At 41.3% G+C, this 243793-nt stretch overlaps 2 protein-coding genes, 2 long non-coding RNA genes and 1 pseudogene across 13 annotated transcripts; 2 read left to right on the top strand and 3 right to left on the bottom strand.

Annotated features, from left to right (window-relative positions):
- Nucleotides 1–6722: 6722 nt before the first annotated feature.
- On the bottom strand, nucleotides 6723–17369 carry LOC128853272 (uncharacterized). 2 transcript variants are annotated; one of them, XR_008451703.1, is made up of 6 exons: nucleotides 17298–17369; nucleotides 15198–15313; nucleotides 14215–14483; nucleotides 11538–11715; nucleotides 8258–8363; nucleotides 6723–6965 (listed from the first exon to the last, which is right to left on the bottom strand). It is a non-coding gene; the product is annotated as an uncharacterized LOC128853272 (long non-coding RNA). The 2 variants fall into 2 exon arrangements; XR_008451704.1 differs by having other exon boundaries at nucleotides 10092–11715.
- Nucleotides 17370–25074: 7705 nt separating this feature from the next.
- Nucleotides 25075–79381, bottom strand: LOC128853294 (uncharacterized). 9 transcript variants are annotated; one of them, XR_008451736.1, is made up of 9 exons: nucleotides 77884–79381; nucleotides 68388–68544; nucleotides 60439–60617; nucleotides 46008–49378; nucleotides 43840–43931; nucleotides 29600–29708; nucleotides 28911–29106; nucleotides 26602–26972; nucleotides 25075–25472 (listed from the first exon to the last, which is right to left on the bottom strand). It is a non-coding gene; the product is annotated as an uncharacterized LOC128853294 (long non-coding RNA). The 9 variants fall into 9 exon arrangements; XR_008451739.1 differs by lacking the exons at nucleotides 68388–68544; nucleotides 77884–79381 and having other exon boundaries at nucleotides 46008–46208; nucleotides 49102–49378; nucleotides 60439–66290; XR_008451737.1 differs by lacking the exons at nucleotides 68388–68544; nucleotides 77884–79381 and having other exon boundaries at nucleotides 46008–46208; nucleotides 48799–49378; nucleotides 60439–66290.
- Nucleotides 79382–97727: 18346 nt separating this feature from the next.
- Nucleotides 97728–217745, bottom strand: EEFSEC (eukaryotic elongation factor, selenocysteine-tRNA specific). Its single transcript, XM_054076901.1, has 7 exons — nucleotides 216730–217745; nucleotides 182985–183192; nucleotides 181903–181999; nucleotides 179243–179407; nucleotides 151158–151799; nucleotides 139295–139451; nucleotides 97728–99066 (listed from the first exon to the last, which is right to left on the bottom strand). Exons 1-7 carry the CDS (start codon nucleotides 217208–217210, stop codon nucleotides 98882–98884), a joined length of 1935 nt encoding a protein of 644 aa, XP_053932876.1. The 5' UTR covers nucleotides 217211–217745; the 3' UTR covers nucleotides 97728–98881.
- Nucleotides 217746–222374: 4629 nt separating this feature from the next.
- LOC128853324 (5S ribosomal RNA) lies at nucleotides 222375–222493 on the top strand (annotated as a pseudogene).
- Nucleotides 222494–225418: 2925 nt separating this feature from the next.
- Nucleotides 225419–243569, top strand: RUVBL1 (RuvB like AAA ATPase 1). Its single transcript, XM_054077012.1, has 11 exons — nucleotides 225419–225636; nucleotides 227017–227103; nucleotides 227712–227844; nucleotides 231312–231463; nucleotides 232727–232816; nucleotides 233663–233812; nucleotides 235090–235153; nucleotides 236325–236523; nucleotides 238489–238591; nucleotides 241580–241671; nucleotides 241976–243569. The coding sequence occupies exons 1-11, from the start codon at nucleotides 225496–225498 to the stop codon at nucleotides 242133–242135; spliced, it is 1371 nt and encodes a 456-aa protein (XP_053932987.1). The 5' UTR covers nucleotides 225419–225495; the 3' UTR covers nucleotides 242136–243569.
- Nucleotides 243570–243793: the final 224 nt, after the last annotated feature.

Genomic DNA, 243793 nt, shown 5'->3' on the forward strand with positions numbered 1-243793 from the left:
AGGCACAGCTACTGACTTTTAACAGCTCTTTGCCAGTAACCCCACATACAGGATTGCATCATGGAAAATCCTAGTGGAAAGCCAGGAACAAAGGAAAGATGTCAGGCTGCTTTTAAAAGGGACAGAGGAAGCCCTTTGGTGGCCAGGGTGGGAAGGCTCAGCCAGAGGAACCTGGGCTTCTTTAAAGACTGGGGGCAAATCTGGAGATATACACCAGATGGGAGAGCGGGAGAAAAGGGCAGCTTCGCCTCGCTCTGCGGTGCTCGTGCATTGTCTAGGGATGAAGTGTGTGTCTGTGTGGAAAAAATTCCCATGTAGACACTGTGTCCCTTTATTGAATTGTGCCCGCAGTCCCTGAAGAGTCCAGAGTGCCCATCAGGACAGTGGATTTGACAATGCCCATAAGCTACTGAGAGCTGATCTCTGCTCCAACATGCTCAGAAAAAGAGCCAGGCAAGGAGCATATCCCACAGAGTCAGCGCTGGGGACGCTGCCTGGATTCTGTCCAGGCTCGGCTGGCTGGAAAGCACCCAAGGCTGGTTTTATAATGGCCTGTGACACCATACCCATGGGAGAACACAGGCAGAGCTGCGACAGGAGGTTCTGGTCAAGAGAGCCTCAGCTCTTCAATAGAGAAGCATAGCAAAAGGTGTGAACAGAATTACCACTCTGTTCATACAGGGATCAAAGCTGTAAGTGATATCACATTGAAAGCCTGATGAAAAATATGGGAGATTAGAAAAGCAACACTACTGTTGCAAGTCTGGATGAGAAGACCCCTGAGTGCTGCTGAGAAGGACAACTCCCAAGAAGAGCCCGGCAAAGGAGCCCTACAGTGCTCAACCACAGCATGGTTGCGGTAGTGGGAACAATGTGTGACTTTGGCTTTGACATGGTATCTAATCTAAAAAGAAAGACCTGCTTCTTGCCTGCTTTTCTAATTCTAAACTGGTCTTTCTTTAACCCTCCAGGGACAGCATGTGGAAGAATAGTAGAGAGCAGGTGTTTGAGAGGCTCCAGTTCCTCCTTTGGCGTTCCACCCAAAATATTCAGTTTCTCATTGACAATGTGAGGACAACCCCACCAGTCAGTGAAATGTATTTTGGTCTTATGGCAAGAGGAAAGGCATCTAAGTACCATACATAGAAAGGAAGCAGCAGAGGTTGTAACCAAGCCTAGAAAAACAGTACGTCTGCATTCTCATTAGCTACACACAAAACAGCTAGGAAGATTTTTTTGGCAATAAAGCTAGCCATCGACTTGCTCGCTTGGCTGACAGACTGATGCCAAGGAGCAGCAAAGCAAAGCAAGAGAGCTGTCCCAGAATCAAGGGATTTTGCAGAGCTCTCATATTGCATTCATTGCCCTTAGTCCAGGGGTCTTAGGGCATAAGTAAGAAACTTGATTTCAAAAGGAGCTCTTTGCTATTTACATACAAGTACCTCTGCCTTTCTCTTCCACTCTATCCTTGGCCAAATGGGCTGGATTTTGGACAGAAAATCCCTCCAAATCTGCCATGCTTGTGAGCCTGCAGGGCCGGCTGGCTGGAGCAGGGACTGGAGTGGTGGCTGGCCCTGCTGCGGAGCGCAGTCATCCCTACAGTGCCAACCAGCTTCACTGCTGCTGGCTGGGGGCTCTGCTGCAGCTCCTCCTCACAGGAGAGCACCAGCAAAGCGCTCTTTTCTTGGCCACCCGGTGCCGGACACTGCTCTGTGCCGTCTCTGCAATACCAGCAGCACTGCTGGATGAGAAATAACCGAAAGCACACACGCATGAGACCCCCAGCACGTACCAGACATTTCCATCACCTCTTGTCCCAGTCACCTCCAACGGTGACAACTCCAATGTGAGGAGCACTCACCTCTTTCTGCTGGTACCATACACTGTGCTTGAAGACACTACTGCCCTGTTGCAAACACCGTGGAGCAAAAGCAGTCTTGTCACATAGTGTGAGAGGACTGGGAACGCTGCTGCTTTCACAATACTATGGCATCACGTAGGATTTTGCTTATCAAGGTTTGCTACTGTGAAAAAAACCCAAAACTTTTCTTTTTCAAAGTACTCTTTTTTTTTCTTAATACACTGAGAAATCTTGGCTAGAAATGGGAAAAGAGCAAATCTTATGTTAGCTTGGGAACGAGAGCCTTCTTGCAGCAGCTTCATTTGAGGCTTGGAGGTGGCTACATGTCTTGGAACACAGCTACCCCCCCAACACCTACCCATTTAAATAATCGGCTCAAATTTGGTCTGGCTTCATTCACATACTTTTTATGTTTGCTTTACCAATAATGTTCTAACAAAGGCCTTCAGTGTCAGGAACGTTTACAGAAATTGAAAATAATAAAGACCTCATAAACACAGCAATTCAGGCCAGAATCTGGTTCTGAAAGTCACGTATGACTATTTAAGAGAAGAAACAATGCCGTGTGAATGTTCACTCAAGCCAAAGTCACCAGCACAGCGGAGATTTCATCCATTCAGTAGCAATGGGTTCATTATCAAGATGTATTGCCTGAATTATTTCTAGATGTTATTCAAAGAATTATTTCAAATAATTAATATATGTAACAGAACCACTGGCTCTGAACAGAAGAATTGAACTTGTCACATTAGAGCTGAATAAATGCCCTGCAACTATTCACTGCCCTGCTTTTGGATACACTAATTGCACCAGATCAAATCTTTAACCCATTGGGGCTGAAGGAAACTTTCTCCTGTGGTTCCACTTGCTGTGGTTTGGGACACAATCCTTGAGGACACAATCCCTCTCTCTGTAGGGGGACTGTGACCTTATCTCCCACGCTCTCCATTGTATTTCAGGAAGGAGAATCACAGACTCACCTTTCACTTACCCCAGGGTAATTCTTGTGGTCTTCAGTGGAGCCATGGTTACACCTCTGTGCACAAGAGAATAATTACACCAGGTTTAATCTTGTCCCCGGTTCATTGTTTCAGCACCTCAGAGGAGGTGCAGAGAGCACTGCAAATGGTGGGAGCTGCCGGCAGCAGCAGGCAGGACCTGGTGCTCCACGGCTGGCCGGTGGGGACAGATGGGTAGTAGCTCTCAAACCAGGGCAGGCTGGAGTCTGGGCTCAGCACTCCAAGAAATACAGGAGTCTCGATGCTGTTTGTGCTGGTCTCAGGAAGAGAAAAGTGATCATGGGACTATGTCCAAGCACAGAAGATGTGGGAGGAATCAAATTCAGAAATTAATGCTCGAATTTGTCCCTCACAGGCAAGCAACACGTTCCTGAAGGGAGACAGGATCCCCAGAGCATGCTGTAAGTGTTCTCAGACCACGACTAGCCAGGTCCCTTCTTTCTCCTGACCTATAACTGTGTTGGAAAGAGCAGGTGCAAGGCTGCACGGTGGCGATAAGAACTGCAGATCCACAGTAACCATCAGTTTTGGTCACACCTTCACCAAGCAGGGTTGTCTGTTGGTTGGGTTGGTTTTGTGCCTACAGGACCTTCACACACCAGAAAACGGTGTAGGTTTCTGTGCCCACGGTGAAACATGGCCCCATCAACACCCATTTGCACCACAAGTGACTTGTATCCCACAGCTCCTGTCCTTCAGAGTCACACAATGTGTCTCTGTTACCTGCACGAGCAGCCTGCGATCCCTCCAGTGTGACAAAGCTCAAGGAGTAAGGGTGCAGGATCAGACTTTGGGTGGAGAAGAAAAGATTATATAGAGACACATAAGACAAGTGGAATGCCTAAGAGAAGAGACGTGTTTACATGGAAGTTGCTAAATAGGTGATGCGTTAAGTGCATTGTTGCCAAGACATCCCTTGTTCCTTTTCCCTTATTACCAAGAGCTTGACCTGTTCTTATGCAAACTCAGGGCAGGCTTAACTCGAAGAAGACAGGACCAAGCACACAGCAGATCTGGGTTTTAGTTAGCAACAGAGGTCAGTTTGGGGAAAAAGTCTGCAAAAGTAGGGTTTGGACAGGGATTTGGGTGAGGAAGGGGCCCAGGGGTCACTGTGGGCTCTTTGGGAAGACTCTGTCCATGCAGCTCATGGCCCGGGAGCATCCTGGCCGCCCCGAAAACAAGCAGAACCCCAAGAGCCACAATAACTTTTCTGCCATCAATTGCACCAACAATCAACAAAAAAGTAACAGAAATAACCAGGAGGATCTGAAAGAGGTTCTTTGCTCCCCCCCCCCTTTTTTTATTTGCCTGAGTGACAGAGGATTTAAATGCAAAGTGGATCTAATGCACACCCTGAAGTCGGCTGGCAGTATGCAAATGACCTGTCAGATTAAAATCTGAATGAAAGAGATAACAAGCTTATCTTCATAACAAAAGACTCTTACGGGCAAACTATTTGACGCAGTGTTGATGTTTGTTTTAACCCGTGGACTTTGGACAGTGCAATATTTCAGGGGCTGTGCTCCCCTCCGCTCTGCGGGCTTGCACGCCTGGAGATGTGTGTGTGTGTGTGTTTGTATTTGCACTGGCAACAAAAGACAAGTGCTGTGATAATAAGAAGATGCAGGAGGGGAAGCCAAAAAAAAAAAAAAAGCGCACCTACTGCTCTAACAGTTGATTTCAAAGTCTTTTTTTGGGGGGTGGCTCTGCAGAGCCAGTGCCAAACAAACCAGCAATAGGTCAACTCACGCTTGAGACCAGCACTACAGCTGCAGCGAGAATAAGCAAACACAGCAGCAGGAGAAAGAATTAAAGGAGGGGGCTGGGGGCGAGGAGGACGATTTATTCTTCTGGCACGTGCAGAGGGGCTGGAGATGGATCAGCTGTATTTATTCTGTGAAAAGGGAAAAGAAAAGGAGGCAAAAGAGCAAAGCAAGTTTCATTGCACAAGAGAAAACAAAGATTTTCAATAAACTCGCCATCGCCACCCGCTCACTGGAAAAAGGGAAAGAGGGGAAAAAAATAAGCTGCAGGTGTTTGCGAGGGGTCTGTATAGAAGTCACGCGGGGAATTAGCAACTGAGGCAAGTTGCCTTTGCAAAAGGAATCTGCACTGAATAGATTTGCATTTCATAATTTGGGGATCATCAGCAAACAAGAGCCAGAGAAAGCACCCCTCTCGCAGCACCAGGGGCTTCAAAGTAAAGAGGGACCAGTGCTGGGGAGGCCTGCGAGGCAGCCGGGATGGCTATTCAGGCTGGCAGGGCTCCCGCTGGGGCTGCGCTCCGATGGGACCCCCAGCCCCGAGTCCCTCCAGCCGCCCTGTTTTATCCTCCCGATACAATGAGGAGCATGAGAGCATTGAAGGCCAAATTCTGCGCCCAGAGGAACCACCACCAAATCCTCCGCTTTCAAACTCTTCCCAATCCTCTAAACTCCCTCAGTTAATACCCCACTGCTCTGCTCTCTCCCTGCTGGGAAGTTAAAGTCCATTGAGAGGGAGAAAGTCTTCTCCCAAAGCCCTCCAGTGAATCCTCAACCCACCAAGCAGAATTTACAAGCTTTTCTGCACACTGCAATTCACCCTGATGACAACTCTTTTGCTGCAGAGAACAACTGAGATGTGTCCATGCCACAAAGACAGCGGCAACAGCAGAGCCTTGACCTTGAACCCCTTGCCAACGACTAGATTCATGCACCACACAGTCTCACTGCTCTGGTTTCTCTGACTTGTGCTTACCTGGTCTGCTTGGCTTGGTCCAGCTGGGCTGGGCTGCAGTCTGTATGTTCACCATGAAACCAAGGCAGTGCTCTTTACTCCTTGGAGTACCAATGAGTCCTGGCTGCAGCTCACACTCAAACACTTCTTCTTAATGCTTTTCCTAATGCCTTTTCTCCTTTCACTTGTTTTCAGTATTTTGGAAATACGTGAAATGTTCTAAGTCCCATAGAGACGCTCTAAATCCACCAGTGCCGTCTCTCCTCATCCTTTAAGGTACGTAGGTACCTTGCTGATTCAAGAAATCCAGGCAGGGGTTAGCACACGGAAGGTTCTCAACCAAATTAACTTAGTCATATAACTACAAGCCCCAAAAGACAAGGAGATTTGTCAAGTTCTTCTACTGAAGTGTGGAAGTCCTGGTGACAGAAGAGAGGTCCACCAAAGACCCATCCACTTTTTGCAGCTTTACCACCCTTACAGCCATTTCTTGAATGAACACCAACTCTTCAAACTCAAATGATTATTGGGCTAAAATGTTCTGTGGTGTTCAGCAAGCTGAACTGTCACCTCTCAAACACAATGTACTGGGCTGGCTTGGGAAATCTGGTACTAAAGGCAGGAGGAGTCTCTGCCAGGATTTGTCACAGCACATATTGAGGCACAGTCATAACGGAAAGGAGAGCAGATCGCACAATCTCAAACAGTGGCTTACCGTAAAAACACTTGGTGAGATGAAGTGCTTTGTCCACTACCCGATACTCTAAGGAAGCACAGGCCGATCATGTATCGTTTGCAAGGAAGCAGGAGTCCTCAGAGCAGAAAGGCTCTGAGACATGTCGCGTCTTAGTATGTCAACTGTACCTGAGAGCAGATAACTGCAGAACAAGATGGAATTCCAGAACTGCAACCTCCAGAGGGACAGAGGAGGGCTAGATAAGGCATTTATGTAGGATGTTGGCAGGAACATATCTAAAGTGTTGGCACCCTTCGCAACATGAGACATGGTACCTTTGCTGTTTGGCTGGGATAATGACACACTAATGCCAATGTAATTGTTTAAGACTTATTTCAGTTTATGTACAGTATGCAAATACAACACACCACAAACTGCCAGTGTGGGGCTGAGGAACAGTGCATAAAGGCAGTCTTCACGTGGGACGTCTTCCCACCCATGGTCTGCAGTGCTCCCAAGGCATAGTCTTGCACTACAGAAACATACCCACTCTGAAGTGTTCTGTGGGAGATAGGCTGGAAGGGAAATCCCAAATGCAGTTGTCTCAGATGAGACTGCAAAACATGAAACGACAGGCCAGGGAGAACCCTCCAGGACAGGTCACTGTGCTCCATGAAATGTCCTTTCAACTCTGGAAGAGAAAAGCAAAAAGAAATATTATATAAATTTTAAAATAATGAAGTGGATTTGGGCACTGTGAAACTCAGCCAACAGGTCCTTCTCAAATTCACTCAACAGCTCTTGCTGAGCGCGAGACGAGACTCCAGCAGATAAACCAGCAGATACAAGAGAACAGCTTGAGTGAAATATGGGAGAGACAAACTTTAAGACAAACAGCTTTGCAAAATGAGAAATACCTCTGCCAACCTGCTGGCCCTTTTGGCAATGCTGTTACTGTGCCCTGGTGTTCCAGATACACTCTGGACTCGGTTCCAGAGCCCACTTAAAGAACTGATTTGACCTGCAGCACTTGCCACATGAACACAGAAGGCAGCAGCCGACCCTAACAGATCTGCAACCTTACAAACCTTCACGTGGTCATGAAGTAGAGGAGGAGATCAAATTGCTTGAGAGAAGTAATTGATGCAACAACTCTCACCAACTTTTATGGCTATGGAGCATCTACAAGTAAACTGTGATTCCTTGGAATTTATTAAAGGCTATTCCCTATTCTTACTTGTACTGTGGCTATTGCTGTACCGCTCTGCTGCGATCAGGGGCAACACAGGCATGTTGAAATGGCTTCGCAGCCTGATAAGCAGAACTCCCTCTCAATTTTGAGGGAAGGGGTGAGTACTCACCCGTGTCAAATCTATTTGGCACAAACAGTAAATGCCAGTGAAATGCATTGGCACAAACAGAAACCGGAACCAGACAAGGGCAAGAATGCAGCCAAAAGGGCTGGCGTAAAAATCAAATTTCCAATCCTAGACCACTTGCCACAGTATTTTCCACATTCCACGAAACAGCTCTCCTGGGCCCTCTCTCCCATATCTAGGTTTTCATAGCTGGCTTGAGAGCGTAAGCTTGCAGAGCTGCCAGCTCTTGTGTTCTTATCTTCAAGCTTATAATATACAACGTTTTTCCTACAGCTTCAGTTTTGGCTCTGAGAGGCAACTGATGAGATGAAGCCAGAGGTGAGGGATGCCCACACAAACTGTGAACTGGGTGTCTAATTTTGGGAGGTTGGTCTCTAATTGTCCCTTCCAGAGGAGCATAAACAAACTAGGAAGAGGGGCTTCACCGCTCAGGTACCTAAGGCAGGCGTCTTAAGGGAAGCAGCACAGTCTCAAAATCTTCAGTCGGAAAAAATTAGTATCTGGCCTTCACAGCTTTGGGAAAAGCCTGAAATTGTGATGTTTAAGTATCCTAATGGTTTCAAACTCAGAAAGCAGTAAAATAAACTCCAACATTGCAGCGAACCTTTCAAAAACATTCTCGCTTGCAAGCCAAGGTCATCGTTTTGCCTGAAGCTTAGTCCACTCTCTTCTGATCAAGAGTCTTGGGATATTCACTGCCAAGATTAAACCTGTAGCAAAGAAATAAGTAAGAATGTACAGAAAATTTAGGTCCTGGTTGAAGAAGGCTATTTTTGTAATTATATTTCCAACAGTATGAATAACGAGTGTTTAACCAGCACGTCTGACTAGTCACAGGTCCATTTGGACATGCTGTCACTAAACAGAGACATCCCCAGGCAGTACAGCTCATTCTGACCATTTGGGGCTTCTCCAGGCCAACATCTCACCCAGAAGATCCAAACCCATCCTGTTGCCTCCTGATCCGCTCAAGATTTCAAGGAAAGAATCACCCTAAAAACAAGAACTGCTTGGGAAAGGGCAACCCTGATTCCACAAAAATCAACACCAAAGCTCTATCTGGTTTAATTAGGTTCAGTATTTCATGCCATCACGCATGTTAAATGCCTTTGGAGTGCCTTACCCAACTTTGGTGCTATATAAACAGTAATAAGCCATGAATACAGCATTTCTGCCCTTCTTCCTTGCATCATTTGCTCGTTAGTGGTTTTGGTTTTAAGAAATAGCAGTGAACAAAAAAATCTGCATGCTAATTAAGCCTATGGGGCACATAAGACAGAACCTCCCTTGTGCTGGGTAGTCGCTTTTGGTCTTTCTCAGCAATAAATCCACCCAGTGAGATCCTCAGCTGGCATGACCCAACACGGCTCATTTGAACTCACACAGTGACACACTGCTCTTGTGCAGCAGAGATCTTGACCCCACCTACACAAGCAAGAGACTGTGTTTGTTCCAGAAAGGTAAGGCTGTTTCTAGATAGATGACATTACGAAAATATGGATGAGATGGTAAAGCCGGACAGCTGAGACAAGGCAGACTGTCTGTAGGAAGCTACAAAAAGCAGTATTTATTTTCTCTCTTTCCTTTTCTCTTTCTCTTTTAAGGAAGAGACTCCACCGATGGGAAATCTCTCTCTAGACACTGGTGTGCAGATTGAGACTAGAATTTGCTTTCAGAGACCCCACGTGGGGAGCCCTTGAAGTTTTTGGCTGTGCTCATCCGAAGGGAGTTTTAAGATCAGTTGCTTCCACCCTATTTTTTTTTTCCTTCTGAGAAACGAACAGAGTCTGGAGCATCCTGCTTCACCAGAAACCAAGCTCACACATCTTAACACACGAGGCACATTGTCTTCTTCTAGCCCTTAGCTCCCTGGGCAAAAGGCGCTGCTGATGCGTGTGGGCAAACTCTGCCAACTGCAGATCCTTGGAGCTGCTCTCCCATCATACTTGTGCATGGGGAACCATGCTGGCACCGCAGTGTGGGAGTCCCAGGCCCTACCCAACTCCTCCACGGCTTTGCCAGCTTCTCCAGGACCTCTCTGTGCCTCAGTTTCCCTGTCTATAAAGCTGACAAAAAAAGAAACTCCCACTTCCCCAGACTTTTTCTTCAAGTTATTATGATTTCTTCCTTTTACAATGGCAAAGAACAGCCTCAGCCAAGATTAAAATCTCACAGTAAAAATATACAAGAAAAGGCAGTCTTGCTCCAGACACAGCATTGACCGTAGACTGTAATCAATTTGAACTGGGTCTGCTCATGTTTTTTGCCAAAGCATCAGCACTTTGTAAACAATACTGCGATTCCCTGCTTCATGGAGTTGTTTTAAACCCTCGGTCATTTCAGATCTTGTATGGAATAGCAGTATGAATATCAGCCTTTCCCATGCAGTTTATGCTGTTAAATCGGGACACATGGGAATAGGCTCACAAGTTTTTTACCTGTAGCTTCCAACCAATTTTGCCATTTACATTCGACACATATCTTCCCCCTTTGGTGACACAAGGACAGTGGTCAGAAGGTTAGTGACAACTTAGAAATAGCTAATAAACAAATCTAGAGATAAAGAGCTTTATGAATTAACAATAACCATACATAAAAACCCCTTGCATTCCTGACTCTTCAGGAATTGACTGATTTAGACATTGCCATTTAAGTATGAAATAAATAAAGAAGACATCGTTCATTTTGCGCATGTGTCTAATCCCACATTCTCAATACAAATGCATTTAACATTGTCCCTCTAAAAGAGCTCTGGACAATCAGAATCATCTTTACAAAAGACTGCGCCTGCTTTTAAATTAGCTTTTTAAAAAGCAGCCATTCTCTCTTTCCCCTTTTCCAACTCTCATTCACTCTGAGCACAGATAAACACAGGCAGCCCAGAGCTAGGAGCCTTCTGGAAGTTTAAACGGAAACCATATTTCAGAAGAGAGGTGCTTTTCTCCCACTGCAAGTACACACTTTGCTGCTTGTCCAGGACCATCAAAGATTCAGAGATTTTTGCTAAGTGTGTCAAATCACAAAAGTGCAGACAAGCCAGCTTGGAAAACAGCCACATCAGTCTGCGGGACCACTCGTAACTCACCTGGGGAGATGGTTTTATACTTTTGAATTATCACAGAAATCACCCTGTTCCCTCGGAAACGTTCCTATCAGGTGCAGGTCAAATCTGTTTAACCTAATTTTTGCCTATCCCGGCTTTACATCCAAGTGTTGAGTCCATCTCACAGCCACATGGGAAGTCGTTCATGACACTGACCTCTGTGTCAAGCACTAACTTGGGAACCGGTGCAGAATTTGACCTATGGCATTTGTTAATAACCTCCTTATTAATCATCTTTGTCACTTCTCCAGTGCCTCCCATCTGTGGCTCCAGAAGCAGTTTGCAAGCTGTGGTGAACCGAAGCGATGGCATGAGTTAAGAAGGGTATCTCTGTTTTACAGTTGGGAACAGAAGAAAACACAAGGCTGTGTAATTAACGCTTGGGAAACACCGGCTTCTGGCAGAACACGTTCCCACAATCACAGATGAGTCTCACCAATGCACAAAACCTGCTCCCACCATCGTCCTGAACACACGGGGAAACATTCTGGTGTCATGAGGATGTGGTGTGGGAAAGGAGCCCAGAGCGCTGCAGCGGTGCTGCGCTGCATGGCTGAAAATGATACGGAACAATGACCGCGTTTGTGGTCAAGGATGGCACACACTGGGTGGGGGAACTGCAACAGAGAGATGGTCAGGGAGAAAGTTTCTGTCCTGCAGATACAGGAATTGAACCACCCTTACCAACACCAGGGCTGTGCCTGAATGATGAAATTTTTTGGGCTTAAAATCCCAGCAGAAATGATATCTAGCTTTAGCACAGGGTTTATGTGCAACTTACGGGGTAGCTCAGTGCAGGCAGGCACCACCACGCAGCTCTGCTCTCAGAGACGCTGGCACCTGAGGAGACTTCAACAGGGAAGGATCTGCCTTTGGTGACACGAGCAAGGAACCACGCTCCTGGTAGCAGTCTCTGAAGCCCCCGAGCCAACAGGTTTGAGTCAGAACCCTAGACAAATCTAGATAAAAGGAAAGATTCTAATATATCTGAGTCTGTAATTCCAGTTCTGCCACAGTGAGATCCCATCCTAACCTCTTTCAGTCCCTCGTAACTTTGGAAAATAAGCATTATGCACTTGACCTATTCTGTCCTCCTGTGCAACAGCAAAGGAAGATCCACAGGGTGAGGTATTCACTTTTATTAGACCAGCTGGAAGCACTGGACAAGGAAAAAAAACCAGACAAGTTATTAACACCCAAGCTCCTCTTCAAACAGTTTGTGTAAGAATATTCCACAATGTTGTCTACAACTGAATTTTGTGCTGATTTAATCATATCCTAAACAGATTTCCTACAATCTTAGTCAAACATTCATAGTAGATCAGTACTGTTTTATGTGTCTCAGGAAAACAGTCCCACAAGTTAGCCACAAGAAAAGTGCAGACAGAGCCCTTGGTGGTCGCACATTACACTGCACAAACCCCTACTGAGAGTGGGGAAAAAACTTCTTGCATGAATAATGGCTTTTCAAACAAAAAATGCTTGAATCATTTCAGTTATATAATGCCGCCTTTTCAACAACAACAACAAAAATTAATAATGAAATTCAGAGTGATTTTTCAGTACAAAATCCAGTTTTTAATCAATAATTGTTCTTCACTACTAAAAAAAAAAAAAAAGTCTGGCTTTGCCTTCTTCTAAAGCACTGGAAAAATAAACATCCCTTTAAACTTTTAGGGCAAACTCAATATTTTGCCCCCCCCCGCTGCAGTTTCCAGTACAACACATTTTTAAAATGGGAAAAAACGCATCAGCATACTTCAGCGATGCGTATTTCCAGTAACGCTTGCTTTGTAGTTAACCTTGCTTGCCTCAAACTGCAGCTTAGACAAGCCCGGATTGCAGAGACCTGGCAGGAGAGGTGCAACTCAGGAGAGACAGGCTGGATTATATACCAATAAAAGTGGGATAAGCGTTCAGATTGAAACATGCATTATAGGATATGACAAGGAATAAAATAAGCTTCTAATAGCCTGCTATATTTGAAAAAAGGTAAATGACCATGCAGGGAAGGTGAGGCAGGACTCTGACTCAGGAGGCTCCTGACTCTCCTGCAGTTTACACCATGAGCTCCTGCTCAGCGCTTCTTTAAGGTGGAATTACCCAGGAGTTTTTCCAACCTGAGAGGTGCTTTTAATACAGCGTGTTTGCTGAAAATGGATTCAGTTGTCTGTTTTTAAGGGTTTATAACAAAACTTGGGCGCCTGGGTGGGTTTGGTGAGCAGGGTGCTGGCGAGGCGTTAGGAGACCTGAGCTTCACGGCCGACTGTGCTCCCGGTGCAGAGGAATCCCAGCCAAGTGCACACACTATCTCAGTATCTCACTTTCTGCAGCAGTAAAACAAGGCTGTTTCTTAAGAGCGTTAAGAGGCTAAATTCATAAATATTTGAAATTTGCTTCGAGATCTCCGAGGGACAGGAATACGGCGTGCCAAACCACAGCAGTGCTGCGCACCTTGGAGGCACGGTGAATGTTAGCCAATTAACTGCAGATTATTATGTTTAAAGGAATTAAAATAAACTCTTGGATTCTTCCTGGGTGCAGCCAGGAGGGTGTAATGGTCCCTCTGCTGTGTAAACAGAACTCTTAGGTCCATTTGTGAGGGGTCCTGGTGGCACCGAGGAGCCGAGACGTGCACCAACACCATTCAACAATTGGTTGTTGCCCTTTTTTCGCTGTTTGGAGAGGGCTGGGGAGCATTTGCCTTTTACCCAACTTGATTTTGAGAGTCTCATTTCTCCTCATCCCCAGCATTTCCCTTCAATACTTTGCATTTGGGCGAGGGAGAACACAGCAAACTGCACAATCGGTTAAGAACTCTATTGCCCCTGAATATTTGCTTTGCAGCCCACCCAGCCGTAATGGGAGCAGTGGTCAGTTTCTGAAGGACTGGATATCTCCGACTCTGGGACTGGGAACCAGAGCCATGCAGATAAGGCTGTCATCAGAGATAAGAGCAGTCAACAACCCTCAGCGTCATTATCTCAGCAAAGGGAAAAAGCAGGCAGCTCCCCTTAATATACAAAGTGCGGCGGTTATATATGTCTCCTTTGCAATGATAGATAGTAAAGGATAAAGGGGGAAAAAAATCTAACAGAAAGCCTTCAAAGCCTGCCTGCTTCGTATCCTCACGCTCCCAAATTATGAATATGTTTTCATAGAGGCGGTAAACAGCCTCCCCCGAGCCCGCACCCAGGCTTGCTGAGCAAGGTGGCTTCGGCAAAACAATTTTGCTGACATGGATCTGAGAGCAGTCTTTTTTTTTTTTCCTCTTGGTTAATGGAATTTCTTAAGATGGAATAATGAAGCAGTGATTGTCAAATATGCCTAACTGGAAGGCAAACAAATTGGCTGGATCAGGCCTTTTTAATTTGAAAAAATAAATAGAATAAACTTGAATTTATTTGCAATGGGTTGCTTGCGCTCTGAAACCATTACATTGTTAAGCTCCTTTTTACCTTATAATCAAACTCCAGGAGCGTAACACAGTCCAGCGTGTCAGCGTGCTGCACGAGCTGCCCCAGCGTTTAACAGGCTGCATTCTCCCTGCTGTACACGACCGAACACTACGCCGACACAGCCAGCTGCTTCCAAACAGGGACCTGTGCGTCTGCACCGCGACACCAGCACAAATGCAACACACTGTAAGTGTCCTTTTCAACCATTCAGGCCACTTTGTGAAGCCCCAGATGAGCTGATCCCCAAAGAAACACCTTAATTAAAAACCCTAGAGGAAGCAGAGCGAATAAGTAAATACATAGGGAGAAGGAAAGTGGCAAAATCCTAAATAAAATGTCCGGGTCTGATTTCTTTACGTGCATTTCTGAAGTGAGAAGAAGCACACAGAAGGGCATTTAATTAAATCAAAGGGTAAAGGAGGGGGTTGCCATGCAGCTTGCTATTATGTTACAGTTCACTAAAATGAAAACTTATTTTTAAACCTCTGGTATTAATTTGAGATTATTCAGATACTTAATTAAAAGTGCAGCATGTGTTAAATATTATTTCAACAAAGATTATCATCAAAACCCTATGTAATAAGATCCTTCAATGCTTAGAGCGATATTTTATGCAAATTTTCTATGCCACCAAATGAAGGTCTCTTCAATATTTTTTCCCCCTTCTTCATTTGCTGCAGCAAAATGTTCCAGGAAGGGGAAAAAAGTTTATAGAATGACAAGGATACTGCAGATAATGCAGTGCAAGAAATAGCAGCTCAGTGGTAGTCATGTTTCTGTGCTCAGCTCCCTTCCTGATAGCACCTGGCAATAAAGGACTGGACCAAATAGGCTCCCATTAGAGCTGAAGGGCTGAATTTTTGCTCCCACTGAGGTTACAGAAGGTGTAAACCAGGAGTAAATTTGTCCTGGCAAAACTCTGCCAAAGTAAGAAATGCAGGAGTTCACCCTTTATGCATCAGGAATGAACCAACTGTTTATACCTGGATCACATAAGATAACGAGGTTTCCAGGGCAAAGAATGTGTTTTCTTGAGTAGGATTTCTCCTGTGGCCTTTACTCCTCTGAAGGGAGTCAGCGAAGCTGATGGGAACTAAACCTGTAAGATCAAGGTTCAGTGCTAAGTTTTCAGTGTCGTTTGCACAGTTAGATTTTTTATAAGAAAAAAAATTACTTGCTCTAAGTGACATTATTTTGCCTGAAAACGAGCAAATAAAAAAGAAAAAAAAAAAGAAAAATTGTCAACTCACACAGACCTGCTCTTGTATAACAGCTTTGTCGGTCCTGCCACACGCAAACGTCATTTATTGATTGAGGCCAGTGTCGCGCTTATTCTGTAATGAACACAGGACCATTCCCAAGCCAAGATTTCATTGTTTAGAGCAAACATAACAGTCACGAGAAATCGCATGTACTGTTTTTTACATATAAAACATTGACATTTCACAGTACAGAACTTCAAAAAGAACCCCGCTTGCTACTCGGTGTGTATTCAATACACTGATTTTTCAAAACACCGGGCAGGGCCTTCATCTCTTAGAAGCTGCTGACGAAATATGGGGAGAGTGACTACTTTCAGTTTGGGGAATAGTTCAGGCTAGCAGCAAAAAATAGCACAAAAAGCTTCCAGAGCGCCAATGATCAAAAATAATGTCTTCAGTGTATTAAAGAATCTGCTCATATCGAGCACGCCCAGCGCCACACACGCACACAACCTCTCTCATGGGTTCCTCACTCTGAATTCGTGGCTATCGTGCAGTTTGAGAGCCCGGCTGAAACGACAAGCCATGTATTCTGCTGAAATCACAAGCCCTGAAAACACAGGGATGGGAAAACTTGGAGGCTAGCTACCAGCAACTGCTGCTCCGTCTCAGGTTGTGGTCGGAGGTGAGCTGCGCCAGCAGCTCGAACAAGAGCTAATGTGGAATAATAATTAAAAAATATCAAAGTCAACAAATCAGAGTAGCAGAACGCGAGCCGCGGCTTCAAGCTGAGAGCCAGAAGGGGGATTCCTCTGTGTCGGATAAGGATTATTAGCATGGCTGTCCTTGGAACGAACTGCAGAAAAGGTGCAGTAAAGTGCATTTAAGATAAACAGAAAATCGTGGAACCGAGAAGCAGCACTCGTTTGTCACCATTTGCTCCGTGCTTTCTGCTGCTCCTCTCGGTGTGGGTTTGACTGCAAACTCGCCGGGGCAAGCAGCTCGACCTCGTCCTTGCCTGTAAAGTTCAGAGCTGGGCACTGATGTTACCGATATTGGAGTAAAAAATCCATATGAGATTTAAAAGGTTTTCGTTTTGCTTTGTTTTCTAAAGGATCTTGTTAACAGGCCAAGAGAAAGTTGAAAAAAGTAATAACCATGGGGTTCTAATACTGAATGTGCGTGTCCTGAAAACAGGAGAGTAAGAAGTGCTGAAATAACAACTAAAAGACAATCCATCATGTAATCTACCCACAGCAGTATCTTGAAACAAAGATCTAAGCAGAACACGATATATCATCTTGGGTTTCACATGTACCCACACACAAATAAAAAGCTACTTTTACAGGAACTTGTATGTTCAAAAACACCTTTACTTGGATGTTCTTCAGGGGATATTTTTGCACAAGCAAGGCAGTGTTGTTTCTATGGCTTTAGTTGTTTTGCGTTGTATGTTTTTTTTTTAATTACAGGGAAAGTTATCCAGGAAATCACTCCAGCAGCCTCCCCGCCCTGCATCTGCGATTATATGCACACAAATTAAAAATACACTGGAGAAAAACCCTTAGTGCAGCTCTCTGTTACCATTTTGGTTCTGTACACAGGGAGGAAAGAGGATGAGGAGTAAAACCCACCAGCAGGTCCTCGGTGGCGGCGCAGTCCTGCCTTGCGCATCCCCCTCAGACCCTGCCCATTGCCCATGCATCCCTGTGCCCTCCCTGCCCGCGCAGTTTTCCCCATTGCCCGCTCATCCCTGTGCTCTCAACCCCTTCCCACCGCCTGTGCATCCCTGCACGCTCGGGTCTCCGAGCTCTGCGGTCTCTGCGCATCCCGCTCTCTCGGACCCCTGCCCGCTCCCCGTACATCCCAGAGTTCTCAGACCTCCGCCCGCGCAGCTTTGCCCGCTCATTGCTGCTCACTGCCCGTGCATCCCTGCGTTCTCGGACCCTGCCCGCTCTCCACTCATCCCTGCGCATCCCTGAGCTCTGGGACACCCGCCCGCTCAGCCCTACCCACCACCAGCGCATCCCTGCGCGCTCCGGTCTCTGAGCTCTCCGACCCCTACCGGCTCCCCGCGCATCCCTGCGCGCTCCGACCCTGCCCTCTCCCCACCTGCACAGCTTTGCCCGCTCAGCCCTGCCCTCTCCCGCGCATCCCTGCGCTCCCCCTGCCCTATCCCCACACATCCCTAAGTTCTTAGACCTCTGCCCTCTCCCTGAGCATCCCTTCACTCCCCCTGCCCTCTCCCTGCACGTCCCTGAGTTCTCAGACCTCTGCCCTCTCCCTGAGCATCCCTGCGCTCCCCCTGCCCTCTCCCTGCACATCCCTGAGTTCTCAGACCTCTGCCCTCTCCCTGAGCATCCTTGCGCTCCCCCTACCCTCTCCCCGCGCATCCCTGAGTTCCCAGACCTCTGCCCTCTCCCCACACATCCCTAAGATCTCAGACCTCTGCCCTCTCCCTGCGCACCCCTGCGCTCCCCCTGCCCTCTCCCCGCACATCCCTGAGTTCTCAGACCTCTGCCCACTCAGTGCCGCCCGCTCCCCGCGCATCCCTGCGCGCTCTGCTCTGCCCCCCCGCCCCCTCCATGCCCGCCCTGCTGAGCTCGGCTCTCGGAGCCCTCCGAGCGCTGCCCGCTCCCCCTGCCCTCTCCTCCCGCCGCAGCGGCAGGAGGCTGCTGCCCTCTATCGGCGCTCCCGCCAGCGGAGATGCAACGCTCTCACTGTCAACCCCCCCCCAAGGACTCGCTGGTGCTTCTCCCGAGGTCATTGTCAACCCTCTGACAACGCGGCCCGAAGGACAATGCAAATATACAGCTCGACGAAGCTGCTAAACAAATATGAAATGCCCGTGTTTTTGGCTCACCAGTGTAAACAGTGTGATCCTGGCAATAACAGCTCCATTCACGGCACAGCCCTCCCAGCACAGCTCTTGTAAACTTTCACTATCTGGACTGTTAAACAAAACTCCAGGCTTTATCGTGGGCCCTTTTCTGGTTTATCTCACTACTTTGTGTGCTACAAAATGATCCCAAAAAGGGATTGGGATGATCTAGGAAAAGAAGAGGGAGCACATGATTTCCAGCAAAGTAGCTGACCAGGTAAATAAAAACCCCCAATAATAATAATAAAAATAGATGGACTTGCGATGAACGAAGTGGTGGGGAAAAAAAGTGTGGCAAGAGAAAAGGCACAAAAATAGAACTGGAAAGGCACTGCACTTCGGCGCAGTCGTTTTCTCAAGCAGGGGGTGAAATCTGCTCGCTTACCCGGTCCCTTACAGGAGCGAACGCACCAGTGTGTCTACACAAATGCTCACCTCCAAGGAGCACAAATGTTCCTCTCGATCCTGTCCTCACTTCCACTGGTTATGAAAATCTGGAGAAAAGCCACAAAATTAACTTAAAGCAGCATGAGTTTTAGAATCAGATTTCCAAATATAGTAATTTTAAAGGGTGAATTGTTGCTCCTCCTAATAATGCATAAAATGCTGAGGTCAGTCCTGTTTCCACTGAAGCCCTCGTAAATACACATATACAGATTTGTGTCTAAATAGAAATATGTATGTGTGTGTGCATCCAGACTGTATTAAACATAATAAATAGGTCTGTTCTCTCTGCACAAACATGCGTATTGGGGTAACCACTAAAGCACACAAGAAAATATATTTATTTTTCAGGCAATTAATGTAGCTGATGAGACCAGGCACTGCAAACTTAGAGGGGAAATGTTAAGATTGTAATTCAAAGCAACTAAGATTGGACTGATCTTTCCTGAAAAGAAGTCAGACATCAGCCCCCAGATGTCTCTCAGGTAATAGCCGAGAAAAATAAACCAAAGTGAGGTTTTGGTAGTAATCTGAATGCATGTGTGCGCTTTTCTGATGCGGGGCACATACCTGCCGTGAGCTCAGAGTAGATTAATGCTTCAGGATGAACTGTGGGCCGGGTCAGTGCTGAATACCCATCCTATACCTAACGCTGTTTCTCACAAAACCCAAACCAAGTAAATCCCTTCCTGAAGGTCTTTCAGCCTTACCTGCACCCATCTGCTAGTGCATAACAGCTTCAAGAGTAAAGGATGCTCTTAATTTCTGCATCTGGCGCGAGGTAGAGGACAGTGCTGGCTTTAAAAGCAAATTGTGGTGAGAGCGAACAGCGACACGAAAGCTGAACGGGGCCAGCAACGCTTCGTGCTATACTTTACAAACTTTATCCCTTCTTTTTTTTCCTCTGTTGCTTTTAGAAACAAATTAGCTCGTGGAGAAAGTAGGCAGTGATGTGAGGCTTGCCTAGATGGCACGGTGAAATTTCTTATAAAGTTACACTGGTAAAGATTGCTGTCACAGGGAGGTCAGCTTTCAGCGTAAAGACACCATGTGAGCAGTTACCAGGTCCAGCGGATCATGTTTTATCTTCATAAATAAATGTGTCTCTACAGTAACCGTACATTTGTTTGCCTGTATGGAGCTCATTAACAGCTGGGTCATACTTGAAATCCTAGAGTTTATGGCATATGCAGGGGAAATTATTTTTCAGATGATCTCTGGTCCTACTTCTCTGCAGACATTCAGAGCCACCCACGTAGCCCAGACCCCGCCGCCATCCGGGCCGTGTAATGCCTATCGATCGGTGTTTTTAAACTACCCACATCTATAAGTGGCTTTCCATTAAGCATCAGAATGGCGGCTGCTCTTCGCCAACCTTAAAGGCATATCAGCAACTTGTCTGAAACGCGTTTGCCCTTTTTTTTTTTTTCCTGAAACAAAGCGAGGAAGAGACACACTTCATTTCAGAAGCAAAAAAAGAAAATGAAAAAGATATCCCAAATGGCAGCACGTTGGTTATTAACTGACTGCCCAGTTCGACACCAGTTATCCAAACATCCTCTCCAAAACATGCTGTGTCCCCACCTCGTCTATTAATTACACTGAAAGCTCATTCAATTATTTGAAGCCTCGATTATCCAAAATTCTCCCCTTCTTCCCCATTGTGTTCAGATAATTGAGGTTGCATGGTGCACACTCGCAGCCAGTTAGAAGAGCAAGCATTATCTTTCAGCTGATACAACTATCAATAGCAAGTGTACAGCATATACTACAAAGGCTTTATTGTGCATATGTAGGGAGATAGAGATGAGATACGGTTCTGGGAGGCAGTTTGTCTAGTGGTTACAGTATAGAGTTGGGTGTCATGAGACCGAAGTTTTAATTACTACCTCTACTACTGACTCTGTTACTCAGATAAACCGCTTGCTGTGTCTGCATGCCAGCATCCCACCCTGCAAAAAAACTGGCACGGTGAGAATTACCCACCTTTGTCAAGTACTCTGATATCCTTAGATAAACAGCTTTCTATGCGTAACTGCTGAGTATTGCTGTCCATTTAATCGCAGTTTTAAAACTCTTTGGAAAGAAAAAAAATAGCCCAAAACATTTGAGAACCAGAACTTGCGGTGGTGGAGACTGGCACAGAGTTCAGCAGACCTGCGCTGATTTAAATGAAGGTAGAACCGGCCCTTTAAACATAGTTTGCAAAATGTAACATGACCAGCATGAACAAGCTGTACCTGTGCTAGGTACAAACTACCCAATGCAGATGTGTATTTATTGCTGAAAAGTCTTTATGCCTTACTACAAACTGGTACCAGTATTTGGCCTTTGAACGAGAATAATATAGATTTCACTAAAGCAATAATCTGTTTGTTCTCAGTATGGTCTGAACAAAGTCATTGTGTTTAGAGAGTTCTCAGACTTTTTGCATAGAGGAATTGGCATTAATGTGTGTCCTCCTCCCGGGTGAAGCCGAGCGATGTACAGCACACCGCATGCCGTTACCGGGAAAGGTGCCAGATTCAAAAAGAACATCTTAAATGTGGTACCATTAATGTTGCACCGTGTAAAACACACAAAGATAATAGAAAATAAAGGTCTTTGACTAATGATAAGCCTCCTGATTGCAGGTAAGGGACTACACAAGCTTGTTATACAAAACCGTAACTGCACGTACAATAGACCCGGATGCAATGCAGACACATTTCTAATTGCCATCCACCAAATGCCTTAAGAGCAGGCAGAACACGACCCTGTGAGGTAAGGAGACGGCACCTGCCGCTCTGCTATCTTTCTGCTTTGTCTTATAAGCATCTGAAATTCTGTTTTAAGGCTTTTCTGTGTGGTGATTTTTGTAAATCACCCTTCTTGGCTGGAGTGCTGAGGTGAGGGGAAAAAAATCCTGCGCTCACTTAAAGCCTTTTATTTCTCTTGTAACATGGACATCTTGGAGAGCAGATTAGCCAAAGGAGAAAAAAATAAAAAGCAAACGGTATTACTGGTGACCTAATCCTTCCTCTCAGAAAAAGAAAGGAGAAAGCAAGCCTCTTGTGATCTCCAAGGAGGAACTTGCCTTGTAAACTAGTCTCCTGTTTGAAACGGAAACAAGAATGTGAATCCTGATACAGAGAGGCTACCAAAGGCAGGGAACAGCTTAACAGACCGGAGATTTTCCCTTTCAGTACAACACAGGGTATTACACAGGTCCTGCCTATGTTAGAAAAACAGGCAGAAAAAACTTAACAGGTTACAAGATCCTTTGGCCACAAAGGCATCCAAATGCGGTTATTTTTATACACTAGGCAGGAGCGTAATCTGTGTCCAAGTTTATAAACTGTGGGCTTGTAGTTCATTAAAAGGATTCTGTTACCGGCTCCTCTCTCTTAGGTTATTGTATCCAACCCCCATGGCATGCATTTATAGCCCTTTCAAACCTGCCCCTCTATAAAACCAGGAATGCTGCCCCTGCCCCCTCCTCCCCTTAGGGAATTGGGGCAATCAGTGTTAGATTAACTAAATATTTGAAGAAGAGACCCATTTTTACTGGCAAATATTTGGAATAAAAGTTTGCCCTTCCTCAAGTGCTTAGATAAAAGAGCACGAAGGCAGGCATGCTGGCTGCCACTGTCCTCCTCTTCTCAGGTAAGAACACTGAGGTCTGGGGTAAGCGTATGGCAAAAATGAGAACAACTCCCCCAACCTCTTGATTTCAACCCCACCCAATTCCCTTTGGTGCACCAGGGCAGACAATTGGCCCATTGAGCACAGTCACCTCTCCAGCTTCAACCACCTAAATCAGTCCTAACAGACAATTTACCAGAGAAATGTAGATTCCTTTCCTTCAATACAAATACACCTGTGACCAGGCTACTGCTCCGTCCATTTTTCATTGCCCAAAAATAAGCAGAGGGGTGAGTTTTTTTGCAGTTTCTTTGACCTTCTCGCTCCACTCTTGAGGAGCACTGCGGATATGCTCACAGCATCACTTCTGTTCCCTCTGAGCAGAGGAAACGAGCACCACTGGCCCCGACACACAGACGCAACTGTCATGAAAACCTTCCAGGAATACTCATGCATTTATGTACTTTTCTTACTCTCCAGGAGCACAAACACCTGTGAAAACCTGAATGGCAAGGGACATATGCAAACAGAATGTCTTTGTGGCACCAGCTGATTCATTTTTTAAATTCCAAGTAATAGCTTCAGACTTCTTTTTTTGGCACCATTCCTCAGGCTCCTACCCAAGCCTCCAATGTCCATGGCTTCCAAAACCATGGTGGCAGATGTCATTCTGATAGGAAAGCAGAAATTCATTCCTGACCCAGCAGATTATGTCACGCCTCAGAAATTCAAGATCAAATCCAATCCAGTTACCTGTCCATCTCCAGACTGCCTATCAATTAGCATTAGACACTAATTTGATTAAATCAGTATGTTGAAATTTTATTTGATTCCACCTAAGGAGTATAATTCCCCCTGCGTGTTCTCTGTAACCCACTGATTTTCCAATGGAATGGGAAGCACAGGTTGGGATTTGGAGCCCATTTCTCCTACTTGTTAACATGTGAGCTTAAAACCACAGTAAAAAATAAATCCATGCAACTTGGTAGAATGAGACTTGCCAGTTTAAGAGAAAACGGCTTTTTTTTTACAGAATAACCCAGATGGAAAAAAAAAATATACATTTAACTCTGAAACCTGAAGTGTTCTTTGAGGGAAAACGAATACATTTTAGCCTTAAAGGGATCACAGACTGCAATTATATAATTCTTGTCAACTGATGTTAAAGATAGGCTGGAAAGAATGTATGCTGAGGCCCTGCAATAAAACCAGCTCCTTTACTCCTTTCAAATGTTTGCAAGCCTTGGAGGTTATCCAAAGGTCGAATACAGGAAAAGTCTTGGTGAACAGAAAACATAATCATGAGCTTTTTTAATATGGGCTCTTTTTGTAATAAAATAAAATTATTGTAAGGGAAGGGAGGGCGGGCTCTGTCTCCTCAGATCTAGGGCCAGGGGGGCTGAGTTTTAATCAGATGCTGCTGTTCTCCCCTCCTCTCTCCACCCCAGCCTGTCACTACATGGATAGAGAAGCCAGCGGAGGTGCACCGGGTGCAGAGTGCTCTGTAGAGGTACAAAGACCCAAGCCGGGCACTGAAATCCCTTGGCTTTGTTGTGATGTAAGGACGTGTTTCCCGAGAGGGAGACTGAGAGAGAGATCTTAATCGTCAGCCAGCTCAGGGAAGGGTAGTAGCAGATTCCCGACGCCCTCTCCTCCTGTTATATCAGGGGTCTGTCCCAACAGACCCCCTTTCATGCAGTGAACAGCTCCACATGATGCCATAGCCGTTACCAACATGCTGCCTCTTCTGGGGTACACCAGAACAAATGCTGTGTCTCCCACAGAAACATCACTGGAAGACAAAAGTAAGGTATATAGAGAATATCACACCCAGTTGCAACTACACAGCAGTTTAGAGATGGGTTCTCAATATTCATACGGATCTTGAGACAGAATCCAGGTCTGGAATCTTTGCTCTTTCCAGAAGTGATATGGTTTTGCTCATGACCGTCTGTGGTCAGGGAGCAGTTTTCTGTTTCATATGGACTACTGGGAGGTACAGTCTAGACACCCCACATTGGGTGCAGCAACAAATCCCACACAGGCACTCGCACTACCACCTGCATTTGGTTCAGAAATTTTCAATCCAACTATGGATTTGACCCCATCTCCCCAGGCTGCTAAACTCAAGCCTAGAGCAGCAAACCATGAAGTATTTGAAAGGAATTAATGAAGCAGACATTTGCTGAAGTGATTAGGTGCTTCCAAGTTGTGACCATCCTTCATAGGAAAAGCTGGGAGACATACACCAAGACTGGCTTTGTTCTAATCCCGTACTCGCTGTACTGTAACGCTTCATCACCGTTTACCCTATCATCCAGCTCTCACAGCAAGAGACTTACCTATACCTTATATGCTGAGAAAACAACCTGCACTGCCTGGGGAACATCATTCATGCTGACAAGTCCACCACAGTTCTGAAGATGATGTTTCCCGTTTCTTGAATCTCTTCTGAAATTCTTCTGTCCCGCGTTTCGTCGCTATTAATCTGGATGGAGAGACCTTCTCCCTTCCTGCTACAGATTAATAAGCAGACCATACCTACCGTTCCCATCTAGGCAAGAAATACACTTCAAAGTTGCAGCGAGCTGGACAGACTGATGGTAAATGCACCTGCTGTGTTAGGATGTGAAACTTGTTCATATTAGCTGCTCTCCCACAGACCATCTCTTGGCCTAAAGGCGTAAAATGTTGACCCCATATTAAGAATGTTTTTTTATATACAATTTTAAGACAGTAGCATGTTTTCCAACATGAAGAGCATGCTTTGCTCTCCTTAATCTTTGAGGAAGAGTGGGTGCAGAGCTGCCATTTCACAAAACCAGGAGGCAAGGGCCTTTGAGAGACATGAACACTACTGTGTGCAGAGTATGGCATACCTTTATTTTTAATAGCATGGACAGTCACAAAAGAGATGTAATCTGCAGCTCCATCGTGTTCCAGGAGGGGTCACAGCGTTGGAGTACCAGGCCCACATTAGGTATGACCAAGAACACTACCTCTTCTTCATTTCATTTCACTTCTCCCTCTTTTACCCGATCCTATTCCTCCTCCTGCTGAGTGGTGTTGCTTGGCTTTATCCACGTGCTCCTCCACTTCTCTTTGAGCTGAAAAGGCAAGCAAACAAATACATGAATGCTGGTAAAGTCACTAGAAAGTAAGCTGTTGGTATTTAAAAAGAAAAATCCTTATTCACAGAGTGATTTAGAGAATTGTTTTTCACTTGTTTTTGCAAGTGTCTAAATCCAGCTGATCTCAAGAAAACATAAAAACACACTGAAACACAACTGCACTCTGAAGAGCCTTCCTATGGTGAAGCTACTTGCCCAGAATGGGAGATAAGCTAAAATAAGACGTCCTACACAAAAGTCATGTATTCAGGACAGCTCTGAAGCCCAGGAAACAGTGACAGCAGCAAGCTGACCCTGCAAACCAAAATGAAATCAGAACGCAGGGAGATGAGATCCAGATTTTCCTGTGAGCAGAAGGTGGATGCTCGGTGGTACTGCAGGCAAGCGTCTTTCCAAATGAGGTCCACACATGGGAACAAACGTGTCCAAGGGCCTCACACCCAACAGAGAGCTGCTGGGTGCCGAACACATCTGAAAATCTGGTGCTGGGAGTGGGCACTGAGCCCTGGCAAATCTAACTCCCAGCCCTGCTGAAAATCTGTTACCACATCATCAATGTTAAAAGACAGGTTTTTCAAATGGGAAAAGTGCATTTATCGCCCTCTGCAAACTCACGAACAACACAAGGCATAATTGCTCAAGTGTCAAATAAAAATTCTCGGCTGAGTAAACACCACACGTGGACCTTTTTTGATCCCCAAATATGAATGCTTTAGAACAGGATGAGCATGTGGCCGGTAAGGCTGTAATGGAGAGTGCTTTGTATCCTTAACTCTACCAGGCATGATAAAGTGCCCGCTATCATGAAAAAAAACCCTCATCTTGAAAGGCAGAGGGAAACCAGATGAGAAAACGGTAGAAACTTAGTGGGAACTCCAGGGGTTTGGGGATATTTTGCTTGCTTTCAATTTCTCCAAAAGAAGGATCTCTCCCATAGCTTGAGGCTAAGGAGAAATACAGTCCCATCCACCTGAGGCATCCAGAGAGCAAGACTGAAAGGCCAGGTTTAGCGTTGGTGCGGGAGCAGGTGTGAGCCAAACCAAGGGGAGCATGCACCCACAGCCCCTCCACCCCGGAAGGAACTCAAGGCTGCTGGAATCTCTACCTCAGCTATTGCTGATTGCAACACATTGGCTACTTCTGATATTGCAATCCTTTCTGCTGCCCGGACAGATGCTTCAGTAACTCTTTCTGCCTCTGGGTTTTCAGATGCTTCCAACCCTGCTGTTCCTTCAGGAGTGACCACATTTCCACCTGGATCTGCTTCCTCTGGGCTTTCCACCTCCTCTGTTGCTGCTGCTTTTTCTACTCCTTCCACCTTGGCTCATGATTCTATTACATCCTTCTCTGATCCCTCTGGTGCTGTGACAGCCAGCAGTTCCATGTCCCCTGCAAGGTCACCAATGGCCAGTGTAGCAGGAGGATGCTTCCCAGGGGACAGCACAGGCCTGCAGAGTTGGAGAGCTGGCCCGGATCCTGTTGGTAGAAATGGAGAGTGTGAAGAAGCACAACTATATACAAGTGCATTTCCTAGCATCACTGCAAGTGAACCGGTGACAGGTCCTGGAGCTGGCAAGGGCTGCTTTTTAACAGCCTGTCTTTTCTGCACAGACACAGAGAAAGAGGCTGAGACCCGGAGCATCCATGCAGTAGCACAGCTTTGACTCTTATATCCCAGCTCCATGTTCTCCAGTGGGTGACAGGCATTTTTGCAGCCTGAGCTGAGGCCAAGCGCACAACTCTCCACCAAAACATCTCCAGTGCTTCATATCAGGTGGTTTGTGTAGCAAAGACAAAGAAGAGAACAAAAATAAGGTTGGCTCTTTTCCCAAGATTAGTTTGCTTAATATCCCAGGGTGAGGGGCGGAAGTTTTCTCTACAGAGAAAACAGCATGAATTCCAGAGAACATACAAGTCAAACGTTTTTTTTTCAAACTGTCCTACCCTGGTAAACCCCCTACAAAAAGAATCCAAGGGTCATCCCCACAGGCAGGGAATTGCAGGGTCGAGTCTGACAGACACGGTGTGTCTTCTCCCACAGTTTCTGTCAATGCATCTCACTTCTGACCTGAAACATCCTTCCTGCTGCAATCTCTGCTCCCCATGCACACCTAAACTCTTGTGTTTCAAAATCTCTGCAGTCACAGTAAATTTTCAGTTGGCATGTTCCTCTAAGTACCAAGGAAAGACCATCAACTCAGGTGAATTCTGACAATCAAATTATAATTTCTGATAAATGCACAAAGAACATTGTTAGAGAAGATCCGTAACTGTCTAATATATATTAATCAACTTTTATATCAGAAAGATCCTCTTGTCAAACATAGCTCTGCTGTCAGGTCAAAACATAGGTTGCAGTGGAGCAAATGAGTAGTTCCCATATAAACCTTGAGAGAAGCCACACCATAGGTGCTACTCTCCAGTCTAGAAGTCGGGACAAGACCGAGACATTAGAGTGGATGGGTTACATTGTATGAATTCAGAGTATGAGTTTAGGAGTCAGAAAGAGCCATTGGGTCTGCCCATACAAAGAGGTTTAGGCAAAAAAATTAAAAAAAAAAATCACCATTTGATTAATTCCTCTGTGTTTTGTCCCATCTTTCTCATGGAGACTGGCACAGGCACCGGATTAACACGCAACTAATTTTTGGGCATACGACTACACAGCAATACAAAGGGATTCCTGTAGCGTGGAGGCATCCTAACCCTGCCAGCACAACACCAGGGTTTGGCACAGCTCAGCAGCCCCCTGCACACCTCCACGGGCAGTCCCAAGAAAAGGACAAATAACACTTGCCAGATGTGCCGAAGAACAGCAGGGACCCAGATGCAAGTATATGGAGGATACTGGCTGTTCCCAGCTCACACATGCTCCACAAACCACCACCAGGGAACTGGGGCAAGCCTGATGAAATAGTGATGACACCGCTGTTCAATGATGTTTAGCGTCAGTAATTGAAACAGAAGAGGAAAAATAAGGTGGAAAGCTATGAAAAGACGGGATGGAATAAACAAGAGGTATTGGGGCAGGAAAACGGGGAAAATGGCAGAGAAAAAAAAGGGGAAAAAAAGACACCTGAGGAGTTAAAGAGGAAAAACAGGAGAAGAATGCAGGCTGCAGATCATCACTGCTAGAAGAAGGAGAGTTGTGCTCAACTATACTTAGAAGACTTGGGGTCGAAAGCCACCTGAAGCACCCTGACACGCACACCTACATCCTTGTGGACACAAGTCAGTCACTTGCTCATGCCACTGAACAAGCTACCTGCATATCTGCTTCATTAAATAGTAACCCTGTAGGTCTGCTGACAAGAACATACTTCTCTCTCCTTTGGTAATTAGCCCTGAAGGCTGGTCATGCTCACTGGCCATGAAACGCTGCAACAAGAAGCCTTTTCATGCCACAAGCTTTACCTTTGTCCCTGTCTGTTCCCATCAGCTTGGCAAAGGCAGGCATGATGCCTGCCTGACACCGGTGCTCCTCGGCCACGTTCACGCCCTCCCCCTGCCGAGACGGGTGCAGACATCTCTCAACAGGGCAGATATGAGCTTGCCGGGACAGTTGGCTGGTGACTTAGGAAACTGGGAACTTTCAGCCTTTTCCTTCTGCCTGGAAAAAAACAAGGGCAGACTCAGGAGTGGCCATTCCCTGTCAGTCAGCTCGAGACAGCTGCAATTCAATACGCTGGGAAGAGGAAGGGTCTTATGAGGCTCCAGAGATACAGGGGGGGAAGCACAGGGTTTTGTGTAAGGAACTGTACAGGAACCGAAGGCTCAGCCCTTCTGCAGAAGGCTGGGCACACTGTTTGCTTAGCAAACCTCATCCCAGAGCAGAGCGGGTTTCTCTCACTTATGCCACCGAGGGCAGGACTTCACTACCCACTGCACGTGCTAGTCAAGAAAAGGCTCTGGCCCCAGTCACAATATAATCATAAAAGTAATGAAAGACCCAAATCTATATTAACAAATGTAAAACACCTCCTGCAATGCGGGCTGAGCTAAGCTAAAGCAGACATGGACTCAGTTTAAGGGATTAAAATGTTTGAGTTTTTCTAATTACTCTCCTTGTCAGAAAACAAAGGAGGCAGGTTAGTAACGCTTACCCCTTTTGGAGACTTTAGGAGGCTGAAAAGAAGCATGCATAGCCCAAAGCTTTAGCTTTATGAACACATTTCCCCTCCGAAATATTTTGGAGATAAATTCCAGGCACCTCTGCAAGAAGAACAGTGCAAAGATTAAAACCAAACATATTCCCAGTAACTCTGGGCAGCCTGTTCCAGCTGTGAGACCACAGACGTGGGAATGAACCTTCGGCTGTGCTAAGACTTGAGATAAGACCTTGAGTAAGTCCCACCTGCCTCTCTGGCCTGTGGTCCCCCAACTGTAATACTCCAGAGTGGTGATGACTGAGAAGTAGCAAAGGTTACTCCTTATTTTATGGTGTCTGATGTCTGGTCGCTGCAAGTACAGGTTTTCCAGAAGCTTGCTGCCTGCACAGTTTTCATATATTAGCATTTTGACCCACATTTTCATGTGGGTCAATTTAACCTCATAACCTCCAATTTAACCTTATAAATTGCCTCTAAACCACCAGAATATTACCCTACCGTCCCCAAGAGAGCAGGTTGGCAGGCTTTGGATCAAGAAACCACTCAACTCCACAGCATTGTCAAAGTCCATCACCTCCCTTCCCAGATCATTCCAATACCCACTAAGAGCATTCCCAACCTGACCTGCCTTTTCTGAGCTCTCGCATACCTTGCTCAAGAATATGCAATTTAGGTGCCTCCCATTCACTGCACAAGCACTGCTTCCTTCCATCAGAGCCCAAGCAGAGGTCTTTTTTGTGCTCTGCAGCATTTTTATTCACTCAGGGAAGCAGTTTGCAAAGCCCCTTGTTAAAATCTCTCCCACCACTTGGAAGTTGTGTAGTTTGCCTCCAGCCCATGTGTTTATGTCTGACTAATGTTCATTGCTTCAAAATGAGTTTGAAGCTAATGCTGTGTCTTCCAATTAAACATTTGATGGAATGACATCAAAACCAAAACAGACAGAAGAAGTGATTTCCCTTTGATAGGCTGACCACATTGTACAAAACTCACTATAATAAGACTCCAGTTGCATAGAATTTTGCCAGACTTTAATCGTTTTAATTAAAGCTTTCCATGCTGGTTGTCTGAGCTGGTCAGATTTTAGGGTTAAAATTTCAGCTAATGCAGTTCATCCACTACAGGAAAACATTTTACTCGAGTTAAAAAAAAAACCTCAACCAAACAAACAACTGGTATGTCTTGCAATGAACAGCCTCGGTGCTACAGCTTGGAGCACTGCTTTAAAATTTGGCAGGAAGGTCACAATGGTGCAAGAGAACATTTTTTTTGTAGAGAGAGTAGTAGTACACCTTCAGCCAAGCTATAAGCCCCTGAAAAATCAGTTTGCACATGCTCTGTAGCAATTTGTGATAGTTTGGCAGCAGAAATATTTTTCAAAGTCCTGACTTCACAATCTGAATATTCTTTCTCTGCAGTTTTGGTTTTCTTTAATGTAATCTATAAAAATAGCCAGTGACCTTTAGTGGCATCTAAACAGGCTCCCAGTTTCCTTCCATGGTTTGAAGAGTTAAACAATAGCCCCAAAGAAATGACTCAATACTACACACACTTGTACTCAGCGCCTGGGAAATTGCTGGTGGTTGGTTAGCAGGAACAAGGAGATTCAGAGAGTTCCAATGTGTGTTAGGTTCAGGCAGTTTGGGGGCTGGGGCATGAAAGGCTTGAAATGCAGCAAGCCAGCTTCCCCCCCACCCCGCCACTGCTCCACACACCAAGTAGTGTGAGGATACCCACAAATTTTGGGTGAAAGACTACAAGGGAAAAATGTTTTGGGTTGTTGGGGGACTTTGTGGCTACCCTCACCAAGCTCTCAGCATAATGGTTTCCATGCACCAAGCCTCTCAACTTCTTAGCACAGGCTGCTAGAATCTTTCAGTGTGGCACAGTGGGGGATTTGAGCTCCCAAACCAGCATGTTCCTATAGGTAGGGCAGGAGCATTAAATTACCCTTGTTCTTAGAGGAGAAGGGAAATGTCAGAACCCTGTTAGGCAAAGTTCACCCGACACCAGTTTTTAACATATGTCCATAACCTCAGCCAGAAAGAAACCTTCAACAGCTCAGCTGGTGGAACTGTTGCCCTTAGACCGCAAGCGATGTGTTTGAAATCTGAGAGAGAGAATATACAGGTTTCTGAATAAATCAGGATTCTGGAAATGGGGTCAACCTCCTGGCTGACAGTCACAATATGACCACCGCCAGTGTTGGGGGAAAGCAAAGTGTTTGCAAGTGAATTATTTCGTTGCTCTGAAACCCCTGTCTCCTAAGAACTTCTTTTCTATATACCTGCCAAAGCTGCTATTTACCCAACATAACCATAGCACTTGGGTCATTAAACAATACTGATGGCAATGCCCAGAGAACTCCAAGCACCTATTGTAGTATCACTGAATTCCTCCTTTGATCACCATGGTCAGAAATATCTGATTTTTATCACTCTTTAATAGCTCCCAATCAACTTTAAGAAGTTACCACAATGCTCATGGTAGAACCTTTGTCAGACCAGGGTAATCATTGACAAAAGCAGAACAGCAGATCTCACTAGCTCAGCGTTGTCAGTCATATGTGACCTTCTCCACGGACTCGTTACACCAGGGACAGGGATTCAGCTTCCATGTTGAAGACTACTCTGCCTGTGTCAGAGCAGAAAAGGCTGTAAATAGAAAAGTAATTTTCTATGCTTCCTGCAAAAACCTGCAGAGATTAAAAGGGAAGAAAACCTGAAGTATATTTGAGACATTTCTGGAGGGCACATTCTCCCCTAAGCATAAAATAGGTACTTTAACGTTCATGTATTGCTACTAGATAATTCAAGAGAAACAGATCTTTCCCACACCTAAGAGACAGAAAGATTCCTCCTCCTAAAATTCTGCCACCCTTGATCTGTGTCCCAGATGATGCTTACAAACAATCTAGCAACACTTTGTAGTTGCTGTTACGACCTAAAGATGCTTATACTCACTATCTTCCCCTGGCTAAGACTGTCTTATTGACACGTATCTAACCAAACCCCAAGCAGCTGCTTATTCAGCATGTGCTTAGCACTGAAAGCTGCTGTTTCAGACCTGATGGGCTCATATGCCTCAAAGGTTGCTTAAGCTCTCCAGCCACACTAGTTTGTCTAATAAAAAGCATTATCTCTATCTATAAGGCTTGCCCAGCAGTAATCAGCGAGATGTATCTTGTCTGATTCAAAAATTTGTCAGTTGAAAGGAAATGAAAACCCAGTGCTTCGATGAATGCTTCTAAAAACAAAATGGTCCAAAGGAAGTGGTATGAAATTAAGTTTATAAAACGCAAGAAATTATAGAAGTTAATATTATTTTACAAGTTTCTGTTTTCTGTATGCTGATATGTTGCTCTTGAGAGGCTTCCGTATTCTTGGAAACTCCCAAGAAGCTCTTAAGAACCAAAAACATTGGAAGTGAGTTTTAGGACCAAGACTTCTCTAAGTGGGGGAGACGCACATCAACACCCATGACAGCCTGTTTCAGTGAAAACAAAAAAGGTTATCCTTGGTTTTGGAAGCATTCTGTGAAAGTAAGGATGATTACAACTCAATTGCAACATATTTAATGAATCACAATGAGCAGCTCACAGATTACTTCAGCAGAGAAAAGATCACATTTGCAATAGCCATTTGAAGGAGGAGCATTTTTTAGGTAATCATAAGTTACATAATTACACGATTAAAGCCCTAGTTTGAAGGTAGTCAAAACCGAGTAAAAATGCATATCATAACCTGCCCAATCCAACTCTTTAATGTGTAGTTATAACCCCCTGTTCAGATAAGAATTTCTCTCTTTATTACCTAACTGGTGATGTACATTCTGGGAATTTTGGTACTGGCGCTAAAGCACCAGGCATTATCTAGAGGGAAAAGAGTGGATTCAAGGGCTGCTGTACAGTGTATTGACCAACATAGGTGACTTCCTAAAGGATTAAACAATAACTGGAATTTACGACACTTGCATGTTCCTCAGGAGTGAGGAAAAAATGGAAAAATCACATACTTTCTAAACGAAGCACTACTCTATCTTGGCATAAGAAACCTAGGAAAGATGAAGCAAAACCCAAAGACTCTATTCACTTCACTTAAGACAGGAGCTGTGTATTCTGGTGGAAGTGTTGGTTTCCTACCTCTAACATGAGCGCATATTCATGTCTTTCAGTAACAGATCATAAACATATTAGTCTAGTGACTTTATCTTGTACAGTTCATGAAATCATAAGGATTTTAATCCTCTGGTGCATTTGGGGAATTTTGCAGACTTTCAGTGCTCCTACTCAAGTCAGCCATGCAACCAGATGATTAAGCTAAATTTGCTTAAAAGAAAATCTTCATTTAATACCTAAACAAAAACATTGAGCTTTAAAACATAAAAGTGTTATTTAATGGCCATTATGGCAGTATGAGCACCAGATGCAAGCTGCTCTGTGCTGTCCAAGCTCAGCTTCCCAGGAGTAACGCTCTGCATGACATAAACCCTCCCAGCAACAAGTTCTACAGCAACTGTAGCTCTGCAACATTTGTCTGTCTGTTCATTGGACATCAAGATTTGACCCAACGTACAGCCAGAGAGAACATCATCTCCTCTTGCTCTGGGTGGGGCAGAGGGACCGAACCCCCCTTTCATTAATTCCTTAACAAAAGCAGCCTTATGTTTTAATTGCATCAGCCACTCATTGCAGCAAACTGCAGTTGCTCTCAGAGCTGCTTTTGGGCTCTGTCTCTTCCCAGCAAAGCCACTGGGAATTTTGTTAAGTAGCAAATGGGAAAAGGGCTTGGACCATACATACACTGTACAGCAGCAAATTCTGTACAGAGTATGCACAGAGAAAGTATAATTGAACCTTTTCCAGAAAGCAGCTGTCTTTGGGTTAGAAAACAATGTCTAGTTACTAGTTAGCCAATAAAATAATTTAGAAGTAATAAAGAATGGAGATCCATTCTCTTGAGAAAACCTTTATGAATCAATAATGTATGGATGTACCAAGCTTTTAATTTAGTGAGCTCCAATTACTGAAAACCCCACAGAAGCAAGTAGCCAGACTGCTTTCAGTCTCTCAGAGGGACACCTGAAAAGCTCTCTTCTAATCACCACATTGCATCAGAGAAGCACGGTTGGACAAATTCAAACAAATCCCTAGTGGATTCTTAAAGGAACCTCTAATCCAATCCTGCCGTCCACCAAGAAATTGTGTTTTTGAAGGAAAAGGATCTGTCTCCCATCAGGGAAGTTTCCTCCAGCATCTGGGCTGAGCCAAGCGCAAAATGAAACCTTGAACCTATGCCCAGCATGATCATCGAGAACTGAAACTTTCAAATTAGGACAATATAAAAGATGCCAATAAAAAAATCTTTACTGCAAGCCCTGTTCTGATGCATAAATCTTGTCCTGCTTCCCTTCCAGCCCAGCTAAAACCTGGGCTATGCTAAATCCCCAGGGAGATCCCACTCATGATATTTCTGACACAAGCCAGGGAACAGTTGAAATTACAAAACAGTTCTCATGAGAATCTCAGATCAAAGAAATCCACCTCCATTTGCATGAACTTTTAGATAAACATTCAAAAAAAGTTTAAAGTTCATTGAGGGATTGACCCTTTTCTGCAGTCACCCTCACACAAATCCTGTATTTGCCATTTGTCTTTATGGGTGGTAAGGTCTTTAGGGCAGGCACTGGGACCTCCTATGCATTAGTAAAACGCTAGCACCATCAGCCTCTGGTTCGAAATAAAGCCTGTGTGTCCTAACATGGTGTAAATAAAATTCGTAACCTGTCCAGCCCAAATACATGACCTTATGATGACCCTCCCCTCATCTCTCTATGCTGTTCTAGGTATTGGAGTCAGATTTGGTGAGGTTTAATACACGAAAGTGTATCACACATGGTATGTCCAAATGATCAGATACTGGGAGACAATACACACGACCAGGTCATATCAGAACTAAACTGAAAAATTTATAAGAAAACTCATCCGTGTCTCTCTCTCTCTCTTTTGTCCTTTGCTTTAACCACCAGATGTTCCCCGTTTAACTGCCTGCTACCTTCTCCAAGATTTAAATTAGACCTTAAGTACTCCCAGAGACACGATGGCAGCACAGAAAGGTTGTAGGAGAAATATACTTTTGCCTTGGCATCCTATGTGTGGTTAAAGATATAAAAAGAACTAAAAATCCTGTAATAACAAGCTAGGTTCTGGCACCCTAACTAAGAGCTCAAAATCTCACTCTTTCCCTTGTATTAAAGTGAGCAGCTTCACAAAGACTCAAACCATAGATTATCTTCAGGGTTATTGTGATGTGACTATGAAGCTTTCTCATCAGGCTGCCAGTGGCAGCGGGGGGAGCTTTCTGAATCAGGCCCTTATCATTTATACCACATTACAATCCAAAATGAAAAATGACTTGCTCCAGATTTGATAGAATAAAGCATCTTGAGATGCCATAGAAGTACCCAATTTTCAATAAAGACATTAAACCTAAGCTTCAAAAAAAAGGGAATAATTACATCGTTTTTTGCTTTGAGTTCTAATGTTAAAAGTGTCAATTTATAAAACTAGGTGAACATCCACAATTCCTAAGCAGACTGCAGCTAATTAGACCCCTTTTGATCTTTTATTTTGCCTAGAAGCTTATTCAACAACTTTACACAAAACTCAAGGTTTTGACACACTAGTGGACTGGGGGAGGGGGGGGAAGACTGCAGAAAAGAAAATTTTCTCTCCTGCTTGCTAAGGCAAGGGGCTCATCACTTCCCCAAACACACTTGCTGTCAGCAAGCCCGGGAAACTCTTTCTAGTCGTGATCCCAACTGCCTCTTATTTGAGGTATCTGGATGAAGACGTGATGGAAAACAAAATATTAAAAACTAAATCAAAGCACAGAGTTGTTACTAATGCTCCAGCTTTACATACACAAGTTTTATACACGAATTACTGTTCTAGGTGAAGGATGACAACACAGAAGACTAAACATCACGTCTCTAGAGCAATGGGATGGTTTGTCTTTAACTGCCTCTGCAAACAAACTGGGCACTGGCTTTGTAGCAGTCTTCAAAATGACTGTGCGGTGCAGAGAGAAGAGGGCTCTGCAGTTTCCTGTCTAAGCAACATCCAAGTGCATTGTAGAGGGTTATCCAACAGGGTCTGGTGGGATAAGGACAGGCAATGCGGATCAGAGAAACAGAGCCCCTACTGTGCTATCCTGCACCAAATCAAATCTTTGAGTGAATTGGCTCCGTCTTGGGGCAGTGGAAGTGACTAGACAATTTCTTCATGTCCCTTCCAGCCCTCCTTCCTCTGAAGGACTGGTGTTAAAATAACTGTGAGAGCCAGATGACACAGAAGCCATTAGGCCTTTGGCTTCTGTCATTTCATAAAAAAACTCCTTGCCCTGCCTCGAGATGAAACAATATTATCAGACCTGAAGGACCCAGGTTATTGGGCTCATGCACACAGACCCTGAGGACCAGGAAGCCAGACTGATCCAGGAGTGACTAATCACAGCCTGAGAAATCAGTGATTTATTTCTGGACCTGGAAGATTATTTTTCTCCTATAGCATTGCTTCATCCTGTAGTAAAGTATAGGGGACTTTATCAACTGCCATGCAGCAAAGGGGAGGGAGGTGGTGCACACAATCTGAAAGGGAACGCCTTTAGCAGCCTTTGGACTTCCTGCAACTGTGGATCATCAGGAACAGCATGGGGTTGGGTCCTGCTCCAGCCAGTGGGAAACACCTAGAAACTCAAAGTCCTGTGTAAACTGGCTTTTAGGTGTTTCAGCAAAGGGGGCAGTACTGTCAGATAGGGAGTTGTGATCCGTTACATTAAATAATATCTAGGGTTAAGCATAGCTACATGAAGGTCAGATGTGCACTGCTAGATGGTTGCCTGGCACGTATGAGACCTTGGTTTGTCTATGGAGAATGGAGCAGGTCTGTATCCTTCCTCTGAGAAGCAGCAGGAAGACTGGCACACAGAAGTTTCTAAAGCCCTTCAAACTCCTGGGACACAGTTGTTTAGAGACAGCAGTGATGCTGCATAAGGGCTGGGAAACAGCCAACAGCAAATACAAACAGCCAAGAGGCGAGCCAACACTCCTCCCCTTCTTTCCTCCAGAGTAAAAGAGCTGATACTAACATCCTCCCCCCCAACACAACTGCAAGAGGAGACTATTCCCACTGCGGATAATTCCCACCCTGCCTGGGCATCCCGGTGGGTGTCTCTGCAATCTTTGGCAAAGGATGACAGTTTTGCAGCATCCGTCCATGTTGCAGTAATCCTCCCACTCCCTTGGGGTGAGGGATAGCCCTGAAAGTGGGAAGCCAGGCTAGGAAACAGAACGCAGAGAAGGAAGACTGACAGAGGGAGAATAGGGGAGATGGAGGAAATGAGTTGCTTCAAACAGCAGAGCTGCATCTGCAGTAACATGGTCCTGTCTGTAAGCAGTTCTCATCACACAGGGAGTTGGATAGATTTGAAACAATCATAATAATCTGGATTTACTGATTCAGCTGTGTCAGTCTCTCTGTCTAACAGGAGCAAACCTGGTACCTGGTCTAAATCTCAGTCCAATGCTAGCAGCATCCCTCCAAATCTTGGTTTGTACTCACTTTTAACTACCTTCAGTCTTGAAGTGGCAAAGTCTGAGTTTACCTGACAGCTGAGTTTGTCTAAGATTCCTTATTCACGCAGAAACAAACATGCTGATGACAGCTCTCAGCCCCCACTGAGCTGTTAGATCCTCCCCACATCCATCCTACCCAACCACGTGTTCACCCAGAGGACCCCAACCACAGCCCTAGGCTCTGATCTGATTCCCTCACTCCACACTCACAACCACCAAGAAAGCTTAAACCATTGCCTTCAATTTACTGAAAAACTGCTCTTCCTCACCCAGTTCAGAGGGAATCCAGGCTTGCAACTTTACTTGCTTCTCTCCTCGTTCTCCTCCAGGTGCATCAGCCGGATGGGGCTTCCACAGAGGAAGGGGAGGAGGAAGTGATCACAGACAGTACCTCCACAACAGCAGCACAGCTATTTCACCCCTCACGCTGCGCATCACAATTAATGATTTCAAAGGAACCATTTGCAAAGCTAAAAGCTTAATGTCGTAAGAAAAATCAATACTGTGCTCAAGAAAATCTCCTGTTGCTGGAGACTTTAAAGCATCGTTCAGGTAGACAGCACTGGGGCATTCCCTCTGGAATAGCATCCTGGCAAAACATTAGAGACAGGACGCTACTTTAATTTATTCTGTCATTCTTAATATAGATCTTCCCTTTTCAAATGATGTTTGTACCTTTATACTGCAATCAGGGTTCATAAATAAGAGTAAGTCCTAAAAGGTAAGATCAATACATCCCACATTGCCTTTCAGTGGAAGTCAGTGAGAGCATGGCAAAAAGGAGAGGGTCAAATACCCTACTGGTATAAACAACAAATTCCTTGACACTGCAGTTTTACCATTTAAAATATGAGTCCAAGAATGGTCTCAAAGTTAGTTAACTAAAAGGAAAAAAAAAAAAGGAAAAAAAACCCAAAACCCAGTCACTCTTGCATCCCCAGAGCAGCTCTCTGCAAATAAATTCAAACCTTTTCCAAACGTCAATAATTTATCATGTCCACTACCAATAATAACGCTAAACAGTAATCTCTGGATGCAGAAACCAAGCAGGAAGGCAGAGCTACCCAAGGTGACAAGTCAGAGAGAGGAGCCTGCTGTCCATGCTGCCTTTGGCACAGACACATCCCTCCTCCTTTCCTAACATTCCATGCTTTCCAGCCATGCAGTAGTCATAAAGGCTCCTTTTCCCTGCAAGGGCACGTACTGTTTTAATATATAGTATTTCTATGGAAATGCAGATCCCTGATTTCAGAAGAAAACTCCAGATGCTGTGAATACAATCTCTATCTCTTTAAGAAAGGATTACTCTCAAGTTTTGCTTGTTTGTTTTCCTGTGCCAGACTTCTGCCCTCTGAGAAGAGGTGAAGCATAGGAAGGCATTTCCCTGCCTTGGCCACAGTCTGCTCAAAAATCTTCCTAAAGGAAGCAAGCTTAATAAACAACAGCAAACAGTCCAAAAGGCCTCCTCCTTGGCTCCCAAGAAACAAGAAGCAGAAGTGGATTGAAAAAAAAAATCACAACCACCCCAAAAAAAATACTGGAGGGAAGATTTTGAAAAAAGCAGCCTGCGAGTGTTTCTTTTTACCCCTGTAAGTCAATGACATTTGAAAGAATTTGCATGCTGTGGAGAAATCCCAGAATGAACACTCGTCCGTGTGTACAAGTCTCATGCAACTTCAAGAGTCAAACAAGAACCATCTATAGACAGTTTATAGAATGGAATTACATTCAGATACAGAAGAGGATCTCCAACAGGGGCAGGGACAAGTGACAGGTTAGTGCACAGGGTTATGAAGTCCATGGGACATCCCTGAGTGCTCTGAGGTGCCCTGTACCCTAGGATCATCCATGCATCCTTTGAGGAGAGGGTGCAGCTGGCACAGAAACTTGTCTATAACTTGTTTTTTTTTCTGATCTAGCTGATATGGGTTTCTCCATTTGACATTGTGGACAGATATTCAGAGGGACTGTGATATTCTCTGCTTCTGTTACACATACTTCCCAGATCCATATAGATCTAGTCCACGAGCAAGAAATACCCAAGGATTACAATTGTTTTAAATAAAAAGCCTAAGCAAATGAAAAACAAACCATCTCTTGCCACCTACTCAACAAGCACATGCAACCCTACCAAAATACACTCCTGCTATTGCTTTGCAGTAACACTTGCTCAACACCAAACAAAAGCATGTATAAGTCACCAAGTCAGTTGGTAAAAGCAGATCTAATCTGTCAAAATATTTCAGTTTCACCCAAACACTCTTAGTTAGTGCTAAATATTCATTCCATCTCTTAATCCTTCTGCCAGGCAAGCCAGATTTCCCGCTAGAAAACAAAGTTAAGTTACATGTCTAAGATCACAGAGGAATGTTGCCTGAACCAAAATAACAACTAACATCTCATCCCTCAGGCTGTCCTCCTCCAAAGAACAAGGCTCAACTCCTTCCACTTCGGTACATTTCACCTTGGCTTTTATCCACTACTTATTCCTCTTATTTCCTCTCTGGAATCCAAATAAATGTGTGTGATGCTAACTGAGCCCCTACAAAGCAAACGGTAGGAGAAAGGCATCTCATCACCTTATTCACTAAGCAGCTCAGGTAGCCCAGACGGAAGGCTGCCACGTGTCCCCTGGGGCCACGTACAGCTCTCAAAGCGACTGTTGGGGAGAACACCCACGGTTCTTCTGGGAAGCGCCGTTCTGCGGCTCACTTGCTCTCCCTGATACTTGAGAGAGCAGCTGCTTTAGCAGTGAGGCTGGAGCCTTCAGTTCTGGCTTGCCGCACTGTCTCCTGTGTTTGATCCAGTCTCTAAACCCTTCCATCCATTCTTTTGAGCTGAGACGCACCAAGGAACATCAGGACATATTTATGAAGCAACGGCTGAGATTTTCTCCAGAAAGCTCTATGAGCACAAGTGCTTTTGTTTTCACAAGAGAAACGTCTACAGGGCTGCCTCTAGGAAAGAGTGAAGAGACATCTGTGTGCACACAGCAGCAGCGCAGGCACAAAGTGCCGCTGCAAAGCCCTTCTAACTCAGTTCACGCTGACTGCTAACTGCTGGCATAAACATAGTAACAGCATTGCACATATGGCAGGCTGTTTAATTTTAGAAATAAAAACTATCAAGTGTTTAAGTTAGTCATCCTTCCTCAATTTGTGACCCATACAACAGTACCAGAGGCAGTGGTCATAACCACTGTGGTTTGCGAGAGAGCAAGAGGGCGCATGTGCATGCTCCTGGAGTGGCAGGAACACCAGAAACCCTGTCCTGCTCTGCCCAGCCTTGTTTTTCAAAGCAGAATGGGACAGAAGGAAAAAAAACCCCACACAAACCTAAAACACTTTAAAACCAGCCTTCAAATGAAAACCGAATGCCTACAGATCTGCACACATGTGCACCCCCCCTGGAACACACTCTGGATGCGGTGTTGCAGAACTGCTGCCCTGAACATGCACTTTCAAGAAGTGAGATGAAAATAATGTTGTGCCAATTGGCCTCCGGCTGCTGGAAGCAGGATACATTCAAATCACAGTCAGGCATTCGAATTTCCCAAGGGAAACTAATGAAGAGGGAAATGGGAGTCCAGTTCAGCCAGCACAGCTGCCATGGTGCAAACGTCAGGGTCAGGAGTAAGGCTGAGCCATGTGCTCAAGTACTGCACAGATCCTTATCGCCAGATGACCAAGTCCTACTGTGCTCAGCAGCCCCGCCTGTGCCAATGCTCACGCACCCTCCCCTGAACAGGAGAGGCCTTGATGTGCTGCAGGAGCAGCAGCTTCTTTTGCAGAGCCCCATGGCTTATCCTCAGACACACCACCAGTCACATCAGCAGGATGCAACCTGCAAAACCCATCAGTATCTTTCCCTTCCAGTGAAAACCAACAAATGAAGAAAGCAAACAAGTCATGGAGGGATTTTCTGTTTCTCTAGACAAACACACTAAGAGCAGTTCAAAAGAGGCTAATTAAATTCCAAAATCCCTGTGCAAATACATTAATAATGATTTTGAAATGAGCAGTTAACCAAGGAAGTTTTCAAGGTGGGAAGTGTTTGATACAGAAAAGCTCATGAGGAAGAGCTGCTCAGCCCATGTTAGAGACAATCTCTCTGGCTAGCACAAGCGTTTTGGGGAGTGGGCAAAAACAAATGCTTCTGGGCCCGGGAACCGCAGTGTCCCCAGGTTGCAGAGGGACAGAGAAGACAACTAACTTCCTTCCCAGTCACCAGGAAGCCAAGCAAACACTGAATGATGTGGCCATGAGCCTGGACAATCACCCTGTAACCCTCCTGAAGAGCTCTTCTTACATATTTCTAGGAATAAGGAAAAGAAAAAAGACATTTTTTTCTTTCCTGCTATCACTACAGGAAATTTCCAAACACCAGGTAAATAATTCTCCTCTTCCCATACCATCCTAATCAAATTAGAGAAAAAAATTCAGTTGCTTGTAACAGATGTATGACAGTTACTTGTGGGGAAAGGGCTGTCCCACAGTCACAAGGACCTTTTGCCTTATTTTTGTTTCTGTAGCGTGCATCAATAACTGCATCAATGGAAAACCTGTATGAAACACCACTACTCTAACAGGAACCAGAGTCTGCCACTTTGTGCATGAAGCATGAAATGATGAGAAATGGATAATTTCTTATAATTGCTCTTATGGCAGGGTGGAAAAATCCTATGTTGTTACATGGTCTCTACTCCCACAGTTCACGGAACTTCTCAGTTTTAAATGCCATCATTCTCACAAGCGAGAAGGGCAATAGTACTGTTCTACATTTAACGAAGTACATTTAATGAAGGCAAACCGAAATCCACAGAAAAGAAATGATGTGTCCTTGCAAATCCCTTGGCAGAGCAAGGAATTAAAACCACTGGCCAAGGCCCTGAAAACCAGGCCACCCTGTCTTAGTGAAATCTCCAACCATGGTCACAAGATTATCCCTCCTATTCTTTTCCCCTATTCTCTTTCCCTTATTCTCTACATGTCCTTGCTCTGTCAAATACAATAACATTTTTTTCAGACAAGATCTCACGAGATACTGATTCAAATGCTTGTTAAACCCAAGATCCATTATACCTCTCTTTTTGCTTTCATTCATTAATTTTATTGTCCTATAAAATAAAAGATTTTCTGATGAGATATAGTCACCGTGCCGCGACTACTGCTAAAGGCATGCAGCTGCAATCATCTTCCGGAAACATGTTTGTTTTTTTCATAAATTCTCATTCCAATATTTTGCTAAATACTAAAATTACCCATATAGGATAATAAATTCCAGGATCACTCTTCCTTTGGATTTGACAAAGAGAACCGCAGTTATTTCCCCAGCCCTGAAGTACCTCGTTTAAGGAGCAGTCAGCAGTATGATAACTTTAGATAAATCATTTAATTTCTAGAAGGAGCATTGTCTGTATACACACACAAGTTATAGTCCACTGAGTGTTCTCCTGTTCTCTCCTGATTGCTCCCTGTTGGAAGCAGAGGTTTTGGGTGAGTATGTAGCTGGCGGTCTCTGCTTTCTGCATCACAAAGTTGTCTCATTCAAAATTTAAGAATCACTTTTATGAGCCATAAGAATCTGTATTTGTTACTTACCTCAACAGAAATCTGAATGCAGTGTTCTGCAGTTTCAACAACTGGAAGAAGAGGCCCAACAATTGTTTTACCACTGCATTATTTGTAGGAAACTAAGAGAGAAAGAGGGAAATAAACATAGATTAAAAAATGCGCAAGAATTGTAAGGAAGTGATTTAGGAGGAAGAACAGTGAAAGAGTGGAAATGCTATAACAGCTTTGATTCGTGTTTAAACCCTCCAAGAAAGAAGAGTATCTTAGTGGTAAATACAGTGGGTCGAAGCAGAAGAGAAGGAAGTTAACTACGAAATTTTACAAGGAATGGTCACAGACCGAAGACCTTGACTGCAGAGATTTAACAGTTTTTTTTTTTCAAATCAATGACTATGGACATGCCCGTCTAATCCTGATTAGTAACAAACACTTTCACTGTGATTATAGCGATAATAACCTCTTAAGGCTTTCTATGTCAGGTGGACCTCATTTCCCATAGCTGTGTTTGATATTTTAGCCAATTCTCCATCCTTTTCTTCTCTTGTCCACTTTCCACCTACTGGCACAATTAAGAAAATAAAAGAAAAAAATCTAGGAGCTGTTGTCAGAATTGTAGACTCCAGCCACCACTATTTATCCCTTCAAATGAGGATTGTATTCCTGTTGGCTCTCCCACTTCTTACCTGAGCTTGAAAGTGTTAAGGCACCTTTAAAATCCTCCTTGTTAGCACAGGTCTGTCACACTGTCTAGGATATGACAGGGTAAAAAAAAAAAGCCAGGGCTGGGTTGCTTGGAGAAAGGTGCTACATAAACACTTCAAGTACCTGCACTGCACAGGAATCTGAACACTTTATGGACTGCTCTTAGAGTCAATAACCTCTGGTTAAGTGCCACTGTGCAAGTGGTGAGATGACAGCCAGCCATGATGATCTAGCACTACGGCAAGTACTCAGATAAACACTGTGGGATAGCAAAGTAAAGAGCTGGCACACTGGCACATAGAGACTGTTAGGGACAGAGAAACCTCCTTGGCTTTGCTAAAGCATAGCTTTAGTCATATGCAATACCGAAATCTCAAATCCCACTGAACAGTTCATTCAGCTAAGCATAAACAAGTACCTGCTTCAATCAAGATCCTTTTTGCCAAAGAGGTAGAACATCAGAGCTGAGATGCTTGAAGGTCAGCCAAATTAGTCAGTGGGCCAGAGTAGGGCCCCCTGTCTCCTATTCCCTACTCAGAAGGTTGCTGTCTCATACTCAAAAACAGGTGAATCGGATCAAGATTTTGTTCCTCATTCAACATTTACTCTCTACACAACCTTGAACAAGATGCTACTGCATACCTTCTCCATGTGGAAACAGGGTCAAATTCACCCGTCTACCTATGTTTGTGCATATAGCACAATTGGTGCCCATAAGGCACTTCCAGGTCATGAGCTCAAGTGCACCAGACAAGAGAGTCCCAGGCATGTTCTGCATAATGTTAAGAGCCTGGGTCAATGTACTTGAATTTCTTCCAGCGCTCCATGAGTTCTTCTGCATAGCAGAGTTAAAGCAAGTGAAAGAAAGAGAGACATTCCCATTTGATTGGCTGTGACTAGCTGCAATTAAAAACTATAATTTATTACCCTGGATTACGAGTATAATTTCAGTGCAGAGAATTAAGGTTTTCTTCTGAGATGGAAATAAAGATTAATTTTTAATTTCCTTTCTCACTGCACATTTAAGAGCAATGGACTCCATAGAAAACTACAGGTCAAAATAGTTTTATGGAGGAATGACAATGTTCCGTTGCCGAATAATTTAATGCTCTTGCTGCCTTTTTAATATTTGACTGCAGCTCCCTCATGCGAAACAACGGCAGCAGAAGCTACACACGTTTGCTGCAGCACTCAGGTCAATGTGACTTTGAAACAACAAAGTTTCACTGCTCAGTACTTGGGCAGCTCTTGGCGTTCCCTGATGCAGGGAGCTGCCTCCCACAAGGAGGGCTCTTCAGCTCTGGTCAGAGCGGGAACGAAATTAAAACCCGAGGGAAGCAGAGGGCACCACAATGGAGTGGTACCTAAGGAGAATGGATGCACAGCAGGTACCCTCCAAGCTTGCACAAGGATGGGTATAATCACAAAAAGCAGGAGAACAATTTATATCTAGGAAATAGTGCAGTTGAACAGTGGCACTTGGTTTTACTCACAGGCAGAATGTGTTTATTCCAGTTTCTGCAGCACATCAGCAAAACACAGGGGAAAAAACTGTGAAGCGTGAGGTCATGAATTCACTTGGTCCCTGGCACCACGACTTGGTCACTGCTTGCCAAAACTGCTCCCAGCCCCTGGAGAAAACAGCCTGGGAAAAGCTGGGAAATCCATACTATTACACAGCACTTCTGAGTGACCTGTAAAAGAGAATGCACTATGGCACAAGAGAGGAGAGGAGGTCTGTGTGCATCCATTCCTCTCAGAAAGAGCATCTCTCAGGACAGGATTTTTTGTTGCTGTTCACAGCATGACACCAACACATGGCTTAGGCCCAGTATTTGCCCCTTGGCAACTGAAAGTGATTGGAAACATCACTGAAATTCAGAAATGCTTTAAATCACTGCTCTGGTCATAGCAATTAACAAAAAAACCCCTACCATACTAATGACCTGGATCCCAGTTAATTGAATAACCCTGTGCTGACAGAACTGCATCCTAGATGGCCTAACAGGCCTTCCCATTGTAGGGTTTTTAAGATTTATTGCCAACTTATAACTGGTATCTCAGGTTATAAATGGGATTAGATGCTTAAATGGTGCAACTGCTGCTCACATGAGAGTTAAGCTGAGCACTGCATGGGGTCAACAAGGAGGAACATCCCCCAGGGGCATAGTCGTGACAGTACTTTCAATGGGAGCTAAAACCCCTTGAGTGCTGAAGATGCCCAGCACTCTTGGTGCCTTTTAGATGAAATCCGTTTGAAGAGGGCAAAGAAGGTATTTCTGTTAATAAGGAGGTTCAGACAGAATAATTAAGCTAGTTCTCAATGTTTCAGCAATCCCTGTCCCTCCAGGACTCCTAGGAGGCATCTAAAGTACATCCATTTTCAATGTAGAATATCAGCAAAACCAGGTACCCAGTTTAGGACAAGCCAACATCAGTCTGCTACTAGTATTCCACTGTATTATCTGACCCTGTGTGAGATAGTAGTTTCATGAAGGATCTCCTCAGAAGCAGCACACGGCTCTTTTCTCTCCTTAGGCTGTACAGTCAGCACTTCCAAGCCCAGGACTCAAGGAGGCTGCCAGGGGCTAGTCCTGAGTTAGGAGACAGGGATGAACACCACTGTGTAACTAAGTTTAATCCCATTATTTCCATTCTGAAAAACAAAACCACCCACAAAAGTCAAACAATATTGCTTTCTTCCTGCAGTCCCTCCCTTCCAATACTGACATATTTCTCATCTCCTCCAAGGCTGACTGGATCAGCCTCCCACTAGGCTGAGCTGTGGACTAATACTATGAGATAGAAAATAAAGCTTTTAGGGGATAAGGGACTCAGAAGGCCATTCACGGTGGGTAGCACACAGCAAGGACATGCTTCATCCTAGACCAGGAGAACAAGACAGGCGTTTTTCAGGTTGCCACTTTTGAACTTGAGGTATTATTCCCTTGCTGAGGAATCAAGTCTTTTCAAGGGTGTGAAAGTTCATCAGAGGTATTTACTTCCCTATCAGGCCAGAAGAAGGGAAAAGCTTGGTTGCTTCTTGCCAGATTGGGACATGCCAGAAATCATACAACCAAAATGTATTCAGACAGAGTACAATGCCTGTAAAACATACCGGTCTTTACACAAACTGTATCTCCGCCTTTTTATGTTGACACTTAAAACAGAAAATACTACACCCTAAGACACATCTTCCCATAACCCTCACTGCCCATAGGGCATGACTGCTCTCAGTCTGCTTCACCTGCTGAAGCAGGGATAGCTATTTGTGTATCTGCCCATTCCAACCCAGGCAAAGACTTCTCAGAGCTCACAGGCAAAAGCAAGATGAGAGAGTTATTTGGGAGCCCTCTACAGAAAGCTCAGAAGCTGGAAAAAAATTAGGGCAACTGAACAGGAGTTGCTTCTTCCTTCTAGACAGGACTAGAACCCAAAGAAAATCTCTTACTTTGCATGAGATTTTAGAAAGAAACTCTAGCCAACTGCAGTTACAACAGTTGCCTCAGCAATTCTTGTTGCAGGGGTGTAAGTAACACCTGGACTGATTTCTACCTTAGGCATTTATCAAATTCTGACACCTTACAAAATTCTCTGCAGATTTCCAGTTGCCTGCTTTATTTTCCTGCACTGTCTGTCCTAAACAATTGTGTCCAGACATTGTTCGCTTTAATCAATCATGTTTCCATTCCCTTGTGGCTGCCTTTCAGCAGTGACTGAAGCACTCGCTAACTACAAGTTTTCTTCTGACGGCTGAGGACTCACAAATCCTGTGAGTCTGGATACACACCAGTCTGGACAAAACCGGCCTTTGGGAGGGCCCAGCTTTGTTTAGCCCTAAGTATCCAGAATTTTGTTGAGGTTTTCAGAAGTCTTTCCCTCTCTGGTGTTGGAACACTTGTAGCCACCTTTGCCAAATACCCCAGATCTTTGGACCAATTGGAACGCCTGAACTCCAGCTCCAGGGAAGCAAAGGAGACACGGAACCACCAGCTACTGTGGAACATCCTTCCACAGGCTTTCAACATCAGACCTGTCCCTAGTAGTCTACCGCTGGCATAACCATTGCCTGAGTGCAAAGACTGGTATGTGTCTCCGGAAATGGAGTTTAGATGTTTGTCTTATCTGAACAAGTTCAGTGACTGAACACACTGCACAAAAGAGCGTGAGCAACCCTGACAAAGGAACTGCCGCCTCCTTATCACGGTCTCCAAAAGGACTGAAAAGAATCAAGCGTCAGAGACTTATCTCTTGAGAGATGTTCAGTGCCCATGCCTGGCTTACCGATCAGCTCTAACTCCCTTCTTCACTAGAGTTATTCTGCTGTGTTTTTGGCCACACAGCACAGACTTGCCACTTCCTGAGTGTGGAGGAGTTACAAGGGGAAGGGAGGTGTGGAGGATGGGCCCTCTTCGCTGATGCTATCATCTTGTATTTCTGGACAATGGGATGTTTTTACCCATGACAATTTTACCGTTGTGATAACCATAATAAATGGCCATTCAAGTATCACAGGAAGGTTCTGAAATTTTGGGTGACAACAATGAAATGGAGGCTGAAGACAGGTTTCGCTGAAGCCACATTAACCTGCGGTCCTTCTTCATGTCCTGCCCATGCACTTGAAGCTCAATTTGGGGTCCTGCTGCCAGTGTGTCAGCTGCATCAGAGAGAAGCACTCATCCTGAGACGGAAGAAGACTCTTGGTTGTGGCCTACTGCTGGTTCCAGAAAATACAGGCTTGGCACATGTCCTCTGCATTGCAATGGTTGTTCCAGTCCCTGTAGGGCTGGAGCTGCTTGAAGACTTGCGGGAATGAATATTCGGAAAAGAGATGTTGCAACATTAAGAGAACAATCAATATAGTCTGAAAAAAAAAGAGTCAGTCAGATGAATATTATAGACCAGGCAGAATGAAACAAAGAAGCTTCTTTCGAGAACAAATATTCCCATACACCCCCACTGGGTCCTCCACTTCTTCCAATTGCACTGGACTATGCCTGCCACAACACTCCTAAGCAAGGTAACCTACCACATCACTGAAAAATTGCCTTTTGTGACAGTTTTCCCAATAGCCCTCCAAAATACTACTGTCATGAAACATGCCAGATCCTTCGAGCCGCTTCACCACCTGCTCAGACAGCTGGCGTGGGATTTCCAACAGCACCAAGCCCTACTCTAACAGCTCCCAGTGAAGTCAGTGGGAAAACACCTTTTTGTTTCAGTAGGAGCAGAGTTGGGCCAGTCCTGAACGGTATTGTAAATCCTTCATTAAAGCCAAAAAGAATAAACAGAGATACCTGATTCTGGAGCATAAGAGATTAGACCAAAGGCACCAGTGAGTGAGAAGGATGATAGCGATAGCTTAGATAGGACAAGACATGCAAAGTAAATCACACTTAACTCCAGGAATATCCTCTGGAAACTAGTACGAGCCTTTTGGGTTATGATGTTACTCAGCAAGATATTGGTCCCACATCAGCCCCGTTTGGGATGCAGTTATGAAGGCCGTAACCTTCAGCTGATCTCCTGAGGTTCCCCATGCTCAAGATGGTAGAAATATGCACACAGGTGCACAAATGCACAGAATATCAGCTGCAGCAAAGGATTCCAGTTCTCACTCACACCCAAATCCTCAACCAAAGTATCCTAAAACAGCTCTGAGTAGCCTGTGTCTCCATTTACAATTGTATTTGATCTCCTTTCATTGCCTTACCCCAAGTTATAGAATTTAGACAAGCATATATACTGATTTATAAATATCTATAAACTAACATACATACTCTTGAGACCAGTCTTCTGATATTAGTAAAAAACAAGAACTTTTTTCTTATAGTCTCTGGCACTGCGAATGCAGAAAATGTGTGAAATTAGCATCATGGTTTATTCTCAAGAAAACCAGCACCCCTCCTCTCAAAAGCTCAGTGTCTAAGGCCTGACATATCACGAGTAGGGTGGTAAAAACACCACACAGGGAGAGCTGTATTAATATAACTGCTTGCTTGCATGCCTTTTCTTCTTTGCCATTTGCCCACATCAGCTTGGGGAGACGGCAGCGTTTAAGGGTTGGGCAGAGCCAGAAAACCTGCAGCCTGGCTCAGCTTTGCTCCTGCCTCCCTGCACACAGCCCTGAGCAGGTCACCTTACCCTTCGTGCTTGCCCTCCCTCTGCCCAACTGTCTGCCCTGGCTAGGACTGTCTCAAACTATTTGTAGCAAGGCGTATCTCCCCTAGGCATATTCTGTACCTTGTTCAGTGAAGCCATACTATAATCTAAGGTCTCTAGGCACTTCCATAATACTTAAATTCAATAATAATATGAAATGGATGCTAACCGGTTGTGCAAGTATCTCCATTCATTTCCATATTTAAAAAATCTCTCCTCTAGAAAACACACATAATCAACACAAATGTCTGTAAGCATGCAAGGCTGAATTAACAACAGCTGATGTTTACAGAGAATTCTTACCAATGGAACTTTGCACAGTTAAATTTCTTTTATCAGATGTTCCCGAAACAGCCCCCCTCTCGTGCTGTGCTCGGCTTAACATATACAACAGAGGCTGGAGGGGAGGTTTCAGCTGCCAGGTAATAATTAATACTTGAACCTCTTTTTCCATGCTACTCTGCAGACTTTGGAGGTTTGGCACACTGATCATCACAAGCTCCACTTAGCTCACGTCTTCACCTCAATCTGTGCAGGTCAGATTGCACAGGACAGAGCAGAGCTCCACAACAGTTGCTCAAACCCTTCTGGTTATGGTACCAGAACCTAAGCTATAATAAAATCTTCTCAACTGTTTTTCATTAGGCTTTTTCTGTAGGAGGATATGGACAAGGATCCATTGGGCAGGACGGTGCTCCTCTCCATCTTTGCCCATTAGGGCTGCCAATTTAAATCACAGACTACCATTTCTCACACTTGCCTGAAACAGAGCTACTTAAGGGAAGACCCCAAACCCTCACCCACAGGATCTCTGGCACAGGGCATGCTTCAACCAAAAATTACTATAGTAATGCCTTTGCTGCCTGGCCCTGGGGAGCTGTTTTGAGACTGGGAGTAACTGAGAACTCTTACCAAAACCCAAAGAATTCAGTAGAGGCTTTAGGTAGTCCTGGCTGGCTGCTGCCCAGAGGGCACCCACGTTCCTTGCCAAACAACATGAGAAGAAACTTTATCACAGCTCAGGCCTACTGAACAGAGTGCTGAAAAAAAGGACATTTTGTTTTCAAATGTTTTCCTCTTACAGGCATTGAATGAAGAGAGGAAAAACGTACAACAAAAAGCCAAAGCTCTGATGAGAAAGATAAATTCTCAAAAACAGTGACAGAAGCCTAGAGCAGATATCGGAGGAAAAATGCCACCAAGATCCGATTAGCCCAGTGAATCTGCGCAGCGGACAGTATCTGTAAACCAAGCTACTCTTCCTTTTTCCCCTCCCACGCTCTTCCTTTCATCATTGCAAAGCTCTCCCAGCCCACAGCCCCTCTGCCCACTGTTCACACACACGAACCCTGGCCGATGCTGTCAATGTTGGCAGACAGGTGATGTGCTTATGCATTTGCAGCCTTGATGCACTGCCTATACCAACACAACTGGTTTCTTGCACAGGTCCTCTGGAGTACATTAAGGAGGAGGTAAACCTTCTAGAAATCTTCTTGGCTTCATGATCATAGGCTCTGGAAGCTTTTGTCCCGTTCCTCTCTTCACCCATCTGGCCTTGTGCATCAGTCAGCGACTGCAACTCAATGTATCACCAAGGTATCTCTATACGGTCCAGCCTGGCATAGGCTGTGCACAAACACATGGTAGTTGGTTGGACTAGGAATCTTCAGTGAGCTCCACGCATCCAAAAGTACACAGGCAGATTAGTGCAGGAAAAATCGTGTGATTCAGTCACAGCTACGCAGATGTACTTCAAGTATCTTCCATCATTTGAAGCAAGAGAGGAGAGCATCATCTGAGCCAAGCAGTGCTGGACAGGCCGCCTCCGCTCCCAGTCAATATCTCTTGGGTCTTTTCTCGGAAAAGGGAAACACCACAAAAGACACGAAGGGAATTGACAAGATACTACTTTTCCACAGCGCTGAGTTGCTCCTTTGCCTATAGGCTACAAAAACCATCCACAGTGAGTTTCACGGTAGCAACAGAAACAGAAGCCGTGAGAGGAAAAATTATCTTCAGAATAACCGATTGTGGTCAGACTGAAGAGGCAGGAAGAGGAGCGGCAGGAGGATCCTGTCCTGAGTTGACAGCGGAATTCAGTCAGGTTTTAGCTATTTACAATCCCCCTGCTAATTAACTAGCAGACCTTTCAATGACTCTTCCCAGCAGTGAGACTATTCCCATACGACTGACTGTAAGCAGCGTCATATCACTCCCGTGCTGGCCAGAGCGAGTCATAGTTTCCGGACCAAAGGGGTACCATTTTGGTCTCTCCAAACTCAAGAGGCAAAGTGAGGAAAAAAGCCTGGAGCAGACTAATACCGCAGCCTTGCAAACCACTGGCAGCAGCTTTACCGTGTAAGCATAAAACCAGGCTCTGTTTGCCAAGCTGCGAGGGGGCTGCGCGCGCCCCTGGCCGCAGAGCGAGCAGAGTGCCACTAAGCACAGCGGCTCTCCCAGGCCTCTTGCTTCTCTGTTCTGGGGCCAGGATCAGCAATATCTCTATGGAAATAAGCTTTAATAGTTGCTCTGGATCCAGCAGGAGGAGCTGGCTAAACACACATTTTTGTCTTAATGTAGGGCCTAAATAAACAGTCAAATAAGAACTCCATTTAAAAAAATCTTGTAGTTTAAAGGATTCCCTCAATTCTCAGTACTCTTTTTATTCCCATAGCAACTGATACGAGTCTGATCTGCAGCCCAAGTATTTTCTCCTGCCTCCTTTTCTAGTATAACAGGAAATACATACACGTAAATATCCATACAAATTTGCTGGTGGCGTGTACATTTCTTGCAAATGCTGTAACACCTTTAACCTAAGTAATTGGTGAAAATATATTGCATTCTTTAAATACGCACAGCAACCCTACTGATTTGCAAGCAGAACATCTACATAGCTGAGGGATCCAGAGCTACCAAAAGCTTGCTATCCGTATAGCCAATGCCTGCAGTGGAGGGGCTCGGTTAACTCTTAGCTTTCAGTCATGACACAGCCCATTCGCAGACACCCCTGCAAGCAGATGGTGGCCCACAGACCAGCCCATTTGTTGCCCACACTAACCCAGGAGTAGCCAAGCTACTTGTAGGCACTAACTGCAAAGCCAGCAGAGTTTAGCCAAATGTCACTGACATCAGCATTCCTAATAATCATCCTTCTTTAAGACCCTGCTGCTACAAGTTGGGAACATCAGCTTCTCTTCATCCATGAACTGCGTTCTGATTCTGTGGCTAATGAAGGCCACGTTCAACCACAGTTCACTTGCCATTTAGGAGCTGGAAGTAAATAGTAATACCCTCACTTTAATTATTTGGTTTAAACAGAGATGTAGAAAACCATCGTCTTGGTCTTTGGGTCTTCGCTTATGATTTTGTCATCTGCTGTCAAAACCACCACATGCGAAGCCCACTTCGATTCCTACCTCAGAGTTTTAAGGAGCTGCCAGGACCAGCTCCTTATTTGACACACCTTCCAACTTATTTAGCAGGGTTTGGATCACTTTTCAAAGAGCCCATAGCCCTGTCATTAAAATACCCATTCCCTGAGAGGCTTTAGAACCTCTGTAAAATATTTTGCATCTCTGCACCTCCAGCCCCTATGCAAGTTCCGCATCCATTAAATAACAGCACAACAGCTTTCCCCTGAGCTGCGAGTGTGCTCTTGCAGAGCCTAGGGGGCAAGCAGTAAGGACTTCACAAAATTGTCAGATATATGCACCTGCTTATGAGTGGATATTTTGTCCCATATTTTTGTAGTAGGAAAAGAAACCTGAGGTTTTACCTGACAGCTTCTTACAATCTAGCCTGTGTAAGGTATAATACAGTCTTTTTTTCCCTTGCTTCTCAGATCTCAGGAGCGTGTGCCAAAAGACTGTCAACTTGTTAAAAGTACATTAATGCAAATTCCAGAGCTTTCAGTTATGTTTATGCTAATAGAAAGCCTCCCGCTCTGTGACAGGCCCAAGTGAAGAGTCAGTAACAGGAAAATTAATTCCAGCTGTTGAAATTGATTTAAAACTAGCTTATTCATAATAATAATAATAAGGAAAAAAAAGATTTCCTGAAATAAAAATAAAAAAGGGAAATACAGAGAGCACAAAATCATGTTTACTGCATAAAAGCAGAAAGAGTTCTCCTGTTGGGAAGAAATCTTCCAAATTTAATCAAGCCCGGTTAGAAGAAAGCTCTAGCTTGTTATCGAGTTGTAAGTGTAGATTAACATGAAAAGAATTAGCTATGTGCACAGCCTGATTTTGCAAAGGAAACACAAGAGTTTTGTGCTTGTATTTTGTTTTATATTCCCTACATCTAACCCATAGGCAAGGAGACCAAATCCAGGCTGCAATGGGATGCATAATATTTTAGGTGATAATGGTTGCGTACTAAGAATACCATAGCTCCTGAGTGGGAAGATTAGCTACCCATGACCATTGCATTTATTCAGTGCCTTTACATACAGTTTTGCTGACTTGAGTTCCGAGTGATTTCTGTGTTTAGACAACCTCAGTCTTGGGATCATATACCCCAACTTTGCTAGGGTTTCAGAGTTCAAATCAAGACCTAGTTGTGAAATTGCTGGCTGGCCTGCCATTTCTAAAATGATCTCAAATGTTCATATCCTTGATCTAAATATCCAATTTTTTTTTTTTTTTTAAAAAATTTCCCAACAGCGATCCTCCTAAGCCCTAGAAACTGAAGGAACGTAACACCTTGTAAAACTCGGTTTTGAAATGGAAGGGGAGGCGTACGTTACAATTTGTTCAGCAACAGATATTCAAGCATTCAACACCTACAAATGGAAACAGATTTGAAAATACATGGCATTCCCATTTAACCAAACAAAGGAGCTGAGTTTCCAAAACACACAACATCCCCTGGTCTCGGATAATACCTCCCGAGTACAGGATCTGTCCTGTTCCTAATGAGCACTTCTGAAATACTTGGAGTCTTATTCAGGGTCCTGCATAGAGGCTAAGTCCTATTTTTAGCCCCGTAGTGTCCAGCTGCTAATAAACGAGTAAATGAGCCACAATTGCATCATCTGATTAGGACCACATCCCTTGCACCTCTTGAAAGGACTCATTTGGAGTTCACTGAAATCAATACAAATCTCTCCATTGACTTTAGCAAACTTCATATTCAGTGTTCAGGGACAGTCTTGCATTTCACTATTGAAAACCCTTCACACCTTCCACAGACTATGACTTTTCTGCCCTCATCTAATAGTTCCATATCACTAAGGCTCCTCACCTTGCATATATTTGCATTTGCCTTCAATTACAACACCGCACATTTTTCACAGGGGCAAAGACGGAGAGGTGCCATAACTTACATGGATCTTAACCAACTTATGACACTGAGGAATTCACGTATGTGGGCGGACGCGAGGATAAAGTGTTGGACCATTTTCAGCAAGAACCTTGAGACAAGCCAAGCCAAACCCATGGTTACACAGGAAGCTAATAAAGGACGCCAATGCTAACCCTGTAAGAAAAGAAGTGGTCTGGCATGTTTGCAGGAGGTTGTTTCCTTTCAAGGGGGAAGAGAGGGAAGGAAGTTTCTGTAGAAATCCCACTAGAATTTCAGAAATTTGCCCCTTTATTGTCAACTACCCAGAACCAAGATAAATCTTACGGCATGCCACAGCTCGGTCAAACAATGAAATGTGCAGAGTAACTGCTGAAATGGAGACGCTGCCGGTTCATAGACTGACAGTACCTCTGACTCATGCCATCAGAGGAAGGAAAGAACAATAATAAAGAAAGCAGGGGCCATTTCTCAGAGTGCATCCCACGACTTCTGCTAGCACATGCCAGGAAAGGACGACTTCTGCTAGCACATGCATGAGAAACATGCATCTAGAACCACCATTTGAACAAAAGAGCCGTTTCACAGCTTTATCTGCCAACTATAGTCAATGCATGTGGGGAAAAGAAGCATTGCAAATTAAACGAAAACCTGATTAGTAGCGGAGAAGGAGGAATAGACATCACCCTTTGCAGAACTGATACTTCTGTCCTGAAAAATGATATTTTATGGGTGGAAGCAGGAAGGATTTTCTGTAAGAGCTGGTACTTCCCTCTGCGGCATGCACTCTGTCCTTGCTCACCCCACTCGGCAGGCGCTCGTTCACCAGGCTTAGCAGGCTCAGGCCATTTTCAAGCAAACTGCCAGGTTCCTGCTTCTGATCTAATGCAAGTCAGGCATCTACCTGCCTTCAGTTCCCTTGGCCCAAAATCAGCAATGCAAACCCAGGAATTCAAATACCATCAGTTTGGGGAGGGGGTGGCGCTGTTTGTTTTTAATAACAGTCAGCTTTGGGTTATTTTTCTCTGCCTTCTGGATCCTGAATCTTTCAGGCATAACCAAGTCACACTTTCAAATTACCTGTGGGGGTGGAGTTCATGCAAACATAAGGACTAGAAACATGCCTTTGAAATAGAGCTAAAATTCTCAAACAGCTATTTAATTTCCAAAGACCAGGCACTAAACAACCAACAAATATCACTATCGTCACCAGAAAATGCTGGTGCTGAAAAATCCTCTCTTACTACTTATTTCTTATTAACATAAAGAAAGTTTGACTTGAGACCTAAGTAAAGATGATCAGGATGTAGCTCTATGACTTAAAGAAACTGTTACTATCCAAAATCTACAATAGGGAACAAACCCATGAGTCGATTTTCCCCAAACAAATGGGTTTTGCTCGGAGCAGGCAGGGATCATACGCTGTAAAAAAAAAAAAAAAAAAAAAAAAGAGGAAAAATTTTGGATCAAAGCCCAGAAGGAATACACACACAATCAAGGTTAGAAAGACTCCTCTGCCTTGCTTTTGCAGCATTTTTGAGCTCACCGCTCTAGTCAAAATGATGGCAAAACACAAGGATTTGAGAACATAAGAAAAAAGCAACCAACACCTCAGCAGTTTCCTGGTTGAACCAGTCTGAAGTGATTCCTGCACCTGCAGGGAAGACCAGAACACGCAGGATCCCACATGCACAGGGTCGAGGTCAAATTCTCCATATGCTGCCCTGTCTGACATCTTCCTGCAGAATGCTGAGCTGGCCAGAAAATCCAGAACATTTCAAACAACCTTAACATTGTCCATAGCTAATCAGATGTTTCCTAAACACTCTTTAAGCTGTACAGCACACCTACACCTCCTGCTGGATCAGGCCTTTATTTCAAAAAGCTGTAGCTGTGGAAGAAAGGAGCTGAACTCTTTTACAAGGCATTAAGTTTCATTTGCAATTACTTCAGATTTTATTGCACTACTGAATATAACAGGTTCATTAACCGGGCCAGTAACATTGTATCCATATGCCTTTTTAATAGAGCTTTCTGTTATTGTTTCCTCATTGGTCTTTTCTATTTTCCTACATGCAACTGGATTTTACTGGCATCCAGATTTTGCAATAGGCCCCAGGTGGCTCCTCCAAGAACCTTATTTGTTAATTTGATGGCTGAACCGGTGTACAAGGAATGACAAATACTTTACAAAATGCCCAAGATGCAACTTCACAGCAGCAGCAACAACAACCCAGCAAGTGTTCCCGAGTAAGCCTGCTGGGTGAAGTGGTACCTTGTCCAATCCTTCTCTGAAAGCAAGGTACTCTTTGCGAACACACCTGCTTTTCTCTGCGACCAACCATGACTTCAGTGGGATGGAGGAAAAAATCACCCCACAAGAGTCACAGTGCGCAGCACAGGGATGGAGCCATAGGGACAGACGACAGGGCTCTCATTCCTGCAAACATAAGCTTCAGAGCACCTGCAAGACTTGCCTGGAAAACAGTCAATGAGTGAAAGAATTGGGCCCTAGATCTGTTTAGCCACAGAGTTTTCATAGAGAACATTATTTTCTCAGGGCAAAGCCTCAAAAAAAAAAAAAAATCTGTTTCAGTCCAACAGTTTCCACTAGGAATGTGATGACCAGGTTTTCAAGAGAACTGAATACCCACCAGCATCCACTCTGTTAAGTGCTTTAAGAGCTCCTTTGAAAACCTGGTTCTCCGACAATATACCAGCTGCTGATGGTTAAACGTGAAGGGCTTTAGGTTTTGGAGCGGGGAAGGGTATTTTCTGTTAAGATGTTTTAGAAAGCACATCACTATCCTGATTTAGGAGGTTACTTGATTTTGGCTATTTTACTTGTCCTAAGAAGTTCTCCTGAGATGAGGAATCATGGTGAGCTCTCTTCTAGACCCACATACAAGGAACAATATAAAAAGGCATCACCACCTGAGAGTACTTCCTTTTGCTGAAATAGAATCCCAAAACATTTTCTTTGCCAAGAACAAGAGGAAGAATAGAAACAGGATGCTCTTGCTGGGGTTACAAGCCACCATTAGCAAATACAACCTCCTCATCTCCCAAAAGAACACACTTCACGCAGCCTTATTGACTCAGGATTGCTCAAATTGAGCAGAAGATGCTGAGAGACCTTTACTTGTCCTCAGCACTTTCCCCTCCTCTTACCTCCTCAAGTTTTCCTTTACATTACATTAGAGATAATGGTGAAACATAGAAAAGGTTCGGTCCACGGAAGCCCTGCTCTGATATATCCCTTTATCCTTTCCCACAAAATCCCACTATATAACTCCTCGCTTCTCCCTCTTCTCAAAGCCCAGTGGAGCCCTATCAGCATCTTCTCTGCTGGTGCTCTACTGGTGCTCCAGACACTTGTAGCGGTGCAGGTATCTCCACACGCAATTCGGCAACAAATCTGAACTCTTCAATGCTTTCTGGAACACCCAGAGCTATCTTCAGAATCCCAAACAAATGCATTAATTGCTTTCAATTTATCAGCCTCACATCATTCTGTCTAATTACCATTCATCTAGAGTTTGTGTTTTTAATGGTTTATGGGTATTGTTGGTAATCTTTTAAATTCTCATTAAAAACAATATCTTGTACGCACTATGTGTGAAAAGCCCTAATCCGATAAATCAAGCAAGAGTAACACAGTTAAAAGGAAATCAGTGGAACAATATTTGGGTTTATATATTTCTGCCAGTCAATTTGTAATTAAAAGTTGCTACTTTAAAAAACACAGTTGTTGCTGTGAAAGCCATTATCAGTCAGCATTTTCATATGAATACTGCTTTAATTAATTAGCAAAAGTAAATACATTATATATCAAAAACCGCTTTCCCACTGAACCCATGCGTTCCAGAACAAAAGGCTTAATAAACCACACAAAAGAGGGACAAATTAGCTGATCCCACCCTCCCTTTTCAGGTTCAGAGTCTTTTAAAGTTCTCCAAGGTTTTTTCTGCCACACTTGCTTTTTTTTATTTTTAATACATTGTTTGTTTTTCTTTAGAAGTGTGTATGGGGGAGAAGATGCTACACAAACACAAAACATGCCATTCAAATTAAATGACTTGGAAATCAGTTTTGCTGGTTCTTAGAAAACAAGAGTGTTTATGATTATTAAAAACCAAATGTAATTACGATCACATACAACACAGTCCCTTTGGAACAAATTATTTGCTGAACATTAAGGGGCTAGAGTTTGATTAACGAAAGGAAATGATGTGTCTGAAACATTCTTTTGTCTAGGGGCTTTCTAAAGACTGGAGACAGCAGGAGAAAATTCTCCATTTTCGTCAAGAAGCTGGAGAGGAAGTGTGGATGAACAGTGTCATTTCAGACTGAAGCCTGTGATAAGAACACCTCAAAGCATCAATGGCATCTCTTATCTCATGTGCCTTTAACAAGAAACAAGGGTCCTGCCATCTCAGTAGCAAACAAATCACTTACCTCATCCTGGCCTTCTCCTGCTGAATTTCTGAAGAGCTGCAGGCAGAGTCCTTCTGTGGGTAACGAGCAGAGAGAGGAGGAAGCACCTTGGCTGACTGAGGACTGTGGCCATGGCTGTGTTCCCACGAAGCATCGTGGCAGTGAAAGGCAAACCTGATGGCAGCCCACGCACACCTGACCTGAACAGAGAAACCCACTGAATAAGGCTCTGTATCTGTTAAGTAAGGGAGACTATTTCCCCCCAGTTTCATTACTTACCTAGAGAGCTGGGATGCACCGCACAGTGATGAAAGCCAACCTCAGTAGGCTGAGCCTCACCACTTTTTCACTACTGTAAACACATAATGGCCAACAGGTGAGGCCAAGGAGTGCAAATATCAGACTGAGAGAAGAATAAGGGGACTCTGGAAAAAAAAACATTTGCCTGAGGGACAATTTTTTAAATATTCTTTGCATTTTGTTTCCACACAGTACTGAAGGTTTTCCACCTCCAAAAATAAAGATCAACACTGGGAAGATGATGACATTGGACTGGCTAATTCTAAGACTACTAACAACCCATGCACGCATCCAAAACTTCACTAACATAGGAAAGCCAGTGGTACAGTTAGCCAAGGGCAGTTTGCAGTCACAAACTCCAACTCCCTGTCTCACCAGATATTTCAACTCTCTCGCTCATTCCTGACTCCTAGCCATCCTCCTTCTTGCACCAGACACTCAGCATACTTCCTCACAAAGTAGATGGCAAGCAAGCTTCCTTCTTGGAGGAATTACCGAATCCTCCTCCTCTATTCTTGGATGCATTCAAAGATATTTCAATCAGTTGCAATCCCATATGTTCTGCCTTTCTTATGCTTTCTCTTCCCTTGTACACATAGACTGCAATGCCTTTGGAGAAGCAATAATTTTTCACTCTCACTCATAACAGTGGAGTGCCACACACGCCAAGAGGGCTCTAAGAAATCACAGCTAAAGCTTCAAGGTGACTTAAGAACCCAGATGGTTTTGAGGACTGGCCCTCCGCTCAGGTTCTCTACACCATCACATCGCAACATCAAATTTCTTCAGACTTTTCAGACAGGAAAAGTTAATCTTCACACTTTGCCTTTCATCCAGCCCATTTGATACCCTGTGCCTCGGCCTCTATCACTCACTGACCAATTCTGTTTGAGCCGCAATCTGACGAGACACACATCTGTTTCTTTGGAGTCCCAGCATGACCCAGACATCAGAACACCACAGCCTTTAAGGGGAAACAAAAGTCATGCTGCTAATCAGTTGTTCGCTTCTTGCGCGGGCCAAGAGATGAGCCCTCCTGTAATCTCATCAGGGTGGGGATGACATCTCATTGCATTTGGGTGATTACTCTCCCAACCGTGTTTTTAGTAGGATGAAGTGTTTACCCCTCAATCGGTGTGGAGTCTTGTCAGGCAGGTACTATTAAATCCAGCCAGGATCCACCCAGCAGAGGCCACATTTCAGCAGACACAGAGGAGGTGTCTGTGCGATGCACAGGGATGAAACAGTGCAGGCTGGGATGCCACAAGCAGCTCTGTGCTGCGGGATGTTTCAGCACAGAGAAAGAAGTGTGTGCCTCATGCAGCCCTTTAGCGCAGGCATTCTTTTCCCTTCACATAACTGCATTGATTTTTATCATTGTTATATTTGGTTCAGCCGCCCATCTGGAAAGTTCTTGCCTCCTCCAGCCCCCATAAATAACCAAACCCAGCTCTAACCAAAGGCAGTTGACAGAATCAGCCCCATTGCCCTTTGGCAGTTCTTCCAGGAATTTTTAGGGTTTTCACCAGTCAGGAAAGGCTTTGATGCTTTGGAATCAGGATTTTATGAAGATCATTTTGTAGGGTTCAGCCAACTCATGAAGTGTCAAATGGGGGGCACTCTTTCATCTCATTGCTAGATGGGGAAAATATCCTCCCTTTTACTGGAATGAGAACTGGAGAGGGGGGAAAAAGAGAGATGAAGGTTCATCCATAGAGGGGAGGGTTTCTTTTCTCTTGGTAGAGTCCACCCACCACATTCCCATCATACTGACTGCTCAGTCCTATCTGTCTGCTCTCCAGGCTACATCAGATAAGAGAACTGCCTGTTCGCTCCGGTTCTGATGCTGTGCTGAGGGGCCTCTCGGCCACAGAGCCAGGCTCTTCTTCATCCTCCTTTTCTAGCTGCTTTTTTCAACCACTACTGCATTGGTAGGGATGCTGTCAGGAAACCTGCCACTTGCAAAGAATTAAGCAGTAATCAACACCAGCCTCAGCAAATTTCATCTTTCACTTTGCACTTATAAACACCTGCTAAAACAGAGAGCAAGGACCTGTGCTTTCTCAAAATTGATGGGAAAATTCCTATCCAATCATGTCAAGGCCATTGAGAGCTCGGTTGCCATTTCCCTCTGATGTAGTCCCGTTGTGGATGGCATTCACACACAGTGGTTGTCCGTTTCTGAAATTTGAACCTCCGATGCCTCATTAATTGCAGATATTGCTTGCTCAGAAGCTGCAGGCACCAACTAGCTGTTATTATTCCACTTGGTTCAGAGCAGCTGAGTTGCACAGCGATTGCTGTTGTGTCCTGTCGCATGGGTGGGTCTGGCTGCATTATCCACATTCACCTCAATGCAAATATCACCTTCTTTGTCTGAGTAGTTCGCTCGGGTCAGGCTACTCACAAACCCTTCCTTTGCTGGCTGTCCTGTTTGCTGTGACCTGCCAGTCATGGCCTCCGTGCAGATCAGGCCCACAGTTACGTGCATGAGATCTGCAAATGACAATCTCTCTACCACAAAACACACTGAAGACCATTCAAGACCAGTGAAAACACTGAGTTGCTCCAATATTATATTCAAACTCAGTTTACAAGATTGTTGTTCCAACTTAGAGGCCCCAGGGCTACTGCATTCCCCAGTAGCCAAGAAAGGGGTTTGTGGGAGAAAGTCTGAGCAAGAGAAAAATCCAAGTTATTTGCTCACATACGCCCTGGTTTAGGCTACTCCCAAGTTTAGCATGCTAGTACGCACAGATGTCTCTTCCTGCACCCACGGAGACTATGAATATATATATTCAACAAAATATTTACTTTGCTCTTGATTTCTTAGAGGAGGAGAGCAAGCAGTGATGTTACAGTGCTCTAGCAGATGTGCAGATGCCAAACACATCTTACTAAAGGAGTGGAAATAGCAAGCAGGACATATCCAGAGCTTCCCACTTCTCCTCTTCAGCAAACAAGAAGTCGAAGGCAGCATCAGCAATGGTCCCAAGGGAGATTACAGCAAAAAGGCTGACCTTGATGATATCCTTCAATCTGCTTCATTCATGTTCTTGTCACAACCAAGCAAAAAAGGCCCAGGGTTCAGTAAAACCATGGTCCAACACGAGGCACACAGACGGCGTGAGAGCACACACTGCCGGCATGTGGGGCTTCTGCTACATCTGAATCGCGCTGTTGAAGCTTAAGTGGAGAAAGATGACAGAAAATGTTTTAAGACAGTCTCATGCCTCTAACACATTGCTTTCCAGTGGGACAGCCTCCACCGCGCCCAAGAACATGAAACAACTACTGATAGAAGCCAAGTAGTCTCTCAGCCATTTCCCAGCTAACCAAATACCAGTGAGTTTCCCTGGGAAATTGCCCTTTGGTGCTGTTGCATCAAATAGGTTCCTACACATTACATCTTTTGGGTCTCTTGCTAAAGGTGGAAGACCTAGCTACCTGCAGAGCTGAAACAGGTCTGCCTCCAATTTCCAGCCCTGTATGTATGACCTTGAAAAAGTCATTCAACTCTTCAATGGCTGAACTGTGTAACTGCAAACAAGGCTCTTTCAGCTTTTGGCTGTCCTGTCTGTTTAGACTGTAAGCTCTTCAGGGCAGGGACTGTGTCCTATTAAATGATCATAACTCTCTCTTAATTAGGGTCTTCTACACAACCAGGGCCCTCACAAAAATGTAATAAAACAAAGGCTTTCTAATAAATTCTGTGGAATTTCAGATTCTGATCCAAAAGTGCTCAGTGGTTTTCCCTGCTGAATATGGTGCCGAATTCCGTGTTAGAGTGTGTGTGTGAGGGGGGAGGAAGGAGATTCCTTATAATTTAAAGAGATTGCATAAAAGACAGTTTAAGTCCTTGTGGCTGTATTTTTCTTTTAATTACTTTATGCACAGTGCATTTGCATGGGAAGATGCACAGCGTGTGGACGGACTTAATTAGGAGAACAATACGTTCCCTCTTAAGATAATGACTTGAGGATTATGAAAATTATTATTCCAGATTCATCCATGGGTCATTCGAGGTTCAGTATCCATCGAACTTTTAAAATGCATTGAGGTCAGCAGTTTGGATACTGTCAGTAAAGTCACTTGATTTTACTGTGCATAAATGATTAATTATGAGCAGCGGCTGCAGGCATCCCCCAAGTTACACAATAGCCCAAGGACTTGCTGCATTTCACATATGCCATCAGCTGCTCTGGAGAGACTGATGTGCTAAACGGGGCTGTGATATTCACTGTAGTCATCTGCCAGCAAAGTCTCCTTCTGAGCTCTCCTCCCTCTCTTTCATGAGTCCTATTGTCTTTTTCTTCCTGGCTGGGGAGGCAAGAAACTTCTGTCTCTGTCAATGAGTCCTTGTAGCTGGAGAATCAGGTGAGAGTTTTAGGACACAGCTCAGTAGGCCATGTGAAACGGGATGCAACACGTGCCATTTTAGAGAAAAGTACCTATGGGCAACTGAGCCAGAGACAACACCTGAGTGTCCATCAGCTTTAACTCATAGTTTGGTGGGTCGCAAAAAGGCATTCTTTTCCTGCCTCTCTCTGAATTACAATCTACTCTTAGGAAAGTATAATCTCTTAAAAAGTGCTCCTGTATCTTACGACAGATGTGAAACCAGCCTTCTCTGAAAGAGTTTCTGCAAAGACTGTACTTCCCAGCCAGCACCATTCACATCATCTGAAAGCCCATCCTGCTCCCTCTCTTCAAGAAATGATTTCCCTTAGGGTAAATCGCCTCCCCAAAGCAACGTAGTGTCCTGGAATGGTGCAGCCCTCTATCCCAAAGCTGTACAACTCCAGCTGCCAAGACTGTGGAAGCTACCATCATCAAATCTGAACCATCAGGTGCAGAACAGACAGAAACCCCATCTTTCACCTTAAAAAAGAGCCACGCACAGTTTAAAAGGACACAGACATTCTTTCAACTTCAAAACTCACAACCCATTTAGGGATCACAGCTATTTCTCTTTGAGCATCCTTATTTTTAGTTGATCTAGAATAAGGTAAGTTTTTGACTCAAATACAATGAGTGTTTTACAGTAGCAGTGACAGCAAAATCTTAGTGAAACCTTTATGCGTGGTATTGCATGTTGCTCTAGAGCCAAGGAAAGAGCAGCTCTGGAGGAATGTGGACAGGAAAGTTTCAGCTCTACCTCCCATTAAAACCCCTTGATTTAGGGCAGATAATTATCAAGCAAAAAAAAAAAAAATCCACATTTCATATATGGTGGGGGAAGAAGGAGACCTTAAAGGAAAGAAAACATCAAGGGATCATTTTGTGGGCTTAGCATAACTCAGGTCAGTGACAAAATCCCTCCCCGTGCTTTGCCTTGCTCTCTTTGTCATTTTCAGGCTTCCTGAGGCCATGGAGGTGCACAAGGCTGATAGTTGAGTATAAGAGCCCAGCCACAACCGTGCACATTGCTCATGCATCAGGACACACAGGGCTGGGCAGAGCCGAGGGGAAGCTGTCCACAGCATGACACCATTCACATTTCATAGCACGGTGCCACACAATGCGTGCGACAAAGAGAGTGCTCAACCCAAGTTATTCCTTATCCCTCTTTTCTTCCATGCTTACCTACAAGGGCAGAATTACACAGCAAAACACCAAACCCCAGGCGATGAGTAGGCAGGGGATCCATCCCACCACACCTGTGACCGGAGAACCCAGCGAAGTCCAGCTACTATGGAGATGAGGAGCAGAGGAAAGAAATCAAAATATACTTTTAATTGCAGGATAAGGAGAGAACAGCCTCTCAACTCTACAGGGTCGATAGATACAGCTAGTGAGCATCACTCATTACTCAGCCCCTGTTGTTGGTAATCTGGCACCCAAAGCATGCCAGACGCTGTACAGGGCAAACAAAGATGTCCCTACCCCAAAGAGATTACAATCTAATTCTGATTTTACAGTCATATTTCAAAAGCACAGCAAGATCAAAGCCCTGCTCTCCTCCCCCAGGCACTCATTCTCTCTGTTAGAATATATCTCGATTCATAAATCAGAGAAGCAGAATGTCTCGGTGAATACTGTCATCCAGGACATAACAGGGAATACAGAGATGCCAAAGGTAGTCCCCAACACCGTGTTTGTGTTCAGGACAGTAATCGTAGGGGACAGGAGAAGGAAAACATACAGTAATCATTATTTTTCTATTACTAAGGCAGAGCTTTGTCTGGCTGCAGTACAGCCGGCAGCAACAGCACATGACAATAATCTACGACACTCTAAAATAGAAAATTTTACAAAAGAGCTCGTTCTAGAAATTAAATGAAAGTCAGGAGGCATTAGGTGAGAAGACCTGAAAATACCTTAAAAATTCAGACAAACATCAGAATAGAGTAACAGTCCTTTGGGAAAGTACACCCTGAATTATGTTAGCAATCCCAAAGGCAAATCCCAGTGTTCAGTTTTCTGATTCATTCACATATAGTACTTGCAGCGTCAGGGAGTCACTTAAGCACACAGGAGTAAAGACAGTTGTCTCTACAGCACACCATATTTAAGGGTTCTCTCCAGCCCCACCTCTCAAAAAAATCTGCAATTCAAACACTAAATTTGCCCCTGAACTGCTTAATCTGCAGGCTCCAGCGATCTCCCTGCAACGGGGTGCACAGGCAACAGATGTTCAGAAACCGCACTGGCAGTTCGCACCACCTGAACGTGTGACTGGGAGCAAGACGGAAAGGATGCACATTGCCTGGGAACATCTGATAGTGCCGTGCCCTTCAGAGTCTGCACGTCAGTGGAGGGGCAGGAGCCAGGCTTAGAAATAACCAGAAGCTTTCTTCTTCCATGAGTCACTCCTGCTTCAAGGAGCTGCAGCTTTGATTATTAACTGGGCTAGTCAGCTAGATATTTAAATGATTCCCAAAAGTCATTAAGAGCCCAATCAGATATGCAGTGCTTGACTTTAGCACAGGAATGCAGAGAGGGAATTATTTGCATAAACTATGCTTTAGAGAGAACCTCCATGTACTTTATATTTCAGGGTATGGGGGAATGATTTAACTGAGTTAAAGAGAAGAAAAAGAAGCTTAAGCAATTTGAGGGACCACATTAAACATGGAAGAGAGAAAAAAAAAATAACAAAAGCATCAGGTATCATAGGGAGTAGGAATAACAAAATATAATGTCAAAGCACTCTTCCTCTCTTTTCTCTAAGCAACAGGCACCTCCTTTAGATTTCCCTTGATTTTTCAGAGAGAAAATTCAGCTTTAAAATCAAAGCATTGCCTGAAGAGGTGTGCCTGATCAAAAGATCTCATAACCCTTCTGTCCTTTGTTCCAACTTCAGATCACAGAGGTGAGTTAATACAAGAAGTAAAGGGGTGGACAGACACAGAAAGTCTACCTTTACACCTAAAAGTAGCTTTACTTCAACCTGGCCTCCATTCCAGGGCCATGACACTGACTACCCCACCAAAACCTCAAAGCAAATCTTTTTTTTTTGTTTGCTTTTTTTACGAGAAATAAAAGCAATGAGGAATTATTTTTATGAGAAATACAGGGTGGCAACTCTTACATGGTGGCAACCCTTACATGGTTTGATATGTCTGAAGGCGATACCAAATAGAAGTGAATATCAAAATCAGGATCTTTAGAGACCGGCAGAGGGTTACCTAACTTGGCTGCAGCTTCTCCGGTGGTTTGTATCCTACCTCACATCTCCATTACATCAATCCCAGGAGGTAGTTTCTGCCCTGTCCTGCACGCCTGAGCTGGAATCCAGCCTTCAGGGTTTTGGAGGGATCATATCTAGTATATTGCATCTTTCCCACTCTAGGTTAAAATTGGAGTTCCAGCAGGCTTCTGTACCTGGAAAGAGAAAAAAAAAATAAAGAAAGAAAAGCAGATTCAGGGGGTCCGGAAATCTGCACTAAACCTGGAATTTGTAACAAAACAAGAACGGAGGTGAAAGTGTCTTACAAGGCTCTTGGGGGACTATCTCTCTAGAAGCAAAGTGCAATCAGCTCTTCATGCTAACTTCTTCACCCTGCTTTTCAGGCAGAAAACTAAGCGTTCCCATAAGAGACCAGTAACCAGGGTAACCTGGAGCTGGTCACTGACGCTCTTTACCACTCAGTCCTCCCATCTGTACAACATGGGTTAAAATGTTTTATTTTTTTCCTTCCATCAAGAAATGGGACTTAAACAGACTAAACACGCTCGTGCCTCCAAAACCTTCTTCAGAAAGAAACTGCCAAAAGGGAGGCAAAATCCTTGTTATTGTGATTGCAAACTAAATTCCTCCTGTGCAGTTATTTAATTAAACCATAAATGCAAACGGATAAGTGTCTAATGAGCCAGCTCTACACAGTATATTTACATTCCTCTAAAAAAAAGAACAATGCTTAAACTAGTTGCAAATAACAGTCCTCTTTCCCAGCCTGGTTTTCTCCACAATCAGGAATCAGGCCGCACAGTAGTTTGCTGACAAATTGGTTCATGTTATGAAGATAATGAAGGCATCAAATTACTTTGCGCTCCTTCCCCCTGGAAGCAGCAAGGCTCTTGCAGAAAGAGATTGCCAGGGTTTTATTTGTGCATGCATGTGTGTGTCATTTGTGAAGAGACGAGCCCCAGAGGCCCGTCAGCCAAGGCAGGATGGCTCCAACTGCTGCTTCCTGGCAAACCCGCGCTGTTGCACTGACCTTCTGGCTGTGCGCTTGCAGCGCTGTGAGGGAGGAGAACATGGCACTAATCCACAGCCCCTGCAGGTATTTCTTCCTCCAGTACCTACGGAGATACCCCCAGTTTGTTCTGTGAGAGTTTGCATGGGTATTAGGAAGAATTTACTCGTGTTAGGGCAGCTTTTCTCTAGGTCTAACACACTCTGCCTTCCAGGAACAAAGCTTAAAGCAGCACAGCCAGCATTTTACCAAGGAGTTGAGTAAGGTCATCTTTAGAAGAACTTAAGCACTTCATCAGATCACAGCCTTTCCAGATGGTGGCTCTGGAAGTTTTTCTGCCTCTCTTCCCCTTTCCACCTGGTAGAAGAAGGTTTCACTCCTTCTTTGGGGGTGGCTCCTGAAACTCAAGAGTGAAAGCATAGCAGAGAGAGAAATAAATTCCCACTCTGAGCTGCTATTAGTAAATAATGCATTCTGAACAGGTAAGATTTCAGTAAACTGGATCCAAACAGCTTTTTAAAGCCCCTCTGGGCACTACAAGCATCAACACGCCCAGCAAAGCTCTTTACCAATCATAACAAATGTGTCAAGCTTTTACCCTATGACTGATTCGCTTTTGGGAACGTAAGTTAAGCTTTAAATCTATATTTCATATATAATCAAGCAGCCAAATCAGCCTTTTGATACAGAACCCAGTCCAGCCACTGTGTCTTTATCTCAGTAAGCAGGAGGGCCAACAAAGCTACACAGCCAGGGAAGTGACAGTTCTTGTTTATTATCCTGCCTGGTTGTGCCCATCTTCTCATCTGCCCTATCAAATTTCTGGGCCTTTTTGATAAAAAAAAAAATAATTTAAGAGCACGCTCCGCAGGAAGTGCACAAAGGTTTCAGACTGAGCAATGCCTGGGAACCCCTCTTCAAAACGTGCAGCCATAAAAAGGGTCTGCGAAGGGGAGCAGCCAGTTCTGCACGCAGCCCCTTCTAGAGGCACGAAAGAGGATGCTGGGGTCAGATACAATGGGAAAGCTCTCCTCCCAGTCATGGTCACTCACATCTCCTTCTGCTGTTACAACCTAGATGAGGAAGGATTTTTCAACCTCACTGACTGTTCACTTGTTGATGTTGCTTCTTTTCTTTCCTCTCTCCCTCCTGCTTTGCAAGCTTCCCCAAACGGCTCCCCTCTCCACTGTGGAGTCAAGCAGGAGAACGCTGCTCCTGAGCTGTTTCTTATGAAGAAAGACTTAGTTTGAGTGTGGGTGTCTTTGTTTTTTAAGTACTTTCTCCACCAACGCAGCTTTCCCTGTTGTTTTTTTTTGTTTTTTTTTCTTTTATTTTCCTTAAACTGTTCACACACTTGTTCTCTCTCCTTTGCTGAGGTTACCGTTTCACATTACAAACTCAGCAGCAATACCAGCTTTGGGGATTCCCTCCTGACTGCTCTGCCCCGCAGTGCGGGGTCCCCTCCGTGTGCTGCTTCAGCGGTGCCTGGCATCAGCCTGACCGGGGAACTGATCCCCCATGGCAGGAAAACACACAGGACACTAAAGCAGGATTTTTCGTTTTCTTCTGTAGACCGAGCAGTTCCCTGGGATGTTTCACGGCACAGCCTTACAAAACAGCGTGGTTCACAGCCAGGGGTGGCTGCTGCAGGGTGGGAATGCCTTTAGACTGTGATGTCAATGAGCAGTTCTGCAGATGAATCCACAGCTCACCTCGTCTGGCTCGTGCCTCATTCATTCTTCTACGAGCAAATTGGTGTGTGCTGCCTTTAGGTCAGCAATTACGTCCAATTATAAAAAGCTTTTAAAACAACCATTTTGATAAACCTAGGTTTTACTTTAGCCTCTGTGGGACATCTCAGATTTAAGCTTCCCACGAGGATTAAGGAAATCCGAGGATCTGGTTCAGGTGCATTTCGTTGCCAGCTACAGAAGTGACTGAAAGGATTCCACCCATCTATGAAAGGTAAAATGGATTTATGTCCAAATTCACCGCTCAGCCCTCTGTGAACGCTCCACAAATCAATGTGTTTTTCACTTGCACGAATATCCCATGTATCAACATGCAGTAGGAAATTTAAAGTTGAGGCTGGCACCTCCATCCATAATTCTCACTGTCAAGGGGGAAGAACAGGAGGAAAAGTCCTAAAGGGCATATTTTGTGTATCTGGAAAAAAACCAGACAGAAGGTTCTGCCAGTCATCCACAACCTTATTCCGCATGGACCACATATTTATTACAGACCAATATGCTACAGCACTCACTTTCAATGGGCTGCATTCACAAGTTCCAGCCCCTGAAATCTAGATCAGCAGCAAGACAAGGATTTCTGAGCTTATCTATCACTTCTAATGCCAATTTCCCACCACTGTAATTTGTTTCCAGGCCAGCACTTAAAATTTTGTTACATTACAAACTTTTTACCTTAGCATAGCAATGCAGCCCTGGACTCAACACTGTGCCTTGAGATATCAAATGGCAACACTATAGTGCCTTTCCTCTGTGTTGCAGCATCCCACCGCAAAAATCTAAGAAAAAAGTAATTTTTCCACTCTAAAAAAAATAGCAATTTAATTCCAGATTAGTATGCTGCAAAGGAACTACTTACAAGTTTAAGCTTTGCCAAGTTTGGCTTGGATTCTTTAGTTACATTATTTAACAAGATGTGACAAATTTCAGCGCTTCCTATGCCCCAAGCAGAACTTCCTAACCTGATATTCATAAAAGAGTGGCGTTTGCTTGGTTGTTGGAGGTTTTAGGAGGTTCTGGGGTGGGTTGTATGCTTTTTTTAGCATATCATTAAGTTTTGCCTGGAAATATCTTGGAAATGGATAACCTGGCTGATGGTTAACACCTGCAAAATGGGGTTGTTCTTGGGAGACTTTTCCCATTCAATCTGAGTCAGCTCCTAAAACACATAAGCCACGGTCACCACAAATGTATGAAGCAAATCCAAACATACAATTTTCAAAACTGAGCTGGGATTTGAGGACCCTCCATTTTTAGGTGACCAATTTCAAGCATTTTAAAAGAACCTAATTGCTTAGAGAGGAGTATTCTTTACCATCCTCAAAAGGCACTCCATGCCAAAGACCCAGAGACCGAGTACCTCACATCCCTAGGTATTGCTTAGAACCTCAGTCTACACAGACAGAGTGATTACAAGGAACATTTTGTTTTCCTTTTTAAGTAGTTGTAATTTATCTGAGATAAATGCCCTATAGATTTGTCTTTCCTATGATTCTACACACTCATGCAATGCACCTCCATCCTGCCCTGCAGGATATTTCACTTTTGATCCCAAACAGCCTCCCCTCACTGCGCCAGCACTGTTTCAGGTCAGGTATATGCACGCAGAAGCCTGCCAAGTTCTTGGGAGCAACACACTGATTTTTTTTTGCATTGTGCCCAATAGAGTCTATTTGCGTACAAGACTATGAAATTCACTTCAGCTGAAATTAAACAAGAAAAATTTAACCCTGAGGCTTCTGACAGCAAAATGGGAAAGGAGAAAAATAAAAAGAAAGAAATTAAGAGCAAGAAAGTCTGGCTTAGCCTTGCTGTTTACACACGACCAGCATAGTACTACTCTGCTTGTGCTTTATCTGAGATTTTCCGAAAGAGCCAAGCACTCAGAATCAGTATACATTGCATTTGGTCCAGCAGTAATTCTCCTATGCATATAATTACAAGGTATAAAGGCCATTTGATTAGCACATGTCACACCTTATAAGTTGTAGTCATCATCTGGTAGCAACCAGACAGACACACAAATGCGCATACACATATCCCCACAGAGACACATCATCCCCTTCCCTCCCCCAATAACAGAAGTTCCTCCTATGCAATTATAGCTGGGTGCCCCCTAATTCTGATCTCTTGAGCATTTAATGCGTTTGCTCTGGGGTCTACACAATCCTGCTCTAATTTTGCCAGGGGGCTTTGTATCAAAGGCCTGAGCTGTGTGAAAGGTGATTTAGCAGAGATGGTGTCGGTGATTATTTTCAAAGGAACTGCTGCAGCCCTACCACGAGGGACACTGCAGCCTCCAGATAGGGGGCCCTTATCATATTTTCTATTCTCAGATAAGATTATGTTTCCTTTTTTCATCCTCCTTCCTGAATCTTCTTGATAACAATTGGGGGCCAGTTTAATCACAGAGGTTGAAATAACCAAAAGGGTTCCTAGGGTAGCAGTGGGGAGGGCAGGGAACGGGGCCAGGTGGGTGGGGAGGAGGGAGAAGACTTACTGGTCAGAAAAGTTGGGTAAGAGCAACAAAGAAATAAAGCCAGCAGAAACGGGCTTATTTCAAAGGGAACAGCTGTTAAACTGCAACCAAACGAAAAGCACATGCAGCCAATGTTCTTGTGGTCGTCCATCAAAAACAAAAACAAAATGAGTTGTTCACGCGCCCATTTTGTGGTCTAAACAAATTAGAGTGAAAACGGGACCAGGACAGGGAGATGAATGGCCTCAAAACAATAGGAACAGGCCCTTTGTGAAACAGCCCTTTCTGCTGCTGGTGGGAGCTTTCTATACGCTAATAATATCTTTGTGATAAGACGAATCACTTAGGCACGATGTGAATTGGTTCCATGGAGCTGACCCCAAACTCTGGAGTTTGAACCTACTTGGACTGAGCATCACGGACAGAAGAGAGTAGTGAGTGCACTGTGTTAGTGCCCCCAAAAAAGGATCCATACCTGGAGCTGGAGGGGTGCAGGGGACTCTGCTGCTCCAGCCAAGATTGCCCGTTCCAGGACAACGTGGTAATGTTACAGCATGGTGAATTCCCTGGCATACGTTCAGGGTCGGGGAAAAGTCCAGTCAGTACTTGAACAAGATTTTCTAAGAAACATCAGGTTGAGCTACTCCACAATGACACCATGTCCCCCAAGTTCACTCTGAATCAACACCCTAAATGTTGCATCAGAAGGTGCCAGACTTTGAGAGTGGCAGTTAAGGGGCAGGAGGTGGAGTAGGGAGATAACACATTTTGGACGGGTTATAAATTACAACTGTTCACTGCCTGATGTTGTTAAGCAACCCCCTCCCACCTTTCCCCATTGCAAAAAAACCTAAAAAATCCCATTCTGCTTTGGCAGCGTTACCTCCAAACAACTCCTCAGTCACCAGAGTCTGTTGTGTCAGTGCTAACATTCCCACATGCCAAACCACAGGGGACTGTTGATTCATCTTTGTGTAAAAGGAAACCGTTCTGTCCTCAAGGACTGTTTGCAGTGAGAAGGCGAAGTGTATCCAAGACACCAAAGCAACTCTAGAGGTATGCCCTGATTTTCTGTGCTTGAGAACTTTCTCTAGAGGCAGCCTGGAGAAGAAACTTTTGAGACATTGTCACCCCCAATATTACATTGACAGGGACTGGGCCAGTAAAAGCCTTCCCGGCCGTGCAAAAAGGTGTGTTTCTACCCACACCACCTGGAGGCACCTGGACATGCCTAGGGATCAGGTCACACACAAGGCTCCCAAACACCAATGTCAGTTCACAATATCCCTTCTGGAGCCATGTATGCATTGCAGCTGCCCATCAGCTGGCTTTCGGCCAGTCATGGTCAAAGCTATGTTTTCTCCTCAGCCTGATCTTTGAGGCCGGAGCCAAACCGAGGACACACCTCCTTCCAGTGATGGCCAGTCTCAAACAAGCCACTGGAGCAGAGCACTTGTCCTCGAAGATACTCACATGCGGAGTTCAAAGCCAGGCTTGTCTGACTGTAAGGCAGCGGATAGGAGCTTACCACAGAGTTCTTGGTAATAAAGTCTATTTGAAGACTCTCAGTGAAAAGTGTGTTCCTAATAAAGGATAACATTTCATGGTCATTATGTGATACACTTAACTTTAAAAGGAACAAAAATGCTGAGAAAGTCATTTTCTGAAAAGGGCTCTCGGATTTCATTACTATGGGTCAAGTGCCTGGGGAGAAGAATTAAAGAAAAACACGAACTTGTGCACAAATTAATTAAAGATATTTCCACTAATAAATTGTCCCCGTATCCCAAGGCAGAGCCTTCAGTTTGCAAAATATGGTAATATTCAAGTTGTGGTTTTCTCCACCAGGCAAGCTGTTCAGCAACATTTAAAGTCAAATGGACAGAGTTGGAGATGTGGAGTTTGGGAATGGGAGGGGATGGCTTCCTTCCCCAGCCTGTAAAATATTCCGGTATTTTAGCGTATTTCTAAGAAAAAAGAAAAATGCCTTGTGACCACCCCACCACATCCAAGACAAAACTGTGATGACCTTTTAACTTCTTACTTTTCCTTGATGCAGCCAATTTCTCCAAACAAGGTCCCCTCCTCCACATTCTTCCACCAAAATTGTGAAGGACTCTGTTCCTTTTGATACAAAGACAGTGCCAGTTGCTGTAATATGAGGAAATCGCACCAGAAGGGGAAAGAAAACAAAACAAAAATCCCAGAAGGAAAGACAGAATTCACTGTCAGCAGCTTTCCGAGTAGTGGGCCTGACACAGCCCAGTCTTAATGACCCCCTTCCAACCACGGGAGGAGCTGCCACGAGAGGGGCTATATTTAAGCGGCTAAGAGCAATACTGGACAGCAGAGGAGCGCCCTGGGTCTAAACAGTTTCCACTCCATGGCCAAAGTTTTTGATCTTCTTGAGAGGCTTCAATAGTCTACAGGGTCACCAACGGAGGAAGACACCTTCAGCCCTCAGGTCCTGGGTTGTGGTGCAGCCAGCACACAGAGGTGCATGAAAATTGTTGCCTTGTTTGAACACAGGGTAACTTCTGCAAGCTCAGGCCTATCTTCTCATTGTTCCTTACGACCACCAAAGAAAAGTGAAGCTGAACTTAATTTTCTTTTCACTACTTTGATATTCTCGCATTTTACTGTCTGCGTGTTTGCAGGTATTGGAAAGCACTTGCGGTGTTTTCTTTTTGGAGGAAAGGGAGGTGGGAAGATTTGCAATCCTTTTGCCACCCATCTTCTGCCAAGACCATCACAGTCTTACAGATCACTATTGGTCTACTCACCAACAGGAAAAATTCAGTCTCCAAAGAAGGCAACAAACAAATCAAGAGAACAAACCTCTCATACACAAATACAGTTAAATAGAATCATAGAATAGTCTGGGTTGAAAGAGACCTTAAAGAACATCTAATTCCAACCCCCCTGCGATGGGCAGGGAAATGTCCCACCAGATCGGGCTGCCCAAGCCCTGTCCTAGGAGCTGGGATAGTTTGTTTGTTTTGTACTGACCTGATCCCATTTGAACATCCCTGTTCTCACACTAAACAGGGGCTGAAACGGAAGGAAACTGCTTCAAGCTTCTCTTTTTCTTTTTTTTTTTTCCCCCCTCTCCCCCCCACTTAAATTTCACAGGCACCTGAACCTGATCACAGCTTCCTCTGTCCAGTGTAAAGTTTAGTCTGAGAGAGTGCACATACCACAATGCGTTGGGATAATATTAATGTATAGTATTCAAAGCCCCAGGGCCTGTATGTTTCATTAATTTCCTCCCCATTAAAGTAAAATGAGGATATCCTGTAGAGAATTGCAGTGAACCATTCGGATTGTGAAACTTGTCCTGACCCTGCTAAGAAAAACAGACAGAAGAGGAAAGAGCAGCTGATCGCAATATACAGCCACCCAAATGAAACACAGGGGTTCCTTGCTCAGCCCTCTTTGCACTACTACCGTGCAAATATTTAGCTTAACAGGATGTGAAGAGCTGGTCAGCAAGCGTTAACAAAATACGCACTGATTTTTTTATTTGTTTAAAATGCAAAACATTTCCCGTACATTCTTTGCAGTGCATTAACCTCAGGCACTATTTCCACTCTGGGATTGAGCAAGCCTGGGACCTGGGTTGCACACGAATAATTCAGATTACTGCATCTGTTTGCGTGTGGTTGGGGCATGCATACTGATCCTTGCTCATTTACCCAGTGCATCCAAGCTCTGCCAAACCCTCGAGGGCTGGCATCCAAAAGAAACCACCTCTTCCAACATAATTGACCACAGTGGCTGTCAATGCCAGCCCAGGAATGGCTCTGTCAGGTTTAGGACAGATCCAGCAGAGCCCAAGGCCTCTAAAAGCACAATGATATATCCGACCCTCTCTGTCCTAGCATCTAGTCTTTGTTTTTGTTCATCACCGGCACTGCTCTCACCTCCTCTAGCCAGTAACCTTAGTACTCACAACCCACCAGAGCTCACCTTTCCCCTGCCTCACTCAGGAATGACTAAAGAAAGAAATTTTCCACTTTGGACTGAAGACACAGGTGGAAGCACGTGGATTTAACAAGCAGGAATGGTTTCTTTGTGGAGGACAAGGGCAGCCATTCAGCCAAGGTTCAAGTCCTACCAGTTCCCTCGTTTCAGCTGTTTCAACCAGCTCTGCCCAAATGCCTGAGCTCCACTGCTCCGTGGCAGCTGGCGTGACAGGCAAGGTGGGAGGTAGAGGTATAACCCCTCTGAATATCACTGCACAAGTGAAGAGGCTCAAACAAAGCTTGCTTCCTTCATTTTTTTGGCAGGAACCTACCTTGCTCTGCAGGTTTTCCTATTTGTCCAGCAATCTTCAAGTCATGCCTGACGTGCTTCCCAGGAAGGCAGGGTGAAATGCGGGGAGCCCGAGGAGCGGTGTTGCTCAGGAAACCTGCCACAGACCTCACAGCTAAGGCACTTGCATTTGTTCTGGGAAATCAAGCACCCAGATTGATCTAAATTACCTTCCGCTGACATGAAACATGCTGCAGAAATGCAGCTGGGAAATGGATTTCCTCTTCTGCGGCCCCTTCAAAACCCACCCTTTGAAGACCTAATTTCAATCCCAAGTAATGGCTCTGCCCTGGTCCCGAGACAGCAGGTTAGAAAGCACACACTGGAGGCAGTTGCCTGTCCTGGGGTGAAGAGGGAGTCGGAATTACGCTGCACCAGCCCCTCTCGATTGGTAGCAGATCTGCACAGCCAGGCCACAGGATGCCCTGCTTGGGCTTGGGAACACAGGGGTTTTGCGATGCAATTTATGGGATTAAAGTAGATACAGGAAAATCTCAGCAGGACTGGGAAGATGTCCCCTGCCCTCTCCTCAAGGAATACAAAAAAAATCCTCTCCATGCTCCTTCTCTAGCTGCTGCCTTTGCTTTGTGGTACTCCAAAGGAACTTGGTCTCTGCGCTGCTGCTGCAAACGGTGGTGGGATTCAGGAGCTGAGAGATGGCAGAACTGCAGGGTAATATGCCCCTGCAAGACAACAGACAGTTAAAATAATCCCCCAGCATGCAACCCCCTTGAGATAAAAATCAAACACTCACCTGGACTGGATGAGTACCCCCCAAAGTTTTAGCTCAGCATCTCAGATCCTCCCCATGAAGCCTTAATTTTAATTTTTGGTCGTTACTTTCAAAACCCATTGCCAATATACTTCCCATGCCAGAGGTTCATAAGAAATATCTATTTGTATGTGCTTGAACCCTTAGAAGTAAAACTCATTCCAGATAAAGCCTCATTCCCTTATTTCCCAAGCTCCATGAGAGCAGCTGCCATTTACTTCTCTTCAGCTTCCCACCGGCTCCTTCCAGCAAACCCCAGTGCACGCATCTCCCGTTTGACTTCACATTTCCTCTTTGCCAGTAACTTTCTGCCTTTTCCTACCTCTGAAGTACCTTCTCCTACTCCTCTCCCAGCATACAATTCACATGCTTCCTTAAATTAGAGGTGGGCTTGAAGAATGCAGGTTAAATCCAGATTTTGCAATGTTTCTGTGGTGTTTGGCTCCCAGGCAGTGATTCAGGCCTGACTCTGCTTCCAATGCCCTAAATTGCATGAAGAATTTAGCCTCTGGGCATTACAGGAATGCAGATAATAATTAATCACAAAAGGCTCCAAGCACTATATATATGCCAGTGATCACATTTGCACCATTTAGATTTGAAACAAGGATTTTTATGCTCATATTTGCTTGTAAAGTACCAAGCCCCCGTTCGAGACCACGTGCAAACCATTCTCCCATTCTGCGCAGACCCCCACCTTCAGCCAAGCTCTCAGCAGGGTGGGAGCCGAGGGGAGGACATACTCCTGATATTATACGCAATAACCTGATGATTACTAATATTTCATAATAAAAAAGCATGTAAAAAAACGCTAAAAACCCACAACCCCCAGCTCATGATTTGAATAAGGGGGAGGGAAGAAGGTATGGGGGGGAAATTGTCTTAATTAAAATTCTCCCTTTCATCCTGGTAATTACATTCAAACAGGCGACAGCAGCAGCATCGCCGCTTGTCACCATGCCAAAAAAAGAAATTGATTTGATCACCGGGACATCGCGTTGCATTAAATACAATTCTTAAAAATCTGCCAGGATTTTTTTTTTTTTTTAAACTGTAATTACTTATAGAACACTGCAAAGAGGGCAAAAACAGAGGGAAAAGAGAAGAAGAGGAGGAGGAGGAGGAGGAGGGGGAGGAAGGGGACCCAGAGGCAGATAATATGCCAGTAATGATGGAAACACCTGTAAGCCAGTGGAGATCTAGCAGCTATCAGCTCTGGCTGCATTCCATATCCATTAGCTACAAGAGGCTGCTTGGGCTCCAGGAAAGGAGGGTGTTAGCTCTGACAACTGGTGAAAAGCTGATGAAAACGTAGCAAAGGGGCAGTCACGGCGCTGCCATTTGATAAAGAGAAAAAAAAAAGAGAGAGAGAGAGAGGGAAAGAGAAAGAGAGAGGGGAAAGGGAGAAGGAAAAAAAAGCCAGGAGTAAATCAGTCTAATTAATAGCTTTGCTCATTTATCGGGGCAAATGCTAATTATTCTTTTTAATCACTTTTCTGCCACAGTTGCTCACTCTCCCTCATTTTTTTTTTTTTTTTCCCTGCCAGCTCTGCTGAGTGAGAGAGGCTGGTAGAAAAGGAATCCAAACCTCAGGCTTATAAATAAAGAAAACACAAGAGAAAATGAAAGAATGGATGAAATCATCCCACAAAATCCTACCAGGCTTCTCTCTGTGCAGAAATTCCCAGCACCCTTGCTGGTCTCCTACTTCCCTTCATGACCTACAGGCTAAAAACCGAAATGAAGAGCAGCCTCTGACAGAGAGGCTGAAGGATCCTGCAATACAGCTTTTAAAGCCATCCCTTCTAACTCTGAACTGCTGCTCTCATAAACCATGTTTCTGTCCGTTTTTAATTCACCCAAACCTGCATGAATGGTTTTTGTTCACGTCAGTCTATAGGGAACAATTCCCTACTGGTAAACCCAAGAGCTTCTCCATATGAATATCAGTATTTAACTTTCCTGTCTCTTGTTTTATCCACAAAACGCAGGACAGGGCTGTCAAAAGCAGTGAGCAATGTTGGTTGCACATCTCCAGACACCTCAACAGCAGCTTATGCACCACTTTCTGAAGCCTCTTCAAGCTGGTTACCAGAAAAAGCCACTAATTACCACCATAAATCTCGTTCCCATTCATCCAGTGGTGAGTAGAACCTCAGGTTTTGATGCCCAAAGAGACCATAAACACAGGGACTAAATCTGCAAACAAACCCACAGACTTTAAATGATTCAACAAAACCACCCAGCAAATCATAAAAAAAGTTACCACCAAAACCTTCAAGCAGAAGCAAAAGCCAGTTTGGGAACAAGAAAAAGACTGTGTTCACAGCAGTCTATGTGGAGTAAGATGTGTGATGAGCATTAGTGAAGAAACAAAGATGAAACACAATTGTCAGACTAGACAGACAGTATTTGGGAGTGTATGTGAGCAGAGCTGCTCTACCAACATAGGCAAGACCCAAGATTCTATTTTTCCTTACCTCTAATCAAGGGAATCAAGTATCTTGCTTCAGGGAGTCAGAAGGATCCATGTAACCTCTACCCTTAGGAGCAACACTACCCCAGGCAGGAGATCCAGGAGGACACAGGTGAGCTCTTAGAGGAAACTGGCTGTGGAGCAGCTTTCTTTGGTCACAGTTTAAAGGTCTCCAATAAGAATTTAATTCAACAATCCAGTTACAGCATAGTAAATCCCTTGAGTACTAGATGTGTGTCTTGATAGCTGCTAAACCTCAGTAAACAAGTCTTTAATCATCCATTGGTAATTAATTAGCAAACAAGAACTAATTGCAACTAGATAGCTGCTTAGATTCAAGACGGTTGTTTTATGTTAATTAAATATAGAGGTCCATGACTTACACAAACACATTCTAACCAACACACACGCAGGCTTCTAAAATGCATAAGGCTCCTAATGGCAGAGCTATATCAGTGGAAATTGTTCAAAGGAAGGTAAATTTCAAGGTGGGGCAAACACTGGCACCTGTGACAGGTGACACACTCACTGGCAGCACCGATACACTCACCCAGCTGTGAGCAGGACCACCACACATCAGTGCGCCCACAACCAGGGATAAGCGAAGTCAGGAAATCAGAGCCAAGAGCCTAATGCTCAGTGAAAGGCTGAAAGAAACGTAAATTATAAATACACAAGGAATTTGTACCCTACTACATTTATAGTCTGTTCAGTGAGAAATTGCTCCTTGAAAAATTGTTTGCCTGGCTTTGATGCCAGTCCTAGTGGGATTAAATCAGACTTCAGCTGCCAGTCTTGAAAAGAAGCAAAGTTTTTGCCCCATGAGCTTCATTCTTCAGAGCTGACATTATAACTTCTTAAAAACCAAGGAAAACCCCCAACCAAGCTGAAGAGATCTTATTACAACAAGAGAAATCAAAGCCCTGATTTGGTGAAATCAAATAAAAATATGTGTCTCTTGCTCTCCCAGGTTGATCAGAATTAAAGTATTTTTAGGCCCACTAATCTTTCTATTTGTATTCAAAGGCCGCAGAACCTTCCCCTCCCAGCTGTGCCATTCACTTGCCAGGCAACATTTAGTGGCAGCTAAACGTGATGCTTAACAGCAATTTACAGTAATGTTTTGTAAGACCTGGTAAGATACCTGGGGTACACAAGTGCATTCTGAGAGGGAGAAAGTCCAAGCAGATTACAGGCAAAACAAACAGCTTTGAGACTCGCAAAGAGGTTGCATTTCTGTGAGTACAGGACCTGATTCCATATATCTTCCAGACTATGTGGATTTGAGCCTGATTAATACCTAGATTTCCATTTGCTTTTCGCTATGATGGAAATTACCAATCACAATGTCTTAGGTCGTTGTTTGGCAGTTGGGAACAGTGTCTGCCACTACAGCCCAGCTTTTGTGCAGTTCCTTGGACTTTGTTCACCAGGATGGACACCACATCCGCAGCTGAATTCTTTCTGGCTTTCTAGAGCCTCACCTTCTCCATCACTTTTCACTACCACTTCACACACCACCCCTAAATCTGCCTGGCTTTCTCTTATACCTTCCCCTACAATGGCAAACTTGCCTACCCGCTTGGAACCTAAGATGAACTTTTCATGTCACCACAGAGCTTTACTGCAGTAGGTTAGAGGAAGTTTCCCCTCTGCTTTCTTTCCTACATTGACACTGCAGCACAACAAGGCTTCATTTTCCTTCCTCAGCCTCTGTCAAGTTTACTTGCCCAGCTCAGATAACTGGGGTTGCAGTACATGAGTTCATGGGCAGGGACAGAAAAGAAAGGAAAGATGACTCCTCATCAAGAGGTATAGAAGAGAGGGAGGAGGCCACGTAGATAAAATTCAACAACTGTGATTTGCATACACAACTGAAAAACAGCAACCAAATGGCCTATGATCCAAGCAACAGATGCTGCAGCTCTTCACTGAAAAGAGACTGTATCCCTTCGGCACGGCCTTCCCAGACACTGTACTACGCATGGCTGCGAGATAATTTTGTCCAAGCGTGTAAATATGCAAACCAGATCATACAATGGGCTTGAGTTGAAATGCATTAACGACTATGACACGCCAAACTCCCCCTGCACAGCCCAAACAACCAAACTCTGCTGCTCAAACTCTGCTAAGTCCCAACCTCTTATCTGCTCAAATATACCTAACCTGACAACAGCTGGAGTTGAATGGAAGTGGAGGGAGTGAGGGTGAGATTTTTCATCTCAACTGACATGCAGCAGCAGATTTCATCTCACTCCGCTGCCTCTCACACAATTAATACCCCTTCTAGGCCCCTATGTCCCTCCCAAAAACACATGCACTGAGCGTGTGTTTACAAACACACCATTTATGTATGCATGTCAAACACTTGCACACAGGTAGCATGTGAGGAGAGAGGTTCAAAAGAAAAATGCGTCTTTCTCCACATACTGTATGTTCCCCTGGTCTTTCCATTTCATTCTGCTTTATCTATCAAAAATATAATAACCCAAAAGCCTGTTTCCATCAAAGTCTCGATTCTATGAACATTTAAAGATAAGCCTTATCTTATTACTGGTGCATTAACAACAGAAATCTAAAGGGCTACTGTCAATCATCTCCTTTGCTCTGTTTCTTTCCCCCCTTCTTCTCCAAACAGCTTTGCCGAGAGCACAACTGGGACCTCACGGGGGTTCTGGCAGACACAAATGCATAGAAACACCAACAAGCACGAAAATGCCACCTTCATCCCCATGAAAGGTACCACGGAAAGGCCCGAGGGTTCTGCCAGGGCCAAGCACGCACTACAGAAAAGGAAAGAGAGCAGCAACAAGCAGTACCCACTCCAGCTGGGAAAAAGCCCATATGAATTTCTACAAGTACGCACCTCCTTTCCCTACAGCGCAGAGGCTGCGGGCAGATGATCTCAAAGCAATTTTCAAGAAGTTTGCATGGAGGAAACAAACCACTCAAAAAATCCAAAGCCATAAAGGTCACCTGCATTTCTATTTCACCTATTTTTTATTACAATGTTTCCCTTGCCATCCTTAACTACTACTTTCTCAAGGTATTTCATCTGCTTCACATCACGTGTGCAGGACCTAAATGGTTTTATTGGGAAATTTGCATCAACTGCTTGTATTCAGGTAAACTTGTCTATAGCTGGTATCAAGTCACAACTCAAAGCAGAATAAAAACCAGGTTATATCTTATGGATGGTGGGAAAATGGAAGAATGAACTGTAGGTCTTAAAAACATACAGCACAGGGACACAAAATTTTACCGAGGAAAACGCATCAGATGCTTATGTACGTTAGGTGTTTATTTTTCAATTAAGTACATGTGCCCAGATCATGACAGGATGTTTGAACTGTGTCTTTTACCCACTGTTTATATGAATGTCATTCACTATCAGGCCTCTGCGGAAGATAAACAGATTGAAGAGAGATGGGGACATATCAGAGCTTTGCATTGCTTCCGCCTCTAACTCTGCTCTGCGTGCTATAAGAAACAAAACCTCTTGACCAGAATAATGTCAGAAAAAAAACACAGAAAGAAGAAAAAGAGTTTGTCACAAACCAGAAGGCAAAGAACAGCAAAGGTATCTACCAAAATGGGCACTCTTCAGTCCATGAGACAACCAGGGCAATGTTTCTGGAGGCCAAAGATGACAGACACAAAGCAGCTGAAACTAAAACAAAAAAGACATGATCCACTTACCTGGCAGACAACATTCAACATGCACGCCAGACAGACTTGCCAAGGGGACTGCAGAACTGCCAAGTCCTTGCACACATTCAGATCATTGGGCTTCTCCCTCACTTCAACCCCTCTGAAGACTCAAAAGCCACAAAGCCAAGAAGTAGGCTTGGACCTACACATGGCGCAGGGAGAGGGGCCTAAATGCTGAAATCAATTGCAAGTCAAGTAAGTGTCGGTATGGTTTTGCTGCCCCCCCTTTCCTACCAACCCCTTCACCACAAACCTTCACAACAATTTGCAAAAGCACCTATGAAAAAATAAGACCTAAAGCATCCACTGCTATCTCAGGCCAGCCAGAGAGCCCGGGCAGGACTCTGAAATCTTCAAGACTTCTACATTAATGGATACATACCGGTAAACCACATCCATAAATCCCTTCTAGCAAGGCCTCGTACTGCTTCACACAACATATAACTGCTTCAGATTCATCTTTGATACAGCGCAATATCATGGTTGAACTGACAGAAAACACGGGCACAAGCTCTAAGCCAGAAGTATTTTTTTTGTGGAGCCATGCTTGCCTCATTTTTGCCATTATTATAGAATAATGGTTCAAACTATCTACCCAACAGAGGGTGAAAAGCTAAAAGCAAAAGGCTATTTGCAGTGTCCATTTCTACATTCAATCTTTTAGAGCATAAACTACTCTTGATTGTTATGGAAAGGTCACTCGCACTGACTAAAGGGCAGTTGCCCTTTATAAACATTATTTCATTTGTATTTATATTTGCATTTGCATTCATTTGCATTTATATTATGCCCATTATAAACATTATGCCTCTCCCTTTATAAACATTATTTCAATCAGAACATGTTATAAAAAGTAAAAGGAGAGTAGGATTACACACAAACCCCCATCAACTCCAAAACTCCAGTGTTACTGTTGAGTAGCTCACATATCCAGACTGCAAACGAAAACAGCAAGTAACAAACCAGCAGCGTTTAGTAACAAAATAAAGCCTTTAAGCCGGCTGCACCAGAGAGCTCTGCTGATGAAAACAGTAGGTAGAACAAAGGGACAGAGGAGCAGCAAGGACCGGGTAAAGGTATGTTCCTCCGCACGGGAGAACTGATGAATCTACCACTCAAATATCTGTAAACTCAGAGTGGAAAGACCACTTCCCTTGCATTCAGAGTAGTATCATACATTTCCCGTCAGCCTATGATACCATCAAAGCCCAGAGTACTTCCTGTGCAGCACACTGTCCTTTGGCTGAAGTGTTGTCTTTTAAAAAGACCAAACCATCCAATTTAGGTATTTTCACATGAATCATCCCTAACCTCACTGGTCTGAGGTGCAACTCAATCCTGTTGTACCACAGGGACAAAGACGCACATACACCTACTTTCGGCTTTGTAAGAAGTCAGAGCATCAAGGCATCAATTCAGCCATCACGTTACTGCAAAATAATGCTACAGGACAGCAGGGGTTTGAGTCTCCTTGGGGTGGGTGAGAGGGTAGCAAGCTGTTGCATAAGGCATTAATCCATTGGTATAGTTGAAACGGTGGACACTACAACAGATTATTGTCCCCATTGTCTTTGAGAGTGGTAATTAACGCAGGCATCCTTGATGTTTCGGAATGAAGATTTTCAGATGTGCACACCCCTGGTCACTGTCCGGGGCCCACACCAGCACCATGTGTTGCTTGTTCCTATTAGCACCCCTAGATGAGCCCCAATACTCATTTAATGTGTTGCACTCAGTGTATTTCCCACACGGTCCCTGAAAGGCAACCTTGTGTACAACAGCTGCAGGGTAAGAGTACCGAGTCCTAGTTTCAAGCTTTTTGTTCAGAGTCTCATCATTTCCCGTCGTGAGCTGGGTGTGGGGAGATAAAGGCAGGCAGTCTGTCTGCGGAACAGGCTGGCTCTGTTTGCCCCATGCCCCAGCAAACAGAGGTTGTCGACTTTTAATGGAGCACTCAGGTTTCCACCGATGCCAGCTGCAGATAGAACGGCCCAGTGGCAAACAAATTCAGGTCCCTAGGGACCGCTCAGATTCTCCTCTTATTTGTTAGTTTACCTGTAAAATACAGTTGGGCTAATTCCTGCTTGTGTGGTTGCGAAGATATGTTTCCCTCCTCTTTTGAGTTAGTAGGGGAAAAAAAAATGAGCGAGTGCAGCAAGACTAATGGAGTAAGAGAGCATTTCCCATGGCTTAGGCAATAGCAAATGTTCTCTGCTGGGGATTGTTTGCCTAACACCCCGCACAGAGGTGAAGTTGTGCAGCACTTTATAATAACTAAGATCCATTTGTTACACACAAGGGTGCAGAAGGCGTCCTAGTATCTACATGTTCAGATAGGCTTAAATCCAATAGCTTCTCACAACATCAGCTGTTGAATTTATTATATGCTTATTACAAGGCCAGGAAAGGAAAAGGAATTATCAGCAAATGTCTTATTTGATTTTTACATATTCATAAAAAACATTTTAATGACATGTGAAAGCATCATGTTACTGAAATGGACCAGAATACTCACCTGCAATTCAAATCTCCACTTATTTCATACATGAACATTAGTCTGAATGTCTCCTCAGACTCTTTTTAGGATTCATCCTTGTCACCAAACTGGTTTTCAATTCAACTGCAAAATTTACTGTTTCTTAGCTCCAGAAGACATTCATACTGTGATTTAGACATGAACCATGAGAGAGAAAGGCTGCAGTGCTGAAACTGGATCCAGTCTGTGTTCAGATGCTTGGCACCTGAGTGTTTGATGACAGCTCTGATTTAGGGTTCTGGCTATGGCTTACTTTAATGAGAAAGTCAAGTCTGTGAAGACTGAGACTTGCAGGTCAAGATTAAACTACACCTTCAGAACCAGGAAAGCCTGCAAATCTATCTGCTTAGAGCATATTTTGCACCAAAGTAGTCCACATTCCTGAGCATCCTCTCACACATTAAGAAAATCTGACTTTTCTCTGAAAATTGGATTATATTAAAAATCAAAAATAAGCATGTGCCTTGCGTACAGCAGCCTCCACACAGGTCCGGTTTTGCAGCTGAAGGCAAATGAAAGCAGAGTGAAAAACTTGGAAAAAGTCACCTAGAATATATGTGTACGCAGGTCAATTCAGAACTAACTTTTGATGGTTTTCCAAAAGATATTTGCATAAGCAAGCTGGGCAAAAATGTCCAGAGAAACTCATTATAGGCTAAGTGTGATACTGGAAAGTACTAAGAGAGTAGTCATCAATAGAATGCTCTTTGGGAGGATATATTAAGCATAGTTCAGAGAGGTCTGTCCTCAAGCTAATTACATTCAATATTTTCATTAATGATCTCAATGACTGGATAGATCAGGTGGGAATGAGTATGCTGGAGGAAAAGACTGGAATCTAAGTGATCCTGGCAAATTAGGGAAGTAGTCTGAAAAAATAGGAAGCTGCTTAAACGGGGATGTAGAAATGTGTAAGTATGGCTTTCATTTTCCATTCAATATAAGGGACCTATAGAAGGGCATCATGATACTGGATTCACACGTGAAACTTAAGGCAACAAACTCCTGATTCTCCAAAATCTGCAGATGGGGAAGCATAAATAGAAAAGTAGCCTGAGGCACATCCAAAGTTAAAATCCCACTTTATTCAGTCAGATGATGACTTAGCTAGAGAACTGCCTAGCTGAGAGCAATGCATTTAAGGAAAGACATTAACCATTTGGAGAAACTCAGGAAGACAGAAACAGCTAGGAACCACACCTAGGAACCACAGCCCGGAAGGGGAGAGACTGTACAAACTAGAGAACATTTAGTCCAGAGGAAAGAAGATTGAGCATGGATGTGATCAATCTTCAAGCACATAAAAAAGCATTGCAAAGAGAAAAGGAATAGTCTGTTCTTTGTGCCACAGTGGATAAGGATAAAAAAAATAAACAGGCTTACACTGCAACATGAAAGATTCAAGTAAGATACCAGGAAGAAAGAACCTGCTCCCTTCTCTCTCTTCCCCTAATTTACCACTCTAATGGTAGTAAAGTCCTGTGACAGTTGGTGACAAAATCTCTAAGAACAAGTTAGCTGGACACCTGAAAAAGAACAACATACATAAAACTGATCCTTCTTTTAGTTAGGGAGAGGGACAAGATGACTTTAGGATTCCCTTCAAGAAGTGATAGCCCCTGCCATTCTATATACATCTAACAGATGACAACTCCTTACTGAAAAGGCACAAAGAGATGCTTATCAATGACAGATTCAGAAGAGATCTTGCTAATGGATACGACAAAAGAGGGTTTGCTTTCTTAACATCTTTATATCGATCCTATATTGGACACAGTCACTCCAAGACTCAGTGAGAAGTTCTAAAACAACAACTGCTTCTCTTTTGAACATCTCTGCTAAATCCACGTGACAACACAAGCCACGAGATTCCAAGGAAAAAAAACTGGAGATGTTAGAAATAGACTGGAAGCTCAAAAGACACTACTTTCCATCTGAGCTGGTGCAATCTTAGAATGAAATACTGCTGTATCGTCCTTCAAATCACACACGTATCAGAGCTCCCCCTCTTAACACACAAACACCACAAACTGGAATGGACGCGGCACTGCTGCACTGTAACTTGTGCTGTTGCTGACCACCCCTCCAAGAAAGGCTGCATACCTGTGGCTAAGCGAAGAGCTTCTCCTACCTCATACAGTGCACAGTCACTTACCTGGATTTGATATTTTGAGCTCAGAGTGACAGAAACTCTGGTACCACAAGCACAAACAGTTAGATTAGCCACAAAGAGAAAGACATCTAATTTGCAAGCCAGAAGCCACAAGCTGTTTACACCAGAGCGTCCCAGTCATAAACATTTAATTAAATCAGCCTTTTTTCAATTACGGCATATTTTCTACATCACTGCTCATTTTTGACTTGTTGCAAAGCCTCCCGTGATGTTCCTTTTATAAAGCACAGGGACACAGAAGTTACTGCAATGGGCAGAAGCCAGGAGCAGCCAAGTGCAGAACGGTAATGCTGGGTTTGCTCAACCACTCCTCAAAGGCTGAAAGGTTGCCTGGGTCAGCATGATACCTGCAAAAGTCTTTCCAGCAAAATTCATTCCACAGCGCTTTCTGATAGCAGCAGCTTAAAGTTCAGACGAATAATGAAAATATCAGTTTTACTGATTTAAAACAGAATCTCCTTTCACGATCGGGTGAAGAACACATGAACTTGTGCCCAAGCCAGTTTTGTGACCAACTTTAGGCTAGATCTGCTCAGCAAAAAACTGGAGAAGCTTGGTAACATTCAGTAATTATCAACTGTTCATTCAGATTATTCTACTACCGTGTGGCAAAAAAATCCCCAAACCAGGAATGTACTTTTTTTAAGTAGCCAGGTTATCCTTACTTCCATTAACTGGCATAAAAATGGTTGAACCCACTTGATAAGTGGACAATCACCAGAAAACAACCATTAAAATGCTTCATTGCATTATTGACAGTATAACTAAATGACTCACACACACACACACAAACAGAAATACATGTCTTAACTGCAGTCAATTGCCAATTGACTGCAGTTAATTATTACCAATAAAACAGAAGTTAATTCTCCTGGGAATTACGACCAGTGTGAGCTTACCTCAGTGCCAGGTAAAACTGTGAGGCAACAATCAAATCCAGGCCGGCTAATCATCCTGATAAACATGATTCATTAAGCACCAAATAAGCAAAGGAAAATCGGCATCTCCATGCTATTGGAATTATCCACACACATTCATAAACCATCGGCCTATGAATCCAAGAAAAGAGAAGAAAAAGGACAGAAGTAAAACATGATTCTGGCTTTAACCCGATAAAAGATTAAGGGACTGCTAAAAAACTCTACACTAACCTCAGTGTTGTCCAACTTTAATGATCTTCCAGGAAGGGAAGAATTATAACATGATGATATTTGCAAACAGCCCAAAGTTAATTTAGCCAGCAGGATGAGGAGGAGGAAAGAACTTAAGTAGCACCAAAGCTTGGCCAAAATTGAGTATTGACAAATGAAAGGTAACCACAAAGAACGGGTAAATTGAACTACACTGATACATTAACAGAAGCATCCAAGATAAAAGGATTTGGGCATCACTGTGAACAGCTCAATAGAACACGGGGTCTGCACAGCAGGACTCTGAGGGATAGGAGCCTAAGAAAAGGGAAGATATGACTGAAATTATTAAAATGCCATTGATCAATCTTCATTTTGAAGAGCATATTGATTTAATAAAACCATTAGAAGCACGGACAGTTTTCTTACCAACAGAGGTTGGAAAGATTTGCACTTCTGAAGACAGATGACATCTGATAAAAGTAAACACATTAACAGCAAGAGGAAGGGAAATCATGACTTCTGTTCCAGCAGAACATGAAATCAAATGAAAATAGCAAATTAAAATTGCTCTTTCATAATTAGCTTGTGACTTAGAGTGACACAAGATATCTTGGAAAATGTGTTTCAGCAATTTTTTAAACGATTGAGTATTTGTCTGGATAACTGAAAAACCCACACTTACACTAGACAGAACAAAAATACGCATCCTCAGGCTCAAAGGACACAAGATATCCAGCGAGCGTGAGGAGTCCGTGGAAACAGTTCCCTTAGAAGTACATTATTCCATAATTATACGTGGCAGAAGTTTTTATACTTTCCAAGAGTGTTATGCTGCGAACACTGAACGCTAATGTTTTAGAATCTATCCCTCTTGCCACAAATCTGCTTTAAAGCAGGAGAGAAGAAAAATGAGGTAAGGGAGCTTGAGCAAGTCAAACCACATCAGCCCTCCAAGGCTCCGTCACCACATCTAGCAACGCGCAGCGCACGGTGTGTTACAGATGGCTGACATCAGCAGATCAAAGATGGTAAAATCTCTTCTATATTCCCGCACAGGACTGAAAACAGGAGCTGCAAAGACATGCCAAAATAGTAAGTGACCTTCAAAGACAGGGACAGGGAAACCTCCCTGCACTGGCAGAATCTCAACTGCAGCAAGCAGACAAATGGCCAAGACTGACCCAACACCATAGTGAAATAGTCCAACAATTCACGTATTTGTCATTTATTTCTAAGATTTTGTCTTTCACGCTATGTATGATCGTCAAATCTATCAATATTCTCTAAACTTGGGTCCTGTGGAACAGAAAGTCTGATCAGGAAGATGAATACATCCCTGAAGAATATTTTCTGGTGATTTGACTCAAGAAGCAAAACATACCTGCAGGCAGAAGGGTGCAAGCTAATCCCTGTTGTGCTACAGCCCTACAGAGACAACTGATCCTTCTGCAATTTCGAACTGCCAGTCAAAGCTTTAACATCTTAATACACAGCATGCTCTAATTAAAATTTCTAATTAAGGGGGGGGAGGAGGAAAACAACACTAACCAGCAAAACTAATGTTGCAAATTAGCAAGCTTTATGTACAAACTGAAGATGGTCTTTGTTGCTCTTTCATGGACTACATTAATGTTAGTAATTTAAGTAAATAATTCTGGACAAAGTTACCATGAGTTCACTTCATAGGTTCATAGAATAGTTTGGGTCTGAAAGGATTTAGATATCATCCAGTTGCAACCCCACGCCATGGGCAGGGACACCTTCCACTGCATCAGGTTGCTCAAAGCCTCATCCAACTGGGTCTTGAACATCTCCAGGGATGCAGCAGCCATTCGTGCCCATTTTAGTAGTGGGAGATGAGCAACATTTCCTAGACGAGCCTCCTTTGCTAAGGTGCATGGCGCAGAACACACAATCCCATCTTATCATCTGCCTTTGAAAGACAGACCAAATAGAAAAGGGCCAAGGAACAATTAGACAAATTCTGTCTCCACTGCTTCAGTGAGAGATGAAGTTACGTCAGACATTCTTTTTTTTTTTTTTTTTTTTTCCCCTCATCCTGGGAAAGAAAGGAAACGCTCTGAGGAGTCTGGACTAACTACCCTCAAATCTCAGCAGACTTGGAAAGCTGCCTTCACGTAGCCCACAAGTGAAACGGGAACACAAGCAGCAGGAGCTACAGTCTGAAGATTCAGCTCCACCCCTGCAATTTCCCACATATGATAGTGGACAACCCACTTAACTCATCCTTCCAATTCTGTACCCATCAACTGGGCACGGATTTGCTGTAACAAACATATCAGTGAAAGTGAATTGTACATAAGGGTTTTGAAATACATCATACACCAAGGGGAAAAACTGTCAAATACTGTCAGCATTTAGAATTGATAAATAAAATTGCTTTGCAGAAAGCTTTTCTCAATATTGTGGGGTCTAAGTTTCATCTTGTCCTTATGGAATGCTGTTTTGGGAATGAATTCAGTGTGAAGGCATGGATTACTCCTAATTGTCAGACTGAAGTTATAGGCACTAAAATATCAGTTTTCACAGACAAGTAGTATGAAAGAACTGGTTCCTACACGTCTGAATAGGGCCACATACAGTCTAATAAAAGCAATTTTGTGGCCCAAGGAGGATGGAGTCTCTCTGATTGACATGAATGAGGCCCTTGAGAAATCTAAGAATGAGCAACCAAAACACCAAAAGACCACATGACTTCCAATCAAGGAAAAGGAGAAGAAACTGATCTAAACAGAACCTTCTAGAGCTAATGAACAGTCTTCATTTCTTAAAACATCATAAGTAATCAGATCAGTTTAGCCAAAATGCCACCATAACGATGCTAGCAGGCACATCAGTCACCACCAAAGTTTTTTAGTTCAGCAGCTCTTGATCCAGATCTCAAATTACCTTTTGGTTAAGAAATATGAACTAGAAAAGGCACGACTGGTAAGGACTTGATAGTCAAAAAGATGGTCATGTTTTTAAGAATGAGGCCTCTACTGCTGGGTAGGGCTCAGATTTACCAAAGATCTTGCAGCGTTCTTCTCACAGCTGATCCTAAGCATGAGCTCCAAAAAGAAAAGAATGAGATGGGATTTCGTCTCCTGTTAATTATCAGGGAAGGAGTAACAAACACGTATCAGAAACCTGTAGCCCTTGAAGACAAAGAGGTCCCTTAGAGCGTTCACCTTCGACAAGCAATACTCACCATGAGGAGGAGGAAAAGAAAGATTTCAGTCATGCAGAACAACCATACCATCCTGAAAAAGCACTCATACCAGACATACAAATAACAACAAAGAATTTTGATATTTACTCAGAAATGGAAACTCCATTCTATCCTGAAGCCCACTAACAACTGGAACTAAAACCAGGTCTGCACGCACAGTAGCAGTTGCAGGAAAGACTCCCACATTCTGATATCGGCAGCAGGAAATAAGCAGACCCAGCGTACTCTTTCTCTTCTTATACAGCTTATATGGGAGAGTTACAACCCTTTCAAATTATGCTTCTAAACTGTATCTGTAAAGAACGGTAGGAGACAGTGTGGGGAATCCCAGAAGACTACCCCCCCTTTCTCCAATATCTTGCTTAAACGTGGCTTAAATTCCTTGTAGATGTTCACCATCTAGCAAGACTGGCCTCATTGCAGACTGCAATCGTATAGTTCTTCTCCCAGGCTCAGCAAGTTAAGCTTCCTGTGCTAGGCTTTACCTTAAAATTATTCTATTTATAGACTCGGCAACTTCATATAAAACTCATGTGTTTGTAAATAACGAGCTTTCTGGCTCACTATGCATATTAAATTAAAAGGAAAAAGCAGAGTCTTTAAAACTGCTAATAACTAGCACTCCTCTGCTGCCTTTTCATCCTTCATTTCACAAAATCCCAGAGCACTTTACAGATGTAAATAGAGCTGCTCTGCCAGCAGAGAGAGGCAGACAGTCCTGGGATGGAACATGGCTGTTCTAGGACATGATTGCATCATCCCAACTCTGCACCATGCTGGGCTCTCACTTTTGATCTGCCTCCCTGTGGCTGATCAACTGCAGAGCTCCAACAAGCAGGTACGGTGCCTACTGCCTAGAAAAAGATCTCGTACACGCGAAGAACTCTACTGGTGCAGCCTGCTCATTTTCCCATATTCAGGTACTTGCTGCAAATTAACACAACTGGTAGGATTTGAGGAAAAGAGCCATTTTCAACTCAGCCAGAAACACAGCCAGAAAGGACGTTGGTACTTCAGGCTTTGGTCAACAGATTGGAGTTAATGGCTCGGTTTCGGCCATTAAACGCACCATAGTTTTTAACAGAAATTGTTCTCTGATAGCTGGGTAGCAAGCTTGGTTGAAAACCTTCATTATCAGTGCCACCACATACCACATTTTAAACTAGGGAGATTTAGCTTTGATTCCAAGTAAAGGATGCCACCTACTGAATCCTTGCTACCATGATTGCATGCTTTGACCCTCACAACTCAAGACCTCTGGCAGGATCACAAGCCAGACTGCAGTCCCAAAATAAATTCCAAGAAAAAGCAGAAAACAAGCTTGGAAAAACAAAGCTTTTCTCACTGCTCCTCTCCCCACAACCAGAAGATGTATTACTCACTGAACATCTGTACGGCAATAATAATTCCTACTTTTGCAACACTGACAACCTTAGTGGTATTAAAAATCCTTCTTACATCTTTATTCCATTTTGGCTTCATTATAATACAGTCTGACAATATATGCTAGTACAGTACATTCTGCAACATTTAACCCCTGTTCCCAGTTGCCGTTCTTAACTTCATGGCTTAATGACAGAGTCAGTAGATCACAATATGACCCTGTTAATATTTTTTTAATGCCATTTTTACAAATTACAGCATAATGCACTGATTACGAGGATGAAAGGAAAGTCTCCACGTCTGTCTGGAAACCAAATAAAAGAATGTTTGAACATCTGTTCATCCTACAAATGTCTTTAAAAGCTTTGATTTTCCCATAATCATTTTGTTCCACCATTTCACCCTTTTTCGAATGTGTATCCAACAGCCTCAGGACAGCAGCCAGCAATGTGCAGTAATAGCACATTATAATCAAAGTTCCTGGGCACACTTAAGTTCTCCTTTTGGAATTAAAAATGAGGAAAAACACAAATCCAAAGCCCAGTCTTCAACAGATACCTCCCCCGCTGTCCATCCCACACAAACCTCTGCTAGGGGAGCAAAATGTAAGGTCAGGGCTTTGTGACAAGGGCTTTACATACACAGAGGATCGTAAAGCAGGAGGACAGGACATGACGAGGGGTAAAGGGACCCACAAAAGGCACAGACATGCATGTCTCCACATAGAATGCTCCTCCAGGGCCAGCAGTAGCCGTCCACGTGTCCAAATCACAGCCTAAGTGCCTGAACACACGCAGTTACTCACCACGCACAGGAGCAGGCATGATCTGCAGGGCAGGAACCTTCCTCACCATGCTGGTCTCCCAGCACGTGTCGTGGGAGCCCTGCCAGCACCCGGATTTACTTCTCCTTTTCCAGAGGCAAGAGCAGAGCCAGAACAAGGAGAAGCAATGAGCAAAAGATGTGAAATAGCAGCACTGAGAAGGTGGTTAGGTCTTGGACAGAGAGGATGGCAGAAAGATGCTGAGTTAGTACACTAGTTTGGAAATGAGATGGAAGATGAGGGGAAAGACTTTAGAAAGGCTATTACAGGAGACTAGACAAGAAATGGATGGAGGTCCAACTCTGGCAGCTGTTGTTGTTCCCTCCCTTGGAGTACCCCAAGCAAATAAGTCATGGTACCCTCAGCACCAGAAGATCTTTCAGCCAAGCAAAGGGCTGCAAAACCACGTATCCAGGACTGACAAGGTTTCAAAATGGATCGGGTTCCATAACAACTGACTCAGTGATTTTGCCATGGTCAGTCCACAGTGTAGAGAAGAAAATATGAGCCAGACAGTGCTTTGTAAAAATACATACCACCGTTCACACTGACAGCCTCCTCTCCAGAAGTACTAGAAATGCCTCGGAAGTGAGAAAGACAAAACCCTGCAAGTTGAAGGCTAACAATCCTGGAGCAGCCAACAATATCCTACAGCAGGACACCGCTCCTGATGACTTTTCTTCCCAGAACTCCAAGCAGAGTTGCCAGAATTCAGTGACTCATTTAAAATTTGGCAACAATGTTTGAACTATACAGATGAAAATACAAGTTCCTTAATAATTCACTTTTGATTTTTTTTTAATGAGGTTTTTTTTTTTTTTTACCAATAAATCTTGGTCTGACCTGGGACAGTAATAACGCATTCCTTCTATGTCACCTGTTTCTCTAGTTTCCATCACTGCAGTATCTGCAGCGGAGGTACAGAATAGGGTACAAAACAGGATTTGATAAACACTTAAAATAAAGATAACATAATAAATATTCTTTCAAAGACTGCCTTTTGGGGTGACTGGGAAGAGGAGAGAAATGGGGAAGGAGAGGTGATAGGGGTGTGCAATGCATTTTTTTTCATTATAGAAAGTTACATTTACCAGAAAGGCTGCCAGCACAAGTCACATTAAGCCATAGCTAAAGTTGCCTGCCTAATTCCTCTGGGATCACATGGAAAGCATACCCCATAATCTTAAGGGATGTGCTAAAGCTTTGCTGGGACTCACTCAGCAGAAAGTGTTTGGGATTATTCCACAAAGCACTAAGTCTGTTCTGATTTAAAGGGGCATCATCAACCTAGTCTAGACACCAGTCTTGCCCTGTCTCACAACTGTCCAGCTGTAAATATCCTCTCAGTTGCTTATATTTTTGCCACTTGTATCCACTCTGGTTACCTAGAAATCAAAAGGAAAAGAAAATTACTGAAAGAAAACCAAGCTCATATTAGCATGATGGACTCACGCCCATCAATGGATATTTGACTAATCAGACTTTGATTATTACTAATAATATAGTGATAGGATCAATAAGAATGAATGTAACAATCTATTACAGTTATTTACTTCCACATCCACCTTATGCACTTAGATTATACACGTGGTCATTTTCTATGGGTGGCTTCAGCAGATGGGTCACAGGCTGATATTTAACATGCACAAGCAGTATACTTTTCTTGTTCAAAAGGCAGGAGCTAACATTTTCCATACTGCCAAACCCAAGTCCAATTTCTGTTCCACGCTGCAGCTCTCGTACCTGTGGAATTATCGTTAGTTTTCATGTTAAGGTGTCCAACGCTTTGCAAATAACAAAAAGGGATAATACTAGCGCTCTTCTTTTTATGACCCTACGACATGAAATTGAGAGGAAGAGCTAAAGCAATCATGAAATCCCCATTAAACAACTAATGGTTTCCAAAGCATCTTAGAGATATTCATTTTATAAGGCTTATGCTGCAATCTTCTATCATTATTTTAATGAAATAAAGCTTTGACTATTTCCAGAGGCAACTTTTGATTTCACACACATTTTGGTTACAAAAAAGAAAACAATTCTGGAGTAGGATTCATTGCAGAACAGGCAGGAAATTCAGAAAAGCTATATAAAATGTCACTGAAGGGAGGTTCTGAACCTTTGGAACAGCAAACAGAACAATTAAGACTCTCAGTTACACACATCATTATATTTAATATGAAAAACGTTTCTAGATATAAATCACATTTATAAAAAAGATCCATACCATCTCTCAGATAGCATCTTACATAGTTGCAGCTGAAGGAATGTGAAACATCCATTTTAGGTTTCACCTATTATATTATGTGCTTTCTGTCCCCAACTTTGCTTGGGGAAGTAAACCTAGACTAATCAGCTTCACTTTGTGGGTTGCATGAAATTCACATCTTGACTGCATTTAGATTAATATTGGTAGCAAACTTTTAAATCATGAGAAACTTTATAACGATTCTCCAGAAAAACACCACTATTAGAACGCACGCCCGATTGTGCCCATCCAGCAGGTGACATTCTCCAAGAGGCCACAAAGGTTCACATCACAAAGACAACAAAATAACCACATTCTAACAGAACAAAACCAGATTGCAAAATTTCTGGAAGGGGGCACTTAGTCAGCAGGAGCTCCCAGGCTCCGTCTGTGAGGACAGAACAGGTCTAATGTTCTCAGACAAGAAACACATTCCACCTGAATTCATTTCAGAGTCTGGTCTTTCAGGTGCAATCAGAGACCCCTCCATTTTCTCAAGATTGAATCATTTTCTTCTGTGTGTCAAAGACATATCTTTTGAAGAGAAGAGAGATGGTCACAGGTTGGGCAGAGTCATTCTTGCCGTTTTCTTCCTCTTTGGCTGCATCCCCCTTCCCTGCCTTAGATTTCTTCTTGGAGGCAGCAGTAAGAAGCATCTTGGTATCTGGCTTCAGCCCATCTGTAAAAGACAAGGGCACACGTGACAACTGTGCTCAACATCACATTTCAGTAAAAATGTGTAAAATAAACAGGTAAGTTTATTTCCAAAATCAATCAAAGTAAGTAAGAAAGTAGGTCAGGTGTATTAGAAAAGTCACATTTCTGTATCACGCTTCTGGAAAATGGCAGCTCACATTAAAAACACAAAAAGCTTTCAAACAGTTGACAAATGTGATACCCCAAATCCAGTGCAGTACCCTGACTGTATCCTTCTACAGATTTTAAAGTATTAAATATAGGAAAAATTCGAAGAAGTCAGACCAACGTGCCTGGTCAAAGCCTTTTACTCAGCAGCCCTTTCCTATTATTTACTCACATCTCCCAACGTTTCTTCTCAACACTAAGAATATCAATATACTAAAACTATATGGAGTCCTAAGAGGCAGAGGGTTCTTGAATGTCTTTAGTCTATTTCCCAGACCTGCCAGAAGCACAATGTTTAGGTTTTAACAAATTACACAGTTTTGAGGTTGTTCAAGCGTTTTCGTTGGGTTGGCTTTTTTGGCTAAGACACAGGATTTGTTATGAGTTTCCACAGTCACTTTTTAGGGGAACTAGAATTAACCTGCACAGGATTTTGGGGATCTAACTTAAGTGCTTCTCCAGACATTTGAGCCAAACTAAAATATTTGTCCTTTTCTTCTTAAATAGCTAGGGGTTAGGTACACTATTATATTTTCTTTTAATTTGACACATTGGTGACATTTTAGGTAAGATACGCAAGATAGTAGAGCCCAAAGACACACTGGAAAACAAGAGCGATGCAGCTCCTAAAAGGCCACTCCTGAAGAATTGCTTTCTTAAAGCAGAGGACAGCAAACTCCTTGGAAGCTCATTCAGTGCCACCCGAATACGCCGCAATGTGGTTCTCAGGCATTTGGCCAAATTCAGTTCAGGTATTTTTAACCTGTGGTGTCACATAACCTTATCTCAAACACTTTATCAGCTTCTCTCCCCTCATATTGAAATTCAGATGCAGATTCTCATATCACAGCCTGACAAAAAGACTGAGATGTGTATGATTTACTGGAGACAGGAGGTCTACAAGCGCAGGTGATTTGCTCCAGCACGGATACATCCAGAGGCACTTACAGCTGATTGCGGGGGGACGTGGCACCAGAGCCCACCTTCTCATCTTGCTCTGTCAGGGAGCAAACTGTTCCAGGCGGCATCCCCGCCCCACGGCAAAGGGAAGGGAGGAAATGAGGAAGTGTTGAAGCAAAACCAGGAAACTGTCCAGTTGCTATTTCATAACCAGAGGCTGTAAAGCAGCCCTGACACCCTGCAGCGCAGCCACGGGGAGACTTTGGGAGGCAGAGAGGTCTTGCTTTTTTGAAAACGATGCAAAGATGAAAAAAAGGGAAGAAACCCAACCTATTTTGTATATAACTAAACAAATCACAATCTACACTACGGCTGCAGAAGTTCAGCATCAAGCAGAATCAACTTTGTACTCTTCTGCAAGATCTTGCATTTCACAGTCCAGGCAGTAGCTGTTTTCTGTTTTCAGATGGCAGAACACAAAAAAGGCAATGATTATTTCATTGTGAAAATAATTGAGACTGGTTTTCCTTGATGGTTGAGAAGTCTGATAATGGCTATCTTTGCACATGTAAGGTCCAATTAATCAAACAAGATAATACGGTGTGGCCAGACCACGTACTTATTGTGGGGTTTTATTACATTGTATAGTCGCGTTTGATGCAGCTGTTTCGATTTTTTAATTGGATGCTTTCATATAAATCCCGTTAATATCATTAGTCTTACAATCTCTCCATCTTCATTATAAAAAACAATTTACTATTACATGAAAGGCAACTTATTTCCTATTTGGAAAGCTGCAAGAACATCTTGGGTGCTGCTAGAGAAAAAATACCAACAGTCAAAAAAGATGAAAACAAAACAAAAACAGCAGAAAGAGCAATTTTATGCAGTCCTACTCTCTACCTTTGAAGGATTTATTTCACATTGTATATTTTCTGCTGTTTTGACAAACTTAGCTGTAAGTGTCTCTGAACAGGGTTTCCTCTACTTTCCTGGGAAGACCATTTATTTTTTGGACAAAGAAACATTTTGTTTTGCTTTCTAGCTCGTTTCCCTTTCTGGGTCTTACCACTATTACTAACGTTGCTGTTACTGGCACATTACTGTTTAAGAAAGATGCTTAACTAAATCCTCTCAGAAAGACACACTTTAAATTAATTAAAGCAAACAAATCCTAAAACATTTCTATTTATGTTAGTAGGCTTCGCGAGACTGATTTCCAAAAAATGCTAATTGGCGGAAAGGAGAGAGGAAGGGAGGAGATGTGGCACTAAAATTACAGCCAAAAATTCCCTGTGGGTATCTGAAGTAAGGCACTCGGCAGCTACCGCACACCCCTCACCTGCCCCCCGGCTCAAACTCTCGCCCCATAGCAACACTCGGCGGTGGCAGCAAGCCGGGCATCTCCCTGCTGTGAGAATAAAACAAGCACTTTGGATCAATGCAGCTTCAAAAACTGCCAGTGACATGCCAGCAAGCTTTTGGACTGCCCAGCACATCCGAGGCCCCACACGCTATATGAAGTGCTTTAACAAACAATCTCATGTTCGAAAATTTTCACTTTCATAGGTTGCACGTGGAGCTGTACTGGGGAAAATGTATTAAAACTGAGCAATCTCACCTCCTCCATCCTGTCATTGACATCCACACACGAAGAAGTAAAGATATACCCCACCTGCAGCCCGTAACACCTATCTGGATTCAAATACAGTATTCATGGGGTAAGGAGTTACAGAAGAAATGGAAGAACGTGGTAGTTCCTAGCAGCGAAGTGACGGGCTGACAGCCAAAGGCAGCTCAGGTATTGTTCAGTTCACATGGTATCTAAATTACCTAATCAGATCCCATGGCCCTCACTCTGCAAACAGATTAGGTGGCTGGCATCGTACCCTAACAAATGGCATTTTCTGTTTTTCTGCTCTGGTGCCAGGAGGTCTAAGGGCTGAAGAGGCTCGGTGATAGGGAGCAGCACAAAGGAGCAGGCAGGGAGAGACAGGCGGGGAGGCACAATCAGGGTTTCATCTACCTCCGCGGATTTCTCCCGTTACACACAATGCATACTTTACATTTTACAAAACCAAGGAAATGAAGGGAAATATATCTGTCACCGAAGAAGACATCAGACCTTTAATAGCTGAAATGACGGATATTTTTAGATGGAGGTCTAGTTTAACTTACTTACATTAAGAGTCTAATCTCTCCTGAACAATAGCTATGTTAGCTTGAATACATAGTGAGAAATCTGTTCCATTAATTAAGTGCTGCCTGTACTACTCGGATTTGTAGCAAATGTTAATAGATTTTTTTTTTTCTTCCTCTGTTGGACAATTACTTTATTTTGCCAAGTTGCTAATGGATTAAATTGAAAAGGTTCACGTGTTAAAAAAAGACTTTAGTGTCAAAGTTAAGAAATGCCTTGCATACAACAGTGGGAAATACCTATATATTAATATTATTAATGGGCAGACTTCAGAGGCACATAAGATATCTGAAAGCTAGCAAATTCATTCTTACCCATCATAACCATGTCTGTAACACGAAGAGCCCAGACAGGTCTTATACAAAATGCACTTGTAGCATCAACTAACCCAGGCCAGATATGAAAATCTAGTTGTAAAACTGTTTAATCCACTTCATTTTTCCAGTTTCAACTTAAGTTAATTATTAATAAATAAGAACACAGACTCTAGGCATCATATCCTTTGTCTCAGCATGGTCTCAAGGATTTAATCCAAATTGAGCCATTTATAAATGCAAAATAAAAAGACTAAATTTTCAAATTGAAATGAAAAGCAACACCTCATCAGGCAAAATATTTTCCAAGTCTAAAAACAGTTTCACACGCACAAAATGAACGATAAATGCAATACTTTAGACAATTCTCACAAATAAAAGCTAACTGCTTAGTGATTTGCAGTATCTTATATAATTAAATGCATTGCAGCCTGGAGTTTTACAATTACTCACACAAGAAGTTTGCACAGGAACACACAGATTTCAATACCTTCCTATGGAAATCTCACCTTGCAGAATTCTGGATCTCTTCTTGTGTACAAATATAGGAAACCAATTTTGCTCTGCACTCCCTACTCCCAGCTACTCACATCTACACAAGTCTTAAAGTTTCCCTAATGCTTCATTTTCTCCTTCCATTGATCAGGCTTCCCTCCAACAGGGACTCAGCAAAGCCCGGTGCTACCCACCCCGCGGCAGAGCCCGCAGGCACTGCTCAAGCCTGGGGAGCAGCTTCCGAACCAGAGTGCCGAGGAGGGCCAGCCAGCGCACAAATCACAACAAACACATAAACGTCCATAACCAGCAAAGTTAACTTTCACTCTACTACTTCAGCTGGAAGGAGGACAAAAGCTGATACAATAACTGACTTTCTAAATCTTTTTGCTAACCCAAGGGCAGCACGAAGGAGTACTGCTGTGCTTTTTCCCCATATGCATTTTTATTTCAAATGTTACCTGTAAGCTTGGATCCTACTTTACCTTTTACATAAATTCTCCACTTCACATCCTCCTTCACTTAATATTGTCCTTCCTTATCAACATCCTCCATCATCTTTCTCGTCTTCTTCCCCCCCCATTAGTCTTCTGTTACTTGAAAAGGTCTCCAAGGGTGGTCTCTAATCTTTCTCCTGAAGTCCAGCTCCTACTTCCCTGACTCCCAATTCCACTTGCTACTCTGCCCTTCAGGAGTTTTATCTCTCTCCTTCCTTTTCCAACTTTATTTTTCAGATTTCCCATCTCCATATTTCTATTTCCTATTTCCACAGAACTCTTCAATCTTTCAGAATAGTTCTGTCTCCTCCAAAGCTAACTAAATGTTGTGTTTGAATGGAAGATTTTAAAGACCAAATGCCAGACGCGTAACAGATGAGAAGCGAGATAATGCTGTATCTCCTTGCAGACCAGCTAGAGATGGGAGTAATTTTTAAGCAACTGATAAACACATCATTGAAAACAGGTGTTGTAATAAAGGTGCAGAGCAGGCTCTCCAGCACAGCCAGGGAGAATAATTTGTTTTGCTCAACTTCAACAACTCCCTTCTCATATGCATGCTTGTAAAAAAAGCCAACTGCTAACTATCCCAGCTAGCACTGATGAACGTGATGCTATCTGCATGGACGATTACAGAGTTTTCTTACAGCACTAAAAATTGTAATAGAGAAAAAAAGTCATGTTAAAAGATTTCAAGTCTCCCGATTCATGCAAACTTTGATATCAGGTCAAAATCAAAAGTTCATCTGACAATAGAAAAAAACAGCAAACATATTTCACCAGCTGCCTGCAGTGGTACTTGCCATAGTCTGCATAGCTAGTAGGTAGCTCCTCTTTGCCTCTGCTAAAGATATCCAGAATACCACCTTTTTGATTTTATTCAAGCTAAGATGGTCATTTTTCTCTTCCAATAGCCCAGCAAAAATTCCAGAGCTGATCAGGAAAAAGAACATCTTTATAAGCATTCCAAGAACAAAAGCACTATGTTACTCTGCCCATAAACACCATAACAGGGACATCAGATATGCCACACCACATCTCGTGGACTGGTTGATTGGTCATCTAGAGAATGCTGGTTCTATCTAACTTGGCATCCCACCTACCTGTCATTAACATATGGTGCTTCAGAAAGAACAGGGACGAAAACTGAGTCCTGAGCCAGCTAGAGCCTGGGATCAGGTAGGAATTCTCTACCTGACATCAGGGTTAATACGTCAATACCTACCAACCTTTCCAGCCAAAAGATTTAAGCACAGTGCTCCTACAGGAGCCAATCTACTCTACTTCTAGGTGTTCCCATACTAGCAAGCATATCATGATTACCTAGAGAATTTCAGTTATAGTTGACAAGAGATTCACTCAAGAAACAAGGGATACTCCTTTACTTGCTACCCTCAGGAGCCCAGGATCTGAGCTTCAATTTCTTTCAGAGATCAGGCAATGGATTTTACTTATGTAAATCCCTTCACAATTCTGCTGTAATTCTATTTTGAATTCACACCACCTTTTCCCACACCTCTCGTCAGCTCTCACAAGTGCTCCGCTAGAGTTTCCAACTCCAGAGTAGACTCATTTTTCTCTTCTCGCTGGTACAGCATCTGCTATCATCACCTTGCCTGTCTGGTGAACATTAGTAGGACTACACCATGAAGCTGGCCAGGGAAACCAACCAATCACCAAGGACACTAGAAAGTGGATTCATTTTTTTCAACTGAGAATTACACTAATGCTTCAGCATGTTACTTGGGATCGACACAAAATATACATAATTCATTGTTTAATGACAGAGACTGGAAAAAAAAAAAAGATCTTACAGTCACTTTGAGCAGAAGTCAGCTGCCCCATGTCCTGACCAAACGCTGTTGCGACTGCCAGTCTGCAGCAGCAGAGCAGTTCCCACAGTCTCATCTTGGTAGACTCTGCTTGGAAATCCTTAACTACTAAAACATTTTCCCATAAATCGGGGAAGAGTTGCCCACATCAGAGAAGGCTGCAGTTCAGTGGCGAGTGGAATTGAGCCTTGTGTATCAATTTGTCAAGTTTCTATGGGCTCTTGGACTGTTTGGACTAAAAGACATAATTATAAGAGGTGGTACTACTGGAAATAACATTAATTCATTATAGGCTCCTATTTAGCAGGGAAAGAGCTAATCCTCCTTGATGAGGAAGACAGAAGCTGTTTAATTCAAGAGGCTGACCTAGGTGAAGTTCAGGTCGAAGCTGTATTTGGAAAACTCTCACATCAAGCTGGACACAACCCTTTCAAGCTCAGTGCCAATTCTACACAATGGCTTGAACTGCGCTCTCCGGCAGTCCTTAAAGGCACATTTTGTATCTTGGCTTTTGCTGCAAGCAATCAAGAAAGAATGCAAGAAAACAAAACTGTTTCCCAAGCACTGTTTGCTGGTGCCATAATTAATATAATCAAACAATTCCACAAATTGCTTCCAATTGCTGGCGTCACTTTCATGTGCACAGCCAGACTTTCAAAGAAGGGCCCTTCTTGTCCTACATCCTTACACCGGTAACCCTCGCTTCACACAATAGTAAACAAGACCTCACTAAATAGTATAGGGTAATTTGTACTGTAATAGGTCCCCAAGGCACCATGGACACAATTTGAAATGCCATCTAATTTTTCTTTTTAATTAAAAAAGCGGTTACTATATTTAAACAACAACACAAAAAAGTTCAGAGGGGACAGACTGGAGTTTCCCACAGCTCTCTGGGAGTTTTCTCAAGGTCAGGAAGAGTTTTATAGGCTCAATCGGTACACATTTTTTTTCTTTAATTAGTCTGCCATACCCTCTGCATGAAGTCAGCGTCTTGATTTTCAGTCTGATATTTTTCATATTGCTAAATGGAGCAGAGGCTCCAGGACCAGACCATACCTACCAGCTGCTGAATGGTTATTGATGCCATACTTTCCTATACATGCCTTGCCGGCCCCTTCCTCTCGTCTCTTAAGTCTTAAACTTAATCTACACCAAGGACACCCAACAAACCACATTACATTGTCAACATGCCATTCATACGCAGTTCTATAAATTCTTCATTTCCAGCAAGATAATCAGAATTACTATCCGATTTCCCAAATTTATATAACATGACCACATTTTAACCTTTTTTTTTTTCTTTTGGCAAAAATAAAATGTAATAATTGAACACCAGATACAAACGGACCAGTATCTTTTGAAGTCATACAGAAGGACAGATGTACTTGACAAATCTCCACCACACATCCTATCATTGCTCTGCAACCATATCATTACCTAAGCAGCCTACACAAACCCCCACACGCTTTAGAAGGGTATTTGTCGTTCCCACAGTGAGTTTTCCGAAATGAACCCTAATCCAACATACCCTTCAACCCCAAATAACAGCTCTGGAATGAAGGGACTCTCTCGAGATCTTAATTTCTGAGCTAGTCGGCCGTGCTGCAGTATGAATAGGTTGAGACTACCAAACCTGATCTTGCTTTATAGGCCAACATATAGTTCAGCTGCCATCACACTGTGTGCCACAACCATTTGTTGGCTATGTCCTCCTGGGCAGCTCTCCTAAAGATGGTGACTGTACTTTGCACTCCTGGAATGTAACTGTGACTTTTATGCTCTATACTATTCTTTGTTTCTGTAACCAGAGAATGGCTTTAATAAAGACTATGTGGGAAACTCCAGTACACCATGATTACTGGGTCTAGGCTACACAAATTAAGTGTATACACCACACAATGGGTCAACTTGCAGAGCTATGAGACAACCATTAAGGTAATTGTTTTGTCCTCAAATCCAACACTGTCCCATTAGCCTAGAGGAAAGAATTTTCAATTTAATTTCTTCATGGGCTATATAAACACTTTCAGTTTGTTAACAAGGCTGCAATTATGCCTGATCTATCAACCAGCAATTACTCATAAGCTCTGTTTACACCTGATGGCAACTTAAATTCCAAGCAGTCACCAAGATCATGCGTAAGCCCTACATTCATTCTCCCACCATATCTACAAGTGAGAAGCAACTCTCCTACTGATGCTGTGTTTTTAGTCGGCATGTTCTTCAAACTCCCTGAAGCCAAAACCGAGTGCATGGGAAATGCCCAGTGCACAACAGGAGCAACTGTGAAAAAAACAATGGAACTAATAAGGACATCAAATTATTAATACAAATACACACAATGTAGTTGGAAGCCTGTGAATGTAGACAGGCTCTTGTTACAATTCAACAATAGACAAATCACAGGCAGGTCAGCGTGAAATATCCAAGACCATTCAAAACAGTCAAAGACAGAACAGTGTCTTAAAATCACAGTTATTGTCACTGGTCCTCTAAGAAGCACTCTCCCAGAACGGAAGAGGAGGAGACAAACATGCAGACATCAATATGATAAGTAAACTTTGGGAGAGTCTACGATGACTGGTGTACAAGACAGACTTTTAGACATTTTACTGTGTGGTGGTGGTCCCTGACAATTAAATCCTCAAACAAAGAAGGATGAAAACTCATACAAATGTCTCAAATAGTACAGCTAGATATGTAGAAACAGATCAAGGACCTACGAAGCATAGGTGCTTTCATAATTTTGAAACCTGTAGAATACTGTGGCGGCATTAAATTTATATCCAGCAAGGGAGTTCTCGGCCATGGCCACTCAGCAATGGGCCAGAAGACACTTGACTGAGGTTTTGTCAGTGCCCGAGTACCTAGAAAATAGTAAATACACAAAATGAATGATGCTCATGCTCTGTGCGCTGAAGTGAGCGGAAACAAACACGTTTTGAATTCAACGCAAGGGACTAAAATGTCATCAGCCTAGTGAAGAGACAACAACAGCAAAACCAGACCCAACACACAATCTCTCCTAGAGCAGCCTTTCAGGAACGCATACAATGCAGAAAAAGTTAAGGTTCGCAGATCTGACACAAAAATCAAAGGCAATTCATTACAAAGCAGCTTCAAATCAAAGTGCCAGATCCGCAGGCCTGTCTGTAATCCTCCCATCTTGCCTGCGACTCTTGATGTGGAGTAGGCACCACAGAAGCCAGTTAAGCTGGACCAACTCCGCTGACGCATCCCAGGCATCTGCTGCTCAGCGCTGGTCCAGAGTTTAAGTTTGGCGATATTCATCTTCCCCTGGGCTGCCTTTATAAAGCAATCCTGAACAATGGGACTTCAGAATAAAGAATAAAACGCTAATTTTTTTTTTTTTAAATTTCTAGGCAAGGGCCTTTAATGCGATTAGAAGGGGGAGGGGGATTTTCTTTTTTATGTTATGTATATTGTGTGTAAACAAATATGCAATTTGCTTTAAAAAGATAAGGTGATTAAATTTTTATCGGGCTTGTAGTCTGTTGTCACCACAACAAAGAGAATTAGGAGGAGGAAAGAAAGGCCTTTTTATTTGAATTATGCTCTTACCAGAGGTTCTCTACAACACAGCTGTAAAGCCACTCAATGTTCTCCAAACGGGCCCTTTGATTGCATTTTATTCAACTTGTTTGCATTTGGAGCAATCGAAAGGAAAAGAATGCTGCACATTTTGATGTCTTAATGTTCCTTAATACCTTCTTTAATTTATATTAAGCTTCTTAACTAGGGTGATGAATTCTTCAAAAACAATAAAGACCTAGTGTAGAAATCTTTCACACACCATGAAAATTGAAATTATAATGTATTCATGGCTTTTTTTTTTTTGTTACCAAAAAACATTATTTAGAAGAAAGATTTAAAGCATATAAAAAAAAAATCCTGAAGTTGCATGAAAATTCCTTGATCCAGAGAAACAGATGAAAGTTCAAACTAATTATTATAAGTGAAATAAAATGTTGTGGGAGGTGGAGGAGAAGAAAAGACTATGAGAATCCTGGGTTACTATGAAGTTTTCAATCTTTTAATAAACTCTACATTCCTTCTCTACGGTTTTTCATGAAAAGGGCTCTCAAAACATGTATAATTTCGTTTTACTGAGACAAAATCAAATGTTTGCCAGTTCTTCCTCCTTTATTATTCATACATTTCCTCCCTAAAACATCGCTTCGGGTTCACTGTTCTACAGTGTATTTCCCTCCTAACATCTTTCAGTCTGCCAAGACCAACAGCACACACAGCAATCGGTGAACACTGTAATGGAGCACACAAACACCCACAGATGCAGCATCCTCACGCAGCACATGTTCCTGGGTGAGGCTCCCGAAGGGAAATGCCATTCCCAGGTGGACCTCAGTCAAATGCTAGGCAGGCTGCATGAGAAAAACAAGAGTCATGTAATAAAAAGTACAGAAGAGCCACCCCAGGGACAAGACTGGGTTTGGTTGTGCAGGTACAGCGTGTTTTCCAGTTATAGTTACAGGATGCTCCGTTTGGTTACACTTCAAACACTAATTATCCGGCCCACGTAACAAAACTCACTCTTGACAATTCCAGTGTTCTTAAAATCCCATCTGCAACAAACGCAGCTTTCAGTGAAAGTGCATTGCTGTACAAATCAGCTTTGGCAAGGAACATCCAAGAGAGTACATTCTTGCTTCCCTCCCCTATTTATGCGTTATTTTGCTTTTTCTTTGTAACAATTCCAGTTTCAATACAACTTCTTCAGTTCTAAGCAATACCTACGCATGTGCACATGTACAGCTACAGACACCCCAGCTTGCTCTCCCTTTTCTTCCGCAAAGAAAGTCCAAAGAAGTACAAGGAAGCCACGTCTAGCACTTTTTCTATGGACACCACCACAGTGCCTGGAGCTGCATTACAGTGACTCAGTGTATCGGTATTACAGAAACAACTTCCTAAACAAATCCTGAACTACATCAAATGATTTGAAATAACATATTTGAAAAAGAACATGCATTTTTGTCAGGAACTATATTTTCTGCTGACATCCACTGACCACTCACCTGCCTTCCCCGAGTTACGTTTTCAAACACAGAAAAGCTCAAATTAAAACCTCCTGATAAAGCCTGCCACATTTACAAAATGCTTGTGAAAAAGTTTGCTTAGGTCTAATTAAAACAATTTAAAAAATTCACATGCTGCATTTACCATAGAGTAAAACAATGCTGATCTTAATCTAATACGCATGAACCCCGGGTGGAATAACACCTCCCCCTCCTGAACAGGGTCACACCAGACAAGTGCAGAAGCATCAAAACCTAAGAGTTTAAGAGCAGATATGGATCGCTACAGCGAAACTGAAAAACCTCTCTAAGCAAGAACAAAGACAAGGTAGACCGTGTCAAAGGCGGCACAATCCAGCCTCACAAACCAGAAAGATGCACAGCATTGCCCTCTGTCATGGTATTGTCTCTTCTTCACATCAACCCTACAAGCTAACAGCTGCTTTTGCAGGAAACGGTGCAGAGAGACAAGCAATGTTAAACTGGACAGTTACTCAGCAAAGCAATAATCTTATAGCTGGTAATGCCTACTGTATCCCACCTATTAAAACCTTCATCTGCATTTTTTGTGAGTGAGCAAATATAAGATTTGCATGTCCAAACCAGTATTTATGCATGTAACCATTAGAATTCTTAACTGTTGCATCAATGTAAGTTTGTGCCTTTAAGCAGAAATGATTCATAAATTTTAATTTGTTTTAAATGTTGAAAAAGTCCACCCAAGTAAATTGAGTCAACAAGCCAGCAAAGGATGAAGATGGGTATCTGGTTTTCATTTATAAAATAAAAAACTCAAGTCTACACATTTCTTAGTCACCCACAAATCCTCTAGCAGTGAAAGAAAAAAACCCTTTGCAATAAATAAGTTCCCTGCATTTCTTTTAATTAAGACACTATGGTTCTCCCCATTCAGCACAAGCTGCTTAAGCACCACTGAACTTTAACGGATTCTTTGTATTATTTAACCACTACTACTTTAAAACTTTACTACTACTTTCCTATAGAAATGAAACAGCCAGTTATTTTGGAAATTGGGAAAGGAAGGAAAGATTTGCAGAATAGAAACTATTCCTGCTCAAGCTGTTTCGATACCATTAATCTCAAAAAATTAAAATGCAGAAAGCCATCAGCCCACCCTCCAAATAAAGTAATTTCAAAGGAATATCAGCATTATTTTTAAAGGCATAATTTATATTCCTCTTCTTGCTACCAAGATTTTCAGTTCAACCTTTTCATGCAAGTCCTAAGGACCAGAAATAAACCTTTGAATACGTAGTTAATATTTTCTAATAATTATTTTACAGTACTTGGGCTCCAAGTAAACAGCAACACTGATAAGGTCAAACACAAAGTGTTGTACATTTATATAAAGGGACCGGCACGCTAAGTCAGACTTCAATCAAGACAGTACAAGTTGCAGAGATACAGTGATACAGACCTAGCACATATTAAGAACCTAATACCTCTACCCATGCCACAGCGATACTTCCATTTTTCTAGGCAAGCACCCAAGGGCTGGGTTTCCTTCCTCATTACACTCTTCCTGGGGCACAGATCGTTCTAAAAACCAGTGAAGTCTTGGAAAATGCAGCTACAGCCTCTGTCCAAGGGCATGGAAAGCAAATCGTATTTAAGGTGGAAGGAGATGAGTTTCCTGAACCATCCTCAAAAAAGACTCTCTCCATCTTTCTGAAATTTTGAGGTGCTGACATTGGTCAGAAATAAGGCAATTCACAATGTTCAGATGCAGAAATTAATAACAAGTGTCCTGAGAGGCTGGCTGGAAGAGAACGGACTACAGCAACCTAACTTACAAGATTCCACTACTAATGCAAATCTGTTTGAGTGTTTGGGTCCAAATCCAGCAAAACAGGGAAAAGGTCCACAACCAGTGAATTCTGACAGCCAACTCAGCTCTGTGGACTGCTGACCCAGACTGCAGAGTCACTGCACAATGCCAACACACCAACTTACTTTGACTTGCACTGCAAAAAATCCAACCCCCACAAATACATTTGGTGTTTCTAGAGAGTGCAGAAAAGGCAGCATTGAAGGAGAGAAAAATTAGATTACAGAAGATGTAATATAACCAGCCAAAACACACAAACAGTTTAAAAATAAATTAGCTCCATTACCAAAACCACAAAGGCATCATCTTGTGTGATGATTGTTGATTTCCTTAAGTTTGGGTTCTAGTACACTCCATTTCAGGAGTTCTCACGTCTCAAGATTTATTTGTCTTGACAAATAATTGTTAAACATTTGCCTTGTGCTGGTGTATCAGTGTTTACGACAACCTAACTCACTCAAAGACCACTCGGGGATACAGTTTAGCCTATCAACCTAAATGATTTGTAAGTGACCCTACCAAAGCATGGAATATCTTTTGCCCACTGAGTTTTGCCAGAATACTGGCTTTTTGAAGGAGAAGAAATAAAACAATACATTCACACTCAAATTACATTTTCTCTGAAACTGTTCCTGCATCTTTCTCCTAGCTCCCATTTATGATACTGTTCCAGTCACCTTTGCACTTCACAGCATCTAAAAAGACATCTAATAAAAGGAAACAGAATGTCCCTTCCAATACCCATCTGTGCCTGTGTTCTCTATTTAGACCCCTGCCTCAGGGTTTTAATTCCCTCCATCCTTGCTCTCCCTTAGACTTAGTGGTCCTGATGTCTTCACTTATTGCTCAGGGCAGAGCTGATCAACTGCAGGTTCTGTGACGGCAACCAAGAAGCCATTTACAGTGCCAACAGCTGTTACTGATTTTGCAGCAGAATTGTGGCAAATGTGTGGTTCAAATCCTCCCTTCTTATAAGGAGGAAAAAAACCAAGAACAAACAAACAAAAAAAAACAAACCCAAGAAAAGGGAAGGACTGGGAAAGTGGTCATGGACAAAGCCATTCTGCCTGCACAAAGCTAGCAGCACAAGAGACTATTCTACGGTGTTAAGGCAAGGCTGAGGTCCTATCTTATCCAGGTTCCTTTCTTAATCAGCAGGCATGGAGGAGGAGGTCTTCCGTCATCACAACCTAATCACATTTCCCTTTTAAAGATCGAGTGCCTGCAGACAACAACAGGGTGCAGAGCTCCCTCAGGTAATGCACAAGCCCCCTCCGTGCGGGCAAATGTGCCAACCCTATCACCCTGCTTCGTGAAGCTATTTCAGCCTTCCCACATCAAAATGACAGAGGCAGCAGCACTCCCTCATCCTGCATACAGATGATGAGGGAACTCATATAAAAGTGATCATAAAAGCATTCATTTTACATGCAGTTCATCAAAGCTATTGACTGACAGAATGTTTACATTAATACTTACGCTGCTAAAACTCCAGCTCTAGTAAAAATGCTGCTGAGAAAGGAAAAAAATTGAGTCTTTACAAAACCTAACAGATGCACTCCCTTCCAAATAGGTTTAAACAGTAAGTCTTAACGAGATTTTCCCCAGGACAGCTATCCGTTTATCCTTTGGAAGAAATACGGGATAGTATGGGGAAGAGAAAAGCCTAACTCCTGGAAGGTAGTTTGCCCAAGAGACACGCAGGTGGGTTAGAATGAGGCAGCATTTTCAACTCCCTCTCAAACAAAAAAAATCAGCCCCCATGTCTTAAAAGTACACACTTAAGATAGTGTGGTATCCGAGTTCTGCTCTAGGCGCAAGAAAAAAGATCAGCTTGCAAACGGGAATGAGCCAGTCTTGTTTCTTGTATTGGGCAAAAAAAATACCGAGCCAGGAGTACATCAAGACCATTTATGCCATCAGCCAGAAATGAGAAGTACATAGCAATTACTTTTAGGGGTTTGTTTCATATTTACATTCATTGCCTTCAACCTAACAATGTTTAATTAAAAAAGACAGCAGAAATAATAAAAAAACCCCAAACAAACAGATGAGAGCTGCTCAACTTGCAACTCCAAAGTCTACTTTTAGTGAGTTTCACTGGAAGAAAAGAAAAAGAGAGAGCCTTAACTTCAGAAGAACCTCTCGCTCAGCTGTGCTAATTTCTAATGAGGGTTAGTTTGTGCTCTGCAATTTAAAATTATAATGGACAGGCCACTCTATTCCCACCTTTTATTGAGTCCTATTTTACTACTCCCAATATATACTACCTAAATTTGTATACTCTTTAACAGTAGTTAATCTTCAATTAAAATACCTAGAGCAGAAACTAAGATAACTGGTTTAAAAGGTAAGAGCTTATTGACAAAAACGTATTCTTCATATTGCCTTTTTTTTTAATTCTGCATATTAAAAATGTCATTTTTATGACTTGAAAAAAAATCTTCAGGAATAATGAAGGCTAACAAAAGACTGAGGAGCAGTAATTTAAAAAGCTCCATATGTAGCATCCTGATTACTGTATCAGTCCCATTTCCATAACGAAGGGAGAAGTCACCAAACTGCTGCCTGTCCTTTCTGATGACAACGAAAGGGCAAAGAGGACACTGTGTTTTCAAGGCATCATCCTTCAGGCTCTAAGGGAAGAACAAGAAGTCTCCTGCAGCACAATATGTGGGTGTCAGTGTCCGGCACTCTTCTGGAATACGGTAACCCCAGCTCTGGTGGTCCCTGCACATGTACTTAATTTGGAAGCTGCTGGGTTCAAAAGTTTATCCTCACTTTTTGACCTGCAAAGGTTTAGTGTGTGGGCGTGTACATGAGTGTGTACATCATACCACACAAGCTGAAGATGTGCAGCCACAATATACACAGTGTGCGAGTGTTTGTGTACGGTTTTGCACTCAGAACTCAGTACTGCATATTTTTGAATACCAAAACATTACCCTGTACAGGTCAATGATGTGCACCGCATGAGCATTCAGCCTTCCCAAGCCAAGCACGGCCGCTCTGCACTTCAAAATTCAGTGAACTTCTGGATTTTGGGGACATAATCTCAAAAAAAAAAACCAACCCAACCACATTAATGAAAGCATTTTCTGATTGCAATACTACCTATTTGTCACAAACAGGTTACACACGCTTCATAGTAAGTGCAACAACCAAATCTGCAGGTTTGACCAGATTAGCATCACTAACGTGCCTACCACAGGTACACTTAAGTAATGGATAAAATGGCCAGAGAATTATCTTCACATATGTCTTTCTGTCTCAGACACAGTGAGCTAAAAATTTAAGGGAAGCAAGGGTGTAGCAAGAGAGGTAGGAAGACTAGGAAGCACGAGGATGCTGGGAGCCTCTAAGCACAGTAAGTTTATGAATACCAGTGACAAAAGCACAGTCACAGACTGGTGGCATAGTCAGAGCTCAGAAGAACTAATTCATTCTCCAGCTGACATCCCAATATTTTCTTGAATTGCTCTAAAGCGCTCTGCAATTGCAGGCAGAAATCCCTGATCTTAGGACAAAAGATATATCTTTCAACTATTTGTCATTTTATAGCTCGGACACAGAAGCAAGTTAGTGCCTATCAGCTGAGCTTCGGTAACTGCAAATACACTCCTTGGTACATAGTACTCACAACAGAACATCTTCACTGGGCTTTGCACAGAGATCTAAGGGTATGAACTTACAGAACATTTGTGATGGGGTTTGAGCATTCAAACAGTCTCTATCACTGAGATAACAAACAGCAACTCATTAATCCATGGAAGTGTGACAGTATAGATGAGTGCAATAGTTTTCTCAGCACTTGTGTTATTTTGAAATCTTGAATCAACTGTTTACAGAAGCTCTTCACTTGTGTTCACAGCAGTAAGTGCTCCACATACCAGAGAATCCTTAATAATTCCTAATGTGCAGTATGCATGAAATAGTGGGATGTTATTTAAACGATAAAAACCAGCTCATATAATGCATAAATAGTTCACAATAAGTAGAAAACACAAATTTTCGAACAGAGCAAGCACTTCGTGTTTGTTGATAAAATTGTAACTTTGTCAGAATTACACAACAGTAACTCTATTACAAACCCCCTCCAAACACAACAGGGGGAAAACGCCCCATGCAACACAAATCATGTAGAGTATGTAGGCATAATGGCATAGAAAATAAAAGTTATTTAACAGAAGAGTGCATACATCAGCAACTGAAACTGCAAATTAAAACATAAGATGGTGCCCCAGGGGGAACACTTAGCACAAAGACACTACAGACGGCAAGTCTATGAAGACCAGACTACTTGACCAATGCCAAAAAATGCAAGGCTGTCTTCTAAAGTTCCAGGGACATAAAATGAAAAGTTAATGTTCAGAACCATTGTGCATTTCAAACTTTCTTGTGACCTAAAAACCTACCCAGCTTTCACAGGAAATTTCCACTTTTCAACGGAAATGTTTTATGCATTGTATTAGCAACAGATCTGATCCCCTAAAAGGTGAAAAATAAGAGTAAAAGCCCCACAAGAAAACAAAAATTGGACTTTCATTGTTACATAGTAATCACATCATCTAGTGCAACAAAGGAAATGCTTCCTGGTTTTGTTTCAGCACAGCAGTACCTAAAAAAACCAAACACCAAACCCATAATAACAACAACAACAACAATAATACCACCAATATATTACTAAAGAAGACAAATAAAACTCACTGAGCAATAAATAAGAGAGAGAAGAGTCAGCTCTCGGATGCCCCTGGACTGACAGCTCTGTGTAAGGGATACGAGTGCTCGCGGCTGCGTGTAGCAGGGACAGCACATTTACGCTCTCACGTGTAAACTGGATTCTACTGTCTTGCAAGTATAAACTGGGAGTAACTCGACACATTCAATGGTTGAAATGAGAATACAATTGAACCAATAAACGTTGCTCATACTGCAGAAAAACAGAGGAACAAGTACTGCCTTACAGAAGCCCTCAAATTGTATAACAACTTGGCTTCAAGTTATTAGAGCCCTAATGTACCATAGACCATTTGGACTGGAAATTAAAAAACCCAGACCTATGGAGTTTTGCTTGTTTGGCATCCATCGGTTCATGGTATGATTCCATCTCAGTGTCAGCTTCCCTGCTTACAAAATGGGGTTAAGGCTACAATTCTTTATACAGTACCTTGAAATACACAACCCTTTTTTAATCTGAAGAAAAGCAACATACTATTTATTAAGTTTACAAAGTGTCATTGTTGAAACAGTCTGTTCCTTTTAACTTCATCTCCAAACAACTCCACTGAGGTCTGAAGATTTATTTCTGATTTTACAAATTTTAAAACAAGGTTTTTGGTGGAGATGTAATTAATGAGTTTAACATTTCATCAAATATGCTTTTGTTAAGTGCTGTTGACCAGGCACATTACTCAAGGTCATAAACTTTAAGTCAAATCACAGGCAACTGAGCAGCTCCTGTCCTTTTTCTATGGTCTCCATGCCTACCACAGAAGGCTAATTATTTTACAACAAAACTTGAGAAGTGTATTTTTTCCCCCTAAAGCTGTATTTGTTCATTGTTTCACTATTTCTGCTTCCAGAGCATGAATTCATGCCTGCAGTTCAGATTTTTCCCATAACAGTCACAGTGTTTGATCCATCCGGACACCAGAAAGAAGAATCACGTTGAAGGTAAATTACATCCTTAAGGAGCATTACTTTTTGATCAATGTGAAATTTAAGCCACAACAAAAGAAAACACAGAAACAGAGTTTAAAAATCAAATAAGGATCAGAAATATCTCTCAACTTGCCTAGACTGTGGGTCTTCTGAGGCTGCTGGTAAGAAAACCCAAAACCCAACTCTCTATATTCTTTATATTTTTAGAAAATTAAAAAATATATCTACTACTCATTTCTGCCCCCCGCACCCTCAATTAGGGCTATTTTCTGGCCTGTAGTATATTGAGAGTGTAATAATAGCTATTGTACTCATTTCTTCTACAATGTAGGTTGAAAGAGAAACTTTCTACCTTTTCTCTGTTATTTTGAGAAAGATTCTGTAAGGATCTTCAGCATACATACATTCATTATTCCAATATATTTTTCCAGAATTGTTCACAAAAAAGATAAAATCCTGCCACTGGTTTTCTTTAAAACTTCAGTGAAAAAAAGTTTTATACATAACCTCAGCCAACAGTTGCTACTTGCACTGTGTTAAAAGTTAGAAACGATCTTTTAGGCTTTTAATCAAAGAGACAAAACTGAAACCGATCATCACCATCCTTTTCTTATAGCATAACATGAATTTAGTGACGATCCAAGAGGGCAGCCCCTCCAAGCCTCCCACACCATGCCCCACGCAACTAAATGGCAGTGTACGAAGGGCAGGATAGCATGCAAACTCCTGTCATGATATCAAAAACCAAGCACGAGCTACATATGTTATGCATCCACATATTAACTAAAGAAAGGACACAGCCTACAGAACATCTTCTTCAGTGCAGTTCCATAAGGTACCTTCGTTCTGGGCAGGCGAAGATCAGGTGTCACTAAGGGCAATGGAGAACAGCTTATGGAACATTGCCAGTTACATTATCTTGCTGTGGCAGGAACACTGGTGGGTATTACGTGCTTTGAAATGCGAAAAGTCTTGTCACAACACAATCAGAAGGTACTGGAGTGATAAAACTTAATCACATCTTTTTAGCAAGATGTACTTACTAAAAACTTGATCTTTTTGGTTCCTTACAACTGGAAGATGCTAGAAATTAAGGAGAATTATTAGATCATCCAGGGAGCATCTCAGTCAAATATGAGCTATTTCCTGAAAGTGTATTTTTAGTTACTTTACCAGACTGTTTTACAAATCTTATGAATTAGGTAACCACCAGTTTTCGTCTGAAGAGTAATCCCTTACACCAAGAATGAATGCAATACATCAAAACACATCACTATGACAGGCAATTTTTTTTTTTAAATTATCACCACCACCAGTCCGTGGCTGACCTGATAACTCACCCAAAACCAAACACACTGCAAAAGCTCCCAGGGATGGTCTTATACCAGTGCTAAAAACACTGGAATCCTCTTCCCTGCACTGCCATAAACCTGCTGGCTACTTATTTAATCTTTCTAGATCTCCTCTCCATGTCTTTGGAGCACAGGTAATACCTTTCTTCTCTGGGGTAAAAGAGAGTAAATCCCATCTGCTTTCAGGCACTAGCAGGAAGACTAGAACTATAAAACGTCACAAAAAAAGGACTTAAACCACTTACTATCCATTATACTCATACTTACATAATGAATAGAGCAATAAAATTCAGATACTAATGTACAACAATTCAAACTATCCAGATTTGCCCAGAATTACGCTGGACAAGAACTCTGCATATAGTGTGCACGTGGCCAGAGCTCATCAGTCTTCTGCAAAAAGCCATACCTGAACCTCTTCACCCTATATTGAGATAGGCCCAGATTACGGTGAGTTATATAAACATCTAAATGTTTCATTTCATTGTTACATTAAATATATTACTTTTGTCCCTCCTATGTTTTATTTCTTTAATTATACACTTGCAGAAAAGCAGTCCTACAGAACTAAACACTTTCTTCATATAAGCAAAAAATTAGATGGTTATGAGGAATAAGAATGTAGATGCCCAGAAAGCCATGAATACATTAGATCCATTTTTAGGACAAGTCTCAAGATGTGCTGACATGAAAAACAGAAGTCATGGAAATATAGAAACAAACGTCTCAGGGTATTGTTTTCTACCAAAATAGATATTTCTATTTTAGGAAAAAAAAAACAAACCAGTGAATGTATTGCTGAACTGTGACTGGTCTGGAAAAGGGAGTTCCCTGACTATATAAGATTTGTCAACCCAAAATAAAGCAAGTGGGGATGGCTGTTTTTAAAATCTGGTGGGACCAAGTGACCATGTTAAGAAGTTAAAGTTTATTCTAGTCTCTTGTTGTCCCGAAGTTCCCATTTTATCTTAGTCACTTCTACAGTCTAGTCTTTCACAAGAACCTCTGATTCCAACATTTAAGTTGTTTCCTACCCCATGCTCTCTTTTCTGACTATGTCTGAGGGACCAGCACTCTCACATACTGCCAAAGGGGCTCTGCACTCAATGTACTGCACAGAAAATGCCTCATCCTGCTGAAACACTTGGGATGAGACAAAGGAAATTAGACAAAGTTTTCTGTTCAGGAAATCAGTGATCAAAACCAGTGTCATATTCTATATCTGAGCAAATGAAAAAAAAAAGTAATAGTACACTTCTCTTTCAGATCTTACAACTGTGTCTGGTAAGAAAAGAGGGGAGATCAGCAACCGCACTAGGATAAAAAAAAGCTAGCAACGTGGAGCAGCATTCCAGGTGCTAAAAACATTCATTTTTCAGGACCCAGAACACACAAGGATCATACGCAGCTCTCCCAAGAGCAGTGAAATTACACACATTGTTTTGGGTCAGTGTTGAGCAAAAGCTAATCCTGAAATTCATTAAACCTCTTCGGACACAACACAGTGAAATCAAAAGGCATAGATGTTTAAGTTGCAGCTCCATCTTCCTCTGAGTACTACATATAGCATTCCTTTGTACAGCCTTGGCTGCAAGCCCACTGGTTTCACCACTTAATGCTGAGAAGCACTGTAAAGCTTTTATATTTGTGGAAGCGCATTGAGAAAGTGCCTTGAATAATGCCAGTATATCTGAAATGCCACCAGCCTGTAACATCTTAAAATCCACGCAGCATTAAGAAAAGATTGATAATTAAGACACAAATAAAACAGGTCTAACTAAAGCAATTTAATAAAGGAAATAAATGTATAACTACTGCAATCTTTCCCCTTTCGTGATGACCAAATACGGTACACTGGATCAGTTTTCAGCTCTCGGCAGAGCTGGGGGAAGGGGAAAGACTGGTTTAACAGTTGGTCCCATTTAGTTATACAAAGCTGGAAGGAGGCGAAAGGGTAATAACTTATTGATGAAGAAACTCCAAAGACCTAGAAAAGCATGGCAGCCTCCTGAGATGGGATTTGCCAAAAAGCTATTTTGGGGACGGACAGGGCTACAAAGCTGCTATTAAGCTTCGATCCTTAAAATAAGCCCATAAACTCAGAAAATATTTATCTGGAAGGGTGGCAGCCTAATAAAAGTTTTATGAATGTTTTAAAACTGCCCTGTCAAGGGGCTAGCCACTCAGTCACCTCCCTCCCTCCTCAAAAACAACACATGCAAGAAAGCGGGCCCATGCATCAGGTTCCCAAGCAGGAATGACAAGGCAGCCTGAGAAATGGCTCCACGCCTCCTGCACCCCCCCAAAAGAAGCCATCAAAGCACATACGCCTCCCCATCTCTACCGCTGCCGCCAAGACCAGGGCCCCGCCATAGATTTCCTTCTACCACTGCAGGAGACTGGCGTCTCTAAGCCATCACTCGCCTCTACTCACTTTCTCCGAGACCTTTTTCTCCTCTTGCTGGCTATCACCTGTTGGGGAAGCGGGGGTAAAATCAATACATTATAAATAAGGGACACCAGAGAGAAATAAAAAAAACAATCTGGTTTTAAAGTTTGTATTTCTAAAAGCATCTCGGATCCAGAGGTTGTAAGAACATTCGGTCTGTGCTCCTCAAATGAACTGGTCACTGTTAATTTGCCACCGGCTTACAGAGATGGACAGTGGGCCAAGTGTAAAAGGACAAGAAAAGCCCTCTTTGGACTTCCATGCATTTCTTTTTTATTAACACTTCAGGCTTCAGAGGAAAATCAAGATGAAGTAATGCAGATAAAGAGAGTGAATTTAAGTAGAAGAACACTAATTTTCAAAATCCTGTGTGAAGCCTGGAAATGCCAAACAGAAGAGAGATGCTTCTATTCTCTTCTGCCACATGTTTTTTCCTTTCCTATCTCCCCACCATCAACAAATCTAAAACTCCACACAAAACTCATCCAAAGGAAGTTTGAACCTTCCTCAAAATCCAGGGGAGGAGAATAATAACAGGCAGCAAAACCAAAATGGGATAGAAGATAAGAGGCAGCGACCAACAAAAAACTGTTTGCAGCCAACCAGACTCTCACCGCTCACATGCGGAATTGTTTCCACAGTAATCAGATCCAATTATTAGGAGCAACTTTCAGAAAAATGAACTTCAATTTGTTCACAGTCATTTCACTCTCCCTAGGCAGCACCATCCTACAAGGCTCCCTTAATGTCAAGGGAAATGTATATAGACTTAACCCCAACACAACCCCTTCAAATAAAAATACCTCGACCTGGTGGCTGAGCAGAGCCACCCACTCCTAAGGCTGAGGTGAGCACAATGGAGCACACGCGACTCCCCGGGCCAGCGATGGAGATGTGAGACTGCGGCCAGTCCAGGGGGTGGTGGGCAAGACAGATGGTTCCTGTCACCAGTGTCATGTTTGCGCTGTTACAGATTTTTTTTTAGAATGTATTGTGTTACTCCATCTATCTTAGTGAATTGTCCACCTTGTAAAATTCTTTTAATTATGTTATTTTCTTCTTGTTATCTGCATTATCTATAATTATTTATACTAGTATAATCTTGGTTTCAAACGCTGGTTATAAACATCATCGCAACAGTTAGTAGATGGGCATTCATATAGATACACACACACAGACAAATAATTTGCTTTACAACGGCTCTGAAATGCTTAAATGTGATTTTGTGGGACAAGGCCCAATCTGTCTTCCCCCAGAATCTCAAAGCAGCAATTTTCCTGAAGATGGCATGACACTGTCCTATATCTGAAGCCTTGCTGGCCACTTCTTTCTGGGGGAGCGGAACGGTTGCTGAGCCAGGGTTTGGCAGGAGTAAGTGCTCCTTTAGATTAAGTTTCAGCATAATGTTCTCGATAGGAATCGGAGCACCATCCCTAAAGTGCAACGAGAGGGTAAAACGCCAACCATGAAGACGGATGGTTTGTTTTTATTTTTATAGAGATTTTCTAAACCTCAACTTTCACCTTTTAGCCCCCTCCCCCTCCTGTTCTCAGTCACCTCCAATAGTCCATCTGTCTGCTTTATTTAATAGAAACCTATATTTCCTAGCTAATGGATGCATTTGGCTAAGAAGATAATCTCTTTGTGTTTGCTTCAGTTGTCACATTCCTGTTATCATATTAATACTGATTAAATTCGAAACCCAACATTTAAGTCAGACCCCACACATTATTTGCAAGTGACAAGATGTTCATATTTTAGTATTGTGAAACCTCAGCCAGGATGGAAGTGGCTGCGCCCTCCCACTCCAAACACCTCACCTTTCAGCTGGAATGCCACCCATATGGATTTTTACAGGACACGATACTTAATAGTCCTATTTGAGACCACCAGACAAAGTTCAGGCTTCCTGAAAAGCTGCAGGACTGGCACAAACCTGTCCCAAGAAAACAATGACATTGCAGGTCAAGCAGCACGATGGTGGGGATTACAAGACAGGAAGGGTCAGTACAGGCTTGGTGCTCTCAGAAACATCCTGCAGCAATACACAGCCCACAGTTGTGCCTCAGTTTCCCCTGTCTGTACACAAGGATATTTCACAAGCAGTGATGTAGGTGTGCAGCTACTTTTATTGATATCTGTTTGGGTCTGCATGGCTACAGACTGGAGATGCTACAGAAAAAGGAGGTACAAGTTGCCAGACATCAAACCAGTGAAAACGAATTCAACAAATTCGGAGATTTAAGCCAACTTCTTAACATTTCACATTTTAAAAGCAGCCAGTCACACGCATGATAAAGCACACTTCTAACCCTGAGTAAAGTCATCCTCAAATTCCAGAGCAACTCCACTCATCAGAACCACACTGCAAGAAGACCCAGATGAATTTGCACCATTGCTTCCTCACCTCTCGGGTGACCATCACCAGCCTCTGTGGAAGAGGAAGGCTGGGACACGATAGCCATAGAAATGAGCCTCATGAAACGCATTCTAAATCACAGTATTGTTCAACATGTAGCCATTGCTAATTTTGAAGTAAAAATTACTAACAACGCTACTTCCATATTCAGATTTTATTCTATACAAGGTAATGCCACTGCCATTCAACAGATGCATAAATTAGTAAAAGACTTAACCTCAAAGTTCTGGAGAAATCAGTCATATACATAACTGATTTTTCAAAACTGCAATTCAATACGAGCCTGAGGTACATGTAATAGCAATCTGTGTGTACAAATATCAAGTCTGAGCGTGGAAGCAGAGCAATTAGTTAGATATACAACACGTGCCAATTATTTACGAGTTGCTGAAGACAGATTCAGTGTTCCAACCACTGATTCCACTCGCCTTTCCTAGAGACTAGGTATGAGCTGCAGACACTCCACTCAGCGGTACCTTTCCAAAAAAGTGATGTGACACCTCCTGAGCAACTTCGGAGCAGATGAGGTTATACTATGGTCAGAAAAGCTCCCCTGGGATGTCAAAAAGGCTAACGTAACCTTCTGAGATCCTTATAAACAAACAACTGAACATGGAGAGCCTTGAACCTAGGGACTGCTGTTTACCTAACCCCTGAACTGCAAAAGACATCAATCCCTGCCTTATTAAAGAAATGCATACGCTAGCCAGGCATGCCCGATCAGCTCTCTCCCATTCACAGCTTCTGCGGGGTTGGAGGAAGTTCCAACAGGCCCTGCTCCATAAATAAAATCCTTCTGGCTAGCGATAACTAAATTGTATTAAGACTGGCTCAGACAGCTTCAATTAGAAATAATCAGCAGGGCTGGACTGAAATATGGTCCATCAATTTGCTTACAGCTGGTCCCTTCCTCCTTTTCCATCTCAAACCAATTCTAACTACCTGGTTCAATGAAAGTAGCAGGGAGTCCATAACATGCTTCCACTTATTATACGCGTAATCCATATGTATGTCCTGAAATCAAAACCATATCTAAACAATATAAGCATAAAAGCTTTAAGTAGAGAGAAAATCAAATGGTCTTTAACAGGAGATTCTCAACCATCAACAAGCAAACTCAAGAAACTTCAGGTTCTGAATAACACAGAGACTTCTCTGTGCTTTCAGGATTTCTCTTGCTCCTTAACCACCCTAAAAGAAATCATTTCTGTACATTACAAATCCATCTTCTTTATGAAAATTAGAGAAAGTAAGGTTATTCAACCAAACTCATTTGCAAAACCTTACAGCACAGTCTCCTTACAAGTGTCAGTATTTTTTCTGTACAATTTTAAGCTTTAATAAAGATGTTTAAAATCTGTTGTTAATCTACTTATATTTTTTTCTGAATGCCAAATAAAATTGATTTCTTTTTCCTTTATGAAAAGTTCTAAATGAGAATCACTCCTATTATTGCTCCAGCAGACGTTTACTCTGAAACCATATCATATATTTAAGAGTAAACACTAGTGAAATATACAATGATCAGAAATAGACAAGTTATTCTCTTTTCACAGGTAAGATAAATTAATTTGATTTTTATAGGAATAAATAAGTAAACATTAAATGATAAAAATATCTTATGATTTTCTCCAAAGCTTTCTTTCCTATTTGGACTTCGCATGGCTTAGCAAATGGAAAAGGGTTATTGAAATACTCAACTTCTTTTAAAGGGAAGAGTGACTCAGAGCCCAAGAAGAGTGACTTGAGCCCAAGCTTAAGTTTCACTTACAGTGAAAAATAAAAATGCTGATAATTTACCGGATAAGTTTGGTTTATCCAAACTACATTGCATCTTCTCCATCAACTTTGCAAACACTTGCAGTATCTGCACAGCTTTACACAAGCAGAATTCTAAGATGTGGTTAACATCCTCCTAAAATTTCCTTTTAAAGTAAAATCATGTTGGTGCACTGTGGTTGCAAAGAAAGCCTCCCCTCATGCACACCCCTTAGAAAAGCCTTATTCAGTATGTGTGATTGTGGTGACAATCAGAAAACAAATGCATCTGCCTTCCACACATTCCAATACTAGTGTTTTGTTTTAACCTGAAAAGTTCCTTTCTCTATCAACAGCCCTGGAGTAAGGGCTGTTAATACCGCTTTTCCCTATGAACTAAATCTTGCTCTGAACCCGTACACTTTCAAGATAGTAAAAGAAAAACCACAACTAAAAACAATTATATGATGTCCTCAAACTATTTAGAGTATAACAAGGAAAATATGAAGGGAAAACTAGGGGAAGAAGTCAGGGATTGGGGAATGAGGCATCGATTTCCACACGAACTCCAAAGGGACTATAATCTCTGTACATCTTCTGAGGAGGTACTTGTAAGAACAGTCAATTGTAATGAGCCATGAAAAGAAAATCCCCACTTTGTGATATACAGCCTGCTCCTGTCAGTAGGAACTTGCATTCTTTACCACATTTTCAGTCCTTGAAAATGTCTTCTTTCTCTCCTGCCTGTAGCGTTACCTGGCACCAACGTTTGGCACAGCCCATGTTACCATTGTGCTAGCTTGAAAAGATAATTCATTGCAATCAAAAAGAAAACAAATGCATATTCTTTGGGTTGTATTCATATTATAATACCAATCCTGATGAGCTGATACTTTAGGAATATGCAGACAAACAGGCTTTAGCCTAACACATCCGAACGTTAGCTGGTCAAAATAGAAAGAAGGAATATTCTTCTTTCACAGACAGAAAACTGAGAAGGTAAGCAAATGCATTCAGAAGTAAACACAGACCTGGCAGCAAAACCATGTACTGAATTAAAAATCCTCAGGGGCACAGCAAGACTGTACCACACAAACAAATGTTCTTCATTTATATACAAAGAGACAGTTTAGGATGAAACAACAAAGTAATTGAACAGATGGCACAGGTCCATTTCCTTGGTTCAGGGTTCGGTAGTTGTGAATTTACGTACTTCATAAAAACAAAAAGCAGCTGAGGGTGCTCAGGGTTGCGCGGGCAAGGATGGTTGGGAGAGGAAGGGGCTGTGAGAGTAAGAAAAGGTAAATGGTCAAACAGAGGGAACTGAAGGCAGGGTGGGAGGCACAAGGAAGAGTAGAGAGGTTATGGTAAAACATTGGAAAAGTGAAACAGGGTAGCTAATCGGTTGTAACGGGGAAGAACAGGTTCTCTGAATTACCAAGTTTGCTCCATTTCCTAATCTGGAATAGTTGAGGGGATCAGGGGAAGGGGATGGGGGAATTGAGGGCTCAGAGATTTAAAAAGAAAATTATGATAAAATCCACAAAAGTACACATTATGAAATTCTTGTGATTGAAGTTACAATCTCAGGTATTAGACAAAAGACTTTTCTAAGCAGGATGATGGTTCTGTCTACCTATAACTTTTATTCCAGCTATTAAAGACTTTTAAAGTCTTTTCTGCAGCTTTTTAAAATGCAATAATACTGTAGTTACAGGCAGGAAGTGCTTTTGCAGCTTATATATAATATTATACAAAATCACGTTACAGCAGACCACCCCTCCAATCAAAACAGGTCTATTGAAGCTCCAGTTATTTCCTATTCTTTATTAAACACTGAAATCCCTTTGTGAAAACACAAACCAAAGACTGCTTTGCAAGACTTCCTTGAAATCAATGCACACTATTAAGAACAACTATTTTTTTGTCCCCAAACTCAAAACATGGATCAGCCTCTCAAGGTTAACGTCTTTGTCACACAACAGTTCTCAACCACTGAGCACCAGCCATGGTTGCAAGTCAATACTTCAAACAGCCTACAATTTACAAACCACAAAGCTCTACGCCTCCAGGAAGCCCCCACGGTGTATATTTTTACTCAGACTTCAAAAAGCTATCAGAACAAACACCAGTGGAAAGGGAAGGTGAAAGGCCCAAGGGATGAACGATCAAAATCAGGTAAATAAGCACAAACAGTTTACAGAAAGGGAAAGAAATTTCATTGCAAGAGGGAAATCTGAATGCATGAGCTGCCCTCGTAGGGACATTTCATAAGATCAAAGTTAAATTATATAAAGGTTTGGAACACAAATATTTCCTACCCAAATACCGTGAAGCCATAAGCGAGGACTCTAAGATCCAAAGATGGCAGCATCCCACTTCACACACAAGGAAGCAGAAATAAAGATGAGGGAAATAATTCCTTCCTTGATATTACATAAATAACCTACAGAGCTGGGAACACAATCTAGATCTCAGGGTTTCCACTTGCTCTAAGTTAACAAGCAAGAGGACTCTTGTAGAAAGCTGCCTGCTAGGTGAGGGACAGAGCGAGTTGCTCATGAACAGCGCACCCTGAAATCCCACGTTCCATCCACGCACAGAGTGCTTTCCTGGCACCCCTCACCAAAATGAGTAGCCCTTCACAATAAAACTCCACCTCAAACCTCTAAAGAAGTAGAGGCAACAAATGTAAAAACACGTAAATCCCCAGCACATTTTCTGGAGCATTTAATGATCACTTTAAAAAGTACCACATTTTGGCAGTGCAGTCTCATAACTGAATCCACAGGGAACCTCCAGATCCCTCACATTTAGCTGTCCTGACATCAACTGAAGTGTCTTTCCTTCCCAGATGGACAGCACTGAACTAACAGCAGAGAACTTCATCAGAACTGATAGAAATGCTAATTTTACTTTTATCAGACATATATATTTTGTTCCTCTTCAGAATATCCCGTACTTGGTCCCTTCAGCATTTTTTTCAAAGCACCCACTGAAGCGTCCCAAACCTGTAGCGGAAAGTATAAGGGTTCTTGTGTTGAACTAGGTGAGAATTAAACCAAAAATGGATTTTCCTATTACCTCTAAGAGATAAAAGCTATTGAATTATTATTTCATGTGTGTGTGTGTTCTAAGGTTGCCTAGCCAAACTGTATAGACACATAATAAAAAACACTTAGTTATATTCTTTCTCAAGAAAAAAAATGTTTTCACACTTGAAAGTACAGCAAGTGTATTGAATTTGCAAAATGAAACACCTAAAGAAAGGACAACAAAAAAACCAAACAGAAGGTAGCACATGCATCCTGCTCTTGTGTGTATAGCACTTTACTAAAACAAACTGTTGTATTTCATGAAAGTAAGAGCAATCATGTTGTTCCATGCCACATTCTAATCCAAAATCTTTGCAATTTCAGCAGCATAAATACAGCGAAGTAAAAATTAAATGCGTAATTTCGTCTATAAGGAACAGGATATTTGGTCTGTAATGACTGTAGCAAGGAGTCTCCACCTTAAGTGAAAAATATAAATGATGATGCAAGAAAAAAATTCTAACTTAAATATAGTTCTATCCCGCAGTTGCGTGTTCATGGAACTTTGCAACTATCACATATGCAAAAAAAAAAAGGGCAGAACTGCTTTTACAGAGGAAATAAGCTCATTCCTTTCCCCAATTTGAATATTTAATTTTGCCACTCACCAACATGATTCTTTTTTTCCCCCTTTTTACTTCAAAAAGGTAACCTACAGTAGAAAAACCCCATATAACAATGAATTTCCTAAGAAAGTTCAGGAAGGCTCATGACAGCCTGATACGGGATAGTTCACACAACAGTATCACAGAATCATAGAATCACCAGGTTGGAAAAGACCTCTTGGATCATCGAGTCCAACCATTCCTATCTGCCACTAAACCATGTTCCTGAGCACCTCCTCTATCCGTCTTTTAAATACCTCCAAGGATGGGGACTCGTCAACAAACACCCCCAGGTCCTTCTCCTCCAGGCATCTTTCTAGCCACTCTTCCCTTAGTCTGTAGCACTGCACATAGTAGTATGAAGCCAAATGATATCCGATAATTTGGAAAAGGTCACCAGATAAGGTAGTGATGTGATGGCAAAAATGAGCTCAGAAGACAGCAGCCTCCTCAGCTACATCAATTACAGCTTCGCTACATCCTTCCAGTGATCTCAACTGTGCAATAGGGTCCAAGTAGCTTACAGTTGCTGTTGTAATAATTCAAAGATCAGAACCCTAAATACGTACGATGCTTATTTTCTCCCAGAGAATGCAACTTTCCACAACAACTACATTCCTCCAAAATAACAAAGCCTGGATTAACTGGAAAGACTTACAACCACAAGAGACCCTGGCACAGAAATAAGGTTATAACGGATAGTGGCACTACCAGCTCTCGGCTTTACCACAAATCTCAAGATAAGTGCACTTCTTTTGAAATCCCAGATCCTAAAAACATGCAACCGAGGGCAAACCTCAGTTTGTTTAATTTATATCTCTAGGCCTTGTGGCTTAGAAAACTCTTATATCTATGACCTGAGTTCATCTAAGAGAAGAAACAACCTTTACAGTTTTAGAGTTGTGTTTTGTTTTGGGTTTTTTTAAACAAAAGAGGAAAAAAAAAAAATCATTCTTTGGGAGCTTCCCATTGTGAATACTTTGGACAGCTGACTGCCAGCGTCGCTGCCAACTGAAATAACAATTGTTCAGTTTCAAAATACTTGTTAAAAACCCACAATCATCCCCCAAGCTCTCCCCGCACTATCAGATCCCCATTTTATCCTCAAATTCAGATGAACAAATTCTAACTACAACTTCTTTATATTTTTCAACAGGGATCTGAAACTTAACTTTAGGATACTAGTAGAGCAACGGCTGTTCTTGCAGGCAAAAAAACAAAGATGTTAATTAGCACGCCCTTGGAAAAGCCTATTTTGGCAGACAAAATTGCTACAGCCTCCACCTGCAGAGGGCAATCTCAAGCAAAGCCAGACTGGATTTTCCTTTCAGCCCTTTCCTTTCACAGGTTTGCAATGTAACAACACCAGAACATCCACAGGTCAGAAACAAATCACCCCCTAATACTGCACACCCCGTACAGCAGCCCGAAACTGCTGGCAGAAATACTGGAGGGCAAAATAATGGTAAAGGATTTCAGAGACCAAGAAAGACGGGCAGGGGGTGCAGTGGCAGTAGCAGACTAAAATAAAGAACAGAAGGAGATAGGACAGATGCAAGAGCATTAGCAGAAATTAGTCAAAGTGAAGTGGACTTGAGGGATATTGGAAGCTATTGTTAAGAGAAGAAAACAAGAAAACCTCAGGTGAGGCTTTGGGAGATGATTTTTTTTTCCCTTGTAAGTATTTGAAGATCTATAGAAGGAAAGATACCCATGCTATGGTCAAACAAATCCTATCTGCTGGAATTACTTTTGTTTTCTTTTCTTAATAGGATATTTTTTCCTTACTTGCAAAAATAATTACTTTTGTATTTACAATGGAACTCGAAGTACAAAAAATAAAGCATTGTTCACTGAGGAGAATAAAACAGTAAGAGACAACAAGTCAGTTACAAAGCATCACCCAAAACCAGCGAAGTTTTCTTTGTGTGTATCAGTATAGGGAACGCAATCACGCAAATGGAGAGAGTATCAGAATGCATATGCACAATGGAGAGCTAATTAAGATTTTTTTTTTTTTATTCTGATGTTTTAATGCTTAACTTCATCACCTTAATATTCTTCCCATTTCAAAGTAATTTTTCTTAGACTGAGGCAGTGCCTATACCCTTACTGTTTTCAAAATGCAAACGAAAAGCTCGCAAAACCATGCTTTACAGAGTAGAAGTAATGGAAATGATTACCTAAGCATGAAGACAATAGCCAGCAAGGCCCAGAGTTTAAGTTAAGTTTGCTTTAAGGCTAAGCTCACACTATTTAAAGTATAAGGTGCTTTTGCTATTTGCGGTAGGAAGAAAGGTTCGGGACACACAGTTCTTTGCCACCATTTAAAGATCGTTCATAGAGCAATACCGCTTTTTCCTGAAGGCCACCCATAGCCCTAGCTTCAAGGAAAATGCAAAAGTCATTAGTGTGTGTCGAGTAGGGAAGAAACATGGATCACCTCATATGGTGTAGGACCATCAATGGTCCTTCCATTGCATTAATGACACTTTCCTACAGCTCCTCTTGCATAGACATAAAAAAAAAGGTGTGTAGTTGGGGAAAAGAAATGAAGTCCATCTCATTTTCAGAAGACTACTCTGTGGCCTAAACTGTACCCAACACACAGGTTTCCACAGAAGTTGGACCTTTTCTCCCCTAGAAACACTACTCAGACACTGCTATGTACCTGGTGCCTGATAATTTATCATCTGCGTCTGCCTGATCCCAGAAAAGCAACCTGCTCAACAGACACTCCGATGCAAATATCCAAATACTGGTATTGATATCTGAAGAGGAGTCTTAACCTCCCTTGAACACAGCATCTACTCTAGTGTGCAATGACCAGCTGCCTCTGAAACCAATCTTATAACCAACACATCACCCTGCAAAGCTCGAAGTTTAGAGACTCAGTCCTGCAATTCTGTCATTACAGCCAAGACAAGAACTTACTGGTACTAACATGAGACAGCCAGACGGTTAATACATTAACACTTCTTTGACTTCTGTTTTCATTCAGAAGGAATGTGCACAAATCTTTATTTTGATTGCACAAAAAGAACATTCCAAGGTCAATAAATCTGGATATTCAGCTCCAAAACTCAATATGGGCTTACAGAATGTCACCACTTAAAAGGCAGGTTTGATTCCTTCAGGCCAACTTTTTTTTCCATACCGTAGGAACCAGGAGTTCATATGTGGTGACCAGGACTTTCACATCACTACAGTTTAATCCGCTCGAGAGGTGATCATACTGGGAAGTGATGCTTCCCTGGCAGAAATCCTCTCCCAGCCTCTGTCCGTACTACATTAGCCAACTTTCACCAAAAAGAGAGAAGGAGATTTATGCTTGAAGTACCCCTCAAGGATTTTGGGTTTTGTTTGTTTTAGAGGGTAGGGGAAGAGGGACTGTTAAAGAACAAGCAGAGCTAATCTCCAGCTTTCAAATAAAACACAGCTACACAGATTTTTTTGCCCTTGGGCTTTTGTTTTTCCTCTTGACTAAAATCCTGCTCAGCCTCACCTGATAATGACAGGGATGGCAACCCACCAGACTCTTGCAGCCAACAATTTTTTATTTTCTTTTATTAAAAGAGAAGCCAGGCTGGGCGTACATGGACATTAAATGTACCTAAATTTCATTTGGCCTAAGAGAAGAAGATTATCCTCTTCTAATGCAACACAAGCAAAGGATTCCAAATGTCAAGATCTCCCACAAAAAAAGTATGCTGCTTAGTGACAGGATGTTTAATTATTCTCAGTTCAATGAAAAGGTTTAGACTGCCCCATTCCTGCTGATGTCAGTAAGAACTGCCCTCCAAATTACAGAGTTAGGAATATGACATTTATCTACAGTCAACTATTTAAAGCTTGTCTCCTGCAGTTGTTTAAAAAGCCCTGTAACTAACATTCCACAAATGTCAGCTAGGTTGGTGTGTTGAGAGCTACCTGAAGAAAGAGAGATACCCCTTGAAGAATAATGATGATGATGATGATAATAATGATGGTGGAAAATAACACAAATAAGATATTTCTGAAAGGAGGTGTTATAGAAAACAATAAGACAAATTATTTTCCTATTGCATTTTTCCATTTTTGCATAACTCTAATTTCCCTCATACTATTTAACCTCATTCAACTCCCTTGCACAAGTGGAGCACTAAAAAGTAACCGATCCAAATCCTACTTTTAAATCCACAATTTTTAACTGGAACTGAAATTACGCAGAGTGGTGCTGTTCACCCACAGCTCTTACATCAAAGCTTTCCCTCTATGTCATTAACCACTTTGCAAAGCAGTGTGGGATCCCATCCAATGCAAAAAGTATGTGGCAAAACACCAAAACACCAAACCACAAGGACACACCATCTCCTCAGTACACTAAGGGGGAAACACATATTCAGCATTTCAACCCTTAATTTCACACTTAAGGACACTAGATTCTCACGAATAAGGCACATTGGTTAATTCTCACCACTTTATGTCATCTTACACCAACACTGTGGGATCCCAGAGGCACTGCATCCCCTGAACTAGGGAAAGCATCAGTGCTATTCCTTCAGCCTCTCTACCACAACAAGCAGCGGGAACAGTAAAAACACTCTCTCTCGTATGCAATAACACTTATAAATGCAAGGCAAAAAGTTCCTGGCAACAAAGGACAACGTCACAAACAACTTTGTCTTCACCTTTTCTAAGAAACTTAAAACTACCATTACCCTGTAGAGGTAAAAAGAACTGCAAAGTTAAAAAGCTCATATTCTAATATTCTCATTTGTATGTCTTCTTATGAAAAGTGTGCCTTCTATTACATTTAAATTTGCTTAATTCAGAAATGTGTTCAGCTTTGTGAGTGTCAGATATGCATTGCTTCTTTCGCATTAAGAAATAAGGTAGCTTTTAACTTGTCTCGCATACAGAAATTTTTACTGTACTGTGTCAAAAAGAGAAGAATAGCAGTCAAACACACCACAGTGCCTCAGAAAGGATGAACACTTTGCTAGCAACTAGATGGTAAAGACAGACAGAAAGGAAAGTGAACCATGCCTGAGATAGCACATATGCTCCAATTAGATTTTAAAAGTAACTACATTTTACAATATTTAAGCACAAGACAAATGCAACTTGCCAAAACCAATGAAATGGGCATACCTAGAGCCAATCTTTTAAAAGCTGTCATGAGACACATCAACAGGTTATGATTTTGCAAATCAAGCAGAGTTTTACAGGGTCAGTTCTTGGGTGAGAGACAGTTAAACAAAATCCACAATTAGCACTATGTTATTCAAACGATTCACTGAACTCTCCTCTGAATTTCTCACCAACTGGCATGACATTCCTAGGTGCAACTTATGTTGAAATAAGCATTTTCCAAAGACTGTCATTGTTAGCTTTTGTCTTCCCTTAGAATAAGATGGTTAAACATACAGTTCCTGCCTCCCCAAACTTGTTCTTCATCAAAGGCGAACAATACGTTTCCCTCATTTACCCTGTCTATATAATGCACTGGTCCCATTTACAATGAAAACAGCTGCCATCTATCACCCACCTCAGCAAGAAGCACTTCATCAGTAGCTCACTCGCTCGAACACACACACACACACACACGCTTAGCATAACCTACAGAGCACCGTAGTTTAAATTGTCTTTCAAATCCTGTTTGTTTTTTAAGCAGCTTGTTAAACTAAGCAAAATTCTTTTATGAATTTAGAGATTGTCCCCCTTTTTATGCATTTGATCATACAACCAGACTAGACAGTAAGCGTCATCCTGTCAATTAACGTGTCTTTACAATTCTTCCTCGCTCAAAACCACAAATAGGTCCACAAACCAAGCCCTACAGAAGAGCAGATCTGCCAGCAAATACTTTTATTTTATTTCACAAAAAACCAAGATGCTGCAGCAAACAGTCTAGAAAGGAGGTTCTTTCTTGTCATTCAAGCAATAAAAGCATGTCTGAACACAAAATCAGAAATGAGATGAAAAATACATTGTCCTGCTTCCCCCAACCCGACTGCCTGGCTGGTTTACCCTGACACAGGCACTAGAAAACATCCAGGCAAACTGCATGACTGTTCTCAAAATAGAACTACATCATCTTCCTCTGCAAACACGATCTGGCAGTGTAAGAAATCTCTGCTAAACAACATCTCTCAATAGCCAAGTTACACTTTGCTTTATTTCATGTTATTAGCTTTATTTCTACCTCCTTGGACCACCCTAAGGGATTCTTCTCCATTATGTTCTTCAAATACTTGCAGATAATCCTATCTCCCACTTAGACATCATTTAGCCAAGTTTCATGCACTTCTTTTCATCTTCTTTCCCTCATAAATCAATTCTTTTAGCCTCTCTAGCATTTTTGCTGCTCTTCCCTGAATTTCATCCAAATTGCTGACATCTTTCAGTGACTGAGGAACTTCCAATCGCATGCTGTACTCTAGATGTGTTCTTTGTACTTTAAAGAAAGATAATTAAGCCTTTTCAAGAAATATTAATGCCCCAAATCTGGAATAAATCTAAATCACAGCATTCTTTTTTTTTTTTCCTTTTGCTCCAGAATGGATAGTAATTATTCCTATTTCATAGTGCAGAAGAGCAGAGAGAAGCATCTGAATTATTGCTGCACACAAGCAGCGCCAGAATAAGAAACAGATCCATGTTCTGCCATTGCTACTCATGAGGTCTGCCAAGTTTCAGCCCACAGATGACATAAGACAATGTTCCCAGGCTGTGATGTATAGGCAAACATAAGCCACTTCCAAGTGCCTATGGAACAGCACTCAGGAAAACCAACACTCACTTGTGTGAGCAGACTGGAGGATGCTGGCACCAGTGGGACCATGTAACGTCCAACGTGCCATAGTCTACTATCTCCTGAAGGAGTCAGGACACAAATCTCCAATCATCTACCCGATTTTTATAGCTATGCAGAGGTTTGTTTCTAAAACCAGCCCACAGCTATCATCAGGTTAACTATCCAACCGAGCTATTCAATTCCAGAGGTTAAGACTGGTTTTCAATTGGAGAGGACTGACTGACTGACTGCCAGGCTAAGGCGGTCCAAGGCAGTTTTAAACTCGAACATTTCCTTCCCCTCCCTCCCACTCCCTGATACATTTGTGAAGGAATTGTGGCAATATAACTTCAGAAAATCAAAAAGAGCTCTTCAGAAAAGAAATCTGTAAGAGACACTCTACAAAGGGAGGCAAGGCTAAAGGATTGGGGGGGAGGGAGAGCAGACCCTGATCAGTTAAATTGAATAAAAGAAAAAAACAACCCAAAACTAAAACCCCACAAACAGGATGCAGACACATTAAAAAAGCAACACTGACCTAACAAAGGAATGTGAACTGCAGTTGACTTAAACAGCATCACAGCAATAGCCCTCCTCCTACACACAAATCTCCGCAACTCTTAAAGACACAGGTTTTAGGCCCCTCCAAATTCTGTGGGGTTTTGCCTCACTAGCTACACATTGTTTGATATTCTTAGCTTGTGCCGATTTAGCTTACTGCCTCTTCTTTCCAGATCGCAAGAGTACCCGAATTTGACCCAGACTAAAGAAAACTAGGTTTTATTATTCTGCCTACCTTCGAGAGGTATTGAATTCTACTATTCTGCTACACATCCTTCTCATTCAAAGAACAAACCATAAAGGGTCCTCTGTTTCATGGTCTTCTGTTAAACATCAGAAGAGTATAACCAAGATTAGATAATGAACACCTCGGTTAAAGGTATCGTTTCTTTCCACTAACTCAATATACAGAGCAAAAAGCAATTTTCTAAATCTTTCCTGAATGTGACTGCTGGTTCACAATTATAGCTCCTATTTACATCCACAACAGTGACAAAGACTCCTTATTAGGCTTCTCCTTGTCCCATGAAGAACTATTTCCTCCGTCTAAAACGTGGAAATGGCAACATAAATGCCATTCTCCTGTCGTTCTTCTCTTTCATCATATTTTTGCCTCCAGGAGATAAAAGCTACTGAGAATATGTTTTTAAGAAAGATATCATCTTGATTTTCAGCTTGAACCCTTTTCAGTGTTAAGGTCATTTACACATCATTTCACTACCTACCTAAAGGTACATGTCTCAGTGAACTTTTAAAAGCTTTTCTAGAACAGAAAACGCAAAGCACGCACATATCTGGCGCATCTTCTTTCTTTAAATATGCACTGTGCTTACTAATTAGGCTCTCAGAACTGTTAGCAAAGTGTAGCATTTGGTGACAAAACTGGAATTCCAGCTAGGACAGCATATAGGAGGTTTTTTGTCTAGTCAGAAATTCTTATTCTTATCTTGTGATATTAAGAAAGGAAATTTGCTGAGGGTCAAAACTGGAGCACTTGCATCAAGTCTTAAGTTAAATGGAAAACAGTCCATCTTCAGCAAGAAATCAGGAAACTTCAGTTTTCTCCGTAGATCAATCACTTTATGACTGTTTGCTGTCATAGTACATCATGATTTCTTTTCTCCACTTGTACAACAGAAGTAATCTCGCTCATTTCCGTAAAGAAGGTGAAGGATTACCTAGTGACAAATGTGCTGAAGACACTGCAGAAATGCAAAGTGCTCCCAGTATCGTTAAAATCTTATCCCAGCATCTCAGTTAAATGCAGCACCTATTATTGCCTTTTAAAAAGGCTGGGCACAACTCTCCTACCTTAAAAGAAGGAGAAAAAAATCCAGTAATGACACTTATAAACTCTAGCACCCATCATTACCCGTGTTCTAACCTAAGGAGGCATAAATCCTTGCTGTAATCCACCAAGGATGAAACATACAGTAATATATAATATCATTAAACGAGGAGATATAAGCAACAACAACAAAAAAACCAACCCTCTCAAGACCTGGAAGAACTCATTTATCAAGCAGTTTTTGCTTGAAGGCAAGTCAAGTAATAACATGCACAACAGAGCCAATTTAAGGAACTTACATTCACTATATCATATTTAACAAATAGCTACAGGTAAAAATGATTGCAGGTTTATTTTCCCATTATTTGTTCAGAGGGGCTCTAGTGCAATGTATATTAAGAGAGGTGAGATTTCCACAATCCTTTCTAGGCAGAGCGTGATTTCAATGTTACTGACACTTAACAAGGAACTACATTTTGAGACCAGACTTTGTTGACACACGACATGTGGCTTAAGGTCAGTCAGTCTCACAATGTAAGTCACTGCCATCATTTAATTAGAAGAAGTACAACCCACGAAATCATCAGTGGTCCAACTGAGTAGGTACTGATTTCAAAACTTCAGGAGACTACTGGTAACGTTCAGACTTACAATATGGAAAGATCCTTTACACTTGACATTAAATAACTAAATAGATAACTAAAAGATGGTAGATTCAGACTAGATAGATGGAAGAAGTCATTTACAGTGAGGGTGGTAAAACACTGTAATAGGTCATCCAGAGAGGTGGCAGATGCCCCACCTCTGGAAATATTGGTTAGATGAGGCTCTGACCAACCTGATCCACTATAGTGGACCTTTCAATGTCCCTTCCAACCCAAACCATCCTATGATTCCATAGTCAGTATTTTTTAGCTGATAAGCACATACCTGGGATTCGGATTTTAAATTTGCCACTTTGCCCAAAACCACCATCTATTATTCCATCTTCTCCTGTAGACAGTTTGACTTTCAGACCCACGAAAATCTGGATGTTTGTTTCCTTTTTGAACAATGAACGACCGATCACACTGTAATCATCAATCACCTGCAAAAGAAATAGAGCTTCATGAGCCTACAATCCAAAGTGACAAAAAAAAAGCAATATCTATAAGATACACTAAGTTTAGCAACTTCTACCACCCTGCCCTTGGAAAACCATTTACCCTCAAATGATGAAACTCTAGATGAGCCATTTAAAGTGCAGAGTTTAAGGCAGTATGTGTCTAAAACTGTAGATGACTATGTGAACTAATATATTTCTTCTTTCACCTCCTTTCTACAAATATAGGAAGAACAAAACCTGCATCACAACATGCTTTAAAGATCAGTTAATTAAAACATCTTTTCTGCTTTGAAACCTTCCTACAGAAGTCACTTCAGTACCTACGCTCACAATAAGTCTATTCCACCCCTTATCCTACAGATAAGTACATAATCACCTACATAAGCATTCTCTGTCTCTTGGCTCCAGAACTGTGCTCCAAAAGCTACTTCCAAAGAAATGACGGAATTATTCAGAGTTTCTAAATAGAGCTTTTTAAACAGTCACCTTTACATAGTCATTGATTTGTTAAACTAAAAGCCTTATGACCATTGTATCCAATTTTAATTTCAAGGTTTGTAACCCAGTGGGAAGAACCATTCCAAGCTGAATTCTTAATTAAGCTATCAGGAACAAGAGGCAGCAAGGTGGGTGGGTAAGGCAAGATAAACAACCTTCCCTTAGGCATTACAAAGTATAAGGTGCAGTGAAGTGAGCCTAATCCTGTAGGTGTGAATATCCTTGTATACCTAACGCCTGGAGTTACTCCACCTCGTAGCCACAGCAAGAGCATTTATTTACTTATCAGAAGAAATAAGGGGATATTATTTAAATCTTTTCAAGATTTTTTTTTTTTTTAATGTGACTGAAGTTGCAGCTCTTTTTCATATTTTAGGAGCTCTTTTTGGATAAATCTAAGGGTTTCAAAGACCAAAGCGACTTGGAACGGCAAAGAATTATAACCAATTTTGAGCACTTCCCTTTACTCAGTTTAAATGATGACTCAAAGTATTGCGGTTTATTAAGCTACTTGCCTTCCCCAAAGCCTCTTCCATGAACAGTAGTGCATATACAGACTCAAATTCCTAGTGTTCTTGTTCACAATTTTGTTACATATGCATTTCTCTATTTTAATGCCAATCTCAGTATGACAGTAAACGTAGGATCAGAAATTCAGGTTTTGGTTTGGTTTAAATGGAATTTACTTGCTCAGCCATAAACAGCCTTGAAAGGACTGTGCAATATTAGCAAGCACCAGCAGGACCTCATCCAGTCCCAGACCACACGCACATGAAGGATGAGAAATGTCTACAGCCCTTCTTCCTTCTTTCACCTGGAAATGACAACAGTATAGGCAGGTCCGCTCCCAGCTGAGCAGAGGGTCAAGGCTGTAGAAGCAGCATCCGGATGTCTCAACAGCATTCACTGCCTGAACATCCACCCCACATCTTTTCCTAAAAGGTCGTGTTTCTAATTTTCCGTGTGTCTGTCCTCTTCATGCACCCACACCGACCACACAACACTCCAGCGAAACAGCTTGTGAATGACTAATGGTAATATCACTGCTTGGCAACCTCAGGCTTAAATTTAAAACTAAGTCTTTTACTAGAGCCACTGATAATAGGTGGTGGCAGGAGGGGAAGATAAGCTTTCAGGCACACTTGACTTTCTTCAGGTTCGAAACAGAAGACTGGCAGAAAAAGAAGCTGTTAATTCCAGCCCAAAGAAGCACTTAGATTCTCAAAACCTTCATTTTCCAGTTGCATTAGCTAGTGAAATAAAAATATTACTTCTTCCGATAAATCTTTTATTCCTAAAACAAGAATTTCAAAATGAACAACTCCTTCCTCCACTGCTGGCTACGCGCTGCTTAGCCCTATTCAACTCCAGCGAGGACCTTCCACATATCTATTATTTTTGTATTTACCCCCTCAAAATGGCACAGGAAGCCAACTTTAAAGACAACATAAACATATTTTATTTTTCCAAGAGCACTTCAAAGTTATCTTTAACTTAATTAAAAACGGGATTACAGGGTGAACGATCATACCAGGTTCAGTTCGGAGCCTCCCCAGCAAGGCTTTCAGAAAAAACCTCAGACTGATTTCTGTGAACAAGTGTTACAGTCATCACGTATCTTGGACTAAACTGGTAACGATAACCTACAATTGATGACTGTAACAGCAACAAAATCGAAGACCATTTAAGTATGCCATGCTCACTTATAACCTTTTGATTTTAAATTCCTTCATCTTTTATAAGTAAATGTGCTTTTAAGAGTCTTGCTCTTGCACACATAGTTTAGGAAAGTAACCGAGGGCTCCAGCTGCACTGCTCCTTTCACGCCGATGGTCAACTTGTTAAAAAATCCCTCCGTTTGGTGATTGATATGTTCTGTCCATATCACTGTGATTCTCTGGGCATCTCTCAAGGCCATTAGAAACAAACCACTGTGTTAGTGGTACTGAGATAAGAAGTGCTCAGTGACTCGTCTGAGCAGCTGTTTGGAGTAAAACCTTTATGACATGAAGCCTCAGACCCCTACACTAAATACTATACTTCACGGTTCCCCAGCCAGTCTATCACTATTTTCTCCCTGAAGAAGACTACTAAATAATAAGAGAACGCCGCAAGAACGAAGATAACTGATCAGTCTTTGCAGTAAAATAGGTGAAGGATGGATAATTAGTACAAAGGAAATGTCCTTTTGTCAGCTTTAGGACCATTTTATAAAATTAAAATAAAAATTAATTTTTGGGGTTTGTCTTGCTTTCTAAAAAGCCGCAGAAACGCATGTTGTTCTCTCCAATTGAAACTCAACACTTCCAATTACTTGAACCAGCAATTTACCTCCAATCGCTGGATTTTAAGTTAATCCCCTTTGAGTTCTCAGAACCTCTCCAATGGCAATCACTTTGCCTATTAGCTGAATAGCCTTTTGGGAGATCTTTCTGCTTTTCTCTCAAACACTCCTCTTTTTTTTTTTTTTTTTGTTATAAAATATTAACTTAAAAAGCCAAACGCCGCGAAGACAGTCAGGGATAGAGAGTCTGCTGTGAAGCAGCAGCAAGGGGCCTAGCAATGAGGGCAGACTAATTTTATTAACTTCAGGGAAACTTCAAAAAGCTTTAGGGCTTTAATGCCAGACAGAGACGACCCCAAAAGTCAGTTTAAGTGCTGCATAAACAAAGGATTAGGGCAAGAAAAAGCTGAAGGCTCCTTGCATTTCTTGTTTATATTGTCATATGACCTAGTGGGAGTGGGAGAGGGCTGCCTCGCTGACTTTAATCCCCCGTGGTGTACAGTGGCGTTTCAGTTCACTGACCTACATTACGATAATATTTTTTTAAATTTATGGGCAGAGGTGCAGCATCAAACTCACTTAAGGATCTAAAAAAAAAAAAAAGAAAAGGGGGGAGAAAGGGACAGAGGGGGAGGAATACCCAGAAGAGAAAAATTTTCTGGCTGGTATCGTCTCCCCCTCTCACTTAGGTTAGATCAGCAGCTTAGAAAGGGATTTCAAGTTCAAAGGGAACGTCTCTGTTACTCTTGTTTTATGGCTTAGACCAGAGGACACAATAGCACCGAGTTTATGAAATATCCCTTCCCACTTGGCTTTTGTGTTTGCAGGAGAAAAGTAAACAGCACTTTATAAGCATAGGTGAAGTACGTGCATCGCTGGCACAGGACGCTCCTGCTAATACCAAGAAGTTTCCAGAGAAAAATAACCACCTCACACTCCCATCTAAGCAGAATTTACTTTACCATATATTGTTTGCAAAACTACAGTTGGTTACATGTGTCCGCATTCAGTGCAAACCATAATATAATTTCAAGGAAAAATAACTCCCTGATTCCCCTTTGAGCGGGGATATCGAGCCATACTGTCCAGCCGGTTACACCACTCTCATTTTTAAAGATAACTTGGAAATTACTGTCATATGAACACCACCCCCCCCCCCCCGAACAATTCATTGCACACGTTTTGAGCAAATAACCCCACGTCTTAACACACCTGTAGAATAAAAAAGGGGGGGGATCAGAACAGAAACACACAGGAGGAGACAAAGTAGTGCCAGAATGTGATGGGAAATAAAGATTTTGAGACAGAGAAAGTAAAAGCACTGAATAGTAAAGTAGTAGAAAGAGACGCAGAGTGAGAAAGAATTTTTTTTTTCTGATTTAATCTGAAATTTTACGGTTTTAAATAGAAATTAAACTTTTTTAAAAAGCATAAAACCAGGTCTGAGGATTATTCTCAGCAAATCAAAAAATGGCCCATTGAAATCAAAGCAGAAAGCAGCATGAGGGGAGAAAGAACTAAAAAGAATCTATGACTAACACTGAACGTACAAAGTATTTTTATTACTTTTTTGTACTTCAGAAAAGTACACTTGAGACATCTTCATCACCAACGGTGACAGCTCATTTATTTCCAGAAAACAGTTCCGAGCACTTTGCATTTCTGTGTCAGAAATGGGAATATTTTGGAGGCTACAAATTCCTGTTTTCCTTTTCTGAAATGTGTGGCTTCATGCATTGAGAAAGTGATGGAACATGAGGCCACAAAAAGGGTGAAGGAGAAAGGAACCAAGAGGATTTCGCTGACTATTTGGTTTGACGCTTTTTTGATTCTCCAAACACTGTTCTAGCTCTTCGCTTGTCACTGAGAACGAGGTGAATGACACTGTGCAAAGGAAGGAGGATTTGGTCAGGCGCATTGTTTCCTCAAGAGCCTACATCAGCACAGAAGTATTAAAGGCTTTTCTTTCTGCAGTTCCCTCTGGCACTAGAAGCTTTTGGTTGTGTGCTGGGCTCTAAAGACCTACTGACCATCCTCCAAGTGAACAAACTAAACTTCTGCCCTTGAATATCCATCCAGGAGAAAGGAACGGAGATGAAAAGATCATATCTCATTACTGTTGTCTTAATAGAGCAAAAAGCCATCACAGACATCTCCACACACCCACTAACTTCAGTGTTCAGGGGTTTGCACCATCTCTCCCCAGCCTGTACTTCTTGCATCCAAGAAACAACTTCCTTACTCTGCCCTTCTCCTCCTTTCCTAGTCAATGTATGGTTGTATTCGAGAATTTCTAACAAGCAGCCATAAACGCCCTTCCCTTTGCTGAGCATTTTGCCATAACTTGGTTAAAACAAGCGCAGGAGTGGAAAAGGAACCTTCGGTGTTGACTCTGGACAATGAGTAAGAATGCATAACCAGATAATTTTAGATATTAAGAGGTCTATATATAACATCTGGTGCTCTCCCAGCACACAAAGTATAAACAGGGCACTAACTTTGTTATACACCCTGGTAGGGCAAGTTTCATCAACCTCTATTTAAAGTTTAGACTGTTACTACATACTATAGTGCTCGGGACCTCCCCCTCCAGACCAGCCAGACAGTTTGAAACGATGGAAAAGATTAAAAACCCTGTAATGTTCACCATCCAAGCATAAATCAAAAAAAGAGACTGTTCTATAGAACAGATCTGTAGATGCATAAGTCTTGACCTGGCCTTGTACGGCACTTCTCAGCAGCCACGACTCCAGTGGTATCTCTGTGACTTAAAAATACTCAGGCACTTTGTTCAACTATTTCAAAGTGTTTTAACTAGTAGACTCGGGTTTTGAGACCTTAAACATCCAAAAGGAAACAAAAAAAACAGTCTGTCCCCTCTCCGATGATATCTAACTCCAGCGTGTGGATCCTCTGCCCAAAGCCCAACACTCAAACACCTCTCTTGGATAAGTGCTTCCTTCTGCCACTTGGTTAACACGGTTTGTGGTATCAAACAATACAAGTCTGTGCTACACTGATGTATTTTTCTAACTCAAATCCAAGTGAAGGTGTATAGTAGGGGGATGGATACAGTTCAACTATATGCAGGTTTAGTTTTACTTTACCGTTTTACTTTAAAAATGCCTAGGAAATTACATTTATATAAACCCCAAGTTATTTAAGTTGCAGAATTGGGTGCTTAAGAAGTCAAGAAATGCCAGATGTCCATACAACCTAATTCCTGTCCCTCTTTGATATGCCTTACGATATAGTTCTTACATGACCACATCCAAAAAAATTTCACAAGAATCTTGCCTTATTTAAGTGCACAGGGTAGAGGCACAGGGGAACAGAATTAATGTTGCATAGGCAACTTTAAATCTGGTATTTCCTAACTTTCAAGTGCTTGATTTTGCAACCTAAGTAGTATTCTTAATTTATTTTCGTATCCAATAAATAAAATGGTGTATTGGTTGCCTTGCTGACAAACAGATTCCCCCACAGGTGACTCTTGCACAACCTCAGAAAAATCAACACCAGCTGTCCATACACTTGTAAGACCCAAAAGCATGTCTGCATTTTAAATTTAATAATATAAATAATAACCATAGGTGTTACTCAAACCTTGCAAAATTCTACTACCCAGTCATGTGGAACAAGTCATTCTTTTCTTGGTGAGTGAATAAAATACCAACCTTTTCATATGAGTAAGCAAGCAGATTCTGTGACTTAGCCGATACACTTTTAGGACAAAATTATTCTACTATGTTAATCCACATGTTCTGTCAGTAAAACATCACCACCCTTTTCTCTGTACTGTTTAACAGAACGGTATTTCTCTTTAATGAGCATACTGCCCTCCCTTCCTCTTCTCCCTTTCCCCACTAAACTTCTCAAACTCTTTTAAACTAAGCAAGAGTCCATAAATAAATGCATCTTTTATATTCCTATTTTACAGTGCATTTTAACTAGTGAATGTGCTGCGCACTTTTATTCACCTGATTGCCTTCATCTCTGTATTATTACTGTATTTAGCATACCATCAGCAGCCAAGCAGAACCAAACAAACTCATGTTCAGACTTCAAAGCAGGAAAAATAATAATTGTGGCGTCTGCGTGTTTACAGTAGGTGGAGTGACATCCACCACTTCTCCAAGCCAGAGTCACAGAAGGTTCTGCAGACAGCCGGGTCACTGCCTGTGCCTGCAGGCAGCACTCAATCAGTTCTTGCTGTACAGTTTGGTTTCGTTACTCACTCTGTGCCTGTATTAGTCTGCACACCGCAGCAGTCAGGCAGAAAATTTCATTGCCAGGCTGATGCAGTGTTTGACTTGCTATCCTGCTGGAACTACAGTGCCACTATAAGAAAATAGCAGATGAACATTAGGCCTAGAAGCCAACGAAACATTCTTTATCTAGAAATGTTAGCAGAATCTAACTATCTGAGCAGGTAAAATTTCCTTTTTGGCACTGCAACCATGCAACAGAAAATTGGAGGAACAGCATTTCTGTAGCAAATATTTTAAATATAACACATGGGCACAACTCTGTGAAGCAAACCCTGGTATTCCTGATACCTGTAAAGGATTCCATGAAAAAAGTACCAGTGTTGCTCACATATGATCTTTCCAAATAGGAATGTTCTGGCACTCCCATACTAACATAACATCTTCCCAAGCAAAGACAACCTCCCTAGAAGGTCTCTTCTTTTAAGTAAACCACATTGGATGATCCTATTCACGCATGGGTGAGTTGTTTTTTCCTCCCCTCTACCCTCCTTGGGCACTCTGGTTAACTGCTTGGCTACTATAAACTTCACACATGCTTTGTAAACTAAATATTGGTGCTTTCACTCATAAAAGGCCATGAGAAATTAGAAGACAAAATATGGCTGACAATGTTAAGAAATGTCATTTTCACAACTGCTACTTTTCAAAATGTCTGATTCGCTAAAGGGTCATTGCTGGTCATCACCAAAATTAAACACTATTCTCTCAAACTTCTTGCAGATCCTTACTAGAACTCATATACAGAGTTCTGGCTTTCTACTGAAAGGCCAGAAAGATCTTTTAAGCGATGGTGACAAAGACCTTGCGATTGATCGCTCAGGTACCACACTTGCTCTGATACAGCTCTTGTTATCCCACCGTAAGACGAGAAAAAAACCAACACTTCTAAAAGATGCTGAAAGATAAGCTTTTTCTCTTCCATTGAAGCTTCAGAAGAGATGCTCTGATAAAAATCTTGATAACTTACCCTGCTTTCACATCTTGCTCTTGTAGCAATACTTTTCTCCTTGAGGACACTTGGATTGCACCAATATTCAAACAACTAGTAACGTGTTATCGATAAGTGATCCTTTCATTCTCCAGAAACTAAGCATGTTGGGTATACGATGGTCTCATTCCCCATGAGAATGAGTTCAATAAGAAAAATCACTATCCAGCAACCCACGAAACTTGGGAACTGAGCAGCTATGAATAAAACCAGGACATCCCATAGTCGTGACACGTGAAAGGAAACTACTGAAGAAACAAGAGCAACTTGATTATCATCAAATACGTAAAGCCTAAGAGCAAGGCAAAAGAAAAAATACCTTAAAAACCGTGAAATATGGAGAGAATTAATTCTTAATATCAGAGCAACACACAAAAAGCACCTTTAGGAAGGACAAGCCCATTCTCATAGGAAAACATTCTGCTATGCTTAAAATTGGCAACAATCACAGGTGAGACATGCACGTACTTTTCACTACACAAGCTTGAAAGTGCAGAAGGTGCAGCTTACGCTGTGCAAGCAACGCAGAGAGTTTTCCTTCTCCTTTTGTTCCTGCCACAGAGCTAGTGATTTACGAGCATCCTTGACAATAGGACTCTGTGACAATCATCCTAAGATAAGTCCTGCTTGAGCAAACACTTCCAAAACAGGCAGAATATCTGAGTCACGCAGGAAAGCCTGGTACACATCTACAGTTCAACCTGCAGTTGAAACTCTCTGCACTCAACTTGTATGTCCATGGAAGCTAAAGAGCAAATAATGTGACAACTACAAAGGCTTTGTCTCGGGAACTGGGTAACAGCTTCATAAGTCATTAACCTGCAATGCTGTGCAGAGGTAAAATTCAGTGTGGAAGATATTTCAGAGATGGTATTAGGATCAATACAAGCATCTCTACCCACAGAATTGCAAAGAGCTGACTGATGTGCAGTCCCTCTCCCAAAGCACAAAACCAAGAGCAAAAGTAGCTGTTCATCATTTCCTCGTCTCCAACTGCAGAGGCCGTGGATCCGTTAAGGTTCAGCAAGCCTGCGTTCACAGCCAGCGCCCTATGCTGATTTGGAGGGACAAACTCTCTCCACAGCGTCTCCTATGCCCTTTTTTTCACCAAGATTCCCATGTCACGCTCCTTAAAGCAACACTGGTGTTCACAATAGCACACTCAGCCCTGCTTTTACTTTTTTATCAGTACAAGCCACTTGTTGCCAGCCTAGCTCTTTTTCCTATTGAAAGCACATTTGTCAGGCAGCCAAGGCTTTGCAAAAATAAAGTGTCCAGAGGGCGACAGTCTCTGCCTCCACATAACCACATCAGAAACATGTTCTTGACAGAAACTTCCTTCCAATGAACTTCTGCCCGTGTCACATCATCTTTAAATCATCACGTTAAGCAAATACAAATATTTGCCAGTGCCCTCTTGGTTCTGAGGGAATGGTAGATCTTGGTTTTCCTTAAAACTAACTCCTAAACACCCTCTCTAACCCCAAAATAAATCTGGTCTAAAGCAAAACAGGAGCATCCATGCCTATCTACAACATTTCAAAACTATCAGAGAAAATCCTAACTCCAGTTTGAATCACACAACTTCTTTGCAACCAAGACACAATCCCAGTATAGGTGTGGATTCCAGAATGTCCCAACCTGGTCACAAGCAAGTTTCCTGCACTGTGCAGCATCTCAGACAATACAAAGTTAGCCAAAAAGGCAGATGATAAATGTTTTAAAACCAAATTTCTCAGGTATTACAGCAATACATACCTAACCCTCCCCAGCAGATAAACAAGCAAGGATGTTAAAAGAGACGCTCTAGGTTATGCTGCGAACAGGTAAATTCAAGGATCCTGGTGAACTACAGTAGTCAGGCTTTGGTTCGTTCTCTCCCAGTGCTCCACTCAAGTCTTGGTATTAAACAAGACATTTTCTAGTTTAAGTATGATTTTTGTACTTTTAAAAAATATGGTGTTTACCCAGTTTGTAGATTTGACTTCTATGTGAAAGAGCAAAACTGTCACCATTTGGCCTTAAAGAGTCAAAAAAATTGATGAGAATAAGCATCCTCCTTTTATTAAAAAAAAAAAACTTTAAAATCCAAGGGGGGTGCAGTGCACATGGGGCACAAAAGAAAAGTTGTTATGCTGAAACTGAATGAATTTACAATCCTTACTATTCCATCAGTGCTCTGAAATTAATCAGAATAGGAACAAAAAGCCAAACTATAAATGCCCGATTTCTCCCGGGTGAAAGCAGCGTATTTATTTTAATCCTAGTAGCAAGCAGGGGGCTTGGGAGAGCCCACATCAGATTAGCTGCAGCCTTTTACAGACGGGTACCATTGAATTCCAGTGCAGCCCTGTTCTGAGAGCGCGTTTGAACTCCATGCTCAACCCGGGAAGGCTGACGTTACGTGTTCCTGCCTCCCTCTCTCCCAGCCTTTCAGGAAGCTATGAAGCTGATTTTCCCCAGCAATATTCTCTGGAGGAAAAGTTCACTTCTCGTGAAGGTAACATGTATTTTTTTAATTTTTATTATGTTTTATGCCTCCCCAGGGAAGGTGAGGAGGGGAGAGCTTCCTTGCTCAACAGAGAAAGAAATTTTCCTGTATCAGCGCCAAGAATAGACACCCTAAATCCAGCGATCCTAATCTCCAGCCATCCATCAGCAGCAGGGTGGGACCAGCTGATTCAGATTTTCTATTAGCTAGTGACTTTGTGTACTAAAATAAGTCACTGTACCACCCAATTGTTCCTGCTGCTCTCTGCTCCGCAAAAGCACAGGGAATGAATGCTGTAAGCACTTCCCCAGCAGGTCCTTTATATAACTGGCACGAGCCTCTTCCCACCGACTCGGGATCCCAAGTCCCCACATGCCCCTGTGACTTTACATCATGAGTGTTTATGACATTTGCTCCACTATCCTTTCGACACGCATCAAGGAAAACACCAACTCCAGGTATCTACGGTACCACAGGAGGCAGAATCCAAGAACAAACCTATCGTGCAGGCAGACAATTCGATGGCAACTGTTCATTTACAGAGCCAATTAGTATTCATACAGAGACCAAGACCCATACACAAGGCATGGTGTGTGGCAGATGAAGACAGGGCAAAAAAATGAAACCCCAAGCTCCGTATTTTAAAAGACACGGGAAGATAACAAAACAGTTCACGAATATATCAGGCTAATAAATGACTGTTGGTTAAATGTTCACATTCATTGGTTATTTTTTGGACCAGCAAATAGAATCTGCAAAACGTGATTAACATTATTTCATTATTTACACAGTAAAATTAATAGCAGAACTAAACTGGCAAAGGATTTGAAAGCAACACTAAATTAAAAAAAACACTTAAAACGCACAACCGAGGCTAAAGCAAAGTCTGTTAACACAGTCAGGTAACTCCTGCTGTTGGTAGTCTACAGGTTTTCAACTCCCATAGCCTAGCGTCATGCATTGGTAGCAAAAATAAAGAATTCAAGATCGGTTCACTTCATTTAAACATAATACACTAGGTAAACAAAGTTAAGAAAAAAATGTATATGAAGACTCTGGAACGTAACAGTGAAAATTCTGTAGCCCACCAATACAGGTAGTTACACAGAAATAATTATTTCCCCTTCCCACGTACAGCGTTAAAAAGACAGCTTACCCTCTCCACTTGTCCTTCTTTGTGCTTCAGTTTGTATACTTTCAGCTTTGGAAGGAAAGTCTCCGTGTAGTTCTTGTCTTCCATGCCTTGGAGCAGTACCCCATGGAACGCCAGCCTGCAGGTATTTGCATGAATATCTGTATCCAGCTTGGAGCCGATCACAAGGCACAGTCTAGGACAAGTGACCGGTTTTTCAAACTCTAGCAAAGCCCACTGTTGTCTTGGGAGCTGGACTTCTCCTGCTTGGTCATTTTCTTTGTTCTCCTCTGAAGAGCTTGAGTCCTTGGACAAATATTCCTCTTGATAAAGATAATCTTTTTCAAAATCAAAAGCATTTTCTTGAATTTCTTCATTGAAGTCAGCAGGGGCCGGACTGAAAAACATCACTCTTCCCATAACTGTTTCATGACCAACAGTGATATGGAACTTGGCCTTGGTCTGAAGAGCTCCTCGAAAATACTGGATTTTCTTCAGGGAAATTATTGCAGCATGGATGGTGTGAAGCGATTCTGGGGTGCAAATTAGGCCTCGTTCTAGTAGTTTTGGATCAAACTGGGTTACACAGATACCCACTCTGTCACCCTGCATAGCGTAAGTCACGGGAGTATGGAACATCTGCATGGACTTGACTTTCTTTGTCACCTATTAACAAAAGAGCAATAAAATAATTAAGCATTAGTTACATATTAGTGCAACACAAGCACAAAGCTACATACCACACCCTGCTCTCTTAAGATGACTGACCACCTAGGAGAGTTCACAATTCAAAAAGTACAAAGTGATCAGACTGAGAATATATCCCATCATTTAGAATTACCACAGATTTGAGCCTCTTAGCTTTTCTGCTTCTGTTCATCAAACTGTAAGATTATCGTGGCCACAATTATGTTGATATTCACATCAAAGATGTAGCACTACAATACCCATCCGTCCACATCCACCTATGTGACTGTTTTCCACAACTTTTCTATGAAAATAGCTTCATACGCTTCTTTGACTTGGTTGAATTCAACTGTAAAATGTTTGGAATAAAAAGCCTTTCCTTATAATGTATTTGTACTACATTGAGTGCAACGAAATCTTGAAAACTATTTCTGCAAAAATAATTAGTAAAGCAAGAATCTACCATCTCCTAGTACATATATGTGGAATACCATGGAAGTCCTCAAAGTTTTCTTGCAAAGATTTGAATGTTCATAAATATATGGCTTACATTGATGATGCTAAAACGCACCCTCCCAGCTGTAAGGATTATCGTAGAAAAAGTGCAGTACTGGCCACTACTGATACTTAAAATTTATTTAGCTCTTCCCAGATGCTATAACTGTTTGACCTTAACGAGCTTGCTATTGTGTTACTTATCTTAAGGAGTTTTCAAGGAGATAAAGAGAATAAAATAAGCTTTTAAAGATTAGTCTAGGCTGTGCTTCAACACACTAAACCAGTTTAGTTTAACAAGGCTTCATTTTGGCTTTTCTTTTAGTTCTGCAACCACCTTCTAATAAAACTCTGCCCTCCCTCCCCTCAACTTTGCACACAAACAAACGGGGTATTTTTTCTGATAATCCATTTACGTTGTCACCTGTTGCATTCATACTAATGCCGGATGCCTGGATAGACAACAGGTCTGCTTGAAGACCCTGCATTATATACCAAGCTTTTAATAATAAAATTATATTTTGGCAATAAAAAAATAAGTATTTATCTCCTCAATAATTATTAAGTACTTGGATGAGTAACAGCAAAATTATATGTGGCATATTTTTGAAAGGCTGGAAGGTTTAGAAGACTCTAGGAAAAAAAAAAACAGAAAAAAAGACTCAGGGAAACAAACTGCAGAAACTTAGAACAAAATAGAGGAGTAGATGAAAAGTCAGTTGGCTGAACTAAAACCTTCACTAACTGGAATACAGAGAACTCTCCAAACAAGTCAGAAAAAAATAGGCACAGGCAATATACAGAAAGTTGATAAAAAATATTCAGCAGCTGTACAGCTGCAAGAAAACAACAAAAATCCTGTATTCCTTCTGGAAAACTTAATTATACAACTAACAATGGTCATGAGCTTCACCACGACAAATATTGTTTGGATCTGTAGCTGCCAACCAAAACCAAAACAAACATCTTTTTTCAGACTACAATAAGTTACTACTGCAACACTTTTTAAATCAAGTGCCACATCAGTGCCTGTAGATTCTTGGAGAATCCACAGAATATTCCGAGAAAGGAGATCACGGGATACGTGCATGTAAGAGAAAAGCCCCTCACTAAAAAGCCCGGACCAAATAAGTCTCTTCTGACACTTGTTAAGATGACACCATGCTTAAAAGTCCATTCTAAATACTCACTAGGATTTCCGTTTTGGACATTTCTGTACTCAAATATATATTCATTACCTCTTTAGCCAAACCTCCTACACCGTGCTACCCATCTAGATGAATTGGAAAGAAACAATTCGGCATTTACCTCCACCTTTCCATTCACTTCCAAAGCTGTGCTGTCGACAGCTGGAAGTACAGGGGCTTGAATCAAACCCTTCCTTCTCTCATCCACTATAACCTCCCTCTCCAGCTGCAACCACTGCGATAGACGCAACACCAGTGATGCAGGTAATGTTTAAGGACGCTTCAAAAATAGGTTTTCTAAACATATGCGTTTCAAAGAAAAACCTGAGCACTACCTGATTGAAACTGGTATACGAAAAGTACCAGCCCAAGCCATTTTGAAAGACTTATGTGATTTCATATGTGACAGAACTGGCAGTAAATCTTCCATCTACAACCACTGCGAATAAACTGACAAGAACTATGGAATGTTCCGGCACTGACACTCTGCAATGCAAAACTGGAATTAGAAGACATACAAAATATCCATACAGTTTTCTCCCTTAAACACAGCCACAAACATTTTTTCCCTTTATTTTATTACCAATTTTCCAGTTTATAAGAGTAGGCAGGTAGTTTCTAAAAAGTAAACAGCTGAGTGAAATTATTACAGGAAATATTTGCCAGTCTCTAAAACAGTCCATACATTCATCTGAAACATCTTTCACAGAATTCAGGTAACATTAAAGAATAAAAATTGTATTTAAAAAAACTATTCTTGTGTGTACATACTGAGACTACATCTCAGCTTTTAATTAGGTATCTATGAAACATTCCTCCATAGTGTTATGCCTAATCTCTCCCCTTAATTTACCTCAAACGATTCGGCTTGATGCACCTGGCATGCAGCTCATAAATAACAATCAGAAGAAGAATAACAAGTACTTTTAATGAAATAGTCACTGCACACGATTAAACTTTTTCAATGAGATTTCATTTCTCAGCCGTGGCATAGAGAGCTGGCTTGTATCAGAATACCTGCTGTGTTCTTCCACGTTTCTCAGTGTTTAAAAGAGTATACAATTGTAAAAAGTCACTTTCCATGACAAAAGCTTCCTGTAACTCCTTTATGTGGAGGAAACTTAGCTGTGGAGTATTGATACAGGAGTATTTTCCACTCTTGCATGAGGCTTTAACAGGATGGCTCCTGTTCATGCATTCCTGATGATCCTCACGGTCTCCAGTGGAAATTCAAGGAAAGTTCTGGATCCAGACTAATTCTCTTTCAGGCTGCTCTTTCAGAAAAGGGTATCCTAATTAAAAAAACATTGACATTTGCAGAATCATGTGAAGTAAAGCTTTTTCCCCCCGCTCAAGCAAAGCAGATTATCTGTGCTGCCTCCAACTCTCTCAATGATAGGGAAGCTCCCCAGCCTGGCTGCGCTCACCCACAGCCTTCAAAAAATCCTCTGGTTTCTTTGTAGCTGGGCCTGGGCTTTGAGATAGGTCTGCTTGTCCTCGAACACGCGAAGGGAAAGCCGCTGCATCACTCAGCCTACTGGAACATCGGCACTTCATGCTGACCCATCCAGTACCTTGCAATGATTTAATCAGCCCATCGAAATTTGTTTTAAATGTAAACATTTTTTCTCCTTATATTCATGGCACCTATTCTTGTATCTAAGACTCCCATTCATGTATGAGTGGACAGAAGAAAAACAAATGGGAAGAACACATTCAAGTCAATTCCCTTTTTTGCTACGTGTTCTCAGTCCCAGAATCAACTGTAAAAGGAGCACATAGCACAGTGTCTCAACTGACCATAAACCCTCTTCCAAGACCATAACGTGTAGGAATTGGGTTCTGACCGAAACAACACTAGAGTGTGCTTAGGTGACTGGGGAAGGGGGTGTATTAGACCACACCAGAACTGAGTTGGAATTGCACCTCCTTCTAAAGGTCAGACATGGAACCAGCAGAGAAGTGAATCAGTGAGTTGATCTGCACCCACTGGATCAAATAACAAGAGACAGAGTAGCTTTAAATCACCAGCTTCCTGTTTTCTGAGCAGACCATGAACATCGGTATGGTGTTTCATTCCATTTCACTCTGACCCCGACTGACAGGCACATTTGTGCATAGTTTAAAATACTCCAAATGTAGGGTTTTTTTCCAAGAGACTCAAGTACATAACTGAAATACATCTTTATTTTGTATCCCTATTAAAATACAAACCTGGAAGCACTGAAAAGGATGCCACTGGCCCTCAGTATTAGATTTGTTTCTCTTATGCATATTTAGTTTCCCTATGTAAAGGGATCCCCACAAGTTATAGCACAGTTCTAAAACCTCTCACTTATTTTCTTTAGTTTTACAGCAATCAAAATTTCAAGTAGGGAGTTGTGATTGGATCACTTAGTCCACTCTTCTACCAAAAGAATGTTGCTAAATACTTTCAAGCATTCTGTCCTGGGCAACAGAAATTCCTAACCGAGACCAGCTATGACCAGTAATCTTCAGCACTTCTTTCCATTTATTTTGAGCACCTAATTTTTGTCATCAAAATGCTGTCTGTAAAACAAGTTCTATCTCATCTTGTCCATGAAAATAGTGCAAGGTCCATACCGAGTGCAACTTTAAAGAGACACTTTGTATGCACACGATGTAGGTAAACATGGAAAACTTTGATACCGTGATAAAACTCGCTACAAACTTAGCTAAGAAATTCACTCACATTTTGTTTTCTAATAATGGCACAAGGGAATTGATTATATCTCATCATATAAATCAATATCTGTGTGTTGAAATCTTACATCATTTGCAAAAGGATTTGTTTCACTTTTAAATTGTATTTGTATAATCACATTAACGGTCCTAAATCATTATGTGAAGGTCTACAAAAAGAGCGAAAAAGAAGGTTATGTGTTCACATGCAGATTTAAAAACTTCAAAACAGAAATCAAAAGTACCCAAACAGTTCAGCCCTTGAGATAAACAAACGTATTCAATATAGGAAGAGAATCCGTTAGATGAAGACGAAAGAAAAAGCCCACTAAGATTTTCAAAGCAGTTTAGTACAGACTAATAGAAAACAGGATACAGAAAAAGTCCACTGATGACTTTTTCCCCTGTGTCAGAGCTTCTTTTCGTTTATTTATCCAACTTCCATTAAGTTATCAACCATATGCCATTGCTCATAGCTTCTTCAGATAAGAACCTATCCATCCTGCTGACTCCCCGTGCTGCAAGTGCATCTTTCTGATAGAAAGATACAGCAACCATACTTCCCTGTGATACTGATGAGAAATGACAAAGTCAAAACAATTAGTCTCAAGAATCTATTAAGATTAAATACTGATGATAAATGCAGCATTTGTAAAAGGAATATTACATACATACTACAAAAACAGACCCCACTCCAAATGCAGAGGGCTAACAGCTTTAAAATTAAGATACATCTTGGAGCCCAGCTGAGAGCTGCATCTTTAAATTTACATCCAAGGGAAAGGAACTGTTAAATAAAGAAAGCACTGTTTCAGCCTTGAGGTTTAAAAATACACCAAGAGCAACCGAGCCTGCCTGAGTCAGCACCCAAACAAGAAAAAAAACCACCTTGAGAGGCACAAACTGTCCATATATTGCAGCAGTGCCAAATACAAGAAACAACACCTTAATATCATCCACTGGAAGTGCCTCCTGACAGCTGATGGAGAGCAGCAAACTAAGGCCCAACTGCATGACCAAAATGCCTCCCATACCTGTTGCTTTTGAAAGCAAGGACTGCCTTCCTCCTTGTTCCTTTACTACAAATCCAAATGGAGAAGACGCTGCCAGTATCACCTCTTGGTGGTCAGAGGACATCAAGCTGCACTGTCAAAAAAATGCAGCCCACCTGTCTGAAAAATTCCACAATTTTTAGCTTTCAGCCAACCCTTGGCTAAGCACGTATACTGAAACTAAGCAGAGCTCTAATTCAGACCTAAGACTGCTCTAACATGTAAGCAGATCTTCTCATAACTCGTCTTCTTAACGTGAAGCATGATGAATTCTTTGCTTTATGAGGGATGACCATTCACAAGCAAAGCTGTGTCCTGCAGACGAGTAAGCAGCAGTGTGTTTAGCGAAGAAGGCAAACCACTCCTGCTTGATATTGTCAAAAGGACACCTTGGCTGTGAAGGCACAAGACAGCAACAACAAGCATTCAGAAGTTACGAGTCAGGGCCTCTACCCTACTCCATCCACATCCACCACACAAATGAAAGAAAATCTTTTATTTTAAAAATAAGACATGGAATGGTTTCCTAATCTTCTGAGATGCCTTTGGGGGTCACATCATATCTCAATGAACATTAAGGAACAGTCATACCAAATCTTCAGCCAGGATTTCAAGACAGCATGCGACGAAGATAAAACAAGAGCTGGCAATAGCACATCATGAAACAGCAATCGCACCATGAAAACTTCACCCACTGCTCAGGTTGTGTCAACAACACAATGGCAGCTGGGACCAACAACAAACAGCAGAAATGTCAAAGAGTCAGGAATAATTCCAAGTTTGCAGGTGTCAAAAAGATCATGTGGCTTAGTAACAATTTTCTGAAAGATCTGGAATATTTTTAGAATCTATTATTTGTACATGGCTCCCCTTTGCCTCCAGGTGGGAAAGGAATATGGCATCTGGAGGAAGAACCATTTCACACAGAATGATTCTTTTAACTTCATTTTTAAAGTGACGTTTATAAGGGCATCGCCATATGACCACTGTGGTGCTAATGCAATGCCACACACGTGCTATCAGATTTTATTCAATATAAATCCTTCTGATTTATATTGAATCAGAATTCAATATAAATTCTGAAACCCTCCTTCTGATAAAATAATACCCACGGCCTGAGGAGTCTGCACTGCTACTGGAACAAAGCAATATAAAAAGAGATACTAAAATCTCTTCAGCTTAATTCGTTTCACTTCATCTAAAATATGGCTATCGACCCAGTAAATAGAGCAGCAGGTCAATGATTTTATTCTCATGCTGCTCTGCTTTAATACCATAATTTTAGTTAAATTACATGTACGCTATGTTCATGCACACAATCACAAATCAAAAATTAGCAAGTGTTAAGATTAAGATTTTGCACATAAAGTTAAGTGACCTTCTATGCCTATGCATTCTCTTGTAGCCTTTAAGTATATAATCTCTTTTTTTCTTTTTAACAGAACCTAATCTATCCCATGCACAGACTGGACAAAGAAAACTATACTGCTCTGAATTCATTATTTACTGTAAACCATCAAATTCACACTAGATTGCACGTACACTATTTTACTGGAGTATTTATTTGGTAAAGTCCACTGATCTTGTCACCCTCGTGATATAATACGGCATTACGCCTCGCTGCAGATAGGAAACTCAACTGCATGATTTGTCATAATGCAAATTCTCAAGAAAAACTCAGCATCCAGTTTTTTGAAAGCAAACAGCTGATTTTTCAGAACATTTATCATTTCATAGCAATTTTCCTCATTCACAGCGAAGCTTTCAACAGCCTCAACCATCCCAGCCAATTTTCAACTCACACAAAAAGCCCCAAATCCAACCCATACCTCCCCAGCTTCCACATGAGAATGCTGCAAGAGATGTTTCCCTACCTTACTTAAAGACGTGACTCTTCCTGTCTATACATACTGCCACAGAAAGCAATCAGTGGTATGATTCATCCTTGCATTATTTCCCAGTAATTGCATATTCTTAGTATGCCCTAAGAGTTCCACCCCTTGCATCTCCTCCTCTACCTGGGAACACCAATAGGACCAAGGCCCATTGCACTTTTTTCTCACCACATTGTCTCTTCTAGATTTGGGTGAATCTATTCACGTAGGAGAGGATGACATCCCCTCTTCTTCCCCTGGCAAAGAGGATAACATCCATACACATTGAACCCTTGGGGTTGTAGTTAGGGATGAGCTCCCACTCCGAGGATACGTGGAAGAAAGCAGAAGCCAGACACCTGCTAAATGTCCTTTCATCTCCAAACGACTAAAATCTCTCGCGGCTTTTTTGTAACCAAAAAGGAATTTTAAGATATCCTTAAATTAAGTGGTACTGCTTGTGCCATCTATCATTAGAGGTGAGAAAGTACATGTTCTAAAAGCATAATATAATGCCATTGAATTTAGGCAGCAAATATATAGGTAGAGAACATCGGACCCTTCGTAAAACTTTGACACAGAATAAGCTTAACGTTTACATGCCAATTAAAATCTCTGCAACTTATCAAAAAATATTTCAATAAAATATTTTCAAGGAAAAAAAATCCAAAAAGAAGTCAAAATAATTGCAAAACGATAGGTTAAAGAAATTGTTTGGAATTTTCTTCTTCCAGCAGAATGAACTGAATTCTTTTTTCCAAATTAATTTAGGTTTAGGACAATAATAATACTTTTATCTGAACAGTTCAAAGTCACATGCAAAAGAATATATCACAGTAAACACAGGGCTGAAGGTTTTACAGAAGAACTTCTACTAGGATTTTTTTCTTTTTCTTTAAAAGAAATTTGTTTACTACCAGTCTTTGAAAAGCATAAAAGGGAGGAAACTACAGGGTAAAAAGGTAAAACTTTTACATGTAAGGAACATTTGGAGCTTTGTGAGAAGGCTGATTTTGGTAGAATGTGCGACGTGTAGCCCAATGCGAGTAATATTATATCTCAAATAAAAATCAGCCCATGAATATACATAATCCAAAAGGTAATTCTCCCAATCTCTAAAATGTAATGGAGCCACTCTAGATCACTGAGGCATGAATATTTACCGTATTCAGGCTCTACTGCTCTCGATCTGGGTTCAATTTTGCAAATTAAAATGAAGGCTCTGTGGATAGAGAGATTAAAGAAGAGCATCCCAAAGCCTGCCTGTTTCCTTGGTGTGGTAGCAGTGATCTGGTTACCCTTCTGTTCGGTTATTTCTTTTTACTTAATGGAGTAGGTCAAAAGCAATTGAGAGTGGAAAGAGGAGGTCATTATTGGGTCATAACCTTGGAGTTAAAGGCTCACTAAGGAAAACAAACACAGAGTGAACATAAAGCTGCATTTAAAAATAAAACCTGTAATGAAAAATAATATTTTCAGCTCTTTTCACTTCTATTTTGACAGGTCGAGGGGAAAAATAAGAACAAAGTTCTTTTGCTCATTTCTTTTTTGTGAACAAAATTCTCCTGTCCCTTCTCTAGAATAAGCTCATTAATACAGGCCATGATTTATACAGAACGAAACAAAGGTGATGAATAATTACCAAGAGATCTGGTAGGCTTCATTAGCTGAGGCAAACGTTAACATTAATCGTCATGATTTGTACATTTTCTAGGAAATACTTAGAATATAAACACAACAGCTCTCTAGTTCCATGCAGCAAACAAGCAAACACAAGTATGCACATCAGTACAAATCACATGATACACTACTACTCGTAGTGAATTCCTTGTACTAATTACAATCAAAACAAAGGCTACCTCTGCCATGAGAGGAAAACGTAATTAATTACTATCAGACAAGTATTTCTTGCAATAATCCTTTTTGTGAAATAAAAACCAATTGGTACACAAAATCTTTGTAGATTTTTTTTTTCCTTGAGGTAGGATTTTTTTGGCAGCAAATTTAAAGAGTTCAGCTGGTAAGCAATTTCTAGTATAAGTCAGTAACAATGATTAAGATTAGACAAGTAAATTTATATCCTCTGCACTGTGTATTTTCCAAATCTCAGCAGTTGAGTCTGTAGTAAAGAACAAATGGCTTTATCCCTACCACCTTTAGCAAATAATACTAAGCTTTTAAAGGAACAAAGCAGCATGGGGCGAAGTTTGATATAGCAAAACCAACTGCTAATGCACAGACGAATGGTTAAAAAAAAGTTATGTTTACAGTAATGATTCAAATTAATCCATTCACGTGTAGCTGGGGAAAGAAAGGGAGCAGAAGGGAAGAAAAATGGAGAAGAAAAACTGAGGAAAGAATTAAGAGGTTGGATCTTTTGAACCTAGAAATGAAGCCAAAAGTAGTGGTCATCAGCTAGCAAAACCAGCATTTGTCATATAGAGGGTCCACGTGATATCTTATGAAACAAGAAATTCGCACTTTTGTGCCTCCAAGCTACATCCTGGTACCAAAGGGTTACTGTGCTTTGAAACCTTCACCAACGGCTTTACCAAACATTTAATATTTTTCTTTCTGCTTTCTTAAAGGCCCCAGATGTGTTCTTGCAGATCAAAAGAGACCAACTTATAAAGTTAAACGAAATCAAGGGCTTTTGTTCTGAGGCATCGTTGCTGAACTAATTATTCCTGGATGTTGTTTAATGAAATAGCGGTGCCATATATTAAAACAGTTAACAGGATGAGTTGCGTGAGTTATAGGAAAGGTCTGATCTGGGATTATAAATTTAAAGTTTTCTTCAAAGGAGATGAAATAAACTACTCACAACTCCCCAGTCCTTTCTGTCACTGGAAGACTAAAATAAAGGAACCAAAAAATGTATGAAAGCTGAAATACCATTCTACATATTTACCCTTCCCTGAATGATAGAGAACTAAAGACGGGGGAGTTCCAAAAAACTCCAGAGATTCTCTGAGATGAAGAAATGAAGATCTAAGTTATCCTGTCTATTCCCTGAACGCTACAAAGCACAAGTTAAAATAAATACTGGCAAAGTCTCAGGAGAAGCTGCATTAAAATTTAGATATTAGTTATGCAAAAGGACTCCCACCTTGAACAACCCAATGCAAACAGTTACCAGAGCAATTATTAAGCATTTTTATTAAGGGGGAGCAGAGGAGTAAGCAAAGAGCTACTCCAACATCAAATTATTAGTAGAAGCGGATCTTTTACATTATTTTGCAGCCCACAATGCACCAATATTTTCATCAAAATGCTTATTTAACTATATATTTACCTTTCTGAGAGAAATCAAGACTCTCAAGTCTCATACTAGGAAGGCAACTTTTCAGAACCGATGGCTCTTATACATTCAGACAATAAACACTTCACTTCCCCACTGATCCTCTCTTCTGTGTTTGTATTTTACAGCCTGACACAGGCCAGCCCAACACTTGACACCTAATTAACAGACCTAGGAGCTGGAGGTCCATATATTGATCACACTAAATGGGATTAGTGTGAAATAAAAAGTTCAAAGGGTCTTGACCAAACTTCACCACAGCCCAGCTGTGACAGCTGCTATGAATTTGTGCATCCAGTGCCCCACATTTTTATTAAGAGGGGTCTGGCGCACAAGAGTATGCAGTAGCCTATGAGATCACAAAGGTTCACCTAACAATGTCGGGCTCTGTAACTGTAGTGACTGACTGAGGAAAAAAATCCTCTCGCTTGTTTGCATAGGTCTTTTTGATTAACTCATGAAAAGGGTCCCTCACCTCTGATACAACGAGCATCTACAATAGCCAGAGAGTTGTGACTTCTTTGCCTCTCAAGGATTTGTTAACTTGCTATGGAAGAGCTGTCCAATTTGAAAGAACCCCAGGCTTGATTATAAAAGAAATAATTCCAGACACACCCTGCAAGCATACCTAGAGTGTCCTGACAATGACAGCCAGGAGCCGCACTCAAGAGAAGTTCAAACTATTACCTTCTAAACACTCTTTCTATTTGCCTGAACACCACGGCTATCATCAGGTGAATAAATATTTTTACATTTTACACACGTATCTTCTTTTTAGTGACAGTCCTTTTGACACAATTTTTAAACTTTCATCGAGATCCAAACAAATCTCAACTACTATTGACTTACGTCAGTATTTCTGAACATCTGTGTAAATTCATTTTTTTTTATATAGAACAAGTGGCCTCATTTTCAAGCGTTGTAACAGAAACACAGATCATGAGAAATCTACTGCAACTCCAGGAAGGGGAACAAGCCCATCGTGCAGAGATGTGCACGTACCACCAAGGCAGAGTGAACTCTCAACAAGATTCCTTTGGCTGAAGTGGTGTTTACCAAAATATTCAGAATAAACTATGAACAAAGTGCAATTTTGCTTTTGTCGGTGCTTTTATTGATTGATTTGCTTTAGGATTCACTCTGTCAGAATATTTTCAAAAAAAACCTTGAGGAAGTTCTACTCTGGGAGTTTAAATATCAACAATAAGGAGATGGTCATCAGTCACCAAGAAGAGATGGTAAACAGCTGTCAATTTATAAATCATTTTAATCCATTACAGGTCTTCTAAAAGGAAGTTAAATGTGGTCCATGAAGGGACCTTAAAAATAGGCTCTCTGAGGCTGCAATATGCAGGGGTAACAGATAAGCAAGCACCAGAGCCAGGACATAAAAATACCTGACAGCAGATCGCCAACCATAGAAACTTGGGAAAATTAAGGAGGGCAACCTGAAACCTATGAAAGAAAAGTGGACTGTTAATGCTGACACGTAAAGATATTACACATAGAAAACAACAATCTTTGAATACTTTATACAGTATTATGGCACATCTAAACCAGCTTTTCTTGCCTTTTGTTTCTCTCTCTTTTTTCTACTTATGTATATCAATAGATTTCTTCCCTTGCAGAATCTTCTACTTTCCTATCCTTTGGGTCTCGCGGCTGTTGCATGCCCGGTCACATCTACTGAGACAACCTTCACTGAAAAGGACAACAACATTCTGACATATCCCAATTAGGCTTCAAAATTAAAATTCCAAGACTGGAAGAAGATTTCACGTGTCTGCTCTGTCTGCCATCAGGACTGGAAAACTGCAACTGTCACTCCCCTCACGGTCTTGAAAGCTAGAACCTTTTCTTTTTAAATTAATGTAATTCAAAGCGTGCAGGCCACAAGAAATTCTTTGAGATGACTGGAACCAGTGCAAAGGAAGCTTATCGAGCCTATCCACTAATGAAAAAGTTTTTCCTTATTCACTATATTTTTAGGATTTTTTTTTTTTCCCCAGTGTTGTTCCAAAACTTCAGATTTTTTAGAAGTACTTCTTCATGGCCAGGTTTCCCCACTGGTGGATTTTTTTTTATTGTAGCCACTATTTCTCACAGTTCCCATTCCCTTAAAATACTGGGGGATTATGTACTTTCTCAATAGCACAAAACTGCATCATGACTCTCTCTCTCTGGATACATTATATGTGCTGTAATTGTATGCACCTTCTCATTTTAAAATGATTAAGAAATGCCCAGGGGCAACCCCCACATACTAGGAAGGTAGACAGCTCTGAAAAAAATGGACAAAATTAAAAAAATCAGTTAGATTTGTGCATTAGTAAAATGTAGGAGAGCTACAGAGTATCAGAAGAGCATTTTAAAGGGAGACAAAGACAATTTGTCAGAGATGCTGGTTGTCCCAGCTAAGGAGATCCCAGTGCACCGACCACCATGTCTAACCAACTGTTCTTCATTAGCCAAAACATTCTTCATTCAAAAACCAAAACAGCATTTGCTCTCATCTTTAAGGGCAAGTTATGCAGAGGATATTGGCATTTATCTCAGTGCAAATCACTGCTGAACTTGGATTGTATATCCAGAAGTCTGTTAAATACAGCAAAAAGCACCGTATCTTCCTCTGTCACAAGTTTATATCATCTTTATTCTAAAAGAGGCATTAATGTTCTTCAAGAGTAAAGAGAAATATAAAAGATAGTCATCACAGTGAGACTGCAAGATTTGGTCACTTGCAGTTTCAGGAGACTGGACTAAGACACAATTTGGGATGCACCCTCCAGCCCTCTATTTTATGAGATTTTTGGCACAATCCAAATGGCTTGAAAAGGAAATATAACGTTATTTGAAGTGATTGGGTACCTTTATTTAGGAAGAAAAATGTGTAACTAGAAAAGCCTACAGTAAGTCAGCAGAGAATCTGAAACTAAGAAAAATGTCAATGTCAGAAACTCTTTTGCTACTATAGCCAATATTGATTAGAGGAAATTAGAGTCAGCAAGCTGGTATAACTGGTTGCACTTCTAACACTGTCTTCCAACAGGAGAAGTGGGGGAAAGATAATTTAAACAAAAATGAGCACAAAGATAAATAGAAAAATAAGAAAAGCTTTAACTTGGCCAATAAGCCAAGTTCCCAAAGTCACTATAAGTCAAACTGAAGATACACAGCTTCAAGAATCAGTAAAACAAAAATTAACGGGGAAAAAAAAATACGTGCAATACTTAAGCATATATTTATGTACACTTAGTCTACATTCTATGTGTAACATATGTACATTTCATAATCCTTCAGAAAATAAGATTTAAAGGAGAAAGAATTTTTAAGTGTTTAATAGTTACAAAGAACAGCCGCCATTAGTCACTTAACATTTTCATGTTCTTGTCTTTACTATAAGTCAAAACTGTACTGTTTTGTCCACTGTTCAATCAGCATCATCATTTCTTCCATCCTCTTTGGATATTTTATTTTCTAGCTATGACAGTTTTTTTCTCCCTTCTCCTACAAAAGGTAGGTACCACTTATTGCTTAATTTTATTTAAGCAGGCTAAATTACACACTGTTTGGAAAACATTCCACCCCCATATTTTTCTAAAGATATTGTTTAAAATCCCAAAAGAATGTTAATATTTAACAAAAGCATAGGGTTAGCCTATTAGAATATCAAGTCTGACATGTTATCTAAGGCAGAGGCTTATTTCAGTTGCTTCAGAAGAAAAACATGAAACCCCAGTACCTTACCGACTGTGCAATAATGAAAATGAGGTTGTAATGAATTCCAATCTAACCCCCAACAGTGGACTCCAATTACTGTGCTCGTAGGAGAAGTAAAAATATTGACAAAATATAACACTATTTTTTCTGATAAAGTGGTGAACGATGCTGCAGAAAACCTTCCACAGATGTAAATCTATAAAGAAAATCAGGTTCTCACTCAAACTTCACTCTTTTTAATCTTGTTGGACTCCTGGTATACAAAAGGGTGAGCTCTCACTCAGCACAGAGACAAGGGAGTGAAAAAAGGATGCTAGTATGAGGCTTAGCAGCAAATAAATGGCTTAGCAGCAAATAAATAGCTTTGCTGTTATTAATTTCAGTAGAAACACTATTAGTTAAACTTAGTGGGCTTTGTGGTTTAATATACTTCAGCACGAGAAAATTTTCTACAAGCCTTTGGCTCCATCTGCTGACTTTTAATATTAAAAATAATTGATAAGGCTGAAAACATTCAGGCTTTTGGAACACTTGCAGTCCTCTATGCTTTGTAAGTGTAGTTAAATAATAAATAACTAAATAATACAAGTATTGCTCTAGTAATTTGGTCAATTAAAATTACCTTGAAGCAGCAACATACCAGCTCCGATGAGCTGCATGAGCCTGGGATGTCCAAGGGGTAAATGAATCTTATTTGGAAGACTGGCTGGAATCAGATTTAAGCAACAGGTATACACCTGCATGTTTATGCCACAGAATCACCCAGCAATTAAGACCAAATTTGAGAATTGAGATTCTGAGCAGAAGAATAAAAAGTGGAGATCTCTAAAATGACCCTTATAAAAGCTCACTGGAGACATTTGCTCAACATCTGCCTGTATTGGTTTCAGCTCCTCCAAGACGTCTGCTTCACAGAAACAAAAGCTAATTGCATTAACGAACAAAATATCATTAAAAATTATTCTGAAGGTCCAAAAGTCCCAATATTTGCCTGTTCTAGCTTGGATTTATTTTTCATTATTGCAGAATGCTGATGATGATATATCCCGATAATAATCCTGATAGCACACTGCCCGAGTGCTACCAACTAAACTAGACAGAATTTTCACACAAAAATTGCATGTGAGAAATGCATTTAATATGCTCTTTAAATATAGCAGAGGGCCCCAAAATAAAAAAAAAAAAAACAGTTACAGTAATTCAGTGGCCATTTTTTACAATTAAACAACTAAATCCATAATTAAATAAAAGCAGCCTGATTTACATGAACAGAGCTCTCACGTCTGCAAATTATTTGAGTGTTAACTGGGACAATCAGCATCTCCAACAATTTGTTTTCCTGTATGACCCTAACTCTCAGTACGTGTACTAGAGATATCTAACAAAAAACCTCCCCCACAAAACCCAATGCATTGACTTCCAAGACTTCCTGTGCCATCTCTGTGCACTTTGAAAAGTCCTTTCCTCTCATTATCAGTGTATGGGACATGGTCAGCTTCTCAAATCAAAATCCTCTTGTTACAATTGCTATGTACTCGGGAGATTTTTTTTTTTAGCATTGCTATCTATAGATTCTATATCAACGTACTGAAGCCTTAACATTTGACTAACACAGGTAAATAACACAGGTAAATAACAAGAGATGCAATCAATCATCTTTGTGAGGGGATTTAAACACCGAATGAAGTCTTAATTATGTTAAAGCTAAGATTAAACAGAATGTGAATCAGACCTTAAAGCTCACTCTTTATCACAAAGATGTGATAAAAGCTCATCTTCCTAGCTTTATAGAAAAAACCCAACCCTCTTACATATAGCGCATACCACAGACACTGTATTTTCCAAAAAGCTGCTTTTAAAGCTAGTAGATGTTTATAGACGTTTTACAGATGTTCAGAGCTGAGACCTAAGCTAAGAAATCCATTACAAAATCATTACTTTTAAAAACTGAAAACAAAACACAGGAATTCAAATTCTGAACAATTTTAACAGTATATGAAACATTAGGAAGATACAAATCTTGTTTCTACATACTGATGCTCAGATATCGCCATAGGTCCAATAGGTTCAAAATGATACTGATGCAAAGGTTCGTGTCAGGGAAAACCACCAGCACACAATTTGAGATTTAGAGAGATGTTAAGGAAGACTTAAAAATATAATCATATTTAAATATAAATCTAACCTTCTGAATAGTCGATTTTCCATATATAGGAAAGTAGCAAAAAACCCAGGTGCACATATTGTAAAGCACTGTGCATAGTTATTAACGTTTTAATCACATTGCTGTATCCTCTCTGTCGAAGTGTACCTAAATCGTGACTCAAGTAAAAAGCCCCGGTTGGCGTCAGCATAGCGAGATGACACTGAACAACTGAAAGGCAGGATTAAAACTTCACTGCTGAGCTGATCAGAAAGGCCCTTGTCTTTTAGGGGTAACAACATAACGGAAAACAAAAAGCCATAACACAGTGTTTGATTTGTGGAGTTAAACTCACCGTGCCAGATAACTTCAACATTATAGATTCCAAATAACATTAACTCAGCCCACTACGCATTGTGGATATCTAATGGTATGTTTTTACAACTGTTCGTAATGTACATGTCAGATGGCCTACGTCTTTCTTGTGAGTCACACCATAACCACAAAACTATGCCTTCATGTTAACTTCTCTTCCTCCCCCCAAGTCGGATGCAAAAATTACCTCGCCTATCTCTTCCTACATATAAATCTTTAAAGCATCTTGCCAATATTAATTAGCTTCATACCATACTCATAGAAAACAACTAGATTCATACTTACTCTTAAAAAAAACAACAAAAAACAATTTATCATGCTTCTGTTTTTCAAATAAAAATTAAAATAGGCAGCTTGTGTAAAAAAACACACCAAAAAAAGCTTTCAAATGCTTGAAAATAAAAAAAATAAGGGAATAGAACCATTGCCTTCACATTTGTGTGTTTTTACCAGAAAATAAGTGTTATTTTTTTTAAATCTTGCTTAGCTTCCTGCTAAAAACATCTCTTTAATAAAGAATATCCTCAGTGTTTCTGATAATCCACCAAATCAGTTCAGCACCCACACATTTTAAAGAGGCAGAAGCTACTGAAGATACAACTGTCTTCCCTAAACATATTCTTGTTTCTCTTATTAGCTGTATTCCTGACAGCAACCCTGAAGTTAGCAAAGATTTTTCTTTTCTCCCATTACATTTTAAAATCTTAACAAACCTCTCTAAAAGCAGTGATGGAGGCTGTGATCTCAGAGAAGACAATCATTTATGTGCTATCTGCCCGTCTCGCACCTCTGGAAAGTGGATTTAAAAATAGAAGTTCAACAACCTCAACAGACAGAGATGGGTGGATGGGAAAAGTGAAGAGGAAAACAAGGAAGGATATAAGTAAAAGAAACCTCTGTACTTGGTGTTGCACATAAGACAACCACCTCTTCTAGGGATGGGTAGCATAAAATTCTACTGAAATCCATCATATAATTAATAGATTATTAAGAAAGAACTGAGGTTCTGAAGCCTCACTGAAGTGACAAACTTCTGAACCATTTTCAGTACCTCTATCTCTTTTTGTGTTGAAGAAAACAGTCGATGTCTGCATATATAACAGGGTCATTGCTTCCGACAATCTGTCCGCATGGCTGATTTCTTCCACTTAAACTGAACAAGGAGTAAGGCCATATCTGCCATTCTTCTGCAGAATCTATTACACTCCCTATATAGAGAAAATATCTTAAAAAGCAGGTTGCTTAGACAGAAGAAGTGTCGACTTCTAACTTTCACAAAGGCCTGAGAGTCAAGTCTGCAATTTAAGCATCTAAAGATATATTAGCTACAGTGACTCTTTAAAAAAGACTATTTGACCTTTTCATTGTGACTTCTAAACTGTGAAACATTTATTCTTATTTATTCATTAGAGAAGAAAAAAGAGAAGCCAACTGCATTTTGTGACATAGGCTTTCGAGCATCTTTACAGCCACAAAGAGCTCGATTTTTGTTCATTGCAGACAGTTGCATTTGAAAAACCTGTATCTTGGCATTCATATCATGTTCATCACGGTGCTATCTGGGCAGCATATGTAATTAGATTATTTCAGCCGACACTGTAAATATTGTCTGTCTCTAGTATTACATTTTCTTTACTTTCAAACTGCACCAGCTATTATAATATAAAGTTATGGGAGTGCTTTAGGGAAGTGGTGTCTCTCATATTCAGTTTCAACAATACATTTTATTGTCACAAGCATATGACAAGAGATTCAGGAGATGAGCCAAACAAATGTTTCAAGAGCAAAGTCGATTCTCACGTAATTTTCATAGTAGTAACAAAGAACAAAATTTAGAGTTTTATGAATTGGGGTCATCTCAGGAACACAGAGTACAAGGCATGAAATCCAGAGGACTTCCTATGGTGTTGAGAATAATACTTCAATAAGGTATTCTGGTAACAGGCTGATTATTGATTCCTGAATACTTCTGCGCTAGTCCATTTTCTTCTGTCTTTTGGTCAAATCGAGAAGTTTACCTTTGACAGTCTTGGTTAAATAACGTTTCAATATTCGGATCCCTTTTCCGCCAGTGCCCACCATCTGAGCAGAACTTTATAACATGACTTAGTTAATGCAACACATCCTGAATTGTTCTGCTTCGTAAAGGCCTGATCAAAGGAGGAATTGTACTGTGTAGAGATGACCAAGGAAGAACAAAAAGTGACATTCCCTTCCTTCATCCTGGTTACTGAATTTTTGCCAAAGCCTCCAGTACTTGAACTTAATTACTTAAAACATGATCGTTACTCACTGCCCTAACTAAGCCTACTCATACTAAAATTACATTCACAGTAGGAATGCATCCTGAAAGCTATATTTACTATTTAGGAGGTTACCTTTCCAATTACTATTCAAGCATTCCACTAAGATTCCTGCTCAAAGGGTACGTGTACGTGCATGTGGGTCTGTTTTCAATTGAATTTGATTGAGAACAAGTCTACCTGATAAATTAAAAGAAATAAAAATAAAGTTGATGACCTGGCAGCAGCAATGCTTAAGCAAACACATTATGCAAACACAAACCAGTCATCTTTTGCTTTAAAAAGTTACCATAGAGTTTAAACAAAAAGGCATTTGGATGAAAGTTTATGATTACTATAGCAATACCCGTTAACTTAGTTTTAAACGAATCTTGAACCCCAGGGTATCCAAACCCAAGAGGCCAACACCCAATCACTGGAGCAGCAATGGTTCAACAGCAAATACATTAACTACTAAGTCCCAGGACAACATGTATGGTTTTGTTCAGTTGCATCCCAGTCGTGACTCAATTAATGCTAAAACCTTTCTGCTCTGTACACGGCTCACAGGACCATTGCTTAGAGTACCCACTCTAGATGGTTCCAGGACTCTTTTTCAAACTACAGATGCAAGACCTTTAGCCCTAGGAAAACAATAGCTGGCCCACCCTGTAGAGGAGATATCGGAACCTGCTTAATCATCTTCAGAAATTGCCCATGAGAGGACAACACCATTCAATGTTTATCAGGTCCTGCTCTTTCTCTCATCAGACCCACTCTAACTTCATCCTATGGAAACAAGTTCAAAAATACCAACCCAAGGTTTCTTATCCGACCCTAATGATGCTAGTTTCAAGCACTAGAGGTTTCAAGCCAAGATACGCTTGAGGGGAACGAAGTATACAGACCTGCAGTGTTATCCAAGATTGCAACAGCAGCTGAGAAAAAGGAGGGAGAAAAAAGTTTCTTTGATCTGTGGCAGAAATGGAAAAGATCAGTCACTTTCAAGCGCAAACTTTGAGACTGGAAGAGAAGCTAGGAATGGACGAAGATGGAAATAGGCAGCAGGAAAAGTAGAATGAGCAGATGAGGGAAGTTAAAGCAGTAGAGATAAATTTAAGTGTCAGTTGTATCTTAATAGCTTGTTAGACGTTTGATTTTTCTACTTTGTTTTGGAGATGCAAACCTACATATTTGTTTATCCTTAAATATGTTGCCATACTGACACCAAATTGCTCCATAATATAACATACAAGAACATATTTCAGTTCTTCAATTGTGGCACTCTTTCATACTGAGATACTGAGTTTTTCCATCAGATCCAGCAACCCAGTACCCAATGGTAAGTCCCAAGACCTACAGAATACTGAGCACCAAAGCCTATGTGTGGAAACCACATCTGCCAGCAAGCTACACTAGCCAGGAGAGCACACCAAATGCTAGTGGGGAGAATACCTACATACATGGGAGAGTGCATGCAACAGCCACTAGTGAAACTACTACACCTCATGGCCAAGCCCCACCTCAAACCAACCCTACCTGTATAATTTTCCTGTTAGTCCATTGGTTCCCTCTTCTTCAGCTCAGCTGCTTTCCCACCTTGTGTTTCTGTAACAGCTTTCTTCAACTTTTCTAACAGTTCTCATGAGACAACTGATTTACTGAAATCTGGACAGAGGAAATGTAATTTATCTAACAAAATCAGTTATTGCATCAAATAAAAATATGATTTTCATCTCACACAGCATTATCGTCTACTCAGAGTCCTATATTTCTTTTTTATTCCGAACCTCATGGAGCAGGGTACTAGTCCTCAGGCAATAACAACATTCTGCATTCTCTAACTATTAAGGCAAAATTATCTGCAAAGCAATAACACAAAATACACACTTCAACTTATCTCATGCATTAACCACAACCAGTCAGCACTGCAGATAACACTGAACAAGCAATCAGTATCATAGAAATACTGCAGAAGTTAAAGTCTGCCTTAGAGAACAGTACTGTTTCCAGCAACGCTGCACTTCCATGTGGAGCCTGGATCACAAGCAGTCATTTAAAGATATCTTAAGCGGTTAGAAGCAATGCAGAAGTTATAGACAAATTATTATTTTTCAGATCCACTGCAGAAAGAAACTTGTATACTTTGGGTAATTGTTCTCGTCCACTAGAAGGCAATCTGTATCCCAAGCATCTCTAGCTGCTAGGGAGCATGGGGTAAATCTACACCTCCAAAAAAAGCTTCAAATAAATTTTAGTATTTGAAGAGTTAATTGGCCAGCACTGACTAGGCCACTTTTCTGCCTACAGAGATCACATTAGCTCCAAAAATACAGAGTATGGTTTGGATTAGCACTGCTCAGGTTGGCTGCTCTCCCCCTGGCTTCCTTCCCTTCTGCTCTGACCAAGCAGAAAAAAAATAAAATGTAAAACCCCATGATATATATCCAGCTCCCTCTCTGTTATGTCTTATCCCTGGTCCTGAATAAAACAAAGCTTAACACAAATTCCTGATCTTGTTCCCTCCTTCAATGTACCAACCTGATGCTTTTTTTTTTTTTTAATTAGTGGTGTTGGTTTGTTTGTTTTTTTTAAAGTGTGAACTAAAACAGAAATAAAAATAAATCCAAAATAACCACATAGTAAAAAGTTACAAAACCATACACTGAAAATGACAGAACTGATCTTCAAAAAAAAGCTCAGCATCTGCTAATTTTATTCTCTCAAGAGATTGAGCCAAAAAGATTTGAGAAGTTTTTATTGCCAGATCTAAATTTCATTCCACAGGCACTGGATCAGGTCTTTAATCCTTTACTTAACCACAAAGAACTGCGCTGAGGAGTTTAATTCTTCCAAAACAACTGATAATATCCTAAATGTTGAAAGCAGAGTACTTTCCAATATAAGCCAAATCCTGCATATTTTGCTTTTAAGTAAATGCCACAGCAGATGCAAAACCAGTAGGATTCACACGGATGTTTTCTAGGAAAGGAGAAAATCTCCAAAATACACAACCCGTGCTTTAGAAGTGGCAGACAATTAAAGAAACAGCTCAATACTTGTACTGAATTAAACCGCATGTACAGCATTATGTGTATGTGTTTAATATATTGATTTAGGATTTAAAATTCTTGTATTTTATCACCCATGTATTTTAATACATATTGTGAACTGCCTTTTCATGATTTTACCAGTTACATCTAATTGATTCTACCCCCTGGATTTCCTGAACTGCCCCTCTTCACAGCATTTTAATGCAAATAAAATGTTCAAGGCGAGGCAGACTTCTTCTGTGGCAGATGAACTGAAGCATTTTAAAGGCTATTTCTATCAGTATTGGGCAAGAAAAAAACACGAGGCACTGGAAAAAAGCAGATGTAGGAAGAGCATTCACACATACAATGAGAAGATTCAGCAAGGGTTCTATTTATTCACAGTGCAAAAACATGTCAAGACATCCTGAAAGTTTGGAAGGGTTACATTTTGAGGACCAAAAACTGAAAAAAGAAAGTGGTACAAATGTATTTAAGATTTCACCATAAAAGTCCACATACAAGTGTCTTCGTGATCCACCTCAGCAGGGTGTTCCAACTTCATTTTCTGAGATTAAATGCTCTCTGACTAGACTTAACCATACAACTTTATGATTGTGCAAAAAGTCCTTAAATACACTGAAATTGTTCTTGCTACATTTATATGCTACAGCTCACTCATCAGAGGTCTTGTGACATCAAACAGGCTGAAGTGCTCATGTGGGCAACTGCAGATCTGTCACAAACTGAATAGCTATGGCAGTTTGAAGGAAATAGACTTGTAAATACTATTTGGATTATTCAGTCAGACATATGAGAATTTTTTTTGCGGGATGAGCCATAAAAAACTACAGAATGTTTGCCAAAAAACAGACCAAGGTCACTTAGTCAATAATGCATCTTAAAAAAAAAATATATGTTTTTTCATAAGGTGGAAGCTGTATGAAGCCATGAAGCTTCTCGGGATCACACTTACAAAATGATGCTTCTTAAAAGTTGATAAAGTCAATATAACTTGCCAGCAGATAGACCCTTGCCAAGACAGAATCCACTACTGGTTTAAACTGACTCTTCCCATACCCTGAGAGACCTGACAAACAGGAAGAGGTTTTTCATATTTGATGTCTCAGGTGAACTCTTGAAAGTACATCAGAGTAGTGAAACACCTGGATGACTACTTTCCAACTACAAGAGAAGCACTTTGTAAACACGCTTGTGACTTTCAAGATCGAAATGCTCAACGTTAATGACAGTAACTGTCTACTGCAAACCTGAAGGATTGTGAAAGCTGGACCAGGCATGAGCATTTGTCTTTCTCTTTAAAAGTAGCAGCTCAGCTACACATAGCAGATCAAAAATCCAACAATGTCTAAGGAGGCACCACCCAAGGTCAATCCAGCGTTTGGATGCCCACATGATCTATTATATAAGAAGTAACTTTGTTCTGATACCTTATTCAGCTTCAGCACACAGCAAACAATCCCCACATGATCCCCTACAGGAAAACACCGATGTGACCGTGTACCAATAACACAGCTACTCAGCCTCCAAGGCACTCATGAACTGCTGACAAGATGCAGTACAACATGACAGCACATCGTGCTTTTATACAGACTCCAAGGACACTATTAACCTCCTCCAGCCATTCGACTTGCATAAACTTGCTCTAACATTTGTCAGCAATTACATTAAACAGAAATGATAGGAACTTGAATATAAAGCAAGAAGAAAAGTTTTTACTTCTTACAAGTCCTGAAAAACAACAGTGGTCTTCGCACTTGGCTGCCACATACACGCTTCACAGTTGCTATATACCTGCAGCCAGTACCCAAGTACAGGTAAAGCACCACTGAACCAAACAGATTTATACACATTATCTGTGTACTTCTGTCTCTGCCTCCTCACTCAACTCAGACTTGACCTCTTCTTTTAGAACTCTTAAGACAGAGTGACTCTTAGTAACCAATATTTTCCAATAATAACCAATATATGGAATATTTTCTGTGCTCCAAACATCTTTATAGTAATATTAACATCTTATCATCTCTATTATCCAATCTTCTAGTATTTCCAGCGTGCTTGCAGCTGTGCAATCCAAAGTAAGAATCACTAATGCTGCGCAAAAGGAAGACCACACACCGTACCACATTTTGCATTACTTCTCACACAAGGATTATTTTTTGTTTTGAGACAAACAAAAGAACAAAGGTCCTGGTTCTTGCCTGTTTTTCCATCTACCTTCTAAGTAGCTGCTACTACTAGTTCTTAAGCTACTATGATTTTTCTGTTTTCACCTGGATAAGGAAGGCAGAGATACTTCTCTTCCACTGGAAATAAAACAAAACACACCTTCCCTTTTCATTTAAAGCATGTTACAAAAAGACACAGCAGCACTAAAATTTGACATTCATGTTCACTTAAACTAAATTCACTAAACAAAATATACTTAGATAAATACTTTGAAGTGACTATTGCCAAACCCATCAGTAAAATAAAATTAATCTATATTGAAGAAAACCTTACTATTGAAACTCCAGGAACTCTTATAAAGCAGAAATAAAAATGTCATGAGTTGTTACAGTTAATAAACTTGAAGACTGTAGAGACTGAAAGACCGCTAAAATAATCTTTAAGGACATTCAGAATTCTGCCAACACTACGTTTTTGCCGCAGAAATCCTAGGTTCACGCTCTTCAAGGTGGATTTCAAGTGCCTGTGAGCAAAGAGTACTAACTCAATTGGATAGTGAACTGTTTGCTGTGTCAAAGCTTTCTGCCAAACACATATATATAATTTTTCTTTTTGCTATATGAATAATCAACCCCAGATGGCAATTTACATAGGCAACAGCATAAAGGAATCCATGCACTGCTGGTGCTCTCAGCCTCAATCAGAGCAAGCATGGGCGTTTGAGAATGTCACTGTTTATTTTTAATTGCTGTGTCCCTCTTTTGCGCAGGTTCAAGCGGTCAAAGATGTCGAAGTCCATTAGTAGAACTGGAAGGTGATGCCACTTCATTTGGTGAGAGGGTTCCTCAAATTTAAAAAGCAGCTGGTTTGTAAAGTCCATAAATGCCCAGTGGGCACCAGCTGTCAATCTCAGTTACCATAGGGTCAGGGCAAAAAAAGGTCAGACAGAGTCATAAACCACAATGTGTTGTGAAATGTGCTTCCTCCGTTACCTTGCAGGCCTGAGAAAGGTTTGACCTTTTATAGGTACCCTAACCCAACTCTGCACGATGCTAGCAGGGGCAAGTACAACACACAACTCAAAACTTAACAAAAGTTGCTTCCTTTTACTGTGCCTTGGTTTCCATAACTGTATAATACCAGTATGAATATTAAGAAGCTGCCAGCAGCAAAAAACAAAACGCAAAACTCTGCCCACCACTATTACCACTCAGACGTACGGACCCATCTGTTTCACACAAGGCAGGGGAAAGAATTAATTCATAAACAGCAATTGAAAGCAACTGAAAATTTAATGGAAGTTGTTAATGCCATAAAAGCCAAGTGATCTGGCTTCTCTTTGTCAATGACCTGTTATCTGCTAACTTACCTTTCACTTCAGTCACTTGGGAAGAAGGCATCTTGAAGTCCAACCTTCCTGCTGTGATTTTGAACGCCCATTTGCAATATGCAAGTTAGTCACTTATTTTTGTCATTTTCCCCTTTGTACGGATTCTAAAAGAGCAGACTAATTCCTAAACTTTTCCAAAGTATTCTTGCATTATACATAAACAGCTAAGTAGTCATTTCCAGATATAACCTAGATATGCATTCTTTCTTTGCAAGAAATAATTACTCTGCTCCGTCCCACCCCCATCTCCCAGTGCGTAAGTGACAGGAAGTTTGGCAAGTGCTACGAAAAAGGAAATCAGCTCACTTAGCTATGGGGAGCAGGAGCCATCACTCAGCACTTGCACTCCTAACTACGTGTCCCTCCTTGGACCCCTTGTGCAAGCAGGCCCAGAACCACAAGCAGTACCCAATGGAAAAAGGCAAGGAACGCTGGCAAGGGGAAAGCATAAGGGGTTTGAACCCAGAGCTACAAAGCATATTCCCTACAGGAATTACAAGCGTAGCTCCCAGAATGGGCTGCATGCTGCAAACAAGAATACCGACAAAGAGAAACTCCACTGGGAAAGCAGGCATGATGAGATACATGTCATGCACATTGCTTTTACACAAAGGAGATATGACATAAATTAGATGACCACAGGTATCACAGAAGAGGTTGCCCAAAAATTAATTGTCAGCTATCAGCAAAATATTTGAGGCAAAATCAGAATGCCTCACTTAGTCCTTTGCTTGCACACAAAGTACAGGCAAAAAAAAAGAAAGCAGCAAGTTCAATGAATGAAAGAGTAAGGTTCTTGCAGTAACATAACTTGAGGATAGTATTAATGGCACTAAAAGGGTCCCATCTGGCGCTGTTCCGCCAGAAGCTGCCTGCTCTCAGAATGGCTGGGTCCACTGTGCATGGCAGCTGCAGAACACTCCATAAGTATTGAATCATTTTGGGCAATTCATAAAAACGGAAAGTCAAAGCAGTCCAAATCAACACCTGAGAAGTAGGTTTCACCTGTTCAAAGCACAAAGTCACCTTGTTTTCTTTTAAAGGATGAATATATTTTAAAGAAATAAAACAGTAACAACAGCTAAGCAGTTCAAAGGTACTGAAAGACCTCATGACTTTCTACAGGCTCTCCAAAAAGCCCGATGGCCGAGCCACCTACTGCATCCCAGCAGTTCTCCCAGAACACGCTGACATAAATTAACGGTCCGGCACACAAAGAGAGTGTGCATCAAGCATTTCAATGCCCTCTTTTTGTCATTTCCTTTCCTTCCAGATATCTCGGGAAGGCTACCTACTTAGATTCTTTTGCAAGCCTTCGCACCGCAGCACGTCTCAAATGAAAGTAACCTCACTCAAACCTTGCTCAGTCCTTGGGCACATCCTGTCTTGGAAACATGCCCACTTTGTTCTTCTGAATTTGAAAGTCTAACATGCTAATGCAGATCAGCCTTCTCTCCTCTTCATTCAAGTAAAACTGAGCAGGTAGCTGTACTGGCTGCCTCATTTGAAAAATCTGTGTGTCTCTTCCTATTATAAGCTGGGTTATACTAGAGTACAAAAAAAAGAGACAGACATTGAAAATAATTGAATAATTTCAAACTGGAAGAGAACACACTCTTCTTTGTTGAGTGTCTCTTTCTATCAGAAGAACTGGTGGGAGTGAAAATGAGAGACTCACCTTCAGGGCAGGAATCTCCACATTGTCACCAAGGCTAACAGAGCCAGAAAGAATAGTCCCTGTCATCACCGTGCCTTGACCCTTGATAGAGAAACAGTGGTCGACTGCCATAAGGAAGTGTCCCGAGGGGTCTCTCGATGGCAGGTAAGCCTGAGACTTCAGGACCTGAAAAAAAAGATAAAAGCAGCACCATGCCTGGGTGAAAAGTCATGACAGCCATACAACAAAGGAAGGCAAGCGGATGATTGATTGAACAAGCTTGCAGTTTTACTGATTTCAGGCATCTCCTGAAGAGCGTAGAATGCACCAATGTCAAATTAACTGTGTGCACCATAGAGGGGAGACACACTTAGCAGCAGGAACAGTTCGATTTTCTGCCTTAGAAAGATTTGGTGCTGCACATTTAGCTTGGTTAGCAAAACTGCACTGGCGATAAAGTTGCTGCCAAACTCAATATAAACACTGCAGCAAAGCAAAGAGAGAAAAAAAATTCTGTACATCTGTCTACCTCCTCCTTTTTTTTTTCCCCCTCTCTCAAAAGTACAATTTTACAGTGCATTTTGCTACTTCAGCTTTTGTGGATTTTGTGAAAATCAACTTATATACAGATATTAGTGCCCCATAAAGGCCATGCCTTCTTCACTCTCAAAAACTATTACGTTGGGTTAAGTTTTCAAAGTCAACTTCCCCTTCAGATTTCTGTTAACACTTTTTGGAGGATCAAACAACTAAGAGATATAGCTACGTAAGTACCATTTTCTAGAGAAATTCTCCAAGTTTAGGATTTCTGTTTTGCTGACAAATACCACGTTTCTTAAAATATATCATCACAGACAGTTCTTACTAGAAATGCAGTCATGTACCCAACAATGCTTCAGAGGAATGGGTTCATTCCTGTCTCAAATCACTTTTGATCTCTGCCTCTGTAATAACATCAGAATTTAAACTTGGCATTGCTTTTAATGTCTGCTCTTAAGGTCAGAAACTGCAGGTTAAGCCCAAGTTGTAATGGCAGAACAATGGAGAGAGTCTCTTATGAAGGACTGAAGTCCTAATAGCTTGAAGCTCAATGGCAGGGCTCATGCAGGACCTGCCAGGTCTTCTGTTAGGTCTCAGCTGACAGAAACAGGTACAACATGAGTACTTCCTTCAAAGGTTTTAACCCTGGGGAACATCTCCGTAAACCTACATGAAACCAAATGAAGGCAGAACTAAGGACTTGCCTACCTCCACCTCTCTAGACATTGCTGTGGGTAGCACGAGTCTTGCTAAGTTTTTTAAGGCCATATCACTCCATGCTCCCATGCCTACCTCGTCCCTGGGAGGAGGTACAACCCTCAGCGCACAGCAGCCACACGGAACATCCTCTCTTTGTACCAGCCAGGCTGCCCTGGGCCAGAGATGCCTAGATTTTTGAGGACTGGTGCTGCACCCTAACTTCAGCGACTGACAAGTATTTTAAACCTGGCAGCATCCGAATCAGACTTTACGAAGTCTGCAAAGAATAATGCCTTTGGTTTTTGCTGTCTGCAAATAACAGTGGCACTCCTCCAGGGCAAAGACACTACTTTCTCCTAAAGCTTATTCACAGAAAGGGTGACAAGCCTTCTACAAGTTACAAAGAGCTCTCAAACTGCTATTTTTGCCTTCAAAGTATAAGGCTCATACCATATAACCTACTGCATAACTTGTTTTATTGAAAACCTGAGAATTTATTCTCTGCCCCCTCCAAACAAACCAACCCATCTATATTGCTGGAACTAAGGATACCTGTGAAGCCCCAGTTTGCTTAAAGTCATCTCTTGTTCATATGGGTCTGATATAACGTTAGTTATACAATCATACAGTTTTTTCCAGGCCATACGTCATTCAGGGCACAGGGTAAATCCAGGCCATGTGTTTTATCTTTTGCAGATGTGCAATGCATGCAGTAAGCAAAGCAGAATATCACAGAGAAAGATGGTTTCGTCATGAAAGCAGATGGTGCTCCTCTACAGAATGGATTCTACACTTGCTTATGCCAGAACTCCCATGTATAATCATTCCCTCAAAATAGAAACTTCCCACAGGTAATCACTGACTATACACTTCAGCCTATCCAAACAGAAACTTCAAAGCCTGACAGAAGTGCTAAGTACTCACAATTCTAATCAAAATTGGCAGGTACTATGATCCAAACACAAGCATGTCCCAAATAAAAGTTCTAGTTTCCTTAAATCCGGCCATCAAAACTAGCAAACTTAGTGCACTTAAATCCTTTCTGCCACAGCTTCCCAATCTAAATATGGATTAAAGTCAATTCTACACTTCCTATAGGTCTTTTGGAAGTAAATTAACTGTTTGCCAAGTGCTCAAGAGCACCGTGATGTGTGCCAAAGAAAAGTCCAGGAGGAAATTAATCATTTTGAATGCAGAGCAGTATCTGAATGGAGTCATGAGGCCACACAGAGAATAACAAGAATTAAAACAAAATATGCACTACCTGCTCACTAGTTGAGCCCTATCCATCCTGTGCAAGGAATGAGGTATGAGGAATCAGGTTGCTTAAAATTGACATGAATGCAAGATTTCCTTGGGCCTAGATACAAATACAGCGTACTCCAAAAGCCTTATAGAGAAGTTTGAGCACATTTTATGTCATTATGTTCTTCAGCAGGTACCTCAATTAATTCAGAAATGCCTAGTGGATTCTCAGACTCTGGGGCTTCTGGTCCACCGGGCTTTGCTGCAACAGCAACAATAGGACACCCACAGAACCTGAAAAAGAGAAAGACTCCCACCATTAGACCACAGATCTCCTAAATCTGTCAATGTAAAGTAGTTCCAGGATCATCTGACAGTGAAGCCAAGGAAACTCTCAAATTCTGATTTAGCTGCTCTTCCTCCACAGTGAGTAATAGACAAGTTGTTTATGAATTACCAGCATCTGTGCTACTGGACTTCATGAAATCTTCATACCTGTTCAGTATTAGCTACTGATTCCGCTCTGTGGCACTCAAAAGTAAGAGGTCAGTTTATTTCCGGAGGTTCTGTTACCCAGTCTTACTGCAGTGGCTTTGCATTCACTCCATTTTACCTGGAGACTGGCACTGTTTTCAACTTTCATTAAAGCAATTACAATCCTAGCTGCAGAGTAACAACCCTCAAAACATGAGCCAAACGCAAGGTGGCACACAAAGTCTACCTGAGTTTGCAGGTAGACTGCAATGTCTGCAGACAACAATGATCTACATCTACTGAAATGAAAGTTCATGAAACCCAAAATCACAAACATGAAAAGGTTCAGAGGAGATCAGTACTTCCACAGCTGAGCTCAGTTTAGCTTTTCTCTTACAATGAATTCTACTCTTCTAGTCCTTAACAATAGACTTGCAGATCACAATGACAGCTGCAAGCCTACAAACTAAACAAAAAAAAAAGTTCTCCTCCACCTGCATATTCCGGCTTTGTTTTATTCAATAAAGCCTGCTCCAAGCAGCCCTTTAAAATGAAAAGTTTCATTGCAGGAAAATATTTCGCAACACATGATACTCGCAGACACAAATTCAGGACTGTATTTGAGCGTCTGGGATTCTTTCCACTCTTTTCTCATCATCTTTGCTGGACATCTCTGTGTTTGTATTTCATCTAGTAGGAGCTAGATTTGACGTGTTCAGAAGCACCTTGGAAGGGAAATGTGGGTGAAGTATTTTTGTTAAAACGTTTTGTTACACATTCATCATTAGTATTACTGTCAACTTACTTTGTATTTTCCAAGGTCTTCTGCATTTTCTTAGTCATCTTCTCAATGGCACTTTGTCTCTTCCCCTCTGGAAGGAGATCTATTTTGTTCAGAACCACCACCATCTTCTGGCAGGCAATTTGCCCAATTACCAAGCACTCTGCTGACTGAGTCTGCATCCCTTTTGTCACATCTATTACAAGCATCATCAAATCAATAATCTGGGCACCTGGAGGAGAAATCACAGCAGCATATAAAGATTAAGGATCATTTTCTCAAATAGTTTCCATAAAAGGTGTCAGTGAATGTACAAACAGCCAGAAATACAAACAAAACACAAGTATCAAATGCACGGCTGTTTGAAACTAACAATTCAGGAACTGAACCTACTATATGCTACCACGGGAGCATAAATAAAATGGAAACGTGATAGTTTAAATGTTCTTCCACGTCAACAGTTCAAGTATGTTATCACTGCATTTGAAATAAAAAAATTAAGAAAATTACCCTTGTAGCAACACAAGCACAACATTTGCCTCAGTTCAGAAAGATAATCCAAGAAACTAAGCAAGAATATGGTCTGGCCGAAGTAAAACACAACATTGCAGATGGTTGCACACTCAGAGCAACCCCAGCAAGAGCCGACTTCTTGCTGTATAACTACATCTGCAATCACCCGGCCTTGAGCAGCCTGATCCAGTGGGAGGTGTCCCTGCCCATCTGAGGGGAGTTGGAATTAGATGATCTCTAAGGTCCCTTCTAATCCAAATCATTCTATAATTATCTGATCAGTTCCCACCATTTCTTCTTTCAGAGTTCAACCTTTGATAAAATTCAAAACAAGACGACCACCACCAGAGGCAGATTTAGCCCAACTCTACACAAAGTCCTGCAATCCCTCAGTGTGAGGAAGAGGCAATTTAAGCCCTGCAATATATTATTATTCACTCCCAATTCAAGTCCACACAACTTGAATACGTAGACCCCACAGCCACAAACAGATCTAATTCTTACATCTCTTCAAGAAAAAGTTCCTAAATTTCTGGCCAAACTTACCCGTCACCTGCATGGATTATTTTTATTTTATTTTTCAAAGTACTGTTGTCATGAACCTTTAACTCCTTTGATTGAAGCAACATGAATTTCATGGATTTAAACTAATTTGCAAAGAAGCTTTTGATGAATATTGGGCCTTCCACTAATTACATACAGAATTTTCCTGTCTCGTTCCAGGTAACTGAAGAACTCAGAATACAAAACAAGCAAAGTGCAACAGACTTTAATGTTCAGAGAGTTTAAATACAAAAGAGTAAAACAAAATCTAAAGCTGAATGACCAGTAAGTTGTATCTCAAAAATCCACATTATAAAAGATGATAGAAGTTAGAAATCATGCAAAATTCCAGCATTCGGAATTTAAGTACTTGTCATATTTGCCCCAAGCTTTTGATCAGAAGAACAAGAAATCAATACAACCGCTCCTTGTTCCTTCACCCTCTCCAACCTCTCCCCCCCGTCCCCTTCTCTATTTTTTTTAAAGCTTTTACCATGGCTATGACAACAGCCACCCTTGTTCATAATTCCCATGAACTCAGGATAGGAAATCATTCTGAGGTTGGAGTGCATGGGTGAATGAGTGGGTGGGAGCTACTACAAGAAAAAAGAAAAAAATTATGGTTACAAATGACTATTTTCAACCCACCAGAGCTTTCATCTTGTAATAACGAATGCTAAACCCTTCAGAGCGCTAGCTGGATAATTATGACTTTCCCAAAGCTCCTGCAGAATTTTCACCAATCATTTCAAATCTCTCTCCAAGACAAATTGAAGATGGACTTCATATCTTTGAAAGCATTTTTCATTTTTATTGTTTCAAGAACTGTATTATTTAGGGCTTGCTTAAATTACAACACAGGCATCATCAAGGCTGTGCAAAAGGCTCAGACTTTCTCCACCGTACAGTAGTGCAAACTTAAAGGACGGGAAGCAAGGGGAATGAAGAGTGTGAAAACAGTTCAAGTAGGGAAAAAAAAACACTGAACAACCAGAATGCATGCACTTTTTTGAGTATATACAGTGGCGTTTCAAACATAACGCCTATATGTTTTATGAAACTACACTGCATGGTAGTTCTTACTACATGGGTGACATCATTAAAATGAATGGGAATTAATAGCTAAAACCAAAGTCATCAAGTCAGATTGATTATTAATACTATGAAATGCGCATCTAGTAAAATAACAATGCTGTAGCTTAAGTTTGAGCTAAGTCTGCTACAGGCTACCAGAGTACAGCAATGCTCCAGCATGAAGCCAAAGAAACCAAATTCAAAGCTGGCCCCGAAAAGAGTGGACCATAAGAGGCATAATAGATAGTGTGGCACCTCTTCCCTCCAAGAGGAGACAAAATACCCACTGAATGCTGTTCCACAGAGTTTCTGTACAAGGGTCACTTTATCTTGAAACATTAAATCAACTGCTTTGAATACATTTGTTACAAAGCAAACATTCCTAATTGCTGTATTTATGAATCTAGTACCAACACTAAAGCCATAAAAATCATCAGCTCAGCTGCTAGAAGGTCAAGAATGTCTACCTCGGGGCATTTCACAGCAAACAGAAGATGAACAAAGGAAAAATAACTGTACAGTGCATGGAAAAACTCCAGAAATATCAGAAAAAACATCACAATGCTCCAGACAAAAAATACATTACAAGTCAAGGAATCGGCAGCGTAACCAAGCTGGCAAATATGTGCCTCAGTACAACCACTGTGCCTCCTCCAAGCCTTAACGTGCTCCTGGCCATGGTTCATAAGAGATGTTACAAGACAGAACAGAAAGCATAGCTGGGGGAGAGCTGGCACCCAAGCACAGTGGGAAGCTGCCGCCCTTCAACAGTCGTGGAACCAAGCGAAAGATCAGGACAGCATTGACAGAAATATTTTAACTGCATTCTCCTTGAGGCAGGAGGACACTCTGTATGTGTCTACTCATATATATCAAGACATGAATGCTCAAGTTTACAGGACCCTTGGGTTACAAGGCAAAAAAAATAATGCTGACATTTAGTTCCTCAGCTTCCTCTTAAAGCTGTTTAATGAGCCATCTTTGAGAATCCACCTTCTTCCCAACCCCTCAAGTCTTCTCCTAGACACTTTTACAGTTCCTTAGTTGCCTTTCATCCATGCATAAGACTTCATTAAGTACTAAAACACAATAATCTAAGAAAGTCAAAATGAATGCACAGGGATTCACAAATGTAACATCTCTAATCAGGGAAAGCTGGCAGGTCAAGTGTAACAAGATACAAAACTATAACACACACACACACACTGAACATGCATCACCTCATCCAGTCCACTTTTTCATCACAGCATGTAAGCATTAATAGCCGACTTTAAAGATGTTTAACTTCATATTCACTATTTGAATAATCTCTCTCACACTCACAGTAATCAATCAACTCCCATGTTGGAATTCATTTGACAGAAGGAACAACATTGCTGAAGAATTTTCTACAGCATAGTAAGATTTAACTAGGAAAGGTGAAGCGAGGATGGATGACAACAGTATTCTCGCCTACATAATCTCACTTGGAAAGACCTTTTAACTGAGGAATGAAAATATCACAGCCATACCTATCAGACTCCACAAATTATATTCAAGAACAAAACAAGGTGACAATATCGCTCAATAAACCCGCACTATCTGACCAAAGAATACCTGACACGGCCTCTTTTGCAAAATAGAACAGAAAAGAACTGTAACACTGCTTTTACTTCAAAAAGGAGACAGGATATGGTCCCACACAGTTAAGAAGAATGATACAGAAAAAAATGACTGTTCCTTAAGCCCTTAAAGCACACAAACAGCCTGAAATTACTCCGAATGAAGCAAATTACTCTGAATATGCAAAGGACAGGTCTGCATAAAAGGAAGCACAGCAACCAAGAAAAATATTTTATCTGCATTGAAGCAGGTCATATAGAATCAATGATAAAGTTAAATTCATGTATTCAAATTATTTCCCCTACATAGAAAAAACAGAGGTGAAATCTTTTATTTGCTATTTTATCTATGAAAAAGGTGTTCAAGAACCTTAAAAAATAAAGTCCTCCTGACATGTAATTTCTCACTTCGGTTGAAAATGAAAGATCAGCTATCGGAGTATTCTTCGTGTGATGACATACAGCTCAGATGTAGACCTGTAAAAAGCAAATGAAACAAACTAGTTGTCATCAGAAAACACAAGGGGGTAGGGAAAGATGGGAATTCTATTGCAAGATAAGCAGCTAAACCACAGTGAAAACACAAAGTAAAGTGGATAGCCCGAGTGAAGAAAAACAAACAAGATAGATAACACATGAAGAGAGAGAATCTGGATGACAGCCAGATATGGGGAAAATGCCACAAGACAGCAGCACAAGCATCCCAGAGAAATGACTGCAAGAGGCACCCACTAAACACGGGGGCAGCAGCACTCGTGTACCACTGAAGCGTCAGGGGACACAGAACTCGCAGACATCAAGAAAAACACCTTCACAAAGAGAAGCCAGTCTACTCCTGCTGTGAACAATCACATCCAAGCCACTCTTGCCCCTAAATTTTGGAGAGTATCTGATTATGAACAGTCATCAGGGAAGGAATTCGTTACTCTTTACCCATGGGACCAGCTGAACTGGAGATGTCATAGATTGTGACAAGTTTCAAAAGCACAGAAGGCAGCAACTAAAGTATCCCTAAACCGGCCATCGGCCTCATTTCATAGAATCACTAGGTTGGAAAGGACCCACTGGATCATCGAGTCCAACCATTCCTAACAATCCCTAAACCATGCCCCTCAGCACCTCATCCACCTGTCCCTTAAACACCTTCAGGGAAGGTGACTCCAGCCCCTCCCTGGGCAGCCTCTGCCAGTGCTCAATGACCCTTTCCGTGAAAATTTTTTTCCTGAATTTCTCCAAAGGAAGAGCAAAACGATACCCACTTGCATCACACCATTCACAGCTGTTCTCAGTCTTGGTCCTGAACGCTCAGCAGCTGCTGTCTGAGTGCACGGAATAAGACAGAAGACCCAGAAGGAGAGTACGTATTAACAAAAAAAGTTCTTATTCATGAATGTTTAACCTTCACGAGCAAATGCACTGCATTCTCTGCATTTATGTTATTTAGTACATTCTGTCTTCAAACCTTTAGTGAAATCAGAAGAAAGGCCTACCCAGAGTTCAAGGCAAGGAGGCTGCAGCTCCCTATCACCTGCATTAGATCCATTCCTTGTAAACGTCTTCAGTAGTGTCACGCTCACCTTTGATTTCTACACAGCTGATGTAACCTAAAGCACGCTTGATGTTGCTCACTGAGGCTAAGTGGACAAACTGCTGCGATGCTTACATGCTGCTGTCTCACATCCTTATGCAAAAGCATACAATTACGAAAACCACGAGGAACATCACATAAGCACCCAAACCTACAGGCTGCATTTTAAACCACTATAACTGCCATGTTTATTTTGGAACAGAAAATTACATCTTAAATAACAAATCTTCAACCTCAGTCGCAGAAGCTGCTGCATTTCTGCATGCACGTGAATTCAAACTCCCTTCTCTCCCTTCAACCTGTTACATGCTTGTAAATCATACACCCCAACTCCCAGAGTGGGCTGTGAGCACAGAGAAAGTACCCCGAAGTGCAATGTTCACAGAGTGAAAGACGGCACCGCTAGGGCTACAGGGAAAAAAAAAACCAATACATTTCAGCCTCTTGTATTACTTTATCAGTTCCAAAAGCTTATTTTGATTATATACACGCACTGTGCCCACTTGCAGAACCATTAGTTTATAAACTGCAAGCACTAAACTACCGAGCAATTCCAGCATCACTGAAGGAGAACCAAAAGGCATTTTCAATAAACGAGTAGAATCTCAACTGTTTTCTCTTCCCCAAAAAATAGATTAGGAATACTCAAGAATTTACAACTATTCTTATTGCGGTAAGCGTTAGTTTAGTACTGCATTAGATTCCCCATCAACATAAAGCTGACTTGGCTCCAAACAATAAAACCCGGGCTAGCGGAGGGAAGAGGAGTCCAGTCCCTGAGTAAACAAGTGGCAGGTTTTGTGTGTCACACCAGCAAGGAACACCAGCCCAGATTCTGACTCATGGCTTCTTTAAGCTACTGTGTCCTGTCCTGTTTGTGGTAATCTTTTTAGCTGAATTTGCGCAAACAGTACAACTCCTGTTCACAGGCACCGAAAGGAAGCAGAAAATGGAATTTGAAATGTAAAAATAAAATAATTGTGGGCTATGGGCTATAATTGGATTTCATGCTTTACAAGGAAATGAAAGAGGACTTCCTTAAACATACTTTTTTTAAAAAAAATATATATGTTTTTTACCATGTTAGGATTTCCTCTAGAGCAGAAGAGAAAATAGGATTGTGGAAAATGTACCGTTCTCAAGTATCATTGCTACTCAGGGGCAAAGCTCTGTTTTAATGTGCACTTCCCATTCTGGGGAAGAGGAAATTCTTCAATTAATAAACCGGGTGGACTGAGGCGAGTTTTTAAGGTTTAATCAATTTCATCTGCACTTAGGATAAAAAGACTGACTATTCTACCATTTTTTCTTCTCCTATTCCCTTTTCAGAAAAATAATAAAATCAATGTTTTATTTTAAATTCTTTGAGGTTAGTATCTCCTGTCTCAGGAAATATTGTCTATATCATGCAGAGAGTATAAAACTTCCCCCTTCCCAGGCCCCCCCTTTTTTGTTAAGAATCTTTATTCAGAAACAACTAAAATATTCTCTGCTTTCATATACAGTAACACCTTGGGAGATGCTACAAGTCACACAGGATTTTGCTAGGTACCTTAGGGGAGGCATTGTGATGAATAAGGAAAATGTTTTAAGGGATAGGAAATCTCCCAGCATTTAAACAGAAAGAGAAGGTGAGAGGGGGGAAGAGAGACGTGCACACAACTGGAGTGCATTAATTACATGTGAAGAAAACCCTCTGTAAAGCAATGCAAATCATGAATCAAAACTGATACCACAACTTTCATTAGGAAACACTTTGAAAAGAACAGGAACTGGTGGAGTTCAAGCATCCCACCACCATTTCCCAGGCACTCCAATCCTAAAGGTTTCAGCAGCTGTAAGCACAAGCAGGGAGCTGCACAGCTTCAAACTCTGGATAGACCGGAATACCCCCGATGACGAGGGTCAGACTGGCAACCCACAAGGAATCCTTCTCAATGCAGAGTAAAGCTTAAAATTATATTTGACTTTTGAACAATAAAGGAACCGCTGGTTGCACAAGTTTCCTTTAAATGCAAACCAGCCACTAAGGTCCTTCCTAAACTGAGAGCTACAAAGAAAAGGCAGGATGGCCATAAAGGCAGACTTCTAAGAAGCTCATTTCTTGTATGACAAACAACTTGTCTTTCACAGTTATTTATCTGTTATTCCGAGTTCAACTCAACTATAAATGGTAATTGATGGACAGAGACAATTACTAATCTCTTATTATAAATAAGATAAATAAAAGTTATTCTGTAGAAGACTTCACACAAGAAGCCACTTAGAATATATGTTACCTCCCAGTTGAACCAGTGTGCAAGACTGTTCTAAAGAGGGTAAAGGCAATTAGGGCCTCTACCTTCTCTTTGTCAAGTCATCCAAGGATCTTTCTTGTTTAGATATGTCCTAACTATGTGTCAGAAACAAGTCTGTGTTCTTCAGAGGGAGAAAACACCTATAATGATTAGAGTACCCTATAATGATTACAGTACATCAATAAGCTTGATTGGCCATGCTGGTAGCACAAACAAAGCTGATAAGGCCTCCAATGAAGGTTACAGTAGAACTGAGGCATATCCTCCAATAATTTATGATTATACGCTGGTCAAGCTATTGCAATATTGTGCACATGAATAAGCTTATATTAAACAGATTACTTTTACAGAAAAGAAAAAGACAAACCCAACAAATCCAAAAGTCAAAACTCCCTCAAAAAATGCATTACAAGGCAGGAAGAAAGAAGGTCATTTAGAGGCTTCACAGAATGTAAGAAGTCCCATGTTGCTCTTAGCCTCTTTGGAGAAAATGTTGCATACTGGGCCATCCATAAAACCCTAAACGATCTTAAGAAACTTGATCTAGCTTAGAAGTTGAGAGAAGACATCCTCTTTCTTCCATATCTAGCAAAATCCTTTTCTGTAATACTACCCATAACTAGATCTGAATTTCTATATTGACAAGGCACAAGTTGGGCAGAGCCCAAGAGAGACCTCTACTTAATTTAGGGCTAAAAATAGCAATTGTGGTAGGGTTTAAAAAAAGCCTGCATGTCTTGAGAAAGCAACAGTCATTCTGAGTAGACAGAAATGACTGCTACAAAAAAAAAAAAAGTTAGCATTTGCTGAACTACACAACACCGTGATATTTCAGCTGCATTAATTTCTTTCTTGGCTGGAAGTTGAAAGTGCATAAATTGTGAATTAGTTAGCAAACATTAACTTTTTAAAGTGTCATTCATATATATGTATATGCAAATACAGATACCAGTAGAGCTGAAAAGTTAAACATTAGGATACTGCAAAAAAATAAGAGTAAAAGTTAGCTAACATTTTAGACTGAACATCATTGCATAGCTCATCATCCTTGGAGTACAACCCATGGCATATAGTAGGAAAAACAGTTATTTCACACACTTGAAAGCAAAACAAAGCACAGAATAAAACAATATATAACACCTAGCACAAAAAGGTTCAGTTCCATAATTTGGCATCCAGACTATAAAACATGTCAGTAAGAAAAAGTCATGTCGAATTTCTGGGTTCCCAAATGACATACAAAAATGGCAACTATAATTCCTCTGATTCCTATCAGACTTAAACTTAGAGGTTTGCAATGAAGTGCCCTGTTCCTTCTGCCGAGAGTCCTTGAGCTCATAAAACAAGGTTTCTGAAACAATGTGGCAGTAAGTCATATGGTAAATCAACATGATATGTTCATACTTCAGGAAAAAGAAAGGTACAAAATAAAAAATGGATACTCGCAAAACCCCACTTTGACCTCCTCAGATAATATTTTGTGCTCAAGGTCCTAGTAAGCCTTCCTATGGCCTGATGAGTGATTAGTTCAAGTATCAGACTTCTTACTCGGAGGTATTTTGCTTCGGTGTCAAAGGCCACGTGTGTTCTTGAACTGCTCCGAAGAATTAAACACTAGGTAACATTACCCTTGGGCCTTACATAGTGACCACAAATGGTCCCTGAAGGTCTATAAAGTCTTTAGAGTAAATACTGAAAAGCAAACAGGTCAGAAGAAACAAGATTTTAAAGTGCTCTTTTTCTAGTTTTCATTCCAATCAGTTTTCCATTTGCTCTCCAAAGATTTTCCCCATGTTTCAAAGAAAAAAAAAGTGAAGTATTTGCATATGATAAAGCTAAGTATGTTGTAAAAGATATGACTACAAGGTACAAGCATTCTGCCCACTCTCTCTCTCAAAGAATACAGACATCTTTGAAGCTATTCCGAAGACCAGAAAGAGAAAACAGTCACTAAACAGTATAAAAGGAATCTGGAAGAATTATGAAGGCACTAAACCTGCATGATTTGAGGACATGAGCCCATCCCTGGTTCTGCTAGAATTCCACACATCTGGAGGTCTTCTGGTCTATCTCTAAAGATTCAGTTCACATCAGGCAAGCAGACAGACTATTCTCAGGTTCAGGAACGCTGCACCTGAGGTCTCCCCACTAACAAACACTGGAATTGCAGAGAAAAAACAGTGAGTGAAAGCCTCTGCAGTACCTACAGCCATGGGAAGTCCTGTTACCTCCCGGATACTACAGGATCCTAAGGCTACAGCCTGCAGTAACATACACCTGCATGCCTATTGTTATGTATTACAACAGTCCTACAAAACCAGGGTTGTACTGGAGAGAGAAAAGTGGTACATTAAAGATGACTGAAATAACGATAGCTTCCAAGGTTGTTTCAGGGAGAGTGGTACATAAGCAGGCAAACTGTACCTACACGCATACACTTCCTTCAAACCAGTTCGCTGCTTCAGCCATGAACTCCTCTCTTACCTTCTCAGAAAATTTAAGACCCTGTTTTCCAAGAACAGCACAACTGACTGAAATGTTTCTTAACCAATGTGTTCATATATCTGTACGTATACGAATATACTATTACATATGGGCTCTGTACTAGACTCTGAGAGGGGAAAGAAACACACACCTGAGCAATAACTACAAAGTTTCTGTAAATTCTAATCTATATCAGTGCTATTTCACACTCGGTTCTCCATCTTTTCAAGTTTCTTTACAGTTCTTACCAGATTGTATCAGTACGTTAGCATATCTAAGATTCAATCGCATCTGTGCCTGTGTTGTAACACACAGAGAAACAGCACATTTCAGAAACTCTTAGACAAGCAGTACACAACTGGAGTACTTGATTATCTCAGGATAAAAAGAATGTGACGTATTTAATGATCGACTAGTTGGTTTATTCCCTCCCAAAGGACTGGAGAATTGTTACTACAGAGCATCTATTGCCTCCCTCTGGGTGCTTAGGAGAATTACTGAATCATGAGCATCTTACTGTCTGTTAGCATTTCTTTAAGCATATTTTAGTCAGTTTAATATTAGATAACAGTAAGGGTTTTTTTGTTGTCTTCTGTATTAAATTCTGGAAGTCCTGCCTAGCCAAAGGAAATCCTACTGGGAATTCTTGTTCATTCTTCTGCCCTGTCTTTGAAAGATTAAGCTTCATGCAACAGTCATAAGAAACAAGGACTACCACCACACCTGGTGTAGCTAGACAGACCTCAATATACATTTAGACACACAGTTCCGAACTTGCACAGCCTATAAACAGCTCTCTATATAACAGCATGCAGGCAGAAAACAGGCATACATATGAAAGCTGTACCTTAGAAATACTGCGAACCACCTTGAAATTCACGCATCCGTTAATCTTTTCTCTACGTAAATCCAATGCTTTAGGACCAACTACACTGAGGATCACAAAATGCATCAGGTTCACCAAGAAACATGCAAATTAACACCTTGATCAGTTTTGCTACTAGATTCTCTCCACCTCTTTCTCAATTCAAGAACAAATTTTATTATGCACCTGCAGCTTCGCACAGCTCAAGAAACAACAGTAAGAAACAGATTTTAAACCTTATATAGATCAAGAGTGTATTTCTATGGGACTAACAAAAATAAATTTTCTTGCACAATTCTGCAAGTCACCAGTCCAAAAGTAAATTTCCAATTCACCAGAATCCAAATTGTTTTCTACCAAAAAAGAAAACTCTAGTTCCGTGTAAAGATTACAAATTAATATGATTCTACTCTTAAAGCATTTCAAGCCTTAAGCTACCTTGTCTCTGTCTTTTAAAGAGCGTATCCAAAGGTCACGGACCCCACACCAATGAGCTCGTTTTGTACTAAAATCCAGTACTTCTATGCTTTTTACCACTTTGCAGGCAACACACTATCCTCACAGTAGAGTTATGGTAGGGCATGGGAAGATTAATGCACAGCTCTCAGATACGTTCCCTCTGAGGATGCTGAAGGCAACTCCTTTTAAATAAAAGAAATTAAGAGTTTACATTTTTCTTTTTCTTTCTTTCCCTCCCCTCAAAAAAAAACTTACAGACTGCTAGGGGCAAAGAAAAAAAGCATTCTTTAATTTTCTCTTCACCCTCTACAATACTGAAATAACATCAGTCAGGGTTATAAACATCTGTAATTGCCAGGGGAATGTACAATACATTCAGAAACTCCAGGCCCACATATCCTGTAGCTCTGCACTTCACAAACAAAAGGTTGGGGAAAGAAAGAGGGGGTGGGGTACAGGGAATAAAGGCTTAAAGATTAAAGTCACAGGCAGAGACAGACGGCTCCGTTTTTTAATAACTGAAAACACGAGTTGTGCCTGAATGTGCTCATTGTTTTATGGTGGGGGGGAGAGTCTACGCATGCTGGACTGGCTGGCGACAGAACTGCCTTTGCATCAAAAATAAGATTTACAAAAAGGAGGGGGGAAAAAAAAAAAAAGACACCAAACCCAAGCCCTAATTTTCCCTCTTGTAAAGGTTAAAGATTCATTCAGGTAGAAATCAACAAATTATCCCACCTTGCCGTTATAAATTTGGGGAAAACTTCATGACTAGAAGAAGTACCTGATTGTAACAGCCTTACAGACACGACTGAAGGGATGTCTGAAGGCTTTATGCTCTGAAGGAATAGAGACTATGACAATAACAGTCATCCATAACAAATAGGTACATGAACAAAACAACTAACTTATAAATCAATCTTTCATAGTTTATTTGCACAATAAAGCCAGTGCTGCAAGGCTAAATTACGTGATCTAAGCAGATTTTTATACGGATTCAAGAAGTTTATAGTTGTGACGAACAAGTTCTGAAATCCATTTTAAAGACTATAAGCTACGCTTTCAGTGTACTGAAAGGTTCACAAGTTGCAATTACTTCAGTCACTGAAAAAAGTTGTTAGCTTAAAAAGTTGCGCTCAAGTATTAAAAAAATAGAAAATGTTCAGGTTTTAAAAATGATTTTTCTCTAAAACCTAAAAGAGACAAGATGCTTATGCCTACTCAATATCCATAAATTACAAGCATACTAATTTAAAACTCCGTAATATACAATTTATGCAAGGACAATTTTTAATCTAAAAGGAGAAATAATTATTATTTATGTCAGTGAAAATATTTTTGTGGGTTCAAATCCCACCAGTGCCCAGGAACCCATATGAAGTTGAAAGCCACGAGTCCAGTTCCACTGCCAGGCGCCAATGGAATACAGGTAACAAGAAGTCTAAACAAATACATAAAAATAAAAATAAAAAACATTAGCTCATGCTTTCAGTTTTATTCTAACCTAGCCTAAGACGTTACTGTAACAGAGCTTTTGTTTTACCATGTCAATTTTTTTTTTTACCTGCCAGCTTTGCTTTAATATAGACAGAAAGGAGATAATTCAACAAGACAACAGGTTCTTTCATCTAAATCCATGAGACTCACAGTCATAACTTCTTGGGGAAGCCTAAAATAAGGAGCAAGGAGGCACACAACAGGAGTCAATGAAATGTAGTCTCCTGCCCGAAGCCAGCATGCTGTGCAGAGAGGAATCAGCAGCCACAGTACAAGGCTTCCTGGCCAAAAAATGTTAGACCTGGAATGCTCCAACTATCATCCCCTCTTTGTTGATGCAACACTTTTGCATCATCAGCTGCTGGAAGTCTTGTTGAGATTAAAAATATTGTGGAGAGTTACTGTCTGTTTAGAAAAGAAAAAAAAAAAAGACACAGTCCTTGTCAGAAAGGGAGGGGAAAGGAAAAGCCGAAACATGAGCTCATAAGCCCGTTGTGGAGGATAAAGGCAGGCTTTGTTTTACTTTATTCATACCAAGTATGAACAAGAGACTCATCACTGTTTTGAGCTTGAACTGCAAAATTTGTTTTGCACGCAGTACTGCCAACTTTTTTTTCCCCCCCTCACGTAACTAAACTACCCCCCTTTCTCAAAAACAGCTTCTGCTGATGCTCCAAACAAGTATGCAAGCCTCGATGAGATCTGTATAACAGCAGAGACTATCGTTCTGCCCATGCTATCGATTTTAGCACTTCAGAAGCACATGCAAAGTTATTCTAACACAGCAAAGAGAAACCTTGGTTATACAACTGATTCTGTCTTGAAGTTCTCATACACACCAACAAATAAATTAAAATTAAAATATATGAATATTTAAAATATACATACATACACATCACCTGAATATTTAAAATATACATACATATACATATATATCACTTGGGGGACACACTGGATATCCAGACACACTAAAAATTAGGCAACGGTTGTTAAATTGGAGATATTTCTTTTGAGAAGAAGCATTAATTCTTTTTAAACTTTCAAATGCAGAAGTCAGTTCAAAAATACAATGCAATGTTTAAGAAGTATAGTCTTGGGAGAGTAGAGAAAAAAACACCAATAATAAAAGGTCTCTCCTCTGACAAACACAACCCACCAGTGCTGTCTCTAAAAGAGCTCAAGGGCAACAGTAAAAGACAGCAAGGGAAAGCACAGTCTGGATTCTAGTTTCTTGCTCTTAGGAAAAGGCGAAGAGGGTGGTAATTTACCGTGTACAACCAAATTGTACATGAAAGTTTAAAAACAGCCAATTAAAGCTAACATTATGGAATGAAACTGAGGGTCCGAGTGGAACGCATTAGACACGCATTCCAGACAATAGCTCCAGAGCCCGCCTGCGAGGCGGATACTGTACAAAGTACAAAGGGTCAAGAAGTTTTTCTCAAAGCGAATCTCAGCTTTGACCAGGAGCCACGACAGTTTGCCCAAAAGACGAACGTGGTGCCCAGCCACAGAATGACATCAAGGCTGTAGAGCTAAGTAACATCTGGTTATCAACTGAATGTTACAGGTAGAGTCTGAAAATTATGTTAATCAAGGAAGAGCAAGTCTCATCACGATTAAGAATCAAATGGAGGGGGATATCAACGAACAAAGAAGAGACCCCCTACAACTGACTGTAACAAACATGCACATTGCAGTCTAAATCTACACATTTCTCTCTCATGCTCAACTAGAGCTTTGCTTCTCTGTCAAGCGTGCAATCTAGAATGACTAAAAGAGCTACCGATATCTATAGGGAAGTTGGAAAAGAAATAAGACTACCTCAAGTCACCAGGACTACATTACACTTAGCCTTCAGTCTTATATACTTTGGAGCATGAAGAATTCCAATTTTGATGCAAGTTTCTTGATTTCTGTGACAGTAATGTAAATGTTGCGCTGGTAATCCTGCTGCAGCATGTAACCAAACACAAAAATAAGGATAGAAGAACACTTATTTATTCCTTGTTCTGTATTTAAACATACAACTCCATCCATTCACAAACTGGGAAATTCATTCAGCTTCATGATACAGAGTTGTATGACACTTCTAACACTTCATGATACACAGTCGTATGACACTTCTAATACTTTAATTTTCAATCCTTCACCATCTCCAAAAGACAACAAGAATTATAAACCTTACATGAACTGCAGATGTCGGATCAAGGATGAAAAATACATCTGTATATAAAAGAAAGTAAGGTAGACTGCAAGAAAGCCACCCTGCAAACAATCTCAGTTTTTATGCCCAGTTTTATTTTAAGCACCTGCATTACTACACAGCTACAGCACATGGAAGAAAGAAATCTCTAAAATAAAACAGTCACAAACAATTAAATTAAGGATGCCAGCTCTGGGAAACAGGACACTTTGATTCTCTGCACCGTGCACAGATAATCAGTGCCAAAGTAAACAGCAGTATTTTGGATGACAATTTTTTCTGGACACAGTCCAGCCCGCAGCGTTAACCTGGCATGCAGTGGTGCTGAATATTAGGCGCTTTGTTAACATACAACTACTCATATATTCGTCTGAAGTTTGAAGAGCTAAGGTTGCCATTAAACTGCTTTTGCTAAGGTTTTAAGAGTTAATACTGCACAGTCAAGGAAAGTTTTTATATGCAAAGCCACTGCAAACTTATCACTTGAAACCAAACGCAAAACAGTGATCTATTACTTTATTCTTGGTTCACTTTAATGGAGTTTTCAGCATTCACAAAGGCTATAACTACTGTTTGTTCTAAAAGATAAATTTGAGTCATCACTCCAATTCTGAAAAACAGATTTGTTTTGTACTCCTTCCTCTGGCCTCAGGTACATGGCAAACATCAGGCCCTGCCTAACTACTCAACATCAAATCATGACAATAACAAGCATCCTGCTGCATAGCTTGTTGTTCCACTAAGTCACATCACATTGTGCCAGAGCATCTTCTCCAAGGAAGTCATTATCGAGCATATGGTACTGTTCCATACTTCCTGCCAGGCCAACAGAAGGGCTCCTGACCGTGTGTTTATTTTTATTTAAATTTTTGCTGACAAGGTTTACACATCTCATCTCAAGATTAGTCCCAAGGGGTCAGTCATGTAACTCTCACATCCCAGTACTTCAGGACAAAACAAACTGTATCACACTGGATACACTATCTAAATTGCCAACACTAAAAGCACTCCAGATACAGCAGGTTGTACAGTATTTGTGTTTCACATTAACACATCAATATAATTAAACCAAGTCCACTGTAAAAGAAAAGGTGATGCTCACTGTAAAGGACGAAAGCAGTGTAGAGTTTAATTACTAAATAAAACTAGACACAATACTTGCCAAGATTAACATTTATACTGTATTAAGAGAGGCTGGAATTTAATGATCTATAGCCACAAAGATATAAGAGACAGTAGCAATGCTTGAGTAAGTGTTTTCAACAGTACTAATAGGAAGGAAAGTAAAAACGCTAAGGCATCCTGATTGAGAAACACATTATCTTTCTAAAAATTTGACTGCAGAATAAGAGCCATAAAAAAAATACTCCAAATTTCACTGGTATAGTACTAGTTTAAAAAAACATTTAAAATGCTTTGAACTACTTACTTTATTATTTAAAAAGAGATACTCGTATGAATGTTTTGTACTCAACTAAGGAGCAAAATACAGACCTGGTTTGAGTTTGTACTGGTTTGGAGCTTAATCCTGCAAGCTTCCTAACAGAGTTACAGGGCTGCATGAATGCAGATCTCCCAGTTAGGCTCTGAACTGCTACCTCTACAGAGCCTCAAGCGTGCATAACACTTCACAGATAAACACAAAACAAGGCCCCAGCTTTAGAAGACTCACAAGCTAAATTTAGACCAGTTGCTCCCTAGAATAATGAAAACATTTTAATCTCGGACACAGCCAGGTTATTTTATTGCTTCAAGTTTCATACTTAGAAAAGCATAGCTCTTGTGAGGCAAACATACAGAAACCATCAACCTATAAAAACAGTCCTTTTATCTCTAAACCCTCTCATAATTAAAGAAAAAAGTTTGCAATTAGGTATTTTGAAGAATCTCAGAAGGTAAAGCTGTTCAAGACAACCCTGCGCAGTAATTTCACGGCGCAGCTCAAATACTACATAAAACAGAACATGCTTAGATTACCATAGATATTTGAGAACAATTCAGATGAAGTCCTCCAGTATATCCTCCAGGATGAATGAGCAACTCAATAAAACTCAAGTGTTGACTCAAAGGTACAGGCATTTTACAAGTAGTAGCATCAGTTTGTGTACATTAAGTTTGTGAGCAGTAACATCTGTTGGTTAAGTAAAGTTTCACTCAGGATCAAAACCTTCACCAAGACCAAAGCTGTGCTTCTGTGACCAAGAAGGATCATCAGAGGAAAAAGTACAACAGGTCTCCCAGCTCTGCATCCCACACTCGCCCTCCCGTGTTTCATCTGATAATTAAGAACCACTCCTCTCTGAAATCTAAATCTAAATTTTCAGGCTAAAACAGAGGCTGACAACATCCCCAGGGAAGTGGGAAGAATGCCTACAGAAAACAAAGTCTGCTCAGAATACACATTGCCCTGCCAAGCTCATGCGACCAGCTCTTGGGAATGCTGGCACTACTCGAGTTATTCAATGGAAATACGCAACAAACAGACCAAGAATCTTACATGAACAAGAAAATAGTAAGGAATGCAAAGCAGTAATGCTTCTACTCCAAAGTATGCCAAATTTGCATTTCAATGTCTAAAAAAAGGAACAAGGTAGCCAGTGCATTTGGAGACCACCGGTCACAGCAAATCTTCAGGGTGTGGCTACAGGCGCTGAGCCATCCCTACCTACACTTGGGTGGGATTCTAGACACGAAATGCCCAGAAGTCCCACAAAACCACCTACACTTGCTAATCTATGATAAAACTTCTCAGGCGGCTGAGCAAAGAAATGCCTAAGGAAGAATACAAAACAGTATCAAAAGTGTATCAACAATATCTAAGCATCACACACCTCCCTCTTCACAGAAACTCATTCTTAGATGCTTTTGCCTCGTAAGAGATTTTTATAGCCTTAGCTATTACTTTTGGTTAGATCTTGTTTCCCATTCATATTTTCTAGACTCAGAGAGAACAACAGGTTCGAAATTAATCTTTCTGACAGCAAGAACGAGAATTACAGAAGAAGGGAGGGAAAACTCAAGAATGAGAATTTCATTTCAAATGCAGTTAAATAAATACACTTCATTTGTTATCCAGCCGCTTCAGCCTTCACATCAAACAATAGAGACAACTGCTGTTGAAGAACCATATAATAATAACAGAAGAGAAATAAAAAGGAACTTTATTAAGTATAGTCTTACTGACAATTTACTGTAGATTTAAATTAAATTTTGTTAGAAGAGTTCCTTAAAGTACTTCCAATAAATTATTTTTTATTAATTATGTTTAAAATGTCACAGTTAATCTGCTTTTGAGGAAAAAATTATCTTGCCATTTTGTAAAAATATAACATTGAGATAAATCTTATGAAGAGGAAAAAAGGTAAGTAAAGTAGGCACAGATAATATAATGAAGTAGTCTTTAATGACTGGTCTACATGGAAGTACAAAAAAAAGTCAGACAAAAATTGCATAAACGGTTATTTAAATTTTTTCCTTCCTTAATAAAGTAATGCAAGCATCCATTTACATGATTATTAACTCTAGAGTGTCCCGTTAAGCAAGGTTCAAATGGGGGAGGAGAGGAGAGACCACAAGGGGAAAAGCATTTTGATTAAAAAAATCTGCTCATTTGTAGTCACCATGTTTTAAACAGAAACAGTGTTCTATGTTACTGAGAAAAAGATTTGCTTCTCTCAAGGAGCCAGATTCTGTTGGTCCGACGAAAATGAAATCACAACATCTCAGAGTACACAAGTTTTAGGAAGGGCTTTACCAGCAAAATGAAAGCTTTGAAGTTTTCAGTACCAAGAGTTAGCAGCAACAATCCGTTCCCTCTGCAGCAGCCTATTTCATCTTGGTTCTGTTAATAAACTAGAACTCAAGCTTGTGCACCGTTAAATCTAAAAGTAAACCAAATACAGAATTTTAAAATATACCAACAAACAATGAAACAAATAGAAGTGAAGCAGTGGTGGGTTATCAGCAACCCTGCTCCCCCTGCCACAAACCATTCAACCTCACAGTCCACCAGTGCCCACCTAAATTCAATCCTTATCCCATTATGACATAAAACAAACACAGGCAGCTTTGAACAGCATTGAGATCCTTTTCCCTTCTCCTCCCCTCTGACTTACATGGGATAAGACAACATATAAGCATCAAGAAATTGATGTTCAACCCCACTTCCCATTGCATCGTATGCCCTCTCTCCCAAAAAGGAAAACAAGGTCTTTTAATCCCTTTGTGGAACTCCCAGCTTATAAGTATGGAGAAAAATCTATCCCAATTACAAGCTTCAAGACCAGCCTGCTACACTGCTCACCCTCAGCACCTGAAAGGGTCATACCATGATGCGGTGACATCCAGCAGACAGAGGCAAAGCCTGGAGATGGACATCAGAACAGAATTTCTAAAAGTTCTAAGTGGGGGGAAAAATTCCTCCACATTGTTTGGGTTTTCCAAAACAATCAGGTAAGATTATCATTAAAACCAACGCCAAGGCTATAAACCTTTCTCTGTTGCTTTCTTGCACGTTCTTACATGGCAAGCAAAAAAAATCTGCTGATACTGCTACGCATCAGCCAAATTCAATAAACCAACGCTATCTCTAACTGTAAATGCATCACAAAGATAAACGAATGCATAATTGAAAAGTACTAATCACTGCTTAATGAAATGCTGAAAACACCAAGAAAGAATACAGCCTTGGTGATTAAAGCTCCATTTTTTCGGTTGCTCAGAACTAACAGAAGTAGATACACAACAACTCGGGCAGTTAAAATATTTTACAGTGATCGTTAGCAATTAGCAGCAAAACGTATTTCCCAGAATGTATTTAATTTTGGAAAACTAGCTTGATGGGCTATCTTGCTGACCTACTACAAAGTCAAGTTTGTCACCTTTAAGCTGGTGCCTGAGCATCCCTTACCTCAGCCATGCCTTCACTGCACAACTCTGCTGCTTATGACAAGTTCTCCTAAAGGTACTCCTTCAGCTGAGCTGATCTGGGCTGCTTTTATTGCATCTATACTGCACTACACTTCTGACACCTAAATCCACATTGGGTTTTTTTTAGGGAAAAATCAGCCCCCACTTCAGCATCCTCCTAGCAGAAATATATTTCTCATTCACAGAACTTATTTATTCCACTTCTAAAAAACAGGGCGTAAAGTGGAACTTACAGACTGGGACAAAAGTACAAATCTTTCACAGAAAGCAGCTTGCAAAGAGAATAACAACAGCCCCCAAATGCATGCATTTTGATGTCCTTGAAATGTTCAGAATCCAATAAAAAAAGCAAATACAGTTGCATTTGAGATGCTATGAAGTTGTTAGCTCTCCAATACAAACTGAAAATGCTGCTGAAATATCATATGCTGCTAAAATAAACATTAGACAGCTTAACCTCAAACATTCTTGTAACTATTTCGTTCCTACTGTCCTTATATGAGCTTGTAAGTTACTGCAAGAAGGTTTAAAACAGTATGCATAGGCTTTGAAAGGATACCGTCACCTAATTTAAATTTCACATGCGTCAATTCTGGTTTTACCTAGGATTGATTTAATTACATGCAAGAACATACACAAAAAAAATTCCATAAACCTGACATCACTACAGTTTTCCTAGTTACAATCTACCATTTTCTTAATGGGATAAAAAATAAAGATCTTTATATTTCCAAGAGAGAAGAAACAACCACAGCAACCAAAATAACTTTCAACCCCTGCATCAATTTGACAACATTTCTAAAAAAACAGTGTTGTAAAATAAGTTAAGGACTCGCTGGTTTCTTGGTGCAGGGTGGGTAAAGAAATGAACAGCAGGGCTCATGTTTAAAAAAAAAACCCCAAAGTTATATTTATCTTCACATTTGATTTGTTTGGATTTAAATTACAGCAAAGAAAACACTGAAGCCCACAAAAGTAGTGCTGCCTATTACTAGAATAATCAACTACTTCATACAGTAAATAAAGCTTGAAAACAAAAAAGAACACACATTTAGGGACACACAACGAAAAACACCCAAACCCCCACCCACCCACAATTCATTAATGAATACAGTTCAGAAACAAAAACACATCTGGAGGTGAACTTTCAGTAAAGGCTGGGTTTTCGGCTGCTATTATTATTATTATTATAGAATTTAGCTTCAGTTCAAAACTTTCCTTCCCTTAACTAAAGGGGTATTTTCTCCATGCAAAGCTTGGTACAGATCGATCTAACTAAAAATACATATATATTTTTTTATTTCACATTGCTCCTGGATGTTCTATACAGGAACACAGACAAGGAAACTTCCTCCCACATGAAATTCCTGTTAATAGTGATTCTGGACAGAAAAAGCCAGCATTTCTGGGTATCATAACACACACTAGAGAGAATGCAATTACAATCAGATGGGTAAATATCAACAGTCACCACGACTCTATCACAGCACTTCAAAATAGTGGGAGGATCTCAGTTGTTAGTCAGGCGAAAAGCCCGCCCAGGGAAAGGAACACACGCATCAGTCCGTACCACAGGATGAACGCCTATCGCGCAGCATGGAAACTGAAAGAACAAAACTATTTCCTTAAACACCTTCCTTAGGGATGCCCGACTTGTGACTTCTGAATGTTGGCAATACTATTATTATGCCATACACACGCATAAATATTATCAACAATTACTTCAAGGGGGTTTTATTATGGATTTCATTTATACATATATAAACAAGTATATGTAATTTTGGTGTAAAACCTTGCTTTTCAGGCTTTAGGGAATTTTTTAAATAAGGCATATTATCACATTATTTGAAGCTGTAATATTGCCAGAGAACAGCCGAAGTTTCAGCACTGCATGCCCAAAACTGGTCCCAGAGGTGAAGAGCACTGTTGGCACTTGGGATTTTTCACTCATACTTTTCAATACTTCAAAACAGAACACTCATCTCGCTGAGATCCAGGAAAGATTCTGATGCTGAGTGGTTTTAAGAAGGACAATGTTTTGGAGTTTCTTTAGTCTCTAAATGCAGCCTGGACACTTAAAATTCAACACCATTTGAATTTTTGCTTGTTCTTGGATGAAAGGCCTCTCGGTCAGTTCTGAGATCCTTAAAGGATACAAAGTACAAAAATTTTATACTTAATGCACAGTACACCTTTTTTTCATAGATAGTCACAGAAGTCAGGGGCGAGTATGGTTTCAAAGCTGCCTGCATCCAATACTGCAAAAAATCCTTGTCTGAATTTTTCCTGGGCACAGCAGTACTCATGCACATGTTCCAATTTTACAGGATCGGAAAAGCTACCTCTACAAAACTGTGTGATATTTTTCCATGTCTGCATTCATAAACTCACTTATGTTCAGTTCCTCCTCAACCACTACCACAGTGGTGCGATCCTCCAACCTGTGGAACACCTTCCCTGAACACTAAAGTGTGAGGCTTAGCAGTGACATTTGCGGATAGGTCCTAAGTTGGGAGAGACACCAGTCCAGCACTATTTCATGGCTGCACTAGGTGAAACGCTTACCCTTGAAACAGAACATTCACACAAACCTAATTCAACCCACATTTACTCCTTTTCCTTCTCTCCTATTCCAACAGATGATCAAACTGATCACCCGACAGTGTGGACAGCTGAAAGAGAGAAGCGCAAACCCAGAGAGGACCATGTGCGCCACTACTACTTTACATATATTCTTTAAGCCGCGCTTTAAATCATTTCACACACTAGAACGTCAGCGTGGATAACCACTGCCAGAACACGACACAGAAACCCCCAAAGTCAACCACAGGTTCAGGTAATCATGACCTCCCTTTTTACAACATAAATGCATAATTTCCGCACCACTCTTTGATGAAGGGACCACAGACTTAAAAAGAGGAAACAATTACAGTCATTAGAATTTCACCCAAGCATGAGATTTAATCTCGGGCCATGGTCTTGCCAATGGCTGTGGGGGTCTCAATGGAGACAAAATTGCTCTGTGGGAGAAAAAAATGCCTCGATGATGACATTAGTCAGCAAGAGAGACTGAGCTTTGTCTTCCATCCAACAGCACAGTCAAATACAAGGAAACCATTTTCCCTCCCCCTCTTCTCGATCCTAAAAAAGAAAACTACAATTATTTTGTTTCTTTCTCTGAAATACAGTTTTTGCATGCTTTGGAAACTTTCTCCTCCAAAGCGATACCGCTGGAAGGGAAAACTTTAATATAAGAAAAGTAGATTTAAACATGGATAAATATCTATGACAAAAGGCATTTCCCCTTGCCTATCCCAGCTAATATAATTGGAAAGGTCCATCAACAATTCTCACACTCCTCTATAGCTTTTCCTTACTCAACAAGTTCTCAAAGACCATTTCAAATTTTACATATACAGGAATCATCTCTAAAATACACCCACCCGCTCTGCAATGCATTCAAGGGAAATAAAAGACAGGTGAAACTTAGCCAAACAAATCAGGGTAAAAGTTCCACAATTAAGAAGTTCCAGAATTAAGAAGAGCACCCAGATACACGAGTACCCGCTGCTCTTACATGCCAACTGTACCCTGCACCCCAAATAAGACACAAAATAAAGAAAAACTTTGGCACAGAAAGCAAGAAAGTACTACAAGGCGAGGATTAAATTCAGTTTTCTAGCCCTGCAGAAAAAGCAAATCCACAGTGGACGAAACACCCTTCATGAGCCTTCTATGGCACAATGTAAAAGAAAAGAAGTTTTTAAGTAAAACCATAGGCTCAAATGAATCGTCTCTTCTCTGGAACCTGTGGTGAAGGGGCTGGGTTCTCACCCAGATCAACTTCTCCTATAAATATCAAAATTCAAACTTTGAGTTTTACTCCCCCTTATCATCCTCCACCCCCTCCCCAATGCTCCTGAATGCAGTTTATTCATTTTTGTTTAAGCTATCCTCTCTATTCCATCTCCTTTTCTTCCACTATTCACCAACTCATTCTGCCGTTGCATTCAACACACACACATATATATATTTGTTTGCCTGATCACAACCACCCTTAGTGCTGGTAATGCTGATAATTACAATCTAATGTAGAATTAATCAGCTTAAGTTTGAAACAGAGATCGTAATTCAAATTGGAAGCCAACACTAACCATTTCATGTTCACTTGAAGAGATTAGATAGGCTGTGCAAGAACATTTCAGTAGAATAACAGATAAGGAGATGGGAAATAAGAATTATTGGTATTTACTTAGCCTGCAACGCTTTTTGGAAGCAAACAGTTTAAAGGAAGCACTTCAGAACAGCAATTTAATCTGAATTTTACAGATAGCACAGAGAATATTTTCTCACAGAATGCACGGTATCTTTACAATCACAGCTATCGTACAAGCTGTTCAAGTTTTTCTTTACTGGAGCTCTCACTCAATTTTGCTCCATTATGAACTGTGACCCACAGAATACAATGCGTTCAAGAATCCAGCTAGAACTTACCACCGCAGAACTCCTGTCCTCACCCTTCCCATTGCCAGGCCAACCTTAGGGTTCCCAGACAGAAAACAACTAGCTGCCACATAGAGAAACAACTTTTTAGTCCACTTAACAGACTTCAACAATAGCAACATAGGAGTCTGGGTTGCTTACTTAGCTAGGAGATCTCATCATGTCTCTGCTTTACAATTATAACCTACATTTTTCCATCTGCATCTTGTTTTTCCAGGGGGTTTATAAACAGTCCTGTACAACAGTCATCCAAGAACATACATTATTACTTCTAGTACAAACAAAAACAAAATAGACAAAGGTATTAAGGAAGCTAGGTTGATGGCTCCACCAAGCTAGACAAGCTGTTAAAAGTGCGTTCTACACATAAGCAATGGATCATTCAGCTTATATCTACTGTATCTATATATGTACTTTATATCTAGCATCTAGCTTATATATAGATCTCCAATCTACGAACTGAAGACAACTTCTAAATCATACTGTAGAACAAACACAGTAGAACTTTATTAAGCCAGTTTGTTAATTAGTAGACCCCTGAATTGCTAAATTGGACTATTTAGCAAGCAAACATATCCATCATCAGTAAAACTACTATTTTGAAGAATGTGCTTTAAATTTATTTTGACAAGGACAATTTTAACTATAAACATGCTTCATATTTTACAGTAAGTTGTTCTAGATTTTATGCAAATACTTATAAGACTTTACTACATTTGCTATTTAAAGCCATCTAAAAATGGATTAACAAAGTTTAACCACTCTCCCAAAGAGCTTACAAAATAATTTCAAGCAAGAAGAAACATGAAGCAAAAGTGAAATGAAAGGGCATGTGGGTATTTGATGAATGCTTGCACACACTCTGATGGAACAAAGAAATTCTGTTTTTAAATCAATAGGAATAATGATCAAACAGACTTAGTCAGCACTATTACTGCTTGGATATTATGTTTTCCTGAGAAGCTGTCAAGTTTTTGTGTCAAATAACAGAGTGTGAATTAGCACAATTTTGTTGTATACAAGGAAGTACACACACAACCACTCAAAGCCTCATAGAAAAATTGTCGTGTATTAGCAAGAGACAATTAACATTCAAACAAGGTTGAATAAAGCTACCCCTGTTTGAAATCTACATTCAAGATTAAGAATTCAATCATAAATCACATCTTCAGGACAAGATATGCACAATTTAACTTTTTTTTTTTAACTGAACACATTTCTGACAGGATTCTAACAAATAGAAGAGAATTTTATTATTCCCTATAACTTCTGAGATCAGAAGATGATGGTTTTCAATCCATAAAAGGAAAGGAAGACTCCTCCTGCTTTACACTTTAACATTACTTAAGAGCTGGTGACGGTTTAGGAGCTTGCTAAACCTGTGCAACTTTACAGGGCAATAAGCTTCAAGTCAAAAAAGCAGAGGAAGGCACAGAATAGAAATCGTAGCAGCCAAGTAGACCAGTCTCATTGTCACGTCACTCAAAAAACGTTAATGCACACAGAAATGAGAAGCAACACATAATAAATAGAAAGTTAGAAACATTAAAGTTATGATACAGGTAGATAAAAATTCCATATGAAGACACTACTTTAACGTGTGCTGGTACGCGCACACACAAAATCAAGTTTCACCTTAATCTCACACAACCAACTCTATATAACACAGAAGTAGTTCAAAACAGATTTAGCACAACTACTTTGCTTTGCTTAGTTATTAAAGGGCATGGGGAAATGGGGAATGAAATAAAATAATTGTGTACACCAAGTTCAGTGGCTCCCACACAGCCAGTTGGCTTTACAAGTTAAACCAGATAAAACTTCCATAAATGTAAAATTAAAAAACAGCCCTTTCTATGTGGATGAAGAATCGTGTTGCTCACACACAAATTCCGTGAAAACCAGTTGTTTTGTCTCACCTGTATTATATGCATCTCACATAATGTGAGAGACAACACCCCATACGTTCTTATTGCTTCAGGTATAAAAAGCACTACCCAAATTGCAAATGAAACAAGACTAACCTTCCTAAAACACAGAGGATATTTTCTTTAGGAATGGGCAAATTAAGCCACAGTTATGTTCCAAATCTTCTACTTAATTCTGTTTCCATTCAAAGTCAGGTCACTGCATCCGTGCTGACCTGTTCCCCCTAAGTTCTTGTCATTAAGATCCTACATTGTAAGCAAATGCTGCCCTCTTGTGCACTGTGAGATCCAGCAGACAACGCTGCACTTTGGGGGCTGGGAAAAAGAGGGGATTTTAAAGCAGCGATATTTTTATACCAGCTGCCTTTTCTTCATGCATAGCTCCTTAATTTAAAAAGTGACTTTCATTTTAAAATGTCAATAAAAAACATTTTTAATTTGTCAGACAAGTATCAGGCACCAGCCAAATAACCTAAAGTGAATTAAGAAAAGAGACTCTCAATTTCAAGGGAGAAGTGTTTGCATTTAAGGGAGTAACGTTTATTTATTTAAATTTTTAATGCAAAATAATGTCAGCAATTTACAAGCACCATGAACCCAACAAGTTTAACAGGGTTTAGGAAACATTCACATTAGTGCTAGTTGAACTCTCTTGGCTCATTAGTACTTCCACAGCACCAACCACTACATAAAGGCTCATAAATATGAATTACATTATATGGGTGTTGTATTTTTATTTTTTCACCAGAACAATGTTCATTATTATGTTGCTCTCACTGCAAGCTCACAGCTGAAGTCCTCAAGACCCTTCAGTGACCTCTCCCTGACCAGAGCGACATCCACCGAACAACACAAGGCACTCTTTCCTCCAGAGACGAACAGGTTTCCCTTCAGTATGCGCACAGCAAGAGGCCTCTACATAAATTTGTCATCCACACATAGACTCTGCAGCTATAAAACTATACTTGTTCACTCACCTGGAATGGAAATAACAAGAACCATCATATCTCCACAAAGGTGTCAACATGCAAAAGTTGACACTGACAGAAGTGTATTTTCGTGACAGTAATGCAAAGGTAACCCTGAGTTTACAAATCCTCTTAAAAGCTTACAATAAACTCGGGAAAACAACTAATCTGTGATAAAAGTACTTTTTTTGTGGTATGTTAACCTTACAAATAATCTGCATCTGACCGAATTTGAATGCTGGTAGCCAGACCACATTTCCCTTGATCTCCCAAGACTGTTTTCATTGTACTCATTTGCATCAGCAAGACATGCTTTTGCTATGCTTATTTCCCCCTCCCCAAGCTCTTGTGCAAGTTCAAAAGTCTTGGCCCCTCCAATGTATCAGGTATGAATTAATACCCTTCCTTAAGAGAACACAGCAGCAAAGTGGAAACAGACACTTGCAAGGCAGTTCTCTTTGAAAGGAACTGCAGGACAAATGGTGACAATGAAGCTCTAGTTATAGAGTAAAAAGGTCAAAGGTTCAGACAGGAATAAGGATTACAGAACTACAAGTTTGCTAGAATTCCCCCTCCCAGGTTTAGACAACCAGGGTCAAGCAGTAGCTTTCCAATTAAAACCCTATAAGGCTACTCTGTCCTTTGAACTTCATAGGGAAAACCAGACAACTTTCTTTTTTAGAAGCTCTTCTGAGGACCCATCTCAAAATCAAACAGATAAAGGGCATCTGACAACAGCTCACCTAAAACAAACACTGTGGCGTCCCTTCGCTGCCTGTGTGGGGGAAGCAAGGGTGAGGTAATCATGTTCTTCTGTATTAGTGTGCTGACCCTTTGTAGGGCATGAAATCAACCATCAGCAAGCAAAAAAAATCTGCTACTGGTTAAACTACTTTGCTACGCAAAGTGGTCTTAAAATGAAATATGGGGATTGAATTTCTTCTGGAAGATTAACTCGTATAACCCCTCTGCAGGCATCCCCGACTGCTGAACACGTTTGAGAAACCATTTCAGAAGCCACTGGATGCATACGCCTACAACAAACAAATTCAAAAGCAATTCTTATTTTACTTTGATGAGGTTACAATTAGCTTTGTGGAAGATCAGAGAGCTAAAATTTAACAAAAGGTTAAATAAAAAAAAACCTAAAACATAGCGCTGTGACAGAAGCTACTCCATCTTGGTGTGAAAATTTAACAAAATCCTTGTCTAAACCTCTATAGCAATACAGGAAAGCAGCAATGATAAAAATGGCAGTAGTGCAAAGTGTCCCTGCCCATGGCAGGGGGTGGAACTGCATGATCCTTAAGGTCCCTTCCAACCCAAATCATTCTATGATTCTATCGCACTTTGTGGTCATTTCTTCAGTGCAGAAAGCAAGCATAAGGCTGACATGAGTGCTTCTTACGGCTTGTGACAACCTAAAGAATTGACCCTTAAAATTCAGTTATTCAAGCTTGTTTTGTCTCTTTAGCAAGTCAACTACAAATACAAATACTACAACAATTTTTCTATAAATACATCATTTGCTGCACTGCTTGATACCTGATAGACAAGATCCTGCCAGAGCACAGGAAAAAAAGTCTTGAAATTATTGTAAAATAAAGAGAGTTCTGTTCTTGCTGCTCAAAAGAATGGGACAAAAAAAAAATTACATGACTGATCAAGCCATACAGCTGTCCACAATAATGTAATACCATCCTGACACATTAGACACACAAGTCTGCTGTTGAAAAATAAACCAATATGGTTTCAATACTAGTGAACGCTATGATTTACTGAGTCGAGCGCCCATCATTTATTCCATTCCAACCTTGACTATCACCTTCCAGCTAAAACTTTAAGAAAGCGTCTTGGATAGAACCGTCTGCAACATTTCCAATTCCCAGCATGCTGGTAAAGAAAAATCTTTTGATTTAACATTTGATATGTTTTGTTTTCAAGGACAAGCTTTGCAAGAAAAATGCAGCCACGCAGAATGAAATATGACTTCCATTTTCCATTCTATTTGGTTACTGCTGAAATATTCTGCATTCATTTAATCCTAAGGTATTGTCTCTAAACAAGCATCCTGTGAGTGACTGTGAAAAGTATTTGCAAGGTCAAGCGCTACCTGGCACAGAATGACAACAATGCAATACTAGATTCAGCCATGAGAAATTCCACTTCAAGAATGAGCCATATACAAAAATATGTAAAAGACCGGTAAACAGTACCATTTGATCTGTAAGCAGAATTAACAGCTTCCTAAAGCGAAGGAATTAACCCTTCGAGCATTCTGGGAGCACAGAAGAGATGACAGTAGAGAGGATGGAATGGGACTAGATGATAGCCTGGGACACCACTGTTGGAATTGCTCAGAAGAAAGCCCTTAGGCTTGCTGCCTCGTGGGAGATCTGACTGGATAAAGCTGGTGCTACCCAGCTAAGCAGACAGTGTTTCCACAAGATTAGATCATTCAGGGGAAGCCAACTGGTTTATATCGCCCTCAAAGAAAAGAAAGATAGCTTTAACCACTAAGAGCATGTATTAACATTATTTTCACACCTGTAGCTTTTACTGCAAAAGCTGTATGCATGTGACTAACTGGTATGAGACTCTTCAGCCGCTCTGTTGTCATTCCACCCTCTGATTCCTTGCATACAGCTCCGTGTCCCACAGCCCTTCTACCTCTAGTATTTCTGTAGGATAACTCACATCTCCATCTATCACAGGATTTAATTTCAGAAGAGCAGTATTTCAAAGAGGTGTGAGAAATCCGAGGTGCATAATAAAAACAGGAAGATAAAGTACTTCGCACTCGGGTTTTATTTAAGAACATTATACATAGAAAATCTGTAGTAAAAGGAAAATCACAGGTTCCAGTAAGTCAGACTAATCAATTGTTTTCACTAAGATACATAATCTGATATAATTGGAACTATGACATGCTTATGTCAACGAACTGCTACCTGTAAAGAATCATTTCTGGTCTATCGTGCCATCTACTCCACTGTTCACATCTCTTCTTCTCTCAGCATGGCCTCGCCATAAGGAAACCTGAATAACTCACTCAACCAATGAGGAAAGCTGTTAGTAAATGCCTTGAAGATCTTAATAAAAACAACAGAAAGCAACAAGAAGTCTATGTATTACACAATCACCCCACATAAGTGTTAAAGTGATAAAAATAAAATGCTGTTTTACCAAGTTTTCCCATGTCCTGATCATGAGAAAGTTTACCCCACTTAGATTAGTTGCTTCTGGCAGAAAGGAATGTCTAACTGCAAGTCACTCCTCACTAGATCCAAGAAAAGTTACTGTTTGCCAAAGTAAATCTCGTTCTTTAGAAGATAATCAGGTGCTTACGATTACTTAAGTACTACAGCAGATTGTAAAGTACAAAAAACAACTAAAAGACCACAGGTTTCTGGAATTCAGCACTCAGCCACTCCTCCCCTGCAGCTGCAGAGCACTTCACTGCTGGTGAAGCTCAGAAACAACTAAGTGTTTATTATGCTCTCCAAAATAAACACAAACAAAATAATGCAGTTACTGCTAACACCATTTACAAGTAAAACATCTGTTCAAAAGGTGGTTAATTTAAACATCGTGACATATATTTTGGTCTAAACCTCAACCTGGCTGAGAAGCAGCATACACTGCATTACAAAACTACCACCTAGTTGACACTAAAGAGAAATTAGCAGAGCAAACACACAGGAACTGACTTTTCAGAGGTCCCTGCAGTTGCAGTTTATCAACCTGTAACTACTTGAAAGAGCCTGCAGCTCCACTGTATCCCTAGTCAAGCACCAACCACCTCTTAACTCTTTTTGCAAGAGCTGTAAGTGTAATTTCTCATGGAATAAGATGTTTTAAAATGAGCTCTAATGCAAACCAGATTAACTTTCCGATATCTAGAAAGACTAAAATGGAAAATTACCAAAATCCACAACATTATTTCTAAACATAAGATTATAATGTTAGAAATCCCTGGTTTCTCCAAGAGAAGAGTATGGCAGGAGCATGCTCAGGAAGCCCTGCTCTCAACCACAGGGAATATCAAACTCTGACAGCACTAACAAGTGAGAAACTGTAAATTATTGCCCTTACACACCACAAAAGGTCACTGCACATAATAAAGCTTTTTTTTCAGCCAAGTGTAAAAAAAACTGAGCAGGCCTGACTGTCCAAAGTACACCCAAAGAACTCACATTCACAAACCACTCTTCCCTGGGCGCCAGGGTTGGATTTGAGGGGCAGTCACAGGGAAGCATAAGGAGTTCTAGAGGCAGGCTCACAGCCCAGCCCCCACTGATACCGAAAATGCCACCAAATAAATTCTTTAAGACTCATTTTGGAGTTTTAGAAAGCAAGCATCCTTTTAATGCAGGTCTGGGCAACATGAGGAAATGATCTCCATCAATCACACGCAATGAGACAAAAGCTGGTTATGGAATATATTTTCCACTTACAGGTATATGTATAACTTTCCATAGAAATCTTATGCATATTCTATGACTTTCTAAGGACTAATTTGAGTGTTATTACAAGCTTCACAGCAGTCCAAACTCTGGAACTTTGGCTCCAGCTCTGTCTGACCTTGCGTTTGAGATAAAGACTGCAAACAGAGGGGATTATAGAAAAAGACAAGAAAACACGCTAAATCAGAATCACCAGGTTGGCAAAGACCTTGGAGATCATCAAATGCAACCATCCCTGTGCACTACTAAACCATATCCCTAAGCACTTCATCTACCAGTCTTTTAAACATCTCCAGGGACGGTGACTCCACCACCCCCCTGAGCAGCCATGCCAGTGTTTGACCACTCTTATGCGTATGCTATTACTTTCTATCTAATTTTCAAAAAAAATACAACTACTTAGGTGAAACTTCACACTACTTTAGCTTAAATAAAAAATAGGACGTTTCATCATAGTAACTACTGTATCAAACAAAGCAGGAATGACCTTTTGTAAGTTACCTCAGTCAAATCTCTTGCTAATTTCAAGCTGGTTTCAGCTCTCTGAGCCTGCATCTCAGATAAAGACTGCAAACAGGTGATTATAGAAGACACAGGTTCAGCACAGATCAGACTGAACACAAGACATAACAGTGTGAGAAACACTTACTCACTGATTAAAAATTGAAAAGGACAAAGTCTTGAAAGCAAACACAATAATATTTTTATTTTACAACACAGCACTGAATTGGATGCCCTTCCAAAACAGGCATCCCATCTTACAAAAACAGTGGGTATATAAACTAGTTTTAGACAAAGAATCATATAAGTCCTTAAAGAATGTTTATTTTCTTAGGTTACCCAAGTACGTCTGGAGACTTCCTTCAGGTTAATCTCCTTACCTGGAATGGGGCTTTGGGCAGCCGAATCTAGTGGGACACGTGCCTGCCCATGGCAGGGGCGTTGGAACTGGATGATCTTTAAGGTCCCTTCCAACCCTAACTATTCTATGATTCTACCCAAAACAGCCACACCTCACAAGACAACTAAACATATCGATAAATTATCACAGCCCTAAGAAAGGTCATCTCTTGATCTAAAACAGCTACATCTTACAAGACAACTAAGCATATTATTAAATCCTTGCAACTCTAAGAGAGCATTTATTCTTTCAGGTTATTTATCCACATCTGGAGATTGTATCAATAATACGCAGACAAGACAGATTTATATGACGAGAAAATTAAACACACAAACCAGCTGCAGCAAAACTTATCAATTAACTCTCACAAGAGCATCTGGAAAAGCACTATTTGAAAAAGCACACTATTAAAAAAAGCTATAAAACCCCATGTAAATGCTATAAAAACCCATGTTATCAGAGTGAGATTGTATTTAACTTTCAAAAACCACTGTTACTCGGATGAACTTAACTCTGCTTTAGCTTAAATCACAGAATGGTTCAGGTTGGAAGGGACTTTAAAGATCATCTAGTTCCAACCCCCCTGCCATGAGGGGGACACCTCCCACTGGATGAGGCTGCCCAAAGCCCCATCCAACCTGGGCTTGAACCCCTCCAGGGATGGGGCAGCCACAGCTTCCCTGAGCAACCTGGGCCAGTGCCTCACCACTCTCATGGTGCAGAAATTCTTCCTCGTGTCTAGCCTAAATCTGCCCCTCTCCAGTTTACACCGATTCCCCCTCGTCCTATCCCCACAAGCCTTTGTGAACAGCCCCTCTCCAGCTTTCCTGTAGCCCCTTCAGGTGCTGGAAGGTCGCTCTAAGGTCTCCCCGCAGCCTTCTCGAAATATTGCGCTTGCTGTACCAGTACCCGCGCCCGGACTCGCCCCCGCGCCGCTCCCCCCTTACCGCCGATGATGGTGCGGATGAGGGAGGCGTGTCCGGGGCAATCGACCAGCGTGAACTGCAGCTCGCCGGGCCCTGCGCCCAGCCGCGCCGGCAGCGCCGTGCGCAGGCAGGAGAAGCCCAGGTCCAGCGTGATGCCCCTCGCCCGGCTCTGCGGGGCCCGGTCGAAGGCGGCGGTGGAGCCGGTGGTGCTGAGCGCCCGCGCCAGCGCCGTTTTGCCGCTGTCGATGTGCCCCAGGACGCCCACATTGACGTTCAGAACCCGCGGCGCGGAGCCACCGGCGGCCATGACGGCGCTGCACCCCCGGTCCGTCCGCAAAGCGCCCCTGAGGCAACGCGGGCCCGGCACCGCCGTTCCGGCGCACCGAGGGGCCGCCGCGCCCGGAGCCGAGACTGCAGCGAATCGCCAGGCGGGAAGAGACCTCGGAACCCATCGGGCCCCGCCGCCCTGACCGCTGGTAAACCATATCCCTAAGCACTTCATCCACCCGTCTGTTAAATGCCTCCAGGGATGGGGGCTCCACCGCCTCCCCGGGCAGCCGTGCCAGCGTTTGACCGCTCTTACCCAAATCCTGTTACTTTCCAAGGGCTAATTTTAACGTTATTATGAACTTCACAACAGTCAGAACTCTCTCTAAACTAGAGCTTTGGCTCCAGCTCTGCCTGACGTTTCATTTGAGACAAAGACTGCGAACAGGTGATTATAGAAGGAGACACATCTGTTCAACCCAGATCATACTGAACACAAGGTGTAACAGGGGTTCCAAAAATGTCAGAAAATAAACTTCCAAAGACTTGGTGTGGAGTTTTAGAAAGCAAGCATCCTTTATCGGGGCTGGGTCACATGAGGGAGTGATCTCCGTTAATCTTGTGAAACTAAACAAAAGCTGGTTACAGAATGTATTTCCCACTTACATGCATTATAACATTATGTGTAACCTTTCCCAGAAATCTTATGCACATTCTATTACTTCCTAAAGACTAATTCCAGTGTTATTACAAACTTCACAGCAGTCAAATCTCTTGATAATTTGGAGCTTTGGCTCCAGCTCTCTGCTTGACCTTGTAGCTGAGGTTAGAAAAGACTGCAAACAGAAGCGATTATAGAAGAAGACAAGAAAGCGCGCTAAATCGTAGTCATAGTATCACCAGACTGGAAAAGACCTTTAAGACCACTGAGCCCAAATGCACCTGTCCACTACTAAACCACATACCTTACCACTTCATCCGCCCGTTTCTTAAACATCTCCAAGGATGGTGACTCAATCAACTCGCTGGGCAGCTTCTTCCAACTTTTGTTCAAAAAACATGGAGACGTGGCACTTCAGGACATGTTTTAGTAAACCTGGTGGTGTTGGACTGATATTTGGACTGGATAATCTTAGAAGTCTTTTCCAACCTTAATGATTCTATGAAGAAGGAGCCAAGGGCAGTGACTCCCCAGAGTGCTACGGAAGAGAGAGCTGTAACCACTCTGGATGCTTCCTAAAAAATCACATCTTGATGGGATTAAGAACAGTCAAAATTAGTAACAATGATGAGCAGCTTCCCTGCAAAGCAACCACAACAGAACAAAAAACAACCAAAAACTAACAGATGGACGAGCATTGGTGAGGCCTGAGAGCATTGGAGAGGCTAACATTCACTGATTTAAGTCACCTGGCTTTATAGATAACCCAGCAGGCACACAGGGTCAAACGCATCACAGAATCAATCTCAACACAGGTGCTCTGCATTTTCAGCAGTGACTACTCAGCAGTCACAAGTACCACTTCAAAAGATAATAGCTGCTTACAAGCCAAGAAACCAATACTGTGTTGTAGACCTCCCATAAGTGCCCAAGTAGACCAGACTTGTACTATATTCTACAGTATTCTACAGCATTCACATGTCAATAACTAATGAATGATCTAGAATTATAAGATGACTTATGTAAGGTTATTCTCAGCGTTGTGGATTTATTTTTTTAGGCTTTGACTGCAAACTTCACGTTTTCTCTTATAAGGAAAGTGGCTTCACGTAACAACATTCTCTACATGAAAGAGTTTGTAGAGCTTTAAAGCTGGGTACAAATTACCCCTCCTTCCCAAACACACAGAAGTCAAGATGACAGAATCAATGACTCAGTGACAGCAGAAGAAAAAATAGCAGACATTCTGAGCACTCAGTGCTACTTGAGAGACAACTATCTCCCTAAAGGAAAGAAATGAATCATAGAATCATAGAATCACTAGGTTGGAAGGGACCCACTGGATCATCGAGTCGAGTCTTGCCAATGCGCTGGACTAGCCTGGTTAATCAGCTTCTTGAGTAGAACAGTTCAATTTGATGGGAACTCTGTCGTGGCAGCCAAGTTAAGCATAATGTCACTTTTCAGATCAAGTTCTCAGGCTTTGAATAGTTTCCTGTTAAATCATAAGACTCATGTGCACTTCATTGCCCTAAACGTCTCAATCTGTTATATCAATACATACTTGCAAAGTCAAGGGAAAGTATATATCTGTTCCCACAAGAAAAGGCCCCACATAGTTACAATCCACACAGATATCCTTGTATCATATTACTTACCACTTAATCGTTTTGGGTTCTTTTTAAGCATTAATTATTAGTGAGCTTAGAAGGAAGAGGCAGCAAAGTCTGAATCCAGAACTGTATTATTCAGCACTCTTCTTAGAACTCCTAAAACACCTGCTACTTTCAACAAGCTTTGTAAAAAAAATAGACATCTAAAAGTTTCTACAGCTCTTGTGAAAACTGGCCATGAGGTAAAGGAGATGCCTGATCCAGTGATCCACCCAGCATAAGAGGCACAGGAAGAGCTCAGATGTAACTAATTTGGTTTGCCAACTCACCAATGAAACAGAACTGCATTTTGTTCAGGTAGTAACTAGAGGGGACACCAGATAGAACCCATGGGATGAAAGAAAAGGGAATTCTTTTTGCTAAAGAGATGGAAGGAAGGGTGATAAAAATAAATGGAATTAATCCCACTGCTCACAAAAATGGTGGCATTTCTTTTTATAACCTTATTCTCATGAGTGACCTGCAGGAAGGAGGGGTGTTGGGCAGAAATGTGGGTTCGTTCTTAGTTTTCTTCCTTTAGACGTAGAAAAGGCTTGAAATTCTTTAGACAGGGAGGGCTGTTGTCCTGTGTAGTGGGAAGGAAAAAAAAAAAACAGGTAAATTTGCTGCAATGTCTATAGTTTAGCTGTTACCACTCAGAACATAAGCTCTGTTTCCACAATTTTAGTATCTGTGGATCTGAGTTTGCAACTCGTCATTTGAAGGCACAGGTCTTTGCAAGATCAGGATGCACATGGTACCTGTGAAATGAATCCATTTACATCACTAATACCAAGAAGGAGAAATTTGATAAATAGAGACATAAGCACTTTTATTCATTGTTTAGAGAGGTCCAAGTGTTAGCTTACAAAGTTTTAGAATTAATTACCAACTCAGAACTTAAGAGATGGAATTTGTTAAGAGTCATCACTCCTAGTAGTTTGATGAAGAGTAAGAAAAACCTTCCAGCTTCTATTGCAGGAAACGAACCAGAATAACCACTCCCTCCTCTCTCCCCCCACAGAGGTCTTGATGATGGAAAAGGGAACATGGCAAAATAAAAGATTCCAAACTTCTCCAGGCTTTCCTGTAGCCCTCAAAAAGCAAGCAGTTTCTACCTTGTTTTCTCCTTAACACACCATTCCCCTTCTCAGTTGTTCTCTCCTACACTGAATTTCTTCCACAAAAAATGTTCACTATAATTGCTAAGGTTTGTGGACTCATGGGACAAAGGGCAGGAAGTCAGACTTTTGGGATAGGGTAAAAATGTAAAGGTCATTCACACACTCACACACACGTACTCTCTCTCACTCCAAAAATAATACACTATTTGACAGTTTCAGGATTCAGCATGTCCCATGGAAATTTGAAAGCTTATGTGAAACTAGGCCACGTCCTGTAACCTCAAACATTTAGTCTAGGAAAACAGCTCTCAAGTCTCCAGCTCCCACATCGGGTATCGCATGACGTCTGTGCCAAACACGAGACCTCAAACAGGGGGGCAAAAGAAACCTTGGTAAAATGAGTTGATTAAACCTGGGGAATAACAGTTCAGACTGCTGGTGACAGGTATTATTTTTTCTGGTGAACTGGCTAGTGAAATATTAAATTATACTCAAAGCATCTATAACAGAATGGTCGAACAACCCACTTATGTTCCATCTGGTGGCATGGACAAAGGAGAAAGATGACTCATGCTTTTCAACAAAATTATTTTACCTTCCCCCTCTGATGTGTTAACTATTCAAAATCACAAAACTCATGTTAAGGTTGAGGTTCAATATTTCCTCAGACCGATGCATCACAACACATCAGACATCAATTATAAAAGTTCATTTAAGCTATTTAAGTTCAGTGCTAAAATTTCCAGTAGTTCCACTTGTATCCTACTCTTCCTGGGGAATAAACAATTAATCCTGTGTGGTCTAAAGGGCTATAGTTTATTTTCGCTCACCCAAACATACTCCTCTCCCCCTCTTTGACTGCTGTTTCAGTACAATGCTCAAGGAACATATGGAACAAGTAAAACGATCAATACAATAAGATGTGCCAAATCACTCACAGCTTATGTATGATTGTAAACCCTGTTAAGCGATACTAACGAGCAAGAAAGAGGGAGAAGCCAGCTTCACATCTATGAAGCAACCAATTGTTTACTGGTTCTTTTTCATATTGAAAAATCCTCTTCTACTGCAAATACAACCCCAAAGCATTTTCATAACAATTTCTGCAGCTCAGTACTACATTTGTACCTTCATGACAGAAGGTTTGATTTACTGAACAGCAATGGTCATAAGTAGACTACAGTTTTAGGCTCTACTCTGATTCTTGTTTTCAGATGTTCTATTGCTGCAGACAGACAATAAACACTTCTGTTTGTTACCCACTTCTACCAGCAAAAATCTCTAGCTGAATTACTATTTCTAAAGTTAAAGAACATTAAGTAAAATATCTGATTTTTACATCCATGGAGTTTATCTATCCTTCCTCTTGGTTATAATGAATGCAATTTTCCATTCCTGCCATCTACATTCCTATATATTGAATTTCACCAAAAAGAAATAAGCAATATTATGAAACAGCCTTAGAAATGCCATAGTCTCGAGAACTGGCCTGGCTGCAACATCAAAAAAGGTAACATGGAGAGATTCCCGGAGGATGGTGTAAGCACGGCACAAGTACCTGTGTGTGCCCATGGGTGCATGGCATGAATTTCTTGGGGCAGGGGGTGGAGATGGTGGTGACAGCATCTTGTGTTATTAGTTGTGCATGAATGAGCGTGTGGGAGTCTGAACTCTTATTCCCAGGTTTAATCAACTCGTTTTACCAAGGTTTCTTTTGCCCCCCTGTTTTAAGTCTCATGTTTGGCACAACCACCATGTGATACCCGATGTGGGAACTGGAGACTTGAGAGCTGGTTTTGTGGGAGCTTGGGTTTTGTTGTTGTTGTTGTTCAGGGGGTGTTGCATGTGTTGTTGTCATTGCAGGTATGAGTGGGTTTGCTGGGGTGTTGCGTGGCTGCCTGGGGCTGCGGCAGGGTGGGAGTGTGTGTGCTGCTCTAAAGGGCTGTTGTTGGGCTTTCTCACACCTACGGCCACACCACCATGAAAACATCCGATCTTGGCCGATCTTGGCAGCTAAGCAGGGTTGGGCCCGGTTAGTACTTGGATGGGAGACCGCCTGGGAATATGGGGTGCTGTAGGCTTTTGGCTCTTGGTGCGGGCACCCCCTGGGCTCTGTTTTTGTGGGGCGGGGGACACACGTGCGCGCAAAGTGTTTCGTGCTCCGGGAGCAGATGCCGAGCTGAGCCCAGCCCAGGCAGGAGCTCTGTGACCCAGCAGCTCCACCGGCTTGTGCACCCGCTCCCACGTTAGTGCCCGCATCCCCTTCCCAAGAAGCCCCGGAGCAGAGATTCTGTGGAAGAGGGAGTTTTCAGGAAGAAGAGATTTCAGTTTAAGTCAACAAATCGCTATTTATTTCACCCGCTGCCAGCCCTTCTTCAAAGGAGGGCTGCACCTACCCTGGGCGTCTTGTTAACAATGCCCCTGCCTCTAGAGCTCTTAGAAAACTTGCTAATTATTCTTCCAGAACTGACAGAAACTTGAACTCTGACCAGATTTGCCCACAACACGTGCGTCAGTTTAATGCACTAGAGAAATCAAAGCTGCATATTCGCTCTTTAACAAAGACAAACGTCTGCAGTTTGGTACACGAGGCATTTGTGTTCTGTGACTCGTATGACCCCGAGAGGATGTAGAGAGCCCAACGGTGTACATGCTTTTTTAATTATTCAAAGGATAGCTCATATTTGTTAGATTCAAAAATTCTTAGCTAAACAGTTGTATAATAGGATACCCTTTCAAAACTGTTGAAGTACATATGCGTGCAATTATATTGTAATTACAATTTTAAACTAGATTATGTAAATTTAAATTGACAGAACAATGAACAGAAAAAGTATTTTCTTTGCTAAGTGACATTTGTAACAAAACTAACAGAAGCTCTTAGACAAAAAGAGAATGAACAGCATACTTATTGTTCACTGGGCTTCTGCAAATTGTACCATAGCTGCCATCCTGCCTCAAAGCCACTCTCCTAGCTTGAACCATCATAGGGCTGCTTTTGCAGTTCTCTCCGGCAGCACATGGGGAAGGTGGGTGGCACTGTCCCTTAGCACAGACAGCAGCCCCGCATCGTTCCATGGTAACCCATCGGCCTTGAACACTGCAGACACAGCCATAGATTTATCATCAAACACAGAAAACACTATATATTAGAGAAGAAGAAGAGAGGGAGAGGGAGAGGGAGAGAGGGAGAGGGAGAGGGAGAGGGAGAGGGAGAGGGAGAGGGAGAGGGAGAGGGAGAGGGAGAGGGAGAGGGAGAGGGAGAGGGAGAGGGAGAGAGGGAGAGGGAGAGAGGGAGAGGGAGAGAGGGAGAGGGAGAGGGGTGCCCTTTTTATGGGGGAGATTCCACTATCTACAAAAAAGGAGAAGTCTCTGGAACTGCAGATTCCTAGATCCCATTTGAAATTTCAGAGCGATCTCCATCTCTGTCATATAAACACTACATTAAAGCTGCAGCAGAACTCCAGCTGAACCAGAATTAGGAGCTGTAACAGCCAAAAAGCTGGAGCCTCACAGACCTGGGGATACAAGGATAAGCCCTACAAGCCCATGGAACCCCCTGCTGAGGCAGTGAGGTGGTGTTCCTCATTTCAAGGAGGAACACGTCCTGTAGGTACAGGATACATTAAGGCCTCAGATGCTTACATAAAGCCTTTGAACACATAGAATGGAATTAATTTGCCATTTCACTGAAAGCTATATGTTGGCAAGGGGACCAGCAGGTAAGGATTGCCCTCACTCTTCCTTTGACACAGAGGTAGCAAACACCCCTGGAAAGCCTCAGCGTTCTTCTGCACGCCAAACCCAGCAGTGGCTTTCAGACAGCCCTGCTGGTGGTTCCCAGCCTGCTGCCAACCATGGTGGGAGAGGGCACCCAGCACCACAGCAGCCCCAGGGAGAAGTGCTGCCTCCAGCCCCAAACCGGGCTCAGTGAGGGCAGAAAGCGTCATATAGATGTAGGGACAAGAACAAGCTGCCTTTGTCCACCAGAGAGTTAGGTTTTTTTCAGCCTGGAGAAGAGAAGGCTCTGGCGACATCTTATAGTGACCTTCCGGTACCTGAAGGGGCTACAGGAAAGCTGGGGAGGGGCTTTTTACAAGGGCATGGAGTTACAGAATGAGGGGAACGGCCTTAAATTGGAAGGGGGAAAATTTAGGTTAGACTTTAGGAAGAAATTTTTCACAATGAGGTTGATGAGGCACTGGAACACGTTGCCCAGAGAAGTCATTGCTGCCCCATTCCTGGAGGCACTCAAGGCCAGGTTGCATGGGGCTTTGAGCAACCCGATCAAGTGGGAGGTGTCCCTGCCCATGGGAGGGGTGTGGAACTGGATGGGATTTGAGATTCCTTCCAACCAAAACCACTCTACCATTCATCTCCAGAACAAACTGGAATTGCCACAGGGATGTTGAAGGTCAGTGATTACAGTCTCTGGGCAATCACAGATTCAACTGAAAATATGATCTCTGAAACTGCAGCTCACAGGTTCCTTACCTCTCCTTAATGACCTTGAGCAGATGGCTTTAAACTGTCGTGCTTCAGCATTGCTGCCTGTGAGACCAACTGATCCCACTGTGGGAGATGCACCCTGCCCTGCTGCTGCTTCTCATTTCTCCGAGCAGTATCCAGCTAAGAAGCGCTGTATTGCCTGCCCTTGTTTTCCCATACTCTTGGAACTGCAAGCACAGAGTGGGAGCAAGGAACTGGAATGGGCTTTAAGGTCCCTTCCAACTCAAACCGTTCCTTGATTCTGTGATTGCAGGAGGGCCTCTGCTCACCGACTCACAGAACTCTCGCCAGCCCCTGCTGCCTGGCCCCCAGCAGGCGCCCGGCCCGCTTCCTCCGCAGCACCCGCGCCTGGCCGGGCTCCTTGAAGACGGCGCACCCGGAAAGGAGCGGCCGGACCCTAAAGTCGAGCCCCCCGCTGGTGATTGACAGGCGCACCGCCCAATGAGCGCCGAGCGCGCGGCGCGGGGGCCAATGGCGCGGCGGGGCGGGCCCGGGCGGCGGCGCGCCGGGAGCCTTGGTAACGCGCGGGCCGCGTGTGGCGAGTGCGGGTGTTGGGGGACCGTTCTGCCTCGCCATGAAGATCGAGGAGGTGAAGAGCACCTCGAAGACGCAGCGCATCGCCGCTCACAGCCATGTCAAGGGGCTGGGGCTGGACGAGAGCGGCACGGCCAAGCCGGCGGGGGCCGGGCTGGTGGGGCAGGAGAACGCGCGGGAGGTGAGCGGGCGGCCTTGGGGCCGGGCCGCGCTGCGCTGCGCGGCCTGTGAGTCCCGTTAGAGCCTCTGCCCCAGCCCTGGCGGGAGTGATGGGCGCCCCAGGATCGTGGCGCTGCGGTCCCGTTAACGGGCGGGCCTCGGTTACCGGTGTTTGGGCGAAGAAACAGAAGTTTCTGAGCTTCCTGAGGTTGGAAAAGACCTCTTAGATCATCGAGTCCAACCATTCCTATCTGCTGCTAAACCATATCCCTGAGCACCTCGTCTACCCGTCTTTTAAATACCTCCAGGGATGGGGACACCACCACCTCCCTGGGCAGCCTGTTCATTTGGTGCAAGCGGGGAGTGGGGCTTTGATTTCAGCGTGGTGCTTGAGCTGATCTGCCCTGCAGACACCGGAGGATAACTTGCTTTGTTTGATACAAGAGTTATTTAAAGGATAGTTTATATTTGTTAGATTAAAAAAATTTCTAGCTAAACAGCTGGAGTCAGCTCCAAATTAACAAGGGATTTGACTGGGATAACTGATGAAAGGTCATTCCTGCTTCGTTTGATACAGTAGTTACTATGACTAAATGTGAAATATTTTTTATTTAAGCTAAAGTAGAGTTAAGTTTCATTTAAGTAATTGTATTTTTTTTTTTTAATTAGACAGAAAGTCCCTCTGATAGCATGTTTTCTTTCAAGAAGTGTTTTTCCAGCCACTGTTCATTCTTTGGAGATTATAGCTTTTGTGTTCACTGTGAGCTGTGGTGAACAGAGGTGTCTCCTGTAGTCACCTCTGTTTGCAGTCTCTCCCTATCTCAAATGCAGGGTCAGACAGAGCTGGAGCCGAAGCTCCGAATTAGCAGGAGTTTTGATTGTTGTGAAGTTCATAATAACATTAAAATTAGTCCTTAAAAATTAATAAAATATGCATAAGATTACTGGGAAAACTTCCCATATGCATGTAAGTGGGGAATAGATTCTATCCCCAGCTCTTGTCTTACTGCAAGTGATTGATGGAGATCACTGCCTCGTGTTGCCCAGGCCTGATAAAGGCTGCTTGCTCTCTAAAACTCCAAAATGAGTCTTAGAGACTTTATTTGCTGGCATTTTTGGTATTGTATTTGTGAACCTTTCTATAGGTATAGAACTCCAGGAGCAGGAAAGGAATCTGTGCTCTGAGGCTGAGTTTTGCTGTCTATGTTTGGGCTTTTTTTTTTAATGTCCATCAGATAAAATGATTGTAGGAAGTAGGTTTTTCTGATCTTGCCTCCCTTTTTGCGTGCATGAAATTGAAATCATCTTTATTTTTAGTGGGCTCGCAAAACCTGATATTTCTAAACACTTTCTGTTATTTTAGCAACACAGTTAACAGTGTAAATGCTTATTTAACTTCTAGGCTTGTGGGGTTATAGTGGAACTAATCAAAAGCAAGAAAATGGCTGGCAGAGCTGTGCTGTTGGCAGGACCTCCTGGAACCGGCAAGGTATTATTTATTTTATATGAAATAAATATTCCCAAATCTATTTTATTTTAATTTCTAGTCAAAACCATTTTAAGGTAGTGGCTATATAATGTTTTCATCTGCTGGAATTTTTTCCTGTCAATGTATTGGCATGATTTTGTGTCATATATTTTTTTTTTTGCCATGTAGTCAACATTGGCATTATCCATTCGTGTGTTCAGGCATCGTTGATGTGAAACCGCCTCTTGTTGGATAACAAACTCATAGGGTACATCATCTCTGGAGAATAGTCTTAGAAATTAATTATATATTAAAAGCCTAAATAGTTTTTGCCATGCTATTCAAAGCTTTTTGCATTTGTATCAGATGTCAAATTCAAACACCCAGTACTGTTTCATCAAGGTGTTTTATAACTCTTAGATAAAAGTAGCTTTATATGTGTTTAACTTCTCTGGGGGGAGAAAGATTGTTATATGTGAGGTGTGTACATAAGACAGAGTAGTTGTGCTATTCAGTTGATAGTTGTTATATGGAAGGTGATATGATAAGGAAAGTTGACTTTGTTCTGAAAGAATACTTTTTAACATTCTCATAAAAATTAATGTATGGGTTTTCTTTTTTCTTTAAAGACTGCTTTGGCTTTAGCTATTGCTCAGGAACTGGGAAGTAAAGTCCCCTTTTGTCCTATGGTTGGTAGTGAGGTCTATTCCACTGAGATCAAGAAAACAGAAGTTCTCATGGAAAACTTCAGGCGTGCCATTGGTAAGTTTCAGAAAAACAGAATAATGAAGTATCCCTATGATAGTTACTTTGCTTTTTCCAGTCATGTAAAAAGGAACGTATTTTCAGTGGTCATGGTGGTTTTCAGATTATAGTGTGTTTTTCTCTTCAGTTCTGATCTTAATTTGGTAAATCTCTTCCACGCTTAGTGGCGTCAGGTTTTCTGTTTAAAAAAAATAAATAATTGAATTATGTTATGGTTTATTCTCCATGCCCAGATTCTTCTCTCATCCTTCAAGTTCATCTCCTGGTTTTGCCTGTGACTCTGAATAAAGCTGACAGAAAAATAATTTTTAGTTTCTTATATTAGCAGAAATACTTGTAGACAGAAAAATGCTCTCTGCTTTTTTATTTTAGTGATTTCACCCTACTAAGCAAACTGTCTGAAGCAGGGACTCCCAAATGGCAGTGTTAGAATCATAGAATCACCGGGTTGGAAAGGACCCACTGGATCATCGAGTCCACCATTCCTAACACTCCCTTAAACCTTGTCCCTAAGCACTTCATCCACCGGTTCCTTGAACACTTCCAGGGAAGGTGACTCAACCACCTCCCTGGGCAGCCTGTTCCAGTGCCTGATGACTCTGTGAAATTTTTTTTTTCTGATATCCAGCCTGAACCTACCCTGGCAGAGCTTGAGGCCATTCCCCCTTGTCCTGTCCTCTGTCACTTGGGACAGTTAGCCTGACTTAGTATCCCAGCTAGCAGAAAGGAAGTTCCATGCCAACAAAATAAACACTTTAGTTTAATGTCTTCTTCAGTTCTGGAGTGCTTTTAGAAGCTTGATGTAAATCGGTGAAATTTGCAAAACCACCTCGATGAGTATCTGAAATCTCTTATATGATTGCTGCTGACAGCTGGTAAATGCGGTTAGAATTGGCCCTTGTTTGTATGAGGATTGGCTAAAGATAGCTTAAACTGATTTTAGTACACATTAACAGTTAATTTCCCTCGTTTCTGTACCATGTTTCCCCTTGGACTTCATCTCAGTATTTGGTGGCAGGAAAGTGAAGAAGTCTCTCAGTTCTGCAATGAAACAAAAGTATTCCATTGCCTTTTAAGAAGAGCTCTCCATTGCCATAAGAAAGCAGCTCTCAGTAGCTGCTGTTCTTCTGGTTACCACGAATCTGGCAGGGCCTGGGGGAGGGAAGCCAGAGACTGGGTAGTCTGCAATATTTCCTTGATGTGATGAAGTTCCCTGTCAGAGATTTGGAAATCTGAACCCACAGATGAAACTTATGCCATCCATGTTGTCATCTCTAGAGACAGCTCTATTTTAACTCTCTCAGGTTTAACAGCCAGCTACATTGTTAGTTCCCTGCATTCCCTGAACATCAACAGAGGGACACTTCTAAACAAATATTGGTGTTAATGAAAGATGGAACTTGTTTTATTCCTTTCTGTTGAATTCCATGTCACATTTTCATAACACAACCCTTATTGAATGTTTTTATCAGTGAAAAAAAAAAAAGAGAGTCTCTTGAGATATTGTAAAGGACTGGTGACTACCATTTCTCATAGTGGAACATTTTCCAGTCATGTTTAAATCTCAATTATGTTTTAGCTTCCCTGCCTGGTAAATAAATAATTTACAAGTGTTTGGTTCTTTTTTTTTTTTTTTTGGAAAAAAAAAAACCCCTGTGTTATATGCACAGTGCAGTGTCAGGTGTGACTGGGTGCAGGAGAAGCTTCTGCTCACGTGTCAGCCAGTACCTGAAGTACTCATTTAGGCTTTTTTTGTAGGGGAGAATGTTGTATGATTCCTTAGGTATATGTAATCTATTGCTTGTATTGTACTTTCAGAGGGTCTAGCCACCTCAATTTATAAAAATGATCAGGGATGTTAACACAATGAGGGTTTCCTCACAATGAGGGCGGAGAGGCACTGGAACAGGTTGCTCAGGGAAGCTGTGGCTGCCCCATCCCTGGAAGTGTTCAAGGCCAGGTTGGATGGGGCTCTGAGCGGCAGGGGATTGGAATTAGATGATCTTTAAGGTCCCTTCCAACTCCAACCATTCTGTGATTCTGTGAATGTTCATCTCTCAGCATTAGCGGTTCCCATATTGCTTCATGTTCCTTGCACCTGTGATGCAGCCTGATCTGGGTCAGTTTTATAGCCCAAAGGTTCGTTAATTTGTCTGGTGTTTTGACATACCTGAAAAAAAAAAATGCTGAAATTAACTTTTCAGAATTATGTAGTACTAAATAAGAGAAAGCTACGTTTCTTTCCAACAAATTATCACATTATCCACAATTAATCTATTTCTCACATTTCAAATCCTAGCCTTAATTTGGGTCCAGTAGAGGGAGACAGACTCATATTTGTCTCATCTTTACATTTCCGTATCAGCGACTCAAGATTGCTGGTGAAGTGTCTGATCTATTTCAAAGCAAAATGAAAAGTTATGGAACAAGGAAAGTTTTTATAAAGTCCTAATAGCCTCAGACTGGGCAGGATGACTTCCTTATATCTTGTTACAGCCTATTCATTATTTTTGGTATGGCATGTGTGTCTCATAAAATACTTTATAGAGTCTCTTCAGATGTGGGTTCTTTGAACTTTTATGTAGTTAGAATGTCTGCATAATTGTAGTGGTGGTGGTGATGGTTGTGTTTTTTCTTTGCAACGGTCCAACTGTGAAACTCTTCAGCTCTATATTATTCATCAATTTAAAATAACTTAGTTAATTACAATAGTTGTGACTAGAATAGAAGATACCCAGATGTTGTGATTATTGCTCAGCTGTCTGAAAACTAACGAAGTAAGGATTGTCAGTTATTTTGAAATAGTTTTGTATTTGCACTATAGCAGATTCTGCTAAAATTTTGTCTAGCTCACTTTTTGCTATTAACTTGAAAAATATTTTAAATGATACCGTAACCTTTTCCTTATTTTATGAGGTTCTAACACAATACCTGTTAATTTATGTTATTTTTAGCTGTTAAAACTCAGTTGCTAAAATTGAAAGATTTTTTATAAAGTTCCTTTTTTTTTTCTCCTGTCTTTTCCCTTACTTTGCAGGGCTTTTCTAAGGGTACAAAAATTGTGTAAAACTTGCAGTTATATTACTGTCACTAATCTGTAATTTCAGAAGATGAACTGTTTCTCTGACTTTAGCCTAGGGGAACAAAATGAGCACATAGCTTTTTTTGGGCAAGGGAAAAGAAATGATACTGGTATTTGCTTCAAAAACTAAAGAGACTGAAAGAAAATTTAAATAAACTGTTTTGCAGGTCAGAACTTGTGTTGACCTTTTGTTCTGGTGACACTGGACGACTATTCTCACTTAATATTGAAAGGAAGAACAAAATTGATCTTTCTACTTGTAAAAGATTACCGTTAAGTGTAATATAGCCTAATAGTATGTTATGTTCTGTTGACAGTAACGCAACAGACTAAGTGTGCATGGATATTGATTTGTGAAACTATTCTAAACTATTTCTTGCAGGGCTGAGGATTAAAGAAACCAAGGAGGTTTATGAAGGTGAAGTCACAGAACTGACTCCATGTGAGACTGAAAATCCTATGGGGGGATATGGCAAAACCATCAGCCATGTAATTATAGGACTCAAAACTGCAAAGGGAACTAAACAGCTGAAGGTATGTGTGGTACAGTCTCAAAAACTTAGGTATTTCAGATCTGCATCTTCTATTATGACCAGCTTATTTCCATTTCAAGCGCTTTATCCCCGTCTCTGTGCCACGAGGCTGTTTTCTTTTTTTGCTAGATACCTTTATCCTGCTCCCAAGTGTGTATGTTTATCTGCTTTAAGTAGAATATTTAGGTGTTAGTCTTGTCTCTTAGAAATTAAAACTGGGCATAAACCCTTTTCTCAGCTAGCAACCTCTGTTATTTTTCTGTTTGGCAGCACACACTTTTATGTCCTCAGTGAGTTAAAGGTGAGTTTAAGCAGGAAGAGATCCTGGAGCAGTTCTGCAGGGTTACTAGTATCACAGAAAAGTGGGCTGAATTGAGAATCTGAACTATGAGCTGACCCAGTCTGTGATATGCTCATACTGATCCCGACTATAAATTCATTTTACAAACATACAAGAAAGGTCTTGTTTGCTTTTGTTTTCCTGGTCCTCAAATTCTTGAGGATGGTTTGGGGAAATCTTGCCTGCTCTGGTAGAGATTGTTCTTCCTGTCATACCCTGTCTTTCTACATGGGGAGCTATGATTTAGTGATTTTTTTTTTTTTTTTTTTTTTTATTTGAACTGGAAATTGAGCTGGTATGTTGCCAGCTCAGACCCACTCTTCCTTTGTTTTCTTGTACAAGTCTTTGTCCATGTTGTTCAATTTCCCTGGCAGTTAGAATAGAAGAGAACTGAAAGCTGTCTCCGTTGTTAAATATCATATTGCATTTGTACACTCTGAAAACAAGAAAACGCAGAGCAAAAGTGAATAAACATGTACTGAAAGAAACAAAAGCATCTAATATATTCCATATCCTCTGCTCCTTGCACAGCTTCACAGAGGATAAAGACTAAAGAAATCAAGTAGCACAATTCAATGCTATAGCCAGATTTTCTTACAAAAGTTTTGCTAGAAAGCAAGAGAAGTGCTGCTTCCTAGGCATAAATATATTGTCACGCTACACATTTTGTGGTAGCAACTGGTATCATTATGTTTCTGGCACTTATCATTACTTCCTTCAGACAACAGATATTTTTGTTAAGAAAGTAAGTTCTGTGCATCTTCTTGTATCACTACTCCAAGTGTTACAGCTTTATAAACTCTTAGAGGTATTGCTGGGGGGAGTTGCAGTTTAATTTTGTCTGCTTTAGACTAAATTTCTTTACCCTGATTAACACAACAATTTGGAACTGTTTGACCAACTGTGATGTTTGCTTGCCTCTAGCTGGACCCAAGCATATTTGAAAGCTTGCAGAAGGAGCGAGTGGAAACTGGTGATGTTATTTATATTGAAGCAAACAGTGGAGCCGTCAAGGTAAAAGAGAAGTTCTGCACTTCTACACAGGTGTATGCGTTCTTAGACCTTTCTCTGCCTTTGTCAGAAGGCTTACTGATTTATTAACCTTAACTGATGTGAAATGGTTACATGGAAGTTTTTAAAAGAGCCCAGTGTTTTCCTTATCTGGAGAGAAAATTCTCTCTTGCACTGAAAGAACGTGTTCATCTGGTTCACAATTAAGGTCATCTGGCAAGGAAGCTATCACTGATGCTGTCTGGATGAGTTTTCTTTTCGGTGAGATCGAGGCATCTTCAAGGGAAAGGGGAAGAACCAAGCAACTTTAGTCATTTTTAGGCTGACATATGCACTGTATTTAATCTTTCTTTTATCGCTCTGGTATTTTCTCCACAAGATATATACATGTAGAAGGGAATACTGCATTAGTTAGCATTCTTTTCATATCTGATTTAGGAAGTAGTGTACAGCGATACTTGCTGTTTAATGGATGAGCATAATATTTTGTATCATATAATAAATCACCCACCTACAAAGGAGTCTTGAACAGTTCTCCCAATCTCTAGTTAATCTGCTGGATTTGTCCTTTAGCAAGAATTGCATACGGTTAAAAGAAGGGGAGAGAGCAGTGGAATACTCTTACAACTGAAAATATCAGGTGTTTTTCAACAGAGTTTTTGAGCTTTGATCAGTAGATAGGGCATGCCTGTTGCTAAGCAGGGAGGGGGATGTCTGAATTGTCAGCTGAAGCTTGTCAGGACTGGAATTGTGAACTAAGCCCTTTATCTTTATCAAGTTTGTGTCACTCAAGGTTTTGGCACTGAAACTAATTCTATACCTGGGTTTCTCTCCTTTGCTTTTCCTCAGAGGCAAGGCAGGTGTGATATCTATGCTACAGAATTTGACCTTGAAGCTGAAGAGTATGTTCCCTTGCCAAAGGGTGATGTGCACAAGAAAAAGGAAATTATTCAGGATGTCACCCTGCATGACTTAGATGTGGCCAATGCTCGACCTCAGGTATCTAATCAAACAGATAATTTTTCTGCAAAGACTTCATTTGACGTAGATGTGATGGTTACTATAATAATTGAGGAGATGCTAAAAGTTGAGTCTGTCCTAAATCACCCTCAAAAATTCCTCTATAGGAAAAGTAGTAGGTGTTAAACCTTGAAAGCCAGTCTACCTCTTCTCTCTTCAGGAAGGCTGTGCTGCAGTTGGCTGCCTCAGTGGCCCTGCCACGTAGGTTCAAGAGCCAGTTGCTAGTTTAGTATTCATGCACCTGATCATGGAGTATTTGTCAGAGTACATTTCCTAATATGACAGAGAACAGCCTTATAGCCACAGCAGAGCTTCCATGCTGATATTTGGGATCTGCTGCTTTCACAGTTAGTGCATAATCTAGACCTAGCACTCTCCTTCTCTCTGCCACTGCCCCAAAAGAGAGCAGTGTGGGCTCCTCTTGACCAGGGAAAGAGACTACCTTCTTTCCAGAAGGAAAGTTGCCTACAGATGTGGGGTAGCAGCAGCCAGATCTGCGTAATTTCATTTATGGAAAGTTCTGAATGCAGATTAATATACCCTACTCTCTGTTTATGGTTTTTTGGCCATAAAACGGAAACTGCGGGCCCTATGATTCCTTGTGACTTTGAGTAGCGTTCTGAACATACTGCCACAAAAAAAAAAAAAAAAAAAAAAGAAAATAGAATTACTCCTTGCTGTAATTTAACACAAACCCAGTATTGAGGGAATTCCATCTGTATCATAAACAAAAGCCACCAACAATACAGTATCTTTGTTTAAAGGCTAGCATCCCTGCACTGTAATACTACATCCCCCTAACCTACTCCATTACAGAAAGATCCTTTTTTCCAATAAAATAATTTATCTGAGAAAAGTTGTATTCAAAAGTCTTAAAACTCAGGATAGTTGTTTCTGTGTTGACACAGGTTGAACACCTAGCGTGCACGCAGGCAGTCCCAAATCTGTGTTCCCTGACAATGTCAAGCCTTATGAACTCTCTCTGACATTTTTTTTAAAAGGGGATATCTCATTTGGGGTTTTTATCTTCTCTAAATGAACAAGAGTAAAGGAAGGGCAAGTAGTCAGCTCGATGATTGCTTAGAATGTTGCTGTGGTGAAGTTACTTAACCTTTGACAGATTACCAATGACTGCTAATATAAAGTATCAAGTTAACTGCAGCAAACGACTTCTTTAACCAGCTGCTGGCTTATAAAATTCTGAAGGTGTGTTCATTACAAGGCCTCACAGCTGATGTGTCGCTTTCTTTTCCTAGGGTGGGCAAGATATCCTTTCTATGATGGGACAATTGATGAAGCCTAAGAAAACTGAAATTACTGGTATGAATCCTGCACAATATTTTCAGACCAACATGACGTGTGTTTGCCACTTAGAAAAGGATTAAAAATAGGGTTACTCGTTTTCTTAAATATTCAGATTTCAAAAAGCAGTGATACAGGTGCTAGAATTGGAGTGGCTGGAAACAGTATAGTAGGTTATTGGTTCGCACGTGCAGTGATAAAATATGTACTGTGCTCTCCACCTGTCTTCCTGGGGAGAAAGAGGTCAGAACACTAGTGCAACCCCCCCATTTCCTGCCAGAAAGCAGAAGGTTCACAATTTCGACAAAGATCGAAACTGAACAACAACAACAACATGATGTCTAAAAACCGTTGTTAGAATGCATTCTTTTGTGAAGCAGCAATGCTGAATTTTGATGGCATAGAAAAAATGGCTTCTAAAGACTCTAACCTTGGTTTGATTTAGACACTTCTATAGCAGGTGTCTTTTGACTTAATGCTTTAGGTGCAGTACTGCTGTTCCTACCTACAGAGCATCAGAGAAAAAAAGATCTGCAGAAAGATGTATTCTCCTTTTTTGCTCTGAAAGAAATCATGCTTCCATAAGTGGCTATCTAAATGTAGATCAAAGTCTGTTTCGATACCTAACTTGAATGGCAGTCTTTTGAAGTATTTCCTCTGTTCCAGAGGTCACTTTGCGTATTCTAATGTCAGATTTAGCAATGTAACATCTTGCATAATTTGGGGATCCATATGTTCACAGAAATTTATATAGCCCTGGGTTTGTTTTTTTTTTTGTTAAACACAACTTCTTTGTTGAAATACAGTGGCAATATTTTAATCTTTCAGTGATGTTCTTTTTAGCCATGCTTAGAAACTTCCTTAAGTTTTATGTTTTAAACTGGGGTTTAACTGACTTCTCCAGCCCCAGACTTCCCAAACCCACAAAAATCGGTTTTTCTTAAGCCGTGTGAAGGGGCAGACTATCCCAGTTAAGTGCAAGAAGTCCATCTGAGAAATACTTTGTTGCACAGATGTCTCCCCAGTACAGGACTGAATGTGACAGAATTTCAGCATCACAGAGATTTTCCCTGCAGCAGTGAGATACCAAACCATGAAGAATTTCAAGGAGCATTTTACTTGCTTTAAGCCTTTCATACAGACCTATAGTTCACTAGCAGGACAACTAACGCTTTCTTTTTGTTCTCAGACAAACTTCGAGGAGAGATAAATAAGGTGGTAAATAAATACATCGATCAAGGCATCGCAGAGCTAGTCCCAGGTGTGCTCTTTGTAGACGAGGTTCATATGCTGGATATCGAATGTTTCACATACCTGCACCGAGCACTGGAATCTTCTATTTCCCCTATTGTCATATTTGCTTCCAATCGAGGAAACTGCGTTATCAGGTATGATGTCTAAAGTTGAATTCTTCAAGTTGCATTTGAATTGGCTGTATCAGTAGAATTATAATCTTTGAAGGCTTTTGTCTCTGACACTCATGACAATCCCCTGCATGGGTTGCAAGCTGCATCGGTGCTTAAGAACTGCTTGTGAGCTTCACGATGGGACAAGCACTTAATGCCAGGCTGACTGAGTTAAAGCAAAATGGAATTCCTCCCTTTTTTCCCCCCACTGATGGCATCCCTCTTTCTCTAACAGCTTCTGAATTGTCATACTTTCTGGATGATCTGTAACAATTACCTTTCTTATTGGATACCTCAACACATCTGTTGTTTGCACATTAGGGACAACAAAAGCACCAGAGCTACAAACCTGTAATGTCACAGTTTTGTGTTTCTTCTGGATTATTTTGTTCTTTGCTATCCTCACTGTATCAGATTTAAGCTTCTCACTGTTGAATGCATCACAGTTCAGCCTCTCCCTACTTTTCATTCTTTTCTACTACGTTGGTCTGGGTTTTGGGGATTTTTCAGTTTTGATGACTTTTTTCATCTCCACTCCAGTTCATGCCTCCACTTCAGTATTCTGCACCCACACTCTGCATTCTTTACATATTCAGTAAAAGCACTCTCCTCTTTCAGATTCTTCCCTAAGTTCTGCTGCTAATTTGTGGTTTAGGTCTAATGATGTCTAAACAAGCTGTCATTAGCAATGATTGCTACTCTTTAAATTGATTTAAATCAGCTGTGTAACCAGCTATTCCTTTCCCTCTTAGTGGCTCATCTGGTATTAATCTTTCTCTGTTTGCATTGCTTAGAAGTGAAGGTGATAAGCCCTTCAAAAACGTTTAAGGTGGACATTGCAGCACTTTCTTTGCAAACACATAAGAAGACTACCTTGTAGAAATAAAGCAAATAGAGATCTGTCAGCGTGGATTCACTGCTGATCTTTTAAGAAAAAAACGGTGATTTAAGAAAGGAAGTTTTCCATACAATGTCTGATACTGCTAAATTAAGTCCTTAAAAGCAAGCTCTTAACTGTATACCACTATCTTGGGTAGTTAGATGCTCTCACAGCCCTTAAAAGGATCAGGAAAAAAATTAGTTGTATAGGTGGTATAGTTGATTCTGTAAGTGCATAAGAGAAGGAATAATTTCAGAGGAGAGAACACCATCCACTCAAGAATACAGCGGATGATTGCAGGCCATTTTGATTTGTTTCCCAAGGAAGACCATGGCCAAAGCTGCACTGCCTAAATATGAGCACTAGATTTAGTAATGTAGTTCTTTACCAGCACTTTACTGTTTTTACCTGCAGTCTCTATAGATCTCGTGAAATCTGTTTATGTTTCACTCTTGAATTCACAGCAAATAGCGGTGGTCTTGGAAAACCAAGACTAGATGTGACCACAGCCTTTGCTGTTGGGTGTTATGTGTCAAACAATCCAAAATTGTTGAGGTTCTAGATCCTGCTTTATCCTTAACACATAGACCTCCACTTCTCAATTTGCTGGACTGCGAGCATAGAATGTAAACCACTGCAGTATTCACTGGAAGGGCTGGGGGAAGGATTGAACAGTGATGTCTTATTTGGCAATAGGGGATGTTCTCCAAATGGGTGATAGTGTATATAATTTCTACTGATACTGCTAAACAACTTAGTAAGAATAATTTGTTCCTCGCTGGAAAATACTGTATTGTAGGATAGAATGCAGGGAAGCATGAAGAAAACACCACGACTGTATGTTTAAGTTGCAACTTTAAGAGCTCCTGAAATAGTATTTAGTTCCCCTTAGACTGTCCAATATGAATGTCAGACTAGAATGTTTCCTGTCTTTATCTGGGAGTGTCTCTGTAGGAAGACACAAGAATTGTAAACTAGTAGATGTGTTATCACAACTGATGTTGGTGAAGTCCACCTGCTGAACTCAGAATAGCATCTGATCTCTTTCCATTTGGTTTCTCCTTCAGAGGCACAGAGGATGTAGTGTCTCCTCATGGAATACCACTGGACCTACTGGACAGAGTGATGATTATCCGAACCATGCTCTATACCCCACAAGAAATGAAGCAGGTATGCACAGCACTTTAAGAGAAGTTCAACAAAGTCCCTGGAGTTCAAGTTCACTGGGATCACTGCTATGTCTCTGCATATTCTGTAACTATGGAGCTTTTTGATACTGGTCACCAGGGCTTGTGCCAGAAAGTTTACCACTTCCTAAATGCATGGGGCTTTAGTAACCCTTTACAGTAAGCTGGTTAAAACTGTGCATGCAATTTCTCTGATGAGTTGTTGATAAGCATCTCTAGAGCTGAAAGCAACATCTCACTTGCAGGAAGTGGCCTGAATCATTGGCTGACCTTATCACTTGCATAAATGTGCTTTCCATGGAGTTTGTAGGTTCCAGCAGGTAGTGCTTTTTCAGTCATGTGAGATGAAATGCCACGTTTTGGGAGCTTTGGTCCCAGACCTTTGGCTGCTTCTGTAAGAGATGAGAGGGATTGAGGAATGCAATGTCATGCAAGGCATTCTTGCCTTTATGCCCTGTGCTGGTAGCTTTAACCTTACTAGGACTGTCTCCTGAAACTGGGAGGATTTTCATGCTCCTAGTCAAGTTTGGAAATGCAAGCACAGTAATTGTTGCAGAGAAGTTTCTGAATGCCTGAAACTTTTCCTGTGGGGCCATCACACCGCATTGTGTATCGATTATAATGCTTGGGTGCCCTTATGATGCATTGTGTCAAAGATCCCCCTCATTAGCGTCTCAATGCTGTAAAGTGACACAATGCAGAAGACATTACTGTTTATCATGTCAATTCTTTGTATTATTTAAGAGATAGTGTCGATTGAGAAGAGCATTTTCACAAGATAATAGTCTCCTGCTGCTGGATAAGTGCCAAGGTGAAGCTGAGACATTTATTGAATATCAGCGTAGAAGCAAAGCTTCATTTCATTTGTTTTAGGAGCTTTTCACGTATGGCCGTTGTGAGCTACTCTCAGGATGGTTTTTTTGTACCTGAAAGGATGCTTTAAAGCATTTTGGTACAAATTACAGTAAAAGCAGCCCAGTGAATTAATAATACAATTAAGTTTTGTCTGTATACAAAACCAAATTTTAAAGCATGACTTTTCCTTAGTCTGGACTTCCCTATACTGTCTGTGAATTTTGTGTAATTAGGGTAGTAGGAGTATGTATGTACTCTGAGATACTTTTCGTTAAGATTGCTATGCATAATGCCTGCCTAGTGTGCTGTATTATTATGCAGATAATGCGCTGTTAAAGAGCTCTTTCTGAATTGTTGATTTTCAGAACGACTTGGGAAGTGCTGTGTTTTCCACCCTCCCCAGGGGTGAGGGAAAGGAAGTGTCTACAGTAGCATTTCCTAAAACTAAAAATAGTCCATATATAACCTCCCATAGTTGGATAATCTCATCTTCACTTAAATTATGGCTTAAAAATAAAACATCCTTAAATTTATTTCGCTATTTTTCCTGTTTTTTCTTGCATGCTAGGAGGGGGTTTTCACTGCTGATGTTTTGGTGTGAGACTCTGCCTTGGCCTTTTGCAATCAATTTGTTTATCGGCACAAAAATTGCCCATTTATCTACTGAAAGTTTGTTCATAACCAGTTCAAAATGTTTCTCTTTGTGTTGATAAAGTATAAATCCCATGGAGTAGCTCTGTTCCAACAGCAGGACTCTGTTACCTTAGTGCAACCAGAGAAAATTCACTTTTATGCATATTCTAATTGGGTATTGATGTAATCAGAGGTTTTGCATATGTGCCTGCTGTTAGATAGGAGAGGTTATAACCAGGACTTTGTCCCTAATGTATTTTACCCGATAAACACTAAGTTATTTATATATTTATTTGCTGGGTTAATGGCTTGGGTCCCGATCCTTCAGTAAGGTTGTACCAAGCTGCTAGATAAAAAGTTATTTAAAAGAAGTTGTTAAAGATGTGTTAAACATACCTTGTTTCTAGAAGAGGAATAGTGAAATAGCAGTATTTGAATGAACGGAAAGTGATGTTTGAGTGATCTAAAAGATAGTAAAAAAAGATCTTCAATTTGAAATTGCAATTTGCAGAAGCATTGCTGATGTTCAGTATTAATATATTAGCACAACTTCCTGCCATTTCAGGCCCCTCTCTTTTCCTCTGTTCCTTACTCTGACTCTCCAAGTGCATTTTTATGGCTTTAATTTAAACGAGTTCTTCTTGATATCTTGTTTACAAAGCTGCCAAAGTGAAAAATACCTGTATTATATGAGGCTTGCAGTTCCAGAGTTATCTCAGCACTACAACACAACATCATTATCCAGTCTGCCCCTTATCACTCAGCTGGTAATACGGACTACCGAGAGACTTGTGCCACTTTTGTTACAGTTTTATATGCTCAGGCTTATTGGTGATATCTTGTTCTCCAACTTTGTAAAGATCTTCAAACTGGTACAAGCCTGAGACTGTTCTTGAAAGATTAGATTCTTCTTAGTGATTTTGCAGGAATAGGTGAATTGTAGAAAGTAACTTTTTGATTTATTTTACTATCTCTTTGTCAATTGAATAAAAAGTATGTTGTGAGCTGCTAAGGAAAAGGCATAGCTCTCTGTAGGGCTTTTTGGAGAGCTTCACTGGATAGCAGCTGTGATAGGCTGCAAAATTCAGTACGTAGCGAGTGTAGCTGCCCACAGGACTCCAACTGTCACTCACTTCCTCCATACTTTTTCCATTTTCTTGTCTAGGTTCTCATATTCTGCTCCTTTTTAGTAGACATAGTTTGCTAGCCATGCAGAACTATCACGAAAGGATAGTAGTCTAGACGTGTTACTTTACCTGCCTTTTGTGATAATCAGTTTTTCAACATTACATTCGCCTATTCAAAGACTTACATTTCCCCAGATTCTGATTTAGTGGTGAGTTACACTGGGATAACTCTCCACGCCATCTTGTTTCATGGTATATCTTGTCTCAAAGCTGACAGAGTTTCTGGATACTAAGCTAAACAGTATAGCATGCTGCTTGTTTGGGCTGGTACCTCATTTACTCATTCCTCCCAACAGATCATAAAACTTCGTGCTCAGACAGAAGGAATTAATATTAGTGAAGAAGCTCTGAACCATTTGGGGGAAATCGGCACCAAGACAACCTTAAGGTAGGCAGAGCACAGCTGGCTTTTCTTGTAGGTATGACTGGCTCTAAAAAACACTGAAGTGTTGTCTCCTGGAAGTGAGACAAACCTCTTCCATACGATAACAGGGCCTACTAAGAACAGTGCTAACATTAAGGAGTGGTAAGTCTCCTCTTTCCACCTTTAGGGAAGTGCTGGAAGGTCTTGCAGACTTTCTGTACTGCTGATAGAGATGCGCGTTTCCTAACAGATCTCCTACCCCTACATGTGTTCAGTTCACTGGGACGCACCGAATTGTAATTATTCATCCATCTCCGTTTGATCGCAGGTATTCCGTGCAGTTACTGACCCCAGCTAACCTGCTTGCCAAGATTAATGGGAAAGACAGCATTGAGAAAGAGCATATTGAAGAAATAAATGAACTTTTCTATGATGCCAAATCCTCAGCAAAAATCTTGGCTGATCAACAGGAGAAGTATATGAAATGAAGAGCTTATCATGTTAGATGCTTTGAAGTGGTTTTAACCCTTACCCGGGGCTGGCTTAATTAATGAATACGAAACATTAATGGTTTGTCTCTTTTGGGACTGAAAGATATTTAAATGTTGGACTGCTTTGTCAGCCCAGAATTAGCTGTCAAGTGTTCCTGTTTCATTATCAACAATAAGATGCTCCATTATGTCTCTGTAACATCTCAGTCTCCTTTTTATGAGTGTATATGAAACAAATAGCTCTTGACCCATTGGTTTTGTCTTTAGATTTAATTACAGAAGATGTCTAACTGAAGTTGATGCTTAAGAACAGTCTATTTTCGTTATGAATGTTGTTTTAAAATAGTTTCCTTTTACAGATGAGAACTTGGGGTTTTTTTTTTGAATAAAAGTTTGTCTGAAGTGCTTTATAATAAAATATCTCAAGAATAGTAGCAGCTTATGTGTGTTTGCCCTGGGTGCTGACCTGCCTAAAGCAATAGTCAAAATCACTTGGACTTAACAAACCCAAATACAAGTAAAATGAATCTACAACACCAAAGTAGATTTACAGCAAAGGAAAGAAATTGAAATGGGACCTTAAGTGTTTACTTTTCTGTAAGTCTTGTTTTTTATTTTCTGAAGCCTTCTTTGGGCAATGCAGCAATAGGTAATAGGAATTATCTTAGCCCTTTCCTCCAGAGTAACTTATCCTTTATTTGGGTTTTTTTAACGCAGATTAAATAAAAATTGCATTTCAGCATGGTTAACTATTTTTTTCACTATGTTCTGTCCCCGCTTTGCTGACCACCCAGGAACAGGAAAAATATTGCAAACTAAAAATGTATGAATATTCATATATAAAAATGAAAGTTAACAGAATGATGGTGAAAAGAACAACTCAATAATTAATGTTTGAAATCCTGCTCTGTACAGACATTGTATGAACTTAGCCATAGTCTCTTGTTCACCAAGTACACTTCCTTGTTTTGCAAAGCATGGATACTTGATTGCTTCACAGCGCTCCGAGGATAAATGATTTAAAGATTAAGATCCTCGTAACACTCAAATACAAATCTAGGTAACCAAGTAAATGGATTAAGTAGGAATAAAGTGTAAGAGCCTTATAAAGGGACTAATGTCACATTCCTTATTAGAACCTTTGGTGTTTTAAAACACTTTATGTACACTTACCCCAAGAACTATGCTTATTTAAGTAAGGTCGGAAGGGAAGAAATAATGACTTGTCAGAGGAGCCCAATTTTAAGTACCCTTTTTAGCAGTTGCACATTGAAGAAGTAAGTTTTCAATTAATTTTAATCCACATTCCTAAATGAGAAGTTTTCTGCGGAGTGAGAAATGTAAAGCTACAGCACCTTCCGTAAATCTTTCAGTCATCACTTCCTCACAGCGGGAGAATCTCAGTAGTGTTGCACAAGGCAGACACCAGCAATTGCTTTTTATTTTTTTTTCTGACAAAACCAAAAAAGGTGAAAAGCACCTCTCTCATTCTTTTTGCTTTCCTAAGAGGTTTTCATTTAAGCATTACTGGTGGTTAGAGAAGCAAAAATGATCACAAAACCATAGCACATATGTTTATATAAAATACATTTGCATGGCTTAATTGCTATCTATCAAATATAATAAAGCTTCCTTGTTATATTGTACAATTCTAA

The sequence above is a fragment of the Cuculus canorus genome, chromosome 11 (genome assembly GCF_017976375.1).
Source record: "Cuculus canorus isolate bCucCan1 chromosome 11, bCucCan1.pri, whole genome shotgun sequence".
Lineage (NCBI taxonomy): Eukaryota > Metazoa > Chordata > Aves > Cuculiformes > Cuculidae > Cuculus > Cuculus canorus.

Excerpts from the sequence above, each read along its gene's own strand:
- EEFSEC (XM_054076901.1), bottom strand. The coding sequence starts at position 217,210 with ATGAAGTGCTTAGGGATATGGTTTACCAGCGGTCAGGGCGGCGGGGCC. Across the intron at positions 182,000-182,984 it reads AAGACCTTGGAAAATACAAA|GTTCTGTGGGTGTCCTATTG; the intron begins GTAAGTTGACAG and ends TCTCTTTTTCAG. Across the intron at positions 139,452-151,157 it reads AAGAAGGACAAGTGGAGAGG|GTGATTGATGATTACAGTGT; the intron begins GTAAGCTGTCTT and ends TTTCTTTTGCAG.
- RUVBL1 (XM_054077012.1), top strand. The coding sequence starts at position 225,496 with ATGAAGATCGAGGAGGTGAAGAGCACCTCGAAGACGCAGCGCATCGCC. Across the intron at positions 227,104-227,711 it reads GACCTCCTGGAACCGGCAAG|ACTGCTTTGGCTTTAGCTAT; the intron begins GTATTATTTATT and ends TTTTCTTTAAAG. Across the intron at positions 235,154-236,324 it reads TAAGAAAACTGAAATTACTG|ACAAACTTCGAGGAGAGATA; the intron begins GTATGAATCCTG and ends TTTTGTTCTCAG.